Below are 288,358 nucleotides of genomic sequence, written 5' to 3'. Positions count from 1 at the left end.
TGTCGCTGATCAGAGAAAAACAAATCATAAATTAAAGTACATTCCATATTTTTCAAAGTCTTTATATGAAATATCACTTTCCCAATTAATTTTTACTATAAATCAACTTCAAAATAATCATATGAATCTTCAAATTTTATAAGTCATGATAAAAATTGGCGTAACCATGAATATATTATTCTTGAAAACATAGATTAACTTTTATATTATTAGGGTAAATTTTTTTATTCACTGGTATAAAATTTTTTCCGTTATACACGTAATTATTAATTAAACCTCTCGATTGTTGCATTAAAATGCATTACTATCTATGTGTTTAAATTCATGTGTTTCATATTATGTTATAATATAAATAATTGATGAAATTACATTTCTTTCTTACTCTGTAAGCTCGTAGAAATTATACACGAACAATGCACTTTATATTATTAGAAGGAAAACAGAAAAGAAAAAAAAAAAATAATAAAAGGAAATGGTGCATGTCCAGCCTTTAATCCTCGTTTGTTAATATGTGTCTTATAATATATATGTTAAATTTGTTTGAAACATTATTTTACTTACAGAGTGTTTTATTTATTTCACTCTTATCACGCTTAATACTAGACTTTTTCGCTCTTTTTTTCTTTTTTCTTCTATTTATTTTTACGAGTTTATAATTTCGAAAACATTTTTTTTATTGTTCTTTGCAAGATTATGAATGTAAAAGTTAGATTCGTGCATTTTTCGCTTCACAACACGATATCGTATCAAAAATCAGTAACACTTGAATTTACGTCAAAGGCAGCGTAGACAGTAATACATCTAGCAGCTTGACTATGAAATGATTTTATTAACGTGTTATAAAAACCAGACTCTAAATGCGACCAGAGGGACAACATGGTACAAGGACATCCATGTACAAGAAGAATGTATGAGATTCAAATTCGAGACTTAAATAAATATTGTGGCAATATCTAGCAATGACATTGGACAGTCATCGTTCGTTCGCGTGTGTGGTTGTTGCTGTATCGTTGTCGTAGATCAACTTGATCATTCCAGGTAGCTATATGTGTCCTTTTGATATTATAAAAACCAGACTCTAAATGCGACCAGAGGGACAACATGGTACAAGGGCATCCATGTACAAGGAGAATGTATGAGATTCAAATTCGAAACTTAAATAAATATTGTGACAATATCTAGCATTGACATTGGACAGTCATCTTTCGTTCGTGGTTGCTGCTGTATCGTTGTCGTAGATCAACTTGATCATGCCAGGTAGCTATATGTGTCCTTTTGACCCTCTGTGCGCTCCAGATATTCTTTCTCAATTAAAATATCTATACATTTCTGAAAGAGCAGAATCATCTTATATTAAGGTTATATCTTTTTCATTTCAATTTATTTTCTCAGATATTTCTATTCATCGATATCATGTCATGATAAATCAATATAAGAAAAAATACACGTTTACATATGTTAAAAAATTATTCACATATATTTATATATGTGAAAATGTCTTTAAAAACAATGTCGTTTATACGTACCTTAATAACATGTACTCTTGGTTTGAACCTAGAACTTAATTGATTCAATACTTCAGCTACCAATTGTTGATGTTTGAGTACTTTCCTCATTTTCATAATCCTAACAATAGCTGCCTGAATTAAGAGTTTTCTATCTTCTTCTATATTTTTTTGTGTTGTTTCCTGTTCAATCTTTAATTCCGTTTTCATTGGTATATTGATATTAACCCGCAGCTTCTTGCTGTCATAAAAGTAATATATTAATATAATTTCTGATAAGGTAAATATCACAGACTATTAAATAGAGTTACTTTTTATATCCTGTGAAAAGCTCAACTGTTGACAATGGTGTCAATTCAGCATCGTCATCAGTAGCTGCTGTTAATAGTTTAGCTTTCAAGAGTATTTGAATAACCTGTAACAATGAATATATCATCTAGGCTCTATTATATATGTTAATTCTTTCGATTTTGTTGTTACCTGAAGCAAAAAATCCATTTTTATCTGTGTAGCATCATGTAATTGTTGTATCGTCCACACAGTGGAACCATTATATTGTAAGAGAACAGCCATTTGAAATGTGGATGCTTGCAACGTGTATCTGCAATAAAAGAATGAAACCTCATTTGCAATTGACACAAAATATTTATTATAATTTTAACTTAAATTTTATTGTTAAATATTTTATGACCTGTTTTTGAAACAATTCGTATGCAATTCTCCTTTAGACATATTGTACAACCAATTCAACTTTCTTCCACTATGCTGTGAACTATAGAAAGTGGTGAACCTATGTACAGATCTCTCTAGCTGTAATGCAAAGATAATATTTAAATGATACTATTATTATCAAATGAATTATTCAATTCCGTTTACCTCTGTTGGTAATGAAAATGTAAAGGATTGTTGAAATGGCCAAGAACCAGAAGATAACACTTGTATATTGAAATCTATATCCAATGGTTCAGCAGAATTTGTCAAATGTCTTCTAAACTGTTCATTTAGATCTTTAGACACACCAATATCCTGTGAACAGACTGCTATAATTATAATGTTGTATGATTTTGACAAATGTTAGTAAACGATATAAAAATAATTGCCTACAAAAAAATAAAAAGCCCGGAAAAACGAGTGAAATACAATAAATACAAATTAAATAAAAAAAAAAAAAAAAAAAAAAAGGATATCATAGCACAATACAGTACCTGAAACATTCGTTGCAATTTTGAAGTATATTCAAAACCACAAGCTTGTTTCAATTTAGAAATCATAGAAGCTTCTGCATCATCACTGGCAGACATATGTTGTACTAATCGTTTTGCCAGCATTTTACTATAGAATTTTTGAAACACATCTTTGTCTTCTATATATTTAAATACCACCATCTGCGATTGAAAAAAAAAGGGTGTAATATTGTTAGCAAGCAAAAATGTAGTGTTTGTACTTTATTCATCTCATCTTTACTCACAACTTGGTTCAGTGTATCTTCAAGTTCAGCCTCTTCAGGATTTTTGCTGCTCTTTTTTAACAACAGGTCACAATATTTTGCTAATAACTCTGGTGATTTGCTGCTGCTATTTGCTGCCCTAGTTACCGAATTACTGTTAATGAATCTTCCGCAAGCCTTATCAAGAGCTGCCACAAAACCACTGTCATTATTAAATGCAACAAGTACTAAAGCATTGTATTTTTTATGAACCTCCAAAATAGTGTTTACATAAATCTTTGGATCCTACAAAAAAATATTTTTACACAAAATTAAGTTGCAGTTATTTTAGATTATTAATGAACGTACATTAACTGCAGAATCACCACATTTATCGATAGCTCCAAGTCCTTGATTAGCTATATGACCTTCTAAAAGATTTCGCAATTCTCCAAGACCATTTGGAATTCTTGCCACTAGCTGATACATCCGACCTAAGTCTGTGTTTTTGTCAGCATCCAAGAGATTTTGAAATTCAGAATGAAAAATGTCCAAATGTTTTTCAATTAACACTCTTTCACACGTTTTTGCTAATATTTCGTGCGTTGTTTGATGCAAATATACCTGAACTCGCTTTTGCTCTTCCAATAATCTTTGCTCTGCCTATAATAAAATAATATTTGTAAACAGTATTCTTAGAAGATATGATAATATAACAAAAGTTGATTTCAAAACCTTTTTCATATATTCTGTAACTGGATTTTGTCGAAGGAACTCTGAACTTTCTCGAGTATAAAACCTTTCTGTATCTTCAAGGAAGACATTTTCAAAAGAATCTTTGTAAACAGTAAGATTCTGTCCTTTAGCACCAGGATCATCCTCATTCAAACCTAATTCTACGTAACAATTGATTACACCACTGACTAAACGTGTATTTATTGTTTCCCCATTGCGTTCCCGCTCAATTAATTTAAGTACTGCATTAGTGACCTGCGATGTATTATAATATAGAATTTACTTTTTAGTCTATTTTCCATACATTTACTTATTAAAAGACTTACTTGTCTATTTAAATGCTTGAATAAGTTATCTCGCCATGTAACCAAAGCTGATTGATAAACTTCATAAATTCCTTTACGACCCTCCTCACATTCTCTACGTACCCAATGTCGATTTAGGTATGAGCATACACCATTCAGTACTTTACTACTAAACTGATATTCTTCCCATTGTCTTGTATAGAACTGCAATACATCTTCATCCATCAAGTCAATTCCATGCTATGCAAAAAAATATCAAATTAAAATATCGAATATTCTATTCCTGGATTAATTAATAATGATAATCAGTGAATAAAAAAAAGATCACCTTCAATAAACTTATAAGGTAATTTCTAAGAAAGTCACGTAGACGTTTATATAATTCCAAACCAACTAACTGTGCACCTCCTTGAGAAATTTGTCCTTTCTTACTTTTGGTTGATGTTCTAGTTAATTGTTGATGAACACTTGTGCAATAATTATATACATGTCTGACAAGTTATGTAATAAGGAAATTAATAGACCGTGGAGAATTATTTTGTTATTATAGTTGCATTTCTTTCTTTTTTGTTGCTTAATTTTTAAATTACAAAGGATACGTGTACAACTCTATATATCTTGGTTTAGACATACATTGTCTGTTATAAACTTGTTCAATACCCTCACGTAGATCTCCCCAAATTTGATCTAAATCTATTTGTTTGAGGCCTGCTGGGCCTCCTTGATGACTCCCAGCCCCTCCTCCGCCTCTATGCCCTGACATCCTATTTTTATACGCTTGTCGAGTGAGCGTCACTGTTACTACTGTCTACAATAATTTCTGTAGGAAAAATAGAAAAAAATCTGCTATGTAATTCAGATATATTGTACAGGAATTATATAGAAAATAGAAATGTAATACAATAAAGCAAATATCAAAAAATGAACAGCAAAAATTTGAGTTTTGTATACATAGATGTATATAATATTAATTTTATTAGAATAGTTTTTAGGATACAAATGATAATAACAATCATGATGATGATAATGAAGATGATAAGATAACGGTGATGGTAATGATAATAATCATAATAATAATAACTATTATAGCACAAAACAACATATTCAATAACTGAAATAAACTCTGGAACATACTATTACATCTAATGATTTTTATTAGTGATTAATTATTCCAAAATTTCAATGTCACAATCATTTGCTTATATACACATTTAAAAGCTGTTGAAATCGTTTGTGAAATTATAAATATAAAACTATGTGAAACCTTTGTGCGCTTACGAGGAACGATTAAAGAAAAAGTGATAGTAAGTGCAATTGGATGAAGATATTCGTGGGGAGAAAAAAAAATACATTTGAGCAAAAAAGGTTAGTCGGTAATCGGAAGATCCATACCGATGTAGTTACATCAGGATGCACATCGTTAGCAGTAGCTCGAATTTTTCGTCAGGAAACTTCAGAACATCGCAAATCTTCGTGCTACAACACTACCATCCGTCACTATTGAAGATCCATAAAAAGCAATTGACAGAAATAACACCATCGCAGCCCGTTGCCATAAGAGAATTACTTTTTTTCGTTGGTAGAACGGAGGGAAATATTGTGAGACAGAAAGCGCGCACTCACCTGTCGACGTTCACCACCGCATAACAGGCAGGGTTAGACAAGGGAGTTCTCGTGAAAACGTGGTGGCTATCTTTAACGATCACTGGTACTTCGTTCTACATACGCTTTAACGAGAAATTTATAACGCATCCGCTTGTTACTTTTGCGCTCTACACAATGACAAGCACAGTAAAACCGCGAACCTAAAATGTTGTATCTGTGTGCCCAAAACTGACTACAGTTCCAATCTGCTACTTTACTTCTGACAGGTTAGGTATCACTGTTACCAACAAAAAAGTACATATATCTTCGATTTTAAGATCTATTTCCTTCACAGTCCGAATATATTATTACTTCTTGCAATATATTTTATCTATCTTTCTTACTTAGATACTTTATATCTTGGAAACTTGCGTTTCAGAATTTTAAACTGAAAAGTGTTAAAATAAAGGTTCTTTCGATACCTATAACGAGCGATAGTAATTTTTATTTTAGAATGTGGATATATTGTTTATGAAAATCAGTCTATAAAAATCTTAATTAATAATTGTTAATTATATTTTCTATATCGTATAAGATTGTACGCACGTTTATGTAATTATTAACGTTTATTATTTTAATAGTATATTAACTATAATTTTCATTAATATTGCTGCCTGTTTATATTTCTAAGTAGATAAAATATAAATAAATATATGCAGGTATAAAATAATAATGCGTAAGGGCTTGATACATCATTTATTTAATACATAGATTTGACAGAGTTAAATTTAAGTATTATATATAAAGCATCTGCTATTAATTCAGAAAAATACCTTTCAAAACTCACTTTAGATTTTATTTAAATGCTACAATCTTATCTTAAAAAGCTTTTAATCATTATTATGTGAAGAAATAAGTACAAAAGAACATTGAATTTAATACTGAATCATTCAAAGATATAAAAATATTCTACATATATGTACATTGATAAGAATAAACTTTCATAATAGAGAACAATATAACTATGAATATAATGGAAACAAATAGCAAAGGATATTTGATACTTCTCTCAATATATAGATATTTCTGACATTTTTACCTTTTTTATTTTTTATTATAATAAGTAAAACATTGTAATTCAAATTTTTACTAGAAAATTTTTATTTTGCTTAACTCAACATAAAGATGACATTCTCCTGCTAATAATTTTAGTCATAACTATAGAAATAAATTTATATTGAATTTAATGAAAATAAAGAAATATAGTTGGTCAAGCTGTGGAAATATCTTCATGAAACGTAAGATAAAGTAATTTCAAAGTAGCTATTTTTTATTGCCATAATAAGCTGAAATAAAAAATTATCCATGTTCAATTTCAGAATATCAATTTGAAATAAAAAATTACTTTGCACAAAGATAAATTTATGCAGAAACTTACTTTGTAATTGATAATTGAGGCATGCCTGGATCAGCACCTTTTCTAAATCCTAAAAGGTAAATTAATCAATGAGTTACGTGTCGGCCATACGTTAGATTTATTAGGAAGATATACATATTCATTCGTATTATAAAATAACTGCACATATATAGAATTTGAAATTAATAAATGAACAATCAGGTGGAAAGCATAGAGAAAAAGAACTAACCTAAAAATAATATAGCAGGAATAAATCCCCAATGAAATATAGTTTTGCTGACATCTAAAACAATTGCAATTTTTTGCTTTGTACTCGGACTCATCGCCATTTTCGTATAATTATCACGTGTAAAACGTCTAGATTAATCTTGAATATTATGAAATTGGTATACACAACTGTTAGATTATTTCGAATGATCACGAATACCAGATGTACTTGAAAACGAACATATACCTGATATATCTACTTCTTTAAATGTACATGTGCTTTTTTGGTTTCTTTCCGTTGGCTTGTTGGATCTTTCCACTTTTCGCTCATACGTTAAAAATCATTAAGTCATATCGCGCTATTGAGTCATTAATTGGAGACAGCCTTTAATTGTTTTATCGAAATTATTCGAAATAATGCATCTATATAATATCTTATAGTCTATGTCCATGTTTTGACAGATTCGTCCATTCTGTATATCGCAGGCTACTTCGATCATTTTTTAAATTCCTCGATGGTAATTTCAAGTTTTTACATTTATTGTTGTATATTTTATTAGAAACTAGTACCAAGTAAAGACTGTAATTGTGTGATGATCGTTGTGTAGTTTTTTAATGTGTGAACATACAATTAAATAAACATTATAAAATATACTTTATACATATTGTTTCAGAGCTCACCACATTATTGCATTTGGGGTTTATGTGAATCACAGCAATATTGTTGTGGTGATAATGTTTGCTGTTATGAAACTGATATTAATTTTTCATATTCAGCGTATGTTTGATGATCTTATAATATAATACAATATAATACAATACAATATAATATAATATAATATATAATAAAAAATTATATTAACAGGGCTATCATTTTTGGATCAGTTGCCGTTTCCGCAATAATTTATATTTGCTATTATTTTATGTATCGAGAAATTTGTGCGTTTGTCATCAAGAAATATTGCAAAATTACTTTTACTTCGATGTCTAACCAACGAAAAAATGAAACAAATGCTGCAAGGAATCAGGAATCGATAGTGGGAGGCTGTGTTGTACAAATAGAAAAGAAAGAAATTATGCTTTAATAAACATTCTTTATATATATATGTCGGAGATGAAAGGACACCGGGCCCCTCCGTTGGAATTATTTGGAAAAAGCCTCAATACTGTAGCATTTACGAAATAACCCAGACACAGTCATTCGAAACTTGAGACAATGAGTTTAGGCTCGAGGCGACAACCGGTCGCCGAGCGTAGCCACGGTCACAGGATGAACGTTCCACCTAACAGAGATATAAAGTAACATAGCTTTCCTTTAAAGAATTGGCAGTACAGACACTTGACAATAAGACATTCCAACAGCCCCGCAGCTCGCCACACACAGACCCCATTCTTTGGGCAAGATGATCGCCAGATGCCGATGCATCGTTTACAGTATATGTTCAGATAGCCTGAGGAACCGTTACAAATCTTAGGACTTAGTTAACTAAAGTCCTTCAGATTGACAAACAGTCTTTATTCTATCAGCCTGTAAATCTGTCACCTATTGCGGGAAGATATGGGAAACCTGATTTAGTCACGTATGACGCTGCCTGCTAGGAACTCTCTCTCAAGGGCGGCTAGCATCCTTTTCTAACCGCCAACATAGAAATTGACCAATTAACAGCAACGTCTATTTCCCTCACCCTCCGAGTGGAGGCTTTCTTTGACGAATCCGATGATCTCGTGCCCTTAGGCACACCCCATCATAGTTTTCCTCTGTAGCGTCGTCGTGACGGAAAGTCATTCCCTTTCTGGCAATCTCATTAGCTAAGAGTCAATCAAACGATCCTTGTATCACGAGTAGTAAGTCGAGTCCGACTTAGACTTTGAAGCAAAGTATATTCGTTATCCCGTTGACCGTGGATTCGCTATATCGTACCTAGGGCCATCGTCATTAGCGTCCAGTTACCGCGTCCGCTTGTCAATCCCGTATCAGCCATATTTGTGTAATAAACATCTGTGCGACAACCATGAACAACACTGGTGAAGATTCATTAAACGCCCTTAACGCAAACCCGACATATATATATATATGTTTTATATGCTTTTTTAATCCACTGTTAGCAGTTGACTAATTTTAAGAAATGGAATTCTCTATATGTTAAAATTCTCTCATTTGTAACAAAGTAATAAATGTGTAGTTGTATATGAATAAGACCGTTTAGAAATAGACATCTTATATTTTTGAAAAAAGACATTCATAATGATGTGAAGTTTTATTTGTTTCAGCAGATAATAAGATTAAGCTTGTAAAATAATGGCTTTTTTTTAAGTCCAAGAAGCTACTTTTACTGTTCAAAAGTTACAAATCAACTTTTACCTTGCAATCTGAAAATAACACATTTGTGAAAATTAGAAAAGAATATCCTATTACTTGAAATTAAACATCATTTATTAAACTTTTATGCACAATTTACTTGTAAGTTAATGCTAGAATAAATTACGTATGTATTAAATGTTATGTTATGTGTTAATTCATTCTATGATATTTTAATAAAGTTTATTTACTAAAGTTAATTCATTTTGCAATTTTTAAATAAAGTTTATGAATGATATGTCTGATCCATTGCAGCCTCACGGTTATCTTGATTTTCTGTACGAATCTCTAAACGAAACTCATCAATAGAATTACTATATTATATTCTTGCAATTTAGAGAAATTAAAGAATCTCTCATTTAAAGAATTTATATTCATTAATCAATTTTATTTAATCAAATTAAAGTATGAAACGTATATTAAATTACTAATTGCAGATATCCACATTTCAGATCCGTAAATACCGTTCGCGTTTTGGTTTAATATATTATTTCTTTGTTTGCAATTTATTCCTTTATTTGACATGATCGTTACTGAAAACATATTTATTATTTATCCTTCAGCACAAGTTTTCCAAGAATTTGACGATTCCTGTTCGTAAACGAGTATGAGTGACTTGTTACAGAGCCCCCCACTCCTCATCAACCGAAATTCGCTACGGCGCGGGGGAATCAGTTTAGTGTCGAAAATTGGAGCGATTAGACGTGTACGGTGTCACTCTGTGACAGGTGCCCATTTATTTCTCTACATACGTAGTATCTTTATAATGATTCTTTCACAGTTCAAACTTACGTTAATTATAAATTCGTCCAATTATCATATGTTTTTATTTAATATAATCGTTATAATCCAAATTTGATTATCTTCTTTTCTTCGACCATCTTTTTGGTTGTTACATTTGCCGGTAGCTCGTATCATAATTTTCAAGACGCAATTCAATCTTGATCATTGTTTCATTTTTATATTAAATTGTTCTTTTTATACATTTGTTCTAATGTTTTCGTCTTCTTTTGTGCAGATTATTGCTTGATTGCGAGATAAATTTCGAGGTATTAGAAGGACGCTACGAAATTCAAAAAGATGCCGCGAAATTCAAAAGGACACCCCGGTCGTCGATGATAAATTCGAGATCTTTTCATGGAAATTTGGTAATACTTTTGGTTGTCATTTCGCTTTTTTCAATAGTTTTTAATAGTTTCTATTATATTCGAGAAAGAACACCACCATAGACTGGTTTGAACATGTTTCGCACATCGCGCAGAATCTGGTGCGCAGCTTTGTTTAACGGACAAGGAAAGCCAACCATATTTTACGTTGGTATATTTAAAACTCTAATGGCGGACATTTAGTTTGGCGGGCAATTTTCACAAATCATTTTAATTATGAAATATTCATAAATATTTGACAATTTATTCAAAAATTTTGACAAAATATTAACAAGGGAATATATTTTTTGATATCTTTGATATGATATTTCTTTATCTTTTATAAATGTATAATAATTAATTTGCAGTTTTGAAAGAACAGTACATATTTTCTTCGTAACCTTGTATTTACTTCATTTAATTCTATTCCTTATTTTTTACGTTAATTATTATTAATTAAGAAATAGTATTCGAATAAAAACTTAACAAGCGTAAACTTTCTATTCTTGAATTGAATTATTGTTAAAAGTTTTTGCTTAATACGAATCAGTCTTTTATCATCTTAAACTTTGAAAATAATTAATACTGTCATTAAGAAGAAATTACAATATTCCATCGTTTGTTACAGGTTACTTCCAGCCTTCGCTTCTTCCATCGAAATCGATGATTCCAATTTGATGGCAGCTTGGTAATGACTTTCCTTGGGTTACAACGATATTGACGACAACTAATCTTCGCATCTAATCGTGAGTCGCATGCATTTTTGTTCCTCTGGTCACTCAATCATGTCGTAGGATGAAAGGTCCGAATCGACACGGGTTGACTGGTTGTATCACGTAGAATTTTTGACGAGCATAGTGACCGCGGGTATTTATCATACTCGTGAGTAGTAACGTTTTCTTGTCTGTGTTTTATTTATTAGTTCAGGATAGGTTTTCTTGCACATCGCGTTTTTAAATATTGATGATAATGTATGTTGACAATTAGCATACTTATATATACGATTAAAAATTACAGAATATATTCACTAAAATTATTTACAAAATCAAATTATATTCAATGTGACTATTTATGAAGATCGAATGTTCATACAAGAATGTATATGAATATTGAAATAAACAACGAAATCACTTCGTTTGAATATTTTGTAGTGGAGAAGTTTGGTACCCTCAGGCTTCGTTAATATGGAAATTCAATTATGATTAAAGTTATTATAATGCTGATAAAGATCATAAATGATATTTATTTTAATCTTTTTAACTTTATAATGGAGCAGTTTTATTATTTGAGCATACACGGTATAATTTCAGTAAAATTCGGAATATGGAATATGAAAGTATATGTTAAAGCCTAACTTTGTCTGCCCGTTAAGACATATGTTATAAAATTTCACGTGCAAGAAGACACTTCGCGACAGGCAGATTTCAGAATCAAAACAAGTTTTCAACGTTCCTTTGTGTTTTCAAAGATGTGTTTTGATAAAGATATCGCCTGAGGATATTTCCATTAATAGAGTTCATTTAGAGTCCATTGTTATTCATTGATATAAATATTACTTGCATTGAATCTTAATTTATGTTTGACAAATATGTAAATTCTTCGTTAATTTCCTTCATTTTAGTTTATCAATTTAATTGTTCATTGAAATAATAAAGTAAAATAAAGTATAGAATTATTAAAATTTGAAATGAAATTAGACTGGAAAATCAAATTAGCCCGTTAGATACAAAATATAATAGATAGGCTAATCATATTTTTAGCATAGGATTTTCAGGTTTAACCCCTTCCATGTTCATTGTCAGAATCTCACTCACGTGCCCAGGTGCTTCTTGGGTGGGAAGAAGGCAATGGGCATGATGATTAGTCTATAAGCCTAACAATGTTTTCAGCGACTGACGTTGCGTTAGCGTATCGTGCACAACGTATTTTCCACTGTGTGTGTATGTGGTTAGGCTGTGGAATTGCGTCGTTTTTGCTTTTCATTATAATCTTGAAATACTTATGGAATTCAGAAATATGTATATTCCAATTACCATTGGAAATATTCGGTGCTGATAAATATGTATAGTGAATTATAAATGGTAATATCACTAATCTCAGTATTAAACAACAAAAAGATTTAATAATTGATCAAAGTACGACGATCTCTTCTATTAAAATTATTTCTTTAGATGATATACATATACATGATTATATACTATTATGAGCATTTAATTAAAATTGAGATTTAAATATATTTGGATAATTAAAGTTGAGATACACAGAATATTTTTACGCAATGGTCGCTAGCCATCGTCAGTCGATTTCAGGAAAATGGTACGTACTTTAGAGTGTGAAAGTTGTATGTTAAACCCGGGGTGTCGGAGGCGTCCCGGGACGTCTCTCTAGTGTAGGCTCTTGCGCCCCGGTTATGTGTGAGAACCGTGGAGTGAGTGTGTTGGTGTGTTGTCTGTTTTGCTATTTTTTAAATATAGGGTTAGGTAGGATAGGTAGCATACTTTCTGGTGTGAGTGTTAATTATAAGTAGGTAGGGCCGGGCAGGTTGGCACAGTCTCTGGTCGGGTAGGCGCGATTTCGCGTGTCCAACCTGTTTCAGGAAATTTGATTTGAAAAATCGACGGCGAAGCTGGGAAACAAGAGTTGGAGCATGCCACTCAGCTTAAGCTTTGCTTATCGGTTTTTCGAATTTCGCGCTCATGATCGCGAGTAGGAAGTAGATTTCGAAACGAACGTTTTATATATTGCTCGAGCACGCACATAAGAACAGATAGCGATCATTATGATCGATGGTCATCCATGTTTACTTGAATTAACTGGCGCGATTTAAATTTTTAGTTGACATTTTCGGGTTCTTTTTTTGTTTTCCGATTAGAAAGACTCGACGAGGTAGATTTAAGTTTCAGCGGGCATTGCGCCCGAAGAAAGAAAAGGCTATGAGCCGAAGAGGCCCGGCAAATTTGTCATAGAAGAGGGCAACTACTAATGGCTTTCCATCCTCTGAATTTCGGATCATCCAAAGCATGGAAAGTCATTCTCGTTACTATTTTGTCACTATGCTCGCTTGTAGTATTTGTAGTAGTAATAGTAGTATTTCTTTTTTTCTTTTTTTTTTGGCCGGTGTACACGTCGGCTCACCATCATATTGTGCAAATCACGGTTTTTGTATTAGTATTGCAAGAGATTAATTATGGTTTGAATTAGTGTTGCGAGAGATTGATTACGGTTAGAATTAGAGTTGCGAATTATAACATCGCGATTGTTTTTAGCAATTTTGATTTTGCATTGTCAGAATTTTTTAGAGAATGATACATTGATACGTGTTAGCTTTCGCATGGCTGCCCTGTTTCAGCACGGTAATACGTTTGTGAAGATAAAATTCGCTAAATTGACTAATAATCTAATAATCTAATCTGTTTACTCCAATAGAATAATTCAATTAATGAAATAAATTTAATAAAATAAAAAGATAATTTAATCGAATAAAAATGTATTACATTCTTGATGAACTTCCATTCGTAACAAATAATGTAACAATTTTGTTCACGTTTTATTAAACACGTCTAATTAATACAAGATACGATATTCGTTTTTTAATCTCTTATAGTATATTACATTTTTACATAAAATGAATCAATTCTATGTATATATATATATATATATATATCTAATTTCCAACTTATATCTATACATAATAAATTTTAGTACAGTTAAAAAATTTACAAGGATTTTATGAGCTCTTAAAAGCTATTTGTTAAGAAATTCCGCCATCGGATCGTCTTCACGTTGTCGCTTCATTTGAAATGCTTCGATCTCGTCCATTGTTGGTTCTTTAACTTCATACATGCTATTGTAAGGGCGTTTTCTTTCATTCATTTGTAACAGCCTTTCCGCTTCCTTTTGTCTTTCTTCCTCTTTCTGCAATGCTTGTTGTAATTTATCCTGTTCCTGTAACCTAGCAGCTTTCTTCTTGTTCTTTCGTTTTTCTTTCTGTTTTTGTTTCTTCTCCTTCCTTTTAGATGATTTCGATTTTATCGGTCTTAATACCTTTTCTTCTTCATCCGAGGACGTATCGTTACTTGCAGATTTTTCATCGGATGAATTTATCGTTTCCTCGTTAGAATTTTCTTCCTCATTTACCGTTTTTCTAATTTCGATAACGGCTGCTTCGGCTGTCTTTTTACCTGCACTTCCCGTACAGTATGAATTTTTTATAAACGAATGACAGCACTTGTATCCCCATTTACCAGCATGCCAATAAGAACCCCAAACGCAAGTATGATTATTTGGATATACATCTTCTTCGTACTTAGAGCGAATTATTTGTCTGTCTTGTCCTTTGATGATCTGTAAATAAATACAAATTATGAAAAATAATATAATTTAATTAATCTTCGTGATCCAATGATATACGAATATACGTACTTTTCCATATCTGGAATATTCCACATATTGTTCCGTTTGTGCTAGTAAAAGAGAAGGCGGAGGAGCATCGAGATGTTCTTTACCTCCATATTTATTAATTATACTTTCACGAGCTTTATCCTTCAGTTCGTCACGTTTTTTATCATATTCCTGTTTAAGTAATTCCAATTTAGTGGGTTCAGCGAGTAAATGAACGTCGACACCTCTTTCATGCGCTTCCCATGCAAACAATTGAGCATTCGAATGTCGTTGTGTATCTCCCGAGAAACGCGCAAAATTTTCACCTTTATAATCCACCCTGAAACAGAATACGGCTACTTTAGTATTTTCGAAAGTAAGAGCAGTTCAGAAGATAACGGAATGTATAAAATGATTTCTGCATACTCTCTGTCTGTGCCGGTATAAGGATTGTCACGCATGGATCTCGTTTTAGGATCGTAATATGCCGAATTTGGATCCAAGTTTCTTAGATACTTTGCTGTATCTTCTCTAATTCGTAGATTTCTAACGGTAATACGTTGTTTAGAATCTACTTTTGTTCCAGGCATATCAACCTCGTCAACATATTTGTCCTCATCTTTATCCGAATCCTGTTCATCATTCTCTTCCGCGTTTAACTTCTCTGCACGCATTTGTCGTTTTGCTTCTTCGATCTTTTGATATTCTTCGATAATAGCTCTATGCTGCGAAGGATCGTAACCAGCCCACCTACATTGAATTGATATATTTAAAATATTGTTTTATATTAATATTTATATTTAAATTTTACCAAGTATTTCAGTATGTACTGTATCGAGTAAAGTTCAAGATAAACGACCTGTCTCTTTTGCCATCATAGTCCGTAGATAACTCTGGTTGTGTAAACTCATCCGGTGCTATATTTGCATTTGTGAATTTTGCACCTATTTTACGTGGACGTTCCATACATTCCTTTTTCTTATGAGTTATTGCTCCACAATTTTCACAGGCTCCTTTACGATACTTTGTTGCTACTTTAGATGTATCTACACCACGTTTATACCATTCGTCTATACCACTATACTGCTTTTGTTTTTCAGGCTGCGGTCTTTGATGTTTCAAAGTAGGCCCCTTTGAATATTACACGTAAGTAAGTATTATATGTTTTAACGTTATATGTACTGACTATAAAAGGAGATATCAATTTCATAAAAAAGTTAATGCATACCTGTGCGCCAAAATACCATGGCGTAGCACTAATGTACTGTGGAATGTGCGGATTAATATCTTTGCCTTCTTCATCTACTGCAGCTGGTGCTGTACCAGCTTTTCTCGCTTCTTCTAACTCCTTAGCCTTTCGCCAATCTTCTCGACTCTTTTTCTTGGGTTCATCTTCGAAATTGCTTTTGTTCTTTATAATTTTTGACACAGGTACATTAGCTAGAGTATTAGCCATTTTGATAAAGATGATTAAAGTTAGATCAATTTTAACTTTATAACTGTATTATTTAATTTCAGTGTCTCGCTCGTAAACTGACAAATGCTGGAACTAACCTATACATAACGTAAAACCTAACGACAAACGCAAACAGTTATGAAGTTTGCGTTACATGTTCTGAAATACCGGTGGTGTAAAAAATCAGAAGCCATAGACGAGCTAGTCTATAGTTATGCCCTCTATTATCTGTGGCCGAACTACAAACGAGCTGCGTGGTCGAACAATGTTCAATTGTAGGTAGGAAATGGTAACTGTTATACCTTTCGAGTAGCATCTGGTTTCTAGTTTAATTTATGTACTGTAGTTTAGTTTATTCATATTGGCAACCCTGTTTTCCATGACGTCATTGTAAAGTTCCGAAATTGAAATCAATAAGTGGTGTGCAATGTTGTGTGCACATGATAGTCGGACCGAAATGGTGATTATGTCAAAACAATTTGTCAGAGTGTACGGTTTTTATTTATTGAGAACGAAGGTGTAAATATCAGTCGAGAAAATGGTACGAAATACGAAGAGAAAGCTGGCGATATTCGTCGGAACGTCGAAGTGTTTGATATACGTGAGTGGATATTTTTCGTTTCAGCGCGTTCATTTTTCATGCCATTTAACAAGAAATATCAAACGAAAAGTTATTCTTTGTATTCTAAATTGAAGAAAGTTCCTTTGGAAATGAAAGTACAGCGAGAAGTGGATTGTAACGTTCAAGCGTTTGCTTCCTATTCTAATAAGATTTATCAAAAACTCGCTCCTTTATTTCATAATGATCGCGATTATTTTAGTCTTAAGATTAATTTGTATAATTTACATCTGTGGATGTACGTTTAAAGTTGGTACACTATTTAAAATATATGGTACACTATTTATAATATGTAATATTTGTTTCAGGCAGAAGCAAAGTATTGTGCCTCTGAAATACCTGGAGAAACAAAATACTATGAGTGAGTTTCATACACGTAATTATGTTTATCTTTTAGTAAGTCAAAAGGGGGAACCTTTCTTTTCTTTTTTTTTTTTCTCTCAAATAATGAAACGAAAGACGACTAATGAAGGTAATTAAGAAAAAAAAGAGAGAGCTAATGAAAGGGGAAAGAAAGAGGAAGAAGAAGAAGAAGAAGATGGAAGAAAGGAGAGAATGTTCAGAGAGGAAGAGGAAGACAGGAAGGACGAACGTGTAATTACATGTAAATTCATTTTAGGTGTTCTAGAACCGAATATTGTTGCGGTATTGGTTGTTGCGTGTCACCGGGACTACATTTTCATCATTTATGGTATTATTGGTGCGCAAAACAATTTTACAGATCATTCTGATCGACATCTCCTAAGAAGATACAACATTTTTGCAATATTCTCACGATTTTTCGTCGTTCGTTAGGATATTGGTAATAATTATGTTCCTGGTATGCTCCGGTGGTGGCTGGTGGTATCGATATTGGTTACAAGGAAGATACAGAGCGGCTGCATCGGCTATTCCGACTAGAACTACGAACGCGCGAGCCCAAAGTTCTCTTCGAGGTTCAACGTGTCAAGGACAGAGGGCTCGTATTACGTACAATTCCGCGAGAAACACTGTATTATTGCACCGTATGTGGAAAGGCGAGTGTACATTTGTCTGGTAAATAATTGCGGGGTATTCGATGTTGATCAATTTATTCGTGTTCTTAGGTCCTCAAAGAAACGGAGCGATGCCCGCTTACACCGGTAATGCGACAACATCGGGCCATTATCAGAACATGAGCGTTATGTTGAACGACGCGAACTGTCCGTACTACCAGTTATATGGTCCACCTCCAAGCTACGAAACTGTGATAGCTCAAACACGTGGTAAGGTATCAAACGCGACGTCACCGGAATCGACGAGCGCGCGATCGAGTTCGTTCGTTGCGCCAGCGAATTCGAACGTGTCCCAATGCTTCTCTTATACTTGCAATTTCTCTACAAGATTGAACAACGGTCTGGATCAAAACACGCAATACTCGAGTGGCGGTACGAGTTCTCAGCAACTCGAAGGCCGAGAAGGTATTCCATTCGCGCATTTCCCACCGTATTGCGCCGTCGCAGACGGAAGTACGAGACAAAATGTATGCATTCCTTTCGCCTATCAGGAACAACCGTTCGTTTCTAGAGATAGCTTTAATCCTCTGTATCAAGCTGGTTCCATACACTGTGTTGTTCCGTATCCAATGGACAAATCGTCAGACACGTCGGATCCAGAGAATCAAAGTTACCAAGTGTCGAACGTCGAAAGGTATGCGATGATAAATGTCGATTGTACGGCTGGTAGTAGCAGAGAACAGGGTATTTGGCAGTCGGACGATCGTTCAACGTCCAAGGCACGCATTAGCCAAGTGAATAGAGATACGGATGACAGTATGGAGAAAAATGTGGGAGAACAACGAGAAAATACATCGATGGTAAGAGGAGCGGGGAGCTCAGCTTCTTCGCTTAAAATCGAAGAGAATCAGTCGGATGATTCGAAGTCCGTGGATTGGTTGGAAAATTTCGATTCCGAGTTGGCAAAGAGTCATCGAGTGCACGGCGGTTCTTTGAAAGCAAGCGGCAGGTACGCCGATAAAGAAAGATGCGAGGAATATTCCGTTCAAAGGGCTTTCTCGAGAATTTTGCCCCATTCCTGTGACGGACTCATCAACACAGAGCCGGCTACAGCATCTGTCGATGTATCCCATAACGTAAGCTCTTTGGAAGAGAGAGCCGACGTTAGTGCGAGTTCTTTTCAATCAAATCCATCCAATAATGTGATATTAGAGCGTTTCGGTTCCGACGGTGCGTCTTTCTCGATGGAAAATATCGAGAAGCTTGAACAGTCTCATTCTCGTCTCGTAAATATTAGTACAAATTCTGATCTTGAAAGTAAATTTAGATTAGACAGATCGAAATCATTGGACTGAGCAGTTATGATGGAATACTTTGCTATCGTACTACGCGTATATGTAGTGCTTATTCTTCTACACGTTATTGATTCACGCGTATTTGTGTACGATCGTGTTAGCTCGAAATCGATCGTGTTAACGATTTAATCTTATAAAGTTTTCCTGTAATCGATATAACGAAATCAAGAGAGCGTCGCGGTATCATATTTTCTCCTTTTTAAATAAGAAACTCGTCGAGTTTCGGATTTAAGGTTGATCGTTTATCGAACGACAAACAACGCTTAATCAATCGTTTGTCTATATTCCGATATACATTCCATATACTATTATTATTCTCTCTTTTTCGCTCCTTACATGTATATGTGTATAGCTATGCGCCAGATTCTCGTATTCGAACAAGAGGCTCACGGGACCATATTCGACACTGTTCAGTTTGTCTCGATTATTTATCGGTTACGGGATAATTTGTTATCTACTAACAGTCGTTAGTACAACGCAATAACGCGTGACTCGATTGGATCTCGTTTTTTACGATACACGATACTGCCAGAAATCTTCGGTCAATGGCTCCGAGCTGTAAACGTTAATCGGTTAACAAATATACGATTATATTTGTATCCTTTTTCCTTCCTTTTACGAACGAGCTCAACCAATTCCAATTACGCACAAGGGCGTCGCTCGACGCTGTACTTAATCGTCCTACGTAAACGTATCGGTATGCCAATAACACGTTAGCACACCTTTTTCTAATCTTCGCACGAAACGTCGTACTTTACAATGCCACCGAACAGTTTCTAATTCTAATTATTAGGTTAAACGTTATTATAGACTATTTCGTATGTCGTATTTTCAACAGAGATGTTACAAATCAAGATGGTGTTTGACGAGATCGGTTCCATTCCCTTTTTAAAACGGAGGAACCGCGTAACTTGCTTTCCAATTCGATCGAACACCATTAATATAATTCCGTGAACGTTTAAGGATTCTTCGTCGATATCCTTCGAAACGCAGCAACTCGATCTACGAGTAACACGTTGCTAATTTTAAGATACGCATATTTATGCCACGAAAAAGTTTCTCTTATTATTGCATCGTCAGATGGGATCGAAAGAACGAGAGATGTACATTATCGCTCACAGGTATCCGAACATCCTAGTCAATTTGTACGAACGGTATACATTACGCCTCGTAACGATAGAACCACCGAAAGTCGTTTAACTTTTATATTTTATGCCATGTATTTGTAAGCATTAACGTAACAAGAAACGACGTGCATCGTGTTTGAACTTGCTATTTTTTAATTAAATTATATTCTTGCGCAAAAGTGTTTGGATACTTTTGAGCGATAGTACGTACACGTGTGCGTGCGTGCGTGTGATTGCGTCTGTTCGCTGCGTTTGTTTGCAAGCAAATGGCTGGCCGATGACGGCCGATAGGCTAAAAGGAGATGTTTGAGGATATAGACTGAGCTAAGGATGCGAGGACAGGGTAGGCGATGGTACGAAATCCAGTGAAAAGTCAAATCTCATAGAAAAATTACACGTTCGAATCCGTGTTTACGGATTACGACATCTCGCAAATGTCTTTCTTTTTACTTATTATCGGTTATTGTTCTTCTCAATTTATACGTAGATCGTAAGAACGAATCGCGCGAACCAATGTCACCGACGGTATAAAAAGTGGCAAGGTCGGACAAATGATAAACCTGACAAATTACATTTTCATAGAGAATCGATTTTTATATTTAGTATGCTTTTTCAGACTTTGCGTTTTCGTTACCTTGTCGACCACTTAACAAAGTTATTAATTGACGTAAATTAGATGCGTTTAGTATTAATGAAATCAAAGTACAGTACTATTCGTCTCCTATCATCGAACAACGTCACGGATTTATCATTTGTTTTCAAGAAACTTCTATCTTCTCTTCTCTTTCGTATACGTTCGTTTCGTTTCACGAGACACTTTTCTTGTTTGGCCAGCAGACAACGAGAAAATCAACAAGAATGAACTTATTATCGTATCCTTCCCATGATCTTGAAACGAGAAAGCACGTTTGCCGCGGATAGACGGAACAGTTTAGGCAGGTTTGTCCGACGACAGCTGCGCGTCGGAATTGCAGTTATTTTCGCAACACGACGAATGCAGTTGAAAGCAGAAGTCGCCTTGACGTACCATCGCGTTTGTAAGTCTGATTTCAAAAGTTTTCGATTGTAACAGCGGTCCAAAGAAAACAGTGTACGTGCCAATAACGAGTCCGTTAGATAAGGTAATGTCGAGTAGGGCAAGTCGATCGATCTCGTAACAGAGGAGAAATATAATGATATATATATGATATATATATCATATATTATATATATAGTATTATTAATTAAAATTATATATAATTAAATAAAAATTACATACGCAAAACGCATGCGTGTGCATGCACATACATGCATAATTATTTTTTGTAATCGATCCAAATGGACGAGCTATTTTAACAGTCCGATCAAATAAAGCGCTAATTAAATAACGCATAAGGTATAAAGTAACGTGGCCAGTTACTATCGTTCCGGATTACGGGGGTCTTCTATAGATTCAGGAAACACTATATTTTGCGTGCGTGCGTAGCCTGCGTGTTATAGCTTTAACGATCGATAACTAGTCCGAATGATCACTTTCACCGTAACGTGCAATCATGTTCGTATTAATATACTGTAAGATATATTGTACCTCACGAAAAGGGTTGTCTTTGCTGAAATAAAGACAAAATATTTATTCACGTAAGTGCCTTCTAAAGTCGATCGATTGAATCTCTAATTTCATTTGTGTAAACCAACAAGAATCAAGCAAAAATAGAGTATCGACCTATGGAGTTTCGAACGTGCTGTAAAGTCCTAGTCAACTAATTATTCGTAGTAACAAGCTGTTCACTTTTGAGCATCGAATCTCTGCCTTTCTTTCTCCTCCACTGAGTGCAATTTAAATATTACAGTTGTCTCCTCGTTCGTACGAATTACACGGATCTTTATTCAAATTACGTGCTTCCATCGTATCTTTACCCCTCGTACGTCGAATATTAACTTCTGCAAGTGATTCTTCACTAGCATCGCATCAAGTTATGTTTTCCAATTTCCATGGTTTACACGTCTAAATCGTTTCCTTGAATCGTGTTTGTGGACGTGTAAACTTATTGTTACCTGCATGATAATGCGTTACCGATTGCGCAAAAAGGAAATTACTTCAATCTCTAGTGAATATATATATATAGAGAAAGGGAGAGGGAGAGAAAGAGAGGGAGAGAGAGAGAGAGAAGAATAAACGGAAACAAGAGTAGGCTTTCGTAGGAACTGGCATGATCGCGCGATATGTGATTGATTGGAAAAGTACAACGACACGTTTTTTTTATCAAATTCGCATAGATAGGGAGGAATTGGAAAAGGATTGCTATAGTTAGATTAGGATGGTAAACGGCGTAGTTACCGGCACGAGGCGACGCGACGGTAAAAGATGGCAGGTGCACTGAGGCTCGGAGGAAATCAATATTGAGAGAAGATAGGTAGAGGGGTTGTGGTGCGTGGAAGCATCCCCATAAGAGAGAGCCACGGAAAGTTAGGAACGCCGATATAGCGGCTGGGCCGAGGAAAACGCTGGAAAATGTCATAATCTCGACGACTATAGTTTCGAGGGTATAGTTTCGAGTAATATCTCTCCTCTACTTAATTTTCTATCCATTTGTCTTCTCCTACTGAGTTTCTCCACCTCTATTCCGCTCCGTCGCACTGTCTTTCCCTCTTCTCCCTGCCTGTGAGAAACCCTCTCGTCGTCGAAGCTAGGATTCGTCCTCGGCAGAGTGAATCGATAAATTTGTAAGTGATAGTGCGCGAATTGGTGATTACGCGATCGTGCCGGGCAAGATGTCGGTGAAGGTGAGTGATTGTACGCGTTAAAAATACCAGATGGGGAGAAAGTTGGTCCGAGTTGGACGACACGGATGAACTTCGATCGAATCGATTCCATCGATGCTGGAAACACGGTCCACCGGTCTCCTCCTTACGTTTTACCTTTTTTTCGTCCTTCCGAATGTTAACCTTGTACTTATATACCGTAGCTGCGGTCGAAGACGCGAAGATAGAACCTGCGGATCGGTTTGGATCATGAATCGCATATTTTAGCCCTGAATTTCACGCAAGACGATCGTGTGTACAGTAAACATAATCGATCACTGATGTTATCTGTACGTATATGGTACGCGTGCGAGTGTGAATAATGTTTCTCTCCTTATCGTTTGATAATACAATGTCACTGATACGTTCTATTAGTATCGTACGACACGCAGAAATACGCAGTATAAAAGGTAATATCAAAATTATCGCGTTGCACAGCTAGCGAGTAATCGCGCGTGCAACACGCTCGTAACAAATACGATTCTTGTTGAATTTGTCAATCCTTTTAAATAATAATACCCAGAATGTGGTGGAATCGATATCGTAAAAAGCAATCTGTACGTTCACTTTAATACTTTGTTTGAAAAGATTGAAATCGATGAGAAATTAGAGAGAGGTTTTTACTAGTCCTGCAATTGTCAGACTTTTGTATCGATGTTTAAGCTGGAAAGTGATTACGTGGAACGGTGGTTGCAGACCATGCTGTTCGCCATACAATTGTTTTAAAAGGGAAACGACTGGCTAGCGCTCTTTTTCTTCAAACGCGAGTGTCGTGAACATAGCGGAACACAATGCGAGACGAAAAGCATTCTAATCGTATTAACGAGGCTACAAGTGTCTATTTCCTGCTAGGAGGTCAGAGACGAAACAAGCAACTCGATTGTAGACGCGTGCGCGCGCTTCTTCAGATCCTCATGTTTGCACGCGTGCAGTTGCCGCGTGCAACCAGCTTGCAGTTTTAACACGAACGTTCGTCGTGTTTCTCTCACAAAGTGTCTCTCATCGTCGCTTCTCTTTTTCGTCAACCATTGTTTCATCTTGCTTTCGTTTAAGGAAAACCAGATTTTCGGTCAGTCGGAACCTGTTAAGCCAATATTATTAGACTGCGGATATTTATGCAAATTCACACTTTTACGAACACGTTCGAAGAAATGAAACTTAATTCGAAATTTGTTTCGAGTCTTGTAAATAGCGTAACGAATGTTTGCGATGTTTTATGCATGTTTACACGTTTAGTGCAAATTTGCCATGCATTTTTCTATTAATTATACGAAAGACGACCGTTCGCGTTGTAATTTCATTCGATGCTCCGCTTGATCTCGATTTGAATTTCGTTGTCGTAAACAAAGCAAGTAGAAAGCTCATAGTATGTACACAAAAATATTCGAATACTCGTAGAAACCTTTTACGGGTATATTATGCGTGTTATGAGAAACATTGCAAAATTTCAATAACATTTTTTGTTATAAAATAAAATTAGTAAGATTGGAAAATAAATACAGACCCTGTGAACAATTGTACGACGGTTTTTACGCACGATGAAAATTCAATTTAATAAAATTTATATCACGCTCTAGATTTTGTACACCGATGCGCGTATATTGTTTTTACTTTCGTTTTCGAAACGGTGACATTGAAAGCTTTCCTCGTTGTTGGAATATCGGCGTGGGTAATGTAGAGTAATTGCGAATATCATACAAATTGCGGTTAAATTGGAGAATATCGCGGGGGATCGAATACATGTCGTTACTGATTCTATTCAATTCCATTCGTAGATAAAATTAAAGTCTATGGTTTCAGTATGTTTATTCTGTACACGATTTCTAACGAACAATCGTATTTTTCGTCTAATTTCCAACGCGAAAGCCAGGTATTTGTTTCGATTTAAGGCTCGCTCGGCGTTATGTATTTTTAGTTTTAGTCTAAAAATGTATCGCTACGGGCAATTTCACCACTGAATTTTCACATTGCCGCCTTTTCTGTGTCGTTTCAAGTACTTATATGTACTTTCTCGATCAATTCAGGTTTTTAATTTGTAACGCGATGTTTCCCATTCGTTTCGATTCGATTGTATTTACTGCGAGACTTTTTGAAAAAGCTTTGCGAGTAATTAATTACATTATCTGGTATTCGACAGCTATTGTGTAATAACGAGACCGGTTTAACGTTGTTTTATCTTCGGTAAAGTCGTTCCGTGTCAGCGCTTATAGAAAAAAGTATCGTTTGCCCTTGCACACTGACGTCCCTATCTATGACGAATAAGAAGAAAATTTAACAACTATAAAATGTATTTATGTCTCTAGATGATGATGTTTCAACTTATTTATGGGTCTTGTCTTAGATGATGATGTACAAGCAGGCCGAGTTCGAGGACGAGGACAGCAGTAGCATTGGTTCCGTAGCTTTGAATAGTGAAGGCATCAGCACGTCGGCCACGCACATCAGATACAATTCGGTTGGTTTCTACACGAAAGTGAAGCAATTTAATCGAGAAAATAAAGTGCTCGTACACATGTAGCTGGAAGATTTCAAGTCAGGCATCGATAGATATTCACGATTATGACGCGTAACGCGAGTTACGAGCGATAGTGATAAGTTTGCGAATAATAGTGCAGGAGCTTGAGAATAATTTACACGTTGTTACATACGATACACCGTGGGTCTAAAGTGGTACAAGCGAAGTTAGAGAGATTCCGTTGCACGGAACAGGACGAAGATAAAAGACAGCGAAATAGTAATGTTTGTTTTTGAGAAAATCGCGTTTCAGAGCTTCTCGATTTTACTTGCACCATTTTGGAGCCACGCTGTAGCTGTGTCTGTATATCTATTCGTATGTATTTTTCGTATTCAGGGAATCTCGTTGTGGAGAGCTAGGAGCTTGCTCGAAAGATGTCTTTTTATCATTTGCGTGGGCCTTTTGTTCATGGTCGTGATGCTGTCGATAATCATCAGCAGCAAAAACGGCTGGGAAGAAGCGCAAATACTTCGTGTCACTTCGCACGAGGAAGGTAAGCTGTGCAACGACGATTCTCAAACCTTAGGTCGCAGGATAACATACTGTAGCGTAACATCACTACACGAGTCGATATCGGTATTGTATAAAAGTCTTAGGTCACCTATCATAGCGATCTTTCGTAACGATGATATTCTTGTACGGTTTTAACGAAAACTGTTGAGGTTATTTGATGTGTGAACAAAGGAACGCGTGGATAAATTGTAAGGTAGAAAATATATTTTAATACACAAGTAGGAATATAATTTGAGCTGGTCCAGATCCGTACGCTAGCAGTGTTACCCTACGACTGGAAGCCCTGAAGCCATCGTCGCCCTTTTTTTTTTTATACTTTATTTTGGTTTTTACAATTTGTTCTGAAGGACATTTGGTAAAGTGTTACATCTCATTGGTAATAAAAAAATAAAATAAAAATAAATATAGCACGTGGGTGGCTACCCCCAGCGGGGTGCCAACTTCGTATTTTCTAAGTTATATCTTTTATGAGGTCTATTGAGTGTTTCGTTTTAGTCTTTTCGCGATGTTTGTTGTGTTGCTCGATCGTCGCCTGTCTACCGTTTATGATCTGTCTTCGTCCCAGTCTTTTGTCTATACGTTGTCAATGGCTTCGATGCTTGAGAAAACTAAAAAGACCGGATGTAGAGCTTTCTTAGAAGTGGTGACAACTTCGACAAGAACGAATCTCTAGTTATTGCTGCCCTTATCGTGTTACATCTTTGTGTAAATTGTAAATACCGTGAAATCAGCAAAGGAAAGCGCACGATCTGTAACTTGTATATCGTTAATCCGTTAATAGGTATTACCGGTTGACGAATTATTATTTTTCGAAAAGTGGTTGATTTTGTTTTAGATGATACACACTGTTTAACCGAGCACTGTGTCACGGTGGCTGCTTCCATTATAAATAGCATAGACCATTCGGTCGATCCATGTAACGATTTTTACGAATACGCGTGCGGTGGTTGGATCAAGAAGAATCCCATACCAGATGGAAACAGCATGTGGGGAACGTTCGATAAGTTCGAGCAAGACAATCAGCTGGTTGTAAAAAACGTTCTTGGTAAAAAAAAAAGTGAACCCTTCGTAGGTTTCTGGTAATCAAGGAGCTTTTTGGAAAAAGGGTCTCTAGATTGTGTCAAACGTACAAATGTGCAGGATGTTTCGAGACGTCGAGGTCAAATTTCACGTTACTTTTTCACAGAAAGCGCCTTGATCATAAGATAGAAATCGGTTGGAACTAGCACTCTGACTCGCTCTGCCTCTTCTACCCTTCATTTTTTTTTTTCTCTTTTAACGTAGAGAAACCATTCGCCGAAATGAAATCAAAGGCCGAGAAGAAAGCAAAATATTATTTCCTCTCGTGTATGGACGCAAACGACACGATTGAATCGCTTGGTGCGAAACCAATGCTGGACTTGTTGGATTCCATCGGTGGCTGGAACATTTCTGGGAAATTCAATCTAAGCGAGTGGTCGTTGCAAAACAGTATGCATATTCTGCAAAATGTTTACAATATGGATGGTTTATTTACGTGGGCGGTAAACGAAGACGATCGAAATAGTAGCAGGCACATTATACAAGTAAGATACCAGGATGGATCTTTCAAAAATCCAATTGGAAATAATTCTATTGAAATCTCGCCAAAATATATATGCAATATGCAGAATTTATCACGCAAAAACGCTATAAATTTTCCAAACAACTCCATATAATTACATAACGGTATAATATATTAGTATGTAATATATAATATTAGTATAAAGTATATATTAATATACTATAAAGTATATATAATATAATATAAAGTATAAAGTATATATAATATAATAAAAGTATTATTATAAAGCATAATATATTAGCATGTAATATATTATAAAGTATGTTACAATAACACGATAATATAGTGTATAATGACATATACATATGTATATGTACAATGCAATTATTGTACGAAACGATTTACACTTTCAAGATCGATCAAGGAGGTTTAACGCTGCCAACCGCCGACGATTACCTGAACGTCACCGAACACAGTAAAGTGTTGGCTGCGTATTTGGAATACATGACGAAGGTATAATGGCATTGATTTACGTTTCGTTTACCTCGATTCCATTCTTTTTCGGCACCTTGTAATCTTGTAACCGGTGAATCGAGTACAGGTACTCGTACACGTTTGCAGATAGGCGTGCTGCTTGGCGGAGAGAAGAATTCGACCAGAAAACAGATGAACGATGTGATAAAGTTTGAAACGGAATTAGCGCGGATCATGACACCGCCGGAGGATCACCGAGATAAAGAAAAGCTTTACAACTTGATGTCTTTGGATGAATTGCAAAATAACGCGTCTTTCGTAAGTATTTCGGATCGCGTTTCTACCATGTTCCTTTCTGCTTCTGTCGCAGTTTTGTCGTGAAATTATTATGTTCGCAGTTGCGATAAATTCAGTAGATTCTCGATTAACCGAACGTCTCTATATGAGACAGTAAAGAAAAGCAAACGTTATCACGAAGATATAAGTCTCTTGACGAAGAGGTCCTACCGTACCTTTATCATCTTTACAACCATTCAATTAATTTTAGATGTCCTGGGTAGACTATTTTCAAAATGCGACGCAACTCGTTAACAAAAAAGTAACCGGCCAGACAAAGATAGTGAACTTTGCTCCAGAATATTTCGTTAAATTGTCCAAGCTGGTATTAGAGTACAACAAAACGAACGATGGGAAAGTGTAAGTATTTTCTAGAAAGCCTATTTTCCAGAAATCTGGTTATTACGTATCCTGTCATTCTCTTTTTACTTTTTAGTAGGGATGGGACCTTTCGAAACCTCGATAACCCTCGAAACTCGAAACTTTCTACCATTTTGTCGGAACCTTTCGACTCGAAACTTTATCCTATTTATGTCATTTGAAACTCCCGATACCCCGACTGTAATTTATACAAATATTCTTATTTATCTAATAACGAAGTCAGTCGAGTTTCTGTTTACACTTTGCGGCTCGTTTCGATTAGTACGATTTCGCGATAATTTGATTTTCTAAAAGTAAAATTTGTCTTTTAGGGATTTACAGATTTTAGTTGTTAGTAAAACAGACGATCTCGAGAACCGACAAAAGCTTCGTGAATCTACGAGTTAGGTTTCGACCCATCTCTACCTTTTACCCTTCGATCTTCTTCTCTTTTTACTTTTTCTCTTTCTCTTTCTCTTTTCTCCCAAACAGGATACTGAATAATTATCTGGTTTGGCAAACCGTGAGATCTTTAACTGCCTGCCTGTCGAGACCGTTTCGCGACGCTTACAAGGGGCTGAGGAAAGCTTTGATCGGTTCGGAAGGCCGCGAGGAGCAATGGCGTTATTGCGTCAGTGATACGCATAACTCGATGGGTTTTGCGATCGGTGCGATGTTCGTTAGAGAAGTTTTCCATGGAAAGAGCAAACCCATGGTTAATTTACACTCAGTATCTTTCAATGATGATAGATATACGTGCTCCGAGGAGCACGCGTTAGTACAATGTCCACTTTAAATGGCGATCTAATCGATTGCAGGCGGAGAAGATGATCGATCAAGTGCGCAAAGCTTTTATCAAGAATCTGAAAAATCTCGATTGGATGGACGCGGAAACGAGAAGGAAAGCTGAGGAGAAAGCAAACGCGATCACCGATATGGTCGGCTTTCCTGATTTTATATTACATCCAAAAGAACTCGACGAACGTTACAAGGACTTAGTAGTTAAACAAAACGAATACTTTCAAAATAATATACGGGTGAATAAGTATAATTTGCGGAAAAATCTAGAGAAGCTCGATCGGCCTGTGAATAAAACTACTTGGATAATGACACCTCCGACGGTGAATGCTTATTACTGGCCTACGAAAAATCAGATGGTTTTTCCCGCTGGTATCCTACAAAGTCCATTCTATGACATGGAGAATCCTAATAGCTTGAATTTTGGTGGTATAGGAGTAGTTATGGGACACGAACTGACGCACGCATTCGACGATCAAGGTATGACGTATTCTCAAATGTTTCTACGGGAGTAAAGCAGAATCCCATTTATCCGAACAAAAGATAAAGAATACACGTTCGTACGATCGAGGTTGCGCTCAACATTTTCGAATGGCAAAGGCTTAGGCGTAAATTTGTATAGCTTTGAAATTGAGCATGGCAATTTGTTCGTATAAACGAGGTTTCGTTGCACTTTCATTTTGATTTTGTTTGATTCGATGCGATCGACTCTATTGATTATTTCAAACCAGGAAGAGAATACGACTTGCACGGAAACTTGCATCAATGGTGGAACAACGCTACGATAGAGAGATTCAAAAATAGAACAGAGTGTTTCGTGGAACAGTACAGCAATTTTGAGATACATGGTCGACACGTAAACGGACGGCAAACTTTGGGTCAGTTACAATTATTAGACTACGGATATACGTATATATGTGAAAATTCGTATTTTTACAAACGCAATTGAAAAAGTAGAATCTAGTTAAAAAATTGTATTACCCGTTAAATACTACAATGAGTATTTATTGTGTATATTCTATACGTTCTTACGTTTTTAAATTTCCTACAAATGTATAAAAATTCGCGGTTTAACGATATCGCAATCGTTTTCTTCTAGGAGAAAATATCGCGGACAACGGTGGGCTCAAGGCAGCGTATCACGCGTATCTTTCAACGCCGAGAAGCTACAAAGATCAACTACCTTTACCTGGTCTTAATTTGACGCATCGACAATTATTTTTCGTGAATTTTGCCCAGGTAAATTGTCGTTATCTTAACGGTTATCCTATATCCATGGCTTCTACGACGATATTGTCAACTATATTTTTGGATCTGACAGCACATTTTCGTTTTTAACTATTTAAAGTATTCCTTGATAAATCTCCATCTGTGATTTTCAAGTTTAATCATATTGGCCGATAAACGAACGAAAAAGATTGTGTACTAAGGGATTAAGTTAAAGAGAGAAGCGCGGCTGGGATGAATTTAAAAGTAATTTATTGTTACCAGGTTTGGTGTTCCTCCGTGATGTCCGAGGCGATAGCTCTCCAAATCGAGAAAGATTCCCATTGTCCACCAAAATACAGAGTGATAGGGTCACTCTCGAATCTGCCAGAGTTCGCATCTGAATTCAACTGTCCCGAAGAATCGCGAATGAATCCGATTCACAAATGCGAAGTGTGGTAATGCATCGTCTCTCTGGATTGTCTGTGTCAATGTGGAACTTGTGTTGTTCAACTTCATCGCCGGTATATCACGAAAACGAGTCGTTGTAAAAGTTGAAACCTCTCTCGCTTCTGTCTGTACAGCAACTGTCTCTTCCTTCGACGTTTTCATCTTTATTCGCTCGCAAGTTGAGAGTAGCGAATGAAGCGAACGAGAAGAAGCAAATGTTATTCGTGGTTTGCTAGCGATCTGTTGCAAATGCATGAAGCGCGAACCTTTCACGAATAAAAGAAACGTCGAAGAGATAGAAGCGACGAGCACAACGAATTCCGTTGCGACCACGTGATTTTATCCGGTATGAAATGTTAAACGTCCATGTGCTGATTCGCACTGCTGATTTATTCGAAGACGTCGGAATCACAACGAGTCGAGCATACGCCAGTTCAAATGCATTTTTAGTAAGCGTCGAACGAGCGTAATTTCAATAGGATCGTGTCACTTTTGAGATTTCGTAATTCGAATAAATCAAACATCGATCGAAGGTCGGCTTATGCGCGTTCAATATATCGATCCTTTTGTTTGAAAAAAATCGATTAAGCCAGCTCTGAAGCTGGATTAGAAAGGCACTAGGACCACTGTATGAATCGTTAAATTTCCTTACACGACTATTCGAAATGCGTCACGACGCGCCAATGTTTTTCACTAAGAAATTAATTCACTGTGGTTCATCGTGATCACTGGGGACGATTTAATCCATCGAACCAACTGACCGACCAACTTGATCGACGTTTTCTCATAAACAAAAGCGCGCATTTCTACGTGATAAGTGATTTTTCACTTTTATACTTGAAATCAGTATTATCAGTTCGAATCGTACGATTCGAGTAAACATCAATGATGTTGTTACACGCTGCATACATAACACGTTTAATACGCTTGTATATACCTGCAGAATATAAAGACGCATTCATATTACCATCCAATTGACACAGTGTATTGTTCCTACAAGCAACGAGCAGAAATTTTTAAAAAGTGAAAGGAGATATAAACGAGGAAACAGTTTATTCAGTTGGGACTCTTCTTCTCCGTTTCGTTCGTGTCGAAGAAGCGATTCTCACCGATCTCGATGAGCCATGGCGATTATAAACGGCACATTGCTGTAATTTCTGCAGGCAGGAAGTTAAGCTCTAGCGTTAAGCTTAAGAAATTTAATTTTCTAAACAAACTACATGCTATATAGTTATACATAGGATAGAAACAGTACGTCGAGCCAACGAGCGCAATTCAAAATGTTGCTACGAACGTTCGAGCAAATATTTGTTTATGCGTATACCTCTTGCCATATGAAATTCGATAGTTGAGCGAATGTTTTCCGAATCTTTAGCTAGTACAGTCCTTGGTATCGTCCAAACAGGTGTTTAAAAATTGAATATTTTGAAATCAACTGTCTATTGACATTAAAATAAAAAGAAAAAAGGAAACAAAAGAGAAAGAAAAACATGGGAATGGAAGCAAAGTTGGGAACATTTAAAACTATCAGGAAAATAAATATAATTTAAAGATGGTCTAATATATCATGAATCTTCATTTTCTGATGTTCGTTCAACTATCGAACGAATGTTCGTAATTAAGAAAGGCGATTATCGAGAAATGTTGTATATTTCGTGCTCGACAAATTTCCTTTGTCCTCGTTCCATGACGATTAAAAACGTAAAGTGGACGACAGTTGTCTGTTGTGTCTTTTGCGTACATACGTATTATATAAAGGAGTGCGAGAAGAATCGACAAACGATTTCGTGCGTCAAACAAGAAGTCTCTGAAAATCGACGATTATGTCGGCCATTCTAATATTATATAGTATTTGAAATCATATATTTCTTAACGACGCACGTGTAAATCAAATAAAGGACAAATTAAATAATGACACGAAGATTTTATTAATTGCAGGGAAGAAGGATGCGATACGAGAGATTTCTCAAGTTTTCATTTCCTTTGGTTCCTCCTTCCTCTCCTATGAACCATCGAATTTGTACCGAAGATTAGCACGCAAAAATGATATTTTGAGAATTTAACAGAGGAATTCTGAATCTCACGTTGGATTCTCGACTCACTGTCAGTCAAATCATTTCTTCGGTATAGCTTGTTTCTTAAATTGGTAAGTATTCGCATCTCACAACGATTCGCATAAATAGAAAGTACATACGTAGTTTTTCTATCTGTTAGATGAAATGCAACAAGTTCTAACGCTAAAGAAATAATTATTTTCTGAATTCTTTGTTTTATCACAATGTCAAAGAGTTTCACAAACAGTTTCACGATTGTCAAATTTCTTCAAGTTGGACTTATCAGCAACGAAAAAGACGCGCGAACGATATTCTCGGTGTCTATCGCTCGTTACCAACGCGCATACCGCGATACGGCCAGTAATAAGTTTAAGAAAGGTTTACATTTGGCTCGCGTAAGTATTCGAACACTTGCCGTGGAAAATTTTCATGAACATTTTAACATAAAACTAAATGGAGAAAGCCCATTTAACAATAAAGATTTTTTTCCTGTTTTCCTTCAGAAAATTAAGAAATTTTCCAACGATGCGATACGATCGGAAACACAAGAGCGTTAAGAAACATAAATCTTCTACTCTTGACTCCATGGGAACGAATCGGGTCGCAAGAAAATTAGTAGCAACTGTTTCGTTTTAAAACAAACCATGTTTTCTAAGTATGTGCTTATCGCGTTACACGCTGCTGAAATCTACTTTTTTGTAACCCGAGTATCGCTAAACAGCTTCCTATTATAATTTTCACATCAACACGTTTCAAATACATAAGTGATCGATTTCGTAAGCAACGAACAGATTATTTTAGGAGAAGTTTTATAATTCACGTACGAAATGATATCTCGTCGTTCATCGTTATTAAGATTATCGAGATTTCACGTGCGGATCTTTATGAATTTATGAGAAATTTAATTCTGTTTCAGTCTGCGAATGTTTATACGCCAATCTCGCTGCTCTTTCAATCGACAGAAAGGTTTTTTCGATGTTGTAGGGAATACTCTTTACCGTGTTCTTCGATCATAAGGAGGGCAGACAAGTACTTGTGCCTTTTGTCTCATCGGTTCGAGTTAATTTGAATTTCATAGCAGCCATCGCATAAAACGATATAATGTGTACGCGTTGGAAGACCGTACGAGGAATCTGACCAATTTTCCGTGTACCACCTACACGCCGGTGGGTCAAAATACTCGTATGATTCATTCGTCTAGACAGGTATAAGTATAGTACCACAGGGAAAAGGGGTTGGTAGAAGGGAAGAGAAGATAGCGGAGGCGGGGGCTAGTGCGTGCACCGTAATAAAGGCGTTTCTTCGTCGAAAATGCAGAACGATTTACCGGAAAGCAGGACCGTCGGCCAGCCAGACGGTGATGAATGGACAGGCTCACGCATTACTTGGTAGTCACGGTGATTTATTCCAACACCTCCGGCTATTACACTTACAGTACTCGGATTACAACCATCTCGTAAGGTATTCCCCGATTAATATTCCAACAAGCGTTTCCATCTCTACGATACTCGATGATACTTTACGAACTGTATGATACTTGAAAATCAAGAATCTCGTTTATCCGAACTGATCGGAGAACAAGACAACTCGGGTAATCGAGCAACGCCAATTATCTCGCTAGCTATCCATTCTAGTTTTTCTTATTAGTTGGGACAGTAGGAGTTGGCCCGTCCTGCGCTATAATTCATCGATCAATAATATCGGTGAATCGACAGGTTACGAGCTTTCCTTCGCGATATCAATCGCGTGGTTTTCAATCGGTGTGACGCGATCGTTGCTGATAAATCGAATTCGTTGAAATTCGACGGCCGTAAAACCGTTGCCAAAGAAGCGAAGATAAAACGCGTTCCCTACACCCAAACTTTTCGATATACAAGCAAGATCAAGGTTTAGCTGCGACGAGTAAGTGTAAAGTTTTGAAATCGATCGACTCGATAACCTTAGAATGTCCACGATACGATACCTTCGCTGTATCGACTTTTCTCCAAGCCCGAGACTGTGCGAAATATAGCGAAATGTAGCGTAATACAGCGAGAACCTTGTACTTGTTGAGAGCGTTCATTGAGACGGCATGTTTATTCACGAGACAGAGTAGAAAACAAGCAGTGCGTCGCAACGAAACGTATCTGGCGATAAACCAGTTGCAATGTACACAGCGGAACACGATACAACATTATGGTTTCGTCCTCGAAAAAATGTACGACGTCCTAATATATTTTCATTGTAGAAGATTCCATTATAGAATTCTAATTTTTGTCTAAACGCGATGATAGGAGAACGTTGAATGGAAAGGAAACCGCAATGCGTGTCACGATGACGTTGGATTTATACAAATATTATATACGTTCTACACGATGTTCCTCTGATCCTAATTTTTGTTTAATCGCGATGATAGGAGAACGTTGAATGGAAAGGAAACCGCAATGCGTGTCACGATGACGTTGAATTTATACAAATATTATATACGTTTTGCACAATGTTCCTCTTAAATTAAATTTTGTTAAATCCCTCGATTATTTTGTAAACTCCTTTTAAATTAAATTTTCTATTTCTTTGTTTCAATGGAATACGATTCGCATTGGCGTACAATAAAAGAACAATATAACAAACGCGATACACGTGCATACGTATTAGGTAATAAAATGCAATGTATTAGCTTCGTTTTAAATATAGACGTTTCACGTACGAGAACGTCGTTACAACGAACGAGCATTCGTGTTGAAAATGTTGGAACGTATGTAACGTAGATGTGGAGATGATTGGAGCTGTCGGTTGGGTAGCAACCAGGGAGGCTTACGGCACAGAGCAGAAGAAAGGAAAGATTTCCAAAAGTAGCTCGTTAGCGCGATACACCAGGCAGAAAAAAAGTGAAGGAGCAGAAGGATCGTTTTTTCGTCCCATCTGCTGTTATTGGTTTTGTTGGTGCAAGTGTAGCTGCGATAGTACTGTAACAGCTCTCGATCAGTCCTTAGAATGATAGACGACAGGAGCAACGTGTGTGGTATGTCACAGGGAACATGTGCACCACGTTCTACGATGGGTTTACGCGTTTCTCTAATCTCATTGCCACTTGAATCCTATTTTTTCCACGTTTCTCCCGGCGTTCGTCACGATCAACGATTTCAACTAATCTCAACTCGATCTTGTTCGTGCTGAGAATGTGCAATGTTCACGTTTGTTGAAACGTAGAGTGGCAATAAAGGTTGAAGACGTTATTCGTAACGTACGCGATATATATACGTAAATATATATGTACGTAAAAGTACGAGATAGTTTGAGAGAAATAAAGACGACGAAGGAAAGAACCGCGTGCGATGCGGGCAAATTAATTTTTCAAAGTTAGTCCGACGTGCAGAGCGCGGTATGATCGTGATGCGGAGGAACGAGTGGTTGTAGAGATCTTCGTAAACCAAGTTGATTCTGTGGTTCCCTGGGGGGGGGGCCGGATTCGCGATAAACACGATTATTATTAATATATGTATAAACATCTTCTGTGGCACGTGGCCAAATACTTTTACGACCTAGACAGTTGCATCACTTATACGATAACGTAATAAAAATATAACGGCATACGAATCAACGGAAAATTCGAATCGGAAGAGGCTCGTATTGTTGTGCCTTGGAGTGTCAACGCTGTTTTGGTTTGTTAAGTTCAAAGGTAAACGAACTCTGGACAAAATATTATCGCTGTTATTTGTATCGTCAATCGGAGTCACATTCGAACTTTTTATAATATCACCGGTCAATACAAATGGATAAGCTGCTCTCTAGGAAAATCGTTATAGCGGATCCTGATAGCGAGTTATTATAGCGAATCATATAATATATATGTCATATAGTATGAATATCGAGCGTAAAAAGTTGAACAGTAGCATCGGGCGAGCGACGATTACGACCGACATACACTATCTCTGTGCTTGTATTTGAAGTGATTTTAATATACACGAACTGTTACAATTTTATCTCTTTAATAAACCAACACGTATAAAAATCCACTTCGAAAATATACTTGCATCGTTGTACGATTAAGCGGAAAAAAGGCATTTTCAAGTCTAAAAACCAACGACCGAATATGCTGATCGGGACACACATTTTGCTTTCTGGTATCAAATGTGCACGTCATGGTTTAAAAATAGCCGATTTGACTGTTTTGTAATGCATCACGTAATGCATTTTATACCAGCGCACGATGTTTGATACAACGAAGGATTTGAATTGTTTTGAAAGTCGATTTGGATTTTAGATGCGGGAAAAGAAGTCGTTGGTCTATCTCGTTCTTCCTTTTCACTTCTGTCTCGTATCTCTTCTCCTTTGGTATCGTATCCGTTGGTCGATCTAAAAATTCAATCGACTTTTTCGGCATGATCGTGCAAGTTTAGCACGTATCGCAATGCGTAAGGCGTTCGATCGAATTTTAAATTTCTTCTCATGCTAAATACACGAGATTAAGCCTATTTTTACGAATGTTTGTTAGAGGACCTTGAAACTTCATTTTATCTTCATTCTCAATATCCCGAATGCAAGGATCGAATTCGTAAAAAGCATCGATAATTTCAGTGAAATTTTCCGATCGATTTTCGATGATCTCAAACTATGCGAACAAATCTATGGCAAATAGAAAATATTTTTTTGCTATATATATATATATATATGTGTACTTTTACATTTTAAACTTTCACGACGAGTAGACGACGTACTCGTGATTCTTGTCGTTCTTATCGTTGAACAATTTCTTTCCAAATCTGCCTCGAAGAAACGATCTGGATACCGTTGCTGGTACTATTTTGCGAAAGCTGTGTTACTAAGGAATCGCGACGATACGTTTTAGGATGACGCGATGCAGGCAGCGCTGATCCATCGAATTACCATCGATCGTGGATTTTCAAAGCAATACGGGAAAGTAACAAACGGTAAAACTAAAGAACGAGAAAGGAGAAGCGGAATGAGAAAAGCAAAGAGCGAGGAATGAAACGTGGCGTAAGGCGTAAGGAACGAAGGCAAGTTAAAAGAGATTAGGATGAAAGATTGCTGGATTACTGGAGAAAGAGGCAACGGATGGATGAGAGAAGAAAGGTGAACCTCCCTGATTAAAGGGTCTGGCGGGGAAGGGGTGCGTGACGAAAGGGGGAACGAAGGGCTTGGGGTAGAGACGTATTAAGGTGGCTACGAGAATGGGGCAGCGGTGGAGGCGAAACTGGCAGCAAAGAGGACGAGGAGTTACAGGAGGAGAATATGGCTATGGAAAGGGAAAAGGTTGTTAGTGGTGGTAATGGTGGTGGCAGCGATGGCAGTGGTGGTGGCATTGGCGGCGGCGGCGGCGGCGGCGGTAGCGGCGGTGGTAGTAGAGGCAGCAACGATTGTGGTGGTAGTGAGATGGGAATGGTGCTGTCGGTGGTGATGGCGATGGCGACAACAACAGTAGCGGCAGTAATGGTGATGGAGGTGGTGGTGGCGGCGTTGGTGGTAGCGGTGGTGGTGGTGGTGGCGGTGGTCGTGGTGGTGGCGGTGGCGGTGGTGGTGGTGGTGGTGGTGGAGAAAGAGAAAGAGGAGGTGGATGCCAGTCTATGGCAGCGGGTGTACGTTCGGGCTCTACATGCGAATACGTAAGATACCAGAGGAGAGAAAAGGCGCTGTACGTGGACAAGAGAGAAAGAGATGGTAAGTGAGAGTAAAGGGTAGAAAGAGCGAAGAAGAAAGGAGAAGAAGAAGAAGAGGAGGAGGCCTCCGTGTCGACATATATGCGATGAGAACGCGCGTCTCCTGACTCAGTGCTTGACAAGCTAGCAAGCTCTTAGGATTCATCGAGTTTTACCGGCACAACACGATACAACACGCTTCGCCAGCTGCCTGTCGCTGTCACGCGAGTTCGCTACTTCGCTTCTGTACTGTTCTTTTCCTTCACGGAACTCTTCTGTTTGGATTCGTTCGTTCGTTCTCGTCGTCTCTTTAGCAACCGATTCTTTTCGATCACGACCGGAAGATCCTGCGAATCGATCCTCTACTTTCCACGATAGTAATTAGAACTTTTGAAGGAGGAACGAGCAGGGGGAAAAAAGAAATTATTCGTAAAAAGAAAAAGAACGGAAATCGCTCGGATAGGAGATAGAAGTGAAAGAAAAGGAAAATCGGCGGCTTTAATTTATCACTGGTGACATGACGCCCAAGATACGTTTAAAAAGATGCACGGTGCATCGGTAAACGGTGTGTTGCTAGCGCGCACATGTCTAGATTAAAGTTCGCGCGTGAACCAGAGGTCACGAGGGTTCACCGGATCGTTCCGTTCCAAAAAGGATACGGAAGAAATCCGATCGTACACGGCTAGTGAATATCGGCCTCGAGTGCAATGTGGTTTTCAATATATCTTGGTGCTTCTAGTGTTTAACTATGGTAAACGGTATTTTTAGTGATCGCTGTAAACAAGAGTAACGGATTGAAATATGGATCTATTCGGCACGAGGTTTCTGTCGTTTACCGTAACGTCGATAGAGATTTCTTGATATGTTATTCGTTTCGTAACTGTTTGTCGAGTTTACTTTGCAATTACAAAGTTTGGAATTACGAAAGAAAGTGGTATCAGTTTCCGGTGAAACTCGACTCGGTTCGGACTCGCAAGTACAGAGAGAAGGAAGACCAGAGAAGGAATCGGAACCGGATAGCGTATATAACGATCACGATCGCGATCGCGATCGATTCTATCCGCTTCTGCACTGGATGATGCATCGATCGATGAACGCGATAAGGAGTTGCGCGTTGTTTACGGAAGGAAGCTTTTGGTAAGAGTGTATCTGGGATTTTACAAAATCAAAAGGATAGCATCGTCGAATAAACAACGGAAGAAGTTCTTTTCACGGAAGCGAATAGCGGAGAAGGAGGAGGAGCTGGAGCAAGAGAAAGAAGAGAAAGGGGAGGAGGAGGGGGACGAGGAAGAGGAGGAGGAGGAGGAGGAGGAAGAAAAGGAGGGGGAGGGGAAGCGGAGAAAGAAGGCGACAGCGGAGGTGGTGGTTGTGGTAGTGGTGGTGGTGGTGGTATTGGCGGTAGCAGTGGAGGAAGAGGAGGAGGAGGAAGAAGAGGAGGAGGAGGAGGAGGAGGAGAAGCAGGAGGAGGAAGAGGAGGAGGAAGAAGCAGAGAAGAAGGAGAAAGGGGAGGAGGACGACAACAACGACGACGAGAAGAAGGAGGAAGTGGAGGAGGTGGAGGTGGGGGTGGAGGAGGAGGAGGCGGAGGGGGAGGGGGAGGCGGGGGAGGAAGCGGCGACTGCGGCGGTGGAGGAGGAGGAAGAAGAAGAAGAGGAAGAAGAAGAAAAGGAGGTGGAAGCGGAAGAGGAAGAGGAAGAGGAAGAAGGAAAGGCAGACGAACCGTACGAATTCCTGATCCGCGCGAGATAAAAAAGACGGAACACAGGTGCAAAGGGCGCGATACCTTTGCGGAGAGAGAGGGATCGGTGATAAAATCGGTAAAGCGTAGCGATGAAGTCAAATATCTGAGATCGCTCGCTTTGCGAGGCAAACCGATCGTAACCGATCCGACTAAGAACGACCTTGAGCAAGATGGTCAGGGGGGCGCTGTTACTACTCTTGCTAGTCCTCTTTGGTGCCTTCGACGTTCCTGGCATCGACAGAGTTCGTATCAAATATCTAGCGAAGGCTGGTAACACCTGTAACGCTTGTAGGATGCACGAAGAGATCAGAGCCCTCAGTCTCGAAGCTATCAAGGAACAAATTTTGAACAAGCTCGGTTTGAAACAAGCTCCGAACATGACGGGCAGAGCTCTGCCAAGAATTCCGCCGATTTCGAAGTTGATGGATATGTACGGAATGCAGGCGGATCAACCTCAACCTGCCGAGCCCGGTATCTCTCATTACGAGGAGATCGACGAATATGCTGCCAAAACAGAGAGCGTCTTCGCCCTGGCGCAACCTCGTAAGTTCCAAATCTTCTTTCGATCCTTTCCGATTCGATTCGATGTTGAAAAGAGATCGTTCTGTTAAACGAAAAAAAAAGTATCGCTATTCTACTTGACAACGTTATTTTACAGCGTACAATCGCAACGATCGCGCGTCGTACGTTGCAACTGCCGTATTTTTCCTCGGCGACATTAACCGAATTAACCTTTTCGACGCAACGAGCCATTCGTTTCGTTTTTCCGCGATCCTATACGCCGCAATTTGTTACATTGTAGTTTAAATTGAAATGTACTTCGTTGTAAACGATCGCTCGATTAAACTACAGCGTAAATGATGTAACTTGCCCGTGACTTTACCCATTAACGGTAGTTGAAGAGCAAAACTCGCAACAACATTAGCTTTCTTTGTCGGGGATAGAGTGTCACAGTCGCCTAACGAATTACACGATTCGCGTCGCGTATTTTAAATTCAGTCGATAACTTGCTCGGCTAAAGAAATATTTCAGGTTTCTTCGCTCGTTTCGCTTCTGCCGTCAGATGAAACCAGCAGCACCGGCCATCGATTTGAAATTCGATCTTGTCTTTCGGCTTCGAGGGTTGGTCGCTTCTTTTAGCAGTTTCTCAATTAGGTACGATTGCTTTACGCGTCAAACAGTCTCTGGCAGGAAAGTTTAAACACGGCTTAGATAGACGCGCTTAATCACGTTTTACAATTAGTCATTCTGCCGTTTCCTAGAATCGCCTTGCAATTTTTTTACAGCAATAAAAGGATAAGCTATAGCTCGCGGTGACTCGCGAAAGTATTTCAACGCCTGATACGAACATTTTTTGAGATTCGAAAGTTCGAAACTTTGTTAACGCTGTAATAACGAGACACGACTATCGTCATCTTCTTCACTAGGAGAAGAACAACTTCTCCTCGTCCTAATTATTTCAGTCGCCGTGTATATTGAACAACAAAGTTGCAAGAACGTGCATAAATGTGCATAAATGTGCATAAATGTGCATAAATGTGTATAGAAAAGATGGGTTAAATCCTCGAGGCAAAGATATCTTCACCGTGTTCAACCTACACCACATAATAATTACGTTAAACCGGTGACCTGTGTTTAGGATTGTTTTTTCTCTTACAGATACACGCGTCCCCTCTCTTTTTCTTTCTCGTATGTGGAAGAAATCAGGGGCTTTCTCCTTGAAAAAGCAAAAGTCCGATCGAGAGCCGCGCGAAGCCGATCATTTACGAGCGATTTTACATTTAATAGCCGATTTATCTACGATCGTCGGTTGACAGGACTCGCACGAAATACGACACGCTATCTTCCGGCACGTTCTTGGGTGTCCCGTATCTTATGATTACAGGTGCTTGCGAGAACTTTTTACAAGCGAGTAATCGTTACATTATCGCGTAATTATAGGGCCATTGTCAGTAGACGATCGAGAGAAACGACCTGTTAGCGATACTTTGTCGGCGGGATTGGCTGCTATTACACGATCAAACTCTCGTCCGAATGATAGTCAAAATAAGCAAGACACGTTCGTTAACTGCATCCTTGGACGTACCGTGACATGACGTACATATTTTTCGAGTATCGATCGGAATACATAGGTGGTTTCTTTCAAACGCGTCCACGATCCTTACCACCTTACCCCGTAACTGTTAGTTTGCTCCGTTTGAATTTACACTTAAACATGGTAATAACACGGTTGGTGAAAGGCGTATGGCGGACGGTTATGGATAAATAGCGCTATGGGAGATTATAATATCGTGCGTGAAGATTTTCAGAGTGTAAATTTAGTCGCGTTCGTCGATTCCTTTACTTTCGTGTAATCAGATCGCGAATGTTCATACAAAATTGTACATTTTCACGGACGTAAGTAAAAAAGAAAAAGTGGAGCTTAAATAGAGATCCGTTTCGTCTACTAAATAATAGAATGTTACGAAATATAGCAGGAGTTACATCGACTCACAGAGTTGCATCACTATGATTCTCGCTGATCTTGCCGATTCGAATCTATTCTTCGATTCCTCGGCTTCGTTACGACTAAAAACTTGCTCGTTTCGAAAGTCGCTACGTTATCGGAAAGATTAGCCGCTGAAACGATGTCAATAAGAATACATAACGAGTGATTGATAGATCTTTTATAGCGTGGAAGACAAGTATCCGAAACACGTGGTAAATGTGTTTCGAGGCGTGTGTGACTCGGCTCGTAAAGACGGCTCTGTTCTCCAGGAGCGCAAAAACTAGAAAAGAAGCTAGCGTCGAGAAACATGGACAGATGGGACAAGAGAGATGGTATCGTGGCCGGTGCCGATGTCGATGCCGATGTCGATGCCGGACCAGTATCATATTCGTAGAGGGTTATCGCCTTAGGCCACCTATATCGCTGTGTTCGCGAACCGACCGAAATTCGTCGATCGCGCCGGAGGTGGTCGCGCGATCTCCACTATTCGTTTGTGCGAATTTCGTTTCGTTCTCTTCTCGTTCTATCCTTCCTCGCCTCTTCTTACCCATTCCCTCGACTTTTTCCATATTCGTGCGTGCCTCTAACATTGCCCCGGCCACTTTCTCCCCTCTCGATCTTCTCCCTCTTTTCTCTCTTTCTCCTCTCTTTCTCCTCTCTTTCTTTTCCCCTTTCGTAGACGCACACGGGCATGCGCATCCACACCCACATAGAATATCCCTTATCGTTTTTCGCTCTTTCTCCTTCGTTTTTTCTTTCCTTTTTCGATGTCGCTTCTCGTCGATGTCGGCATTCTTCTCCTATTCACCTAATTCTTCCTTTTTTTCCCATCCTTGTACGATCGTTGCGACTCGTGATCTTTCCTACGCGTTCATTCTCCGTTTTCGCTTCGTCCCTTCTCCTTCGTTTTCTTGGCCGTTGTTTTTTCTTGCTCGACGAACGGCCCTCTCTTTTCTCGAATTCTTTTTGCTCTTTTTCCCTATCTTTGCCTTCTTTCTCGACCTACTACTACCTACCTACCTACCTATCCTCCGATCTCCTTTGCTGAAACCAGCGTCGATTTTTTGTTCGCCGACCTCGAGAGATCGATCGATCTTTGTCACTGGATGGTCGGTCGATCGCCTCGCCTGATCGCCTCGCTCGATCGCCTCGCTCGATCGCTTTGCTTTTGATCCCATCCGTAAACGTTTCAAACGATTCGAATGAAATTGCAGTCAAAGCGTTGCGTTATCGCGGCCGATGGTCGATCGGAATTGTATTCACGCGTAAACCACGAAACTAGATCGTGTTTGTTCGCGGTAATAATTACGTTGCGTACGACGAATCGAGGATAACTAGACGAACAGAAATTATTGTACGAAACGTATAAATTCATGCGAATTTATACCATAATTAAGATACAAATTTCCACAGTACTATCTATCTAATTTGTGTTTTTTCCTATATTTCGTAATGACGATAAAATATGAATATAAATTATATAATTAAAATACGAGCTTCGAGCAGATTAGTGTCTATCTAATTTTTTGCTTCTTTTTGTATTTTGCGATAACGATGGAGCATAAATTTACTCCGACTTATATTTTACAATTTGGAAGATAAGTTTTTACACCAACTTATATTCCATAGATGGAATATAAATTTCGACTAGATCAGTATCCGATCCAATAACCCATTCAATTTTTCTTTTTCCCTGTATTTTATATTTACGGCATCTCTTAATAAGAGAGAGAGAGAGAGAGAGAGAGAGAGAGAGAGAGAGAGAGCGTCATATGGTAACGCGTGTATCATTTGCGTCAAATAACAGACACGTAAACGTAACTAAGAGGTCGTGTAAGATAAATCGCAAGCGGAAATTCGTAGTTTAATCTACAACGTTGTTGTGTTCGCATTTGCATTCGAAAGCCTTCTATTCTTGGCAGGAATCCGTTAAGGTTGGCTATCACGTTCGCTGACGAAGCTGCCAAACTTGCGATTATCATCACATTTCCACATTTTTGATGTATTAGTTGCCGATATTCGTGCGTCATTGCTTCTCCACCTCGAAAGCTTACGTTTCGTTTCGTTCTACAAGTTACAAATTACAAATTTTATCGATGTAATCGTGACAGTATCCGATCTCGTTACACAGCTAATGAAATTTCAAAATGTTTCGCCTGACACACTTCACGTGTCCATAAGAAGGTGTCCGCCGGTTATTCGAATATTTTCGAGAGTCGTTGTACGAAGAATCGAAGGAAATCGATCGATATCCCATGGATCGGACCCAATATGTAGAAATTGGAGAACGTTTAGCGTAGAACGGGACAAGATGGTCCAGCGATCGATACGATGCACGAAACGTTCACAGCGCGAATTCCAAGTACACACGAACGACGAACCGGCCTCGATCCGCTACGAAGGTCACGGTCGCTGCACAGCCTAGGTCAGGCCCATCGCTTATTATCGCGTTAAGGCTGTCTCTGGAGGTGACAAGCCGTTGTTAGAACTTTCGTATTTTCGGCTGTGACTTGGAACAATCATCGTCGCAACGCTGCTCCCTCTGCTATTACGTACGTTCGTTAATAACCCGACGATATCGGCTTCGCAGTATACTCGTTAGACCGCGGATGTTTATACGTTCGAAGACAGGAAAAAGAGCACGATAAGAGCGTTTTTTGTTGATTTTTTAACTTCAATGTCACTGTATGACTAAAACGAAATATTTCAGTGTAAAACTCTGCGATGTTTCGTACAAGTCGTAAGACAAATGGTGTTTTCATATCTTCGATGTATCGATGACGCGTACGTTTTTATCGATTATTCCAACTTTTAATAACCATCGGTTCTTAATATAACCATGCGCTTCTGAACTTTGTCTAATGATATTATTTTCGTATGCCGCGAATAACCCGCGATAAAGATTCTATAAATATCGTTCGACTATTAGCAAGGATCTTGATCTTGTCCGCGATACTCGAACATTTTCTAGTCTCAGTTTTGATTTAATTTCGATCGAAGAAAGGATTGTTAATCGTTTAAAATTGTAAGTAAGTCAGTCGCTCTTTCTCTTTCTCTCCCCCTTCGTTTTTCCAGTTTATTTCTGATACACGAATGTAATACAACGATCGATCGATCTCTCCTTCGTCGAGTTTCATCGTATTTTCGATATGCTGTTAGGCGCGTTAGTCCTGGTGAAATTAATAAATCTGAAATGGATATATTAAACCGTTGGATAATGACAGTGTAGATAGTAACACTGCGGTCAGCATACTCGCAGACAGGCGCCATTCCATCAGTGATTCTCAATTCGTTACGGTCTCTTTCGTTACGTTTGATGACTGAAACGTCTCGAAACGCGGCCATCAAGTATACGGGAAAGCGATTGTTCGATTGGTATCGATACGATTCCATCGGTTTTCTTCGTTTATCTCTTTTGCTCTTTGATTTATCGTCGTATCGATAGCAAAACAGACGATGTAAAGTGAAAAATCGAGTTAGATACGATGGTCGAAACGAGAAAGTTTACGAAAGAGGCGACGAATACGCGATCGTCGAACATTTTGCAGATGATTTAATTTGATCGTTCTATCGATAGATCCGTTCGCAGTGGTTGATTGATCGGTCGTCAGCTATAGTATCGATGTAGAAAACCAGTTTGTCGTGTTCCTGACTCTCGCGAAGATATTAACAGCACGAATATCGGTGCTATGTTGCAACGCGAATGCATTTAAGAACTATTACAGTTACATAACAATTCGATGGGTATTATCGTCGACCGTACCTACAATATCGTAATATTAGATCAACTGCGATCGTATCGGGTTACCGCGCTACCTTACGCAAATTCTCATTTCATCTTGCAACGGAGCTATATTTTCAAACGTTCTACACTGTCAGCTTTTTCGCTTTAGCTCTTCTCGATGGCTCGCGGAAATATTCAAACGCTTGGAAAAACCGTTTACGTAGTAGCGCGACGCGGAAGCTTGCCGACAAAATTCGTCGACATATTTTTATTTGCGACTCGCAGGGACAAAGTTAACCGTACGATCCGGATGGATAATTCGGAAGTTTTCCCATCTGCGCCAGTGCGAGAGGAAATTCGTTCGATGGAACGATTCGCTGATATCGCTGATAACTATCCGCGTGTACTCGTTTGCTTTTGCATATACGTTGATCGGAGCACAGTCGGTTGCGAGAAGAAGCGCCTCTTTCTATATGCTTTTATTTCCTTGCCTTCCTATCTTTCTCCCCTTCTTCTTCGCTCTTCTAACGTGTTTTAAAAGGGACACGTTGGGTCTCGAATGCACGCGATACACGGTGAAGCAGGTTCGTAGCCGAAGGCCCTTTCTCGCGAGAAACAGACAGAGAGAGAGCAAAAGAATGGGAATAAGGGTGAAAGAAAGAATAACGAAGGGTGAATTGGGGGGGCGGCGGCGGGAGGAGAAAGGGAGAAAGAGGGTGGAACGCGTGACCCAAATGTGAATTTTATCGAGTTACGCCGTGTTATAGTGTCGAAGTGCAGTTGCAATTGCAGGGCGGTTTCGTCACGCGATGCAAATTACTCGAGGGCGGCAGTTTTTACGTCCGGTTTCGCGGCGAACGAGAACCCCTCCGGATCTCCGTTCCCTTTTGACGACTCGAACTTTCCACGCGGAAAGCACTCCTTCTTTGAACGAGTACCGGAAACACGATAACTGCTTCTAGATACACCGCCTTTCAGAGGTATTTCTCTGTACGCGATAAACGAGACTTATCATTCGATCGTGCGTCCGATTCGCGATTAATTTCAGATTCTGACATGTACGTGTTTTGGTAGATCGCACGACAAGTAATTTTAATTTGAGTCGCGTGAACGAACGTTCCCGGAATCGTGTAATATCCCCTACCACTGTCGCTTTCTACGAATTTTTATGGGTGACGAATCGAGGGGATGAAACAGCTACTAGGGACAAAGACACGGCAACGAAATGGAACGAAATGGAACGAAATGGAACGAAACCAATTGAAATGGATGCATTACCACGTTAATTTTGGGGTTCAACGACCTGTCGCGCGTAGGTGTGTCGATACATCTCTGGACTCGCGTCAAGTTTTACCCTGTTTGCGAAGTTGCAAGCGCTTGAACGAACGAATTCGATCGAGTCTCCTCGTCCATTGTCAAATCGTTTCATATTCACGATGCTGGCCCTCTGCGAAGGCCGCAAAATGCGATGTAATCTTCCGTAATCTTCGATTCTTTGCAATTGCTCGCGCAAGCGACGAAATACGAAAGCACAACGAAATAAGCATCGTACGAGGCAACGGTGCAACCGACGTTGAAAACAAGATTTCGGTGGCACGGTTTTGACAGACACACGCTAGAAACGAAATACTTGTAAACGGTATAGAAACTTGTAAAAGCTACCTGAACGAATTCATTAGCGAAAACGAACAGTCTCTGAAGAAATAAGTCGAAAGTGTGATTCTGGTTAAACGTTTCGTAAGTTTTGCTAGAAATTTGTGAAACGATCCGATACGAGTCGATCAAAGTGTACGGATACTTGTAAACGGTGGCGCACTGTACGAGCATTGGGTCGGGTCAGATCGAATTGGAGCGATTTCGCCTGTAAATTTTGAGCATTTGGTTGACGCACGTTTAATCTTATCGTGTCGTGTGCCGTTGGTAGACGATTTGTCGCGTGATATTTTTAAACGTCGCCGCCCTTAAAGCGACAGCTGCTACGACGAAGAGTGAAAGAACTGGACGATAGCGGCGAAAAGTGCACCGAGGATGAGAATGCGGGACGAGGGGACGTGAAACCGTCTCTCGTATCAATTATTTCTTCATTTATTTATAGGCAGGGCCACGACACCGTGGTATCACCGTTGTTGTTTTCCATCATTTCCACTCGTACAAACTTCGTTCTCCTTTTCATTTTCCCTTTCGTTGATTCGACGATCACGGTCTCGACAACCGTGTCTCTTTATTTCTAACACTTTGCTAGCTATATTTCGACATTTTGAATACGTCCGCTTGTCTTTGACGTAAATTTCGACGAAACCTCCACTTGACGCGTTATCGCTTGACTTTCGTCTCGTACGGCACACGCAATCGCCAAGGTGTACCGTTGAATGGTGCGTTACGCGTGTAAACGTAAGGTAAGAAACGTTAACGTTTTCGTTCGAGGAAACGTCTCCGCTGCTCCATAGCTTTCTCTCGATATCGCGAATATGTAGGAACGCATCGTGCATGAATCGAAAACACGATACCGAACAGCGTAAGAACCTTAACTAGAAAACGATTCTATAGTGCGGTCTTGCAATGCGACTGACCTCTGTTCGCTAAAACTATATTTATCTCAAGCGCCGAAGCACGGTGTGTACTTAATGTTTTAGCTTTATTGTTTCTCTGTTCTACGCTACGACCGGTTTTTTCTCTTTTCTTTTCCGCCGCATCCAGCCTCTTTCTTCCTCTGTCGCGCTCACTCTACGCATTTATTTGTGTCTGCCTGCTCTCGCCACCAAATATAAAATCCACGTACTGCGTTCCGTCGACACGTGTTTCTAATTGGCCAATTCCTTTCCGATCGCGCGACGGAGATTTTCGAAAGGAACCGCGTTCGTATCGGCCGTGAACAGGATCGTCCTATCGATTCGTCGAACGACGCCCATTAAACTTCATTAAACGACGTACTCGGTCGATTTTCGAACGCGACGCGCTACACGATTAACGTGACTTTCGGTTTGCCCTTTTTCGAATTCGAACTCGGTGGTTTCCCACCCTTACCGCGTTAGACGTGCTTTTAGAAGACTTCGTGCCAGACGGGCGGTAGCCGCGTCTGGACGAAAATAAAATTGCCATCTTTCTGTCTCGCCGCTCTTTCCATCCACGCCTTTCGGCGGGAGCATGACTCATTCCTGCGTCTGACCTGCAAACACAAAGAAGGGCAACTCCTAAATTAACGGAAAAGAAAAAAAAGTAGCTGACGAGCAAGTTAAAATCTTTTGAACGAAAACGGCTCGTGCGTTGAAACCTACATCGAGCCATTGTTGCTACGCTTGTCACATACGGTTGCTCGCAAAAGCTTGCGGATACCTTTTACGAATCGTCGCGATATGCGTATCCTATGAAACATTTTCAAATAACCTGGCTGTTATGCGAAACGTTTTACGCTCGGTGTTACGATTTCAAACGTACGAACGTTTCCTAGGATTTTTGGTAATTTTGTTTGGGAACGACGTTTGCCTGTGACAGGTGGGTAGAGTGGCAGAGACCAAAAGGCGGAGGAGGAGATGAACGCGAGGGAAGAACGACGTTCCGTCAGTCAGCCCGCAATTAACTGGCGTATAAATCGATTTAAAGAGGGATTCGGTACGCGGCAATGCTCCGACTGCTAATTGCTCGTTTCCATGACGATGCGTCTGGCGTGGGAAAGAGAAAGCACGAATTCGCAAGCAGCGAAAGGAAGGGGGCATTCTGATAAATAATTATCTCTCAATGCCGCCGAAAATCAAACGCATACAACGCGGAATATGACAGTGACAACGATAACGATATCGAATTCAGGCGAACCATCGCGATCCTCTACTCCCGTCTAGTTGAGAATTAATCAAATTCATCAACATATTTGACAAACCCGAGACTCGATTTTCTCATAGGACGAAGCCTCCGAAGGCGATTCTGTCGTTCTCGATATATTTGCGGTTCTTGGCGTTTCGATCGTGTTTTTGCTAGCACGTTGCGCTTCGTTCCAACGTTTCGTGAACATTCCACTTTGCTTCTTCAGGGCAGACTCTTCGGAACACAGGAGCAGAAATAGTTTCAGGTCTACCCTGAAGAAACGAAGCGCGATGTTCGCGAAACGTCGGAACAAAGTGCAACGTACTATAAAATAAGAAGAAGAAAAAAAAAGAAAAAAGTTGTTAAAAGAGCTAAAATCTGGTATTCTTGTTTGCAACTACAGAACCTTCGTCGATTCGCTTGTGTCGTAAGTGTATCACGTATACGTATGTATAACGGCGATTCTATCTTGGCGTTGGATTCTGTCAGCGCACGTTGAACGCAGGTTGACGTTGTGCACAAGCGAGTCCAATTCTAGAAGCGATCGTCGCGAGAAAACCTCTTAACGAAGAAAAGAAGAAAAGAGCGGTAACACGTGGTGAGATGGTCGGTGTCTGAGAAAGGCGGTATCATTGAACATAGAGAAACGTGCTGGGATTCGCTCGAATACCGGGACGAGTTTGTTTAGATGGCGGGGTAAACTCGCGACGGTATCGATACGGAAAGGAAGAAATTGCCGATTGATCGAGCGAGGAAAAACGTGGTCGCGTAACGGTACGATTTGAGGTAGCTTTACCCTTGATGGAAGCGGTCTCTCACCGAGACACATACAGGTACACACGCATCGAACGATGGCCTGAATAGAATCGAGACTAACGTGCCTCGCTACGCGTCTGTATAAGCTCGCTTCGCCTTTTTTCGTTCTCCCTTGCTTCTGTTCTTCGACGATCGACTTGCGCCGAACGTCGATCGCCGTGATGCAGGTCGCTTGAAACGCTAGCTCGAACGCTAGTCGTTGCCATCGACGTAAATATCGGACACAAGCACGCGAGCAAACCAAAGTCTTCGTACTTGTCGAATAGCAAGAAACTACACGCGCGGCTACATCACCGGTTGTTCTTGATTTATCGCCAATCGCGGAGCCTAGGAACTAGCGACATAGCAGTAACCATCGTGCACGACCATCGTAGCACGCGGTTTATATCGACCATTGATTCTTCGGATCTTGCCAGATTTTCCTTCGTTACTTTCTTCCGTTCTATTTTTTCTTCGCTCTCTTTCTTCTTTGCTTTCAACTTTGTGCTCACGGCACATACTTTGTATTCTTTCGATCGTACGTTTCTTGTTAGTTTAACCGTCCTGCTGCTATTTTTCGGTTTCAGATCAGAGGCTACGGCACTCGAAAGGCAGCTTCGACGTTCTCTATTTCAAATTCTCCGACAAGATAGTCCAGCATCGCGTGACGAGGGCGGAATTATCCCTGTGGATATGGGGAAGCAACCAAGAGTCCTCGGACGAGCCTGGAGATTTGGAAAGCACGGAAAGTCACGAAGACGGTCCAGTGACGATCACGTTGCAAAGGATCCTTCGTGGCACGACGGAGACTGGTGGGCCATCGTTGGGTCCACCTTTGACCACGAAACACCCTCGGCCGGTCGGTTGCAGAGGCAACTGGGTAACGATCGAGTTAAGAAGAATGGTCGCCGAATGGTTCAAACATCCACGGGACAATTTGGGAGTAGCGCTCAAGATCTCCAGTCCCGGAGCTAATCATCGCAGAAACGCGAAGTTGGTCGAGACTAATCCCGGAGCTGAATACGCGCCGTACCTCGAAGTACAGACGCAAGAACTCGACTCGAGAAGAGGGGCGAGGATCAAGAGAAACGTGGGACTTAATTGCGACGAAGCTAGCCAGGAGACCAGATGTTGTCGATACAAGCTCACCGTCGACTTTGAGAAGTTTGGGTGGGATTGGATAATCGCTCCCAAGAAGTAAGTACCTGTGCCGCGACACATTGAAAGCGAAGCGATCGTCTCTTTTTATTCTCGGAACGCTGGCTTTCGAACGGACAGAGTCAAAATTCAGGATCATGTACGTGATATTCGTCGAGTAGCCACCTAAACGTCGGGCAAAAATATACTATCGTATCGTTAGATCTGCGTACATCCACGGAAATTCATACTTTTACGATTATAGTTTGAAATTTCTTTGGTCTCCGATTGCGTACGGTACGCGTGTCGATGTCGATACCTTGTCGTCGAATTATCGCGCGATCACAGCCGATGTGGTTATCGTCAAGCTTCTTTTATCGATGCGATTACGATTTTGATTTTGTGCCTTAGGTACGATGCCAATTACTGCTCGGGCGACTGTCCGATGGCCTTCCTGCCAGCATATCCGAACACCCACATCGTCAGCCTGGCGGAACCGCCTAACAACTCTGGTCCATGTTGCGCCCCGAGGAAACTCTCCGAGATCACGATGCTGTACTTCGATAACGAGTATCAAATCGTGTTCTCGCGATTACCAGGCATGGTCGTCGAGAAATGTGGATGCTCATAGCTCGAGAATTATAGCTCGAGAAGAGCAACGACGGCGAGGAATATGCGAAGGCTCGTTTAATTCTTTTAGAGTCTACCATTAAAGATTATCGATAATTATTCTGTTTCTTCCCACCATTTCCATTTCTCCTCTCTTCTTTTCTTCTTCTCCTTTCCTTTCGTCTTCCTATTTTTAAGATTTACTACGTTACTCCTTTTGTCCATTCCTCTTTCATTTCCCATGAAAATACCTTCGATTTCCATCGATAGTCGGTGACCGTTGTCATCGTAGTCGTCGTCGTCGTTCCGTCTTCGACGAATTCTCATTCGATAGACTGAAAGTGCCTTGTTCGGGGTGGTTTAAGTACCGCAGATTCCTCCTTAAGGAACACGAGAAACGAGATTGCTCGTATAAACTTAACGAATGCAAGCAGGACAACGATCGGAAGAGATCGACTAAAGTCCGTCTTTTTTAAACTAGTAATAACGGGCACCTTGATAGTCGTTTATGATTCATGACAAGGCGTATAGTTCCTAGAGTCACGGTATTATTATTAAGGTGTCGATGCGTTTACACCTGATCTAAGAGAACGACCGCGAAAGAATTATTTTTTATACGGGAGCTTATCGCATTTTTAATCTCTCCTCGGTAACTGATTTTCAATGGTCCGTCTTTATCGAGCTAGGAACTTTTACGAGTCAATGTAAAACGAAAACAATCATCTTATCGCAATGTTTCCTTGCGCATCGTTGCCTTTCTAAAGAAAAAAAAAAAAAAAAAAAAAAAAAAAGAAAGAAAATGAAGAAAAGCAAAGGTGCGAAGACGAAACGATCCGTTTCCGGTAGTCGTCGTTGATCGGTGAAAACGTGTTGGCTGACAGATCTCTGTGTACAGTGAATCTTTTTTTTTTCCTATGTATCTATCTTCTTTCTTATCTATTCCGTTTCTTTCTCTATTTCTCTCTTTTTTTTTTTTTTTTTTTTTTTTTGAGAAATACACACACGCGTACGAGCTGGCGCGCGCACATATACACAGATATCTTGTTTTCAAATATACGTACATAAACGCAAAATTTTCTCGCTCTCTTTTCTCCTTACTTTCTTTATTTTTGTCTGGTTTCTCTGTTCTGGTGAGCCATGTGAATGCGTGCATAGGAAAGTGTGTAGGAGTCGTGGTGTAAATATGTCGTACCTAGGTCGTACTTTGTCGCTTTTCTTCGAATTTCCTTGAATTTCTCACTCCCACCACCGTGTCCCTCTTCCCTTTTCACCCCGGGAATCTACGACAAATCTACGTCGCTTACGTACGTAGGCTTACGAATGCATGTTCTTTTTCTAAAGTGATTATACGGTCCGTTTTTGGTATATGTATAAGTACGAACTGTAACACCTGACTGATCATATTCGGAATCAACAAGTACCGTTTTTATTCGATCGCGAGCCACTGTCGGATTTAACTCTTAGAAGCTATCGTTCTCAAGAATATCGCGTTAATTGTATGGGTGAATTTGTATTATTGTTATATCGAACATGAGATGAAAAATAAATAAACTTATCGTTTGCCACTGTAACCAGGGCGGTCATATCATTGCGATAATATCAAAACAAAAGTCACGATAAATTTCATCCACAATAGCCTTTGAGGGTTAACGCGACAGAGAACGTTTGTTCGCGCTATGCCTAGACTGTCGATAAATCGCGTCAATGACAATTATAATTTACGTAGGTATATTTGTATATGTGTATATCGTGGCTAACTTGCAGCCTTCGACTTCGATGAAAGTGACGCACGTTTTTAGGAAGATGAGATTCAAAGACGTTCGCAGCGGCTACGTTTTTTCATCGTTTGATAAATTATGGTAGTATCGTTGCGATATTCTAGTTGCTTGGCTGCCAAGTACGCCGACCGAGCGAACGTCCCAGTATACATAAGACGTTTTAAGCTCGTTTCTAAGTACGTTATCCTCAGATTCTTAGAACTTTCCGTAATCTTCGTGATCCACGACAAAGATAAAAACGAAGATAGAAACGGCAAGTTCTGTCGTTTTCTTTTTCTTCCTTCTCGAGCGCAATCAAGTAGTTTTAGGAACTTTTTTCTCTTTTTACAAATGTTACGGCCTTCTCGAAATTACTCGTTTTACTTTCTTAACTGTATGATATCGTCACGGTCTATTAACGTTTGAAATTCTGCGCAAGTATGTGTGAAAAAATAGAAAAAGGATCTCTATAGTTCCTCTCTTATTAATTAAAGGACCCATTATCCCAAGCGTGTAAAACACCTTTCGCTGAAAACTTTGACAACTTGCAACTTTCTTTCACTTATTCTCCGAAATAGCTTGTCGCTACCTTCCTTCTTTCTTTTTTTCTTTTCCCCCCTCTTTCTTTTTTTCTTGTCCAGTCTCTTTCCCTTTGTTTCCCCTGCTTCCTCGCTCCACACTCCTATCCCTTTACGCTCGTTGTCTGCGAACCCATTCCTTTTTTCGCCTGATTTTCATTTTTCGTTTGTTTGTCAATGTGTACCTAGAATTAAAAATTAATGGAATTGTGTACTCTCAGTATCCAAACAAGGGCGGCGAATACTGCATACTTATATATATATACATATATATATAATGTGTACTTCCTAGGTAGAGAGTATTCATAGAATATTTATTCGCTGAAATAAATGGTTTTTCGATGAAAGAGGTGTATCGATTTACTCTTCTTTTAAAACATTCTTTCCGTTTTCTTCTCTCTCTTTTTCTTCTTTTTTTCTTTTTTTTTTTTTTGTTCGTAAATCGTTTGGAAAACAATGTTAGAATTCGACAAAGCGTAAGACAGTTTAATTGTTTTTTCGTTGTTTGTAACGACGATTTACGCTTTATTAAACGCTTTCGTTTCTTTTCCTCGAATCAATTGCAAGATTCATGGTTAACGACGATAAACTTTCGGGCCACAAGATGATTATTATTTCGTACTTACTTTTATTTGATTTACGCTTAATACACGAAGCTTTTACGGATTCTTTGACAACGGAAAAATTACTGCTTCGATCGAAACCGTAAATACACGCGTGTCACGCGTGCTTTACGAGAAGCAGACGTATTCGTCTAAGCAAAGCGTATAATTCCAAAATTGTACGGTTCAACGTACGCGTATATGTGCAAGACGAATAATTTGTTTGTGTCCGCTATCTTTTTTCTTTTCTTTTCCTTCTTGTTCCTCCTCTTTTTTTTTTTCGAAGCAAATAAATATTCGTTGATATCAATATTTTTAATTTTTATCTCAGGTCAAAGTTAAACGAGCGAGAAGTATCTTTTGTCCGCGTGATTTTTCTTCGGTCGAACAATTTCATTCAAATAAGCCTTTTTTATTCGCACGTAGCCTATACCACGCTACATGTACATCGATTATGTAAGTGCTAACGATCATAGGTTACACATCTAACGTATCGATTAGCCGAAGAAACGAGCGAAATCGCTCGTTAAGCTAGCAATCGCGTTCGATAGGAATCGTCGTTGTTCCATCTACCGCTCGAATATATCCGGACATCCTCTCGTATTCGACACGATGTGTCTTAATAACGAAATTACGGCCGATTTTATTCTTCGTAATATCGTTACAGCCAACGTACGATAGAATATTACGATGCGATTAAATCGATTTCTGTATTTATGTATGCACGTATTCCGTGCGTTTTGCAGCATCTGTGCGTCTCCAAATTTCTCATAAATATATAAAAATCTGTCTCACACTGATGGTGATCGATCAACGAAGAAAGTTGCTTGAAATTCTTGGAATCGAAGAGGTAATCGGCGTGCAGCGTATGGGCGTGCCGAGTTTGATAAATACATATGTATGTATTTCGATGCGGCCAAGTAACCGCGCGAACGTGGAGGACAAAGTGAGAAACGCATGTGGAGATCTCGTTCGCATCGAATACAATGTTGGATGCATGAGTGGACAAGTGAACTAGTGGACTTTACGACAGTCAACTGTTTCGCCAGACGTGCCAATTCTCGTTTTATTGTTTTTCTTCGACGGCGCCTCAAGCACTCGTCCTTGCCGACGGTCGGGTTAGTGCTCCCCGTTCGCTGAAAACGAAACACGAAAATTCACGCATTCGTTATGCCGGAATATCGAACGCGTTAAAATATCGCTTACACGTTTAGCTCGCACAAAACTTGCTCGTCTTATCTACTTTTACAAAACTTACGTCTTCCATGTCGATTTCAATTACACCGGTTTACGAAAGTATTCGCACGCTTTTTAGGAATGCGTCGTGCGCGATCATCGCGATTATACCGATAAAGGTTCAGACAAACCTTGTAATCTACTTGCAAGATATTTCGTACAAATATATACATTTCGTAGAGACGAGAAAGATATTCAAACAGCCGATCGTTCGTTTGATCGACGAGCCTCGATATTTGGTGGGACCGGGTCACTGTCTTTCGCGTTTCTCGTAGTTTTGAAATGGCTATGGAAAAATGGCACTGTAATTTCTCCTTCGTGTACATTTTCAAATTGGTGTGAAATTTGAGCGATGTAATTAGTGCCTCGTAATGCGATGTTAGCGAAACTTGCAAATGTTGGTGGTTTACGCGCGTCGCGTTACAATTGTCTCGTTTAACGATAAAGAGATATTAAAATCAGAAGATCAACGGAACCGTGCTTTTCCGTGTTTTTCTCGTTTGATTTCACTGGAAGCGCGCGGCCTTTGACGTAAGTATCATTATCACCGAGTGCCAGGGGTGGTTGTCCAGCTAACGTTTTACGATTCGTTTAACGAAGCGAATTAGAACGACCGAGCATAACCATTACTCGGATTTGCATTTTACGAGTGAGTGGTCAGAGGTGAACGATGGCTCGGAGAATCGAAGAATAGGAGTATAATCTAGCGTGTACGTAATTGTTTCTACCACGCTTAATTCTTTATCGTTTTCACTGGCCATTCTCTTCCCTTCGTCTCTTTTCTCTTTTGCTTTGATATTCGACTCGTAAGAGGAAACGAAGAGCAAAGTTTTAGCGTGTTCGTTCCGTCCATCACGCGATCCGAAGGTTCTTTCGCAGAAGAACGCCGAACGAACTTACCTACGCGTGTATCGTTGTTACCAATGACGAAAACCAAGTTCTCAAAATCTGCATTCTGAGGCTGTGGCGACTGGTCGAATAATTTTCGAAGAATTTCTCCATATGTGGAATTATAACAAATACGACCGCCGTTAGCTAAAGGTCGTCTTGGTAGAACAAACATCGTTTGAACGAGATATTACGTGATACGTACGTACAATGTGAGACATACACTGCTGTACGTCTCGTTCGTTTCTTGAGAATGGAACGTGTATCGTTGTTACCAATGACGAAAACCAAATTCCCAAAATCTGCATTCTAAGGCTATGGCAACTGACCGAACGGTAGGATGAAATAATTTTCAAAGAATTTCTCCATATGTGGAATTATAACAAATACAACCGTCGTTAGCTAAAGGTCGTTTTGGTAGAACAAAAGTCGTTTCAACAAGATATTACGTGATACGTACGTACAATGTGAGACATGAACTGCTGCGCGTCTCGTTCGTTTCTTGAAAATGGAACCTGTATCGTTGTTACCATGATGAAAACCAAGTTCCCAAAATCTGCATTCTAAGGCTATGACAACTGACCGAACGGTAGGATGAAATAATTTTCAAAGAATTTCTCCATATATGGAATTATAACAAATACGACCGCCGTTAGCTAAAGATCGTTTTGGTAGAACAAACATCGTTTGAACGAGATATTACGTGATACGTACGTACAATGTGAGACATGAACTGCTGTGCGTCTCGTTCGTTTCTTGAGAATGGAACCTGTATCGTTGTTACCAATGACGAAAACCAAGTTCTCAAAATATACATTCTGAGGCTATGGCGACTGGTCGAATAATTTTCAAAGAATTTCTCCATATGTGGAATTATAACAAATACGACCGTCGTTAGCTAAAGGTCGTTTTGGTAGAACAAACATCGTTTGAAAGATATTACGTGATACGTACGTACAATTTGAAACACAAACTGCAGCGCGTCTCGTTCGATTCTTGAGAGTGGAACGTCAATCGTGTACCTTACCTACGCGTGTATCGTTGTTACCGATGACGAAAATCAAGTTTCCAAAATCTGCATTCTGAGGCTGTGGCGACTGGTCGAATAATTTTCAAACAATTTCTCCATATGTGGAATTATAACAAATACGACCGTCGTTAGCTAAAGGTCGTCTTGGTAGAACAAACATCGTTTGAACAAGATATTACGTGATACGTACGTACAATGTGAGACATAAACTGCTCCGCGTCTCGTTCTTTTCTTGAGAATGGAACGTGTATCGTTGTTACCGAGTTCCCAAAATCTGCATTCTAAGGCTATGGCGACTGGTCGAATAATTTTCGAAGAATTTCTCCATATGTGGAATTATAACAAATACGACCGTCGTTAGCTAAAGATCGTTTTGGTAGAACAAAAATCGCTTAAACGAGATATTACATGATACGTACGTACAATTTGAAACATAAACTGCAGTGCGTCTCGTTGGTTTCTTGAGAATGGAACGTCAATCGTGTACTCGTGCAACGAAATTAAGAAACGAGTAAAAGAGAATTCATTTGACGGGTTCGGTGTCCGAGAGACTCGGCTAATGGTAATTTTTAACGTAAACCGAAATTCTACCCGCAACGTGGCCACTTTCCTGTACCTTTGAATTTACGAGGCCGGTCGATGTGGCTTCTGAACAGCTCGTACGTACGTATCTCCGTGTGAAGGTAGCCTAAGGTAGCAGCAAGCGAGATTAGGTTGCTGTACGTGTTTGAAAGTTTGAACAGTTAGGAGAAACTGTCGAAGAAAATGGTATACGTATGACGTTCACCGTATAGCACTCGAGAGATCCTGGTAGGAGAGGCCTGGGGCTCGTCTGTTATTCGAGGGTTAGGTCTCGGATGAACAGCTCGGTGTACTCTACGGTGTTCTCTGGCAAGGGTATATCAACCTGGAGACATTCTGCGAAGGGTCGAAACGTTAAAGGAACGGGCGCAGCGGAAGGAGGGTTCCGGACCGCCGAGAGGGATGCAACTTCCCTCTCTTTCTCTCAGCTTCGTCCAGATATAGCGTGAATGCCGAGCAGTCGGAGACTCTTTGTCATCTCTTTTGCACATACGTTCAGTTTGAAATAGGAATTATGCGAGGAATTGGAGACACGCGAGACACGCGACCAGAACACGCGGACAGACGAAATATTCCTAGTACAGCGTTTCGCTACGCCCGATTCGCCAACGTAAGTCGAGGCTACCGAGAGGAACTTGGACCAGCTTCTCGAGATACGCTCGCTCGCACTGGTTTGGCAAATATTCCGTACGGATCTTTGCGATTTCATCGAGACAGTTTGATATCGCTTGCGATTTGCTCGCGGCAGACCAACTCGCATCCACGTTAGAGCGAAAACGACGCGATCGCAGTAAGGTGCGGCGTATATTTCTAGCCCTGTGCGCTTCCCTGACGCCAAAGTGGTCGCTCACTTTGGACTCGAAGCCTCTCTGACACTTCGAAATTGTAATTTACTTTGTTTAAAGTGTCCTTTCGGTTACCTGGTAGAATTTACCTATCGTCCCTCGTTTAGACAATCGGAGCACGCGTTCGGACGAACAAACTCGTCGCCCATGGGCGGAGTCAGTCGGCAATCGCAAGGACTCGATCGAGTCGGAACTCGGGCGGACAGACGTCCGTGGAAGAAAGCTGGAACCGAGGATCCTGCCGGTAGAAGAGGAAGCGGATTGACACTTTGCTCGATCGAGATAGAGCGTGAGACTCGGAGCGTGGTTGCGAAAAGACAATAGGAGTATTCTCCAACTTTACCAGCATACTCGACAAATTGTCATATATCGGTGCAAGCTACTGACGTTCCCTTTCGACGCAAGTTCTTCAACAGCCCTTTAATCTCGATATACGTACACGAACCGGGCGGGATGGCAGGGGGCAAAGAGGCAGAGAAAGAGAAAAAAGGAAAGAAAGAGGGAGAAGGTGCGATAGCTGGCTACTTTATACTCAGAGGCTAGCTACCTGCCTGAAAGGGGAGGTATTACGGGGTTACTAAAGTGTTGTATGGCCTCCCCAAGCCCCATAAGGATAGCCCTCAGGCACGCACCCCTGTTATCGTATGCGTATGCAGTTTTTTCGCTGGTGCGTGCGCGGCTCTCGCAGCCCTTATATGTGCAGTGAAGGTGAAGGGGGCATCGGGTAACACGGGCAGGCAGCCACCCAAACGACCGAAACCCGAATGCTCACCCAGGATCATCCTGGCATTTCCTCTTTCGATGCACTCTCTTCGTCTTCCTCGTACTCTTCCTCCTTCTTCTCCGTCTTCTGAATTTTGCCCTGAAACCGCTACCACTGGTATACATCGCGGCACATCCTGCTGTACATATTTACTCGCTGGATATGGCGAGGTCGTAAAGTAAAACGTTAACCCATTAACACGTTGACTGCCACGCGAATTTCATATATTTTCCCCTGGAAACCTGGCAACAGATCGAAGCCTACAGCTACGCGGTAACGTTTAAGTTTCGCAGAATATTACATCCTCTTGGCGCATTTTTTTCTCTCTTAGTATCGTCCAAGTCGATCTACATCGTTGGAAACTTGCTTCAACCGTTCCAAGCAATCGAGTAGATCCGTAACGGCGAACGCGTCAAATCCGCCGATTTCTATCAACGACGCTTTTACGACGATTTTAGAGAAGAAATACGACCTCGTCGATTCTCTGATTTTCGTATTATTCGACGACAGAGAGAAGGTGCTCTCGTACGAAGACACGAGTTTGCGAGTAGAGTACAGCGACAGCCAAAGCGAGTATACGTCTTACGACGACGAAGTTTCTGTAACTTTGGCTTACCTACGTCTTCGTTCCTTTTTTTACTGTCAATTCCTGTTCCTACACGCGCCTTATACGTTCTCGAATAATTTTCAATTTATTCGACGTACGCGTAAGAGTAGGCGAATAAAGTCGTTCGAGGTGCACGCTCAATTTTGACTCTCGCTGTATGCACGGTAGCGTATAGCCGAGCGCGTTCGTAGTACCAGTCGGCCGTCGTATCGTTCTTTGACGAATGCTCCAGATTCGCGAACGAATCGACGTAGCTGGATGGCGAGATTTTTGAAGGAAAGTCAGTCGATTAATGTACGTTGTGTGGATTCGAGATAACGTAGGTTTCGCGATACAATACGCCGGCGATTCGAGGGTCAGTGAACGGATCAAAGATCAAAGAGACGAGAAAAGGAAGTGGCGACGAGGCAAAGACGCCTCGATACCGATCAACCGTGCGCGCAATTGAAACGGCGGCCGGTCGAAAAGTCTTTCGTGCAGCTTGGAATGTCGCTGTTCCTTCGTTCCAGAGGGGTGCATAAATCCCGCCAGTTGCCGAATATTCCTCGTTATTTCACGTTTTCCTTAGCCGGAGCGAATTGTATTTAACTAGCCCCGTTTGACTCACCAGCCCGACCACGAGCTTCCTATTTATACTGCGAAATTCTTGGAAGGAGAAGGCAGATAGCATCGAACTCGTACGAAAGACGAGTACCTATAATTCCCCCTTGATTCGTTTCCACTTCCAGATTGCCATCGACTGCACGCATATCCGTGTTCGATCAAACCGTCTCGAACTTTGTCCTTCCCTTCTCACTGCGTCTGCTCTCCTGCCGCTTCCGTTCAAAGGGTTCGCAGCAACAACCAGGTACCTGGAATATTTAAATCGCGTTTAACGAAAGGAAGAGAAAGCTGTACGATAGCTGGCCAGAGGATTTCAACCGATACCATGAGAAAAGTTACGTATTTGAAACTTCATCGGCGTTGTAACGCCACGCGAATGTTACGTTCAAATTTCAAGACGATCTGGAAACGTATAATCGGTGAAAGATTGGTATACACACGCCTTAAACCTACAATAGGCGTTAAGGATGAGCCCGCTGAATAAATTTTGAGATTTTTAATACGACGAATAACAACGAACGATCGATGGTGTAAATACTTTGGCGAAATCTCTGCGAATCGTATCCTCATAACAAGTATCCCGTAGCTTATATCGTATAGTAAGAAAAACTAGTAGCGTGCCATGATTTTGTAGGAATTTTCCAAAAATTATCGAATTTCGATCGGTTTTTGTTGGTCCGCGCGGATCACCAGACAGCGAAGCTGCTTCCTCGTTGCAGCAGCCCCTTGGTACGTGCGCAACCGTATCCGCGCTGTTACGCTTTCAAAAATCTCTTTAAAGTTTCAACATCTTTCGCTTCTTTTCTTTCCTCGCTGTTCCTCGTTCTTTCTTTTTCGTCGTTCTTTGTCTCTTTAGTAAAGACGCTGGAACGAGATCGATCGCGTTTATCATCCACGTTCGGCCGAACCGCATTCCCATGTAAGGGTGTGTATGGAGAAAGAAAGGGGACCACCGCGCCGTTGGGATTCGAGAGGCCAACGCACATGATCGATGGCAGTGAAAATAAAAGCAGCGATATCGCTGACATCGCGACAGTTCTAGGAAAATGATATTTGCCTCGGTTGCGATCAACGATCGTCGAGACGACGGCCAGACGAGGCAATGATAGATCAATCTAATTTGCACGGTCTGAGACGCGCGTCACGAACAAGTAGCGATGGGATCCGAAACGCTTCGAATCGCTTCGAATCTGCGTATAAAGCAAAAAAGACGAATCATTCGGCACGCGATTCGAAACTGGAATCTCTTGAAAATCTTGAAATTCTCGAGAGTTTAAATAGTTTTCCAAGTATTTTAGATGCGTTTCGATTAATTTTATCCAAGCGGTATCATCGGCTTAAAATATCGAACAAAGTGTGAAAAGATGGAGTTGTCGTAATAATACGAGACTCTCGAAAGTTTGAAGTTTCGAATCGTGTCGAAAATTATTCGAATTTCTCGTCACACGTACGATACAGATACGAAGCGTTTCAGATCCCATCGCTACGAACAAACTCGAGTCTCGATAGCGAGAACACCCGATTTTTCTCTGTCTCTCACTCTGCTCTCGTTACTTCGTTTAGGATTTAGTTTACTATGTGTGTGCGTGCGTGTGTGACACGTACGTCGATCAACCGTTAACATCGTCGTGTCTTACATCGGAGCGATTTTATCGGTGCTGAGAAATATTACAATTATCTCGAATTTCTTTAACAACTACGAGAGACTGCGATTAAGTCGCTCGATGAGCCATCCTTTCCATTGTGGGATTATAATTACGATCACCGTGTCACGATAACGTAAGTTCTACTATTTCCACGTTTGATAAGGCAGAAATTGCTTTCTCGCCGTGGTTAAGGTACATCGTTACCACGGACGAGTGTGTCGTCACCACCGTACACGATCACCACGACTCGACGGTCGATAGGATAGAGACGCGAATCGACTGTTTGTCGTTTCTACGTCACGATAAAGTGTCTATAGTTTAAAACCGCCTTAACCATGCTTACAGCGTTCCTTCTTTTAGGCGAATTCAATTTTACTAACGTTTCTTCCTTTTCATTTACAGGAATGGAATTTATTCGGGCAATGGTAGGTAACGCGTAATTTTGCGTTGCTGTTATCGGCTTCTATCGATTCGCGCAAAGGATAGCGAAGAGGTAAACGTAGATGGAAACGTAAAGAAGAAAAAAGGAGAAGAAAATGTACGGTTGTTGCAAAGAAAATGTTACAAGGTGTTGCAAAGTCGAAGCAGAAAATCTGTAGCCCCCTGTTTTCTACCTATTGTAATATCAACGTCCCTTTTCGATTTTCCTTTTGTTCAAGGTTGTCAGCGTTGATGCCATCCGGAGGAAGGGCGTCGAATCGCAAGGTTATGAGACCTATATAGAGTACAAAAGAGGAGCGAGGGAGTAAGAAAATTCAAGAAAAATGGGAATCCAGAAAAGAAAAAAAGAGAAGAAAGATGGGGCAAGCAGTGGTTCGTAGGTCGGATCGATCGGAATTAATAAAGGAAAATAAAAAGGACATGGAAGGGGAAAGAAGAAGATGAAATAAGTGGTTGTTCGAAACGACAGAGAATTTCAGACGTGGGGCGTCAGAAGATTTTGCTCGTAAGTTTGCATATTCTCGAATATCTTTCTCGATACTTACGGAACGAAAGAGATTGGAAATAATGACGGTAGGACGGGGCGGAGAGTAAGAGATGAATTTCGGAGACGATGACGGAGGAAGAAGGGGAAAGAAGGGAAGGATCGTATAGGAAAATCGTAGAGAAAGTAAGAGAGGAGAATAGAAGCCTTGGGTCATAATACGAGTCCGGCGCCTCTCGCAGCATCACCACGTGGCATGAGGCCAACTACCGTCTTCTGATCAATATGCTTACAGCTACCTTGCTTCTCTCTCTATCCCTTCTTTCTATCTTTTCTGCTGCTTTTCTACACCGACTGTCGAGAACCGCAAAAGTTACAGACGCCATCGACACGACACGGCTATTACAATCGTGTTTTCCTACATCCAACAAATTTGCCGCTGTTCAACCGTTTATACCCGTCCCCTTTGGCTTCTTGTCGGTGAAAAATCAGTAGTTGTCCAAAATCGAACGATCGCTAATCCAACAAATCGAACGCAAAGGCCAGCTTTTCCACGACAGAGACATATTAGTAGAACGAAACTCGTTTGTTCCTGCGAATTTATAGCAAATTATATTTTCGAATAGCCAGGGTGGAGCGAGAGAGGGATAGAGAGACGAAACGGAAGCGTCGTGGTACCACGCGTGAACCACGTGGTGCCTGTTCCAAGCCCACTTTGTCTTCCCTCCCCCTTTCTCTCTTTCTCTCTCTCTCTCTCTCTGTGCTTCCTTTCTACCCTACCTCTCCAGTCACATATCTATCTATACGTTTCTTCATTAGCCATTTTTTAAGGAAACGAAGAACACGCGTAACCTGTAACTCGAACGAGACAGGATACGCACGGTATTTGTCTTTCCTACTCTTCTTCCTTCTAGAAATGCTCGAGTTTTAGGCAATACCGTTGCACGTGCATATAATCAGGCTGGAAGAAAGAAAGGAAAAATAGATAAATGCTTGGACGTCGAGTGAATATACAGTAAATGGTAGGTAGAAGAAAAGTCGAGGAACGGCAGCAAGCATAACGTATACGAGGGATCAGCTACGTAAAGTTATCGGGGAGTTTAGCCGATTGTTGCAGTATCTATATCGTGGTGGGTGGGTGGATAGTGTTTCACTGGTCAGTGGTGGTATTGGTGGCGGCGGTCGCGACGGTCGCGACGGTCGCTACGACGCTGCTGGTGGTGGTGGTGGTGGTGGTGGTGGTGGTGCTACTGCTGCTGCTGCTGCTGCTGCTGCTGCTGCTGGTGCTGGTGCTGCTGGTGCTGGTGGTGTTGGTGGTGCTGCTGCTGGTGCTGCTGCTGCTGCTGCTAGCGGTGATGGTAAGGCGGTGGTGGTATCGGTATTGGTAGTGGTGGTGGATGCCCCTCAGTGTCCGGCGCGCCTCCGACAAGCGTGCCTCGGTCGTTATAGGGATCCTTTGGCGTTTCGTCGTTATCGTGGATGATACCGGCGAGCAAAGCAAAAGAGAGGAAAGAAAGGGAACGAGAAGTAAGAGAATACGAGAAAAGTAAAGGCCGATCGCTGTAGTTTGTCGATTAGTTAAAAAGAATTTTCGTTGATTCTCGCTAAAACGCGACCACCTTGTCTCGAACTTTTGAACCCGATTGCATAGATCGAAAAGGATGTGCGCGAGGAATTTGACAATTCCAGAAGGATACGTCTGGAGCACGCTTCGGTCAGAATCGCAACCGATTTTCCACGGACAATAAAGAGACATTAGGCGAGTGAAAGAGAGGAGAAGACAACGCGTTGATCGCAAAGGACTCGATCCGGAGAACCGTTCGTCGATCATCGAAAGGCTTTCTACTTAAAAAAATCGGCTCAAATGCCGCTCGTTGTACGTGCTGTCGCTTCAAGCCTTTAAATGGTGCATCATTCCGAGGACCTTAGCCGTAGTGAAACATTAGGTACGCATAGAAAGTGTCCGAGAAAGTCTAGAAGACCTTAGTGGGCGATTTTGAAAATTGACCGCCCGTTAGAAGTCGACGATTTCGTGTCCCATGTAAAAATCAGTCGAGTAGTCTAATAGTTAAAGTCGGTCTTTGTAGAATCGGAAGAAAGGGAAGAAGCGAAAAATTAAGATAGGGCTGTTGTAACAGGCTGGTGAAGATAAAAAATAACTACACGTGTAAAAGAGTAGAAAGAAGATCGAGAAGAGGCTAGAGGAAAGATCACGAGGTAGAAGGAGAGGAAGAAGAAAAAGAAGAAGAGGAAGAAGAAGAAGAAGAAGAGGAAGGAGAAAAAAGGAAAAAGAGGAAAAGCAAGGGGACGAAAATAAAAGAGAAAGATATTTAATTAGAGGCGCGTACCCGTGGACGTGCAATCGGTGGAAACGAAAGCGCGAATGGCCGAAAACGCGAGCAGGGTGTACCCGGTTACGGCGGTCCATCTTGCGGGTGAGATCGATCCTGAAACAGCGGCACCGGGTAGTTGGTAATGGGGGGTTTAGGCGAGAATGCCTTTTCCCTGTCGCCGTCGTCGTCGTCGTCGTCGTCATCGCCATCGTCGTCGTCACCGTCCCACTCGAATTTTACCTTCTCAACAGGTTCCTGTCGTGGTCGTCACGCCCTCTTATCTCTGTATCGTTGCTCGGAAACGAGGATTACTCCTCCTTGTACGGACACTGAGCATCCCGTTTATTCGGATCGTAATAGTAACAGTATCGCGATCGGTTCGGCGGTCGGCACCGTTTCTCATCCGAGTCGTAGTACCGATAGGATTAGAAGCGAGCGTGACCGAATCGGTGGTGGTGATCGCCGATCGAGAAAGTCGAAAGATACCTTGCTCGAACCGGAAGCGGATCGAGAAGGAGAGAGAAGGAGGATCAGAGGAAGGAGGAGGTGGTGGTGGGGGTGGAGGAGGTGACTCGCCGCCGAAATGCACCAGGTGTCGTACAGATCAGGACTCAATTCAAATGCAGGTCGAAACGAGAGGTTCTGGAAGAAGATCGAGTGCCGGGATCGGCGTTGCCGTGCTCGTCACGGGCAGCATGCTGCCGCTGGCAAAGCCGCTCCTACCGCCACAACGTACGATCCATCGATCGCTTTGAGTCGATCGTGCCGAGATCAACGATCTCACCTACCCCCCTCTCGCATTTTATTCAGATACAGAGGATCCTTGCCACCTTCGAACGTCTTTCTTATAGGGTTGGTGCTCTGGTGTTTAACATTCTCGCCCGTACAACCGCGGCAGAATCATCATCAAACATGCCCTGGTTGTCCGCATCAGCAGCACCAGCAACACCACCAACAACACAGAGAACATCAACAGGAACAAAATCAACAACAACATATACACGAGACGCACTATAGGGGCGATGGTTCCGAAAGGAAGGACTCCGTTACGCCTACTCCGGACGACCTAAGGTTGGAGGCTATCAAACACCAGATACTCACTAAACTTGGCCTTAGGACACGACCGGATGTGAACAGAACTTTGGCCACCGTACCAAGGCACTTGGCTCTCGAAACTCTGTACAGAGCCGAGGCTCAGTCCTCTCGTTATCCATCTTCCGATAGATCGAGCAACGATCGCGAGAACGTGTACTCCGCAGAGTTCCTTTACGGTGCCGACGAATACTCCTATAGAAATCTCGATCAACGAGTCGACAGCTCTACGAAAGACAACAACGCGAGGATCGCTTCTTCCTATCGAGGCTATGGCGAACACGAGGGCCAAGAACCGGAAGAGGAGATGGACGATTTCTACGCGAGAACCTCCGAGATCATCACGTTTGCCGAACCTGGTAAGTTTCCACCCTTCCATGAGTTCTACCCTTCTTCGCTCGATCCTTCGTCTTCTTATTGCCAGACATTCGTTCGTCGTCCGTCGTTGGTCGTTCGTCGCACAAGCTCTTGAAACGCGCACGCCTTCTCCAAGCTCACGAACCACGCAGTTTTACAAACGATAGTTGTCTTTCCTAATTTTCCGAATTACTTCGATCCAGTTTTACGATCCGGTAGATTTACGATATCACGCTGCGCTATTAGTATCGATTACGCTGTTCTAACGACACACATCGATAAGAGCCAACAAATTGCTACTTACGATTAGTTCACGCGTCCTGAATCTATACGGACAGTTTTATTCTCTTTGCTAGAGCCGGTATCGATTCGACGATCATCGACCGATGACGAAACGGAAATCGTTGAACGGATAGAAAGGCGTGGTTGGTACGTAAAAATCGCTGGAAACTCTTAGGTTTCCCGACCGACAAGCGGTTAAAAATGGTCCCATGGAACATCAAGGTTTGTTGCTAAAACGAATAATCGATCGTCCGGATATTTTTGCGATCTTTGCCAAACGTACAATTGCGCAAAGCGTCTCGTAGCTTGGTACGCATACAGCTACCTACAATTTTATTCCAATTTTCCGCACACAATCGCAACAGTCGTGCTTCGTTACGACGTGGCTACAATTTTAATGTGGTTTACATAACGCGCATAATTAATCGGTACGTAAATGACCTAATAAATACAACGGCGTAGAAATACTTTTTGCAGTCGCTGTAAAAGCGTTCTGCGGTAAGTATTCGAGCGTTTTCGTCAGCCGCTGTATTACCGTCGACGATTCGGTTTCCGTTCGATCGGACTTTTCGCGAACCACCACGTTGCAAATGGAATACGTGGTTCGTTCAGTCTACTTGGTCGATTGGCCTGTTGCCTGAATCGCGAGCAGATGAATCGTCAAAGAACAACAGGATTGCTGGGAATAATAGAAAAGAGAGAAAGAGAGTGTAAGTGGAGGGTGGGTTTAGGCGAAGAGGAAAAGAGGTACATATACGCAGAAAATGTCACGAACGACACCTTGATTCGCATGCATGCGTGGCCACACGGCTGAAGCCACGTGGCTCGTAGATATGGGTGTCGCGCCACGACAGTCTATAGTTCGTTCTGTAGTTCAGTAACTCTAAGTTTAACAATAAGGGTAATAGAGCTAGCCGGAGCTACAAGAAACACGTTGGCCAGCATTTACGACCGTGCCATTCCTATCGTATTCGTCGTAGTTAAATTAACGAATTCTTTCGGCGTATACAGTGGCACACGAATACGTGTCATAGGAAACTTTTACATATATGTGTGTTGTATAAAATATTTCACAATTTCATTGGCCCTGTGTAACGAGACACGGTTGTCGTCGTCGTATTGGTAAAATTTGAAGCTGGTCTGACAACGTACGTAAAAGTTACGAGACATTCGTTGCAAACACGTATTTGGTAGAAAATTGGTAAAACATCGCTGGCTTCTATGTACGTTTACAGATTTCCTTCGAACTTCTCCCATATGATCGCGATAGTCTCGTTATAGTGCTAACGATGTTGCAAAATGTTTCGTACGACACAGACGCTATATTGGTAAAAAGTTTCCACAGGATCTTCAATACTCCACTACACTGTCCTGCCTAGTAGCAGCTTCTTATATTTCGAGATACGTTCAAGCAAAGTTACGTTACACGGATAGTTATGAATTAGAACGAGTAACGATAAAGATGACAAGAGGAAAACGAGGAAAATCTTTAGTTTCCTCCGCTTTCGAAATTCGTACAATTCAGTTAAACAGGGTAGAAATGTAATGGGAAAGCTTTATAAGACAAATCAAAAGAGACGATAGAGATATCGTTCAATTCGTATTTAATATCTGGTGCACTAGTATTTACTAGTATAAACTAGTAGCTGTAGACCTATAAGAATGCCATCTCGTAAAGAAAAAGTTGGTACACGTTTCAGAGTCAATGATAGGCTGATTTAAAGGGAACGAGCGATCGGTTGAATCCTCCGAGACCACGTTACGATAGACGATCGTATTAGTCGACATTCGATCGTTGCAAGCGCGTGTCAACCTTAAGAAATCCTTTCTGTTTGCCGAAACGAGAGCAAGATGGAAGTAAAAATGTTGGAGGATCGTAGCAGGATTAATTCGTCGTGGCGACAAACAGCGATAAGCATAAAACGAACGGCTCTGGTATTCCAAGACGGTCGTTTGGTTTGGTTGTTAGAGTACGGGGTGTTGGTGAATATTTCGCACGCGCGCAAATTCGTGGTCGTCGCCCTGGCGGCGCACATCGGTTGCTCGATAAGCGTGTTACAATACGACATGCGTAATACTTTAACGTTAATATTGCCGTCACTATACATAGCCGGTGAACACGTCATTCTTTTTGAAGAAACTAAAGAAACTATAAAGCACCATCGCCTCTTTCGTATCGATCTCTTCAGCAACGAGGGAGGGGGAGGGGCGCGGAGTAACTTTTCTTCCACATTTTTCCTTTTTGAGCCGCGCAACACGCCGAAATTCCTATAGTCCATGGTATCACCTGACTCGGTGTACGAACATCGTTTACCAGCCAGATTTTCTTCCAATAAATCTCGTTCGCACACGGATAAGTGGAGCGACTTAGATGCCGGACAAATACGACCGGATGCTGGAGATCGAAGAACGGGAAACGACGAAACTCGGTCTCGATGAGGCGAAGCTTCGTGCAACGCGAAACGTGCAACGCTGCAAAAAATCGCGTGCAAATTTCTTCTCAGTTCGTTACGAAAATAATCGAAGTTGTTGGAAATAAATCGATCCGATCGAATCTTAACGCGTTGACTCGCTACATTTTTTGCGACGATCGAAACAAGATACATTTTCGTGGATTAAAAAATTGCCGATAACTAGCGACAGACTAGCGAGCAATTATGGTATAATATTTCGTGGAAATTGAACGTTATGGCGTAACGTGTAGGAAAGTATCGCGATTGCCAGCGCGGAAGATATAAAATACCAGTGGCGAGGAATGCGTTAGAGAAATTCGTCGAGGTGAAGAGGAACAGTTTATGGAGAGAATAGATATGAGAAAGCATTTGAACAATGCGAAGAATTTCAAGGACGCGAACAATTTCAAGAATTTCCAGGTTTACGAGTAAACGGGAGAACTTTGCGCTTAATCTGCTACGTAGCAACCGGTTTACGTTTAAACGTTTACCTAACGAGAGAACCGAGCTTCGAATTTTATTTTACTAGATACGCTAAGCTAAATTAAAAATCGCACGTGTATCGAGTGGTAGCAACCGATGATCAATTTACTGATAACTCAAGGACCATGCTATTTAATTAAAACGGCTTGTTTGTCATTTCGAAGCATCCAAGAGAACCAAAGTATCTTCTTAGTTTTTCTTCCTTCGACTAAAAATATTTAGTCGTTGTTTCATGGCAGCATGGTATAATATTAATATCATTCAGAAGATAAGAAACGCGACAAGTTTCACATATCTGAATATATAAACAACCGGTTGTTTGCCTGTAATTACTAAGTAAAATCTTCAAATGCTTTCCTTTGTTCTTGCTGCATGCGCACCTCCCATTCTGTCTCAATTATTCCAACGTATATAGCCTGGCCATTATTTATCGAACGATATAACTGGCAATAATTTTCGAAAGGAAACCGTCGTTCTTGACAGGGAATCGCACTGTCGTGCTTAAACGCAGTCGTCGGTTGCTCCGCTTAATTAATAATTAGTTACACTCGAATGTACATACGTATACTCGTGTTAACGTAGACGGGAGCCAAATTTCCGAATGTTCCTTCTCCGATGATTCTTCTCTTTTCCTCTCCGTTGAATCTTTTCTTTTCTTGCGATCGTATTCGTTCCGTGGAAAGTTTTCTATGTTGAGCAACTTTCTGATTATTTGAACCTCTCGGCACAAGAACACGGTCTAATTGATTTTCTGTCTAAACCGTCTGCCTTTACGTAGAGATGCGAGACATAGATTTTTTCAATCGCACAAGGCCTATCCAACTATGTAAATAATTTCTATTTATGTACGATCGTTTAACTATCCATTTAGCTACGAAAATAATTCCTATTTATGTACGATCGCTCGGATTCGTTCGATCGATCCGATTATTCTGTTTTCATCGCTCAAAAACTTTTCCATTAACATCGACATCCGTGTTTCTTTCTTCCTGTCCTTGTTTATTTAATGTTCATTCGCGTATCCTTTACACGTACATTGGTCCAAGTGAGTCGGAATATTTCGTTTTGTAACACTTTTATAGTTGTTCACAAGCCGTAAGAATTTATTTCTTTGACATCGATCGACAGTTTTCTATACGGTACACGTATTACGCGAATATTAATACCAATACCGAATAAAGTGAAATTTATTAGAGCTTTTCGATCGATGTAAGTAGATATGCCGAGATAGCGTTACAGCTACAGGCGACGATATATTTGTTTAAAAATCAATTATTAACTTGCATTATAGTAGTTGCGACACTTCGTGCATTTTAACAAGTTACGTATCGCATGCGAATGGTACCGCCTTTGCCAAGCTTCTACAATTTATCATTTGTTACTAGACTGCGGATATTTATGCAAGTTCATACCTTTACGACAAAACTAAACGAGCGAAATCTGCGCAACGATTTGCTTCACCTGCTACATGTTACGACTAGTATATTTTACTTTGAATATCTCGCGTATCTTTCGACGTTATGAGCATTCTCGCATATTTTTGTTTACAAAAGCATAAAAGTCCGCAATCTACTTATTATTCATATAGAAAAATGCTACGGGTGCCTTAAAACAATTACAAAAGGCAAGACACCCTTGCTGTAACCGAGAGATCGATTTACGAGTCGGAAACTTTTCTGTCCCGATATAAAATCCTCCTCAGCGATTCTAGTGCTTTTTCTCGCTTTCCATTTTCAATTTACTAATTTTATTAATTAATAAATTATTGTACAATTGGAGATTGCTAGCAAACCGATTATTATCCGACCCGTGCGATTATCTTAATTGTCTCGTCCTCCGATCTGTTCGGACAAACCAAGTTTCACCGAATTTTTCTAAAAAGATTAGAAAATACGTCAACGCGTGAGTTGATTCAACTTACTAAGATTTTCCACGTCGTAAAATCGACTGTATAAGTATGCCAGCCTCTGAGAGGATAGTCAAATAGTTTTATTCAGGGACTGATCGAGTTTCGGCAAATTCTTTCGCGAATTGCACTTATTCGGCGCCCGTACATTATTTTGAAAATACTCGTTCTGTCTGACTATTAATTCCTTGCAAGGTTCGTCGAGCTGCAATTGCGTTCGGATGCAATTTCGTTTCCGTATTCGTGCAATCGGGTGTTTTCAGATTCTTGGTGAAATGTTTGCGCGACGAGAGCAAGGAAGAAGAAAGAGGAGAAATGAAAAAATGTCAAGGAGCGCTCACAGTAGCTGATACGATAGGTACGCGATGCGTACTGCCATAATATGAAAGAAATGGTCACGACGAGCGCGATATCCTTTCCGCCGTTTCTTCAAATGTTCGTCATCGCCGAAAGAGATCTTATCGTCGTAGACGAGAGATTTCCACTATAGAAGTAGGAGTTGGCATTATACGCTTTCGACGTTTGTTCTCTTTTAAAAGGACTTGGCGACGAGTCTGTTGAACGCGATTCTCTACGAAAGCTCGGCCGGTCGCAGCCAGTAACTCGTGACTCTAGTTCGCAACTTGTAACTCGTAACCCGTCGTAATTCGTTGTACAGACGAATCGCAACAAATGAAACGGAAATCCTTTTGCTTTTCACCTTCCCCTTCTTATTTTTTCGATTTCATACGAACGGAGATGTTAAAATTATTTTTTCTCGTCGCCTCTCGCAAACGGCAATGCTTCGGAATCTGCCCGTAAACCATAACAGGCTTTTGGACAGTAGATTCATGCTTTTTTATAGAAAATAACGAATCGCGTGGGTCAATAATACTTTTCCTAGTTTCGTAAAATATAAGCCGCAATAGCTGGATCGACCATCAAGCCGATATCATCCTTTTAGTTTCATAATCGATAAAGTTACAATTTTATCCCCCAACGTGATACATTTTCAAGATTTGGAAAATATAATGAATTTTTTTAAGCTCAGAACGCTGTCCTATGGAAAATAGCAATGGGCCAACTTGCACCATTACGATCCTCAACCCTCCATATAGGGGTAAAAGCATTTTCGCTCGGCTCTTCCCCTTTTGTCGCTAGAAAATAAAATATTCGCCACTCGTGGCAACGAGATCCAGCCTCTGGACGAGGCTCAAGCAGTATATTAGATCGGCAAATTACAATGCGTGTCACCGATACGCAATTTCACACGGGATGATACCGGCGATAGTTCAAAACGAATTATACACGATGCAAGCTTAAGAGCATTCGAGAATTGGGTAGATCTCGTTCTCTTTATCGAATATACCGCGTTATACAATCGTGTATGGAATATTTTCAAAATATCCAACTGTCTTACCGAAGCGAAGTAAAGTCGTGCGAGCGTTCCCTTCGTCGCGATGATTTCAACTGTCAGTTGGGCATTTGCAAGAGGAAGGCAATTTAAAAATCTACCCAAAACGTAGCTTCTTTGCTAATAGTTTACGTTCGTTGCATACATGGCGCAACGATTACCTTGCTTATCGGATCGTCGATCGTTTCCCAGCAACGTTCGTCTAAGGTTATACCGTTGTATCTCTTTAATCGTCTGGAAGAAAGAGGAGAAAAAGCACGACAGAAAATTGTATCTGAGAAAGTCGTGCAGCGAAGTGGCGAGTTCGTTCAACCTGAGGGCAAATGCATGGACAAATTCTTCGAATAGGACACGCATAGGTTAAAAGACACTGCGTTGCACGGAGTTCGTGCGAAAGGAAGAATAGGGAGATTTCTTCCTGGTTGCCTCCTTTTTCTTGTACGAGAAGAAAATGAGGATGAAAAGAAGAAGGAGGTAGGAAAGAGGTAGGAAGGAGGTGGTGGATGCTAGTGGCGGTCGGGCGACGTTGGTGCGGGATACGGGTAGAAACGTCGGAGCAGGGAGGCTGACGGGATGTTCAAAGTGGGATGGTACGGTTCGACATGCGTTGGAGTGGGACAGGGTCGAACTCATGGACGAACGAGCCGACGGATAGGACGGCTGGCGCCTGTAGTCAGATCGATGCACGTGGCTCCAGCTGGGCGCCGCTCTTCGTACATCTCCTACTACACCCCCTTTATTCCCTCTTGACTCTCCTCATCCTACCGCACTACACTCTCCGCTCTAGGATAGAAATCAAGGGTGTGCTTCTCCGTCTTCTATCCCGTTGCTTGCGTTGCTCGTGCTGTTTCTACCGTTGCTTCCTCCGCTTTCCTTCGACTTTATGTCCCAACCCTATCTTTCCTCCCGTCTTCCCTCCATTCCTTTCATATTTATACTTAACGTTTCTTCCTCTCCTACTTCTTTTTTCTTTTTCGTTTAATCGATTCTCGATTACGATCTCTGCCTCTTTGCACCGTTCTCTCTTCGACGGAATACAAAGATCGATTAAAAGTCATCGAGCTTTCCCCTTCACCCCGTGACGATGCTCATGAGCGAACGATCGACGCGCTTTTCATTCGAATTCGCGTTTCTCGTTCCGCGAGGTGGAAACATCGTTGCTCACCTTCTTGGTGCGCCGTATAATTTCAGTCACATTTGTTGATACAAAGAACGGATTGAACAGGCCAGTCAAAGACTGAAAGATCGAAAGAATCTCGGTTCCGATACCGTGGAACGAGCGCGGAATTCCCTTTTCCGAAACGCCTAGACGTGAAGAGAATCCTTAATCATGCCCCTTAACAAAAGAGTACGAGTCGTCTAATTGTTCGCCGGACTTGGGATACTTTGCCTTGGGAAACGCCCCGTTTTCATCCCTCCACTACCACCCTACCCCCGTGCGCCACCCTCTACCCTTCTCCCGTCTCTCTCCTCCTCCTGCCTCCTTCTCCTTCAACCCCCTACCTCACAACCCCTCTCTTCTCGTCTCGCCAACCCCTTGCCGCAATCGAATGCGTTTCATATTTTCCGCAGAGTCAATCGATCAACTTTACGACTTAAAGCGACTGGCTTTCCATTTTTGGAAATTAAACGTACAGGGTATAGAGGCGCATCCAAAGCGAGAGTCGCGATACGCGAATGCGACGTACGAATTAAAGCTGCGTGCAATTCGATCCGATCGATCGGCATTCCGCGATTTTATCGATCGCGGGGACACGTCCAAGACTTTGAAATTTTTCGAGGAGGAAACGCGTCGCGTACACAGCGCACGTGTCGTACGAAACGTTTAGAAATTTCTCTAATAACTTTCTCTCGCGAGACACGGCCACGTTATACCGATAAAGTTTGAAAGAAAACTGAAAACGCGCATACAGAAGCTGCAAGATACTTTGTCCAAGTCGAAGATATTTAAACGGTCAATTATCCGTTATATTTCAACAAACGTTGCAGACTGACAATCAGGAGCGTCGTGTCTAACGAAACGCTGCTAATAAAATTTCAAAAAATTTCGTACGACACGAATAACGCGTTACGTAAAAGGTTTCCGTGGTGACACGGTCAGACACTTTGAAGATTCGAAATTTGGAGAACGAATGGTATACTGGAAGAACAGAACGCTGTGTAAGAATGCAATTTATCGAATGTAATTTATGACGTGAATTCACGACGGCTATGATAACATCACCGCGACAACGGATTACTTCGCGATGCGGATGGTAGTGAAACACGCGACAAGTATGATATAGACACGTTTTCCAGGAACATAACCTTCTGGACTGTTATCGTACAAACGAGCCAGTCCATTTCCTGTACACCGTGAATCAACCGTTTGTTTGTAACATCGACCGACATGCCTAAAACCTCGTTCAGATTAGTCAAATCACCTAAATTCAAGCAACTTGTGGTCGCTTTACCAGCGTGAATCTCTCATTCGCAGCGTTTTATTTTTGCCATTAGCGTGTACATTTTACCATCGCATTACGTGTTACAGCCTTAGACCGAAATAGGAAACGACGTTCGTTTTCTATAGATTAAAAAATCTAATCGATATCTGAATTATAGGAATGGAAGCTAAGTATTTATGTCGCCCGCTAAATTCTATACACGCAGCTATATCGTGTGCATACTTTGGATAGGTAGATGCAAAAATGCACGGCACGCGCGTAATATGCAAAAGTTTCTAAACTATCCAGAGCGTAGCTGTCGTATTTAACGTGCGGAAGAAACGTCTGCTTACGCTACGTTTCTTTAGCCGTTTTAGAAACTTTCCTACACCGTGCGGATCCTCTGTATTTTCGCCCCTTACGAATTTTTCCCATTTCCAGGATTTTAGACAATTTTTACCTTCCAACGTCGCGTTCGATCGAAAGCGTTCAAACTCGGTTACGCGTCTGGCTTACAGGAAGTCTGACGTTCAGAGTCGTTCTCACCGATGGAACCTGTCGATGAAAGAAAAACGCGGTGGACTCGAAACTCCGATGACGTTAAGCGACATTCGCGCCGGGGACGGTGGAACATCGATCAGAAAAAAGCCGCAACACTCGAAGCAAGATGAATCGGTAGCCGGTAGTCGTCACCTGCGAGCACGTGATTTCAATCGCGAGTCGCGAGGGTAGGTAGCGCGAACGAAGGAGCGAGCGAACGACCACGTGGCGACGATAGATCTGGATCAGGGTTACCAACCAGCTATATCTGACCCTCTTATTTGACCGACCGTATTACGGTCAATCGCCTCGGCCCTATATAAGATACGCGATATACCATGAGGTTGTGGACGCGATATTATTGAGCAACGCATCGGTATCGTGTCGTTCCGTAATTAGATTCGCACCGAGGTCGACGGTGTTGGACTCTCGACCGTGGACGACAGAGAACGTGGTAGCGACAAAGTTACGTTGCATGCGATGTCGTTTCTCATAGTACCGCCGCGATTCCCATCATCCGTGAGTCGCGTCGTGTCTCGTTCTGTCGCCTAATCTCGCTCTATCCCACTCGGTCGTCTAATAAATTTCAACAGTTCGTTTTTACACACGCGACGTAATAGCCTTTTAACGTTACGATCATCGATCGGTCGACTTTTCGGTTTTGTCCTGCCTCTACATCCTCGGTTCTATCTATTGGGTAGGCGATTGCGAATTTTGTCATTAGATGGTATTGACAAAATCCGGAATCACTTAGTTGCCAACCTAACATTTCCTCGCATTTTCTTATTTCATTTTCTTCCGCGATTTCTACAACGCTATAGTTCTATAGTTCTGTATTCCTATGTTTCTCTGTCCTTGCATTGCTTTCCTCTTGGGCTGTTGTTACGAATACGCATTATCTTCGGATAAATGTAACATTACTATATCGCTTTCGTATTTCCACAAACCTGTCCCAAGTTTTACGCGTTCGTATCTTTATCGTTCTTTCGTAAGAAAAATTTTATTTAGATTTCGTCGTGTAAATAGGGAAGGATACGCTTCTCGTTTATTTGAGGTTCGGAGAAGCGATCGAGACTCTCGTTGACGCGGATACACGACTCTGCGTGCAAATAAAACTCGTAACATTACGATTTATTTCTTCGATTCTTCTTCGTCTATTTTCCAATGAAAATTCATGCGGTGAATTGGAACATTACGTCGATTGTCTCAGACTACGCCCCGCTCTCTGACAGACTCATTCAGTTAGCAGTCCCCTAAATTTTCCTTGACTCGTTCAAAGTACCACGATACGGAGTTTTCTTTCGTCCTCTCTATTTCTTCTTTATTTACCCATCCACGTTTCCAGCCACGTTTATTAACATTTTGCCGATAAAAGAAATTCTTTCGATTCCCTCCTGCCCCATACACTTTCATGGTAGTTTTATCAACGCAGCTCGTATTCCTATCCTTTCTTTTTTCCCCTGTTCCCATCTAATCCCAATGTTCGCAAGAAACCGCTCGCATTTTTATTTCTCTTACGTTAGTTTACATCGATTTAGCGATTCGACGCACCCCTACGATCCAACTACCTTTGCTCCTTATCTCTAGAAGAATTCTAGCGAATATTCTTCTCAGAGAAGAACACTGACGTATCGAATCAACGGTTATCGGTTCATCTCGAAGAAATTCCCCTTGTTTCGACGACGAAGAGAAAACTATTTCGATGTTTCATCGGGTTACTTTTAGCGATTGTTCGATGAAATCTCGTTACATTTCTTCTAACATTCTTTATATTCCTCTGCTACTAGAGTACAACTTTTGTAGTTGATTCTCCATGTATTTCGATGAAGCAATCTAAAAAGCCAAACGTGGTAATGGACAGCGCGTCGAAGTGGGTAAATTGGAATCGAATTAACAACTTTGTTACCCTGTTTTTGGATCGATACTGTCAAAATCATACATTTGTCTCATTTTTTCCACTCTCTCTCTCTCTCTCTCTCTCTCTCTTTCTTGCTATAAAGTTAACTCCTACTCTTTGCCTCTATGTCTCCTCCCGTCTTCCCTTTTCTTCGCCTTTACTCAGTGTTCATTCGTAGCGATTTTCCTCTGCGTTACTATGCTGCGCGACGTCTTAAATGGACGACTTGGCGACGAAGAGACCCCTCTTTCCTTTAGTGACATGCTCCCACACCAAATTTACGGGCACATCCTCCCTTGATCGCGCTAACCTCGTTTACGAGCAGTCGCACAGCAGCGAAAGAAAAAGAACGAGACTTGGGGAGGAAACCGCGGAATCAAAAGATATTATTCCGTCATCTTCTTGCATAAGATGCTCCCGATGCTGCGAACGATCTTTCACGATTTATCGTTTCATCACCCACGGACACGCGTAAATTTTTTATCGTCACATCTTAAATCTGAAAAACGATAAGATTCTTGCAATTAGCTTCACCTACGTATCAAAGGTACAGACGAAAGGAGCGATACATATATTTTTCGTGATTTTAAGAGTTTTGCGAATATAGCGAAAGAAATGGGTTAAGATGATCGCATCTTCAATTTTTTTCAGCAAAATGTTTACCTAGTATCACGCACATCGTAGAGAAATTTCGCCCAATTAGACGGCAAAGTTACTTGGCGATTTAAATTTTCTTACAACACACGTTCATCCGATAGTAACTCGAGACATAGACGTCGCTCTTTCTAACACGGCATAGTCCTATAACGTTTTTCTCCCAGTAAATATCATAATCGTAGATACTTTGGACATTTCGTATATTCTCGCATATTACGTACAAACTTTGTATCTTTGCACACTCCGATTTTCTAGGTTCCGATACAAATACTCGAGTCTCGGTATATCGATGGATCAATATATCGTACGTACTTTTGTATCCATCTTGGAATCTTTTTATTTCTGATTTTGTATAGCGAGTCGAAAGTATTCGTCGTTATTACAGTTTAGAACGTGCGTATCGTGTTCGTGCGATACCACCCAAGCGTTCTCGATCCAGCGAATGGCATCCTTAAATCTTGTCTACTCCAACGATCCACAAATCGTCCCGTGTCTACACAAAGTAACGATTTCTTTACTCGCAGCAATGGAAATTTCCAGCGTTTAGAATTTGCTTAAACGTTCCGCTCGATCGATCGAATAAAATCATTATAATCTGATATATTCGCATTTCTCTAATGAAAACGTATATTACGAAATATAAGCAAGCGCGCGGATATTTGCGAGCGGCGATGCATATTCGCGCACACCTAATCGTAATTCCACGATTTCCCAATTTTTCCAACTTTCTTGCAACGCTGCGACAGATACGCGTATTTTGATTCTGCGTTTCCGATAACGAGGCATCGGTTTCCAGGCAAATATCAACTCGGCGTGTTGCACCATCGACCGAGCGATATTCGTACGCAGGATGGCCCATACGAAAAAGATGCGAGTTATCAAAGCGAGAAAATGGGAATGGAGATTCAGTGGTGTGTCGCATTGCGGCGCAGCGGCAAAAGTACCCGATGCACCGACCTCGAAAAGTGCGACACACGATGCACTCGAAACTCGAGCGAGGCCGGACGAAAGTCGTACAACGCCTCTCTCGATTCGTCAGTTCGCGCGCGCTTAACGGCTGTTACGAACGACGACGAATTCGTTGCCCTCCGCGTCGACGAAAAACGAAAGGTGACTCCTCGTCAACTCCCTACGCGAATTAATACGTTCGATTCGATTAATCGGCAAACGATGATTTCGCTATGAATTTGTACGAAGCAATGAAACGCAAACACGCGGAAATAGTACTTGTGGTTGTACATCAGAGAGAATGGAGAAGAAAATAAAATATTCCTGATTCTCTAATTATGAAACAAGAATAAGTACCTTATTTCTCGTCGTGTTAACCACGGCAAATAAGAATAGTATGTTCTTAGATGGCTTTGTATCGTAGTTATGAGACGCGGTTGCATAAGAGGGTTAACTATTTTGCGTAAAGTTGCAGGCTGAATCTTAAGATATTGAAACTTAGCTGTCTCAGACAACCCCTGGTTAATCTAATCGTAGTAACGTTACGCAGTGATTTCACGGTTTACGAACCGATTCCTAGAACACGCTCGTTCGACCGGAGAATAAAGGAAAATTATTTTCACCCTTATCGCGGATCGTGTCATCCACTTAGCAAAGGAGGGGAACTAGAAGGGACGAAAAGGAGGCCAAGATATCCTACGATATATTCATACGAAACATGTAGCATTTATTTCGTCGTCTTGCTTCACGAAATCGCGATCGTAGATACGAGAACGCGTGTACGCGTTCCGTTAAAATACTAAATTACTTCTGGTCGTTTATCACCCATCGTCAGCAACGAATATCCTTTCTTTCCTTCTCTTTTACTAAAGATGCGAGTGTCGGATTGAAAATCGGTTCTAATCCTTAACGAAATAACGACGGGAACGTCAGTTTGCGGTGGAAATCTCGGTGTCGACAAAGAATCGACGCCGCCGTGCCGTCTCATCGAAATAAGAGGACGCTCGGGAGACGACAATTGCTGGGAACCTCGTGGCGAGTCTGGCGATCCACGAGCCAAAATCTCACTGGTCGTGGCACATGACGGACGATATTGATCGCGTAATAAAGATTTCCGTTTCGTTTGCTTCGAACGAACGCGATCTATCCATTAACGATAGCATCGTATGCCGGTAGCGAAAGGGACGCGCGATTTCGAACGATTTTCTAATAAAAAAAACAAATTAACTATTACACCGCGGATAATTATATCACGCAATACACACAACTAAAGACAGCGAACGAACGATCGAACGGTTCGAGTTTTTCTCCCGCGTTCGCTCCTCGGCTACGAAAATTTCTCTCTTCCCTGCGTCTTTAAATTTCCCTCGCGTCCATGAAACTCCAGGATCCTGCAACGATCTAACTTAGAATACGAATATGAATATTCTACCTCTACGTGTGCGTGGCTGTACGCTTGTATATCGGTTGGTCCATACTCGAAGGGTTAAACGAGTAGAGCCAAAAGATCGGTAGGTTGAATATCTTCGTGGTTGGCGTCACGACGCTCTAGACTCTAGACCATAGACGTCGGGGGTAACGTTGAGGGTGTGGACGTCGTTGGCTCTAGTAGGGGAGTCTCCGATTGTGTCTATGTCGGTATCGGTGTCTACGTTGTTGTCGTTGGTGTTGGTCTGAGCGTCGGTGCCGGTGTCGGTGTCGGTGTCGGCGTCGGTGTCGGTGTCGACGGTGTCGGTGCCTACAGGCTGGCTGCACAAGGGTAGGAAAGAAAAGGAAATAACGGGACAGTGAGCGGAGAGAGGAGGGTAAGGAACGAAATGAAAGGGGTGAAGTGGCGAAAGAGAGAAGAAGCGCGGGTTGCGGGGAGTGGAAGGCGGAAGACAGACGGGTGGCAGACACCCCATGCTTATCCTCGTCCCTCCAACGGTACTCGGTCCGTGACTCACTAAACCGTTAAGGGATAAAGCCGCGCTGCTTTCACAGTATGCGCACACACCGACACCGATATTTGCAGATCCGCGTGTGTTAACCTGCGCCCGTGTCTACGCGTGCACTGCTCGATAGCTTCGATGTATCTCTCGTTACGCTTGTACACGAACAACCTTCTCTCGCCTCTTATATTTCATCGCACTCTCCTATGTATATGCGAATCCCTGTGTCTCCCGCCAACACACTGCTCCTGGCACACGAGCTTCGAACCGCCGAGTGCATTACACTTTCTCTCTCCTTATCCCTGCATCTCGTGTTCTTTTTCTCTATATGTATACATATGTATATTATATATGTCCGTTTTGGTTCTTGCTATTAGACAGTTTTGTAGTATAACGAGCGGATATATGCGAGCGAGATTAAACTCCAACGACAAAGCGATTCACCTGCGGAAAAAAAAATTCAGCTTGGTTGTAATCCTCGTTACGTCTGTCGGATTTCATCGCGAGTTCTTCTTAGACGCTACCGATATTCAATTTCACACTATCGCGTAGCGTTGTTGGAATGAAAAATTCAAATAGGCATAAAAATTGGCGCGATCTTTTATTTTGCTCGATGCCTGTTTTTAACGAAACGAACGCTTCTTGTTCGCAGGACGTACGCTGAACGGACAGCCGTTATTGGAATTTCCAATGTCCAGTGGAGAACCCGCGTTGGAGCCACTGAGGATCAAAAGAGCAACCCTTTGGACCAGAGTGGAATTCAGGCACGCCCACCATTATCAACATCATCGTCAGAGTCAAACGAACCAAAGAAATATTACCCTCTGGGTATTTAGAGTACGCTGCGGCAACACGACGCACTTGCGTGGAAAGGTAATCTTAACCGGTCGATTATTTAGATTCGCTTGGATGTTCTTATTGCATATATGTAACGCGTCGAGTAATTAACTTTCATACTTTTCCCTTTATAATCGCGTGTCTTTTGCTACTGAATATTCCGAATGTGCACGCTTATACAGAGCGTTCCAGAAAGCTGTTTTTCTTGTCTCGACGAGTGCCACATGTTTCCAAAGACGCGGCGTAAATTTTCCAAATAACTCGATCAAGTTCACAGACACGCGTCACGAGTTACGCGTCAGTTGCTCTTCGTCGTATCTAGGATTTTCGCGCGATAATTATACGTACGATAGCGACAAGAAAAAGGACGCTCGACCACTTTCGTTCGACTTACATAAATGTAATCGCGTTAAAACGTACTGCGATCTTAAGTCGTCTTAGCAATCGTTCGTCCAATATTACCGACTACGGTTGACGGGTTTCAGCCGATCGGGAAGCTTCGAGTAATACCGAGTAGGGTGAAAAATAAAATAATTCGCGGTCGTTCTCCTTCCCTGGCGAAAAACGGATAAATGGATATACACGTGGTTTCGTAGGAGTTAGGTCAATACTTGGAGATGGTCACGTCGCAGGGAGTAAACGTTGGACAACTGGGTTGGCTCAAGTTCGACGTCACCAAGGTTGTGAACAGTTGGTACACGACGAGTCGGGATACCGCCAGAGATAAATTGACGTTGCTCGTCGACTGTACCGGATGTGGCTCGCACGTCTACGTATCGACCTTCGACGGACATTCCCCGCACGTAATCGAGTCATCTTTAAACGCAAAAGGTATCCTGACTTTTTCTTTTCCCAAAACAGATCTTCTACAGGTGCTCGTGATCGTATTAGAACGCTTATTACGGAAAATTTGAACGCGTAGAAATATCGTTAACGCTGTAATCGATCGATCATCGGTGATCGTTTCGTAAGATTTGAAAACACCGCGAAACTATAGAACACGTTCGAAGGTGTAAAAGTTACAGGTTGCTAGCGATATTTTCAGCAGAAAATGAACAGTGTCTTAAACATACGTGCGATTAAACATATCGATGATATTGGACATAGCTTTCACTCGATATTACGGCTAGCATAACGAATAATTAACTGTTCGAACGCTTTGGTCGTCTCCGCGAAGCATACGCTTGCAAGAAATACCTTGTAATTCCAATTCCAAAGTGTATTTATATTTTTATATTCGTTTCAAATTTGCCTATTGCAAACGTGATAGTCTCGTGATAGTCTCGAGCAAATAATGACAAAGTTACGAAAAACTACGTTTCACAGGTACTCAAGATCCGGATAGGCCTTTCCTAGTCGTCCGCACGGATCCCGCGGCTGTGAAACGGGTTAGAAGGCGAGCGATCGAGTGCAGCGGTGCTATAAAGGGTCAATGCTGCAAGCAAAGGTTCTACGTAAACTTTTCTCAGCTCGGCTGGGACGACTGGATAATCGCTCCTCAAGGGTAAGGACGATAACGAAATCGTATCGTAAAAATCTGAAGCGCGATCCTCTTGCGACGTAAGGTGAGCTAAAGTCATTCGAGTCGTCAACTCGAAGGCATCTTAAAACGCGATCTTAGACTTTGCGACGTCGTAGGCGGATTTTTACGCGTTTATTTAACAGCGCGATAATACGCAAAGTGTACGTAATATGCAAAACTACAGACGATATCGATAGCGATAGTAATTCGGTGATTTCTCAGTGATTCGGTGAAATTCCTAGATTCTGTTTGTCGAATTAGGTTCGGAAAAGTACGAGTTTGCGTAAAAACGCGCCGTCTAGTTGCAGTGCTGTGTATAGTTTCACCCAGTCGAAGGAACAAACGAGGTGTTGCATTATTGACACAACGTTGTCGGGGTGGATGGTTGTTTTGCCGATCGGATTGTTATCGAGTTAGCGTACGCAGACACGAGTGGAGTGGGGTATACGCGTTGTACAATGGCACGAGACGATACTTTCGCGCACAGCCGTCGATCAGTAGCTGCAAGTCATTCGTAGGGTATCCCGTGAAATCAGAGTGTCGCTTACAAGTGCAACGGCCCTAAACCCTTAACTTACCAGCAATTATTGCAAACAGAATTGTCTGAAGCTTAACGAAGTTTGCCGTTCTGCGGGAACACGCACGCAAGGGAAACAGAAATTCGATATCTGCTTCAAATTTTCCCCAATTAAATACAATTTCTATTTTACCGTAAATATAAATATCCTCCAACTCTGTACATCGACGAAAACTCTGCTGGATTAACCCTTCGCGATCGGATATCGTCGCAACGTGTTCAGAATCGAATTCGGCAAATATTCGTCAACTGGAACTTGCTGCAACCAAGCTGGTAACAATGCCGATCGCAGACAGAGAATTTCTCTAGTTACGCGAACCGACGGACGTTCGTCCAAGTTGGTATCGTCGCTTTGAAAAACTTGCTTGTGAAAATTATGGAAACTACCTGGAGTAACGTAAACGCGTTATTCGATTTGCGTAGGTACTACGCGAATTACTGCAGGGGAGACTGCGCGGCCGGACACAGAACACCGGACACCTTCCTCAATTACTACACCCACGTGATCGAGGAGTACCGAAAGATGGATCGACTGGCTGGCATGCAGCCCTGCTGCGCTCCCCTCAAGTTCTCGCCGATGTCGTTGATCTACTACGGTCCTGACTCCAACATCATCAAGAGAGATCTACCGAAGATGGTAGTGGACGAATGCGGCTGCCCTTAAACGTTCGTCTTCTACTCCGTACATAGCTCCTTCTATGCTCTCCCTTCGCGCTCCCTTTACGCTCCCTTTACGCTCCCTTTACAATCCCTCCGTGTATGCTCTTCGTACGCAGCCTGTACGCGGACTAGAAGTCGATTCGAAGAGGCTAGTGCGTCCACTGAAACGGCCTTTTCGAGATTTTCAGCGAGGTACGGTATACATATTTATACGCGTCGGATCTTCGTCCGGCGTTCCTTCGATATTGTCAAATTTCATAACGCTTTGCCCGCAGAATTCGTGGCTGTTGATCGCGACGAGGCCGTTTAGTAGGTCGTGGTCGTCACCAGCGTGTTACTTCAATTTTCCATTCGCTCTGTATATACGTAGTTCGTGACGGAATGTAGTAACGAAGTTGTTCGTTGGAAAGCAAACTAGACGCGTTTCGACTTTGCTCGCGATCCCACAGGCTTCTTACTTCTTGGATAAACTGGCTCCGATTGGATGGTAAATCGACGATCGGACCGCGCGTTCTCGCTCGTTGTTGCTTCGGTCGCGACACCCAACGAATCGCCGGGTTCGCAATCGCGATCCGAAAGCGTTCAGGGAAAAACGGGGCAAAGAAGAAACGCGGATTCAGCCGTTAACGCGAAGGTTTTCTAATAAGACTTGTAGCTAAATTACTTGCTCGTTTATTAATAAGAGCTGGCTGAGAGTAAATAGAAATGAAGCGGACACGAAGCGAGTGTGTGCGTGTGAGAGGAAGACCGAGAGCCAGAGCGCGTGAGGAAACGTGTGAAAGGAAGGAAACGTGAAAGTAACGCGAACAACTGGATGAAAAAAAAAGGATGGAAATAGGAGCACGAGGAGAAACGAATAAAGAAAAGAAAGATCGGTTGATTTTGACTGACAACCACCGTTCAACAAGAGTTACGTTCGTTTCGTTTCCACGCCACGTTATTAATGATTGCTCGTGGCAAAGAGCACGGGATTCAAAGGGAGTTTAGAGAGGAAAGAGGCTACGCGAAACGAACTTCTTGCTAGGAGCTTAGTCTTTTCGTACTAGTTGCGCGATTAAGAGGAAAACGAAGGGAAATGAACTAATGAAAGTAAAAATGAGTGATTCCAATTTTAGGGTTTATGTATTACGTATGTATATTATATATACATACAGACACTCGAGGTGATTTAACCGAGTATAAATATTTAAATACGAGCGTAAAGTTTAAGTGTAAACTATAAAAAAAAAAGAAACTCAATCTGATTGCCTTGTTTTTTATGCGAAACATTTGAAAGTATCGAAGAAAACGACTTAAATTGAAAAAAAAAAGCAAAAAATATTATAAAATGCATGCATATACGATAGATTTATATGTATATGTATCTACATGTGCATATATGTATAAATGAAATATAGATACATACACACGTGGGACGATAATAGGAAAAAGAAAAAAAAAAAAGACGCAAAATATTCGATGTAGCAGGGATGGGAGGGTGGGAATTTTTGGGAAGGGTGAGGGTGGGGCGGGATGGGTGGTCTTAAGTGCAAAACAGATTAACGAAAATCACGATATAATTCTTATTTATTAACTAACTTAATCAACAATATTTCCATAATAACAGCCGATAGGATGAATCGTTGAAAACGTCAGAACGGTGTTGTAAGATAAACATTTTTCTTAACTCAAAGTTATAAAACAACTTTATAAAAGTTCCAGTCTCTTATAAATACAACCTGCCAATTTCAGAAGGGTATTAGAAAAGAAAGACTCGCACGCGAATTTCGCGCGTGCACACTGTGTACGTTCGTAACGCACATGTTCTAGGCGGTAACTATACCTAACAAAGTACACGTAACAATTATTCGGTTCATCAAAAGACAAAGTCTCTCCTAAAGGGTTTTCTCCGGATTTTTTACATGCGTACTATCTGTGTTCTTATCGGCGAGAAGAGTTCCAAAATTGCATTAGATAGATGATCGTCAATCGGATAAACGTTGGATCAAGGGACGTGAAAGGAAGAAGAAAAAAGAAAAAAAGAAGAAAATACGGATAAACAATTACACGTACGAATAATTGTACATACGTATGTAGCAATCGCATTGCCAGTTACACGAGAAGGCGCGAGACTCTTTCGAAGGATAATTAGTCGAAGGAGATTGACTCGATAGGACGATAGATACGCAATGACAAGTTGAAGAGGCGTGTAAATTACAAATAATAACGAACAATACAAAATGACAATAATTAATCGATGGTCTCGAAGAAGATCACGAACAATGGAACAACAGTTTTTCCTTTTCGTTGTTAGACAAACTAGTAAACGTTCGTCTATAATCTTAGTTTCCTTAGATTTTTCATAAAACTCGTGTCGAACGAAACACGGTACTGATATCGTTATAGAAAACGGCGCGTCGTGTGTAAAGAAAAATTGAACGACACGCGCCGCGCGATGTCCAAACGATATAGAAAAAAGGTTAAAAATTAATTAACGAGCATACGGTAACTTTTAACACGAAAGATGTACGTATATTGAATTATTCGTGGGACAGTTGATTGACCCACGCAGCCTTACTGGGCCTTATTAAAATATGTATCTTTGCATCATTACTAAAAGTCTATGTACTAATTTAACGATAAAGCATAAATATTTAAACGAACAAAACGATTACAAGATTGAGAGAGAGAGAGTGTGAGTGTTGAGAGAGTGTGTGTGCGTGTGTGTGCGCGTGTGTATGAGAGAGCAAGTGACGAAGAAGAACGCGACGATACGAGAATGGAAGAAGTATAATCGCGATGGGAGATAGGAGAGAGAAAAGGAACATGTAGCAATTGAGAAGGAATAGAAAAATATACACGCATACGCAAATCCATGTGAAAGTCATAAAATTATTCGTGTTGATTAGTTTGATTGGACTATACTAGCAATAACGAGGAGAGAAGAGAAAGAAAGACGATGTGAAATGTCGTTTGATAGGAAAGGATAGAGGATTACGAAGAAACGAAGATAGTAGTACGTACAAAGCTTTCGAATGGGAAGTAAATAATTAATTAATTTAAACGAATCGATGTAAAAGATTGCCTGTTTATCCGATACGATTTCAGTCGCGTTTGTTTCTTTCGGGAATCAAACCGATGATTCGGTAATAACGAGAAACGATATTTTTGAGGAAAAAGTGTAGACGAAATACAAACTACAATGAAGGTAGTTTATTTAAGAGTTATTGATAGTTTGTTATTTATTTTTTATTAAAGAATGAGAGCGAGAGCGAGAGCGAGTACGAGAGAGAAGAAGAAGAAAATACGTGTGCGTGTATCGGTGAAAGCGAATGAGGGAACGAAAGAAGAACAAAGTATTTCGCCATTTCGTCGTTTGCCTAACTACAAAAGCGAGAAAAAGAAAATAAAAAAAAACTGATTGCGTCCAAAGTAAGATTTAAAGCAACTTTAGACAAACACATTTCCAGTATCGATAACGAATATTTCGTTAACTGCCCCTGTTTTCTCTTCAACTACGATTATTATCACCATTACCATTATTTCCTTGACTCTTCCTTTTTCTCCTTTCCAATTACTTCAGCCTCTTACTGTTATCGTTATCGCTAACTCTGTAATCAACGCCACTGTCACCGCTGTTTGCTGCTGCTACTGCTTTTGCAACTATCGCCACCGCTATTGTTATTGCTAGTAACTATTACTAGTACCAGCGTTATTGCTAATGTCATACTACTATTCCTTTATCATTATCAGTACTGTTACCAGCCCATTGGTCACTTTTGTTCATTATCGTTGCTACCACTGTCGCTACCACCATCGCCGCCATCGTTCTTCTACTATTATCACTAGCATTACTCAACATCATCATCTCAACTACACTACAATTATCGCAACTAATTCCGCTGTCAATAGTATTATGAAATAATACTTGTACCATTATAATCAGTACAATCGTCGATTCTATCATCATTACCCCTGACAAAAAGATTGTTATCATTAGTCCTACCAATGCTACTAGTAAATCCATTATTAGTAGTATCGCTGGCCTTACTGCTGTTGCTGTTGCTGTTGCTGCTGCTGCTGCTGCTGCTGCTATTATCACCGTTGCTGCTGCTACTGCTACTGCTACTGCTGCTACTGCCGCTGCTACTGCCACTGCTACTACTATCGCTACCGCTATTACTATCGCTACTACTACCGCTACTGCTACTGCTACTGCTACTGCTACTGCTACTACTATCGCCATTCCCATTATATTGGAACGCTGACATTTGATACGTCTATTATCACCTTTATTACCATTTGATCTTTTTTTCATTTTTCGAAAAGAATATTTTCTTCGGTGGAAATGTTAGGAGCACGTAAGGGTCTCCGCAAAGCCTTTAACAAGCTCAAGGACTGCGTTTATTAACTACTTTATTATAAAAAAGAGTAACAATAATAATGCCGATGATAATAACAAGAATGATAACGATAGTACTACCGGTATTAATATTAATATCAATATTAACAATAATAACAATACTAATGATAATAAGTACAATAATAAGGATAAGAGAAATCAGAATAAGAATATTATTGATGATCAGATGATGATAATAATAATAACAGCAAGAATGATGATGGTTCATGCTGTTAAAATTAGTATTATTATGATAATTATTTCTATTACTATTACTCCTACTCCTACTCCTAATACTAATACTATTACTATTACTACTACTAAACTATTACTATTACTATTACTATTACTATTACTACTACTATTACTATTACTATTACTATTACCATTACTATAATATTACCATTACTGTTACTCCTACTACTATTACTATTACTACTACTATTACTACTACTATTACTATTATTACTACTACCACTACTACTACTACTACTATTACTACTACTGCTTCTACCACTACTACTACTACTACTTCTGCTACTACTACTACTACTACTACTACTACTACTACTACTACTACTACTATTACATACTACTACTACTACTACTACTATTAGGTACTACTACTACTAAAACTATTACTGTTACTATTGCTACTGCTATTGCTACTACTGATGCTGTTGTTATTACTATTACCACTAGTGTCACTACTAATACTAGTACCATTACTCCTACTATTACTCTATTACCACTACTATTATTATTATTACTATTGCTATTATTACTACTACTGCTGTTGCTGTTACTGTTATCATTACTAAAATTGCTGTTGCCGCTGCTGCTGCTATTACCACTGCTGTTACTATTAGTACTATTAGTACTACGACTAACGATAATTATAACGATATCGATGGTAATAGCCGTTACGATAATAACGAGTATAGTTGTATAACGATAATAATAACGTTGATTATAATAATGATAACGATGATGACGATGATGATATAGTGGTAACAATAATTACGATACGAAAGTAATAATAGCTCGTAAGAGACGACGAAGAAAATGTGTTCGGTTGTAAAACTTTTACCGAAAGCAATTAAGTCTATCCTTTCTAGATTAAGGTTTTCAAGAAAAAAAAGAAAAGAGTATAAGGAAGAATAAGCAACCACGCAGATCCAAACTATTCGCTATCGATTTAAGAAAGAATAACGAAGAAGGAATAAGTCGATACTTTTTACTCGATCTGTCATCTCAATCAGTGTCCTTGTATCTTCGGTAATGATCTAAAACAATGATACCTCTTATCGTTCCTATTTATATAGATCGCTTATATAGATAATACATTAATTCACGAGAAAGGAAACTTGTAAACATACTGTAATCATCCTTTACCTCGCTGAAAGCGAGTTTTTTTATCTTGTCAAAGTAATGCTTGCACGTATAACACACAAAGTCGTCAAAGTTGGTTAATTTAAGTAAAAGATTCTAGTGATTACGGAAAGGAGAACAGAACGGAAGAATGCGAGCCAGGGAAAAAAGAGTGTGCGTTGTGAGTTTCTGTGAACGAAGATAGAAAGAAATTGAGAAAATGAGGTTCCAGTAACCGTAATGACAAATAACGATGAATAAACGAAGACGAATAGAGCGAGAATGATAGGACGAGCGAATGCAGACACACATTTCGTACGAATCGTGGCATATGGTTGATTTCTCAGCTATGTAGAAATATTACGTCCATACATAAGATAGGAATGTGATGGTTGGCGATAGTCGCCGTAGGAACGATAGAGATTCGAGCCTGATGAAAATGACGCGAAGATCGACTGCGAGCCAGAAGAACGGCGAACGTCGCTTACAACGTCGAAAAGTAATTTGCTAATCGCGTAGTTACGGCGCCAGGGAGAAGAGTAGAATTCCTCAACGAGATTGCGTTTTCATAGCGAAACTAGAAATACGAATAGCCTTGCCTTTCAGACAAAGCGAGACGACCGAAAGCGTGGAATGTGAAATGCAAGTTTGACAACTTATCGTCGATTAATTTCTCCAATTACCAAAGTCACGTACAAAGCGAATCTTTTATTTATCCTACTCGCGACTACAACCTTCTCCGATTCTTTTCTTTTCTTTCTTTTCTTTCTTCTTTTTTTTTTTTCGCAAGCTAATCCCTTCGGAATCTAACGATACCCGTTAGATACCAGCCTCGTTCGCTTGCACTCGCAACCCCGCCGTGTACTTAATACTTACCTTCTATGCATGTAGATATTTCGAAGCAAAAAGAGAACGTGGACGGTACACGTTGGCAAATGTGAAGAAAGGCATCCGCCAGCCAGTGGCTGCCGACTCGTCTTCTTATTGTTAGTCGAGCAGGAAAATAATATAAAAATCGACCAATTATCGATCGGTTATCGTTTTCTTTTTCTTCATTCTCCTTTCTACGTCCTTAGCGCTTGCAGCTGTTCACTCGGTAAGAGACTAGTCTGATCGATCGCGATATGGCTGTGTATCGTGTCGCGATATCCGCGTACAACCGATCGATCCACGTATCTACCATGTTGTTTTCCTTCTCGTCTTCCGAAACAACGGAAAGATAGAACTCGCGATCGAACCTGCCGATCGATCCTCTATGTATTGTGCGATGCAGATTCAAAGTGCCTTATGACAATTTGTTCGTACCGTAAGAGCAACGCGTATACCGGCTTACCACGAATAACGAAATGCTTGCGAAACAACTGGTAAGGTGTAAAGGAAGAGAAGAAGGGAAGGAAATGTTAGGAAGAAAAACGTTGCCCTATCGACGATCGAGCAGGAGCGTCGTTCGATCCGTGAAGCGTACTTGTTCGCGCCGTTATCGTACGCGACGTGTCGAAGAGAATAACAGAAACGAGTTCGAAGAAAAGGAAACGGTAGATAGGGTAGAGAGGCTATGGCAGGCTATGAAAGGAGAAGAAAGAGAATGAGAAGCAGCAGCAGCAGTGATAGTTGTGAAAAAGTAGGTAAAAAGCTAACCAACCACGACAATGACGGAAACGACAACGACGGTGAAGACGAATGTTTGCGAATGTAAGAAAAAGACGGGAGAAAGATCGTGTCGACAAGAGTCGAGCTCGAGTTCGCAAAACTCGCCTTAAAAATTATTTACCGTGTTCTTTTCGCGATTGGCGGCAATCTCGTTGCATCGTCTTCAGCTTCGACAATGTAGAGAACACGTACGATACACTGCCGCTCGAAAGTGTATGCACTTTCTTTCTGTCTATAATTGCGTATATCTGAACGCTAGTAAAGAGCACGTAGGACAGGTTAAAAATTAACTTTAAAATTCGAGAAGCTCGGAAAAGCTCGAGAACGCTACGCAACTACGCTGCTTTGTTCGCGTTCTCGGAAAACTGACCGAACGCGTCGTTATCGAGATCGTCGTTCTCTTTTTTCTACCCAGAAATAGAATCCCACGATTGACAAGTTACCAAAGAACAGTTGCCACAATTCTCCAAATACTTTCAACAATCCTTAATTGTCATGAACGGTACTCTTACAGCATTCGTTCATTATAAAATCGTTCGTTATTCCTGCCAGTTTCCCGCACTATACACAATCTATAGATTTTTATATTTTTCCCCTAAATCAATAAAAATCCGCGCTATAATTATAGCATACCTAGCCTTACTCTATTTGACAAAAGATTATGAAACTACTAAAAGAGAAATCTAAAACTTACCACTTGTAACTCGTCTAATATTCGCTAATATTATTCCTTAGTAAATTATTACGTAAAAATATTCTGATCGTCAAGATTTGTACACGTATATTCCATGCCATCAATTGATCGTATTTCGATCGCGTTTACGAGCCTTTCGATCTCGCAACCCTTTCTTTCGAAACTTTCAACGCCCACAAACCGGCGTCCAAGAAATCTATCTTGTCTTTCCCTCCTCCTTTTTCATTTCATCCGACATCCCTAAACATTCTCGCACACGTTCAATCGGCGTCGTGCCTCGTTCAGATTAGTCGAGTTACTGGAAATCAAGTCTTTCGAGTGCAAGTGACCTGACTTGTACTGGAAGATAAGTATCGTACAGGATGTGGTAATTGGTGCAAATTATCGACGTTTCTTTTCTAGTCATTTCTTCTTCGTCGCTAGCTTCCTCGTCTATCCTCTCGATTATCCCTGAAATTTCGCTTTTGCCTGAAACCTCGTTCAGATTCTTCAAATTGTTTCGATACGAACGACTCGAATTCAAGCAACTTGGAACCATCTTACCGGCTTGAACTTGTTATCTACTCTATTCTTCTTCTCACTAGTTAATCGCTTGACACCAAGTGCTCGTCTACGCGCCTTCTCCTCTCACTATCTCTCTGTCTGTCTGTCTGTCTCTCTCTCTTTTCTCCATTGCGTTTCATAACTGCGAAACCACCCTAGAATTTTCATTTTCTACGGGCGAAAGGTACAGAATCAAATGGCTAGCAACGTTATTTACAAGCACAACGCAAATAATAACTTTTCTATTTTTCACCTAATATTAAACGATAATAAAACGTTTCTCTTTTCACGCTTGATCGAGCCTCCGTGTAAAAACTGAAAATTCTTGGGTAGTTTTATAATTATTAAACGCATTGTATCTACACTACCGTCCATGACTATTTTGGACATTTACTAGTTATTGCAAATATATAGGATATACTTCAAATGAAAGTCTTTCGTCTAATTTGTACCTCCCGTCGTATGCTCATTTTCTGATAAAGCGTTTCCTTAACGCAATCTACGTTTCATCTTCGTATTACCATCATTTTGGTAATCGTATGATAGCACTGTTAAATGCAAAACTTAATATACGATACGAGACTGAATATACTTGGACTTGATTAATTAGCGTGTAAACTAAACTGCAGATTTTTATGCGTTTGTGGAAAATTTGATGGTACAAAAGTGCACACGGTGTATACAATATGCAGAGATCTATAAAACATCCAAAATAGAGTGTTCGTTGTAATATTTGAAAGGTGAAACGAATTTCTATTTAAATTCCGTTTCATTGCCTACGTTCATTAAAATATAAATCGCCATAAATACCATTCTTTTTATGACTAGTGTATCTTGAAAACTGAACAATGCTAAGTAGCACACTTTAACTTCAATTAAAGAAAACAGTATGGATGGTAGTGTATCTATTTATCTATTTATTTAATATATAGTTATATCCGTCTGTCCGTCCGTGCGCCTGCTTGCATACTACCCGCCTAACTTGCATGCCTGGTTGGCTATCTGCCTGTCTTTCCAGATTTCTCCCTGGCTGCCTGTTTGCCAGCATTCGGTTCGCGACAAACGTACCAGGTTGGAATTATGTATCGTAAGGTAAACGAGTTAATTCCGTGTACAATGATCTGGTTTTCGTCTGGAATATCTAGATTAGCGATCGAGAATGAGAGGAAAGAAAAAAGAAAGCTCGGAGGATGATCGCGAAGCGAGTGTAATGCGTCGATCGATAAAAATCTCTATAAATCCGAAAGCGAGCTATTGGGAAGAAAAATGCTCGCCGCTCATGCAATCGCGAAAGGCCTACAACTCCTTCGAGTTTGAGATTTCTGCTTCTATATACATAATTATTATTGTACATAAGCCTCGAAATGCGTTCGCGATCGGCTTCCTTTGTAATTAATATTGTATTAATAAGTGTGAACGTAATAGTTGTAACTATACGGTGAACGTGAATGCTTTAGCTGAAGTTTGAAGCGTGTGTTAATCGACTTACGCGTATTATTATTGTTAACGATATACAATTGTATTTACTTTTATAAAATAATGTCGGATATTGTAATTAAAATTCTATACCGAAACCATTCTGTATCCACGAGAGACGAATAAATAAAACGATGAAAACGACCCATATCTCATCCGATCGATTTGATCGATTCGAAGAAAAACCCGCAGATACGTCGCTATCCCTCTGTTTACTTACATTCCCCTTCATTTATCTACGTTTGAGATATAATCGTACGAGATACTTCTGAATTTTTCCAAGTTCGCTTTTCTGAAAATAACAAGGAATAAGATTGTTAAATAGGATTGTAGAGGGGTAGAATTGAGGTTAAATGGTAAAGCAATTGAATTCCCTTTTAAAAAGTGATAATAGCGCGTCACCTGTTGATGAGATATACCGCACTAAGAAATCTAACACTTAAATTACTTGTTATTTCAGTTTGATAACTTAAATTTGTAATGTATTGGAGTATTCTCTCAAATTTTTTATCTATTTTTCTTCGATATCTAATTTATAATGATTATTCATTAAATACTATTATTGGATATTTGTTATATCGATTATTTATTAATACTTTTCTCGCGACAATATTTTTGTCATAATAACATCTACATTTCATAGTAATTTCACTAGTTGATGTTGATGAACGATTCGACAAGAAATTTTCTAAGGAGAAAGAACAGATCTTTTTAAAAATAGAACGCCAAAAGTGAAAGCAATCGAAATATTGATGAATTTCATGAATAAACTTTTTTACATGGATGACGATACACTAACTATGATTTTTATTACAAATCTTGTTAACATTCATACATGTCATATAAAAATAATATTATGCCGAAAAGATATATGTACTAATAGTCTCGTCTGTTTATTAACGTTTTGAATATATAGCTGTTACCACCTGCAAAACATTTCCTAGTGATTGATATATATGTGATATAAAAAACCTATTGTTATTTTGATAAAAATTTTGTTACCACTTATATTTATAGTTGCTACTACAATTATAACAACTATTTATTGAGTTATCAATTGTTATAGTTATTATGTTACAATTACAGTAAATAATCTAGCTAATTAAGCACGTTAATTATAATGAACACATCAATAATTCTCAGCCATTGGCAAATAGATGATGGTCGCATCTCTCTTTCTCTCAAGTAGTTTAAAAATTCTCTTAGAATAAAAATGATAGAAATTTCATTCTTTACATAACAGAGTGGTAACTTATTTACCCAATTAAAATATCCGATATAAATGAACATTCATTTATACTAGATAATTTCACAAAGCGATGAACATATTCTTCGCCAGCGTAGTTAGATTATTTGAGACGGCTGAGGCTTTACGGTACTAGAAACTAATAATAATAGTAATTAACAAAAAAATATTTCTTTTTAATTTAACTACTAAATACACTATACAAGGACACATAATATACTACACAAATATTATCCTATAAATCGTAATATACAATATTAGAATCATATGAAATAAGATTTCATTTCATTTTGCCTCAAGTATCATCTTCCAACTCAAGATAATTATAAATATATTTATAATAAAGTAAATGAGTAGCACAAACTTTATATAATTGTCCTTCATTTTTGCAAAGAAGAAATAAATTTACAGAACAAGCCACGCAGCTTATTTTCTTCGTACTAATAAATATCTGCATAAAATAATACGTATCCATACATGCTACTTAATCAAGAGACAAATGGACACGTGTGTCATTAGCTGCCAGTTTAACAAGTGTTTTTTTTACTCTAAGAACAGGTAGTCGCGCTGCAGGTTTTCCATGCCAACATTCTTTCATTAATTTCCCCAAACCAGCCAATGTCTGTAAAATATATATTATTATTTTGATGTCTTCCTAAGCAAACAACCTTTTCACATTTCATTCTTCTAAAAAAAGAAAGTTCTAAAGCAAAAAATTAATCAATTAAATGCTTACTGCATCAGAATGCCATCTGTTAGGAAGAGGTGGTCTGTGTTGATCCAAACATACTAATTTTCGCATTTCTTCGATAGAAGGCTCTTGACTATTAGAAAGCCACTCAGAATACGGTGCTACATATTCTAATGCAACACCGTTACTTATACACCTCCTGCAAACTTCCCAAAGTATCAATCCTAAACTGTATATATCAGCTCGTCTGAAGTTCTCTAAACATTCAACGTTTATCCTAAAAAAGTATTTTTAGTTTAGCGATTTAACGAGACAACTATTAAAAAGCTATTGTTCGAAAAATATAATTAAAAGTAATACATACGTTTGCTCAAGAATCTCTGGGCTCATATATCGTTTTGTACCTTGTTTTAAATCGATTCTATCTGTAGCCAAACGTTCTTGCGTTACAGCTAATGCAAAATCAGCAATTACACAACTACCATTAGTTTTAACAAGAATATTTTTAGATTTGAGATTACGGTGTGCCATGGCTGGTTTCCCTCTAGTTCCATGAATTTCTGTATGTAGATAGAGCAATCCATTCACAATACTCAAACAAATACTGAGTGTTTGATGATGTGTCAAAGAATGAGGTGTTCGATTTAAATAATCGAAAAGCGAGCCCATCGGGTGATAATGTGTCACTAGCCAAAGTTGAGTGCAACTTGCTCTACTTGTCATATCGCTTCCGACGTAACCGAGAATATTATCGTGTCTCGATGGTAGCAATTGAGAATAAACTTCTGTTTCACGAGCCCAAGCTGCTTCATCTCGTGAAAAATATATTTTTACAGCAACATTTTCACCATGCCATATTCCTCTCCAAACTTCTCCACCAAATCCACCATTACCACCGCTACCAAGGCATTCCACTAATGCCACTTGTTTAGCCAATGTTCTTTGCACCAATAATGGTAAACCAGATCCTGACCCACTAGTTAAGCTTCTTCCATCCAAGTATTCCTATTTCAATATACAATTTATATAATATTTATGTTTAAAATATGCAAATTACGAAATAAAGCAAAAGATGTAATAGGAAGGAAAGAGAATCAATTTTTATATTTCTGAACCTGAAATGAAATGAATTTTTAATAAGCATACAAATTTGTAGTTTAATTGCCTACATAAAAAATAATTCAGAAAATATGTAACCATATTATACCTATATTTATGATTATTTGTTTAATTATTTCCCTGAAAAAGCTTATATTGCTGTGTTTAATTGTATCTACATATAATAAAATTCTCTTAATGCTATAAATAGAGCTGACAATAAATATATAAATATATATATGAAGACAGATTAGTCTACTACCTTTAATGTACTATCACCAGCTGCAGTTGCTTTTAGTTCATGAGAATGATACGTGGTGGATGTTGGAGAAGAAAATGAGAAATGTAGGATAGATGACTCCATTTCAGAATCTATAACAAGTTTATTACGCCTTGCAGCCAATGTCCTTTTTTTACGAGTCCTACATACCAATAAATAAAACAGCACTATTCCAGCAATAATACAGAATCCAACCACAGGACCCAAAATTGCCAATGTTAATGTAACTGCATAATCTTCTTCAACAACATCTAAAAAATGAAACATAATTTGTACAGAAAAGATATATAAATGAAAAGATAAAATTATGTGTATAATATTTACCTCCATTAAAGTCATGTAATATTGGAAATGGCCCGCCATTGCAAAAATCTGTTTGGCAACATTCAACATGATATTGTACACCTCGTGAGGGTCCACTTACATGCCTCTTTTTAGTAACACTTTGAATAATACGTGGTGGCAATTGCTTATTACATATTAATAACATTTGATCTATCGTCGAAGTACATCCTCTACTTACACTTTCTATACCATCTGGTTGTCTTACTCTAGATTTCCAACACTATCGAATATTAAAACATATATTACTTCCCTAATATTCTGTAATTTAATGACTTTCTATACAATATTACAAGAGATATTACAGTAACTGCATTATAGCAGATTTCAGAATATAAGCAATCTGGTCCCTCGCAAATATGACATTTAAAACGTTGTTGCCCAGTCAAACTGCCACTAAAAGCCATAGTATCTATAGACTTTTGTGATTCTTCACTTTCAACAGAAAAATCATTTTCTAATAAAGAAAACTTCTCTTCTTCTCCTAAAAACGAGTCCTGTTAACCATTGAAATATATTTCAAGATATTATGAAGCATTATTTATAATTAGTGCATATGCACACTTATATGCAGTTATTCAGATAAATGTGCATCAAATTGAATAATAATGCCAAATCAACAAAAAAAGATTAGAAAAAATTCAATTGAAAGAATAGCAATAAATGTGTTAGATGCTAGTATGAAACATTAAATAAGAAGAAAATAAACGTTTTGTTTCTGAATTGTTAGCTTGTCATTAGCGTAAAGTATTTGTTTGATTGAAAAATATATTGCCCACCTGGACATAATTTGAGTGTCAACGATAATATAAAATATGTGATAAACATAAAATCCGCCATTGCCATGCACGTCAAAACATTGAGGAGCTAAAATGAAATCGACACTTTTTCAAAATTCTTTTTTATGCGTGTCTCTCTACAATGAAATTAAAAGTAACTTCTATATTTCTACAACATGAATGAAAAATTTAACATACATGCGATCAACATTGAATTGGCGGTATTTTATTTTCATATTAAAAAAAAGAAATATCTACAGATGTCGTTACTATCGTTTTATTCCGTTCATATGATGCGTCCAAATGCGTATATTGTATGTATATATATATACATATATAAAGTGCATACACACACATATATATATATATATATGTAACATGGCTACCCTATAACATGAATTTAGCTCAATTTTGTTTAGTAATATCGATATATAAATTTGGAGCTAAATTTGAAATTATCAGTACATATGTACATATATGACAAGGAAACATCAAGGCCTGTTACATAATCGGACCACTAATTATTAATGATACATAATTGTATCATTGTGACGTGATAGTTGAGGTCAAGACCAAATTTTAACTTTTATTTAATGTTTAATAAATATAATTAAAAAACAGTACATTAAATACCAATGTATGCGCATGTATGCAATGTGTACAATTTATTTAGTACCGATATTTGTTTAAATATTTCGCTAAATAAAATTAATACATATATTTAACATACTTTCAACCGTTCAAGAAATGATCATGTTTGATGATCGATAGCATTTTGATATCTTAGTATCAAATATTCAGCAGCCAATGTCATCTTTTGTATGTTACGATGTAATCCACGTAAATGCTTCTTAAAAGACTGTGCAGTAGCACTAACATCATTCTCATTTTCCGTTCCAAAATTATTTTCAATAAAAGTATCGGATTCTGAATTAGAGGAAGTACAGATACTTTGCATACTATACATCGACGTACTACTCGAACTCCTAGCACGTTTTAATTTTTCTGTTGGCACGACAAAATCATCCTCTGTTTCTTGAAAATTATCCATACAATCCTGTGACCATAAGATCTCGATTTTCATTTGATTAATGGCGTTATAAAGGTGATATAAATTCGTATTAGCCAAAGTAGCGTTGATAATAGAACTACGTTTGTCCCCTAACTGAATCCTATCCTGTGAATCGCCTACTGTTAAATCTAGAAGTCGACTGGGAATTAAAATTGTATCTTCCATCTCACACACTCTTTGAATAAATCGTTCCATGCTATTCAAAATAGAAGTATTGCTAAATCCAATAACATCATGTTTGGATAATTTTTGAAGACATACCCTAAAACAGAAGTATAGATAGCGATAATGATTATAGGGAGCAAGTGAAAACATTATTGATTACTTCATAATTCAATGATCATAATGCATTTATCGATTAATGAACATAAAACGCATGTATTGTAACGTTATTTCAAAACATATATATGTATTGTATTAATTGAATCCGTGTTATTAAATCATGAAAAAAATTGCTGAGTAATTAATAATTTTGTCTACATCGAACTTTCTATTTCAAATTGATTCTGCAATAAATTTATTTTTATTGTAAATGATTAGTCTGCTGTAGATATAATTTATTATATTATAAATACTGTCACTTACCCCTTGCATGACATTTCACAGTACACTCTAAATAAAATAAAAATAGTAGAATAAACACAATGAAAAGATAACTAGTGCATTCGATAAGAGCTCAAACAACAATAATATGAATGTACCAACTTTACCACTGTAGCAGAGTAAAAAAAGTAAATTCCAATGAATACAATGAGTATGATGGATAATGAAGTAAAGGTTCCCAGGTCATAATAAATATTGAAATTTCCTCCCAGCTTCAATTAACATATCTTACTTCCTGCAATATTGTACGATATTATAATTTTATACTCTACAAAAAAAGATAAATGTTTGATCATTATAGAATGCCCTGTAAACTTGAACAGTAATTTAACTGATAGTGATAGGATTTATAAATTTTTCTTGTTTCGTGATCTTGCAATATTGCAGAAAGGCAATATAAAATAAAGTGTTTATCACAAGACAAACTGTAATTCAAAAGCAAACAACTAGTGACTTTAGTTTCAATTGTGACGAATAAAATGTTTGTATACTCATTTGTATTAAAAAATGATTTAAAAGATTTGCAGAATTTAAATAATTCTAATTTTTTGATTTGAACAATTTCAAATTTCGCTCCTAATTCACATCTCGATATCGCTGAATACAAAGCTAAGTTCATGCGATAGAGTAACAACATCGTGTTTATATATATATAGTACTACGTATATATATAGTATATATATAGTACTAGTAGTACTACGCTTTATTCAAGTTTAAAATCAGTTGATTCAGGACGCTTATCCATAGTAGTTATGAAAAAGTAATTTTCAATTCACATATATTATCGAAATAATCGACCAACGGTAAGTAATTATTATCTTTCATAGATTCTTGTTTAAAATTTATGAACAGTATAGAGTAAGTTAGATAATTGTTGTAAATGAATACATGTATTATGAATAAAATGATATAATTACTTGTTGGGACATTTTGTTAGAGTTTATAAAGTTGTGAAGAGTAATGGTTATAAAACGTTAATTTTATTAGGATTATGAATATGCAAGAATTATGAAACGTGAAAACTTGCATTTTTAACCCCAACCTAACCCCAAACTACAAAATTACAAATAAAAAAATTTAATAACCTTTAATCTGTTGGAGTAAAATTTAGCCTTATTTGTTTTTACTAGATTACTCCTAAAGGAAGAATAAACGCTATATGAAATATCATTATATATGCTAATATGGCTCTCACAAATATATCTGGTATTCCTGATAAACACTGGCAACCACCGTTCGTAGCATTTGAAACAACGCAAGTATATACTAATTACCATTTTTATTTCTCCTTTTTTCTTTTTAATTTGGCAAAATATAATAATAATTGTAAAAATAAAAAAGTATATTACAATATTATGATATTTTAATTCAACTATTTCTTTTTTACAGTATGGGTGAAATAGTGGTAGAACTCTATTGGAAACATGTACCAATTACTTGTAGAAATTTTGCTGAACTTACACGACGTGGTTATTATAATGGAACAAAATTTCACAGAATTATTCGAGATTTTATGATACAAGGTATCATATTGAATTAACAACTTCCGCTTATATTAACACAGAAAGTTTGATATTTTATCTTGTTTTAGGTGGCGATCCTACTGGAACTGGGAAAGGTGGTGTGTCTATTTATGGAGAATGTTTCGACGATGAAATACATGATGATTTAAAACATACCGGTATGTTTAACACAAATATCTTTATTTTTATGACTTATAAAAACTTGTGGGAATGACAAAATTATAATCTGATGTTGTCATAGGATATTTCAATAAAACTTATATGAATATATACCATTATCAAGTTTAATATTTTATGGAAAAAAAATTATATTGGATTTAGGTGCTGGAGTTGTTTCCATGGCTAATTCAGGGCCAAATACTAATGGATCACAGTTTTTTATTACATTAGCACCAACACAGTGGCTTGATGGAAAACATACAATTTTTGGTAAGTAAGTTTTAAAAATATGATCAATTTATGATCATTCAAAATATTTTTGCTGTTCCAATGATACAGAACAGAGAATGCAAATTATAGTTAATCATAGAAATTATAGGTATTGGTGTTTCAGTTTGACAGTGTACTTTAATAATTGCAAACATCAAAGAGCTTAAAAATATTTTTATTCTTGTTTATATTTTTTCTTTTTCATTAACAGGAAGAATCCATTCTGGTATGACAATAGTGAAAAGGATTGGATTAGTGGAAACTGATAAGAATGACAGACCCGTTGATGACATAAAAATTGTTAAAGGATCCATAAGGAACGCATAATAAAGTAAACACACTTTTAATGGTCTGTATTTATTACTTTTAGAACTTGTCTGCAACATAATATTTTATATGTAATAAAATATTGGTCACATCTTTGTACTAGATTCTAAAATTCATTTTTTTTACTACTCATACTACTCATATGGTGCATGTAAGTTTATCATAAAAAAGATACGTTTATAAAGAAAAGGTAGAAAATTCAGACTCACCCCATTCAAGCTTAATTTTTTTTCTAAGTCACTTTGATGTTGTCCTTCAAAGAATGCATACTGTCAATTTTCTTGTATATGTGTATCAGCCGTGTATAGAACAGATGTAGCACAATTTAACATTCCACCTATTGTCGTGTAATTTGTATTCTAATAATAGAGTGTAGAATGCTTTGATTATAATTGCCTATGCTTTTACACTTTGTATTGATAGTTTAACCAAATTAGTAGTACCATAACAGAGTATATTGAGACATAACACGTCGTATCATATTTACATATAATTGCTATGGTTTTTATGCAACTTAATGGCATAATATACTATTAAAATATTCTAAATTTTTACCTTGATGTTTTTGCTGATGAAATATGCATGCAAATATACCACAATTACAGGCACAATGTACCAGGCGGAATGTAACTGAAAAAATTGTCATAATTTACATAAATACAACTTTTAATACATATTTAAACTAAATTATTTTTCTGTTCGTTCGATCGTTCGTAAAGCATTTCGATCTTCGATCGTTCGTAAAGCATTTCGATCTTCGATCGCGGTTCGACAACCAATTTAAGTAAGATAGAGAACCTTTTATTGTATGTAGTATTATCTTCCATAGGAGTGACTGGAAGTTGGTAAGGAGGTCTCTCACTCCATGGTTTTTCAACTTTATCCGCACACTCCACAGGCTGATAACTCAGCTGCATGACAGTTTCTGCTTCCATTGGAACATCTGGTAAGCAGCATGTACGCACTGGTGCGTAATTATGAATAGGTGTTAACGATTTAAGATCGTTCTCTAAATAAGAAAGTCTGTAAGTAGTACAACCTGTAATCAATCAATCAAATGATCAAACTTTGTAGATTTATATATTATAATAAACAATAATAATATTAATATCGTTAAATAAACCAATATTGCTACTGTTTATTAAAATAGACAATGCATTTGTAATACGTGCATTCGATAGGTGTACACGCAGGAACAAGGTTATCTGCGCGACGAGCATCTGGTTCTAATGGTATATTCTTCCATGTATAATCATGTTTTTGCGTGGTTACCTCTTGTATGGGCCCTCTACCTAAAAATTGTTTATCGCAAGGTATAATCGGTGGGTCTTGTTTAACACACCAGTTGCCCAAGAAACTCATCTGAAATATTACACATACGTATGTTACGTATTCGTGATTATATATACATATGCATATACATATACTGAAAGATATTGGCGCATATTCTTCTTAAATATCTTTAAATATATAAATATCTTTACATTCCTAGTTGACTAATATAAAATATGACTTTTAGCGTCTTTTAAGACAATTTAAGAAACATTAAAATATTTAAATTTCGTATCTTACATACTCGATGAATGGTATCGTAAGATAGAGAACAAGGCGAAAACTGAATATTGTTAGGTTGTCGAATAGGAGTTCGCTTATCTCCTCCACAGCCAAAGTAACTCAGACGATAAGTTGTGTTATCCTCGGTGCAACAACCAGCATTTAGAATGTTATCAGTTGGCTGAAGTACGATTGGTGAACGTCTTTTTTCTGAATGTGGCCAATAACTTAATTTGTAAGTTGTGCACCCATCCATCGGTTCGACAGGTGGCGAATATTCTTTTTTCTGCCATAAAGGTTCTTCCTAAAGAATACAAGTATAGAAAAAAGTATTGTTAGGAAAATATATATAAATGCGTATACATTATACACTGAACAATAGTTTTTCCGTGAAAGCGCATCGCTGGTTTTACCATGTATTATTCTTCGTTTGCAAAGCCAGGCGAAGACTGGTTTGTTATGATAATACAAAATATCACATCTAAGATAATATGCTTACTACCTTCATAGATTCATTTGGCCAATAACTAAGTTTGTACGTTGTATGGTCTTCCATTGGAATATCTGGTTTAACATATTTTCTTATAGGGGCGTAAGATAGCGCAGGTAGATTACAACCAGGCTGATAGTAGCTTAATTTATATGTTGTATCATCTGAAACATCAAATTTCGTATCAAAATTTTAATTAATTCGCTACGATACACCGTTACGGTACAAGCCGAGTCTTGAATTTTGTTAGAGTTTGTTGTGTAAGGTTGTTAGATCTCTACAGTTGTTAGATCTCGTATCTATATGTAGGTATTAAATATATCCGTCGGCACAAGTAGAAGATAAACGTAAAGAATTGAAAAGGGAAAATATTTTATGTAAGAATAGAAACAATGAACGTGAAACACATACATATATATATCTCTAGTATATAGTATAATGCATTGAACATTTGAATTAGTATTTACATGTAACAACTTCTAATACTGCTTGTATTTACCAAGTAACGGTGCAGGTGCACAGTATAAATTATTCTCTGCTTTATAAGGTTCTATTTGTCGTATAGACTTCCACGTATAGTCATGTTTTTGAGTCGTAACATCCTGTATAGGACCTCTACCAAGCCATTGTTTCTCACAAGGTATACAGGGTGATTCAGGTTTTACACAGTGTTCAAAATAACTGTTCTGAAATAGTCGAAAATGTGTGCAGATATTACGCATGAAAGAAATATCGAACAAGATTGAAAAGACAATGGCTAATCGATCTCAAGCAAGGATCAATAGATCTTTACAATGAAAGAGCGACGAACGCGTATATGATGACCCTATTAGGGCAAAGGGATTCGATGTACATTACTCGGTTACAACAAATCATATAGTTTTGAATCCTGCATCGAATAAAAAATATATTTCCCACCTTAAAGTTATCATTTTTGACGTCTTACTTTATATGTTGTATCGTCTGATATTTCACCATCTCCGGTCACTAACCAATTTCGAGGCAGGATAGGATCCACGGGAGCACTCGGGCACTCCCAATAGGAGAGTCGGTATGTAGTGTTATTATCCATTGGTATACCTGATTTCCAATAATGCTGAAAGAATATTTGTTAGGTGAATCGCATTATAATAAAGCGTTATCAAGGAAGAGAAAGAAATGTCTTCAAGGAGTATAAACAAGTGTGTAAGAAACAACCTGAAACTTAAAAAACTTATGCAGTTTGCGAATAACGACTGAAGAATACGTAATATAAAGATTATTATTTTAATTAAGGCTTTATACTTACACGAATTGGGGCAAAGGACTTTGGTACCTCTGGTTGCACATATTTCTATAATAAACGGAATTGTTAAGGCAACGATCGTACAATATAAAAATAGTTATATATATTTTAATCGTACTTACATAGCATGTACGTTGTGGAGTTGCACAACAGCAACAGCAGTTACAGCAATCATCGTGATTTATCTAAAAGACAGTTACCAAAATTTTTTTCTTAGTTTCGAGTATTTAATATTATTTTGCATCGTTTCTATTTTCGCAATCATGCAAATTAAATTGTTTCGGTATAAACCCTAAAAATCATTTCAAGCATTCTTTAATTGTAAAATTGATAATTGTTAAAAATCTGAAATATGGATGAAAGTTTTATTTAAGGAAATGATATTTCATATGCATTAACCTAATCCGTTCCAAAGTTTCATTTCAATTTACCTTAATTTTACTTCTTTCCTCAATAACCGATTGTCGTTGTTGTTGTTGTTGCTTGCACTCAGGCCTACAATACGTTGTAACGTTAAGAAATATTGTTATTTGCAATAAATTAAATTTCAATGCAATTTATTATTTAAGATATTATGTCAGCTCACGGATTGATAGTACAGATCTGCATGATGATAACGGCTTTTCATAATAGGAAATAACGTTGCTTTCTGAAACTGAAAGAATAAAATATATTTTCATTTAATTAAAAGATTGAAAAAATATTAATATCAAAAAATAAATAGTGGACGATTATATCAGAAGTCAGTGGTTTTATACTATATCTCATTGTAAAAAGTTAATACCATAGTAGGCTATGAAACGGTTTGCCATCATTTTTTAAGTTACATTATAAATGAAACTGTACGATGAAGTTTTGTAATCAAAAATTCCTCTGGCGTCAACAAATTTGTTGAACGTTCAGGTACAATTATTGCTCTCGCTTCTTTTTTGCAATGGAAAGAAGTACAATTTGTCAGGTATAAAATTACAACATGCTACTCGTATCATTTATCGTTTCTCCTATTAACCGTACGATACCCGAGTGTTTAATCGTGAAATAATACGTAAAAGTCAAAGGAAGGCAATTAACATCCGCTGCGTACTTTTCACGGAAGGCCACTTTTGCGATACTCTTGAACAGTACAGAGCAGAGTTCAGGCAATCGAGTCGCTTTTGCAATTTGCTATTTGAGAAACAAAAATAAATAAAGAATTTGTTCAGAAGGAACGATTGCGTAGATTTTACAACGAAAATGATTTATTTGTCAGAATGAACGAGGACGCCTGACGCTCAATAAATACCGATGAGTGTACCGACCGGTTCTTTGGCAAAGGGATACGCGAGATCTGAACTCTGATTCACACTGCATGGAAGCCAGAGCGTTTCGCTTCCTCCTCTAAATTCGGGAAGTACGTTCCAAAAACTAAACGAGACACGAGAAATTTGGCCACTCGCCAAAAGCCCTGTGTAAACAGGGCGGCAAACAACAGTGGCAAAGTAATGATATGCGATTAAACTCAAGGCGAATTTTACTTTCCTTATAGTTACCATATGGAATACGCACGATTTAACGAATTATAGAGTTCGCAGTTTTAATGTTTAAAACGTACATATTGGAAGAGAAAGAAAGATATTGAAGTTTATAATTAGGAATATTAGTTGACTATCAATCTATAGAACATTTTCGTTGTTTTACTCAAATTACTGAAAAGTAGAGCTGCATTTTTATCGCAGCAGTCTTTTCTGTTGATAACTGATACTATAAGTTATATGTAAATGACCATGATTTGTCCAATCGGTAAGTGCGTTGTCCAAGAAACTCACAATTGGAGAAATTGTAACTTTATTTTTCTATCTCATTCTGAGAAATTTCTTCACAGTTCTTTATGATTCAACCTGTAAATAATAAGAACGTACTTTATTTTATTTTGCGAGTACTATTTTTCTTAACAAATTTAATTAGCAACATGATATGGATATACGTACGTACTTATATGATATGTATACGTTTAACATTTTTCTCGCTTATTATAATAAAAACTCAAGTATATAAGAAGGTAAGCAATTTCCACATTACTACGTACATAGCATGTTGTAGTAAATAATTAATGTTTGCGAATTGTGATTTTGTTATGTGAATAAATAAATTACGTTTAAGTATAATCTGTTTAAAATATTTAAGACTTTTGTTTATAGAAATTAGAAAAAGATACGAACAACTATATATACCACATATATATGATATTGAATTTACCACTTTTTGTATGAAGTAGAATAATTAGGAATATATATCATCGCCGTTTTGCGTTTCGAATAAATATGTTTTGGTCTCGTTCGTATTGTGTAACAATTTGGCAATAATTTCTATATTTTCTTATTAATGTTTGCTAAATAGTTGCAATATGTTTGTAACAGTAAACCACCATCGATACGACGATAAAATTTTGTTGTCTTTAAAGATCAGAAAAGGTTAGTATTATAATGGTATTATGTATTTATAATACATCGATTAGATTATTTTTTCAATAATTACTTTTTATATTTCTACCAAATTTTCAGTGAAATTTATATTCCTATATTAAAGTGAATTTATAAAACTATTTTATATTCTTTACACAATGCAAAGGAAAAGTACTTTTGATATTTTCTAGAATCGAATTATTGCGACATATGTATATTCAATATTCTAATATTGTTTATAGGAAGTAGAACGTTGTTGGTTGTGTTAGGAAAAAAACAAAAAGCATCAAAGCTCGATAACCTTACCGTGAAATACAGAAAACAATATGTAACGCATTATTGAACTATACGTACGTACGATTTAAAAATTATTCCGTAAGCAGATTATTTCTGTCACAATATCGGCTGACGATTTTGAATCATAATAACTCCGCGATAGTTATCGTCCGTGATGACATCTGCTGGGAGCACTTGCGCGTGTAGCAACGCGCATGCGTATGCTTCATCGAAACATACACCGTGTATAAATAGAGGTGGTGAAAGTTCACGCGGACAGTTCGCTGTGAGTAACAGTGTCGCGAATTTTGATGGTGTAAAAGTGTATCTTCTTTGCACGCAGAGAAAGGTACATAGGCGAGTCGTTGACTCTGTGTGATCTTCCAATCTATTCGCGTCAACGTATTATTACAAACTTCTCTGATCTTTTGATCAATTCGAAGTACTAGAGAAGAATATAAAAAAGACAAAAATTACAAACAAGAAAAACAAAAAAGGCGACATGCCAGCCGACGTAGCGATGCATACTAACTTCCTGCAATTCAACCAGTCGAGCCTGAAGGACTCGAACGTGGATTCTTGCTGGAACACCGAGAACATGAGCGGTTATATGACCTTGATGAGTCCGAATGGTCATCGCCAAGGCGTGCAAGTGAAGGTCTACCGGACGAGTGTCGAGCATTTCGCCGTAATTTATCCACAGAAAAAGGTGTGCAGACCTTTGGGCGTGTTGAACTTGAGGAATACGATGATCGAACGTTATGGGGAGGAAGGATTTCTGGTAAGGCAGAAAGGTTTCGATTCGCCGATTGCGTTAACCTTTCTCATGGAAAACAAGAAGGAGCTCGATTACTGGGTGATGGCCTTCACCGCAAGAACGAGCCCTCTGATGCATCAGAGCAGTCTGCCGATAGTCGAGGAGGAAGAAGTCTAAAGATGATTTTCCATATAACCAGCACGTCGTGTCACATGTACCAGTGTCATTTGCACGACGAGCGGCCGAAAGCCGCGAAATCGATCGATCCTTCTCCATCCCTTGGTAAGAAAGCTCGACAAAACGAAGAGTATTAATTTATTATATTCGGCTTCTGCATCTTCTCGACCCAACATATTTTCAACTCTCTATGTGTGACATATTCCATATATAATTTGAGAGCTGGTTTTCATCCGTTTGTAACGAGAGAGTTGCTCTTCCGGATTCCAGAAATATCCAGATATTGACGGAATAGAGACAACACCGGTCGTGGACCGACCTAATCCAGATTGGCGTCGAGAAAAAAAAAACAGGTCATAGTTTAAAAATATATAATGGCTTGATTTATTGGGACCCCTTAGGACGCTGATTAGACGTCGAGTTCTATCAACGACAAAATGTCATCGACACGCGCGTATTGCGTTAAAAGGGTCCAGAGAATTATGGCGCGAGGCCATGTTGCCAGTAGGCTCTAACAGCCAAGCAGCATCATCGATCCTAGCCAGCTGTGACCAATCGCAGGCGTTCCTTCTAGCCGGTGCACCAAGCAGGCTTCAAGGGAGACAAGGAGACACGAAGGAGGATCAAATTCTGTAAGGAGAAGAGTAAACGAGAAAGAGGAATACGGAAGGCAAGAGAAGCAGGGAGGAATAAAAAGGAGGAGGAGGAGGGAGGGGAGCGTTTCTCCCATGAGACTACCTACGCGGACTGTGCATACTAGTGTGATTCCTCTTCTCTTTCTCTGTGAAAATAACCGTTAACTTTGACCTGGCAACCGCGAGCTACCGCGGTTATGCTCTACCGATCACCAGTTAGAAAGAACTTCCAGGTGATTCGGTCGAGTGAGAGAGGGTCGAAATCGAGCCTCCGCTATAACAGCCGCTTGCAAGACTCAAACGACTTTTCAGTATCGAATCGAACCTGATCTCGAATCCTTGTAGATATCGAAATCCTGTTGGACGAATCAAGAGAATATCGGACAAACGAAGCAGAACCACCGAATTATTTTTTCTTCCATCTTTTTACCTTTCGTAAAGAATTCGTTTGAAAATACCCGATGATTAGCCAAGCGTATCATATCGATTCAATTAAAATTAAAATACCCTTAATATATATCGAATTGTCTGAAATAGTCACATTTCGAAATGGATCATATGATTGCGATTGATCGAGCTGCCAATTAACAATACATATCGATCGATATGATATTCATTTACCATTTGTAGATAAAATAAGCGGAAAATCTCTTTCCATAAATTCATCAATTGACTATGAATTTCTGTTAAATGTCACATATAATCAAAGTACGATATTTATAAAAAGAAATGGATAATTTCAGAGGCAGACAGCTTTCTAATTTATAACACAACCCAATTGTTTTTTACACGATCTCATATATTGTGTGATGAACGATACTTCATTATGTAGGTTATATCGATAAAACGGTTAATGAATAACCATTAGATTATGTCAAATTATGAAACTGATTTCATTCGTAACTTATTACAATCCAATATCGAATTGTCAGGCAATTAAAAAACTGAATATCACCGAAATAATTAAAAGCCTTCCCTCAATAAAATTGATTAATTTTTAAGATTGTATGTACAACTCACCTGCGTCATTTGTTATGGTTTCATCATTTGTTAAAAAATTAGTTGAAAGTTTTCATTGGACTTAATCACGCCGTCTTTGATGCAAACCAACAAATTCAAATCATTCGTATAATTAAAACATCATTTTCCAGTTCAGATAGGATCAGATTCGATCGAATATACGGCAAACGTATCATTTACCCGTAGAACGAAATTACACGCCGTCGAGGCACACCATCAAGGCGATTTAAAGAAAAAAGGAATCGTACTCGCTGCGAAATGCTGTCCAAAGACATTTATCATTTTCGTTCGAACGCATTATTTAAGACAAGATATCCGAACAGTTGTGTTCGGTACGACCATTCGACGTGACTGGTCGAGATCTCGAAGCATTTGTAAATCGATATTGTCTCGGACCGTTGATATAACTATCATTTCATGGTAAATTTTAAGATTGTCTGTGATATTACGTAGACGATGGCGTCATAGTTACAATAGGCTTCAAAGTAGTGTGTACGGTGTTGTGTTGTAGCGACCAATGCATGTTGAAAATAAAAATCGAATGAAATCATTCACAGGATCCTGGAAGAGTTAGTCATCGTCTAATACGTTCGTATATTTTCGATTCCTTCGTTATCTATTATATGCATACATATTTCATTTCACGAATCGAGAAACGAAACGAATCTATTATCAGTGTAACGATATAGCATTCGTTTCCTTTTTTAATTTTGTTCTTTTTGTAAATACTAGGCGAATTTTTTTATGTATAATACATATATAAGTTGAAGTATATATTGTAATTAAGTTTTCTGTCAATTCCTATTGAGTTTATCATTACGACCCTGTATAGATATGTACGTCCCTTGGAGAGTTTTTTGATAAAATTTGCATGAACTACCAGCAACAATCTATTTCCAAGTTCTTCCGTTTAGAGCGATATACAAACCAATTATCGTAGTTTCATGTTCGCATTAATCAAACATATATATCGAATATATATGTCTGTATATGCATGTGTATATATATGTATACATATACATACATATGTACGTGCAACAATTACATCTTTGTATATAATAAGAACTTTACGTATAATATAACTTATATTATACCTAACATGCATATATATATAGCATAAAAAGAACGTTTGAATTGAAAAAGGGCATATTATATAATAAAGATCGCTTTTTCTCAGTAATACTGTTTTAAATTCTCCTCGATATATATCTGTACCTTCCTTTTTTTTTTGATATTGACAAAGAATTTCATAGTAAAAGATAGTTAATCGTAATTTATTCTTTTGTTTAAGAAATAGTATTATCGAAGTCAAAATCGAATATACTTCATGTTCCAAATGCTTTAAACGTTTCAGTAAAATAATAAAACGAAGCGAATGGATTTATTATATTTTCAAAATACGAATTGATTTACATTTTTATTGCGTTGTTACAACTTTCGCAGATTTAATTACAACTGTTTTAGATTTTTTTTCATTTCACCTTTTGCGAATGCAGAAAAAGATTGGTGCATTGAATTAAATAAAATTAATGATTTCCAACGATAACAGCTATCCTGCTACCATTTACGAGAAAAACTATTCCTTTTTATCATGATTTGCAAAATAATTCCTTGTGATTATATATTAGTATGAATTCAATAGAAAAGATGGATTTTTTATTGGTGTAAGCTAATGACCAAGTGAGAATAATCAGTCTTAGACTAGATAAGTATGACGTGTTTTGTAGAATGCCGAGCATTTGCTTTTTTCGTGACATTGTGAACAAAATATTGTCAATAAAAAAATTATCGAAATGAAATACGCTGCCTTAACTCGCATTCTTTCTTTCCAATTTATTCTCAGTAATTAATAGTTGTGAGTATAATTATATATTTACGTGATAACCATAGTTTTACCGATAACCAGATAACCGTTCGATACAACTGAGAAAATCACTCGTTGCTTCATTTTATACGAAGGATAGAAGTAAGGACGTTATAACGTTTAATCAATTTGATTAACACGATGTTTATCATTAACATACATTTCTATGCCAAACATGGCGATGAGAAACAAGAGCACAATAAATAACAAAAGTAAAAGAGAGAAAGACGTCAATAAAGAGATTATTTTTCACAAGGACGATGTTCTTGAATTTTTAGTTATCAGTGTTGTTTTCGAACGGAATTGTGGATTTCCTTGATATGTAAATCGCTCGGTAATGGAAAACAGATTAAACGATATGTATTACACGTTACGTATGTAAATTACGTATGTAATGTCAAATCTATTATATCCATTTACTCTTGATTATTACGAAATATTCGATAGAAAAGATGTAGCAAAAACATATAGTTACGATAAAGAGATATGTATTTTAATTTTTCAAGTCTTTCGTGTCGAATTGATTTCATAATTAACTTCCATGAACAAGTGAAAATTATACGAATGTAAAATATCGAAATTATCTTATCTTTTTACTTTGGAAGATCAAGGACATACGTACAGTTTCATTTAATAAAATAATATGGAGACCAACATCATGGAACATGGAAATGATAGCCTTAAACAAATAACCTTTATCTGTACAGCTTTTGTTCCTGATAATATGATACTTGTATTTTGTTACAATGCTACTGAAAAATAATATGGAGACCAACATCATGGAACAGGGAAATGGTAGCCTTAAACAAATAACCTTTATCTTTACAGCTTTTGTTCCTGATAATATGATACTTGTATTTTGTTACAATGCTACTGAAAAATAATGTAGAGACCAAGATCATGGAACAGGGAAATGGTAGCCTTGAAACAAATGACCTTTATCTTTACAGCTTTTGTTCCTGATAATATGATACTTGTATTTTGTTGTAGAGACCAACATCATGGAACAGGGAAATGGTAGCCTTGAAACAAATGACCTTTATCTTTACAGCTTTTGTTCCTGATAATATGATACTTGTATTTTGTTGTAGAGACCAACATCATGGAACAGGGAAATGGTAGCCTTGAAACAAATGACCTTTATCTTTACAGCTTTTGTTCCTGATAATAAATATGATATTTGCATTTTGTTACAATTCTATTGAAATTTCAATATGTCCTGTATAATACATATAGTACTATAATAGTATAATAATATATTCGTAAAATGCTTTTATAATAAGTGTTTAAAGAATAATACAGGTGACCATGAGAATGTGGAAATAGTAGCTTTGAGAAAAATTATCTTTAGCTTTATAATTTTTCTTTCTGTTACTTTCTCGAAACTTTGAACGACACAATGACACTCGAGTGTCACGTTTAGAGCCAGTGTCACAGGCGTGAATCCCATTGAACAAGCTTTATTTTAATCGCGTTATCTTATTTTCGATCAATCTCATCGAACGTTTTATTATTCGATTCACTCGAAGTTATCGTGAAACGATCGATCTTCAACGTAAAGGTAATTTATGTAACGCTAGAAAAAGTAGTTAAAACCTGAAATTATACACTTTCACTCTACAGAGCGTGACAAGGTCCAACTGTAGAACATGTTCGTTAAATTACGTAGAACTTGAACGTAGCTTCAATAATATTCGCTCGATCTAATTAATTATCGCTCTTTTCACTTTCTTTTCGTATTCCTATTTCGTACCTATTTCGCAATTTGTTTCTTAATTCACGTCGTTCGTTTCTTGAGTTTAAACTTAAATATTTTATCTCATAGGTTTCAGTATCTTTTTCATTTGAATATTTTTACCTTATTCCATCTTGTTGTTTTGTTCTTCGGTACAAGAACTTTATGAAAATTTGGAAATATTAATTAATATCTGGTACTATTCTTTATATTAATGTCTGTTAATGTCTACGATACTTTCCTTAAGGATCGTTTGAATCTCCTTACAAGTTATACCGTAACATAGATTATTCCCTTCCGAATAATATCTCCTATCATTGCCAAAGCAAGTTTCCAACGAAGCATAACATGCGATTAAAAACTAAATGAAACGTTGCGAAATAGTTCTGTAAACAACAAAACGATATCGATAGGCAAAAAACGCTATCATAGGTGTTGACAAAAATGAACAAACGTCAAAACCTATAAAAAAAGAAAGAAGCGTGGTAAGATAAGGATTCTGGTAAATTAATGCCATCACCATCGTTGTGTATAATAAACTTCAACTATATATTATAAAGATATAAATACGGCAAATAATAATAGTACAAGAGTCTTTAACGCATTAACGCGAAACGTTGATAGAAGTAGAACTTACAGGGCATTAGGCATAAAAATGTTGGGCATTAGGCAAATGGTATGCTGTGGCGAGCTACGCGTGTTATGCACTTGCTGCTCATGAACATTCAGAATGAAATTCAATATACATGTTAATCTAATCTTTTTCTTTGTCTTATGATACTTGAAAATGCTTATTTTTCGATTAATGTTAATTTCAATAGCACAGCTCCGGATAGGTCATTCTGTGTTTCCGTATTGTATATATCGAAGCTTTCGATTACCCAGCAAACACAATCGTTGACCGACGAGTCCACCGGACCGCAATCACGGCTATTGTTCGGTCTCGGGTCGCGTTATCAGAGTGAAATAAACAAGACACATCTGAAACATGATAAGACAGAAGTGTTTTCTCTCGTATCGAACGTTCAAGTAGTTTGATACATATTAAGGACAGACTGGTAAGAATGTAGTAATTTCAGTTGGAAGATGCGGCAGGTCATCGACATAGTTAGAATTGTATAATTGCATTGATAAATGAGATTCGTCAAATTGTAAATGCAATTTCACGAGAGAAATATTCTTTGTTAATGAATAAGGGAACAATGTTTAAACAAGAATGTAAATTATTAATTTAGTAGCGATACATGAGTAGACGTTCAAACGATTGCGTAATACCTATTTTGCAAGAAAAATATACACAAGATTAGATATATTTTTCTATTTCTTATAAATGGTTTATTAATCAGCAAAAACTACTTTTCTTCCCACTAGCTTTATAATTTTCGATTTTACTAATTAAATTGACAAAATATACCCGGTGAATTCCTCGTGCTAACGAAATAGTTCTCAATCGTTCGCAGTTATATAACTATGAATTTTTCATTAATTTTCAAATAATAGTTGCTCTATCACAATTGAAAAAACGTGCAAATTTATGAATTTCTGTTCAAGTTTCCTCTGACATAAAAGATATCTTAGAAAACACGAAGTTGGCACCCCGCTGGGGGTAGCCACCCACATGCTATATTTATTTTTATTTTATTTTTTTATTACCAATGAGATATAACACTTTACCAAATGTCCTTCAGGACAAATTGTAAAAACCAAAATAAACTATAAAAAAAAAATTTCCTCTGATAAGAACGCGTTCGATTCGTTCCAGGATCCATCGTATGTTATATAGCCAAATCCTAAAGCAAATTAAAAAGCTTGTAGCACGAGTATTCGTATCTAATTTTTGTTTTACGAATAACCATATTGCGACCAATGCAATTATTGGTTAACAGTGAATTACTTTGAAGCTTGAAAATTATTTGATTTTGAAGATTAAATTTGAAGAAGCGATTTCATAATTAATTTTGAATTGGGTTTTATCATTGAAATTATCGAAAAATGATCGTTCTCGCCTTGTTTTTCACCATTTTATCGTTTACTATTTCCACATATTTTACAAAACTAGATGATATGGATCCTTGACCCCTTGTCTTTCGGGCCATTTCGTTGTGAGATTAGAATACCATTTTTTTTATAACATTATCCGTCTCCTTATATTTGCGTGCGTTTCCACTCGTCTTCTCCTGTTTACGTGCGTTTCTACGCGTCTCTTGCCGTCTCTTGGCAAAGACGTAAGTTGTACGTACGTAACACATACACGTATATACGTACGTATACATGCACAGACCAACATCTGAAAAGCTCCGAAAGCCTTTCCAAAGAATAAACATCGATGTGGTGAATACTTTAAAATATGTTTGCAAAATATTTGATGTAACATTTTATTCTTTGTTTGTCGCTGCAAGAGTATCCGATCCATTCTTCTATACGCGCATAGTTGGCTAAAATATTAAAAGAAAATTATAACGACGAACTAAGGTCGTTCAATATCCTGTATGAGATAATAACGCGCATATAACACAGTTGGCTAAAAGCTGTTAAAGTTTAAAGGTGAAAGCTTACGTCCAATAATTTCTAGCACGTTTTATTAATAAAAATGCAACGAAGCTCGACTTTTATAAAATCCGAGCGTTATCGATGCGCTTACGAAAATATTTCGAAATTTTATTTATTCGCTGCATTCAGAGAAGATTCCTCTGTTTTGCGAATACTATACCCTGAATAATAATGAATTTGATTATCGATTAATTTACACGGTTTAAGTCAACTATTTCTGATCGTACGTTAAAATTACATTCAAAATGAAATTTTAATCGATTCCTCTTTCCTACGCGTTAAATTCTCGTTTTTTCTTGCACCTCGCCTAACGCAGAACATATTTTCCTATGCAAATTTGTATGTTTCTAGCAAAACAAATTGAACGTCTCGAATATTCATAACAAGGCAAGAATACACTAACATGTTTTGCCAGAGTCATATAAATTTGCATGAACAGACATATCTTATACGTTAAATAATATAAACAAAAAAAGAGAGAAAAAAATGTTTAGAATGCAAAGGTGACTTATCCGAATAATTTAACAAATATCAAAGCGTAATAACTGTTGAATTAATCATTTCAAGGTACGTATATAAATAACTTTATACTTTTTGTGAAGGACGAAAGATTATGTAGACTAGTACAGTCGACGATACAGGATTTCATTTAAGAGATATCACAGATTGTTTGGAAAATTCTCAATGAAAATTGAAATGCATGTCAAAGGAATATGTAAAGTTAATTCTCAGATTTTACACGATTCTTTTTCAACAACCTTCTGCTTGATACGAGGATGAGTCACTTTACTTGATAATACTATCGTTTGCAACGAAGTTTTAGTCGCGGAAATTCTATTCAATTCGGTATTTCAATTTGCTTGACCGCTGCTGTTATAGTTATATTTAGAAGATTTCTTCGTAATCAGATGTCTACGTGGACACTTCTTATTAATACGCTTCCGTTTATCTCTCTAGTGATTTGCTCCATAACGTCATGAATATTATAAATAGTGGAAGTTGTTATAATACGAACTCTTAATTCTAACTTTAGATACGTTAATTTCCCGTTGATTATAGAAAACTCTATATCGATTTGCTATCTCCGAGTACCGAGCCTCTGTTAGTCGCGAGTAAATAATTTTTCTGCGTTCGGGGTTTTCCAAGATTCGAGAGGCACTCGTTATCGATATATTCATTGCCACTTTCTTTGCTACATTTACGTTAAGTGGGATTTTTCTTACAGTCAAAGTCGAGGAGTGAAGAATCGACCGGAAGAAAATTGCGTGGATTACGTAGGACGTATTGTACGTAGATTTCGTATTGCAAGTAATCTTATGACAATGATAAAATACGTACGAAGATGGTATATCATCGTTGAGCATAAAAGAGTCTCTGCTTTATGGTTTCCCAAAAAACATTTTTTCATTCTACGAGGAATGGAATTACGTCAGGCAGTAAAAATCACAAGATTATGTATGATCTAAAAAATTGTATTTTCATAGGAAGATCACGTAGCCGGCGATTAATTCGCGTCATAAATTCGTCAAGTTTATCCAACTGGCCTGGTCCACGCGAATGGACCGGTTCGTTGCATTCTCGAACGGAAGAAATTGCATGGAATTAATTAATTATACTTAATTATAGACACTTTGTATGAGCTGAAAAATGTTATCTATTTGAACCTGACTTCCTCGAGAAAAATCGTACGACGATTCGTCTGGAATTCCAAGACATTTGCCAACTTGAAAGAAAACAAGGAATAACGTTGTGTACAATGGCACAAATTTCTTCCTACTAATTTTCACGTTTCTATCAAAGCCCTTTCTATTTGTGTTCTAAGGAAATGATAGAAAGATCGTGGGAGAAGTTCCACGACTCTGTGCTAACTGGTAGTGTGTCATTTCCTACTTCCTTCGAACGAAAGAGATTTATAGCGAAACTAAGAGATGGAACATGGTATTTGTCGGAATAAAAGAGTTCTCGCTCTGGCGAATATGTGACGAGCGGTAGAAACGAGTGTTGCTGGCACCCCTTGACGACTTGTCCTTGTCGACCTCGAGAGTTACCGGAGAGCATAGACCCTTCAGGTCGTCATGGCGACCAACTAGAGACCCCAAGAAGGCGGTCAAAGAATATCTCGTTCGTCTCCCTTTGTCTTCGTCAATTAATTTTTGCAAACCTTTCTACCATTCTTCCTGAAAGCTCGCAAAATTGCTTCTGCTATCTCGTCCACGACGTTCTTGTCAACTTACGGATTTGTCGTTTTATTCGTGATTCTGTTTCCGAATTCTGTTTGACGATAAAGAGGACGCGAAAAATATCCGATCGTGATAGAACGAGAGTTATTTGCTTGTAAATCGTCTTTCCATTTCATTGAGATTTCTCATCGAGTTTTAAGGTCTGTTCGGCTATCGCGAGTTGAAATATTGATTTTCCTTGTACCATTTTTACATTGAATCATCTGAAGAGAATATTTCGTAGATAATTTTCACGTTACACTCCCGATTCTTTGTTGCCTGCGATAATTTTCATTCTGAAATTTCATTCTTAACTGTCTAACGTTTAGTTTCCATGCAACAAACGTCTGCTTTTTCTCTCGATCGCCGGCATGTGAATTTGGAAACGAACTTATTAAACGCACGAATAGAAGGTTACTTCAAAAACGAAGTAATTTCGCGTAAAAATGATGAGAGCCTCCCACGCTCTAAAATTACTTATTTTTACTATCGTGGGATACGAGCTTCTTGCATAATGACCTTACCCATTGCGAATACGAGATTTCGTATGGGTACACTCAAGTATACGGGAATAATGTAACCGGAAGGAGAGACCGCCTTCCTTTCCAGAATAAATCGTTCATCTTGTATAATATACGTATAAAAACGCACGATGCGTTTATTCGTATAATTTCGATTCAGAAATTATCTGGAATTATTTTAAAACAGGGAATTTTTAACGATGATAACGCGATAACGATAATCCTTTCTATACGGTATAGTAAGAGATTAAAAGATCGGGCTATTCTAAAATTATCGAAGATGTAATGTCTACGTGTGTGAGACTCGAAATGTTAACAAAATCCGAGTATAGGTGTAAAAAAGTGTAAAGGTAAAGAAAAATTAAATCCTGTCCCGAAGGTTTCGAAACCTGTCTTTCAAAATCTTGTTACTTTTCTGCCATTCAGTGCGGCAATACGGTGTGATTCAAGATTATGTAACGCTGTTAAAGCAGTTTCACTGCGATGTATACCGGATTCTGTTATGTCGTATTGTACAACATGATATCGCTTCTTTCACGTAACTATTCGCACATAATTGATTTTGATTTACATACGTACATTTCCATAGAGATACGCTCACAGGGGGTCTGAACGATTCGTATTAGGTCAATTGAGACGACGATTTTAATTCCTTTCGATTCGACTGCATGGCAACAAATAATAAAGCCCAGTTGCTGTAACAATAAGACCACGAGCTTCCTGGTACGTTTCCATTGGAAATTCTCTGTTAACCAGTTGCGTTAAGTTAATAGTAGTACGTTTTTATTCCAACAATTGTCACAGATCGTTACTTTTCATAATTAGAGAGTCAAAGGGGGAGAAAAAAAAGAGAAATATTTGTTTTCAGTAATTTCAAGGTATACACGAAGGATTTAGAAATATCTTTCGCGTGACAATAAAATAATCTGTAATTAAACGAAGTAATGACACAAAAGAGAAAAATGCAACAATCGGCATCGCGTGATGCGCTTCTCGCTTCTTTTTACCAAGCAACTCTGTTTTGCTTTCGTTCTTTACTCTTTCACAACACAGCCGTAAAGACGTTATATGCGCAACACGATTCTCGCCACTTGTGCCAAATTTTCACGTGACATCATGCATCCACGCGCGCATTCTCCGAATTAATCTTCATTCGCTATCGATAGTCTAAACATCCGCTCATTTCGCTATCACTTTACGAAGCTTTTCACGCTTCCATACTTGCATATCACTTCCACTTCCGTATTATTTTCTCAGACGCACATAACAAGCAATATCTCCGTTCCTTTCTCGATTCTTCTAGCTGTCTAGCAAATAAATAAATTTGCACGACGTTCAAAGTAACAGAATTTTGGAAAACGGAAGAAGGAAGTACGTCGATGTTAATAAAACGTCCGAATGTATTGCTTACTTTTATGATAATACAATCGAACTTTCTATTCTGTTATGTTATGTATCCGCGATTAAATTCAGCGTACTTTGCCTCTTCAACGGTGTTAATTTCGACACGGTTTAATGGTAATCGATAGCTCATTAAGGGAAGAAACTTAGTGGAAGATTCTTCATCGCTCACGACCGGATAAGCATGCATTAGGTTCGGTGATTTTATCGATTTTTCATTTTTCTAAAAGCGTTACAGGTCATTCGAGTATACCTGGTACACTTAATCGACGATGACGATACTCGATTGATGCATCGACGTCATTTCCCACCTCCTGTTATCTAATCCATTCATGGTGTAATTTTAAAGTTGGATATATGCCTCGATGATAATGCAAAGTAAATAAAAGGATGTCTTCAGGATGTTCAAGGTGCAACGTGGCTGACATAAGCGCGATGCAAACGTAACCGTTTTAACGAACGTGATTAACATTGGTAACATTTGAAATTAATGAGTTTAGAAGTGCCGGAAGTTATTTCTACTGTTTACGTGCCCATGTTTTGCACATCGCGTCACGAAATGTGATTTTTTATTCATACGCGTGTTGACCGTGCGATATTAGAAATCGCGCGACGCCATAGGATCTTTACAAAAGGTCGCATCATAGGTCTTTTACAAAATCGAAATTACTAAGTTTAGGAAAAATCTGGACGAACGATTAAAACGTAAATCGATTTAAATTGTTATTCAAAAATTCTTGCTTCTGTTTTCTAATCACGTAGTTATCGTATTTCGTTTCTAAGTTATAGTTTCGAGTTACTCGTTAATATCCTGCGAAACGTGATAGCGAGTTATAAGATACACGTGCTGCGTTATTGCACATGCATGTACACGTTTAGAATCACATTCGTTGAGCGCGTGCTTTTTTTCTACACGTGATTCTGATGTCTGCATATATATAAATATATGTACAAATACGTATACACTAGATATATACATATCTAACAATAAATATACGTAACTCGTATTGGAATAACATTCGATAGAAACTACAGCGATTTTTCACTTTCGACGATTAACAAAAGCTAAGGATTTACGTAGTGCCGATATTTTACTCTACGTCTACGAGATGTAAAAAGTTAGAAATTTTTAAATGATCGAATTTATCCTTCGCTTATATAAGTACATTTACGGATAAGAAATATAAATACATTTCTTGTCACTCGTTGGTTGCAAAACAGTTAATTCAACGTATAGAGAATAAAACTTTGCACGCGTGACTTCCCTTTAATTTTTCAGTCAACGTAAACCGGTTACGTTTGGTTCTAGTTGCACTCTTAACCATGTGATTGGTATTATGTGGGCTGTAATGGATAATTTATCGTTGTGCACGTATGAATTCGTGTAATACATATGTACGTACATAACGTGTATATAAATACTATATATAAATTAATATGTAACATGAAATTTAATTCGAAGAACCGTTTAAAAATTCTAAATTTATATACATATATATGCAAATATAAAATTACTTGTGAGATTAATTTGATTAAATTTTCGACGATTAAACGTATCAAATAGTATTAAGCTATACTTAAAGGTATAAAATAGCCTCCTAACGAAATAAGAAATACAATCTCCAACGTTGCCCATTCACATTGTTCTTTCACAATTGCAAACTGACACGTTCTTAATGTCATCTTACCAATGTCGTTACTTTCTCCATGGGTTGCACGCTGTTTCAACACGACGAATACTTGAAAACGCGTAAGAATATTATGAAAACGATTTTTCTTTTTTCTTCCTCGTCCTTCTCGGTCTAATTATGGCTCTTTCGGCATTTTTATTTCAAGGTATCATCGTTCTAAGCCGACTACTTTCATCGTTTCCTAGTCATTCGTTCGCATCATTTTTCTTGGAATTTCTTTGGTACACACAGTTTCGTCTCTTTCATCATCGTTTCAACTGGTCTACTTTACTGGTTCCATTTAGTTTCAAACTTGCACGAATGAACAATACAATTCTTAAATTAATATCCTCGTTACGTTAATTTAGGATTTTCTTCCGTACTTTTAGATACGATTTATTGCTTCCAAACTTGCATATCAATTTAATCGTGCGTTTGCCTTTAAAAACGTAGAATAATCGTAAATTTTACTTGAGACTTAAACATTTTAAAGACGAAAACTTTGAAACAAAGTATTAAAGATCTATATTAAAATTGACGAGGAAAACCTTGTGTTATTTCATTTCAATGTCATTTTACAGAATACATTTTATATTGTTTTTATATAATAACTAAACTTAATAAGAAACGTATTAAAATATATTTTTATTTTTGAAAAATAAAAAGATTACAGATAACTAGAAAATTATAGGTAAATAGGAAAATAATTTATAAAATTTGTGTATGTACAAATTATACTGTATTACAAAATTGCATACGGAGAGGATAGAATGGTGGAACGGGTAGAGGCTGAGCTTTGTAAACTGGACTTCCCAGGTTCGAAACTCGGCGTCTGAGTAAAATGTGGTTTTCCCATATTCCTTTCTCTTTCTATCTATATAATACAATCTTTATATAGTTATAAACAACGCAATACCTTTGCACGTACAGTCCAAAACTGTGTTATCCATGATAAGTTTCTTATAATTCTTACATGGGCGTCAAATGGGACTAAAAGCAAACTGAAACCAAAAATATCTCAGCCAATATTCGTTACTTTAATGATGAGTTATCGAATATAGGAAGATTTGGTTACAAAATTGTTTTTTCTTTTCACCTCGATGTTCTTGGTAATTTTTACCAATTATAATTCTTTACTTTCCTCCAAAAACTGCATCCATAAATAAAGAACTTGTATTTATATAGTTGTAGTTAAAAATAAACGACATAAGGAATATCGAAAACTTGTGCGATATAACATATTCACGTTTAAAATTATAGCACGTATATATCTTTTATAAAGCAATTAATAATTTGCTTACTAACGTTCAATGAGATTCTACTTTCTTGATTTTCAATATGAAATCGTTTTAATTCGGACATTTATCTTTCGTTCCTGAAATTATAAGCGATATTTCTTTTCAATCTTTCGTAAACAAGAGTTACGCCCATTAAATTTGCGGTCATCCGTCTCTCGCTTACTACAAATCAGTATCTGTTTGTCTACTGCAGCAGATATCTATTTATAATTGTATTTGTCACGACACCGATAAAACGATTTGGAATGAACAAATACTAAATACATACGTCAAACTTGTACTGATAACACCGATAAGCAGTAATTTTAGCTCTCCAAGGAAATGAGATGCGTCGTTATATTCTTTGCCTATGATAATGAATTATTTTTTCCCTTGAAGATAATACTATTTTCAGTGAATTGGATTTGCTAAAGGACAGAAGTTTCCAGCATTTGTTATGTCATTACTTTTTAATCGAAATTAACATTCAAACGGGCGATAAGAATTGGAAATAGAACATTAAGTATAACGAGTTTAAATAAAGTAGGTTAAAGTGTAATCTGACATTGAATTAAAAATAAATTTGCTAAAGTTAAATACATTGTTACTCTTTTCGTTAAATATATTTTTATTCAATACTATTTTCTGAACAAATTATCGCATCTCGAGAAATTCCAGAAGTTCGGAATATTATTCTTTACGCGTCTCTTTTCACGTTCATAATGCAAAGATTATACGAACAATTTTTATTGGAATTTCGTTCGCTCTGTTAATTACTGGTTTAATAATTACAGCACATGCGATTGGATAGAAATATCTCGTATACGAAAATCATCAGAGAGAAATTTATTGGAAAGTATAACGAGGCTGAGCAAGCTTATCTCACGAGTGTAACGTGCAAATTCGCTTAGAACTATAGATCAACTAACGATTCGCGTACATTTATTAAAAAATGCATTATTATTCATGTTAGACGCGTAAACTGTGACAAGCAAGTACCTTGGACTACGGTTTTACCGATTACCGAATACATGCTAATCAGGAAATCCATACTTATTATATTAACATACTAATTAAGCTTAAAGTTCGTCGCTTTGAATTTAAAAGAATTATAAAAACATAATTTTTTTTTTTAATTATATAAAAATACCGCATTGCATATTGATTGTATCGCGAATGATTGTACAATAATTTGCACGATCGTCCACAGTCAAATTAATTAAACCACATCGATTTTTCAATTATGTAATTATAATTTCCAAAATCGACGTGATTTTTTCACATACATTTTTTTGCGCGCGCATGATTATATAGAGATCAGCGTATTTAATAAGTTATTAAACGTCTAAATGCATACCATTAAGCGCGTTATAATTTAACAAAGAAAAAATTATCGTTCATTGATTAACGTTCATAAATTCGTTTTAATTAATCCCTTAATTGCATACAAGATCGCACATAAGATAGATCGCAGTATCGCTCCTTTGAATTAGCATGCAGATATAAATTTTTAATATCGCATATATTATTCGTTGATTATTGCTATTATTTTACGATGTGATCAGATCGTCTCAACGTTTCTCACAAGATCTTCGCGTTTTCTATACTTTGTTTACCTTCCTGTGTTGCTGTAATTTTCTATTTATTTTATATTTTTCAATAACGATATTCCATATTCAACTGGTTAATATTTCTCTTCGTTTCTTAGTTTTACGTTTTTCCAAGTATCTAAACAGGTTTGATCGGCGCTTTATGCCTGAAGCTCATGTTTGTTGCTTTTTCTCTTCAGCTTGAACTAAGTACGATACTTACACACGTTACTTGCCACGTGTCATTATTTACTCTTTTTGTTTCGACTTGCTTCATTTTCTCCTGTGTATGATGTTGTCATATTGATTTCCTGTCTAGAGACACATCCACGTATAAGATAAAAACGTCGATACAAAAGCAAAAAGATCTCGATACTATATTTTTAGCGCGTTAACATTACGTCAACAATTATAACGTTAACGTAGAAGTACTTGCTATTCTTCTTATTACTTTTACTATTACTGTAACGTTTTAATATCACAACGTGAACGTGAAGGAAATTTGAGGAAGTATTTTTAGATATCCCTTAAAATACTTCAGATATGCTTATTAAACAATTCACACCAAAATACAACGTTCTATTGATAATTCCTATTATCGTTTCTTTCTACATTTAGCGATGACTTTTAGGTATAATTTTTGTATCATTCTGCCGTTTTCTAACGGTGCTGTAACTTTTCTCAGAACAAGTATAATACTCGATTTATAATTATCCGATAAGAGTGTGCAAGGAAAGAAAATTCAAGCCTGAGACAGATTATTATGAATTATTACGTGAATTATACTACACGAAAATACCTATTTTTCTTCATTCCTTTCCGAAATATAATTATAGCAACACGAATCTTATTTAAAAGATTAATTTCGTTCGATTGCTATATGTCTAATAGAATTGCATAAGCCGAGCTGGTTTTGCGAATAACGTCGTTTAAAAATATAGCTGCGCAAGATTGATTAGCGGTAAATTTGTCACGTGTCGACATCGAGATGGCAGAAGAATTAATTCCGGATATGACTCACGCGAACCCGCTATCATTTGCATTCATGCTCGTCATTACAACCTGCCGAATAAAAATTCAGTTTAATCGTTCGACTTACGTTATAACTGAATTGCGCGCTTTTATACGATATGGAACATTTGTAATAGCAAAAATCCATAGAACGTATGTATAACGTTCTCTTTATATATAAATTGTATTTTATATCTTCTTGGATTTTTCTTTCCTAATAGCTGACGTGTATTTTCTCATAGCTCATTTTCTACACTTCCTGTCACAAAATTAGAATCGCAGAAACGATTAAGCGCTGGATTTCTTTCTTCGTCGTGTCTTTTTGCTAACAGTTGTACACACAAAGCACGTAAATGGGGTAAAACGTGGTCGAATCGCATGACTCAGTCTATATATATACATAATTAAAATTGTAATACGCTGACTCAGTGTTTGAGCGGTAAATTCACTGGCAAGAACAGCGATCCAGTTTTTTCTTTTTATTGGTATAGCGTCTCGTGATCCTGGGAATTCCCAAGCAGGCATTCTATTTTTGATTCCATCTTATTTCCTTCGTCACGATATTAATACGCTATACACCGTAACGAACCTTCGATTTATAATTAATGTAAAATATGCACGTAACTCTGTCCATCCAAAATCAGAACTCAATTAAGTAGCCAGGCATAAATTATTGATCGAAAGGAAACTACGCCTACAGCAGACAGCGGTGTGCTCGTCCAATCGAAAGTGTAAGAGGCGTTCATTAATAATTAATGAAGTATCGATCAATGTTCGAAATAGACAGATTTGTATTCTCCGACGTTCAATCTTCGGAAAGATTGAGCGCCTAAACTTCGTCTCTCTCGATTCGTTCGTTGCAAATCTAAAATATTGATATGGTATAAAAATAATATTTTTTGAAAATATTGTCTAAAAACGAAGTTTTTATGCATGATAGTTCTATCGTGTTAAAAATATAATATCATAAGCGAACATTGGAGTACAGCTTATTTTACATTTATTTATCTCGCTGTTTAAAAAGACACAATGGCAATCAAATGATCATTACGTAACAACGGATATGGCATTAATTAGTCGATCCTATGTTTGCAACTAGTCGTTTGTAATTGATTTCTTTAATCGATCTGAGTCACCTTTACATAACGTTCGACTCAAGATTGATAGAACATAAAGGCTTACAATGTTTAAAAAAGTTGAAATTTCCAAGTATCGACTAATAACGTTAATACTTATTACAAATATCGTATTGTACGAAAATCTGTGTTAAATTATACAACGTGACACCGAGGATATCTTAAATTGTAATAAATGATAACACCTGCTCTGTAGAAGCAGAATCGATGATACGCTTAATCTAACGGTCTATTTAGAAGCCAAGCAATTAATTGATATCGTTTGTATCCCTTTAATCATCGGGGTCTTTGAATCGTTTACTCGTTGAATGTCTCATCTGCTTCTGGTTCTTTCGCTTCGTGGCTTTTAATTGACTAGAATACAGAATACGGAATATATAAAAATAATTTGATTGATATAATAGGTTTCGTGGTATTAAATAATTAAAAATATATGGAATTAAAAAATATTCAAAATATCTGCTGCTTCTAGTAAGAAAAATGAGAATAACAACTTGGATACTATTTCTATCGTGTATTACAATCATAATTATTACGTTCGTTGTTCTTACAATTTCTGAAGTATTCCATTCTTTATGAAAGGCGTGCGATTACCTTAATGTAAGTTTTGTAACAACTCTGTAATCGTAATCAATACTCACGTCGGTTGTTACAACACTGCTTCTTCCTTCTTGAAAAATTGAAAAGGATCATAGTAACTATGTTTGATATATATATCGCTAAAATAAAGAAAAGTTACAACATACCACTTTCTTAAATTAAAAGATGAACATTGCAAACAGATCTTCTATAATAAAATGTTCGAGAATAGGTAACTTCTCTTTTCATAACTCTTGTACTGATTGTGAGACCTATTATAATGTACATACGTTCTGGGAAAAAGATCTTGGAAGAAATTATAGATTCTTGGAAAAGAAGACGTCGCAATCTTCTGTAACGTTTGGCAGCTGTAGTACAGATAAAATGCACGAAGCAAGAATCTAGTATTAGTATATACATAATTTCATAATAACAAAATTTCGTCATTTCTACGATTTTCGAGAATAACACTTCAAGATAAAAATAATATAAATTTTGCACATTTTCTGATAGCGATAAAGACTAGAATTCAATTAATAATTAAGGTAAAAAGGTGAAAAAATAAATACCATAATTGTTGAATGGTAATTATTTGTCTGGTTCCATTGTAATATATCATTACATTAGCTTGGTATAATAATACTTGATCATAAATATACCAGCAATATTCAAACCAAGTCTATTCACCTTCGTATTCACTATTTTTACGTTTGCTGTGCATCGGGATATTTTCGTTCCAAGTCGAAAGTAACTAAAATTAAAACAAACACAAGAGTGAGTGTAGTAAAAGTAACATAGTACTCAGGAAGGCTCAAAGAGGAGATATTCCTATAGATAAATTGATTAATTTTACATCTACTTTTAAGTGTGCAAATAAAAGAAGATTAAAGATTGTAATAAAATTTAAAAGGATAGTATGGCGGATCAATAGCGATAATTAAATTGCTGTTTAATATTAGTATAATAGATTAATATAAAAATAAAATTTAGATTGTTATAATGTGAAATTTGTAGCTAAAAATTATTTAAAAAAAATGAGAACCAAGAATGGTTGATTATTCATCCCTGGTGGGGATCGAACCCACGACCTTTGGATTAGAAGTCCAACGCGCTATCCTCTGCGCCACAGGGACTTGGTGTACACAACGTTTCTTATGATAATTCTAAAACATAGTTAATCATAGATGTCGCTGATATACATAATAGTTTATGTTAACCAGTGACGTATAAAAAAGAAACGAAACGATTAAAATTCTAAGCGCAAGTTTAAACGCAACAAATTGATCGATATAACAGATAAATTTCAAAAAACTAATTATTTTACATAGTGTAATTATACTTTATACTCTCATTTTGAAACTTTGTTTAGTGTAATCCTTTTTTTACATCATATTTAACTTGATAAATAAACTCGTATAAACTAACCAACACAATGAACAACTAATTTTTATTTAAAAAGTGTACGTTTCAAATGTTAAATACTTAAGAGTAAACTATTATTTTATTATCGATACTTTTAAATAGAATATTATTTCAACATAATAATGACTAATTAATCATTCGCAGGTAATAATTGATATAAATAGAAGCATGATGCCGAAATCTACAAATTTTCATTATATCAGTGTACGCGTATGATAATAATCATACAGCCCTGTGTATGCCAGCAACCAATGTAGTCAACACACTTGCTCAGGCTACAGTGATGTAGGTACACAGACGATGTCTACCCCATTTGCAATTGACGCGTTTCATCTCGTTCTTTGCCTTTAAGTGAACGAATATGGATTAATCAGTGATTTATTTGTGTATATCTCATATCAGACTATACTTGCAAATACGATTAAACAGTGAGAAAAGAAGTATTTAGATAAATAAGATGCCCAAAAGGTGAGAGAGAAAAGAAAAGCAGAGAATAGATGCACTGAAGTTGTGTGTGCATTTGAATGTTCACTGTGTGATGCGACGACGGAAAGAAAGGGAGAAAAAAGGAAGAAAGAGATAGAATAAAACATTGGGGGAGAGTGCGAGGAGAAGGGGCTTAAAAGATGGCCGTCCTGAAACATATGACAAAGAACGGCGGGCAACCGCCGCAGCTGAAAAGAATTATCACGGAATGTGTTTCACGGTATCGTTGATCCTCGTCCTCGCGTAGAGGTGTGGTGATATTTCGAGTAAAAGGGATCGTGGCTATAAAAGTCAGTGATCCTGTTAGCAAAGGAGCCATGACTACGTGTAAAGAATGGGCTCGATCGCATCGGTGTTGCAGTGGCATTGCTCGGAGTGCGCTCTGATAAATCCAACGGAGAGCACGCGATGCGCCAGGTGCGGCCTTACTCGGCTTAGGAGTGATGAGAAAGCAAATCTCAGGCTCGGCCTGAGCTTGGATCGCAAAGTTCCCGAAGAAAAAGAGGAGGAGGAAAAGCAAAGAGACGACGAGGAAGGTGACTCTTCCTCGGTCTCTGTTCCGCCAACACCTCCGCCGAAACTTCGTTTGGAGAAGCCAGCAACGGGCGATACGCGTCCGGCAACTTATCAATACGTCAAAACCGATCTCATACATCGGTGAGAAAATTGTTAACTCATCTCTGCTCTGTCCGCAACCCCCTCCCCTTCCCTACCCCATCTTCGATTTCTCGCGTGTTTGTATACAGTTTACCGAACTCTCCGCAAAATCTTGTCGACTTCTCCTCGAATGTAATACTTATCAGTTCGTATCAGTGCCATCATTTTGGTGTAATATCTCGTTTTTTGAGCAAAGGTATTTTCATAGTATGAGCTTTCCTCTACCTCTCACTGAACAAGTTTAATTTGTGCCAAGGATTTCACACAATGCACAGAACAATGGTTTGTAAGGGGAATATAATACAAATGTTTATTTGTTGCATGTTCGCATAAACGTAGATATGACAAGTTACTATTGCATCTACGAATACAGGCTTCCGCATTCACTATTGATATAATATACTTAGAGTAATATCAAAGTTAGCATATATTTTTTCATAGTTGTTATCCTTCTTTTTTACGTTTGGGTAGAGTTTTTTTCATATCTAGGAAATAATTAAATATATAGTTTCATTATAAAAATATTATATATTCTTTGACTCTTTCCTCTTCCTTAATTTTATTATGTTATCATATATGCCGACGGTTATTGTCCGTTTAGTAATTGTTTATTATTTTTCATATCGATTTTTAGCTCAGAGGGGAATTTAATTCTACTCAATAATTATATAAAGAAATCTCACCATGATTCGTGGAATGGAAAGTCTTGCAAAAAAGAACCAGTTAAAAGATCTTCTTCTCTACCTTCCTTAATAACGCAATGGACTTGCGTTCGTTGTTTGTTAGACAACAGCTGCAGTTCTGGCATAATTTGCATAGCTTGTGATGCAAATTCTTCTATAGCTGAAACTGGCAAAAGGCAGATTGGAGCACGTAAACGCAAAAAATTAAATTCACGTAAAACAAATCGTCTCAAAGCTGCATCCGAACTTCTGGCCAATATTTTAGATGATGTCAATGCAACAAGTTCTTCTACAAGCGATGCAAGAATTATCAATAAGGGTATAAATTATTTAATTTATTTTTTAATACTATTTTAATACTATTTTGAACAAGATTGTGGTAAAAATATTATATAGCTTATCTGTATTCTATAGATATGGCACAATTAACAAGTATAAGTCGTAGTGAAAGGAGACAAGATAGAGAAGACTGGACCTTGCCACCAATAGAAACTATGGAGTCTACTACACTTTCCTACACAAATACCACTGATACCTCTCAACGTTCACCAAAAAGACATAGTCCTTCAATTTATGAACGAGTCAAATCTAAAGTTAGTCGCTCTTTATCTAATGGATCTGTTGTACATAAATTATCTGAACATGCAATTCAAAGACCAACAAGTTTAGTAGTCTCAGAATCTCAACAGGATGATGCTCTCTGGAGTTGTGATAATTGTACTCTTGATAATGCTCCCGGCCTAGAACAATGCGAGGCATGTGAAGCCCCTAGAAGTCCTGCTCCTTGCAGTGGAGTAGTTATCAGTGTACCTGCCTGGGAACCGCGGGCTCTATCTTCTGCAGGTCCATTGTCTTATAGACGATCTTTTTCTGATGTCGAGTCCGTTACAAATGTATCTCGAAAGAAAAAGATCGTCAATCGTAGAAGTCTCAATGAGGATGAACCACCTGCAGTACCACCACATTCTGTTGGTTTTAGTACAAGACCAAAATATTCTTACATTGGAATTACCGATCCTGATATACCGCCGCCATTGCCAAAAAAACAAAATAATAAATTGGGTCTTGTACCCACAAAAGCACATAGCGAAGCAACTAGTCCTGTCGGTGATGTACCGAATGTAAGCTCGTTAAAACGTATGTGGACTTGTCGGAAATGTTCTTACGCGTATAATCCTTTATGGTCAACTGGTTGCGATATATGTGGATCTTCTCGATCACCGCCTTCGTTAATGCAACCTAGTCTAATAACCGTCACAAAAGATGAAACGAGTTGTTCGATGCATTCGCAATCTCCAATTGTAGTATCCAGAGATAGTGTAAGATACATTCCGCAGAAAACTGCTACATTGGCTACAGCAGAATCTGATTTAGATGATCAAGTAGATCCACCCTCCCCAGTGTGGACTTGTAAAAAATGTACATTATTAAATGCCGCTTCGAGAACAACGTGTGAAGCGTGCGGTGGTTCGAAGCTTAAAAGTATCATGCATTTAGAAGACGCTACGTTACGAAAAGGAGAAAGCTGGGTGTGTCCATCGTGTACATTAAGGAATCCGCTATCAGCACAAACTTGTAATGCTTGTAAGACATTAGCAGATTTTCTAGATGTACCAAAGGATAGCAGATTTTTTGGATCAAGAAGCCCGAGTCCAAGACTTTGTTCCACCCCTATAAATTCAAAAGTTGTTACTCCAAGACATAGAAATTCTGTAAGAAGGAATGGTTCTTCAATTGGAGATAAAAGACATTCAAGAATTAGAGATTCCACACATGGTCAAGTACGATTCTCTTATAGCTGTTTTATATATATTTATTAGTAAAATATTCAAATATATATATTATCCATATATTTTCCTATTGGCTTTCATCTTCTATATAAATCTATTATATATGAAACATTTCAATGTTTCCAGTGGCAGTGTAAACTGTGCACATATGAAAATAAGAGTACAAACGGAATTTGTGAAATGTGCCAAATCTCAAAAAATTTATCTCAACTACCAGGTGAAAGGCCTAGAATTATTGAATCTGGCATAAGTACACTTACAATGCAACGGCAAGAAAGCGTAGTTATGGAGAATTTAAGACAAATTGAGGAAAGAGAAGCATTGGAGAAATGGGAGCGAATTGTTCGCTACTGCAAAGAGGTATATTGATCATAAATTATATCATGTGGACAAGGACGATTTTTTACGATCAAAGAAAACAGTTTAGAAAAAATATTGAAATTAATCTGCTTTATATATGTAAATTACATTTGAAAAATATAATTATACTTTTTCTTTTTTGCACTATATATCTTTTCACATCAATTGATTTTTATTTTCCCGATTTATATTAATTTCTTATTTTTTGTATTATAACACTAATGAGAAAACAAGAGGAAAATAAATGTTTTAGTGAATATTTTTAGTTTATGAAATATAAAATGCATAAAGTTCAAATCTGAATAGTTCATAATATTCGTTTAAATAAATCGACTAGTATATTTTCGACTAGTATATTTTAAATGTAAGATTCTAAATAGTAACTAATTTACTTATTTTATAGACAAATGAACCTTTTGTCGATGACTCATTTCCACCAGCTCCAAAATCTCTATATTACAATCCAGCTGAAACAAAAGATAACCATGTTGTTCAATGGAGAAGGCCTCATCAAATTAATGTTGATTCTACAGTTGATTCCAAACTGCCTTGGGCTGTTTTTAGGAAACCCTTACCTTCTGATATCTCACAAGGTGTATTAGGAAACTGTTGGTTACTTTCAGCTTTAGCTGTTTTAGCTGAAAGTGATGAGCTTGTAAAAAGAGTCTTAGTAATGAGGGAAACTTGCCCAGAAGGAGCTTATCAAGTAAGATTATGTAAAGATGGAAAATGGACCACAGTACTTGTTGATGACTTGCTACCCTGTGATAAAAGAGGCCATCTTGTATATTCTCAGGTTTATATCTTAACATTATGAGTGAAAAGTTATTACTTCTTTTTCTTCATTCATAATTTTAATAAAATACATTGTAGGCAAAAAGAAAACAACTTTGGGTGCCATTAATTGAAAAAGCAGTGGCTAAAATTCATGGTTGCTATGAAGCTTTAGTATCTGGACGCGCAATAGAAGGTCTAGCAACACTTACAGGTGCCCCTTGTGAGAGTGTGCCTTTACAACCATCTGCTTTGCCAAGTGAAGATGAACTTGATAAGGATTTAATATGGGCACAACTTTTATCTTCAAGGCAAGCTATGTTTTTAATGGGTGCTAGTTGTGGAGGTGGTAATATGAAAGTTGATGAGGAAGAATATCAACGTAAAGGTTTAAGGCCAAGGTAGAAAAAATTCGACAAGAGTTAAAAATTTTAAGTATATTTATTTAGTATCCTATAAAAAACTTATTGTATTTTTTCTAGGCACGCTTATTCTGTTCTCGATGTACGGGATGTACAGGTAAAAAAATACACATATTTATAGATACATGATTAAAAACTTACAAGTACTTTGAATAATATATTTGATAGGGAATACGATTATTGAGATTACGTAATCCATGGGGTCACTATAGTTGGAAGGGTGATTGGTCTGATGATAGTCCTATTTGGACACCACAATTGCGGGAAATGCTCATGCCACATGGTGCTTCTGACGGTGTTTTCTGGATTTCTTTTGACGATGTATTGAAATATTTTGATTGTATTGATATTTGTAAAACTAGAGTTGGGTGGAGTGAAGTTAGATTACGTGGAACACTTCCACCTTTATCGTCTCTCAGACATTTATCATGTGTACTTTTAACGGTACTAGAACCTACTGAAACAGAATTTACTTTATTTCAAGAAGGGCAAAGGTAAATTTTATTATCTCATTTTATGTACATTTGTATAATTATATCAAATATAAGGATATGGTCTATTATACTTACATACATATTTAGGAATTCCGAAAAATCACAACGTTCTCAGTTGGACTTGTGCGTAGTTGTTTTTCGTACACGTTCACCAGCAGCACCAGAAGTGGGGAGATTAGTAGAACATAGTAAGCGACAAGTACGTGGATTCGTTGGATGTCACAAAATGTTAGAGAGGGATTTGTATATTGTTGTATGTTTGGCCTTTAATCATTGGCACACAGGAATGGAAGATACTTCCAGTTACCCTGAGTACGTTCTTGCCATTCATAGTTCAAAGAGATTATTAGTTGAGCAAATTTCCCCACCAGCATTTGTCTTAGCTGATGCTATAATAAGTTTAACTCTAGCAAAAGGACAGAGACATGAAGTAAGAATATTTCTGTAACTTGCAACTTTAATTTCAAAACTGTTCGTGTATCTCTAAAACCCAGTATTTTGTAAAATATTTATACGTAGGGAAGAGAGGGAATGACTGCTTATTACTTAACTAAAGGTTGGGCTGGACTTGTAGTAATGGTAGAAAATCGTCATGTAAATAAATGGATTCATGTAAAATGTGACTGCCATGAAAGCTATAACGTTGTGTCCACAAGAGGACAACTCAGAACTGCCGATAGTGTTCCCCCGCTACACAGGTAAAATAGATCTTTTATATGTGCTCCTGAAATCAACATTCATGACAGATCATTTGATAAATTTTTTTATTGTAGACAAGTCATCATAGTTTTAACACAATTGGAAGGTAGTGGAGGTTTTTCGATAGCACATCGACTTACGCACAGACTAGCTAACAGTGGAAACTTGCATGACTGGGGTCCGCCAGATACTCAACATTGTCCTCAAATTGATACTCAAGTCGAAGGTTTACATAGTCCTCGTTTAATCACGTGAACAAATGAGTGATTAATAACAAATAGGACAATGTTTAAATGTATCTCGTTTGTCAAGTAAGAGATTTATTATGTACTCGTGATATCCAGAAATTTACCAAAGCAAGCTAGAAAGATTTTGGTACAGAAGAAATAGTACTGAAACTATAATACATTCTGTGCTTTCTAGCTATTCATGTTGTACGAAAATTTTTAGCATTACGACAAGCTCACTATTGGATATACTACAATAATTAACAATTAATATAAAATGATTCTCTCTCTCTCTGAGATCAGTGGTTAGAAATATTTTTTTTTAATTAGGTAGAAATCATTCGTTGTATCAATGAAAATGAATATACTTTAAAACTTGCGTGCAAATTAAGCATTTCTACGGGAACCATTGATCCATAAAGAAGACTTAAGGGAAATTAAATATTTATGGAAGAACAAATTAAACACATTGCTTGTTATATAAAAAAAAATTATTTTCTCAACGTAACATATAAGCACCATAAAAAGTAACAAAGCGTAAAAGTTATACAGTAATAATATATGAAGTGAAATAAATAACAGCCATTGATAATGAAAAACATATACACTCTTTTTGGAATTGCTTAGAGTATGGTATAACTATGGGTCGAAATTTTTTCAATTTTTGCATCTCACAAGTCGATCCTATTTTCGGATACACAGGCCGTATTCAGAACTCACATTTAAAAGTACATGTATTGTATATTGTGTATGAGAGCTGATGTTACTGGCCGTTTAAGTGAGGGTTTTCGAATATTGGTCACATCGTAAAACTTTTATCTCATCTGAACTTTTGTTGTTTCCATCTTGTAACTGGATGGAGTGCTTGTGCTAAAAATGGACGTAGCGCATAACTACAGAACCAAAAATCTCTCTGAAAGTTTTACAGTATAGTGACGCGTTCACTGCCATTTTGTGCAATGTACGTTTAACTTTATTGCTGTTAAAAATTTTTGTAGTGAATTATTAACAAAATTATTATCACTGATTGTTGTATGTATATTTTATGTTCATTTAACTTATAATACATATCTTGAACTTTATACATACACAAGCGTGGCAGTTAACGAGTTAGTCAATTTTATAAGTCTTGTACATTTTGTAATCATGACATCAGAATAGCCGCCTACGAGGCGCAATCATTTATAAATTTTTTTTACATAAATAGATTTGTGTTTTATTTTTATACATATACATATGTGTTTTATCTACAAATGAAGCAAATAAGTATTGGATAATGAAATATATAAATCATTTTTTTCCAATTTGAAGGAACGTATTTAGCAAATTATAATCTCACGTAAAAAGGAAGTTACAATTTAATAGAACATTCCCTTTTTTTTTTAAAGAGAAAGATTGCTGAATCGAAAAGTATATGTATGTTACAAGTATATCTCCTTTCGAATAGCATAAAATAATTCAAAAAGTTGTTATTGAAATTATTGCATTAACATATGATTAATTTAATGTTAAAATTGTATACAAAAGAGTGAAACTATAAGTTTTGATTCTTATTAATGTTGTACCAACCAATAATTTTAAATATGTCTATTATATGTATTAAATGCGATGTATGTTGGCACACTTTTTAATTCTTTCTTATGCATATTATGCAGGACGTTAATAAAATTCGAGAACATTTTTTGTTCAAATATTAATTATATGCATGTAAACCATGAAAAAGTTTGTATAATCTTGTATCTAAAGTTGTTGAGTACCCGAAATATTCGAATATTCGAAATTTGAATTGAATTAATTGATTCGAATATTCGATTAATTGAGTACTTCGAATAGTTCGATAAAATTCACGTTCATTGTTTCAATCGAGATCTTTTAAATATTGCAATTGTTTAAATCTATTTTAACGATTTTAATTTGTACACTATTTAAATCTATTAAAGAATATCGAATTTTCTTGAACTACTCGAATAAGCAAATTGATTTCGATATGTATTTTTTAAGTATTATAACAGCTGTATTTGTATTTATGAGTTAAAAACTAGCAAACTCTTTATGCGTTATGTTCTAAGGAAACAAATTTTTTCTTCATGTATGCGTAAATGGCATTCATATTTAAAGGACATCTAATTAAAGATAGCTGTGAATAAAAAAATAACTTGTTTATATATATATATATACATATATACACACACACATATATATATATACACATAAACAAATTATTTTTTAAATTAAATTAAAAATTAATGTATATTATTTTAATCAATGTATTAATTTAAGTAATGTATCTAATATTTATTAATATTCTCTATAAAGCATAATTAAAAAGATAAGCACTTGCAGATACAAGTTTATATGAATTTTCTTTCATACTTATTTGTATGAAAGTTAAAAAATATTTTTGATCTTTACCGATATACTGTGTATTATATAAACTAGCAAACATCCAGTTTTATATGGAAAGCTCAGTGCTTTGGCTTTAATATTAAACTGCCATGTTCCATGTCCTTAAAGAATGACGAAATTGGCACTGAAATGTTCTTTTGATGGCAGTTGGATCTGATTGACAATTTGTCTAATATTTTCTATGCATATTGAATGTGGTAATGTGACAATATCTCATGCTGTGATCAGCTCTAATGACGTTTTTTGTCATTAAAATGTCAGTTAAGAAATGTCCTCATAAATGAAAAGGCAGCATTATAAATATTATTTCAATGATAGTACAAAGTATTTATTATATATGCATTTGCTTAATTCAAATGCAAGAAAAGGAACAAGTTATGCACATAAGCATTATAAGACTTATTGGCAATAACTTTCTTAATTAGATCAGTTATACATATTTTTTTAAATAAAACATTCCTTACATTTATTTACATTCTCCCATTATCCATTTAAAAACTCTAATTACTTGCGTTAATACATTTACTTCTGTCTTCTACATATTTTCTTTCTGATATATTTGATTTCTATTGGTATAAAATTTAACTTTTAATATTGTTAATTGAGTTCCGCTTGAAACATTGCTTTCTCTTTGACGCAATAAAAGGAAATTATTTTTATTCAACGGCTTCAAACAAACGGATCTAACTGTTGAGTGTGGCCTAATAATTTTAATATAGGAACTGTTTCTGATTTATTTAAACTAAATCGTATTTAAAAATATCAAAACCCCTTTCATTCACTTTGTGATAATATTAAGGCAATTATTTATTAAAGGAAACCCTTTAAAGCAAACAAGAAATGTTTTTTTATCAATATAAATCAATTCTCTTAAGTTTAAACAGTGATTAAAATTTATGTAAGTGTCAGACACAATGAAAAGAATTATTCTCATAAATAGACTATACTATTTGCACTAGTTTCTGTTCGAATGGCCTTAATTTACAGACAAAAACATTTAAAATAAAATGGAGACCTATATTTATGCATTTTCTTAAAAAAATATAAAACAGGTAGCAGATAACATATATTGTTATATGTAATTTTAATTTGAATCAACAGATTCGACTGCTATGCTCTAAATGGTAATTTAAAGCATCAATTAAATTGCACCATTGTTCAAAACTTTAGGATAAGTCTCATCGGTGCATGTACACAAATGCAAAAACAATAGTGCTAAAGCAGATGACACAATTAAATATAACGCCTAATTCCTCTCTTTTCCTCTGTTTCTTCTTTTTTATTTTTTAAGCATAACTTGCATCTGCATAACATTAAATTAAAAGAATTTAAGGTAATCCTTAGTGCCATACCAAAGCATAACAAAAAAAAAACCTGTAAACAAATATTTAATCAATAATGATTTATAGAGGCCCGTTCCGTTGTCACAATGATATTATAGTACTTTTTCTCAAAGAAAAAATATTCTATTTTAAATATTGTGTGTGTGTGCGTGTGCATGTGCGTGTGTTTCCGCTCACGAGTGTGTGTGTATAATTACTGAGAAAGAATTATAAATATTTCCATTTTAGAATATGACTACTGTGGCTTCGACGGTACTATCAGAATAATGGATATAACGTATATTTAATGTTTGGATTTTGATTGTTAAAACTTTAAAAAAGTTTCGAAAGCACGAAGTGACATTATTCTGAAAGCAACGTTCGTAGTTGATTATGCACAACGCTACGGCGAATGAACAAGTGTGTTTGGTATTTTAGAAAACTGTCTTTGTGGATTTGAGCGTTTTAAAAAAGAATTCAATTTGTATATAAAATGAATTATTTATTATAATTAAGGGATGGGTGAAGCTGATTAATTTATACACCGCTTGTGGTACACGTAAGTTGTTTTGCATATGCTTACACGATTTTGTTGAGACAGCGCTTAAACCGATTAAAAAGTAAGAAATAGAAAATTATATATAGCAAAATTAGTAATATATCGGAGTCAAAGAAATGCCGGTGATGTGCGAAGCATAAATATTTGTTCTTTTTGTCATTTTGCAATAAGCTTTCAGAAATTTAAAGCCATTTATTAAATCTGCAAAATTTTATGGAAATTATGCTATGATTAAAAAATTAATTGTGTAACATTAAAGTCAATGAATAATTTTGCCGATCTTTCGTAAATTCTTAAATAACATTCATCGTTTGTTTCAGCACGGCGTTAGTACTATTTATATAAATGGAGCAAAAGATGTAGGGTAATCGCACGCCATCGCAAAATATCTAGGAATATATTCTTAATATGCAAAGAAAATTAAAAAAAAAAAAAAAGTACTACGGTATCTCATTGTATTTGTAATTACAGAGTATAATATTGCGGTGTCATTTTACAATTATTAAGTAACTCGTACTCTGTACGATACTGCGTACCGGGTGTATTCTAAACTGTATACAAGCGTTATAAATGTGATTTTCTTTTTTCTTCGTTTTAAATGAGACTGAAATATTTACACGTTCAAGAGAAATATTAATGCAAACAATATCTAAAAATTATTAAATTATTAAAGGAAAAAGGAAATATTAAGTAATTCCTGAAAATATTTAAAAAAAAAAAAAAAACAAAGTTTATTGATAGAAAGAAACTGTTTTTAGACGCGTTCTTTTAGTCTACGCGACTGTGATCATTTTAGAAACGCCCATGTACGAACCCGAACCAGCAATCAACTTTGTGATAGTCTGTGTACCGATTTGGCAAACTTTGTTGAATTGATCCCATTTCCTATAGATGGAATGTATAATTATTAGAACTTTGTCGCGTACATACAAAAAAAAAAAACATTTACTACTTTATGAAATGATAAAGACATTGTATTGTCCCTTGATTTATATAATATAGTAGTATAGGTACATTTAATAATAAATCGGAATATTATCTAGAAATTAATCGTCATTCAGTCTCAAGTCAAATTAATAATGATTAAAGTGATTTTTTCAATCTTCTTTGTATTTTTTTAATTATTTAATATTATACACATGCTTCTTTATTTTTCTGTTTATTTTTCAACCATTTATTTATAATTAATACTTTTATATTTGAATCTTATTTTCAATTACGAATATTTTTAATATTTTATAGAAATACACATCTCTAGAAAGATATACATAAGATAGTACATACATTTCGAAAATGAATTACACATATTCAAATTTAAAACGTGCATCTTTACATTATAGATGGCGCTCTTCAATTATTCTCGCCAGTTAGTCGGTTGAGGATAGTTTAACGCGTGAAATGCATATGATATGCATTGTTAATATTTGAAATATAAGACGTTGTGTATCATTTAATGACGTTTATTTGTCTTATTATTTATTGCATGCCACAACTATGTCAACGTTTACTTTTGGAACACCTACAACTTCGAGCAACGCAAGTTTTGGATTTGGACAAAAGTAAATACACAATTTTACATTTCGTATTCTTAACTTAAATTAAATTAATTAACCTTACATTATGAAATTGAAACATAGGGTTTTATATTTAAAATTTATATACTGAAATATTGATAATTTATTGTGTTCTAGACCTGCAACAGGTTCTAATTTAACTAGTACACCTTTTGGTTCAAGTACTTCAGCACCAACGTTAACCTTTGGAACTCCATCCACACCGGCAACAACAACTGGGCTTAATTTTGGATTTAATAGTACACCTGCAACTGCCGCACAGACACAATCAACTGGTTTACTTTTAGGATCAAATACAACTAGTACAACTACTGCGAGCAGTTTATTTCCAGCCCCAACTACGTCTGCGCCTTTATTTGGTGGACTTTCTTTTGGCACACCAGCAACAACTTCTACATTGACATTTGGTGCTCCGTCTGCTACAGCTACAACTGGAAATGTCACCTTTGGTGCACCTACTACGACAAGTATGTGATAGTTAGAGATATAATTTAATATTATTAATAATCAAAATATTATCTCTAATATTTTGTAATTACAGCATCACTTTTTGGTAGTGGTAATTTATTAGGATCAAAATTAGCTACTAGTGTTACTACAACTACCACAAGCACTATCAATAAAGGACTAGGGGGATTATATATATCATCAAGTAATAAAGGATTTTCACGATCAAATGCTGCTAAAGAAAATATTTGGCCACCAGAATTATTACAGACAATAGAGAAATTCAAGTAATTATTATATAGTAAAACTATTATATTAGAACTGTATAAAATTAATTAATTCGATATATGTTCTTAATTATAGAGAGTTTGTGAAGGAACAAAAGGTATTGTCTTCGGATATAGCAAGGGGCTCTGCGAGACCATTAAATCGATGTGCGGAAGATACAGCATCGTTGATGGAACTTTTAACAACGTTAGCTGGTTCAGTTCAACGAGATCGTTCTGCCGCTGATAAGTTGAAACAAGACACGGCAAAAGCGTTACAAAGTTCTGAAGTAGCTCAAAGAACGCATGATACTCCACCAGGATTACAATATGAAAATAATGCACCATTATTATTTTTTATGGAATTGGCTGATAGCTTTGAACATGATTTACTATTATTTAGATCTCAAATTGAAACAACAGAAAAACATATACAGACAATGATGACTCCAAAGACTTTAACTCCACAAGGTAAATTTATATTAGTATTAATGTTTCTCAAAATTTTTAAATATCTTTCAATTGGTTTTTAGAATTGACGATGGCTATGAGTAAACTTCACGAGTCTCTTGTTGCTGTTGCTGGTAAATTGCAAGGCGTACATTCGAAAGTACAACAACAAAAGGAACAGTATTTAAACTTTAGAAAATACGTTTTAAAAGATAATACAAACGTTTTTGAAGATATTAAACCAGATGGAAAAATATCTCGAAGTAGTATTGGAAAAATTACAAGTGGTCCTACACCATTTGGTCCAGGTAATTGATAATTTTTAGAACTTATTGTAATATACAAGTATTTATTTTATTTCATGTAACTATTAACGTGTTATATACTTTACTTTTATAGGAAATAAAAGTTTCCTTTCATCAACAGCACTAAATTCTAACAGACTAGGAAGTTATGAAACACGAAATCCATTAGGTAAATGAAATTAATATATAAATATATAATGTTAATATATTTTTTGTTGAAAACAAAGCCCCTAAAACAACGTATTCTCGTTGTTTCAACTATCCCATGAATATCTCCTACCTTCAGGTCTTGCGTGGATTTAGTATGAGGTAGATTTACTAACATTTAACGCCCTTTACTAAGTATTGTAGAATTTCACGTATATGAATAGAAAGACTGTTGCAACTAATTATTCTGTAAATATGATCGATTTAACATTTTTTATTTCTGTGATTTGATTTTGATTTTGTCTTTCCAGGAATAGAGTAAGGAATCTATTTTAGTTTATAAGGTACTATATTTTTCTTCAGTTTCTGTTTGTGTTGTGAAATATGGGAAGGGATGCATAGCTTTTATACTTAACATTTACTAATTATATACGAGAATATTCATTTTTAATAATAGTGAAATAAATGATATTCTGTTTTCTTCTTTTTCTTAATTTGCATTTTCAAATATCACATAGTAAAGGGAGGTTGAAATCTATGCTTCTTAAGGAATGGCTGTGTATTTTATATGTACTTTAATTGCTTTTGCTTCTTGGTGGTTTTGTAAGAATGCCCGCGTTAACTAGATTATATATTTAGAAGAATACACAATATATAGGAATACTGTTGAATATTAGTTTTATTAAAAGAAAGTATATAATTATGTCAATGTTGCTACTATGTTACTTTTCAATGACATTTTAATTCATTGAAACACAGCTTTAGCTATTTTACACGTCAATTAATCTGACTCTTAGAAATAGATGCAAAATAATTCAGTATATATGTTGTTACAGTTTGGGGAAATACAATACCAACACCATCTGCTACTAACATTACTCTAAGTTCGTCATTGAAACCACCAACAGCAAGTTTGACCTTTAATACTCCGCCAAATCTTACTACACCTTTACCAACGAGTGAATCAAACTCGAGTTTTCAACTTCAGAAACCTCCTGTTGGTAATAAAAGAGGAAAACATTAAATCGAGTTTATATTTATTCTCGTATTGTTAAGAATATTTTAACATATGATTATAAATATCCTACTTGATTTTAATATTAATATTTCGATTTAACATTATTATTTTTTAAAACAAGAATATTTTATAAGAAAATAAATTGTTATTACATTCTATAATTATAAGCATTTCATATATACAATAGTACAACTATATTTTAAGAAAATATTTGCTTAACGCATTTCTGTAATTCAAAGTATATTTTACTAATTTTATAGTTAAGCATAAATTTATATAAGAAATTAAAACTGTTCGTGAAGCATTATAAAATGACATATATTGTATATGTAAAATGCTTGTGAGCAAAACATTTGGAAAAAAGAAAATGAGTACCTAAATTAAATTTTTTTAAACAAGTTGCTAGAAATTTTTTACAGATATCTTTTATTTTGCTTTCTTTTTTAATATATTATAAATCCATACAATTTATATAGTACAAAAAGTGTTATTTATTTTATATTTTTCTCTTATTTTCTATCCTTCTTTCTTTATAATGTTCAAAACTTTCTATCCCGAAACATATTAGAAAACGTTATTTGAACTAATTATCTGAAATGTATTAGTTTTTTTTTTTTACAATATATGCAGAACGAGTATTAAAAAAATATTTCTACTCATTGTTATATAGCACCAACTTCTATGATGGGAATCAACAATTTGAAGGCATGTTGAATGTAAGAACTTGCATTTGTAGCCTATTTAAAAAAGGAAATGAAAATTTATTTCTTCACACATGTATACTATAATTTAATACATAATAGTATTCTCTTACCTCCATGAGAATCGTTGTTATATTAGCTTTAATAGTATGAGGTTTGTCTGAAGTTTCTGCAAGCTTATTTAAAATACTACAGTAAGTATTAGCTAATATTCCAATTTGATTAGACAGAGTATTTGTTAACTGAACTAGTGAATCAGTTTCATTAACAGTGCTACGATGTTCTTTGATTAGAAGTAATTCTGCAGTTTTATGAAACCTTTCTACAGAAAATGCTGTAAATTGTGCCAAAACTGAAATAGCATGTTCAAAAGTTTCTTGATCATTATGTGGTGAAGTAGTATAATTTTTAGAGTCTTGAAAAGCCTAAAATCAATATTTAACTTTGTATAATGCATTCAAGAGATAATAGTAAAATCTCGTATTATTAGGGCAGAAATTATTTACCTCGTGTAACTTTTCATATGTAATATTAATTCCAAGATCGCTGCAAGCTTCTTGTAATTTATATTTCAGGTCTTTCTCATCTGTTTCATCATTGTATTCATCATCATTATCTAATGCACATAATTCTTCAACTTCTTCCAACATTTTTTCAACAGAATTTAATTCATTTGTATCTAAGCTATTCAAATGCTGTTGTATTTTAATATTACTTTGCTTTGATAACATTTCTAATGCTTCTATATGAACAAGTCCTTGATAATCATCAAAGAGACTTTCAAAATGTACTTTTCTCATTTTCTGTCTTTCTTCCACTGTTCTTTCTGTGCTATCTGCTTTTTCTTTAGCTTCTCGTAGAATCTGAGATAAATTAGGCTTATCTGTTTCATTTATAAAGAAGGTCCTCTTTTTCTTTAAACCTGGATCACCTTCTTGCAAAACTTCCATTGTCTTTTTACCAATGGCTTCTAACGTATCTAATCCACCACTTACAACTTTGCTTCCAGTTGATTCAACCAGTTTTGTTATTGATGATACACTTGATATAAGATTTCCAAACCCGAAAGAAGATTGTTCTTTGGTCTGTTCCTCTTTACCATCTGGAAATTAACTGGAAGTTAACTAAAATAAAAATATAACAGTTTTATAATTTAGCAGTAATTATACCATTAAATAGTAGTAGTGGTATAGTTTATTTTCAATCTCTTGGCTATAGAAGGAACTTGGTTCACAATTATATATTTTTTCTATTGTCTTTCATTCTCAGTTATTCATCTACACACAAATCGATCCACTCGCACACACAATCTTATTTTACTCTTATTTTACATATTACATATCTATTGTCTATCATCTACCTATCTATTAACTATTACATATATCTATTATATCATTAAATATATCCATCCTACATCATTTATAAATATATAATAAAAGTTACCATTGTCTGTCTGGTTTTCTTGTTCTTCATTTGTAATAGATTTAGGTTCATCAGATAAAGCCATTGATTCTTCCAAAAGACTAAGTCCTTGTGATACATGGCTAGTTATTGTAGAAACTCCAACACTAGCTGTATTAATTAAAGTACTTACACCCCAATTACCCCAACCCCAACTTGTGGATGAGCCACTTGTTTCTTCAGCAACTAATGATAATCTTTTTAATACTGGTTGCAATTTTTCCTCAATCAATTCCTCTGGTAATTCAATCGGATCTTCAAGTCCTTCCCACCCTTCAGATTTAAATACTTCTTTGAATGTTTTATCAGATTTCAATTCTTCTGGCATATCAGATTCTGTTATCTCATCTTTCATAGAAAATTTACTAAGCACATCTTCTCCTGTCATCAGTATATCCCTTTCATTAATATGTGTATTATCTATATCAGTCATACGGTTACTACTTGGCATAACCTTTGTTCCTAACTTCTTTACACCTAATTTCTTTCCCTTATGTTGAATCTTTTCTTTTTCATTCAACTTAATTGTCAACTCAGAATGTAAGTCCATATTAACATCTTTTTCAGGGGATACTTCTACTTTATTTCTTCTTAACTCTATGTTTTCATTATTATTTTTCACTTTCAAGTCTGTATCACCAGTGTTGATCTGTGCACATTCTACTTTCTGTGAATCGATAGTTGAAATGTTTTCATCATTCTTTTCACAAGTTTCGTCAACACTGATAATTGGTTGCTCCTGCTTCTTATAATTACGTGTATCTTTAGTACTGATATCTTTATCAGCTCTTGTTTCATTAGTTGACGTATCCATTGTCGGCCAATATTTTTCCTTACTTCTACCGAAATTTATATTTGTATACGGTTGTGGAGGCACATATTCCGTATCGTCATCAGATTCCGAGTCTATTGTGTTTGGTAAATTCCATTGTCGCATTTGAGTACTTCTTTTTGTTGGTATATCATGGTTCATCTCCTCGTCAGCGCTTTCAAAGTCATCGCTTTCAGATGTTGCCATATTAACTTTGTACAAAACACTAAATTACTTCTTATTTATTAAAAACAACTTACGAACTATGTTCGATTCTCGATACGATTGGTTTACGTTACAATTGCACATTCAGTTTCTCGTAACGTGTAGAAAATTGGGGTTAAAAATGTCGCCACGTTCGGGAAACCTCCATACGTTCACATATCTGCACTCTCCACCACGTATATACATACATAATTATACACATGTCACGTGTCTTGTCGAGGAAGTAAGAATTCGCACACTTTATCAAATTTATAGTAAATGTACAGATTAAAAAAGTCGTGCATGCGAGAAATATTCTAAATTCTAAACCACTGGATTTCAATGCGACATGAATATAATTTCTTTTACTAAAGTGACATGAGCTTGATATATAGAAATTTTACAAATCAAATGTATATTTTTAAATAGAATTAAATATCTATTTTCAGATTAAAAGGAATGAAGGAGATTATGCTAAAGACACAGATTTTCACATTGTGGACGAAAATGTATTTATTATCAAAATAAAAAAAAAAAAACAAATGTTAATACTTATACAGAACAGTAAAAATGTGACATGAGAGATATTTGGATTGAGACTAATAAGTTAATTTCAAGCAAAATGATAGGAGTGAATAACGATAAATCACGCAAGTAGAAGACTAAATTACTCGATCGAATATCGATAACATTTGTAAGCCACGCATCAAGCGAAATAACAGCGAGAAGAAAAAAAAAGAAAGAGGAAGCAATACATGCGAATACCACAGTGGCTTATGAGACATTCTCGAAGGGGCAGCAACGGATTACCATCAGTTTATTCATTCGTCCCGGATGTTCAACGGTCTTGAGTGCACCTGCGTTTCCATGAGAGTCGTACGGTGGTGCCGCCGATGCAATATAACGGAAAATATGCGAAACTGTGGAAAGGGCATCGCGTTCGTCTGTTCCCGTCGTCGTTCGTGCACAGCGGTCAGAGACACGAGAGCTTTCGGCCTAGTAGTGGGAGACGATTCGAGAGAAAGAGAGAGAAAGAAGGAGAATACCAAAGGCTGGGAGGGGATTACGTTCGGTTCTCATCGGTGTACGCGTTGAGGCGAAGAGGAAGAGAGAGTGAGTGAGAAGCATTGCCAAGCGCACACGGTATGAACGTTCAGTGGCATGTTTCAAACACTCAACATGCTTGTAGTTGGCGCGAGGTTGTAGTATCGTACGAAACGAAAGAGTAGTTTGCGCGTATTCTTGCCACTTGAAACAACGGACTTGACAGAGTGTAGAATCTTCGCCGAGGCCATGTTCAATTCGATCCATGAACGGAGCAAAAGTGTCTTGCGGTAACCGTAACAGTGTTCCTGGCAGTTTCGTTCCGTGTAAGTAAAAAGACGGAATGAAATAAAACGCGTGGGGGAGAAACGCGAGGCGAATTCTGACATTCCTCGAAGGGAACGTCGCGTTGATTCCGCGCTGTCTTTCGCGGACGACGAGCACGAAGTTTAGTGAGAGAAAGAAAAGGGAGCACACGGTGAAATGTACTCGATAGTACCGGCATTAGCGTGCACTTCTTAAAGCGGGTCGCAGACGCAGATGCTGCCCCGTCTCTGCTCCGAGAAACTCGTCGTCGTTCCTGCTGCTCCAAAATGAGAACGACGTGGTTGTTACGTATTTGAACAATTCACCAATTTTCTTCGAAAATTTCATCAATGAAACGTGCATCTGAACAACGTTAGCCGGAGAAGTGTTCTCTGTTCGATTACCGGCACGATACCCCGAATATTTTTCTAAGTGTTCCTGCTATTCCCGATGGTGTAAAACAAATGATAAAATCGTGTAAGAACAGTAAGTAGGAATTAAAGGATGGTGTAAAAAGAACATCGCACGTGATACGTGGTAAAACCAAGGGCCTGATAAACAAAAGGATAAGAGTGCAAATAAAAGTGAACGACAGAGTGAGACGGCAAAGGAAGGGTGAAAGTGATTTTTCATATTTTTTCTCTACCAAATTCGGTTTACGGTTGGTGATGTGAAGAAAGCAAATCTAAAGGCTGTGTGCTATTTGGTATATTTCATTCGTCGATATATTGCAAAGTGACGAGTGCGGGATTAAAAGAAATATAAGTGTTACGATAATGTAACGGGCATTTATACTGGCGATCTTGTACAAATGTAGGACCACAGTACCGTCTCAAGGCAAGATACCAACAGTGGACTTTTCTTCGACGGCCAGCTATGTTAACGGTGGAATTCCGCTCGAGAGGAATCTGAAGGCGGGGACTCTGACGTCACTCCGCTCATGATAATGAGGTATTCATGATGGCGGAGTAGCGCGCGAGGGAGAAAGAGAGAGCGAGAACGTGTGTGTACATTATATATACTACATGAAATCTACATATATGTATACATATGCACGTGATGTTTCTATCTTTCTCTCTCACACTCTTTTCCTTCCCTATTTCTTTTTCCCTCGCTTCTTTTTTTTTTCTCTTTCCTTTCGACAGAGTATGTATACGTGCGCGTATATAGAGATGTATGTATGTGTGTATGTATGCACGCGCACGTGTGTGCATTCAGTGGCATGCAACACATCCTTTCTATCTCCATTCCACTGTATATCGGTGTGTATTACTATTGCGTGCCTTCTCTTTACCAACTCGAATGTTCTCTCTTTGTCTCTCTTACATCGACTGTCTTTCTTTCTCTTTCATCAATACAGCGTGTATGTGGCACGGGGAGTGTGTGCTCGCGCGCACAGATATGTGCCTGTCGACTGGTCGGTGATAGAGAGTTTTGGATGGATTTAGAGCGCAGTGAAATATGCCAAGGAGACGGAATGGGGAGATACCGCTTCCGGAAGGGTGGGACGTCGCGCAAGACTTTGATGGAAAAGTGTATTTCATCGATCACAACACAAGAAAAACAACGTGGATCGATCCTAGAGACAGGTACGCCATTTTCTATGTATATGTTTGTATGCACGCGTACACGTGCTAAAACAGCGAGTATATATGAAATTGCGTGCGATCTCTATGCGCGAACCTTATTTCATTTAAAGATCGCATTCGATTTTTGCCTCTTTCTTCCCGTGAATTTATGGACACGGATGAACGAGACGTTTTGTGCTTATTTGTGATAATAAACGTGTGTGTGTATAGTGAGCAAATTTGTCATAGACATATACACACGAGCGAGAACGCGAAATATTTCTGACGTTACATTGCCCTCGTGTGAGCGCCCCTTAAGTTCCCGAGCGTGTGTATCTACTACGTGTATGCGTATATTCATACACCGAGGACTCGCCGCGCCCGCATTCCAGTCGCCAGGGCCGCCGCGCTGTCGATGAAAAACTCGAGAAATCTGGTGACCACGGTCGCACGCGAAAATAAAACTACTATTCATTTGAACTTTCTGATAGAAAAGTCACAATTTCACTGCGTTTTAACCAATGGCAATTGTTGCCTGTGGAAACGTCGAATTTTTTATCTCAAATCTGATACATATTAACCATTTTGTTTTCTCTTATTTTGCTATTACTTAAATGTTATACACTACATTTATATATATATATATTTATTCATTTTTTATAGTGAAACTAAAATCAATGAGTTTAGATATTCATCAATTATTACGCTTTTAATATGTTTCAACTACATATGAATATATACCGTTCATAATCTATAAATTAAACACTGAAGAATTTACAAATACGCATAAATTATAGATGCTAATTTTTTAGAGTATAGTAAGTTAATGATCAAATATTAACAATCACTTGATATAACACTGTATGTGAATAGTAATAATAATAATCTACATAGTTAGACTAATTTTCAAGTGAAGTAATTTTTCAAAAGCAGAAATTATGGCCCATTCGACTCAGAAATGTCCAGTATCTGCATTCTTAATGCGTGAAATCGTACAGAATATTTTTTCTGATTCGTCAAAAGATCAAATGAAGCAAGTGCTAGTCTCACGATGGATCCAGTGAATGGCGCTCGTTATCGAGCAAAAGACTAAAATCTCGTTATAAAACTGGCTTACATGGACACTGTGTTCCACGTGTCCACGTTGCCTAGATTAATGTGTATACGCGTACCCGTGGAACGTGGTGTAAGTGAACCATCTTACGGGGCTAACCGGTATATAACGTACATGCAACTGACCGGTACCTAAAAATAGACCTTGGTACAAGGGTATTACTCTTCCGATTTTGATGTCGCCATTAAGACATCGATCTCGTTACATGCAGTCCTTTCGTTCGATTTTCCTTTCTTGTTTCGAGAAAAGAAACACTAATTCACGATATATTACTCATATCATTGTGTCATATATTCTGTATATATATATGTATTAGCTCAAAGTATTTGAACATTTTCTATAAAACATTCTTATCTAAAATGTTTTGAAATTTCACTAGCACTGTAATTAGACACTACTGTCATGATTATATTAATAAAATTTGAAATCAATCTGAAAATACTTACTGAGAAGCTACAAGACATCCACTGTAAGTAGAGATTTCACAGAGAGGATAAAAATATTTAAGCAATCGGTTATCCATTATATTAAGAAGCCTCAATATTCAGCAAGATCATCATAACACGTATGATACGTTTAAAATGGTTACTTATATTATACACTAATTTTTCAGTAAGTATGTGTTTGGATAAATATCCTATAATTTCTAGTTTACATTTTCAGATTTGTTTCAAATTTTAGCAATATAGTTATGACAGTCAGGTTTCACTATAGCGTTAACGTTTTAATTAAAATGTTTCATACAATACGCGTATTATATTTATAAATAGAAGTTCTACAAGTATCCAATTTTTTTCATTTAACAAATCCAAAAGATATCGAACAATCACAACAATTTTCTGCAATATTAATAATTATGCATGTATACAAAATAAAAATTGAAATATTTCAATGATATTTTGTGATATCACCGACGTATAATTGATACTTGTTTTCCACTCGAGTTATCGTTCAGCAATTCGAACGCAGATTACAGTCGACCTGTGTTTGCTGCTGTTTTTGTTTGCACATTTGGCACGCGAACAACAGAGCAGAGCCCGGTGTACGGTTATTCCGTGTGCCGGCGACTTTCGCGTTCCTCGAAATCTCGAAATTTCGTTCCCCGAATCCACTAAGCTCCTCTCGCCGCCTCTCGTCACCTGTTTCTTTTTTGGAAACTCGAATCGAATTCGCACGCGTTTCGTTTCGTCCGGTTTTCCCACTGTGCGTTCCTCACGCACTGCAACGCGTGGCATCTGCTCGACATCTGTGTTTAGGAAAATTCTTTCGCTCTCACGAGCGCGCGCATGCGCGCCAATGTGCTTCCACCATTTTTTTTCTTTCTCGCATTCTTTCGGTTCGAGTTCTTATAACATCGTTTCGTAAATTTACGATCGATACGCAACTGTTTATAGATTCATGGTTGGTTTCTTTTCGAATTCATTTTTCAAATTCGATTTCTGGATGTACGATTTTTGTTATTCGGTTCATTTGAAACACGTTGGACGTGAATTATTTCCTCGTACGTAGGCTGCAAGAATGTCCGTGAAAAGGAAAGAGAGAACGGTTGTTTCTCGGCTGCATTATGCAATTGTGACTTAAGAAAATATCGATATGCTGTCAACTTTCAAAGATAGTCGTTCGTGTTGCTTCTAGGTACGTCTTGGTTTTCCTAAGCAATTGATCAATAAGCATGTAGTAGTTTGTTGATATTTAATCGTTCATATTCAATTATTTTTCGTTGGATATTAATACATATGTAGTTTGTAAACTATCATCAAATATGAGGTTAGGGTATTATGAAGAAAATTGTTTTATTTTCCGTAGACTTGAAATTATTTTTATAATTTAGCTAATGAATCTATTTTAATCTGATTATTTGATTATTTATTTTATTAATGTATATTTTTCATTCATAAACTCGCTTACGTAATCACGACAGTTATCCATTTGCTCGAAGTCAAGATAGAAATCGTACGATTTCCATCTGGTATTTCTTCATTTGTAAATCAATCAGTATTGTAACTAAATATGATGCTATTGATTACGTAATTATTGTTTTAATAAGGAAAATTTATTGTTTTAGTAAGGAAAAATGAACAACTGACTTTCAATTATGAAATTAATATTGAAACAGCGATTAAGGAAGGAAAATATTGTTTTCGGGTGCTAATATTTGTTTCGTAATTATTTAAAAATTTATCACGTGAGAATGAAGTCATCATCTTCAATAATGAATTTTTAATACGAATAGTGAAAAAATCGTATAGTGCTGTTTGAGAAAGTGAAAGTGACCTCGATCTTTTATTCAAAAAAATGTTTTTTAGCAATTTTTTTTATCTTATTATTAGCCTGTTGTCGATTTAATTCCGACCACTTTTAATTCAACGAAATTTTTTGTTAGTTTAATGGTAATAAAAATTGTTTTAGATGTATTTCGCGATTAAATTTACCTTTCTTTTTTTTCGTATAAATAAAGCTTTAAGAAGCTATATCATTATATATTTACACTCGCAAAGAGTAAAATCGATCTAAGTGGAATTAATTTGTGTTTATTATAATACTTTTCACTTCTGTAATTACACATAGAGATTCTTAGTTAAGAAATGCCTCGATTAGCGAATTAATAAGCTTGTAGAGCAGCAAATGAATTATTCGTGGTTTTAATCAGGATAAGATTGAATTCGGCGAAAATATTTGCAATGTAATTTGCGAATTTTTTGGCGCGAAGGAATAACGTTAAAGGGATATACGGGCAGCGTGATATTGCGTATACATGTGCGTGACCAAAGCCATGGCACGAATTACGAGGCAGGAGTGTTCCCAAACTTGGAAATTCGAGACATTCCTAGGCCGTGACACATCCACGTACAGAGAACGAAGGCAAACGGAGATTCCTGTAAGCTGAGTACCATTATTTTCTTCTTGGAATTTTTACGCTCGAACACGTTTCAAAACGACTCTGCAACCCGACCGTCTCTCCATCAACGCAAACAGTCATTATGTCGTTAGAAATATTTTCAGCTATCATTCGCAATCACGATTTATACGCTTAACCGGCCTGTACGTGACCGATCGTGGAATATCCTCGTTGCCCATTGCAATTAAATACCTTGAATTCGAGCCTGCATATTTCCATGACCGTATGATTAACTGTGCTGGTATTCCCTATTGTAGTAAGTTTTCAACGCCGTTGGAATCTGACATATGTGAAAAATTCCTTAGATTATTACGTAGACATTTTGAGGTTAGGTTAGAAAAGTAAAATTTTAGTTAGAAGAAGAAAACTAGTGTAAAATACGCGCGCAAGTTTTAATATTTATGACAAGCGTACAACATTCATCGTCGATTGTAATTGTCGTCACAATTCTTCAAATACTTTCGATAATCTCGTACAATTAAATACCTTGAATTCGTTTCTTCATATTTTTACCAATCATATGATTAATCGTGTCAGTATCGTTTGGCATTCTCCATTGTAGTGGCCTTCCAACGTTGCTTAACTCTAAGAAAGATATGTGAAAGATTTATTGGACTTTTGGAGGTTATGTTACATTAGGGAAGCAAAACCAGAGTGTAAAATACGCACGCAAATTTTAATATTTATGAAAATACGCATTAATCCGTTAACTAGACCATTTCTTAGTCAGAAACTCCTCAAGTCATGGACTTAAGAATTAACTACATTTATTTTTAATTAATTTTAATTATATCCTGTTCAGTTTCTACACGCGTAAATACGGCATACAACAACTCGTAAATATTTACTAAAAATATTAGTTCAGTCCTGCAAGAAAGTCCAAGTCATACAAAATTGAATTTTTAAATACGTACATGAATTTAAAAATATATAAAATATTCCAAGCACATTATATACTTACGTAATACAATATTTAGCAGGTAAAGAGATTGTCTACCTAAATCCTACTTTTATATGATATGCATAAATATCCGTTGTCCACTTATGAATCGATCGAACAAGCTTCACGCCGTGAATAGGTAAAAATGCGAAAACGCGAGCGATATCGACGACGTGCACGCGTTCCATAATGCACAGCTAGTGCCCTTGGGTCAAAGCTTGGTAGTCGAAGAGGAACACCTACACGATTTGTATGCCCACGCATAGATGCTTGTTTGCTCGCGGTTGACGTTACATTCAGGGCCGTGTGTCTCACCTAGTCGCGAAATAAATAGTCACACCTGCTTTCAAGCGTAGCAACCCTTAACGCGTTAACTGCTACGGTGACCATGGGTGACCCACGTTGCCAAATTTCTTAGAACGAATAGAATAAAACGAATTTAATAGACCATCGAATTTTCAAGGTATATTCGAATTTTAAATAACATCGTCGGAAAAAGTTTCTCGAATACGATATAATATTTTGCGAGAATCAATTGTTATCAAACTGAAAGTAAAATATCAAATAAGATTGGCGTGGCAGTCGACGTGTTAAGGATATTAAGTTACATTAAGACATCCAATTCGATGTTTGGACAATTTTATTTATTTTAATATACCGTGGTAAGATAATTGCTCTTATCTGTTATCATCTCACGTTTCACCGTGAGAGACCATTAACGAGATATTTCTCATCTTTCGTTTATCGATAAAGAATAGTTATTATAATCGGAAAGATCGGTGGTAACGTCTCTTCTATTATATTGAATTATCTACTTTTTTATCGGATTTAATAGCGTTCAAAATAAATGAAAATTTATTGGTTAGTTAAATCTAGAGGATAGAGAAAGATACGTGTAATAATTGAAAAATACTCGTTTATTTCATTTTACATTCACAATCATATTTTGTATTTTATTTTATAATCACGAGAAAATAGAATTTCTTTAGAATTCATGAATGTCGATCGTTCTTATATTAAACGTTAACGATCGACATTTCACCTGTCCGTATTTTATTCGATTTATATAATTAACGTAATTGATTTACATAATCTCGAACACTTTTATAGAACGATGGATAAGAAGACGATAAAATTTAGAAAGGTACAATGTAGCTGCATACAACTGGTCGTAGGAACGTTCGAAAAAGCTGCGTTCTTAATTTACGCAATCGATTTAATTGAAATTCATCGCATGAGATAGTTGACTAAAACGCACGAATTATTCGACACTACCGATATCAAACGAAACTTTCTAGTACCATTAGATCTCTAATAATCTGCTGACAGCGAGCGTATCGAGTGTCAGACAGAAGGCATAGGAATGCAGGAATTTGCAAGTTAGGTGTGGCTACGCGCGTTAAAGAGTTAGACGCTGAAGAATCGAATCCAGAAGTAACATTAACTTTAGAATGAATAATTCCATGCAAATCATCCTCCGAGTACTCCTCCTAGATTTTTACTTTTAACACTTCGTAGTTTCCCTTTCGATTCTAACATTGTACGGTAATTGTATACGTTTCTGCGATTACTATTCTATAATAATATTCTAGTATTTAATATTATTAATTAATCGTTACCAATTAACGTTAATCGTTCATAATATTTTAGTATAATATAAATATGTCTAAAATATACTGTTTAGAACACGCAAACTCTTGGCAATTTTAAATAATCGTAATTAAATAAATATGTATTATGATTCTACCATTCAAAAAAAAGAAAAAAAAATAGATGACACAGATTGGTATAAATTAAAGTGAAACCAATGGTATATACGTATTTGTCGTGAATGTATATTCCATCAGGGCGTGTAAAAACGTAATGGAGCGACATAAACTATTCTTGAAATGCATTTCGTAGCTACGATATAACGTAACACCGTAGTCGGATTCCAACAAGAGAAACGATTAGAATTTCGAATCTTCCGTTGGTGTTTAACGCGATACGATTTTACACGGTTGTTAAAATAGAGTTTATGGCGTTCGTGAAAAGCGCGAGCAGGGACGCGTGGGTGTGCTTCCGCGCTCGCCCATCGACGGACCAAACGAGATTACTTTATAGCTATAATCTGTCGTGTTCCGGGCCCATTGTTCCTCGGTGTACGATGCAGGTATGCGCCGGTAGATTATACAATCTCATTCACGTGTACGCCAATGTATTTTTAAACGTTAACATTACGTTTTACGGGTGTTGTTACCGTTGCGATCAACCAGAACCGAGAAAAAAGAAAAACGGCTTTCGTTTCTTCAGAACAGATCACGAAACCAATACCAGGCGTAACGATGAGGGAAGGTTCCGAGAATAATTCTATTTTAGTCAAAGCTCGCAATTTAATTTATAAAATCTTGATAATTAGTTCAAATTATGGATGAAGGGTTTAATCGATCAGGACTTTATATTCGTGCAAGATTAGATTCCATAAGAGTTCGAAAAATGTGTAGAAATGACGCGCGACAGTTGCAGGGGGATAACGAATCAACAATTAACGCCATGAAAAAGTTGCAGTTGTTTATCTGCGTAACAAGAGTAACGAGAAACCCAATCTGTAGTATGAATGCTAAAATTGCATTTAATTTCGCAGAAAAATATTCACAGTGTAGTTTTAACAGCGAACAGATTTGTTAGAGTTTTTTTAAAAAAAGAAAAACGTCTTGCCTCGTATCGACGATGCTTTGAAACAAAGCGATCTTCTTTCTTTAGACCTATTTTCGTTTCGTGCGATTTTAAAGAATCGAAGAATCGAATTACACAATCCGTAGCGATACCACGCGTTCAACACTCTGTCCTATGTGTTTGTTTCTAACACATCTATAGCATAACCGAGACAAACGCGACAGTAATAGGTTGCGTGCTTCCTGTCGTTGTCGTGCCTTCTGTTGTTAGTTTCCTTCGGTAAACATCGCTTCTCAGCTTCCTTCATGGAAGAAGACTAGTAGTAGAAGCGAAGTCGACCGAACGTATCGTAAAAGCAGCCTTTGAAAGTCTTAACAAGCGGTGTGTGCTGATAGCGTGGCGTTAGTAACGCATTGTTCCGATATAACAATACCATATTGTCACAGCTAATGAATTCATTTTTTCTATCCTCTGTACCGGTGAAAGAAAGAAAGACAACTTACTATCACGTTTGGAAAAAATTCCATTGACTTTCAGCAATCTGTTGAACGTGTCTCTTCGTTTTATTGTAATATTATGTACCGTTAGAATTAAGTTATCAATGCTGTTGCTAGATATTTATGCAAATCGATAATCGTAGAAGTTAAGCGGAGCTTTTTTCCATTCGCTGAACATAGTTCTATACAATTTCGAGTATTACACGCAGCCTGTGCATTTTTACGTTTTCTTTCCTATTCCACTATATCATAAAAGATATAACTTAGAAAACACGAAGTTGGCACCCCGCTGGGGGTGGCTACCCACATGCTATATTTATTTTTATTTATTTTTTATTACCAATGAGATATAACACTTTACCAAATTGTAAAAACCAAAATAAAATAATAAAAAAAAAAAATATTCCACTATAGGAGAACCGTAAGCGCGAGTATACGCCGTATAAAAATCGATTTTCAATTTATGCAACGTATTCGCAACGATCTCTGAATAAGCTTCGAGGTGTACGTGTGCTCGCTCTTGACTCTCGGTCGACTATATTTCAAATATCGATCGGAATAGCAGAATAATAAATGGTAAGGAACTCGTTGGACAACCTATTGTACAAACTCGCGAGCAGAAACTCGCGCTATGTCAAATCGATTTAACCATGGTATAGCGCGATTCTATCGATACGGAACGTGCGTTTATGCAATTTTTATTACTCGATTTGTCTGTCCCATAGTCTCGCTTCCTCCACCTCCTCCGGTTGCTGTTCCTGCCTCGTCGCCTCCAATGTCGCCCTCCCCTCTTGCCCCTTGCCTCTTCAGCTGCTCCCTTCTCTCTTGTCCACGTTATTCCTCCGTCATGATGTACGTTCTTGACCCTCCTTCTCCTGCTTCCTCCTTCGTATTATAGGACAGCGCCGCGGTAAGGCCAAGGGCACATTAAAAACGTGAATCACGCGGCGGAAAAGGAATTAAGGAATTGTCGCTGAAATTCCATAACGTCCGCCAACATTTTCCAACATTTACTATGGCCGATCGTGCCTCGCACAGGATGTCGTTACTCGTTCAACGTGCTACAAGTTTTCAAGTGCTGTTTCCTCCGGCCAGTTGTTAAGAAGCTTTTTGCATTACATCTTTTTATTTTTATTAACGCTTTCGTTACGCTGACGCATATGTCGTCGCATCGATCGTTCCAAGAATCCTATCGATGTAATTTTTGCGCTTTTAGCCTTATAGTTTAATATCGCAGATAAGATATCGCGCCGTGCCGATAGTAATTCGCTATTATTATTTATCCACTCGTGGAGCAATTAATTCGCCTAAATAACGAGCAATCACAACAGGTGCAACTTTTGATAACAAAGAATTTCTCGCTGCTGCTTTTTCTTCTTTTTTTCATTCTACTGTTTACTCTTTGGTATTCGCATTCTTCTTCTATGCCGATTACCGATTCCATTTCACTTTCGTCGCGATAAAGTCGAGTTGGTCGCTGGCCTCCGGAGGTCAGGTTATTTTGTATGCAAGATATAATCTCTTTGTTGCGCGCACACGTATATAAGAAATGAAATTATTATCGAATTAGGTCGAATTAGCTCTTTTGCTTGTACAGTCATTACCGTTGTTGTTAGATACGTGTATCGTTATTTTTCTATCGATAAAATTCTTCCATCTCCAGCTGACCGACTATTTATTTCTTTCAGCGTATGTATTTTTCAAGATAATCTCTTCAAACTTTTTTTAATTGTAACATCGCTAATGTAATCGCTAGTCGAGTATTTCTCCAGCGTTTCGCTCGTTTAAACGCTTTTCTCCGTGTCGAACTTTGCTCGCGCAACAAAAATTACAGAAATTAAAAGCTATCTGTCCAGACAGATTTGAAAAACGAAATCGATCATTTTTATTATAGAGAACGTAATGTCCCTGGTATTTAGGATCGAAGAATCGATTATACGATTGCTCCGTGTTAAGTAAACTTCTTGAACCAAGGTTGATTTTCGTTTTTGGCGAATTCCTCTCTGAACCTTCGAAATCTTTTCGGATTACGTCATAGCCTTGTCGTCGGTGTTTCTTGAGCTCATTGCCATTAAAATACGAAAACAATCGCAACCGTTTAATCGAAGGATACAAGGATCGTACAAGGACTATGGTTTGTCCAAGTTGCATAAAAATAAATAGAGATTTTCCAAAGATAATGATACATATATTCTTGCAAATAATTATTACGTTAGATTATTCTTGCTGTTGGTATTTGGATGGCGCTTTAAATAACGATTCTGCTACATTTTGGCAACTGTTTCTAGGTATATCAGGGAGTACAATAAAGTTTAAAGGCAAAATCGCTTTGACAAATTTCTGACGTCAATTAACCGCTACTGACGCAAACTGATTGCAGGAATTATTTTTGGGCCGTAACATCGTGAAATGAACGCAACGACTAGAATATTCCATGTCGAAAATATCTTTGATATTTAACATCTATCATATAATATATCATATAGCTATATCACGTAATTAATATTTTTCTTAGAAGATTAGCAAATTCAGAAAGAAAAGAAACTAGATTTCTCATAATTCCATATGAACGTTTATATTTCCGTGTTGTTTCAATCGATAGAATTTCTATTGTGTATCTCGAATTCGTTGATACGAATTAACGATTCGTTTTCTTTCCGATTACAGATTTACAAAACCACAAACATTCGCAGACTGTATTGGAAACGAGCTTCCACTTGGATGGGAAGAAGCTTACGACAAGCATGTGGGTGCATACTACATTAATCACGTTAATCGTGAGTATCTCGTATTTATCTAAATAGCCAGTATATTTCTTACGCCTAAAAAAATGGAAATTACTATTGATTGCAATAATTGATTTATGAAAAATAATTAGAAAATCAATTTTAGTTAATCTAAATTGATTAATTAGTTGATTAGTTGACTATATTTTTATACACCTAAAGATTATTTTTGTTTAAAAAATAACAATAATTAGAAAGAAATAGAAGAAGTTGATTTTGTAATATAGTAAATATATATTAATATATAACTATTAATTTTAAATATTTATAAGAGTATTGTTTAAATGTCATTTTCGCTAAACATTCTCCGGATGACGATGCGGCTCAAGATTAACAACCTTTTGTCGTATGAAATGCGATGACTAACAACAACCGCGAGATTACGTATCGACTGTGCGTGAAAAGTTGAAAACTGAGAAGAATTACGACGAGAAACGTATTAAGCGGCTCCTTTCAATTTTCTCTCATAGTTATAGTCTTGAAAAACAGAGTTCGATAATGTCAGTTGATTGGAAAAAATTGCAAATGGAATGTCGCCTTAGTGCAACCTGTTGGGCCTTAATGAGATATCTTGTCCGAAGCGTTCCACGAGCGACATTTACAACGCATGCAAACGATTGAAAGACACGTGAAACAAAGATCTATAGTCTTAAGGTGTATCTAATTTATCTCTTTTTTTTTCGATCGTTTCAGAAACGACGCAACTGGAGGATCCAAGGCAAGAATGGCGAGCCATTCAGGAGGCCATGCTTCGAGAATACCTTCAGACCGCACAGGACGTACTCGAGGTAAGTCTCGAGTGTCCTTTTAATTATTTTCGTCGCGTTGAAGCACGCAAATCGTCCATACGAAAGGGGCTTTTAACGAGGAACGTCGATTCGTGTTTTATAGTACAAGTTTATGCGTCAACCGTCCCACTAATTACGCTTTAAAACCTGATACTTTAGCAAGTTGTACCATATATTCGAGGAAAATTGCTACCTATTTGAGAAACGATATGGTGAAACGAAATTATTATTTTATATTCAAATTATTATTCTAGTTTCACCTAGAACTCTTAGGCAAAGAGTTATTCTATTTTTATTAATCTAGAAAAGGATACGACCAATGTTGCACGGAGTTTGATTATTTGTCGCGGTAATTTGTTACAGCCTCGTTTACCTCTACTGTATTTTCCTATTATCAGTTACATATAAACATAGACAGCCTGAAAAGTTAAACTTGTACGGAAAATATGTCACAGCGTGACTTTTATACGCTGTATAAAAGAGAGAAATAGAGATAATTCAACAGTTTACGATAGCTGTACGAGCTTTGTACGAACAAAGGATGCAAAAGTATGGTTCACATTGTTAAGAACAACCAAACGTTGTATACGTAATTCTTCTTTTCTCGAGACCATTATAACACATCGAAAAGCAAGAAACTATTTAAAAAATTTCACGACAATAAACCAGGCGAAGCTACAACACCGCAACATTTGCTTTAAATCTAATTTTACTCGAGTTTGTTTGACTTTCACGAAGATTCTCGTTCATCGTTAAATATTAATTCTCAAGATGAAAACTCTTTCACGATGCTATATACGCGTTGCTATTGAATTTTTCTCCTAGCCAGATGAAAAATTAACATGACAGTGACATTGAACAGTGGATAGCGTAAAGGCAAACAGATATTTCTCGTCCTGTGCACCCTCGGTGCCGATGAACCTCCGTTAGTTGGGATTATAAGCAGCGAGGGACCGATGAACTTTTAAACGAGGGACGGTGGGAGCTGTAGACAGGAAGTTATTTCGTGAGAAATCATGTTACTTCCGGTCACTAGCCGCTCCCCTTCACCCGCTTGTATTCATATTTGTCGCCGGATCGGACGATTAACACCGGATTAACTAGTTTTCCCCTCTCGACGAGTCTACAGTCCGGGGATACGCTTGTCCGCTCTCTTACGCGCTTCGCGGTTACATCATTCGAAAAGCGAGTCTTTTACGATGAGTTTACGTCTCCTGGACTTTCATTGTGTCACTGTAAAGCAAGCGAGTAATTAGTTAACGCATACTCAGCGTTGAAATCGAACGAAAGCTCGTTTCTTATTTTTAGTTGGCGCTTCGTAATGTTTGCTTTCATCTCGCTCGTTGGGTATTTGATGAAACATCGGTCTATGAATTTTATCGATCGATTGCTTACACATATATTAGGCTCGTCATAGATATTAATCGCTTGTTACGATAAAAGAAATTGGATCATTTTCCATGAGAAAATTGTTGCATTCAGGTGTTAATATGGAATTTCAATACGATCTTTTATATTTGTCATAGATAACTTTGAAAGTGAAGGAAACAAGGAAAATATGTTATTCGTCAGTGTTATCTTTTCTCTGTTTCCCTTAATTTTAATCGAGTTGCTTCTTAATACGCGTCTGTCCTTTTTATCTTATTAAAAATTATTTTTCCATGTAAATGCGAGAGGCAACGCGTCGAAATCCGCGAATAGCTGGTATCTTCGCCAAGAAGAAATTATAATAGTTGGCACGTCTGACGGCGCGTATATGCGATTTACCTTCGATTCGTCGTAAGAAATTTTCTCGTGAAACGATTTCGGCAATACGTTACGTCGATGTAGCGTCGCGTATTCGCGGAACGTGAATTTCCGAAAGTATAAATGCCAACTGTGCGAAATTCCCGCTGCCTACGCGAATATTTCGCGTTAGTCTGGCGCTCCGCAATTCCTTTCCAATTTCAATCAGAAATAAATATCCGCTATTGCCAAGGATATTTCACGTTGGTCTGTCTGCGAATCTTCTTTCGATAATATTCCTGGACGAATTTCGTACGTGGCCGGAAGCGAAGGAAGACGACTTTTCACGTGGAACGCGACAGGAAGTGGGAGAATGTCGATGTACGGTATATTTATTTCGGTCGAAATACTGCACGCGTGATGTCATCGTCGATTTTCAAGATTGGCTCGCTGCTCGATTCTAGTTTCGAGATTGTCTGGAGACTTCTCGACGACAGCCTTAGAACGCGTAATCCGCGGGGTGAGAGGAGTTCGTCCCGCAGACTAAACAACCGCTTGTCTCGTCTTCTTATTTTTTGTCCTTTTTTTTTTTTTAAGAAGAGTCTAACGTTTTCTCTTTCTTCCTTCTTGTAGAAGTTTTTAAATACGATTACCATCAGCCATCAAATTACAAACTTTTCGATTCTATTCATCTTCGTCCGTAAAACGTAAGAATCATTGAAATCGTGCAAAGCAAGTTTTCTTTGTTATATTAATTTAATTGTTTCTACGATTTTTGTAAAACGTCTGCGATAGTCTTATGCCTGGCTAACGATTGTTTTCATGTCTCAATGGCAATGAGACCAAGGAACACCGATGACGAGGCGCCATGACGTAATCTTGAGGAATTTCGAAAGTTTCATAGAGAGGAGGAATTCGCGAAGACGAAGATTGACCTTGGTTACGACCAGCTTATTTATTATTGGAAGGTTATACGATCGGCTTTTTAATTTATGAAACGATAGAAGCATTAAATTCTTCGCTGTTTCTCTATGCTCATTTATTTGCTTATTATGAATCACGAACTAGAAAAAATCTTGGTTTATTAAATGATAAAAGTAACGGAGTATCTAGCGAAGTTTAAGTGAAAAACGAATCCGAGCCAAAGAGGACGTTATACATCAAAAAGTCAGAAGCAGAACAGACAGCAGAAATAAGTGGGATAGACCGTGATAATTCTATTCGCTTATTCATTTTAATAATTCATCGATCCAACTGGGTCAGTGTTATACTTCACGGTACTCAATTATTAATTAGCCGAGTAGGTTGCTTGGTCTAAAAGCTATCCTAAACTCGATGAATAGATGGATGTTTCTTTTACCGAGAGACTTTCAAAATTACGAACTTTTTTTCGTATGACTATGCAACAAATTTCGTTGTTTGAATATCTCGGGTCATCTACATAGATATAAACTTTTTCACAAGTAATACGTTCTTACGTATACGTACTTCTTCGTTACTTTCACTCATCGTAGATCCTATAAACGAAATTTTCAAGCTTTTCTTTTCCTCGTTACGTTTCCTTTTAATCCTTTCAGTTTCTTAATTAATTCCACGTACACTGTTGGTCATATCGTCACCTGTTACATTTATTTCAATATTCTGACAAATTTTAATAATAATTGTCTAAATAAAATGTAAATAAATAAATGTAATAAAAAGTATTCGAATATCATCGTAAATACCACGGTATAAAAAAAAGGAAAGTCAGAATAGGCTGCGATGAATCGAAGATCGTTCAGATTTTCGATGGGATCTATAAGATTATGAAACTCGGGTCGTCTCTTTCTCGTTCGCCAGCAATGGGAATTCTATCGTCTTTGTCGGTTCTCCACGTTTCCAGTATTTTCCTTTTTCTCTCAGTTTTTCTCGCTTGCTCCCGCTTGCCAGCGGACTCTGGCTCCTTTACTCCTGTCTCTACGATGCCTCACGACTCTCTACGAGGCAGCGAGATGCGAGTGGAATTTTAATTGCCATTTATTTTTGCTCGCTCGGTTCCCTCGTACCGCTCGTCGCATCGTCTCGCGCGGACAGATACAAAACCGATTATGACACCGCCGGAGGAAGTTGCAGATCTCTCGATGCTTTAAATTATACAGGGTGTTCGGCAACAAATGGCAGAGAATTTAAGAGGCGCTTCTACGATACGGAATAAGGCGAAAACGAAGAACAAGGCAGTGGCGTTTCAGACTTTGTTTATTAGTTATTAGCGTTTAAAAAGCAACCAAAATACCCCCGAAGCCTGGCAAACTTCTCTATACGAACGAATGTAGGGCAACCTAAACGATGGGGGGCACAGTGATCCTCAAACTTGAAAAAGATTACAATGTTCAATACACTCAAATTCCATAGGATGGTTTTATTTATTTTCGTGATCATTCAAAATTGATCGAGACGATATATTGAATTTTAAATTGGTAAATAATTTTAAATCTGTAAAATAGGAAAAATATGATTTCTTATATTTTTCTCCTGTGATTTTTAGAGCATCGTTTTGCATATGATCACGTACGATACTAACACGTTACGCATTAGTTTATTACATAATTACCTCGAAATTTATCGTCAAGCGCGGCTCGATACGATCGAGCTCTCTCGTAACAGTTCTCATCACTGACCAGTCCCAATCATTCTTGCCCGCGATACAAACGAAAAAAGAAATAGGTATATCGTGACTCTTGGCAAATAGGAACAGCCAGCATAGTCTGGCCGTTAATTTAAAACGTTCCGACAGGTGTAACGTCTAGTCCGAAGCGACGTTGGCTCTACCTAGCAGTATGAACGTGTCTGCCGAGGAAAGTGTATCGGATACCGAAATACGTAAAATATACATATGTACGCTGTGTACCTTCACGCTCGAAATAGTGCTTGCCACGTACATATATACGTACACAGGCGCGTTTCACCGAAGACGTCCTTTTATATGTACATATATGCGTCATAACGGTTTCAGAGACTGAAATCGCAGTCATTGACATCGTCATCGATGTAGCCGGTGGAGCCAAATTCTGAAGGCGGTTTCTTTCAGATTAGTTTCGAAATCGTCACAATCGTCGCTTCAAAATATCTTCTTACGCGTGAACGCGCGAAAGAAACACGACCTTTACATGTATCTGGTAGCAGAATATTCGTTAAATAGAACGTAGTGGGCACGATCGTAGAGTTTGCAGCAATAAGGAGACAGGTCTAATATATTGGTCGATTTTGCGTTTCGATTTATGTAAGATTACTCAAATTACTAGATAGTGGAGCTACCTGCTTATCGCAGCAATTCGTTCAGTTAAAGAAACGAACATCGGCAGAGGCTGTTTCACCCACTAATTATTATAACGAGTATTTCATTTTTTATATTCTCTGTACTCTTGCGTGTTACGTGAATTTTGTTTCAATTTCCAGCGAATATATTAAAATTCGCCAACGTTTGCATTAAAATCACGTTACGTAATCGATCTCGCCGATATTCGGCAATGGTATTCGAACGCGTGTCATCGAGTTTCTTCTGCGCTCGAGGCCGAGCTTTTTTCATAATGCGTTGCTAATAACCCTATCTATATGTATATGTATCGAGGCTGTATTCATGGGGACGTTCGTACTCGTTTACTATCCCCGCAAAATCGACTATAACGATCGCGTCGCAAGATTACACGGTTACGATGTCCGTGTGCCATTCGATGTAGCGTGGGCCGGCTTTAGGACGACGATATCTTGGCAAGTGGGCAAGCAGACAAGCGAGCGAAGCAAAGCAGGCAAGCTTGCCATGAGAGATTGGAATGTCTCCCGTCCGTTCGAACCCTGTTCCCCTCCACACCTTTCCACCACTCTCCGCCCCCACCCTGCTTCCCCTTCGTGGCTCCGTGTCTCTATATACTGGCCCCTGCCAGTGACTTCCTCTTCTCTCTTCTACGTTTTACTCTATCTCTCTCCCACCGACGCTGTCTTCTTATTCCATCGTTTCTCCGCTGGGTCCTGGCGTGCAAGGTAGCGGCAAGTAGCGAGAAAGAGAGACTGGATGCGTGGCATCATAGCGGAAAAGAGAGAAACGGTCAAAGAAAGACGAAAGGCTCTGCTAGCGATGGGGTTAACTTATTATAGTTAGTCGTCTTATATAGTTTTCGAGCTTTTCGGCGCCAAGCTTGCGTCGCTCGATAGAGGTTAGGATTCGCGCATGTGGTTGCTTCGCCCGAGAAGCACCGATCGATTGTTTGGTAATGTTGCTTGTGGAATGTGGTATTTTTAACGCGTTAAACGCAGAGCTAATTTTGCTCTACTTTGCATCTAGACGGCGTGTAAATATAGGAAATGCGTCTATGCATAAACAATAAGAAGTTTAGCGTTGTTGCCCAGGGGCCGTTGCCGTAGATCGAATAATTTTTTTGGTTTCTTTAAATCGTTGATTAAACAATAGCGGCTTCGATTTTGGACCAAAGTAAGTTTTAAGTATAGAGATGGTAAAACGTATTGTTTTAATTGAGTTTAAAAAACAGCCTATATCGTACATATATATAATTATAGTTGAATTCCCAGTAACACATCGATAGGAGGATGGAATGAAAAGAGAAATAAACGGTACGATGAATGGTGTAGGATGGTGTGGAAAGAGTACGCGAGGATATTGATCCCATCGCTAAGGCGTACTCTTCTCCCAAGTTTGAATGCATCTTGAAGAAAAGATGCCAGTTCCCCCAAGTCTCGAGCCTGTCCTCTCTCGGGCCTCGGCCCTGGATATTCCGTCCTCGGCTGCTTCTTTCGTTCCGTCCTTCTCCGGCTGTGTCCCTCTGTCTTTCTCTTTTTTTCTCTCTATTCCCGCGCGAATGCGACCCTTTTGGCGTAGTGGCTACCGGTGTTACGCTCGTAGGGCCCCCAGGCGGTCCACGAATGGATTCACGAAGAGCTACGAGGACTCCCGAGGGTGTACGATCGTGCGCACGAGCAGATGTGCTACTGTCCTTCGATACTCTGGATGATGCCCCGCGGTGCTGCGAATCGACTATACCGTTCGCTCTTTCGCACGAGCGCGCGAAAGAAATAGGATGGCCGAGGAACGCAGAATATTATCGTTACATAGCGATCGACGTGGCTCGCCATTCGCATTTTTAGCCTTTCTCCATTATGCTCGTATGCGACTGTCGCGTGCTTTTTGTTTCAAAACGCGTACATATCATATGCCCGTCAAGTTCAAGTTCGTCGAGGACAAACGAACCAAGTATGTACATGCTTGCTAGTTCTTTATTTCTTTTACCGTGACGCTTCGTATTGTAATACATATTTATCTACATACATATGAATCTAAGTAGATGCGTTATGAATATAAATATATGTATATATATATATATATATCTTTTTTAATCTTGTTCTTTTCGTTAGTTATTTTGTTGCTCGGTCACGGTTTCGTTAAAGGAGAACGAACAGAAGATTTTGCGTGAAATTCTCATACGCGGACGTGGACGCGGACACGCTGGGAAGGGTTCAGCTCGGAAATACCGTAGAAGAAAATAGAGAGCGCGGTAAGGAGCGCGACCGGCCTTACGGCGTTGTTGCTCGCCATTTGCCGACGCAGCTTTTCACATTCCTTAGGCTCTCTTCCAGGGGCAAACAATGTTAACGACCACGCGAAGAGATCGAGATTCCATCTCTACCGAGCGATACATAAATAGGCCGACGCTTTTACCCGGCGACCAGATATATACGTACCCGCGTTATTATTCCTTTTTGTAACCGACTATTTTTAGACGCCCGCCGGAATTTCACGCTTCTCTTTTTCTTTCTTTTTGATGTTTCTCCCTTTACCTCATCCTTTTTTCCCCCCTCCTCCATCTACCTTCTCGACCGCCTCTGTCGTTTGCTGTATGTCGATAATCGTATTCGAGGTTGAATAATCACGTTTCACGAGGTAAAAGATAATATAGGAAGGCTATACTTCTATTTCCATTTTTTTAAGTTCACATATTCCACAACCTATAAAGGAATTGTTTGAAAATTCAGTATGTAGCATTTCTAGCATGTGAAATGAAGAGAATCATGGTTACTGTTACACAGCCGATAATTTACGTTTCAAATAGATTCATTAAACAAGTAACTATTAGTGCTGCACAGAATATTAAAAAGAGAGATCTTGTATTCTTGTCGTTCAAAGTATTTAAATCTTAGTTATCTGCCACATCATCAAGTTCTCTGAATATTCACGCTATATAAGTCTTTGTCAAGTAAGAAATCAATCATTTTAACACTTGTGTCGACGAATTTTTCTTGTTACTCAACGATTCTTCTATTTATGACACAAGTAGAACATTTGTCGCATTAAATATTTAAAAAAATAAGAGGAAATATAACAAAGTTGTTCTCTTTCTTTTCATTCTTCGTAATACTTTTATGTCAAGCTATGGCAAAAGTAAATTCGGAAAGTTTTCAATGTAAGAAAAAATCAAATAATTATCTTTGCAACTGTAGAAATTACCCAATAGAAAAGTAAAAAATCCACAACTCTTTCGAAAAAATATTTATAACAACAGCTTTAAATTATCAACAAAATTCATGGCTTTTGATTGTGTTTTAATAAAATCATTTTGATAACGGAAGATATTCAACTGTCTTTTCCGCGATGATCTATCTCTTACCATTCTATGAAAAATGTAAATTATCGATCACATGTAGCAATCGTCACAAATTTTCTGGAATTTTCATTGCACTTAACTCGCTTTTTCTTCCGAGGATGCGTACGTGCCTTGGACCATACGAACCGGCTTGAATCACGAAACGATCGTCTCTTATCAACGCAGGAATGCATGAAGGCTGATTATCAAAGACTTATCATTGCCTGATAACCAACAGCTAAATGACGTACCCCAGATTCAGATCTGACTACTGTTTGTCGTCGAGTTCGCGAAAAAAAATCGTCGCAATTCTACAAGCATATGATTATCTATCATAGCTTTCTTTCATTGAAAAATAATTGAAAATCATTTAATTAGCAACATTTCCCTACCTATATAGATATAAACATATTTTTAATTGGCGTTCTAGTAATACGTGTTACATTTCGATCGGTTATTATTATAATCTTCTTATCTCGAAGTATTATCTAAATGGTTAATCGAGTGCGTCGATGTTATCCCTTTCTGGGATCGAATTTTTTTTAATTCGTTTAAGTGTATGAACGTTGCAAGGACTTTCCGCGATCTTCAAGATCGTTTCTTATCGCGTCGAATGATTCACAAAAGCGACGAGAGTTATAAATATTCAGGTGAGACGTCACCTGGGAATTGTCGCGACGAAAATTACATTTCCTCTTGAACGATGGCAGAAAATCGACGACAGTACGAATCGTTGTAACGATCGCGTAACGGGTTGACCCATGAGCTCGTTCTTTTTTATCTGGTCAAGTTTAATTGGCTGATACGTCGATTTCCCTGAAATCTCAATATAACGCTCGACATTCATCCAAAGGGAATGCACGAGCATCAGATGCCGATTTCTCCGAAAGGGAGAGCTCTCCGTAAAGCGATATGCATACCGAATACGTTCGTCAGGATTTCTAACTTCTTCTCCACGGTGCTCTTCTTGGAAGGGCGACACAAAAATGTGAATGTACCGTAGCCCTTTTCAAATGTGCACAACGCATTCTTTTTCCCTTCTTTCTCCTCTCTCCACTTTCTTTTTTGTTTTAACACTTCTAGAAAATTTCGGATCTTTTGCTCTTATAATTACTGAAAACAATTTACTTCGTAATAGGAGGTAGAAACATTATTTCATATAGCTATTCATGTTATATACGTATAATTTATTAGAATATTTGTTTAACATTTTCGTACATTTCATTGTTTGAAGTTTGAACTACTTAGAGAGAATATTTTATGATCATTTTCCTCTTAATTTGTTTAGTGTTTTCCAATTACATCACACTATTGTTAAGTTGCTAGGAAGATATGCGTATCATTAAACTATATCAGGCTATAATAGGTTAGATAGCAATTATATCAGTATCAAAGATGTTGACGCATAAAAGCGATTAAAAATGATAACAAATTAAATATTACGAGCGTGTAAAAATATTGCGAGTGAACATGATTTCTTTTAATAGAACCGTTAAGGTTATGGAAAATTATTAGTCATAGAGGTTTCTTTGGAATTTTCACACATTGATTCTATTATAAGATAATGTAGAAATAATTAATGGGAATTAAGTGTTTTTTAACTTATGTATTTCGAGAATAGATTAATGTTATTTTATTGATTAACCTGGTTGCGGGAAGAAAGATAACTATGACAAAGAAATAGAACGTTTTCATTGTCTGTAAAAAATGGCATAGAGATAGTAACATGGGTCTAATCGATACACGGCATCGTTTTACCGAACGACTGCTAGCGGTGATCAATAGTTAGTTTCGTGTTGCACAACATAATTGATAACAATTCTCTTCAATGAGTGTCAAAAGATCGCGATAACTTTTCAATGGGTTAAGACTGTCAAGATTCTATTACTTACGTTTTTGCATTTATGCCGAAAATATTTTTGATATACATTATACAATTGAAATTCTTTCTTTTCCTTTACTGGCGAAAAAACATCAAGAAACCGATCAATTATTTGTTCATAGTCTTACGTACGAACTGTACAATATTCAACTGATAGATTCAGCAAAACATTCATCTTATTGATAGTAAAGAAAAATTGTTTGTAGAAACGTACGTTTCTTATTTTTACATCAAAGAATACTCTATTCCGAGACAACTTGGACCGCCAAATTCTCAAACTTGAATTTCGCGGGCTTTCCTTTTGATACGAAAACGCCAGAGAGAAAGAGCATCCTCCGTATGCGTTTCGCGCGAAGAGATAGGATTGCTGGAAAGTTAAGAGCTTTTGCTCGGTCCGCGCAGACACCTTCGTTCGCTGAACGGGGCATCGAGTTATCGGTATGTACACCACGATAATGGCATCGCATTCCATTCATATCAGCATCGCTCGTTCGCCACCGCAGCCTACCCGCTCTCTTGCCTCCCACTCCCTTCCCTTCTTCCCTGGCGGTGGGACGTTCGTATGCGCAGGCTCGTTCCATCGCGCCAGGCGCATCGTCGCGTCGCAAACCAAGACGCGACCCGAACACGCGCACGATGTGAACGCACCTTTACGCGGCCGATCGTCATGCTGGCTTCACCTGGTGCGCATTCCTTCTGCAACTGTTGGAAAACGGCTCCCCGAGGAAACTTATCTCGAGAGAGAGAGAAAGAGAGAGAGAGAGCGTGCAGCTTGTTCGCGATCACGCCGATTCCACCGGCAGTGGGGGCTTTTTTCTATTTTATAATTAGATTTTTAGGCTTCGGTGGCGCGACTGACGTGTATGCACGTTATGATCTTCGGCGGACGGTTTTAGCGGCAATAAGATTTGAAAATACCCTAGTCATACAGGTTTTGTGATAAAGATCAATGATGAAAAAGTTAAAAATATTGTGAAAATTAATGTCGTCTTTCAGGAAGGGCAGAACTTTAGAAATTTGTTCATTATTATTGAGATTTTCATTTAAAGATTCCTTAATGCAGAATCTAGAACGATATTCCGCGTATTTCACACAGTTTAGATGTTTAGAAGAATGCGTTTTAACGGTCGAATCAAAGAGCTGTGATACTCTTCTTAGTTCTGTGATTCTTTCCGAGAAGTATCCTGTTAGGAGATAATTCTTAAGAGTAATTCGTTGTTTATTGTTTTATGTGCTCAAGGAATTTAAAGATGTCAGGTTATCGTTGTTTATCGCATTTCTTGTTTTATTACATACTTTAACAAGTTATCTATTTTCACATTATGCAAATTGCAAGCAAAAAATTTTGCTTCGCTCCATCGTTGTAGACAGTTTCGAGTTTTGCAGTAATTTGAATGACAGTTTAATCTAGAAAAATTGTCTCGACGAGAAAAAAATCTTTATACAGTCAACAATAATTATCTCTGTTGTTTCTTCGCTCGAACACGAGGGCTTTTGAATGTGAAGTATCTGTATGCTTGTAACATCTAAATATACGTTCACCGTTTGGTGTATCGAGACGATAAATAGCAAACACAAAATATATCCAAACTTTCTCCACGGAGAATTCTTATATCTTACTGATAAGGTAACGGTGCCAGGTGCCGTTGTACAAACGTGCCCGCCCCCCTATACGCTTCTCTGTGATTTATGCGTGTGTACTTATTAAATTACTATTTATAAACTTATTGAAACTATTAAATTAATAATTGTCACAAACGATATACATAATGTAATACTTATATAATACAAATTATAAATAACGTATCTTTCTATTTATGGTTATAAAATATACGATGATCTCGAAAATGTTGGGAGAATGACCTTGAGAAAATTCCACGTGTATTAAATTAAATCTTTCCTTCGTGTTTTGAGATTTAAATGATCTATTTATATAACTTCTATCTTTATCGAATCCATCAAGTACATTAGATTAGAGATTATTCCATATAGATTCCTTAAATGTTTTTAACTTTTTTTTATTGCCTTAAATACTTATATGTTGATGTCACTAAAGCCTAGTAGGATTCTTCTGGTGTCTAATTTGGTGAGGCTCTACAACACAAAGCAAACCGGAATTATTGTGACAGTATTAATCATTTCGTTATCGTGACATCGAAACAAACACACAAATATGTTTTACATCGCACGGCAGTGCGCACGATTTGATTCTGTATAGGTTTCCTCGATGAGCCACTTCGTTTAATCGCGGAAAATCTCACGATTAAATCATAATAATTGATTGTCTGTTCGAGTGTTAATCGTTCTATGAATTAAAACTGGAGATAAGGAAAGGACTGGCAATTTATCTGTAATTTTTAATTTTTAATTTTTCCCTATTATTATTTAAAGATGAAATTATGCAAGACGAAATTATGGCGTTTTAAATATAACATTTATAAATTACTTGCACACATACGTGTGCATTCGTTCAAACAACTTATACATATTTATGAACTCGTTGAGTTTCAACCGTTTCTTTTTAATACTCCGAGAATGCATTGTTAACACTTGTCGTTTTAATTCATCGAGAATAATTGTCAAGGAGTAAAAAAAAGAAAGCAATGATTCAAAGATCAAAGTTCTTATATATACATATACGCACACATGCATACTATATATAAATGAAAAATAATTTCGAAGTGAGTTATACGTAAAAATTATAAGGCCTAAAAGGATGAAATAAAAGAGGAAGATTTCTCAAGGAATTTATATGATAAAGATTTATTATTTCTAAAAATATTCAGGTTGTCTTACGGTTGCGTAATTTCACAAGGTTTTGTAGTAATTTTTAAATTTAAGATAACTGATTGAATATTTAATATATATATATATGTATACATATAAAGCGATAGTGATGTACGATTTAGTCATATATCAAAAATATGACTTTGAGCACGTGTGAAGTTGCAGATTGTGGCGACTTCTATTGGTGAGATTGCGTACTGCACGTACAGTTGCTGGTTCTATATGAGCTGGTATACAAGTTAATCCCGCGCATAATTCGCACATTCCAAAAAAGATTCTTCGATGGAATTTGAAAGTATTTCTTTCGTTTGATGTTTCGAACAATCTCGATATCGATAACGATTTCTGCAATAGAATGCACAAACGATGATATAAACGTGGATATATACAAGTAGGTATTTTGTTACGAAATCATTACTTAAACCAACTTCAATAATATCTTCATTTATTATAATAGAATTATGTGTGTGTATCTGTATCATATCCATGATGATTGTATAACGAGCAGCAGTTCAACAATTCTTATACGAAAGTAATTAGAATTGTTTTATTAGCCATTAATGTGAAAGCAACTCTTAGCTTTGGAACTCATAGTCAATCTAAATATATGCGCAATTATAATTTCATTTGCGAGATTGACAAGAGGGAGACGAAATAGTCAGGAAGGAGGAATGAAAGATGACGCATTGAAAGTAAGAAAAGAGGAAATTGACGGAAGGAGAGGAATGCCCGAAAGGGTGTAGCGGGTCACGTGTGTATAGTCGGCCCCTTGCATTAGCCGTGGATCCTCCTTTTTCTTTTCTTCCTTCCCTTCTTCTCTCTTTCTCTCGGGAGCCACGTGCGCCCCAAGAAATTCCTCTTTTGTATCCTTCAGCCTTTGTTCGGCAACAGCTGTCCGGCCGAAGAAATGCTTTTCTCCATCGTCAGTCTGCTTACTGCTGATTCTTTTCCCTCTCTGTTCGCTACCACGTCTAAGTATGAATTAAATTATCGATTCTCTGCCTTCTTTTGTCGATTCGTGCGAGGAAGAGATTAAGAATCACGATTTAACGTGAGAACGTCAACTAACCATTTAAATTGTGTCAATATTTTCTTCGTAATCGTTAATTTGTAAATTGTCTGTTTTGAGAGACAGACTATTACTTTTTATTATAAATATGTAATTGTATTTGTCCAAGAAATATTCGAGGAATCCAGTTAAACTTGAAGAGCCCAATTTCATAAATATTTTAATTTTAGGTATTTCCAACCAGCCCTCAAAGACTATTTCTCTTTTATCAATTTTCAAGTAACATTTCACAAGCATTAACTTGCTATTATTAAGGTAGCAAGGATTAAAAGGAAGACAGAATGAAATTTACTAAATGTTATGAAAATGCGGTTTTTTCAGGAAGAGAGAAAGAAAGAGAGAGAGAGAGAGAGAGAGAAGTTGTCACAAATTCCATTTCCTTCCATGGAATGCGGCTCACCATTCCCCTCTACATCATTCCATTCCGACGGCAATGTTTAAAAGTACATCGAATCATGATTCTCTCTACCCCCATAATTTCCTCATAAATCATCTCGAAAATTCCCGAAGGAAACGGTTCTGCATCCGTGCCCTTAACATTCGCCGGAAGACGTTGCTTTCGAAATTTGCCGCGGTTGCGTATTCAGAAGAAAATGCCACGAATGCGTCCAATTACAAAACACCGCGAGCATTCCTGAACAGATCCGTACGCATAGTGGCCCGACACTGGCTCCGCGCGGCTCTCTGCTATCTATCCCTCTTTCTTCGTTCCTCCTCCGATGGTATGAGCGGCGGAGAGTAGTTGGCGTACTATAAAAGGGGGCCCTTCGCTCGGAGCGGGGCCCCGCGGATCGGCGTGCAGCGTTCAGATAAATATGCGGGAGGGGCCGGAATTCCTCACTCGGCTGCATTCCAATCGCTCTTCCTCCTCCGCCATCTCACCACTACCACACACACAAACACCTCCCCGTCATCGTTATTTGCAGCCTCCGTCGCACACTACCTCTGTCCCGGCCACGCAGCAACAGAACAACCTAGCGATCCCAGTATGTAATACCAACGAATACCAGTACCGCCGGTGACAATAACAATAACCACGCGTGTCCATAATAAGCTTCCGAATACTCTGACAATGAGTGTATATACGAAAGGGTTGAGGTTAGCTTGGATTAGGTTAGATTAGATGCTTCTTCGTCACTTTTGTAATCTGCTTTGTTTCCTTACGGCTGAAGTGGAGCGATATTTTTGGTAATAAGGATGTCCCGCTATTATTAACAACAGGGATTGTATTTATATCTCACGGTGAATTTGCTTAGCATCTTGCAACATCGTAGGGCAAAATTTATTATTTAAATTCGTAAATGAATTTTTATGACAAAGAATAAATTCAAAATTGATATATGTATATATATACCCGATGCAAAGCTACAGTATTGACAACAATTCGTCAATTCGCATGCAAGTATGCGTTACTGCTGTTCGTCGTTTATGGACTGTCTTTATTTTCTTCCTTCTCTCATAATTTTTCCGTCCCTTTCTCGTGTACTAAAAAGGTAGATTCTTTTCTGGCTTTTACAGCACCTATAAACGTGTGTATATGTACTCGAGTACCTACGTAGAACTCACGAGTACGTGCAAACGGTTTCGCAGGAATTATTATTGTAGGTGGTGGATCTTCCATTAAAATGCATATACAGGACCTCTAATACGAAGGCTGACCCTTTTGGCCGAAGATATCGCTCCTTTTGCCGCGCTGGCATTCCTTACCAATATTTCTCGAAGAGGAATTCCTTAATGATACACGAGTGCTGCGTGCTTCGTGCTTGCTGCTTCGTTCTTCGCTCCCTTCTGTTGGTACACGTGCGTGATTTGCGGCCTAGAGTCAGGTCTCGATGGAGAAAGTGTTTATTCGGTTTCCTGTCATACTCGTCTGGGATTTTTTCTCCATCGCTAAAATTGTTCAGACGTATGACAAATCGCGTACAAGGTCACGTTGTACTTTCAAGCTATTTTAAAGATGCATAACACATTGTGTAACATATAGACCACCTGTCTGGTCCTATAAGAGCAATCCAACGTGTTTTAGAGCGGCGTTTTTAAATGACATTATAAATCTGATCTTTTTATTGTATATTTATATTTAGAAACATCAATGTTTATGTTTGCATATCCAGATTGTTCGTGCTATTATTTTCTGCAATAAAACTGGCAATGAAAACTTTTTTCTAAATGGTAGGTCTTTGAAAAGATAAGAGACAGAGTTTTAAGACCCTTTTCCATACTTAATCGTACTACCGTGGCATCAACAAATTAAAAATATTTTTCATGGATTTTCCGTAATAGCAAAACGTATTCAACGTATCAAAGAAAAAAGTATCATAGAAAGCATTGAAAAGAACTCTGTTCGCAAATTCAGAAAGTCCACATAGCATCTTACAACAGTCCTATGTAAATGAAGGAGGTGACCTCCGCTCATAAAAGGACGTTAACGGAGAATAATGTATCCCCCCGACCCATAATATCTGAATAACGTAACACATGTCAGTCGAGAGACATTCCAATTGACTTATGGAACGTCTCTAACCGGAATTCGTTCGGAACGAAAGAAGATTCCCGCGTCGCGTCGCGACGGACATGTCCAGCGGAGCGTGGCGTAAAAAGTCAGCTAAAGCGGAAGAGATTTCGGGATGTGCCATGCCGGGAGGACGAAGAGGAAGCGACTCGAGAGATCTTTCGAGGGAGAAAAAGGAATGATAGATACGTAAGGGAGATGCAAGCATCGAGGTAAGAAGAGCTGCGCCTCGTGGAGGTGGAGAACGAACGATGGAGGAGGAGGAGGTGGAGGTGGAGGAGGGGAAAAATAAGAGGCTCTTTCCGCGAGGCGAGCGAACCGGCTCGTACTCGATAGCATCTGCGGAGCCTCCGACAATAATAGTGTGGACCGAGAAATATGCGCGCGGGGCCCGAGCCCTGTGAATCCTTCGGCGGTTTTGGGGTGGTGAGGTGGTGTACGGAGGCAAAGCTCGCCTGGTGGGGCGAAATTCTCCGATGCGTAGTGATGGGATCGATCCGATGCTTGTAATTCCCGAACAACTCGTCCTTTTGATCTTCCCTTTGCTCACCATTCGCGTGTCGCTACTTTTATGAAAAATTCAGAAATTTTCGTAATGCAGAATGACCACGTTTTAGAGAGACGATATTTTCGTGCGAATTGGTCCCACGAATATAGAATAGAAAAATATGTCCTAAAACACGAACTTTCTAATTACTTTACAGAAAGATAGTCGATTCCGTTTCTTGCGGAGGTTTCTTTTTTTAAAAATGCTTGCTTTTATACAAATACGTAAGTTATCGTTTTAATGGAAACTACACGAGAAAGAAGAAAAATAGTTTGCAAAAAAACTTGGAATAATTACCTGGAATTCGTAAAATGTGCATAATTTGGACGAATATAAAATTGAGTTAATGTTATGAAAGTATAATAGGCATGGATTATCGATCAGCGATGTTAATGAAATAAATCGATAAGATGTGCAAAGGCAGGAGAATTGGTCCCATCACTACTGGTACGGAACGGGCCTTCTGACGGAGAGGGGACATACACCAAGGTCCACCGGGCCTGTTCTTAGATGATCAGAGACACGGCTGATGGGCCAGTAGTGGCCCCAGAAATTCCAACAAGGACGAGGCATAATGCGCGACTCAAGGTCGGTTCTACTACCGACCAGAGAGTCCGAGATGGGACCACGTTCAGCAGGGTCGTACTGTGACCTCGTCAGGCCTTCCTTCCCCTCCTCTCCCGGTTCTCGGGCCCCTACTCCATCCCTGCTGTCGTCCCTTACAGGCTGGGCTCCGCCAGCGACAGGATCGTGCGCTCGCCCCGCGGCGCCCTGCATATCAGGCCCCTGCATACCACCATGACATTCCGCATCGCTGAAAAAAATGTACGTCCTCCGGGGGTCGATGACGAATACTACGGTGAAATTCGAGACGCGACCTCGTCGACGCTTCGTCGTTCGGCTATTCGACAAAACTATTCCCTCGAGTATACTAGTTGTGTACGCGCGTGGAAACGAAATTAACGGTTCTTCTTCTTCGAACGTCGATCGATGTTTTTCTCCTCTGTAATGGATATTTTGATCGATGGAAAATATCTAACGAGGAAATATAGGTCAAGAAAATTTCTATCAACGAAAGAATTTTTAGTTCGATGGAACTTTCGAGTGGAAGAGACGAAGGATCATTGAAGATGAGAAGGCCTAGGGAAGGAGCAAAATTTCGACACGCGATATCGTAAATATTCATGGTGCGTGAGCGAACGCAGCACGTGTGTGTACGTTCTAGTATCAATTAGATTCACCAGGAACGAATACCGCATGAAATGCATGGTATCTGAAAGGAAGAGGCAAAGTGGGGGATGCGGAGAACGAAGAAGGTAGAAATTGTTGGGTAGCGAAAAGAAGAAAGAAATAGAGGGAGGATAGGAAAAGCAGATTGGGAGTGGGGGGCGCAAGGGCTCGATTGCGACGGTCCTGCCGGGCCTCATCCTGAGGCCCGCCTTTTTACACCGGCTAAGAAAGAGCCGCTTGAGGCCACCGTGGTTGAAGCGAGATAAATGAAAAGACTATGGAAGGAGCAGACGGAAAGTGAGGAGAGGAGGAACGCCTATACGGAGATTGAGAGAGGTAGGCTCCGCGCGTGTATGTGTGCTCGAGTGAGAAAGAGGTAGAGATCGAAGGATTAAACGGAAGAAGAGAAAGAGAAGAAGAGAAATAAAAGAGTAAAAAGGAAGGATGTTGGATAGGATGGTAGGGAGAAGGGTGGTAGGTAAAAGCAGGATGGAAACGAGAAGGGAAGGAGAGAATCGACCGGGTGGTGCAAGAAGCGAAGGAAGAGAAGGCAAAAAGGAGGAAAAAAGGTGGGATCCCTTAAAAATTGAGACCCACAGAGGTGGGGATCGGAATTTCGGGCCCCGTAAACCGGCCAGTCTCGAGGAGGCCTTCGCGAAGATGAGGTGAAGAGAAGAGGAGATAGACATCCGACGGGATAGAAGAAGAAGAAGGAGAACGAGAACGAGAAGGAGAAGAAGAAGAAGAGGAAGGCGAGGGCGAAGAGGAAAACGACGAGGAAGAAAAAGGCGGAGAAGAAGGAAAGGAAGAAGAGTATATAGGAGAGGAAAGAAAGAGACGGCAACGATCACGACGATCACGACGACCACGACGACGAAGAAGACGAAGAAGAAGAAGAAGAAGAAGAGGAACCGTGCCTAGTCTACTGTGTACCCGGCATGGACCGTCAGTACACACTCTGCGTACTCGTACCGGCGCACCAGTACCGCACCTACGTAAACAATTACCATCAGCAGGCGCATCAACAGCGACTGCAACAACACCAACGTCAGCAATATTCCGAGCAGCAACGTTCCTGCAAACAGCCTTATCAACAGGAGCAAATTTACGAAAACGTCGTGTCCCAATATCGAATGAGAATGTGCTACCACAACGACTACGAGAACGACGAGCAGATACAGAGATTCTACTGGGAGCAGTGCTACAGACGTGATGACACCGACGCCACCGCATACTATTACTGTGAATACGTAAGGACTCTTCCAGGATTCTCGCGTATCTCGTGCGTTACTCCGATCTCTTGGAATCCGTTGAAGTGAAATTCCACGTCCGGCGTATCATCGTCAACAACTTTGTCATCGATCAGTGTTTTCCTTTTCATACCTCTGCTATCTAATATCTCATATTTCGTTCAAATATCTCTCTGTCTCTCCGATCTCACGTGTCTCTAATATCAAGATACGATCCGCTGATAACATCGAATAGGAATTTCGAATCATTCACTGTTTCTTTCTTTCGCATTTACATGTCGACTAAGAGAAAGAGAGAGAGAGAGAGAGGCCTCGAAAACGAACGGTAATTGGAAGTACCGGAGCTCGCTTCGAGAACTCTTTTCGAGAATAGCAAAAGTGCGAAATTCCATAGAAACGCGACACGAGAGAGAAACGGAACGAGAAACGTTGCCGTGAATTCCGAATGTTTCTCTCGCTACCGATCGACTATGTTCTTTTATTTCCTTCTGTTTTACGACGTTGAACCTGCGGAACAATCCGAATTGCACGATCGTCCGGCACTCTTAGCACTACGTAAATCATGTGTAATGGTATTTCCTTGTTTGAAAATCGAAAGAATGCTGCCGCAGGCAGTTGCGTGGCTTCTATCGGATTTCGATGCGTGATCGAGCTAAAAACGTGAAACGACGTGCTATTCCCAACGTTACTTTTAACCGCAGAATTCTTTCTGTTAAGTGTTGCTTAAGTGCTATACGCGCATTCGCAATTTAATTTACTCGAGAATCTGCATCGATTATTCGATTGTTTGCTTGTATTATTAAAATCGACTGTACGTTTAAAATAGACTCAATGATCGAAAGTCGAAATAATCGAAAGATCAAACGAATACTTTAATGCGAATGCGGTTGGATCTTTGGATCTCGTGACTTTTATAAGTTTATGATATGAATTTTTTTCTTTATTATTTCGAAAGAACGATGGATCTTAATTTTAACAATGTCGTTTGCAACTGTGTTACAGGCGAAAAAGGAGATCTACGATGTGAAGCAACAGAGGTTATGTCTGGCCCAGGATGAGTACAATCACCTCAACAACGCTTTAACGACGCTCGGTGCTTCACGTACAAGTTGTGAGTACATATTAATATTTATATATTTTCTGAAAATTTTTTATATTCAGAGTATTCCTCAAAGTATAGTTTAGCGTGGAAAGTAATGATTTACTTGGAACTTATGACGCGCTAATCGTTCATTTTGTTATCTGTGGTACACGATATCCTCAAATAAATTTATTTTATAATAAAAGTATTTTTATCTACACAGATCGAGCATATTAAGCATATTTTGTGCATATTATTCCTTTACAATTAAATCATTCTTCCAACTAGAATACAGTAGAATTTTGCTACCACAGTGATTTAGAGGATATTTCTTATTTTTCGAAAAATTTGCCAATGTCGTCTTCAATTGTTTGTAGAATACAAAGTCAAATAAACGCAACAATATTTTTTATACTCCTTGATTCAGAGTTCATTGTTATTTTCCACATATAGGGTTAATAAAGAATACATCGAACGAAAAGGTAATGATTGATCATCTATCTCGTCTACAGTGTGCTCCAGTTCAAGTTCATTGAGTACCAAGTACGATCCGGATCTTTTGAAATCCGATGTCGCGCTCGCGAGGAGTCGAGTTTCCCGGCTGAAACGAGAGCTCGAACAGATCCGCGCTGAAATGAACTGTACACAACGAGGAGTGGACACTCTTGCAAGGTATGTTGTTACTGTCTTCCTTCGAGATTTACATCAGACATCTAGTGGAACTCGTAGAAACATGAATTTACATAAATATGATTTATGGTTTTATCGTAACAGAACGAATAATCTATTAAAGACACGAGTTTCAATGTTTCCTGTTATTTTTGATATAGCGTCGAACAGAAATTGAGCGGACATCATGGCGGTTGTTACAACATCACCGAGGCCCAGGCGATCATGACGGAGCTTCGAAACATTCAGAAATCGTTGAGTTCGGGCGAGAAGGAGAAAGCGGAGTTGATGCAGTCTCTGGCTCAATTGAAGGACGAATTGACGAGACTGCAGCTCTGCGAAGGTAGTCCCGAGGCCAGCACTCTTAGCTTACCTCAGGAGAAGCTTAGTACAGCGTCTCAGACCGATCTCTCCGGCGAATTGGTACCGATCGGTACTCGTCTGGCCGAGATGGCACGGATGAGGTTGCAGTACGACGAAGCAAGGAAAAGGATACAGCATATACAACAACAATTGGCGGATCTCGAGGAAAAAGTAACTCCTGGTCAGACAGAAAGCGACAAGGATAAGTTGTTGCTGTTCCAAGAGAAAGAACAGTTGCTTCGAGAGTTAAGGAGTATCACTCCGCGTACCAGAACGCAACAAGATATGAAGAAGATCCAGAGTGAGATCCGTCGCCTCGAGCAGGATCTAAACAACGCGCTTGAATTGTCGAACAAGACGATTACAGATCGCGTGCGACTGCACGAAGAGAAGCAACTGCTGTTGCAACAGTTGAGGGACGCTTTACGCTCGATGGCGATGCTCGAGGGTCAATTGAAGACTCTCAGTGCGAGCACGCTCTCGGTGAGCAGCAGTTCCAGTCTTGGAAGCCTTAGCACGACCAGTAGCAAGGGTTCGCTTAGCTCTGGACTGAGCTTCACTGATATTTACGGTGGTCCTCAGTGTCTGGGTCCTGTCAGCTCTCAACAGGAGCGACCAGTCGACATGGTCGATCTACATAGACGCGTAGAAAGATTGCTCAGAGGATCGGAGCAGAATAATCTCGTCAGTACGCCTTCTCCGGGTCGATCACAGCCGAGTTTGTCGCCAAGATCGAGTCTCTCCAGCGTCAGTCCACCGGTCTCACCGCTTTATGAGAATGCCCCGATGGGCCCACCACCTGCGTATGAACACGTAGAGATGCAGAGAAGACAACATCAGAGACCTACAACCTCATCGAATGCTCACTTAGACGGAAATCAGCTAGAGGACCGTTTGGCGGAGCTTAGGCTTACTCAGCAACAAACGTCGTCCCACGAACAATCCTGTGTTGCTCCTCAGGATCGTCTTAAGTTGGTCGGTGGCCCACATCCTCCTGTCGAATTGCAATCTGGAAATATGTCCCAAGGAAGCGGTCTTGGCAGGCCTGTATGCGTTATGCAGCATCAAATGTCTCCGCAGGAACCACCGCCTCTTTCGCCTATAAGCGAGACACCTCCTCCTACTGGTATTCGTTCGAGAGCTAGCAGTTCTGGTACGAACACCAGGTCCGTCTCGGCTGCTGTTTCCGACGAAAGTGTCGCGGGTGATTCGGGAGTATTCGAGGCTTCTAATCGAAGGAAACTGCCTGGAGCGATTGGCGATGTCAATTCGTTGGCGCTTGGGGAGATGAGCCTGGAGACGGCACAGGTGCAAATTAAGCTTAGGTTGGTTTTATGTTTATATAATTCTGTTTCATAGTTTGGAGATCGAAGAGCCATATGAGATATGTAGGCGAAGAATTGGGAAATGTTTGGTTCGTGTTTCCGTGATCTCATTCGTCATCCGTGAGTGAAGTGATAACTTACAGTGACAGTGATTTATGTAACAGACTGGAAGAGTTTTCTCCTTTAAAGGAGTCTAGTCGAAATTAGTTTATATCTCATATGGTTCCTATCTTGTAAAAACAATAACGTAAGTGCTTAACTAAACAATTTATTTGTTTAGATATTCTGTAAGTGACGGTTTGCTCCATGTTGGAATCGAACGTGCCAGAAATTTGGCTGCACTTTTCATACCTAACAACGCGCAAGTGTGAGTATTTATCTAATCGTATAATTTTCCTATTATTCAATTATTTCAATTCAATTACAATGCACGTGACTGCCAGAAGAAATAATTTTGTTATATATTTAATGTTAAGATAATTTATTCGGTAAATCTTTTAAAAACAGTAAAAAATATTATGATATCTTCTATAGAGTATTGGGAGAATGGAAAGAACTGGCATAAGTTATTTTAACTATCTTTTTTATTTAAGAGTTGGAAGTGTTCTTGGATCCTTCCTTTCTCTTTTTAATCATTATGATATTTTTTTTAATCTGAATAAGAATATAATATAAGAATGTAATTTTTTGATTGTAAAGTATCTTTATGTAAATGTAACGACATTTTACAAACAAAAAACGTTTTCAACCGGACATAAATATATGCGATATTTAGAGTCACGTTGACGAGCCCGTTAGGACGAAAATTAAAAATGTTGAATAGTAACAGTTGTTTTTTCCCTGTTTGCGCTTTAGATATATAAAGGCTGCATTGCTTCCGATGCAACCGCCCGTTAATCACATGTGTTGTACGAAACCTGTTGTGGATCTGCGCAAACCAACCTTCGGCGAAACATTCCCGATTGCAGTACCACTCAACAAACTGTACACGAAGACATTGCAAGTCAACGTTTGGTGTACGGGCAACGAGTCTGAGGAGTGCTTGGTACGTGTGTCTTCCGGCTCTTTCTTGTTTCTTTCCTTTGAATATCAAGATGGCAATAAAGTATTGAAATCGTTGAATGCTTGTCTAACGCACGATAAGATTCTCATCAGTTACAAATTTATTGACAATTCAATGGCTTTTATAATGACGTTGAATGCAGCCATAATAAATAAGATATGATCGCTTATACATTTTTTTGTAACGTGATATGCTTTTTAACGAACTTAAGGTTCATTTATCTTTAATATGCTAATATCTTTATTTTGTTTATTTCTACTAAACAAGATACAATAAAAAGTATTGTAAATTATAATAGTTTACTTAAATAGCAGACTCTTTTGATAGAAAAATATTAATATAATGATGTTTGTGTTTATTGTAATATAGGCATTCTCTTGCCTTTGGAGATCAACAATATTAAATTATTCTAATTAAGAGGTTTAGAATATACCAATTATATTCTTATTTCTAGTCATTGTAGTTTTCCAACTGATTAACTTTTTAACCTTTTCATTTCAGGGATCCGCCCAAGTGTCCCTTGCAGACTTTAGTCCAGAATCGCCAAGCGTGAAATGGTACAACATACTTTCCTTTCGCTTCATGCAACCATCCGACAGCCCGAGCACTAGCACCAGCAATAGCAACAGCATTTCCATCAGCGTAGCGAGGCAAGCCAAACACGACAAACAAGAATCAGACTTATCGGTATATCGCGCTGGACAGAATACGAAAGAAGAAAGCAGTGACGAGAGCACGATTATCAGCTCTCAAACGTCGACTCTGACGAGAAATCAGGGATGCGATGAACTGCAAACGGCAATCTCGTTAAGGCTGGAGGAGCTAGCTAATTGCTTGGGAAGTCCTGAAGAAGAGGATGAGAACGGTGGAAGTGAAAGCGGAAGTGAGGACAGTGACGAGGAAGGAATCATTGTAGAATTTACGATGGAAGATAATGTTCTGGAGGATGTGTTAGAACATGAGGTAAATAATACTTTAAAGTACCTTCTGGTATATAATTTTCTATGGATAGTTGCCGTTAAATATTCTCAAAGTATTTGTTGTAAATTGCTTTCTAAATTTATAAAGTTTCATTATAAATAATTATAGGAGGACGAGGAATTAAACGAAGAAGCAAGACAAACTCAGGACAAGGAAACCAACACTGAGTGCGTTTTCATCCCAGAACAAGGAAAACAGAGGAAACTTTCGGCAGCCGGTGTCGTTTCTAGTGTTATACACGATGATAAAAATTCGATCGTAATCAAAAGAAGTCAAACGTTTTCACCCAGTGCTGCGGTCAGCAAAAATCACTATATTTGTCGGGTGAGCATTGCTTTTTTTTTAGAACATTATCTACAATTTTTAGAAATTTGGTCAAGTAGTCTAAAATTTAATTTGATTATTTATTGCAATCGATGTTTCATATTACAGCTGAATCGAAGCGATAGTGATAGTAGCATGCCACTTTATCGCAGAGGCGGACCATTTCAACGAAATTCGGTAGAAAGACGGTCTCTTCGATGGCGAAGACCTTTGTCCGCTCTCAGTTGTAAAACTGCCTCGAAAAAGTCTACCAATTTACCACCTACCGCTAGAACCTCACTGGATCTTGAATTGGATCTTCAAGCACAGCATGCTAGACTGAACAATCTCCAGGACGAGTTGAGTAGATTGCGAGAATTAAAGCAAAGGTTAGAACAAGCGCGAGAAAAGGGAGACACAGACTTTGCAACGTGGTTGTTAGAGGACCACAAGTTCCAGAATCTGATGGCACAAGCCGAAAGTGGAAAGAACGGCAAAAGTGCCGAGGATAAAAGAGTAGAGAAGATGTTGAAGAAAACTTCGAAAGAAATTTATAAACTACGGAAAACAAAAGCTGGGAAAGGGAAACCTGATATTATTTCGTTCAAGTATGTAAAAATTTCTATTCTAAATTGTTAGAAAAAAAAAATCATGCGGAATTTCTAGCGTCTAAATTAAAATTATTCATCTACTTTTTGACCAATTTTTTAAAACATTAACTTATACCATAAAATGATATTCAATAAAAATATACAGTAAATAGTTACATTCACCGGAAATGTTAACTTATAACATTTTTAACATAACTTCAATTTTGCATTTTAGAGAAAAGATGGCTTTCTTCACACGTGTTAATCTCAATGTTCCTGTACTTCCACCCGAAGATTCATTGTGTGAGAATCCATCGTCACCATCACCATCACTTATTCAGCACAGGAGACACGCCTCGGAACCAATTGCCACTGAATACATGGTTACTAAGCTTGGTGCTCAAGGTGTTTCAAATTTGACCATGCGGTCAAATAGTGTTCCTAGCGGGAATGCGTCCGCGGTGAAGACTGACGGTGCCGCGACCAATAACACGACTACGGTCACGAATGTGATCGAGGACGTTCCGGCGAACAGTACAAATAAATCTGTGAACGCGAAAGGTCGATCTACCGAGGCGAACGTGCATTGTCAAGAAAATGGTCAAGGTAGTGAGAGCCTAAAATCAACCGAAGAAAACGATAGTGAAGAGCCAAGGAGGTACGAATACGTCGTCGACAGAGTTCTCGGTGTTGAGGTGTAACGTTTACACCCATATTTTTGCCAATAGACAAATCGTTCGAATCGTTGGATAATTAATGCGTACCAGTCTGGTGACTTTCAAACGGAAACGGAGGGTTGAAAAAAAGAACAAGAGAATGTTGTTGTTTCTTTAATTTTTTCGAATTCCAGGTGCCATGCACGATGAGTAAAGAAAAACTAGATGAAGAACGTTTATCGAAAAACATTTGAACGGCATACATATAATGATGCTAGTGACTAGTATAACTAGTACAACAAATTGAACGATGTTGCTAATATTTGTTATTGTTTTCTTTTTTTAATTATTGGTTATCGACAACGCGATGCCTTGAGAGAGCCATTCTAGAAAGACTTTTGAAATGATAGAAAAAAATGCGCGAAACAAGCGCTTTGTACATATGAGAATCGTAAATTATTTAAATGAGATTTTATGCGAGAATTATTTAATTTCAATCGATTCCATCGGGTTCCTCTCTTGTATCCCGGTTCATTATTTTACGTTATATCGCTTTGCTCATTTCCCCTTGCATATTCCCTCTTTAGAGCATACACGGCCCCACCGAGCAGCTGGACTGCAATATTGAAAATGTAATAAACGAAGAAAAAGAAAGTAAAGGGAAAGAGGAAAAAGCTGTCGCCCTGGTTGGCTGAACTCTGCCTCGATTCCATTACTGCCATTTCGTAACGTGTTCGCAATTATAATTTCGGATACTCTTCCTTTCGGCTACATCGAACGATATAATAAGTAAGTGTCTTTTTATTGTGTTTTTAGCAATGAGTTGAGTTCAGCTATGTTTCGTTTCAATTAGATCAATCTCAATCGGCTCAAAGCGTGTTGTAAAATGTGTTAACGTCGTAAAATTGTTGATCCCTTTATTGATGAAAGAGATATAGCGAGGTCATAAAATTAGTCATAGTTGAAAATACATGATCTTCAAATGTCGAAGCAAAATCTTGAAGAAGAAAGAAGATCTAAGGGGAGAGATAAGGCGCTTGAGCTTTGCCGAAAATGTAAGATGTCAACTTAGAATTAATTCTTCCTTTACAACTGTAGCTTTATTTTTACCAATACAGTGATTATTATGAAATAAAAAACGACGGAGGTTGATACTGCGTAATTTTAATGTATGTCTACTTGATGCTTTAACTTATGACCTCATTATATGACACGGTACATGATATTGATCCAAGCATCTGCATGTACACGTATGTATTTGCGTTAATTCTTTAATATATCCAAATACAGAGTCATTAACATTTTATCGATTGAAAAAATAATTAGGTGTATCAGTAGGACGAATGCAGCGATTACTTGAATTTAACTTTAATATTTCTGTACCATTTTTGCGAGTATATCGAGGAACCTGGTAGAGATTGAATTTTCTTGTGGAGGTTAGTAAATGTCTTCGAAACAACAATCATGTAAATAACTTTGTATATACGCATCGACAATCATGTTTACGCGTCTATAAAGTATAAATATATATAGATACAAATTATATACATATATCCATGTATTTACGAGTGCATGCGTGTGGGTCTATATGTTGCAACATATGTTATGCGTATACATGTATGTATGTATCTATAGTGCGTATAAGACAGAGAAATTTATGCGATAAATTTGTATGGTCCGAGAATGCATATTTTTATAGTAAAATACGTGCACAACTTGTACAACAGCTTTTATTACTTCTTTGACAACACAGAGGAAGAAATGGAAGTAGTCTGTTTGGTAATAGAATTACGTTTTCAAAGTGCAGGACCTATTACGTATGTATGTATTTAATTAACGTATTGCATTAACGTACTGTAAACCAATCATTCGACAAGCTGATGTTATGCCTTCGGTGTTGAAATCAAGTATGACAATGATGTCGATGATAAATGTTAAACGATGCAGCGATGATAGTAACTAAATGCGTTTACGATGGACGGTAGCAAAATAAAAATCAACGATAATGCTGATAATAACGGTATCAATGATAATGGCAATGTAAAGTGGCGACAATGAGTATAATAGAACATGAAATATGAATCATGGTACTGATATCGATAAGAATAGTAATAACGATAATAATAAGTTCGTAATGAAATATACACATACATAAACACGTACATCCTCCGAGAAACAACCACAATATGACTTGTAAGTAATAATAATGATTTAAATGGTAGTGATTCATATGATAACGATTAAAAGGAAAAAAATACAGTATATATATTCTTGCCATATTATTTTGTATCGTAAATTTTGTTTCTCAGACATTTAGTGATTAATATACTTTTTTTTAACTCCTGAACCGTTTTATGTGACTAACTACAGCAGTGGTGCAATAAAATTATTCTACCATAGTCCGAGTAATACGAAGATTCGACATATTTTCAAATTTGTAATCTGATATGACGCAGCTATTTAAATGAAACCAAATTTCCGTAGAAATATTTTATTCACCATTATATGGAATAGTGAAATAACATACATGAATTTTTTATAATTGATATTAACACACTATGTGGTTTATGATTTCCCGCTATCTTAAGTTTTATCGAATTACTAAAATTTTGCCGATGTTGTTTTAGTATATTCATTTTCAAATCCGAAATAACTAAAAAATGCATTATTATTGAACATAAAATATTTCCAATTCTATTCGTAAATGTCTGTCAACTATGTTTCAATCGAAATATGTCATAACTACAAATGTTAATATCATTTGTGGTGTTTAGAACAAATTATGAACTTAGAAGGTTAACTTAAACAGCTCTAATTTATAAATTTACAATATTTCAAATATTATGTTTGCACCTCTGAATTCTAACTTGGTAGATACGGATATTTGTAGAGTATATATATATATATTTATTGAAGTCTTAAAAAGAAATAAAAGAAGTTGAAATCTTTGCACGGTATTAATGAAAATAACATAGAAGCAAAGAATAAAATATCCTTGCGCATGTTTGAAAATCACGCCGGCGCAGTGAACGGAGTACTCGAGTTCATTCGGATTGGCTGAATGGTTCAGTAGACTTGTGGACAACGTCTCACCCCTTTTAGTATAGCCGAGTGCATCCGGCGCGATGTTGTTGTGTGGTGTTTTGTGTACTGCATTGTCAGTTTCGTTCGGTGCGATCGTACAAATTCTAATATTTCTTCTGCAAAACTCGAACATCTCGAAAGTGCAAGCTTCCCTTCCACCGGGAGCTGGTTAGTTTTTATTCCAGAGATACTATAGATTGAAAATATTCGATATCAAGGTTTTGTTGCGTTATACTGACTGATACAATAGGGTCTATGTATATGATAAGGATAATTATGATTAAAATATACTAGGAAGTTCAAATTAACTAGAAAGTCCAAGTTTGTTTTCTTTTAATTTATTTGACAATACGATTAATTTATTCTATTAAAACATTTTTTAGATTCTGTTTAATTTTGTCGCTCGTTCATATATTTTTCCTTACTTGTCTAGTTTATATGCCAATATTTAAATAGTCGAACAAAAAATTGCAAGATTATTGGAATTTTAAGAACAAGATTTATCTACTTCGAGAGACAAGATACTCTTACTAAACATTTGTTCCACTCGTCTATACGCGTATCGATTCTCATTCAATCGTTTCTTCGCTGGCGCGCTTTTTTTGAAAACGAGTACGTTTATGGTAATGAGTTTATCTCGCGAACAAAGTTTACAATTCGTATATCATAGAATCCAAGCTTTCGTGACCACGTATATTATTGCAATGCATGTGTTTCGTGGAATGCACGAGTGTCGAGTCATTGGAAATCATGTCACTAAATAATTTAGGTAACAGAATCTAGAAGACATATTACGATATGTAATTCGGCGGTCAGCTGTAAATGTTCGTCAACTAATCGATATTATTATCGACACCATGTTTTCCGCACCGGGAATCCCGGTATATATATACATACAATATACATACGCACATGTGGATAGCATCAAGTTCTACGTAAGTACTATACAATTCGCTGACATACGGAGCATTTAACACTGGTTTGAATCACGCTTCCCCCGAACATTCCCACGCAACCAGAACTATCTGTTGGATCCGAATAATGTTGAACTTGAATGCCAAAGACCTTTGGCTAATTACATCAGATCGCTTTATAAGCCGATATTCCAACGTAATGTAAATATGCAAACTGTATTTCATTAATAATATTTTTTAAAATAGAACTTGATACAGGAATGCGTTAAATAACACATAAACGTCTCTAAATTTGGCATTACCTTAATATATATCGCAGAAATGAATTGATGTAAATAATATTTATCTTACGAGCAGAACATTGGTTCATATACTATGTAATTTATATTGTCGTATGTATATACTTTTAGTCGTATATTTTTTTCAGTATTTTTATCTTTATACAAATATTTAATTTATTAAATAGTAATAAATATAGTAAAATAATTGGGGCTCGTTGTTTATGACTCAAGTATATGAAAAATATAGTATTTGAAACTCTAAATTATTTGTTATTTTATTTCAAACCATTAACGAAAGCGACATATTACTAGAAAATAATTTATTTCATTTTGATATACACCTTTTTAACCTTACACTAATGATACCTATATTGGAAGTGTACATAATTACATTTTTAAGTTGTAAGGTTGGAAATAAAATGAAAACTACGTTTTTTTTTTTAGAACATACATTTATTAATAGAAAAACATGTAACACAGGGAAATTTAACTAATAATGGTACATCATTGATACATTACGAAAATAAAAATAAACATTAAAACATAATCTTCAATTTAAATTCGTTTCCTGAATTCTCACTCGTAATAACAATTAATAGTTAAGATAAAAATAATTAATCAAAGTGATTGGTTATTTCGAAACGCATATGATACCAAGTACATAGCGGTAACATGGTATCAGATCATTTCGTTTAAATTAAAAATGGCTGAACAAATATCCACGAGCTATTAATTAAAGCAAAACATTCCGTTCAGGATAATGAGCCGATTAGAGAACGTAATTGAAGCTCTCGCAATGAAGTTCGGTGTATTGCACGATAAATTGGAGTTGGATAACAGGTGAGAGTATAACTGGATACGTGACCAGCAATAATTCGTAACAGTGCGCATCGGAAGGGGTTGTAAACGCATGGTCTCTAGCGGAATCGAACTGGTAAAGCCTGGAGGACTAATCAGAATCAATTTGCATTATTTTCACCATAGGAACTCGGTTCCCTATCGATTTAACACTACCACCACTGGCTAAAAATATTCAAGGTGTACATAGCAAATCTTTACATTACGCGATGCATGAAAAGTTTGTATAAGCGAGAAGTCACTATTTGCTAAAATACATAAAAAGGAAGTTTATGTTGAAAATTCTATATAAATACGTTAGGTTTAGACATAGATGGCTTGATCGAGGAAATATGACGAATGTATTAGAAAAGGAAAGAATTTTTTATATTCACATTGTACGACAGAAAGTAAAATAAAAAGAACCACGTTTAAACAAGCAGTTTGTTATTTCTTGCGCTTTATAATTTTGTCAAAGGTTCTTTCTAACGTGTTATTATATTTTACTTTCTATTTTTATAAACAGTAATGTATCGTCGGTTTTTTAATTAATACATATACTTGAAACAGTTTTACTGATTATAGAACTTTCCAACTTGAAATTTTTTTAACACACCGTGAGGGTAACGATACTTGTCTGCTTATAATTCATTCTGAAGTTTGATTCATCATACGCATAATTCGTGGGTGAAGTATGCTAAAGTAACTATTAGCTAACTTCAAGTGAAATTGGATACATAGGTACTTGCCTATTCAGTGAACGAAGTTCCAATAAAAGAGAATTCAATGACCTCATGCAAATTAACGAACAATTTATAGTCACGCAGTAGCATGACAAACTTTTTGACAGATTTTCTCCTTCTACCGGAAGTTTTTAATCAGTATGTACTTTAATTGATTACTTCATAGTTTCTGAAGTCGTTAAAATAGTTCCCTACACTTTTTAGCGTGTCTCGCACATGAGAAATTAATCCATCACGATCAATATTAAGTCAACAATCGGGATCACTTGTTGTTTCGATAATATCAAGCCAATTTTGTCGTTTCATAAAAATCTCTAATAATTTTTAATTATTTATATAGAATAATTATTAATATTATATATATATATATGTATGTGTAACCAGTTTAATGTTGTATGTTGACAACCAAGTTGGCCTACTCGTTATATTAATGTCACATTGTCTCGTAAACGATTCGCATGACTAAAGGTCATTGCCCTTGTGGACGATAAGTTCCTATGAAAGTAAAGCTTTCACGCACCACCGCTTCACGTTTGTCTGTTCCTCTTTCATAGCAATGCGGAAATAAATATCATGTAATTTGAAATTACATAACGTCAAAAGAATATTTATTACTCTCGAGATATTCTGAACTGTAACATTGAAGTGAAATTTCAAAATAATTATTTTGTATTATTTTACGTATATTAATTTTGCGCTTGTTTTTTAAAATAAAATTGGTACTAACAGCTGTGAGCGTAAGCAAGGCGATTATTTATATAAAATTACATTATAATATTTAACTCTTGATCGATTTCATTTTGGATGCTTTAGCGAAATGTTTTACGAGAATATACTTGTCAACGAATAACAGTTACAATTCCAACAATATTTAAAACAATATCACGCAGCGATTAACCTATATTCTATATATTAAAGAAAAAAGGATATTTGTTCTACTTTTGTAATCAACGCAATTAATTTCATAAGACAAACCTCGTTTATACATTACCATGTTTATACGATAAATAATAAAGACAGTTATCGTCTTTATAATTGCATTAAAACATAAATTTGAATCGATTACTCGTCCTAACCAAACTGAATACTCGAAAATATTTATCCTTCGTACTACTACGTATCGTGAAATATGATATACAATTTCTTGTTCGACTTAACATCACCGTAATCTATCCTCAGTTTGCTAAGTAATAAATCAAATAAATATCATTAAAACGCGCCTTTCACTTCCATACTTATTAATCGAAGCGTATAATTTACGAGTAAAATGTTTGTTACCTCAGAGGATGAAATTATTCTGATCGAGCATCTGCCAGGACGTCGAGTGCATCTGCAAGACTTCTTTTGGTCAGATGCCAAGGATGCACCACCATGGGTAGATGCTAATCAAGGGCTGACGTTTTACGAAACCAAAACAGTTCATCATACCGTAACAGTGTACTCGCCGGCAGAAGACAAAGATAATCATAAACCATTTCCCGATTACGCCGAACCTAACGAACCAAAATGCACTACTTGCATCGAACCAACGCCTAGATTGGACGACGACACGGACCAAAATATCGGTGTCCTTATCGGAGAAGATCCTGGTCCAAGGTACGTATTTATTTGTTATTTCCCAGATTGCGAGTATTTAAGCGTCTCGTGCACGAATGTTTTCACACTTGGTGCCATACGATCAAAATATAAATATTTTTATTACACTTTCAATGGTATGTTAGAAGAATGTTTCTCTACTCTTAATTATCGTGTTTCTTGCCATAACCGGGACTAAGTGTTTCGGTAAATTGAAACTGAGTATATATGCGTTAATCAGATTCCACGTTTATCTCTAAGAAATAGCTGGCACTACAAAAACCTTTATAAACCGCAAGAACGTGACTGGAAACACACGTTCCAATTAACCTAACATCTCAACATTGCACAGGCGATCGTATTCAGCGTTCGTAGCTTCACGTTTTCTTACGGACAAGACATACATAATTACGTAATAAGTAACGCCACAAACAACACTTTACACAGAATAATTGAAACATTCTTTTTTCATTCTCCACGATTTAGATACTGGTTGCTGACAGTTCTTCGGGCGGGTGAAGCTATACCGCCAAAAATCGAATTGAAACTAGCCCGATTGTATAAGACTGCGTTTTCAAGGCAGCAGCATCGTCATCTTGGACTTTCACAGACGAACACACGATTTCGAAGAATTACAAGAGGGCACGCGCTTCTTAGAAACAAGGTACGCTTGCTGAATCAACGTACAATGAAAACGCTTATGAACACCACCATTATGTATTACATATTAAAAATATCCAAAGAAACGAACAAACCTAGCCGTTCAATTTGGCAGATGCAATCATAAACGTTCACAGATATATCCTCTAAATTCATAAAAATATTATCACCATCTAGCGATGATAAGGTGAAATCAATCGCTATTACACTCTTCCTTGTACATTGTCCCGCTCCTTGTCTAACAGGAGCTGAGATACCTCCACGCACATTCTATTCTCCGCTCCTGTTACTTTCTCGCGAGTCGTCTCCGATAGATGGCAACACTGGTATACGTACGTATATCTGTCCTTGCCGCGTGATATCGCATTCCATGTCTATGATCGATGATTAAAGAAGGTCGGAACTGCGGGAAAGTAACAGGAGTATAGAACGTGCGAGGAGGTATCTCAACTCCTGTTAGACAAGGAGAGCTATGTTGTGCAACAAGGACGGACATACGTGACGTCACAGACAAGGAAAGCTATATTGTGCGACAAGGACAGACATACTTCTCACTCTAGTTGCACGATTATTCGTTAATTACGCTTTTCCCTGATAAAATTCATGCATTTTCAGGATCGTACGACAAAGGCAGAACCTCTGGCAAGATCCACTCACCGATTTCGACCGGAATTTCCTTTTAATTAATTAGGTACAGGTCTGTGATTTTCCATAAATATTAACCTTTTGCTGCATTAATTCGCTCCCTAAGAAATTATAAAAGCTTCCTCAGATTCTGTACCAAATTCTTCGCGCATAAAAGTTGATAAATTAATTACGCGTGGCGAAAATTATGCAAAAATTTGCGGCGTGGTCCTGGATGACGAGGGAACGTCGTGGATAATCGTTAAAAACTGAATAATTAGGTACAAATTCTGGTCGAAATCGGTGCAAGAACGTTCTCAGGGCTCCCCTCTATGTTCTTCGATTCTAAAAATGCAGGCGTTGTACCAGAAACGGAGCAATTATCAAAAATTTGATGAATTAGAAAGAAACGTATGTCTATCCTTGTCGCACAGTAGTGTGCTTCTTGTCTACGATCGATGCTGCCATCTATTGAAACCGGCTGGAACTGCAGAAAAGTAACAGGAATATAGAATGAGCCAGGAGGTATCTCAACTCCTGTTAGACAAGAAGAGCTATATTGTGCGACAAGGACGGACATACGTGACGTCACAGACAAGGAAAGCCATATTGTGCGACAAGGACAGACATACGTGACGTCACAGACAAGGAAGGCTATATTGTGCGACAAGGACAGACATATGTGACGTCACAGACAAGGAAAGCTATATTGTGCGACAAGGACAGACATACTTCTCACTCTAGTTGCACGATTATTCGTTAATTACGCTTTTCCCTGATAAAATTCATGCATTTTCAGGATTGCAAGATGAAGGTGGAACCTTTGACAAGATTCACACGCCAATTTCAATCGGAATTTACCTTTAATTAATTAATTATGGACAATTATCGTAGCGAATGTCGCGGCTAGCCCTGTACCAGTCTGCGATTTTTTACAAATACCAACTTTACGCCTTATTAATTCGCTCTCTAAGGAATTGGAGAAGCTTCCTTAGACCCTGTACTAAATTCTTCGTGCATAAAAGTTCATAAATTAATTACGCGTGACAAAAATTACGCGAAAATTTGCGGCGTGATTTCTGTCTGACGGGGGGATGCCGTGGATAATCGTTAAAAACTGAATAATTAGGCACAAATTCTGGTCGAAATCGGTGCGAGAACCTTCTCAGGGATCCCCTCTATATTCTTCGATTCTAAAAGTGCAGGATTTTGTACCAGAAACGGAGCAATTAATGAAAATTCGATTAATTAGAGAGAAAAGTATGTCTGTCCTTGTCGCACAGTAGTGCGCTCCTTGTCTACGGACAAGTCATGTCCTGCCATCTGTGTGTGGATGTTGGAACATGAAGTTGTAATGTGAGAGAATAGATGGCAGTTGATGGTTGTTCGCAGACAAGAAACTCACTAGTTTTTTAAAAGGACAGATTTCGTCGCTGGCAAAGGGGATTGAAAAATTAGTTCCGCTTTCCACCGCTACGCGGTGATAGTAGCGCTGTCTCTAAAAATCTGACAGATCATAAGAGTTATTAAGATAATGTAAATTAAGACGAAGTTCCTAGTAGAAAATAGCATTTTTGTAGAAGTAACATAAAGTATACTTCTCTCAGGCTATGGATTTAAACCAAAGTTACCCATAGTATGTAGATAATTTGTAACTTATGTATGAATGTAACTATGGACCTACTTTTCAAGATTCAGAGCCTTTTGTTTAATGGGAAAAGATCGAACAAATTTTTTTTATTAAGAAAGGCTAATTAAGAGAATTTATCTGTAAACTTTTAGGTTTGAGTCTACCGAATTATATCACCAGCTTTCTTCCTACGTTTTTTTCAGCCTACAAACTGTATCTATAAAGATTTAAAAATTTTGCGGGATAGATTGAAGCTGTCGTATAAATATTACTTTATTGTTCGTAAACTACGTTCGAAATACGAATCGTAATTTCTCGTGGGCGTATTCAAAGGCGTAAACCTCGAAAAAATGTAAACACGTACAATGCAAATTAAACGCGTGGAGGTGAGAAATTTTTATTTTTTAATTTCCAAAGGAAAGAATTGTCTCTCTAATTACGGAATATTCGTTAATTACCCTTGGTTTTAAATCATAATTTTAGAATCTTGGAATAAAAATGGATCCCAGACAACATTCACATACAGTTCTGAAGATGAACCTGATGTTTAATGAATTGGTTATTAACAGTTATTTCATAAAATTGGCAGCACTAGTATTTTTGAATTTTTATTGATACAAAACTTTTAAATGATTTCGATTTACAATCCGTGCAATCATAGAAGCTTCCTTAAACCCTGAGAATTCCATAAAGTACACCTTCATATTTCCACAGTAACAGTAAATAAATTTATGAGAGTTACTTTGAAGGGTTCATATATTTTTGTTTAAATACGAGGTAACATGGCAAACGTACAGTTGCAATAAATATTTCTCTTTGTTTCAGCCAGAGGTCGCCAGTGTGGGAGAAATGCCGCGAAATTCCAGGATCTCATCGCCTAAACTAAGGATTCCAGGGAATTCAGAGTCTCAGACAATGCCAAACCAACTGAAACTACTTCAAGTATCCAGCTTTAAAAATACTCTTGTCCCAACGACGACAAGCGTTAACGATGTTGGGAATCGTAATGAGCAAATTCAAATAGACGATTTTCAATTAAAAATAACAAAATCTAACCTCGTCAAAGAGAAAATATCGTACGATAAAAATCTATCTGCAACTACGTCGTTAGACTTTAATGAAAATACGACAGACTATCCTGGTCAACGATCCTTGCAGTATGATTTATTTTTTAATTCGTCTTCTAATCTTTTTAACGATCTTCACGATCGTACGAATAATCGTACCACGTCAAGGGAAGAAATATTAAAAGATGGCGGTTCAGACAGCACGAATACAAGCAAATATTCCGAGTTACGTTTATTGGATCATTCTGGGGTCGAGGCAGTCCAAGTTAGAATGCAAAATACAAGCGTAACGGACAGTGGGGCTACGAAGTTGATTTATTCGGTTCACCTAGGAGGGAAACCTGTACCCGCAGAAACAGCTGCCAGGGATATGGCTCTTTTGTCACCTCAAGAGGTTGCATTGGAACTTGGCGCGCCAGTTCTTATTCAGAGCGAACGTAAGTACTTATAGTACTTACTTATAGGTAGTATAGTATATTATTATTTTCCATTAAGAAGCAAGATATCTTAGCATCGCTTTTTCATAATTAGGTGTGCGAATGAATGACGCGAATTTTCCAGTGAGATTCCAAGTCTATTTAGAAAGAAGGTACAGCAGGTGGTTCAAAATATTTGCCATCGCTTTCTATGATTTTAAGAGACGATTCACGTGGTTGGATCGCGTCGAGTCAGGTTAAAATAGCTTACAGGTAATTCAACGAGAGTATTGGCAGTAGGTGGTTCGGTCAAGTCGAATAAAAATCTATCGACCGGAAGCTGACTCGACGTCATCTGACCATATCGTTATCGCTAGTCTGAATCAAACTAGAGCCATCTATGAATTCTTTCATTAAATAGCAAATCATGAATTCTCTCATGGAAAAATGCTGCGTCCCTAGACAAGAACCAATCACCGAGTCATTTTTGTATCTCTTCCGCTAATTGAAAGTGAGTATTGGATAAAACGTGTTACGTCGATCGGAACAGGTAATAATCCTAGGGAGTAACGTCTAGCGAATAAGTTGGCTGCTACAAAGTATCCCAAACACGATTCGTTATGACAACATGAACAACTTGCCATAATCTTCTTTAAATAAACTTTGAGTTCCACTGACAAATTTGGGCTATTCCTTTGTACGCCTAGATTGCAGGTGTATTTATTAATATATAATCTGAAATTTATCTTCTTTTTTTTAATTAAAACGGGTACGAATGCTAATATCTAAAGGGACAATGATTAACTTCTAATATATAAAAAGGACATTTAATATATATCTTACAGTATATTCAATATATTAATACATTACGTTCCTCGTTTTAAGTAGTACTGATTTATAAGCATTTTTGAGTTTCAACCATTTTTCTTAAAGTTACTTTGCATTTTTTATGTATATAGCATACTTGAAAGAAACACGACCATTGGCTCTTTCGAGGAAAAGAGATGCATGGCTATTAATCGGTGCAGCAAGCGCTGGTTTTATTTTGTTAGCATTGGTTGTCGCGGGATTAGTTCTCGCAGCAAAAAGGAAACGAGCACACAGCGCTGTAGCTGCACCACCGAGTCATCATGTTTTAAGAAAGAAACAAGAATATATACAAGCAGCTACTGGTCTTGATAATAATGCTTGTTCGACATCCGAAATGGAAATTAAGGTATGTAAGAGATTAGAGTAGCAGCATAGGAAATAATATTATCTAAAGTAACGTGATTGACTGTTAAAAATTAAAAAATATAGCGATTAATAGACTGTGAATTTTCATATGGATTTCTGCTAAATTAAAAGTGCAAAGGTGTAAAGAGATTTAAACTATTCGTGTAACATTTAGCGTATAGAATAAAAAATATTTATTTAGATTCCCACATTAAGCACGCAATCTATGACTACTAATTTTTTTAATAGTTTGCGTGATATTGAACATAAATATAAATGAAAAAATCCGGAATAGTAAGAACATTGTCCAATAATCAAGCCAAATGACTAGCTGGAATTATAGGGACAGACTCTTGCATTTATTCGACTATTGACTTGGGGCAAATATTCAACCTTCGTTTACACTGATTTATTGCGAAGCAACTCTATCGATCTACTGCACATCCTATCCTTCTTCGCAGACTGACGGTACCAGTCAGAGACAGACTCCTGGAAGTTTATCGAGGACTCCGGTGTCTCTCGAAACCCCCGACAGTCTCGAGGCAGGAATTCATCAAGTTTCGAGCGACAACGACGAAGAAGAGAAAAGTAAAGCGCTAGAACCAAGACCGTGGGAGTACTCTTCGAAAAGAACCAGGTACATCCAAGTGTTAATCGCAAGATAATACAAATTTCATTTGTTAAAATTTCTTAGTTTGTTTTCAAGTTTAACCGAAGCCCCATCTTCGTATCTTCAAATTTCTAACAATGTTGGACCATATCTTAAGATCTAATATTTTTCTTCTAAAGCTTTTAATTATATTCAATCTTATCTTCCTATTTTGATACTTCTGTGAATCTGTAAAAAGTATAACGCGGTATTTAATTGTTATCGTTCAATTATAGAATGGCACATGGAAGAATGTCACGAACAAACGCTGTTGACACGCCTCGAACATCTGATTCAATGGATGTCATTGTCGATCATCTAGAAACATTAGATTCTTTGGAAAAAGATTACACGAGGCAAGAAGAAGCCACTGCTTCACCGCATTCTTACCTTTCTATGCCATCTTGTAAACCATTCCCCAGCATGAAAAGTGTTGAACCACTTTCTAGAGTACTCGAACCAGTTATGGTGAGCAAACTTTAATCTAGCAATAAAAGTTGTAACGAAAACGTGACATAAAATTGTTCCAACGAAAACATATTGAATATTTAATACCTTACATGTGTTTCTCACAGATTCTATGTGTTTTATATTTGTTTTATTTAGGTCAAGCATCTAGACATAGACTCCCCAGAACTGGTAAGGCGAGACAACGATCGTTTGGGTCTTTATACAGGTAATGGTGTGAATGATAAATTTTTTGCGCGAACTTCGAGTGCTATCAAAGACCCTGGAGTTATAGGACCAATAGTATGGAATCTTCGGCGACAAAACTTGTCTGTAGAAGGTATTCTTCTTAGACCATTTATTCTGGTATTTTCCGGATTAAATTTTCTTATTACATAATTTGAATTGTGATTTAAGATAATGGTACATCCGGGACAGATGTTGATCCAACTTATGCAATGCCATCCGGTCCCGTGGGGAAAGCAAGGAGAAGACTTCACGAACTCCTGGAAGATTCTTTCAGTCTCTTTGGAAGTAGAGATGCAAAATCAGAAGCACAATTATGCGCCACAAGACCAAGTTCAGCAGCACGTGCGCCGGATATGCTCACAATATTTTCCGAAACTAAAGGAAGAACCACTCATGCTAGGTATTTTTATTTAGAGATTGTAATTGAGAAGCGTTCTGAAAAAAGCTCTGCTAAATTAAGAGTCTATATTATAATTATCAATTAAAACGTAGCTAGTGTTAAAAGTCAAAGATGAAACTTCTCACACAATTTACTCTCATTTTACTCATTTTGAATCTTGTTGGCGCATTTTCTAGAAAGCTTATCGATTACTTTTTTAGTATATTCTGTTTAAAATTCATGTTAATGTCTATATTTAATTTCGTCTTTAGTCCTATATCTCCACCATTAGCGGAAATGCAGGTTCGACCTCGTACGTCGTTACCGGTGAAGTCCAACGACGGTGATATTGCAGAAAATGGACATTTCCAACCACCGCGATCTCGCAGTGGTTGGGGTTCCAGACCACTAAGTGCTGGTCCCTTTCATAGGCCTAACTTGCCAGATGTTGATACGAGGCGTATACTTGTCGACAGCCAACTTCCACCGGAAGATCCAGCAGTACCATTAATAGCTTCGATTAAAAGAGAACTTGAAAAGTTTTCTCCGCAATAAAATAAATAATCGAAGAGGTAACAACATTAAGCAATAACAAGTATTAAAAACTAAAGTACAATTGAGTTAGTTCAAAGATTGATGAACGTGCAAACTCCAATTATACTTCCTACACTGATTCCACAGAGATTGAAATTATTGAGGATATTCTAATGAAGAATTAATAGAAAGAATTTCCTGAGACTGTTATTTATAAGTGCAACCAACTACTGCTAATTGACAATTGCTAGTACAATATTAATTTCCAGCAGTTTCAATCTCTTTTTTTTAAGAAATAAATATTACAATGTAATATTAAATTAATATTACAATGGCTCTGTTGAGCCGACTAACCGAGGTAACAATTACCAAAGAAAAAACAATATTTATAAGATGGATAAAAGACATGAAAATCAGTATTTGAAATTACATTTATAACAATTGTAAATATTTAACAAATTTTTATACGTACGTATTCACCGAACTCATTCACATCAATTCATTCATGCAAGTAATATTTTCTTGAAAGACTGGCGAAAGTAAAAAATTATTATAAAATATCTATTTACACATTGTACACATATTGATGCTATTATAGTTATTATCAATTTATCGTTAACGAAATGAAATGCTGCTGTTTTCATGAAGATAATTAGAAAGGAAATGACTTTTTAAAATAGTTTTTTATATATTTTTGTTATATTTTTGTTTGTACAGATAGCAAAGTTAAAAGAACCAAAAAGACACTGTTACGAGATTCACTATCAAATTATTTATTTTTTAACTAATACGCTTATTGTATCTTTCGTTTCCCATTGTATATATCACGAATTACTGTAAGTTAGCTAATTTTAATGCATAATCATTTGACATAAAGCGATCATTTCTTACTAAAAACTTTAGAATTTTTTAATTTTAAGAAAGTACGACTTTATAATTAATTCCGTCCAGTATAAAAATATTTTTAATCCAAGTATACTCTAATAATGTATCAGAAAGCAAATAAATTGTTAATATTTTTAATTATGTACATATACATACATTAATTAATTCTATAAACATATATGAAGAAACATGTAATGTATTTTATTTTGATTTATTTATTGTAAGAAATATTTGTACATTAAACCTTTTTACGAAAGTTTCACTATCTCAACAAATCGATCATTGTTACAAAAATCTTTGTATGTATGTGCGTACTGAAGTTTAAGAACGGAATATTTTTTTGTAAAAAAGCGTATGTATTCAGGATGACTTGTATCAACTTCTAAAAGCAAACGTCCTCCCGGCTTTAAAGCTGTAGCAGCGTATTTTAGTAAAGGTTTAATGACTTTTAAGCCATCGTCTCCTCCATCAAGTGCCGTTAGATCTTCGTAACTGAAGAGTACAAGTTAAATTATAAATATTATATATATGTGAAAAAAATATTAATTTATAATGTTTAAAATGCTTTTTTTGACTTGATATTTATTTACATTTTAATTTCTGGAGTTAATGTAGGTATCTGTTTGGTCGGCACATAAGGAGGATTACTAACTATTACATCGAAAGTTTTTGAATTAAAATCGAGATCTTTGGTTTCACTTAATGCGTTCGATATTTCTATCGATCCATCGTCTTTCAGGGCTGCGTGCACAACTGTAACTCGATCTTTTAAATTTAACCTATCTCGATTTTCTTTTGTTAATTCGCACGCGTCTGGATTTGAATCGATCGTTATACAATTAACCTAGAAGAATTGGTCTAATTTTACGTATAAATTCTATTTGCAATAGTTATCATAGAAAATGATTCCCAATATAAGTAAGTAAATACATGCAAGATAGATAATAATTGACTAATATAATAGTTACTGTTTTGTTAGCATGAGCGATCGCAAGAGATATGGCTCCAGAACCACATCCAACTTCTAAGATTTCTTGCTTTTTATTTTCAGAAGAATTTATTGCCTTTAAAGCATAATGAACTAACATTTCAGTTTCTGGTCGTGGAATGAAAACCGGCGGAACTAATTTTAAAGTAATATCTTGGAAGTCCCATTCTCCTATTATGTATTGAACCGGCATTCTGTAAAGATTCGATTTTAGCCAAAGAATGATGAACAACAATTCTGTGAAAACTTTTTACCGAGATAATCGGCATTCGCACAACGTATCCAGTGTATCGCGCTGATCCGACGTAAGTCGTTTACTTCGCGCGTTCACAACATCTAATATCTGAAAATAAATTTTCGCTGAAATGCTATTTTTAAATATCGAATTTAATTACGAAGCAAATTTCATCGTTTTCGTAAGATTAAATAAACATTGTATAAGAACAACTTATGTGTATGTATTTGCTTATATATTTCTTAAATATTATTTTACTTTGTACTCATATATACTCCATTTACAGGAGTAAAGATTATAACAAGATTTAACGAAAGAAAATATGTTTGAAACAATGAATATCAGTTGATGGTTGGTGCTGGTCATCATGAAAATGCGAGAAAGAAGAATTTAAATTGTATGAGCATTGAATGCTTAGTAATGGTAATACCTTGCTAGTACCTATGACGTGTGCAACGATGTGTTCGATCGATTCTACGGGTTCCGGAATACCTTCGTTCTTAAACCGGTCGCTCCATTGTTCAATAATTTCACCAACAGTAGGACATTGTACGTTCGTTGTGCACAAACTTCGCGTTGGTCGACTAAACGTGATAATTTTACCTTTACTGCACTGTATACATGTTTCGGCACTTACAACACTGAAGAAAGCACGAGCACTCGAAAGACATCGAAGCAACATTATGTTTTATATAGAATAAATTGTCTTCACCATCAAATTGTGTTCCTAACCAACAATTATCTCACGTGATACACAAAATATCAAAACATTCTCTATTTATTAAACTCACGATTACCAGGCACGAATCACAATTCGTTATTCGCTCGATCCTGCTATGTGCTGCCAGCTGTTGAGAAATATATTTAATTATATTTTCTCGCAATACAACGTCGATCGAGCAGAGAAAGGATTGACATTGAAGAAGCAATGAGAGATTTATGGGGCAGGTAAATCACTATATCAACATATAATTGTAAATGCTTACAATTACACAATACGTACATGAATACGAAAACCCATTAAACACGTGAATGAGATACACGGTTTTCATAAACGACACAAAGCAAAAATATGTGTTGCATGTCTGGAAAACTTATTTTGTTGAAATCGTTGTTATTTCGTAATATTGACCAATTAAATGGTTAATATCACACATGTCAATCTTTTTTAATTCATAAGAAAGATTCGTCTTGCGTTCAGTCGATAACGTATCATCGATTAGAGGCGCATGCGCAGAATTGTATAACGGAAAGAAGGGTGCGGGCCTATAGGCCATGATTCGGTTTAGGACGCCAGCAGTCGCCACTGGTCCAACTCGCAACTTCGACTCAGTCTGCCATGACAGTCGTCGGTGTCACACGAGTGCGCCGTTCAACTTCCGTCTATTATTGACTGTGTCTTTCTGACAAAGGAGACGATCCAATGGGCTAGGCTGTTATACGCTCCGACGGACACGTGTACCATCGTTTTCGAGTGACTATCTTATCGAACGGTTTGGATCTGGAGAATTATACGAATTGCACGCGTCTTTGGCCTAGTGAATGGCGGCGGGTGGTGTGGTGGCGGTGTTGTGACGTGTGTCTCGTGCTGCGTTGACTGTCAGTTTCGTCGCGTATCGAAAATCGCGTCGGTTCTGGATCTCGTGTGACATCATCGATCGTTGTTTACAATTCGCTCGATTGTATCGCCAACTAACAGATACACACGCCGCCCTGTCGCAACGCTTAACATTCCTCTCTATGATTGTATGGCATTTGTTTACGAGCAGAAGCTTTCCGTCGCTTAAAGAGCGTGAGAGTAAGGTGTGGTGAAAAATGACATGTAGATTCTCGTTGCTCTTTCGCTCTTGCTTCTCTTTCTCCTTTCCAACCTTCCCCCCTTCCTCTTTGTTCTAGGCACGCGTATTCCTATCCTTCCCTTCCGCCTTCACCCGACGGTATACCGGCGACTCGAAAGCCTCGCGAAGGTAAAAGTTCGCTGTCACGCGCGATTGTCACGATATTGTTTTCACACGGAACGATGCTTTCCGGTGATGAAATAACGGAGAAAGGAATTAATACAATCAGCCCAAGAATAAACTATCGAAGTGTATAAAAGTTGTGTTTTCGATCAATCGTCTTGCATCATATACGAAAGAACACTTTCAATTAGTTTTAACCAAGAAGAAGAGAGTGAGAGAGAGAGAGAGAGAGAGAGATCCATTCTTCTGTTCATAAAGCAACAACGTAAGAAATAAAGCAAGAGGAAGAATCTTATAAAAAAAATACAGTTTTGGAATATCTTGCTCGGATTAAATGCCGGAAACGACCGGCCATGAAGAAACAGTTTGCTCTGGTAGGTTCACGCCCCTTTACGCGTCACGTCTCACCGTACCGTCAATCATCGACTGAAAATCTATCGATGTATTCGGTGTTTCGTGATCCGTGTCGCGTGAAAACCTAGTACTTAAAAATTTATCGGGTGATGCGCGAGTGTTGCTTCGTGTCTATCGGTACCGTTTCGATGTGGGAATAAATCGAAGCGTGGTGAAGAAAACGTGCCTCGTATTGTATCGTAAAATAACGGGGCATCGAAAGTGACGTATCGTTTACTTGGAATTCGTTCGTGACAGGGAATTTCCTGTTACCGATTTGCGCTCGCTTGGCGCGTACGCAACGTTGCGCGAGCGTGCACGCCCCTCCTCCCCTTCTTCCTCGTCGTCTTCAGAGTGCGATCGTGTATAGGCGTCGTAGGTCGTAGGGGAGCGATTCCGTCGGTTGTTTAGTGTTTGCACATAAGCGGCGGTGTGACCGGGCACACATAGTCGTTTCGATGGACAGTATCGCGTTATGCGCGCGGGCCGAACCGAAATACGCGACACCGCGTGAAACTGTGCACGCGCCAGCTATCAATAGAGAAGAGATATCCTGTGTTATCTCTTTCTCACATTCGACTCAAGATTCGTGCTGTGAATGAGAAGATGTTTAACTTTATGAAGAAGGCTGCGGAGAAGGACGACAAGGAGAAGCGGAAGCGAGAGAAGAAGGAACGAAAAGATGTCAAGAAACGAGATCGCAGTAGTATGTCCGCTGAGGAATTGCTACGTTTGGATGAAGTACGTGTTTTCTTTTTGTTTGTTTATTTTTACAAATTAACCTAGTTTGAATCACAGTAGGTTGAAGGTATTAGACATATGAATGATTAACACATAGTGTTAGTTTATTTTTAGTACAGTATTCTTCTCTTTTGGCACATGAAATATGCGTAATATTATCTTGTTAAGATTTATCTCGTTCGTCCGATAAAAATTTGTCGAGATACGTCCATGCTGAATATGTTGAATGTTGACCTTTACGCGTTCTTTTCGTTGTGCTTATCTACAAAGTGGATATAGTGCACAGATAATTCCTACGATTTGTCGAGTTTGAATCATGGTGGATAATTTTCGTCCTTTATCTATATGTTCTGTTTTTTCTCTTTTTTTTTTTTTTCTTTTTTTTTTTTTTTGGGGAGGTTCGAACACCTTTAAAGAAGTTTGTAGGATAGCGTTTGACGAGTGGTATGTGTTCACCATAGTAACAGCATACCATTGATATTCCGTCATACGCTTTAGAGGAATTTTCCGGCTTTATTTCTTTTCTGTTCAATGTGTATATTTGAACCTTGGTATTTAATACATTTTCCTAAGTTTTTGTTTATCATGATGTCAGTATGAAAGATTATAAATGTAAATGAGTAGCTGCATTAGCCGCATTTTACTGGTTTGTTAATTTATGAAACGTAACTATATGCATTCTTTAAAATTTACACGCGTATTAAAGTAGGCCATATTTTATATACATTTTGTGTGTTTTTGTAATCTTTACAATTGATAACAATTAAAAATTCGCTGATTACATTCTTTTGTTTATTGAGATAAGACGTTTCATAACAATTTGCGTGAAAACGATTGTAATCCTGTATTACATATTAAGTGATAAGAAACTATACGTAGAATGATTTCATAGTAAAGTATATAGGATGTCTTAAAATAAATTTTGCTCGAATTAGTGCATAGTAGCAATTTTATATGAGAAAAGTAGTAAAAATACTTGTTTCATTGTTTTTGTAGAATTTTATGAAATAAAAATTGCTCGTATAATAAAAATTTTAAGATTTAATTAATTTCATATTCTAAATAAAGTTCTCCATTGTTCCTGATATTTATTTTATTTTAAACTAAAGATGATATCATACTGACCTCGTGTAAAGTAACCTCGAGATAATTCAAGGTCATTCAGTAGTATGCGAGGGATATATATGTATTGGTAAGAACAGGAAATTCCTCGAATATTCGTTGTAACGTCGGTTTGTTTTCTTGTACAAACATAAATAAAAAATTAGATTGCTACTTTGAGAATATATTAACGCATGTAAATAATCCAAAATTTTCATCATTACGATATTTTTTTACACAAAATGTATAATTTTGTACAAGGTACAAAATATGTAGTTACGCTTTTAAATTATAATTAAGGTGACTTTCATACAATATAATTAAAGTGTGTTGAATCGTTTTTTAAATTTAACAACACATCAGCTTAAGGATATGGTGATTTGTGTAAGTATTTTTTGTTCCTTTCCTTATAAATCATTTAATAAATGAGGAATTCGTATTATCTGCATCCTGCTCTATTTTTCGTAAAAATTGGGAAATATCAATTTTTATTTGTACTTCGTAAAATAAAACTTTCTCATCTTTCTTGCCTCCATATAAATGTTGAAACTTTTTCATCATTTTATATTAATTTCAAATTGTATCATTATAATCATAATAGTCGTACATATCATTACAGTGTTTATGGAAACAATTTCGTATAACACATATTATAATAAGCTCACAAAAATTGTCTATATAATAAGTGTTCGAATACTTTCCCGAATCACTGTACATAATTCGTTAATTCAATAGTATTTATCCGCATTTCTCTAGTTGGATTGCAGAATATCGTATTTAATATATAGAGGTAATAATAAAAAAAAAAACGAACAGTCTGCCCACTGTTTCGTTCATTTAATTAGAAAATAGTCAACGTATTCGAGACATGCAAAGTGAAGCGAACGATATAGAGCGTTAGAACGTAACGTGGCTATTTAAGATTTATTTCTATAAATTCTTATATCAGTTTCTCTCTCGAACTTTCTGTGACCGTATATTACGTTTTTATAACCTTAATCATTCTTCATCCCCGTCCGTTTTATTTAGAAACATATTTGCCGTTGTGCACGATGATAAATGTCATGAAAAATTCTCTGATGCATTGGAAGTAATTTGTTTGTCGTGGACGTATAGTAGTAGTACTGTATGTACCTTGTAATTAGAGAGGAAATGCGGATGCATTATCAGCAGGTAATGGAACTCAAGTGAAAGTGTTATATCATTAAGTCTTGTTCAATTCTCAGTCGGTGATTATTAAGATATCAAGATCTCAACATTTATGCTAAGGTATACGGAATTGCAGATCTAAATATATAATTATGTATTAGGTTATAATTATTATGTACTTTTGTGTATTATGTACCTTAGAAAATAGTCTTTTATTCAGAGTATGGATAGAACTGTAACTTATTTGCAGTTACCATAATTCAGGTAGGATGTTAAAGCGTACAATGTTCTTGCAGTTTATTTTTACAAATGATATATTATTGGCTTTTTGTTTAATTTTCAGAGACTTAAAAAAACAGCAGTTTCATTCAATCATCGATTTGTTTCAAAGATAATTGAATTACAGCCCCGTACTGTATTTAATTAGAGACCTTTTCGAGTTACGAAATCGAGGGCACTTTCATAGTTACTTAATTACACTTGAATTTGTAATTGTTCCGACATCGGTCATTGCTCCCTCTCTACGTATGTCTATTACACGTAGTTTCATCGTATCGTATATCTTCGCGCTAATTTTTCTCGGGTCGTATACGATTACTTTTGTTGTAAAATAGCAATAGCGAAAAATAGTCGATAGAAAAATATTAAAATATTTTCAGCAGATTATTTATTACTCGAATCATGAATATATATTATTAGTTTTTTAATTAAATACAGTACACGTACAAAAATAATTTTCCACTCATGGAATATTATATTAACATTTAAAATTTATACTTAAACATTGAAACTATAATTAGTTTTTTTACCCTTTTCTCAGACAACTGCAGTTTATCTTTTCCTGTTTTAATATCTAATCTCAGATATCGGGCGATTATTTCCTCTCCCTTAAATTCTTTATCGATGAAACATGATTAGAAAATCTGTATTTCCAGCAATTATTTGTTGACCAATCTCCTTAGTATCTTTTTTTTCTTTTTTTTTTTTTGATTGACAAATATCGTATCATAAAGTTCATTAAAAGATAGAGTCGTGAATGGAAAGTATCGTAGTAAACTTGTTATGCATTATTAACTTGAAGTGCATTTATACGTCGTTTTCGCATACTGTTATGCAAGGATACTTGATACGAAAGATCTAGGAAAAGGAATAGGCTTTAGAATGGATACGTCATTGTTTCATCACGTACGGCTGCCTCTCAGGTATTCGTTTCCGTAGATCTTTCGTATCGAATATCTTTGTAGTATGTACCTCACAAACAGCATGTTTCTTATTTATCGTGATTAAATATGTCCTTAATATCTTTTTGATATTGCATCAAAGTTCAAACAGAATAATATTGGAAGTGGATAAGTATGTGGGCACAACAACGAGAGAAAAGATCCACTGCTGTCTTGTTTTTCATATCAAACCAAATAACTTTCTGGGGAACTAAATAGTTTTAGTTTAGTAATGAAAAGCCGTGGAATATAAAGCAAGATACATATGTTGAAACATCAAGTTCAAAATCTTATTTTGTATATTTCATGTTTTATTACTGTACGTTTGGAATAAAATAAATAAAAGAAAAGAAGATCGTATTAAGAAAATCATTGGAAAAGGAAACTATGTATTAGATAGGTAGAAAAGTTCTGCCGAGTTTTATACAATAAAGATATAACCAGTTTTTAAATATTTTAATTTCTTTTCTATTTATGTATTTTCTACGCTAAATGCTTCCTTATCTATTTCTTAACGTAAATAATATTTGCACACCGTTGTATTTATTATATAGCATCAAAAAATGGCAATTACAAGAATTTGTTATTATGAGAATGAAATTTAAAATCTAGCTTTAAAAAAGGCTACGTTGGAAAATAAGGGTATGTGCAAATACTTTTTGTGGCAACTGTATAATATTTTTTCCTATTTATACTTATAATATGTACATTGTAACAAAGTTTGACTGCAACAATGACCAAGTGTATCTGTTTCATTTCCAGGTTCGGAGATCGTTAAAGATTCCTGGTCGCCGGAAGGAGAAGGAAAAGTTACCGAGTGGTATCACCGCAGATTATAGTGCTTCGTTCTTCGCTTACTTGGACCGTGATATCTTAGAAAATTCGCAAAACTCTTCAAGCTCAGGGCAAAGTGTTCGCACTGGTAATAATTGGAATACGAGAACGCCGGATGGTTTGACGCAGAGTGACTCTTCTGAAACTTCTTTGACTTCATTGACAATTACCACCACTACGTCTTCAGTTACTCCAACGAACGTATCCGGACAATCGGGGAAGAATTTGCCACCACTGCCACCAAAGCCTCCGAAGCGAGGAATTCTTAAGGGGCCACGTCTGAGTGTCAGTAATACTGTAAATTCGTTGTCAGAGGAAAGCCATCTGCCGAACGGAAACGAGACCAATTACCAGGAGGCCAGCAATTTACTGGTCAGAAACACGCTGCAGAACGAGGTGATCGCTTACCAGAACGTGCCCACACACTTGTCAGGATTTGGAAACGCTGTTAGCAAGGAGGAAGCTTGTAGCGAAGAGGAAACGCAGACAGGACAAAGCTCGTGGCAGGTATCACCTCAGCGAACAGTTCAGCAGGCTCAGCAGCAGCATCAGCAGCAACACCAGCAACAACAGCATCATCATCACCACCAAAGCGACACCAAACTGTTGCAGGTTAGTTGGAAGGATCTAATTGGTTTCTGTTAGAGGCTTTTGCTGGTATTCTAGATGCTCGTGGTTTGAAATTCATGTTGTCCAAGCTCAGCTTCGCAGCTGAAAGATCTTCGTGTTTCATTAGCCTACAGAGACAGGTACAGAGAGGCTAGCTAGTGTGGTACCTATACCTATGTGTCCCCTAATGCAAACACTTCTAGTCATCAACTCGTACTTTAAGGGAACTGTTTTCAGTAGTATGGTAATGCGAGTAGTTGATAACTCGTTTCATGCAATTTGCAACGCTAGTGGTTTGTGAATTCTCTACTTGAGGCCATTATTACCATATCGTTGTTACATAAAATATTACCCTACGAATATAATTACCGTACGAATTAGGCTGGTTTGCACGTAATCAACTCTCATATTTCAGCCTCTCTCGATCATTTTTGGTATACATGGCATTTAAATATTTTCTCCCTATAATTGCGTATATATATAGTACGACACATTTTATTTTATCGTATTTATTATAATTTGTATTTAACAATCGAATTGCAATTTATCTTTTACAGGTGGTGACCAGTGCAAGCCCCTCCGCAGACTCCCTAACAGACACCACGAATTCCAGTTTCGCAACACCACCTTTCAGCCTGTCGCCTGTAGGAGAATCCCAGGGTTTGTCGAGGTGGAGATCCTCGGCGTCCTTCGAAGAACAAGGCGTCGAGTTGCAGTTACCAGAGATCGTCCCTCTGGAACTGCCCGAACCTCGCGAGCTTACGATCCAAAGGCAACCACCACCGCGAAACGATTTCGGTTTCTCGTTGCGTCGAGCTGTAATCGTGGAACGAGCCGCAAATGGTGTCACACAGATGAGACCTGTGATCTTCGCTGAACCAGGTTCATTGATACAACATAACAACGACACCGGCTTGCTGCCAGGCGACAGGCTGATCGAAGTCAATGGAATTAACGTCGATGACAAGTCACGGGAAGAAATTATCGATCTCATTAAGGGCTCCGTTAACAGTGTTACCGTAAAGGTGAGTTAAAACAATGATTATAAAATATATAATTTTGCCATCCATCTGGGTAGAGCCGAGATGTTTCATAGCACAAGTTTGATACTAACGTTGCAACATTTAAGAGTTTGTTATTAGATCATTCATAAGTAATGCAAATTTTCTTACCTGCTATATAGGGTGTCCTATCATCTACTTTTGTAGAATCTTAGAAGTAAAAATGAGAAAAGGATATTATACTTATAAACATCTAATGAAATATAATATTCATTTGGAAGGAGAACAGAAGGGTTAAAAACTTCTTCGGATACTTCGTTCCGATGCGAGCAACAAATTCAAGTAAAACATAGTAAAACAAAAATAGTCCAGAAATATAATCTATACTTTAAATTTTTCGAAAATGAGAAGAAATCGATAAGCAGCATCTTTAATCCCCACCTTCTTGTTTCGTTCTCCACGACGAAAATGGTTACACGGAATCGTTGGCGTTGCCGGTAAAAGTGAGAGCGTTCACAGGTACGCTTGGTCGGTTCGAAAGGTGATCGGTGTACGGAACAGAGAAACTGGTGTTCCCCGGCTGATCATGGTTGGTTCATTGCCACTGATGCACCGAATATAGCGGGATCGTGACTCATGACCCATAATAAAACTATACTTGGACCGGGAGCGTCGCGTGAAAATAACTTCTTACCGTGGGATCCAACCGATGATCTTCTATTGGTCCTTGGTTGTGACAGTTGGTCACGAACTCGGAGAATTAAGTACTTAAGTACTTTGTTAGACTTCTTACTGTCAAAGCTGTGCAAGCGTAATTAGATTTGTCGACATGAACTTGCGATACGATATTTTCTATTTCTGCGTGAGATTCTCAGTGCCTACTGCCGATAAACAAGCTTTCATTTTATTAATTCTCCTAACGGGTTTACAACAATAAACCCATCGTGACTTACGCAGAATTTTATCCTGAGTTAACCGGAAAGAATGAGTCAACTCGTCGCTCGGATTTATAATCTCTAGAATATAACAGATTCTTTATTTATGAGTCTCCTCTTTTTTAACGAGTCGTATCATTTTTGTTAAAAATAAAAGGCAATTAACATTGACCCAATTATGGAATTAATTAGTGTTATAATTATATAGAAGCTTTTGATCAAGAAAGATCGAGATACTTGGAACGTACTATACATCCTCTACACTTTCTGGGTCAAAAGAATGACAAAATTTCTCAAAAGACTTCCTCTGAGAAAAGATTACTCACATCGACTCCCAATTGGTATCGTTGTGTCACAGATGACACATCATCAGAGTTTGGTTTTAGTTATGCAATTTCTGCAAAATTCACTATTTCTGTTCGCATCTATGTATTCTATTTCATTCCGTGTATAAAATGGCAAACAAAATATACTACCGAAGTAGCATAAATTCGTTTAGTTTAATCGTTGGAACATTTCCAGTTCGGGTTGTAAAGTTCCTAGAGGAGGATGTATCGATTAGGCTTGGGGGCCTTCGTACAGGTTCATGCCCTGGTTCTCCTTCTCGGTAAACCAAACGGTCTTAACAGAAAGAACGTAACGTGATTTACATACTTATACTATGTACAGCTAGGCCGCTTGCAGGTGTTCTCTCGGTCAACATCCTGTTTCCTGTGCTGTATACGCCAGACGGAAACCACTTTAATCTTCTTGAGCTCGCACACGCGGCTAGAAAGTAGTCTGAGGCATCCGTTACACGCGTGATATCTGTTTAATGCGTGCGATTAGCTATGATCTTATCAACATGTACAGTTGATCCTTTATTATCTGAATTCCTACCATCCGAATACCGGTAACTCTTGTACTACTTGTTAATTGTGGTAATTCCCTTGAAATAGCCAACTATCTAATAATCCATAGGGAATGTTACTCGGAATATACTGGCAAACTGTATTGTGTGTATTATTGGGTTGAAAACTAAGTGATTGCGGATTTTGTCATTAGGTGCTAATGAGAACATTAGTTAGTTTCCAACCCAACAGATTTGTAAATTGTAAGTTGTAAGCTTGCAAGTGCAAGTTCGTTCTCGTTTCTGTAGAGAAATTTATATAGTCACAGAGAACAATATTATAAGTAGATATTTGTATTAAGTTTTTATTTTAATGCCATTTTATCATTGAAAAGCAATATCAGAATATAAGATAGTTCAATGGGAAGAATTTATTAAATCCAATGATATAGTTTGGACAGAATGGAAAAATATACGTTTAATGGACAAAATAAATTAAGAAACAATTTTGAAAACTTGGATTTAATCGATAACTGAATTTTAAGACTGCCCCTCTGTTCTTTTAAAACTCCTCATCTTCAATTTCATTTCAATTCCATGTTAAACATTTTTTTAAAAAGTTTGTTTGTTAAGATAAAAGTGAAATTGAAATATAAAAGTTTGAGGGTCCCGGTAGAATAATCCGAAAAAATTGACTCGTTCGATAGATCGAAGCTTTTTTTATTCTTATGTCACGCGATGAAACTGCGGTTGATTAAAGCGGAGACTAATTAAAACGGGACTAAAGAAGAGAGTGTCTGTTGTATATAATAAACGTGTAATAGAATGTGTAATGGAATACTTTGTTGTTTGCAGGTGCAACCAGTCGCGGAATTGTCGGAATTATCAAGACGCGGTGGTAGCGACGGACGCCAGGTCGAACTTGCGGCTGCGAATATTCGTGGCGGTACACTTCGTCGATCTGGTAGTTTGCGGTTTCATCAAAACATGGTGAGTATTCTGTTTTCTGTCTTAATCCCGCGGTGAGATCGTTTTGCAAAGAGTCTTGGAAGATTTCTCTCCCGTCACGCCACAAAAGAAAGTGCACACCGTTTCAGTCGCCTATTTGATTTAATAAAAAGAAAAAAAATGTAATAGCCATTTATTTAAATAATGGCCAAATTTGTTTGAATTATGGTAAAGTGCTTTATTAATCAAGCTTTCTATAAGATACAGAAGGATTAATAGAAAGACAAACAGAGAGAAGAAGAATGCTTTGGATAATAAAAGTTGTATTATTTAATTGCAAATCGAATTACAAAATGAATATCGATGAAATATTAAATAGGAGTTGGTTTATACTTTCAAATCATGTTAAGAAAATGAATACGATTGACAAAATATCAGATACAAAAGGAAACCGAACGAGAAATTTTGGAGAAGATGAGGTAGGAAATAAGCGAGCGGAAAAAGTGAAAGACGTGATGGGATTGTTTGGTACTCTAACTCTAACAGGAGGAAAGGTGTAGAGGGAAAAAGACAATAGTAGGGACGGATGCCTTCCACCCACATTCCTCGCGGCGGTGCAGTGGCATAGTAATCGCTTAACGGTACATCTGCTGACTTGCCCGTTCCGTAATACCAGCTTTCTGTCGAATCAAAAACCGGAATCCTACGATAATAGCGCAATTACACGGTAATGAAGCTTTGTCACTTTTTATCGCCACAAATTAAGTAGCTAGTCATAGTGGCAGTTTATGCATATTAATTATTCGTTTATATCTAGACTGCGGATTTTTATACGTTCATAGAAAATTTAACGGTATGGACAGAATTTCTGAAATTTAACGGTATGGACAGAATTTCTGAATTCAGAATGCAAATTCAGAATGCAAAGAATATATAATATATATAAAATATACAAGCGAAGTATGAGTAACTGACGATAAATGTAACAACTTGCAAGTTGTATGTGGTTTTAAAGAATTGATTATTGAAATTTTTCCTGATATATGGGAACGAAGTAGGTATTTATACTGAGATATATTGTACGTATGTCTGAGAACAAAGTCGAACAAACTAAGGCATTTTTCTAGATACAATGGTGTTCCTTTGTTGATATCACGACATTGTTATTAATGTTTAAGCATGTCGTGTAATTTTGTTGAAAATGACTTACGCCAAGACTATTTTATTTTATTTTAGCATTATCGGCGTCAAACTGCTTCGATAACCGATGTTAAATTGCTGTTTGTTAACGCTGCAGTAAGATTATTAGGAATAAATATAACAGCATCGAAGATAACGCTTAATCTAATACAATAAAGGAAGGTATTATTTGTTGAATGCTCGATGCTTTCGAACCGTGCTTCTTGCTTACTCATTGTTTTCTAAGAAAATGCTTTAAATCAATTTTCAATATCTCTTCTAAAAAATAAATTAACTCTTGCAAATTAAAAATATGTCTGAATGGAAACCGATTTGTTATCGATCATACAACATATGCGTTTGCAATTAACGCGTTATTTATTAATTAATTTTGAGATTAATTTTTATTTTCTTTTGGCGTTCCCAGCGACTTGTTTCAATTTGAATATTTAAACGAGACTCATGCGATGATCACGATTTTAATATTTTATCAATCAGTTTCAATCGTTAACACTTACGTTCGAGTATGTATATCCAATGAAATTTTAATTAAACTTGGGAAAAAAATTAACAATTGATGATTGATGATGTTATCAGCGGTTCGTGATTCACATTTTAATATTTCGCATGATTAATATTTTCAATTATCAATTGACGATTAAAGAATGGCATCGGCCGATGAGATCAGTACAATGCAATGATTAATTTCTTCCAATCATGCACACCAATTAATAAGATAGATTAAAAATTGTTATCAGTTACTTATGTCTGATAGTAATATCTGGAATAATCTCAAAAGATTTAAGTAAAAAACAATCAAGTATAATTTATTTATACGATATCTTCTCTAGTTAATCGAACTTGACGAAATACCAAACGATATAAATAATAATAATAATGAATAATATAGTCGTGTCGTCTCAACGATTAATTTATGCTTGAAGAAAATTCAACAAGGTGAAGCGCCTCTGATTAAGCAATCACCGGCTGTTTCCATGATTTGCTGCCAGCGATAAATACCAAGTACAACTTCCTATCATTTCCAAGTTAATGCATAACGAGAATTCTGTCCGAGCCACGGCATTTTGCTGTCCGTTAATCGTCGTCGTTCGCGACAATACCGTGCGAAAGTGGTAGTTGCTGTAGAAATGTATGTTATTGAAACGCCTTGCACTCGCCTTGGGACGTGTAATAAGACGAGCGCGATAAAAATATGCAGGGTGCGTCACATGTAGAAATGGAACGAAAGTTCGAATCTGGTTGGATAGTTTCGAGTGATTCGCGAATGCATCGAAAAAGAAAAGTGATGCTTTCAAGTAGAAGCTAGGCGAAGATAGTAGAGATAGGTTTGAACTTAAACTCGTTATACATACGTTGAGAAATGTAAACGGTACTCTTTGATTTATTAAGTTGAATTATATTTACTATACTATATAGATACTTGCAATATATGAATTTTAAAAAATTCGCAGTATAGCTTCTAGTATGAATATAGTATCTGTTGTTTTGTATTTTAAGTTACAGCAATAAAAGTAAGGTTATATGCTCTCTAGCGGTATAAGAGCCTTTTAAATGGCAAGGAGGTAAAAGCAATGCGATAGAATTTTCCGATAGTTGGCCTATTAAAGTTACGCCATATACTGTAAGTCTATCTTCCTTATTTCAAGAACTTTTCATTCTACCTCCTCGGTTTGTGCATTATTCACTTCATTTTATAGATACCTATATTAACAGGAAAATATGAATTCGAGATTAAATACCTGTTAAGTATATATTTCAAATGTATATTAATTTTTTGAAATTTAAAATTTCACATTAATTAATTTATCATTTGTTGATCACTGTTGTTATTGTCTACTACTATTTCCTATTATATATGTATAATTAATTAAGTAAATTTGTTTGAAAAAAATTTATTTGGTATATAATCAGGATTTGTATGCTATAATTGGTTACAATTAGTCTACTCAAAACGTGGTTCGTATCTCTGCTGAAACAACATATGTGTATTTATATGTATTGATGGTTGGTAAAGTAGAGTGCGATCGAGTGGATCCGATGTACTAACGGTCGATTTACTGACTCGGATGTACTTTAGCAACAACCTGTTTGTACCTATCAATGAGTTGATGAGCAAAATAAATTATTTCTGATCTCTTATTTCTGGATGATACTAAGAATAGGATTAGAATTATTATTACCATATTGGTGGTATAAATATAAAAAGGAGGAGGAGAAAGGATGGAAAGAATTTCTAAGTTAAAAATAGTAAAATTAATTCCTAAAGTTAAAAGTAACGATTTCACGGAAACTAGTTTTTATATTTCCTTTTACATTCTTCGCGTCTTTCATCTTCATAACGTTCAAGTGCTTCTGTCTAATTATAGCAACCACTGTATGCATTATACTAATCATTGATCGCGTGTTCTCCTTTCATGTTATTCCAAAAGCAAACTAACCAACTGGCTCCTCCTGATAACTTTGTTCTCTGCGCTAAAATACAGATGGCTTCGTTTAATCTTCTACTTGTCGTACACGTGAACGGTAATTAATGATGTAAACCACGCACTGTTAGTTTGTATTCATGGCATTCGCGTTGATGTAAAATTGTACGATCAAAATTACACGCTACTGCATTACGTGCGAACGCATTATTCTGTCCATTTGAATTACCGTGCAGGATGAATGTGCTTATACAAGCAACAATGTTAATCGAATTGGATCAAGGTTTCTTGGTTATAACGTTTTTACAAATTGAACGAACGAATCCACGATTTAGAAAATAATTACTTCTTTATCCTCGAGATTTTCTTTATTTCTGGCATCAGATACAGGTTACCAACTAAGTGATTGCAGATTTTGTCATTAGGTGGTATTGACAAAATCCGCAAAATCACTTAGTTGCCAACCTAATAGATACTTTGAACTTTTTGTAGGGAATATTGGTAACTATGCTATGTATAGTGAAATTAAAAATATTTTATGGTCAGCCCGAGTCTTTCTCCAGCTACTCTGTGTAAATGTTAATTTCTTCAGTTCGTGAATTTATTTCCTAGATAAGTCAGGCTTTGTCACGAAAATTTTACTTCCTAATGTTTGCCTGTCACGATATTTAAATGGCTGGTAATTAATTTGTACAACATGCAGATACAAGTAAGCAGTAGTTACTTAGCAATGAGTAGTCTATTTCTGCTCCATTGGCTAACAGTTATCGATGTAATTGAAGCGAGATCGAATAACGCGTTCAATAACACGGTGAAATTGATCCGTAACGCAGTCAGGTAATATATTACACGCGTCTAAAATTAAATTAATATTTGTAGTCTAGGAAACTGAACACAGTGTTACATATCGAGTTAGAATTAGGAATAAAATAGGTTAGGCTACGTTTAAAATACGAACGTAATTATTTTGCCATTTTGAAATGAACATTCCTTTTTTTTTTGTAGTGGCAGAGATCTTTTAAATTAGTAGAAAAATCAACGATATGATAAGCACTGCCTAGTGGAATTGTAATAAATATTCGAAATAAATTATTTCTGATCTCTTATTTCTGGATGATACTAAGAGATCATGATACAAGGAAAGATACAAGGAAAAGAGAATAATTCACGTGATACATTAATTTGACGTATGGTGGCGAATTAACGGCAGTAAAATTCTTCAACATCGTCACTGTAGGGCTGTAAAGTAATGTTACGCAGGAACAGGCGGCATCGAAAAGGATGCACTTATAGGTGCAGTCCGAGAATGACGTCAACCTATTGCCTTTCTATAAATATCGAGTTTCCAAAAGAAGTTCGTTGCCCACGCTTGCAACGCGAACAACAAGCTACGAGAGTTTAATGACCGTCTTCACCACCATTTTAGCCTAAACTCTAAACCACTGAAACTCCCTTCAGATATTTTCTACTCTTATATTGATATTATTATTACACACATATACTAGGTACTGTTTTATGCATATTCTGATTATTTCAATCTTTGCGGTCGTTCGTAGCTGGTAGATAAAAAGTATTGTAAGTTGACGAATCAAAACTGCAATTATTATTAATTTTTTTTTAGGTTAGGAATCCAAAGAAAAATGATCACCCCTCGCATATTTTCAGCAGTTTAATATAGAGAAGTTTCCAACACGATTTGAGGATATTTCGAAGCAAAGAAAATTAGTATTACGTGCAATATATATTTATTGATATACACTATATTCATATCAATAACACGAATCATTCTACTTAAGAATATTTACATAAATCTTTTGGTCCAATTCCATCAAGTTGTCAAATATTCGATCACTCGTTCTATTCGGTTGGCAACTAAGTCATTGCGGGTTTTGTCATTATCACCTAATGGTAAAACCCGCAATGACTTAGTTGCCAACCCAATAATGTATGTTCACAAAATTCAATATCTTTCTACTAGAAGTATCGACGGTGTACGTTTAAGGCCTAACATTTTCCTATTAAATTCAATTTATAGTGAACGCTGTGGACACTCGAACAAATGGGTATTTCGTAAAAGAATGGATAGGTTGGAGATGAAATTCGAACTCGACCTGGTCGCGATTATACGATCGGTAGGTAAGAGGAACGATCTGCAGGCAAGGAAGCACAATGCAAATATTGAATGTGGTTTGCAAGAGGATAACGCTGATGACTCATGTCGAGTGACAGGCCGGACTGACGTTGGTGAATAAGTACACCGGTGAATATTGCGGATTGTTGCGAGCACACGCACCGATACACGACAAAGCCGTGGCATACTTACGCCTATCCGAAACGAGGCAGTTTTCAAGCTGTAACATCATTCGTGTCACGTTCGCTGTTTTTTCGGATGTAAAGCAATGCAAGTGTTGCCTACGTTCGTTCTTATACGCAAAAGCAACCCCGTGAAAAGGACTCGAAAGAAGAATGCAAACGTGGTTGCAACTTCTTCAAAGGCAATCGAAATGTTCATTCTGCAACATATTTCGAAGTTGCTGACGTACATTACAAAGGTTTGGAGCATCCTTCGCTATTCAGGCAAAAGGAGGATACGACTAATTTAGAAGATTCGTTTCTTCGCGAAATAGAAAAGTAGAGCGCCACGTCTTAAGCTGCGATTCTCCAATTTTTACACTTCAATTTATTGCTCTAGTTTTAGCATACAAACAGAAGAGACTTTGATGTAGAATTTGAACCAGGAATCGTACCACCCAATTTTCACATCGATAACAATTTTTCCATATTTTCTTCAAACTTGAGATGTTTTTTAACATTAGAAAAATGCGGATGGATTGTAATGGACTGAAATATTGAATCTTCTTGTGAAAGAACATAGCAGGGTTAAGAAAACGGACAGAAAAGGGAACTAATATCACGCTCTTTCACAGAAATAGACGTTCTTTCGCGGAATCAGTTACCTGCGAATTTTCCTTACCAAATCTGTCTCCCTGTTATCAGATCTTCCATATAAGAAAACGTTATTCACATTTCGCGAAACGGTTTCATAGAAGAGGTGCGAAAGCGAGATGAGCGGGAACTCGTTGGTTGATTAATAGAAGTAGTAGTTGCATCAAGCCGTGTTAGAAAGTAAAGGCTAATTAAATCTGCGCGATTGTTCCTCATGATTTGTTGCGCTACTAGGTTGAGTCTGTTACGTTACGGTACCGCTACAAGGATCCAGCCTACGCTTTAATTCTAGTTGTTTCACCTTCCACAGCCTCTTGTCTCGGCGCCGTACCTTGTCATTTTCGCATTCGAGATATTACCATACTTTTCGAATGGCATTCTTTACCATCCGCGAACAAATACATTAGAGTTTTTTTAAAATCGTAATGGATTATTCATAATCATAGGATACCAGTGGATTTTTGTTTCATTCACTATTCATTTTTTTTAAATACCTACAATATGAATAAAATTTCCATATATAATGTTTAATAGGTAATACTTGAAGTTAATTACCCTATTAAGATCGTGTATCGAGTAATTGATCGATAGAACGACATCGGACAGAGGGAATGTCGCGTAATGTTTTAGAAGTGTCTGTACTGATATTAAACTACGGGGCAAGAGTTTTTTAAACAGAGCAACGTCGCTACTTGGAAAATAAGCGAAGTAGAACTAAAGAGAAGTAGGGTGGTAACTCCCAAATATAACTTTTAAAGTAGTGTCGTGAGTCTTTGAAGCGGTTGTTACGCTCCACTCAACGAGATTTCAAGTATTCTTCGGTGTACAGCGAGCAAACAACTCTTTGAAGTAGCGTACTAAAACTTGTACACGATCGTAAATTTGAAAAAGCACCAGTGAACTGTAATTGCCTATTTCATCTCACATACTCAAATTCAAAATCTCGTCAATTTTCTGCCTCAAAAAATAAAAAAAAAAGAAAGAACATTAGGAATGCCTACGTAAGAGAAAAATCCTCCTCTTAAAATGATAAATATTTTGAATATTTATTTTCATTAGAAATTATCCATTCATAGTGTCCACTCATAATTGTTCTCCACGTCACATTCTTAAATTGTCTCCAGAGAATGCAGCATCCATAGAAAAGTCTATAGAATTCTGTTACTGTGTCTAAATCTTTTTAAAGCTTAAGAAATATTGAATTTCTGAATGTATTAACGTAGCTGGCACAAGAATCCTGTAACAAAGCTCAGAGCCGACATATTCTAAATACTTTTGCTCGCAAGCAAACACGTGTCTCAAATTTTCTCCCATACTTTCTTAACTTGCGCAAGCTGGACGGCTTTGTTGGATCTAGAACTCGGTTGTCCACGTATGTACCGTGTCTCTAGGCTTCTATGAATCGGCGTGTCACGTAACGACAGCGTAGAAATTGTGCTGTGGTAATTCGCCCACGCTTGCTCGCACAGCCTCGTCGTTTCTCGCCTTTTGCCCGTATAATACGTCTCCGGTTCGTCGAAGAACGCGTGACGTCGATGTGTCATCGGACCGGGATGATTTTAGGTACCAGCCAGAGCACGGACGACAACATATTTCACTCGTTTAAAAATCCGGCTACAAAGGAATTCTTCGCAGCTATTGAGAACCTGGCTTCCCACGCCTTCCGCAATGTATTCTCGTTCATCTGTTACGTGTCGCCTTTCAATGCATCGCGTAATCATGCGTTTGATCTCCCCCATTTCTTCTGCCATGGGACACGGTTTGCGTCTCATCCTTGTCGACCCGATAGTGTAGGGAATTTTTAAATGACGGGCTTAGAGGATAGATGGATTATGTAGACAGGTTCACGAAATACTAACGATAGTATCCTACAAAGTATCGTATTGTATTTACGAATATATTATATTTGTATATTTTGAATATAAATATTTACGATTTTATTAGCACTGTTACGAGACTGGACTATACGGTGACAATTTGTCCAGCTGGACATTTGCTAAATTTCTATAGCTTAATTGCTAAATAACGTGTGGATGGCTACCCTCAGCGGGATACCATCTTCGAGTTTGACTATTTTATTTCTTTAGTGAGATCAATGGAGCGTTTTCTTTTTAGTCTTCTTTCTACGAGAGTTTTGCTCGCTTTAGCAACCAGCTGATGTACGGTGAGCGTATTGGTAAAATCTGAAACAAATTTGAAAATATGTTCCATAGAAATTACGCAACATATAATCATCGTAACTCGCTAGATATTATATCACCAATAATTAGTAATAGAAATATATTTCACTAATCAACCAAATCTATCAAATTACTGTCTTTTATTCTTACAAGTTTCTAATTGAAATTTTTATTATGTAGATGTACGATTATGCGTATGCAAAAGATGTTTAGTACAACAAACTCGCTATCCATATAGTATAATTATTATACTATATTCTTTTATCCGCTACTGTATTTTAGATCGCAATCTCTCGCACCAACAGAAAACTCTGATCGATTGGTCGTTTTCCTGATAATTTAGATTAATTATGACATTAGTAGTCGTTAACTGTAACATATTTATGATCCTGTAGTGCATGCGTAACCTGGCTGTTTTAGGGATTTTATAGAAATGCGTCTCTTAAGTGGGTAGATAAGTATTAAGCGTAGGTCGAGAGATTTCGTAGGCAGATTTTTTCTCCTTCTTAAGTGTTGTGAAGTATTTCTAATATGATAAATATCATTGAGAATATTTTCTCGTAGCTTACCAGCAATGTTTATAGAACGATGAGTTCTTTCATTTTCAAGCCATAGTTGGCAATAAAATCTATTTTAGGACACTCATGTGTGGCATATAAATATTTAAATAGCGTTGGGTTATACTGAATTACTAGCTTAATCAGGAAATGACAGGCGTGCATTTTATGTTTGACCTTGACGGCAACGACGTAGACTCCATACAGAATATTATTCATCCGGAAAATTCCATTTCACGTAATGTTTAAAACATACACGCGATTGAACTGCAAATGATTTGTAATTCTAAATTCCAGTTGAAAAAGTTTCGCTATTGATCGGTTCGATTACTATGCTCATTTACATTTCTTTGTGTGTTTATTCTAAAGTAAAAAGTAAATCTGCTTGTGTTAAGAGAAGAAAAGAATAAATGTAAGTTACGATTTCCAGTGAAGATTATCTCGTTCCCGATATCTTCCACTGCGACTATTATTCCAGGAACAGGTTGAGCCGTTAAACGTAACTATTGTACATTGTAGCTGGAAGTGTAAAAAGAATTGGAAAACAGTATATACGTTTACCACGTTGTGTGTGGGCAAATGGAAAAACTTTTGCTTCGCTCGTTCTCTTCTGTAATTTTTTCTCTGCTCGAAAGTGTAATCGAGCGTCCCTGGTTAGCTTTATGAATACACGACAATCTGTGGTGGCATACATCACGAGAGGATCGCAGAAAAACAGAAGCCGCTTGAAGTTTCTTGCGACGCGCGTAAAAGAGGCTGGCTGGAAAAAAGGCAAGTCCCCAACTGTGAGATGCGAAGACGAGGCATTTGCAGACTCGTCACGTGCGTCCTGGTGCACGCGATCCGCGTGCTGAGAGAGCAACAGAACGAACAGAGTCACGGGCTTTCGAGAAAAGATGCTACTATTTTAAGAAACTCGTAACACCGAAGATTAGGTACATTAAAACTGTAGCCTCTCGTATCTGCGTTACTTTTTCTCTTTCTTTTTGTCCTGTAAGATTATCTGTGGCTAGTAAGCTGTCATTTTGTATCGATAACGATAACAGAGGGGAGAATATGAATCTCTATTTTTAATCTCGTTTCTTTCATATCGAATCTACATTTCTCTGTTCTCTTTTGCTGCTATAACATTTTCTACTGTTGGCTTGGCAACCGAATATTAGGGAGCTGTAATTTGGTACCGAATCGATTAATGGAAAAAGAATTACGAAGGAAAAATGCAAATTGGTGGCTAATATTGAAATTCTTAGAAGATACTATACTATATATTGACTTTTTGTCATTGGTACACTATGGATCAGAAATTCGTAATTAATTAAAAGGATATAATAAAAATACCAAGCATCGACGAAACGAATTTTTTTTTTATTTAATTTGTACTTTACAATTTGTCCAGGACATTCGGTAAATTTGTCTAACTAACACGTGGATGGCTACCCCCAGCGGGATACCATCTTCGAGTTTGTCTGCATTTTCTTTTTGCCTAGTGAACACATTTTTAATTGTCTATCCGAGTCTTCCTTATTTTTATTAACATCCTGACGATAATAAGTTTCGTCATGGAGAAGTTCCGGTGCGGAATAATGCAACGCGTCTTAAATGAACGCGACTCATTGTTGTAATCTCCTTTGATTACAGCGTAGGGCAAGTAATTTCCATAATCACAAAGCATCAGGTATACCAACCGTGTAATTAAACTGTCCCCGTTGAAATTTCCACGTAAGTTAATTGTTTTATTCGCGTTTCTTTTTTCTCGTGTTTTGTATGTTAAACATTTGTAACAGTGTCCAGAGATTTTAGAAAAATTGGCAAAATTGTTGGGGAGATATGGTGAGTTCAACAACTTTTCATTGAATAATCCCATGCGAAGACTATAGATGAAGAATACGATAAGTCGTATTATCCATGCTTTACGGAACAACGTTTTTAAAATTCTGTTCTTTGTCGTTTTATCTTGTTATCCTATCGATGCTTACTATATCTTTGTCTTTCGATCTTTGGGTATAATTTGACAAAAAAATTGAATCGATTATCGAGGATGCAGTTACAGCGTGTTTCAATTAGTCGAAGTTGAACTCGTCGCATTTGTCGTCGATTTAACAACGACGTCTATAGTGATCTATGCTCGCAGGAAAAGGTGACGAGGCCATCGAAGAGATTAAAGATGAAAATACATCCTCCATGTATACAGATTTTCTTTTCTTCTCGTGTTGTTTCTGCGAAAACCGTGTTTATGCAAATTATTGGCTGAACGGAGCGCTTGAATCGCTCCCTTCGAATGGAAAGGATGGCGTTAAAAGGTGAATTGATAGTTCTTCGCTTTAGAACCACTTTAGCATCTTCTGTGTCTATTGGTATCCATCGATATCTATTTCATTAAGTTAGCTGTTTGATTTAGGAATTTTTTAATCATGTCACTTTCCTTCGTTATGTTCGCGAAAATGTATTTTATCTTATATTAAGATAACTAAGATCACTAGCATTTTTTAAAGTATTTAATAATATGTTTGAAGATATAATTTTATTTTAGAATCGCAGGAAAGTTTTATAGGAGCAACTAGTGTCGAGTGACGAGAATAAGTTTCCATTTTTATTGTCGTACATGGAATATAATCTGAACGTATCATAACAAATATTCGTGCAACATGACAAAACCTGTTTCGCAAATTTTCAAACTGTATCGTTCGGTCGTATCGTTATGCAAAATGTTCAGGCGAATGAAGCAGGCGAATTATGAAAGACGTTGTTTCTCTCGTTTTTTATTATCGGGAACAAATATCCACCTGATTTTTCTAAACTTCTTGTTGATAAACTAGTTTCAAGTTGTAAATATATTTATTGATTGTATCTTTATTCTACTATGTTTCCCTTTGTTATTCATTTTATACTTGTTCTAGCGTTTTTAATATATAGAAGAGATATATTTCTAAGGGAAGATCATAATTGGAGCTTTATACGACCGTCATTATGAAATTAATACGTTTCTATTTATCTATGGGAATTGGAGGGTTAAGAGTTAAGGGAAGCCATTAAAAATACTTGAAAGGCTTTGAAAACAGGCAGAATGGTACAGAACACAATAAGATTATATAATTTTTTATTACGATTTATGACTGCCGTAACTGAGAAGAAAGGAAGACCAACGCGATATTAACCCCCCATAAACAGTATTTCGTTTCGTTATGAGAAGAAATGATTATAAGACAATTATTTCCTCCAGTTTCCACTGTTAACGATTACTACAAACAATCTTACTTAATTAAAAAATAATTTAATCTCAAACGGGTTAAGAACTATATAAACGATTATGTTCTATCTTCTCGGCTCGGTAGAGGTACAGGTTCTCGTTTGAAATTTTACACCGTGTACAATGTTCGCACGTGCGATCAGGTGTGCAGACCATATAGCACCGTAGAAACTAAATATCGAAGGTAATCCAGAGTTAAAAGCGACCCACGAATCTGCAATTTAATCGATCGATCGCTAGAAAACTATTTGTCATGGAAAAATATTTTTCTCCGCGACAACGAAATCAATCGCTTGTAATCAGTGAAAATCTCATTTGCGGAGGATAATCACGAGGACACGAGTAAAGTGAAAGAGTTGGTGTACGGTGACGGAGACAGAGACGGAGAACAGAGCGAAGAAGGGAGCAGCGAGAGAAAGACGTTGCGAAGCAGAGAAGGAACGCCTCAGTCGTGGGAGCACGCCTGCCTCTTTCGTTTCTTTTTGATCTGCTTCGGTCTCGGGATACCACCGCTGTCTCCTGCCTCAGTCGAGACTCGGTGAGCTCGAGGTGCTCCTCGGAATGGAGCCCTGCTCTCCTCGCCCTTTCCTACCCTCCCTCAGCTCTCCCAATCTGGACCAAACAGGAAGGAAGCGAAGATTCCGTTTCGTTGGTCATTTTGGAATTTTCTAAAATTTCGCTGCAAACATGTTATTAATATTTGTCATCTTTTTGAACGTTAAGTAATCGATTTAAAGTGCTTTCGTTAGTTTGATTATCCACTTCACGCGTGTGTATATGTCGACAATGAGTTCGCGCTACTATCGATCGCAATGTTGGATCCCTGCTAAGTTTGTTGTTCGATCTGCTTTAATTTCAATGACGAACGATTCGGGTATTTACTGCTCAATGTCGTCCTCGTGTTTGGTTACTAACAAATAATGTTTTTTATGTCTTGAAGTGTAAGGTGCTATGTATTTCGAGAGGTGTCAGTTGGAAAGAAACACCGAATAATTTAGGTGTTGGTGCAGTGAATAACTGTTGTAAAAATTTTCTACACTTTTTAGAAAGTATTCTATTTCGATTATAGTAATTGTCGGTGATCGTTAGATAACTTGGTGTATAAATTCTACGAGTTTTAAAAACGATAGATACCTCGCAAAATTATTTGAAACTGATATTTCGGAGCGTTTGGAACGTCAGACATAAACAATGAGAAAGTACCGTGACTAACGCATCCTGAAGATAATTTTCGTATTTTTAATTGGACACGAGTCTGGACACTTGAGTTGATATAATATTGCGAGATAATAAACGGCGTGTTTTTCGCAAATTGCTTCACAATAATATGGTACGTGGAACGTGATGCATGTTTAATAGAACGGATAAAAGCAACGTATATCAACTACTGGTGTCAGATTATTATCAAGCGGGTAGCAGATAGTATTGCGAACGCGTCCCTACTTTTACCCGTGTAAAAACTCGATTCAAAGTGGATTTTCACAACTAAACTCACAGGTTACTTTACGAAACTTGGTTTCGGCGGGAAAAAAGAGCGCCTGAATCAGTTCGTGAGACCGGATGATCCCGTAGCTGGAAGAAGGGATAATTAACCCGCGTGAAAGCGAGAGGACAAAAACGAGAAAACAGACCGAGAAGAACTGTCGGCGCCTTTTTCCATCGAGATGCCTCTAAACAAGGTCGACGAAGAGTCCCTGAGAGCGCATCACTTGCTTCACAGGTCGTGTCGCGGTAAGGCTCACGGGAATGGCATAGCGAAACAAAGCAATCGTCGCGCGAGTATCTACTTTCCTGCTACTAGGTTCCCAAAAGACCGGAACTCCATTACTTTGGACGAAACTTCGGTCGTGGAAAACGTGGCAACAAAATTTTCTAACAGAAGAATCAATAGAACTGGCACTAGTTCTTGGGAATGCAGCGACAGCGACAGCTTGCACTCTTCCGAAGCTGGACGCGAGAACGTGTTCACGACCACAAATAACAATGATCGTTCGTCATCGGCAAATACATCTGTTCGTACCACTGTCAAGTCACTTAATGCTTCGAACACGAAGAAGAAGACCAACAGGAACCTACACGTATCCTCCTCGTTATCGAAAACATCAACGAAATGTAATAGAAAGGAGAGCTGGGCAGACACGTTGAGAGTGAGTTCGATCGATGACAGAATCAAACGGATGGAAGAGGGTTGGGACGACAGCAACGTGATCAAGACACCTAGAGAGCGCAAATGGAGGAGGATCACAGCGGAGATCGAGCAGAGGGTGCCTAATGGGAAGTCTGGTGACTTTAGGATCCTCGGTCTGAGAGGATCGTCGTTGAAAGGATGGAACAATGGCTCGCAGAAGAGGAACCGGAAGAACGCGGCGTTTCAAAGAAATTCGAAACCGATCGAGAACATTGTCGAATGGGAGGAGATCATGGAGATGGCTCTGGCTAAGAAGATAGGCCATGCAAAGGGGAAGAAAAGACGGAACGGCGAAGATGTGGTGGACGAGGGCTCAGACCGTCGAAGGGTCGAGGGTGAAACGGTGAACGACGCGGGGGTGTGTATGAAACGCCTCGAGGTGCTTCTGCAGAATAGACTACCGCCGCAAACAGTCGAGGTATGTCATTATCGACACGCCTTCGGAAACGAGAGTTACAGTGGCTCTGTCTCTCTTTCTCAATGCATGCTATGCGAGGGATTGGGTGAGCCGTGTATGAAAATTATGGTTGCGCAGCTATAGGGAATTCGTAGAGCCGATGAATGCGGCTATTCATGATCGGTAAATTGGATGTTTCGTTGGCGGCCGCGTGTTTCCAAGGCGTTTAACTAGGTGTATACATATGTGTGTGTATGCCTATCTTAGAGCATTTTACATGCACGTTTCTCGAGATTGTTGTGGGAGAAGATTGGCTGGAAAAAACTGGGACATCTTGCATAATACTTTAGTTAATTACTTGTATAATTTCAACTAATAATTCTCATACGATATTTGCCACGTAATAGTGTAACACTTGACGTATTTTTCGTATGAAAATGTTGTCCACAATATCGTGATACATATTTAGTTTACGTCCCAGATTAAAGTTTGCACTCTTAGTAAGACACGTTATACGTTTCAACAAACTCTCCGGATTCCTTGTTCAATGCTATTTGCTGCGCGTCTATTATTTTGTTCTCTTATAGTTTATGTTACTGTATGTGTACATGTTATAAATGTAAAGACATAAATATATACAACGTGTACTACACTGGCAGCAGATGAGTGTGTTTAACACCATTTATCTCTGTCGCAACACGTGTCTTCCTCCAAATAACTGTCAGAGCTCATATGTACTAATTTTTAAAATTGATACAGAAGTTTCAAGTTTGTCTCACACACGCGTCCAGTTTAATTTTATCGATTTCTTAATACCAGACCTACCAATCCTTCGTATGCAATTAATTATATTAATTAATCACAGCAATATAAGAAAAATAAATAAACGAGTACATAATATCTATGTAAGCACATTTTTATCGTAATGAAAGTAAACATTAGCATTATCAAAAACACCTGTACCTTTTTAATAATTGCCAGGACGATAGATCTGACATCAGTTATTTTTACTTTTCTATTTCTTAGTCTCAGTGTTAGACGAAGATAAATAAAACTTAAATATAAAGATTAAATACATAAATACATACGCATAGACTGAAAATACGTACCGATTTCCATCCAAATCGTCGTATACAATACGTACATGTACACAGCGAACGAGTTAAACGCTCATTTCCATGCCTAATTATCGACAAGGTATAATTGACAAGGTATAATTCAGCAAATGAGACAGAAATAGAGATTAGTTGGTACAGCATGAAACAGATAAAAGAGCAACACATTGCAAGCGTGTAATTTTCCCATTTAGGATCTTTCGTGTTCGAAGGCACGCTGTGTTCTGTTTGTTTCACGAAACAATGCGATCGTTGTACACGCTGGAGCCTGGGGCTTGATTCATGGTAATTTATTACCAGGAAGTCGTACGAGCCGTCGTTCTTACATGGTAGAATAGAACAAGTCAGTACGCTTTCTAGCAAAACGTCTGACACGACACGCGGAAATCGATATGCGTGCACCCACAGTTGCGACTCACCGCGTGATTCACGAAATTAGGGGAATTGTTATCGAACCGGCGACACTCACGCGCTCCGTGCCATGTGAAAATTAAGTTTGGCTAGGGTTTTGAAAGAAAAGAGTCGTACAATATTTTAATAAAAATGTGGAAATTTTATTTGTCAACGAAGGAGGAAGTGCGAGGAGGAAAATATGGTAAATATACCGATAACATTTATGGAAACACATAAAATTGGAATTGATCTCGCTGTTACTTCTGAATTGGTAGCTGCTACACCAGACTTTTATAAGCCTTGAATTTTAAAGTGTTCTACTTGATTAAGGTCAGGCATGTAAAGATGGTATGTAAATGGCAGTATTAGGCGTACAAAACCGGTGCTAATAACGCAGACGTTTTCAAGGATGTTGATGATTTAAACGACAGTTTCGCATTTTTTTACAAACATTGTCGTTGGGAATGGCACGCGTTAGTGGTCGAAAACTCTTCCAGATATTTTTGTAAATTATCAATAATTCGTTAGCAGGGCGTTCCTGTTAATAAATATTTCTTCAACATTGAAAAACAACTTCCTGAATACGTGACTGAGGAAATTTTCTGAAGAATGAAATTTGAAATTTCCATTCGAGGAAGATCCTTATTGAGGATGAGGATCATTAATAATTTCAACTTTGTATAATCGCATAAACGAATAGTTGTGCACGATTTGAAGCATAAAAGTCATTAAGTATCAATTATGTACGTTGATACTATAAAATTTCGCATAGGTGAAACTGAAACTTTTTGCTGGTTTTTGATGGATAGCTCGTAGGTTGAACTTCAAGGTTGAAATACATTTTTCTAATCAATGATGTAATTCATTTAATATGGATTCTCAAGTACGACTAGTGTTCTAATCTACACAGCTCGTAGGTGAGCAAATACTTTCTTTTTGACACGTGGTAACATCGGAAAGGGAGAGAAACATGTGCAAAATCCTATAATCGAAGTTCTAGATTTACAACTTTTAGATTTCTGTTGAGACAGAAAGAGTCGGCTATAGAAACGCCATAGAAACAATCTATTTTTCTTTAATTTCAATTTGCAAACGTTACATTCGACGATTAGAAAATTCGTATAGAATTCTAAGGAATTTCTTTTCTTCTTTTTGTTGATGACTAGGCACGGTCCGAGGAGCATCTGGCGCAAGAACAAGCATGGTTGAGTTCCGAAAGAATTTGGTTATTACACCGAGGTGGTTTTACCCCTGCGACGAAATGTGGTCCAGCAGATCCGGACACAGGAAAGCTAAGAATTCGTTTAACCACTTCTGGCGAGGAACTTCTCGTCGATGAAGAGGACGTTGAAAAGGTATTCGTTTGATTAAATTTATTTGAAATTGAATATCAATTTTCATAATGTTAAAGTATTTAAATTCTAAATATTTAAAACACTTAAAATATAAAGAATTATATTCTATGTTTTCAATTTAATCTTTTATATAGAATCTTCCCGATTATACTCCTCCCGATTGCACCACCAATTACGGTAATAAAAAAAAAAAAAAAAAAAAAGAGAAAGAAGTGAAAAGTTATTACTAGACTATGAATTTCTATGCAAATTCTTATTTTCATGAGCAAGACTAAAGAAATGGGACTTGAACAGAGGTTTGCCTTTTCCTCTAAATAATATAATAAATACCTTGAATATTTAATACATTTTTACAAGCGTATATTTCCCATAAATGCATAAACATCCGTAGTCTAGTTATTACGATGATTCGTAAGACACAGACGCAATTCTCTAACAAGTAGGTTAAATCAAACTAATCATTTATTCCTTTTCTTCGCAGGCCAACCCTCCTCAGTTTGACAAGGCCGAGGAACTCTCGCAATTACGTTTTCTCAATGAATCTTCTGTTCTCCACACACTGAGACAACGTTATGCCAGTAATTTAATACACACGTATGCGGGAGATAGCATGATCATTATCAATCCGGTGGCGCCATTAGCGATTTACTCTGAAAAGGCAAGAGATGTTTACGCATTCCTTTATTTCTTTTTACCATCTTTTTTTCTTATGAAAGAGGAATAAATTGAAGATTCTTGCTTTTAGTCTTTAATGGAATTTGTAATTAAAATTTATTAGTGCTTTGAAACCATCCTTCTTTTCAAGTAAGATAAAAATCTCAATTTCAATTTATTCACAGAATGAAGACGTTACAAACCACACAAATTTTGCTAAACTACGTTGCTTATTTTTTCCTCTTTTTTTTTTCTTCCTTACTTTTCAGGTAGCACATATGTTTAGAGGATGTAAAAGCGAGGATATGCCTCCTCATATCTATGCGATGGCGCAAGCAGCTTACAGAGGGATGTTAGCGACTCGAAGAGATCATTCCTTAGTATTTCTTGGCCGTAGCGGATCTGGCAAAACAACAAATTTTAAACATGCTCTCCATTATCTTGTATTGGCTGCAGGCACAGTTAACAAGGTGAGTGAAAATTTATAGAATTTGATAATATTGTCAGCTTACCTTTGTGATAAAAATGAAAGAAAATTAAGATAAATAGGAATTCCTATTTTTTTCAATTATTGCAGATTTTACAAATCATTCCACCTTTTAAAATCTGTCTATTCTGATTAATGTTAAAGATTTTGACCATTGAGAAACTCAACGCCCTATTCACAGTTTTGGAAGCTTTTGGAAATAGCAGAACACACATGAATTCCAATGCAACGCGTTTTACACAGCTCTTTAGTTTGGACTTTGATCAATCGGGCCAAATAGCATCGGCTTCTTTACAGGTAATACAATTATGCGTTATCGGATAATCGTTTTGCTCGGCTACATATTATTTCATGAAGTGTAAATCAGTTAATAATTTATATTTACCGTTGATGTATAACATCATTTAATTCATTTTTATTTGTAGTATATTTTCTAAAAGTCAAAATGTAAATTACATGAGAGTTAGAGAATTCTTTTACTGTGGTAGTGCTATGGCTTCGGGGTGTAACGCCCTCGATAAAGGGCACAATCGATCCAATGAACACATCGATCCAATGCTCGAAAGTGGAGCATATCAAAAGAGCTTGAATTATTATTTGAAGATACAGCAAAAAACTATTTTTTTAGCGGGTTTATGTTTTTGATCTTTATTGAAATGTTATAAAATTTTCTTGTTGTACAAAATATGTATATATATATAAATATGTATCTAATATAATTATTTATTTTAACTATACGATAATTTTGTAAAAATATCCAAGGTATATTGACGTGATTTTTATTTTGTTCGCAAGGTCCTACTTTTGGAAAAGTCGAGAATAGGCAGAAGAGCGAACGGAGACCCAACTTTCCATGCGATTTACCGTTTACTGGCAGGCGCAGAGGGTGCTCTCAGAAAGGAATTGCACCTGACCAATCTAGTCGCAGAGAACAATGTGTTCATTACACCTTTGCAGAAGCACGAGGACAAACAGCGTGCCATGGTCGAGTTTAATCGAATCGTGGCCGCTTTTAGGATTCTCGGTGTTTCTGAGTCCGACGAGAAAGTCATTTGGCTAGTCCTTGCTGGCATATATCACCTGAGCTGTGCTGGTGCGGTTAAAGCTGGCACCAGTTCGCAAAGCCGATGGCAGTTTGCAAGAGTTGAATGTGCAGAGAAGGCTGCAACGTTATTGGGTACTACAGTTGAGGAATTGAGTAGAATAGTGTTTTCTTCTAATGGAGGTGGTGCTGGTACACCGAGTACTCCGAGGCCTGCTTTACGTACACCAAGTCCTACCGAACAAAGCAAAGATATTATGGGATTAGATGCTCTGGAAGGTCTTTTGATTGGACTTTATTCCGAAGTGTTTCATTGCGTAGCTGCTCTCATCAATAGGTTTGTTCTTTTTGTGAGTAAATAGGGATAGAATGAGAGTAATGATGATAATGTCGTTCTTTATTCTTTCACAGATCCATATCATCATCTGTGCACACAGTGTCTTCTTTGTTGTTGTGTGACTCGCCAGGTTTTCAGAATCCAGCCTCTTGTGGACGACAAACAGGAGCCTGTTTCGAAGACCTGTGTCACAATTACTTGCAGGAAAGGCTGCAACTGTTGTTTCATCATACGACACTGGTGGCACCAAAGGACAGGTACATTGTAATCTAATTAATTAAGTTTATATATATAGTGATTAATTATTGTTTTGGATCAGATACTATAGAATGAATATGACTTTATTTAAATACAAAATATTCTTTATTTTGAATTCAAAGATCGATACATATATCGATATTCGATAATCGATATTGTCATTCGATGTCGATAATCGATTAAGACAGGTTGTTCATATTTTCTATCTGTTCCTAGGTGTCCTAAATTTAAATAAAAGTAGTGTTCCTCATGAAATATTTCAATTTTATCTTAAAATATCGAAAGAAATGGAAGATGAATCGATCGATGAATGTTTCAAACCCGTTTGTTGTTGCGAAGATAGTGTGTGCTATAACTTATTTTTGGTAATGATTTCCCGAATATAATTCGATAATTTTGGAATAGATGATAATAAAAAATAAAGGAATAATGAATAGATCAAATGAAATAAAAATTCTACCGCAAAGAATTTGAATCGAAGAAAATTCCATAATGAAATAAATGAAATAAAACTTAAAAATCTTTAATATAGATATATGTTGCATATTACTACTGAACTCATCCGTGTAATTCAGGTACGTTCAAGAAGGAATTGACGTAGATTACGAAGATGACTGCGACGAAGATGGAATTGGATCACCTCAGGGTTTAATTTCGCTACTAGATCGTGGAAGTTCGCAAGGTGCAACGATGTTGCGAACTAGCCAAAGTGACCTTAGTGGAAGTAGACAAATAGAACGAAAGGGTCTTCTGTGGCTGTTAGAGGAAGAAACAGTGTGTCCTGGCGGCAGCGACGAGACATTTTTAGATCGATTGTTTTCTCATTATGGAGATAGAGGTACTTAAATACGTTTGGTTTTTTACAAATTATGATGATGAATTATAATTTTTTTTTTATGTTATTGTACCAAAACTTCATATTATTTTTCATTTTCCGAATTAATTTTAATTATACACTTCAGAAAATTATGGAAAATTGATTGCATTGGAAATACTTATGCTAGATTATCGTAGTTAATAAAAATAGAAAAAGATTTTCTTTTTTATAATAATACATCGTTTATTATTCGATACAATGATATAATATACGATCATTCTGTACATTGCAATACATTGTTTTTACTTATCTTCTTAATTCTGTTTTTCTAAAACAGATCATCAATTATTGTTAAGAAAAGCACCTGGGAACAATCAGTTTGTCTTACAACATTTATTGGGTACCAATCCTGTACTTTACACAGCAACAGGATGGCTGAAAGCAACACGGGAAAATCCTGTTACTAAAAGTGCCATTACTATACTTCAAGAAAGTACAAGGTATGTAATTTAAATGTTTTTATTTTTCTAATTGTGTTCTAATCTTACAATTCTATTAAAATCTTGATCTTATTTCTTCTTATCTTGAAACTTTCTTTATGTTTTTAAGATAATATTTTATTAAAACATGTTTTGAACTGAAACGTTTATACATTTTTCAGTATCATTTTGTTTAAAATAGTCAATAAATTTTTATTAACTAAAATTTCTTGATACCAGTAACTAATATTGCATTTTATATTGATATCAGGGAAGATGTGAATATGCTGTTTGTTAGTGCACGTGGAGCAGGAGTATCTGGAGCTTTATGCAGTTCCATGCCTGGTTTGGAAGGTTCACAATCTTTGAGAAGAGCTTCTAGTATACGGCGAACATTCACTACCGTTAAAAGAAAAAATATATCTCTTCAGGTTAAATTCACTGTTGTAAGTATAAAAGTCATAAGAATAATATTCTTATCTACTAATCAGAAATAAGCAGTCTATGAATAATTGAGTTCTGGATAACCACATATTTATCTGGGAATATTATCATTTTCATGAGCGTATGCGGACATGAAAAATAAGGTCATATGTCGTGTTACATATTATGTTATCTTCAAACGATGACTCAGTTGACATAAATTTACTATTAACTTCATAAACGAGATACGTAATGAAGCTGAAAATGTTTACTGAATTAAGATGTACATTGTTATGGTACCACTTTCTGTTTTTGTTTCTTGCTTTTATTATCAGTTTATGTGTAAAAAAGGCAAGATGCAATAACTAGTTCTCTTCTAAATTAATCATAATTTTCTATTTGACATTAAGGAAGATATGATGTAATTTGTTACAGGATGGACTGATTGAAACTTTGCGGAGAACACGAGTTAAATTTGTCCATTGTATATTACCGCAACACAATGCTGGATGTACCGATAATAAAAGTTTATTGTCAGTAAAATCGAATCAAAGCGAGGACAGTGTTATTAACGTACCGCTTCTACGATCACAGGTAAAAATTCTCTTAATTGTTTTTAATACAAACAATTGTATTTAATGCAAAAAATTAAACAGATTAGTAATATAATAATAGCAGGGAAAATTTTGATAGCATTTGTATAAATATGCGTATATTAATTTTATCTACTGCGATAAATTATATCTTCTAGAATATTAGTCTCAATCTTTGATTAAAATACTAAAAAAATATTTCAATTTTTGTTACAGATTCGTGGAAGCCAAATAATCGATGCGGTTAGATTACATAAAGTGGGATTCCCTAAGCATATAGCTTTAGGTGAATTTAGAAGACGATTCAGTTTATTGTCAAGCGATGTAAACACACGACCAGGCAGTCCTGTAGCTGATGAACGCCGTGCTGTGGAAGATATGATGCTTACCATCGACGTCGATCCAGCTTTGTATCGAGTTGGACAAAGCCAGGTAAGTCGTATCTACTATTTTGCATTTTTCTCTATATTAAGTGGTAGTATGGTTCCAAGAAAACTGCAAAATCCCTAAAGGGGATATCTACAAAATACCACTTTATCTGTATTGCTTTTTAAACAAGTATATGTATTTGGTATGTACTAGAAATTTGTAGATATAAAAGATATGTCTAGAGAGAATTATTTAATTTTCTATCATCTTTATAATGTGTTACAAACTGAATGAATATGAAAACATATATTTATCTATGAAGGGCTAATTTTTTAGCCAAAAATTCCAGTATTACGGCATCTTCTATAAAACTTTACATTTATGTATATATCTCATTCATATCTCAAAACTATGCACAACTTTCCGTTTCATATTTTTTAACTTTCAATTTACATGCCACTGTATTCCAGCAAGGATCGAATGTCTAGTATCATATCTTTCACTCTAGTAGAAGCACTTTCACTTTTTTCCGTACAGGTAGTAATGCTTTTACTTGATGTTCTGGTTATCAAAACAAACAAAATGGAAAGGCATATCGATAGCGTTATTCTAACTTGTAATACCGGTCTTAAATATCACCATCAGACGGCATAGATACTTGAATTAATACCACCTTTGCTCATAAGTATTCGAAGTGCTTCCGCAATTCGATTCACCATAGGTGGTTTGTTCGAGTGTGAGAATTTTGGTAACGTCACATACTTGAAACGAACATTCGTTTTCTCAAGGAGAATCGCTTTACGTGATTTCGGTCAACTTTCTCCACGAATTCGATTATAGTTTCGTCAGTGCACCACGGACAGAGAATCGTTATCGATGTGAATTCACCGATTAAAACGATCTTCACCGTCTGGTTAAATGGATTTTTATTCTAATAGCTCGTCTAACTAAGTAAATAATATTAATGATTTAAATATAGCTACGGCAATACTGAAAGTTTCTTAACTCTACGATTTGAGCAACACTTGATATTTTATCTCAACTGCGATACAAAAATTTGCAAAGACATTATAAATACTAGGAGTCATATAATCTTACAGAAAAGAGAAAATAATAATAATAATCTCCAGTAATTATTTCAGATGAATTTCTATTTAAAAAGACTCGAACAGTTTTCCTGTTATATCAGAATGATACAAAAATTTGCAAAGACATTATAAATACTAGGAGTCATATAATCTTACAGAAAAGAGAAAATAATAATAATAATCTCCAGTAATTATTTCAGATGAATTTCTATTTAAAAAGATTCGAACAGTTTTTCTGTTATATCAGAATGATCAGACTGTTGCATGTAACTGCAACTGAAATGAAAATTCTTGCCACATTCTGCATATTTATGTAGAGTAACGTTTCGTAACGTAACTTAGGAAGCAAATTACGTGAACGTGGTCTGTTTTCTTTTTGTAGACAAGCATTTTAATTTGGTGATTCCATGGAATCGTAATCGTGACAAGATCTTATTTATAAATGTCATGCAAAGTTGCACACGCGTTAGCTGCAATCGCGTGTCTTTATTGGCACTTTTTACTATAGAATGGCGAAATGACATTAAAATTACCAGATTCAAACTATACTTACGTTAAGGATGACCATTTAATGTGTTTTCTACTGGAAAATTATTAGTATGTTGTTACTTTTTAACGCGTGAAAGCAACGTTTCGATTATAGATGCGGTTTGTACATCGTAATGTGTGTTTTAATATTTTTTTTTAATTTAGACCTCTGTTTTATGTGAAATTTTTTAGAATGTCAATGAAGTTTTCAGAACATTAAAGACAATTCACACCTTTCCTTCCTTCTAACGAATATGTGTAAATATTTAATAGGGAACTTCACATTAGAAATGTATATTGCAATGGAATTATTATTTAAAATCTTCTTAAAATCTTATTCCTTGCATACGATCAAGTACAATTGCTCTGCAATATTTTCGGTGCTGCGAAATAATTAAATACTCTAATTTTGCGTTCCTGAAATAGATACCTGAATAGATTTCAATGAATTTCTGCAAACTTTTGCACGTTGTATTCAGTGAAAATCGCGTTAAATTCAAAAGACCTTAGCGTCATATTTATAACACGAGTATGTAGTTGAAGAAATTATAGCGGGGTTAATTATAATTTGTAGGTTGCAAGATTAACAAATGCATATTTCCCCTCCATAGCAACTATGATAATTTTTACTTCGGGGTATTTACATTATTTATCAGTTTCAGTTCCTCGATTAAGTTTTCAAATATTTATCAGTAGCCGCAAACTGGCGCTGCGATGTGCAGCAATGTGGCTCATTTGCTGCCAACTCTAATCATCGATTATGGTTGCAAGGTTAATTCCCGAAGCCGAAAAGAAGATCATTTAACCGCGAAAGTGCAAAAGGGTCGAATAACCGTGGAAAAAAAAGCGACACGCGCTAGTGACTTTCTCGTGGCCCATATAGAAATCGTTGCACTCTTCGGAACCTCTCCTTGTTCGCAGAACTCGCGTTGCCCGAGGCCTTTTCGTCGCGAAAGTGTTCCACCTTGCACGTACACCTCTTCTTTTCTTTTTTATCGGGCCCGTCTGTTTTACTTCAAGACTAAGCGCGTGGTCCAATTTGTTCTCCGCAACAGATTCGAGCCAACGAATTAAGGAACACGGAAGTCGAGAGGAGCACGACGTCATCGCGATATTCTAGATAACAACGAGTAATCGAACCCTTTTATTTCTCGTCCAACAGACGAGAACAATGATGTTGGTTTTGCAATTACACTTTAGACTGCGTTAATAGAACAGGTAACGTACACGGTACGGTTTTCTAAAAAGAGTTTGAAAAATCCGAAGTAATTAAGTGTTCGTTCAAGCGTAAATTGTTTGACCAGAAATCATCGCTGTTTCTTTAGTTGCATTGGACAGAAAAAATAAAAAAAAAAGCTTTTGAAACTTGGAAAGTCGATCGAGGTTACTTGCATAATTTAGATATACATGATATGTTAATCATTGTAATCAGTGTATGCCAAAGAAGATAATAGATATTAATTATTGTAACGAAATGTCAATAGAGAAGATTATTGAGAATTTCTTGCATACCATCTTTAATCTTCCATACATTTTATTTATAAGCTTCATTATTACTATGTACATATGTACTTTACCATCATAAATACATTATTTACCAAGAATACTAAAGTACATGCTGATGATTTCTAATAATACAAATTGAATACTTTTAGTTACACTTAATTTCTAGTTATTCTATGCTGCATCGTATCTTTTAATCTGAAACATGCTGAAAAGTTATATTAGTAAGCTTTACTGTATATTATCACGACTGGTGTCGCATTTTTAAGTAACGTAACCATGATAGGGTTTCCTGTTGCTTCATTAATGTAGCTGTATGCGTTGATATTAAATATGTCAGTAAATGGATGTGTGTGGATGAACACCAATTGGAGACAGTTAAACTACTTGAATGTACAAGTAGAAACGGTTCTCGATAGAATAAATTTAGAAAGTATATCATAAATACCGCATAATACAACGGAAGTACAGTTAAACTGGCTTTTCCAATACGGGTACCACATATGAAACTTTCGGTACAAATAAAAAATTATCGAACAGAAAATGAAGAATTTGTAGTATATCGATATTGCAATTTTATGAAAGCAGGCAGAATAAAAAGATATTGGAATTTTTTTAAATAAAAGATTCGCTATTATACTTCTCGATTTTAGTAGGTTTATCACATTCCTTTTGCCACTATGTTGCTGTGTTTCGTGTACCGTATCGCGGATAAATGGACAAAATCATGTAACCTCGTTTTATACAATACATAATTATGTAGTAAGTTATCCAAGGCGGTTATGTTAAGTGCGTTACCCTACAAAATATTAACCGGATGAAAGAAGTGGAACGCATGACCCGCAGTTATGAAAATACAATCGATAACGAGTATACAAAAGCTGTTGGAATAGTATCGCTTCTGTTTAAACGCTCAGCTAGGAATCTCCACTCCCGAAATATCCGGACTAAGGTTTCCACGGCGGAAATGTGACCGTTGATCGTGTGTGCCTGCGATTCGTGCGTGTCTAGCATCGCAAATAATTCGCTGTTCGATTCCACCAGTCGATAGCTTGCACCACGAATAGATGCGTGGACTAATTCGTTAGAAATTAATATCGGTACCAGCGATGACTTCGATATCGCTACTAACTCCCGTTATCACGTCTCGCACTCGAATGTTTCTTATTTTCTTATTTCATGAAGGCAACCTACGATCGAAAGCAAAGTATTGAAGTAACACGTTTTTCTCTTTATTGGCAACTTTTTATTCAAATTTCTATTTTAGAAATTAATGTTCATCGCTAAATAAACGAATCGTTTCGATTTTTTAAGAGAAAGATAGAGAAAATTTATCGAACGTGTTGAATATAGGAATTATTATAGAAAAGTATAATGCTCGTGTAAAAATGGACAAAATTAACATCATCGATTTGGTCAACAAATTTTTACCCAATCTTCGAACTTTATTCCAACGTGTATTTGATTTCTGTGACGCTATTAGTAGAGTACTCATTGTCAGTCGTTGAGTAAGTCGGTTTTCCGCGTGGTGTTAATGCCTATTGCGCGCTCGGAAATCCACCACAGCTTGGTAATAGAGAAACGCGACGAGTTTTAATTTAACTGGCTAACAGGCTAGGTCAGGTTCGCACGACAAACGCGGTAACTTGCCAGATCGTGATTGAGATCACGAAACCATTAGCGTTACTCCGTATTAATTGCTGTCATGTAGGTATACGAGAAACAGCTGTAAAATCTACGTGCGTAATCCGTAACTATGTTTGTCCTAATTTTTCTTTCGTGCAAAGTTGCAGCTTTCTAAGCTTTACAACTTTATGGCATTGTAGCTTTATCTTTAGTACTTTTGTGAACAGAATTTGATTCTGAAACGTTGACGTCCTGGAAGATTATAAACTTCCTTTTTATTTTGTATTTCTTTTGATTTACTAATTCTTATTGTTACTGGATTTGGAATTTGTTACGTTTCTTTTCCATATTTAGCTAAAACAGAAACAGTAATAGCTTATTCAAATTTTAGTTTGTGAAGTAATCTCAAATTCTTGTAAATTAATTTTAAGTAGAGAAAGGATAAAATTTTAAGGAGTAATTAAGTTATCAAAAATATGAAATACTTGTTTCTAATTTTGTGCGAACAACTTCTACGTCTTGTTCTAATAGTAGTTTGAGAAATACTTCCTTATAGATGCACATCCGAACCGGAAACATTGAATATTCATATGAAATCTCTCGAAAGATTCTCAAGAAAATTAAACATGTTTTCTATAGAACCATTTCTCGTTGCGATTATGTTTCTGCATTAGTAATGGCTCTTTCATTCATTTCTGCTTATCTAAAATATCATCGATTTCTGTTATTATTCTACGAAGGTAATGAGAAAAATTATAACAAGCAAACTTACACGAGAAGTATGATTTTCTTATTAATCAATCAAATTTCGTATAATTATACGTCGTATGAAGTTGAAATAGAAATAATACGTTAGAATATGTAGTAACGTTTAACACGAATTTAGTTAGTATACTTTGGGATCTCCGATACTCTGATACTTTTTAGTCGTAGTGTATCTGGCATTTTTCCATCATTTGACTTTCGACCGAAGTCAACTTCGAAGAAAAGCCGCTCGATGGAATGGAGTGGAATGCGTGGGATATAAATTTTCTACACCAGTTCTTTGAAGAATGCGTTGTGGATGATAGAGGATGCGTTCCTTCAAGAGAATGACGCGTGTCGTCCGTATAATTTTATATTTGTCACGAAACAGGTGCGGATATTTTATCTGAATCGTAGAATGGCGGAAAATAGTAGAGCGGTGTGAAAAGAATGCGAAAAAGAAGCGAAAGTGAATGATTTTTACCAGCAAAAGATGTATCATCCAGATAGTTTTTATTTTCCCTTGAAATTTTTAAACAACGCCTTTTATTCTACATGCTCCACATAAAAAAAAAAAAAAAAAGAATAAAGGGGTATTACATTAAGAAAATGATCAATTCCCATCGAAAAAAATAATAAGGATTCAACAAATGGTGGAATATTTCATGATTATAAAATGATCGCAATAAGATCTCGTTGGAAAGTGACATCTGTTACGTACACCTAATGAAGAACACAAAGGTAAATGTTAGACAAGGTTTTTGAGCCTTGCAGCTATCTCTTCGCTATTACACTGACTAGATAAAATAGCTTAGATCGGATGCAGATATATCGAAGAGGTTATCGCAGTTTACAATGAATTTCTCCCACGTGGTCGTTCTTCCTTGTGGCGGAAGCGGATGCGAAGAAGCGGTTTCTTCGGCTTTTCTGTTACGTCGTGCGCTTTCGCGTGTCGAGTTCATCTCGAATTCCTCTTAACCCGTTGGTTAATTGCTACGAAAATAAAGGAGAAGGGAAGATGCGCGACTTCTTTCCTTGTATTTTCCGCTGCTTCTCGCATGGCGAACATAACGAACCCGTGTGCTAATTAATTAAACGACCACGCGGCTTTGGTCATCCGACTCTCTCTAATTCGTTGCCCGTTTAGAGATCAGTTGCCGGGTTTCATTTCGAGGAACGAAAGAAGCAAAACAGTTGAGAGAATATCATTTGCTCGGACATTAACGCAATCTTATTCTATTTTTAATAAACCAAATAAAATTGTAATTAATGTCCGTAGCGCGTGAATATCCCTCCAAAGTAAAACAGGCTGAGACTCGACAGCCATACTCTTCCTGCATGTCTGACATTCTCTTTCTAGGAAGAAATTTCTCGGCTATCCGTACACCTTTTACGTGCGCATACTATCACTAACAATTCAGAAGTGGACAGAACGGCATCTTCGCGTTGTAATGTACGGTACTTTGCACGTCCAAGTTACCGATATTATGTACGTGTTTCACATTACTTTTATTCTGAATTTAAAAAAACGAAAAAATTCTCTTAACCATTTTACATAGTATATTAGTCTTTTTAACGACTGTTTTAGTTTTGTAAGAACGGTTTCTCTGTAATTAATCAGAAAATTATTTCTGCAGTGGCTTACCATAGGGATTACATGTTAGAATCTTAATTTTGAAGATAAATATCCCCATTTCGATAAGGCTGGTTTTATCAAAATTGAATCGTGTATAAACATTATACTAAATAACGCTAGAATTTCAACAAAATTGTAAGAAGGTCAATCTACGCTGCAAATACTTTAATTGAAACTTTAATTGAAATTTTTGTATTTTCCTCAAACGTAAGAAATATTCTAATTATAAAACAGCATAATTAAATTGGAAATCTATCGGAACACATAAAAAACTACGGCTAAAGAAATTCAGAATTTCTAAAATCTTTGTTTTGTCCTCGTTTTTGTTCATTCCTCTGTTTAATTAACTATATAAGTTATTAGAGTTTCTAAAAAATACTTGGGTACTTGAGAAACTGATAATAAACCTGAATAATTAATCTGTAAGCGGCTATCAACATCCTTTTTCCATGTCTTATTGTGCATCAGGCAATTATTAATAATTAATTAGAAAGTTTATATAATGTTTAAAAAATACGCGCAACAAGTCGCTGCTAAAACTGATATCAAAGTGAAACTTCGGAACGAGGTGGTTTAACTTTGACAATAAGTACGTAGCATAGTTTTAACTAGCAACGCTAATAACGTCTGACAAGATGGAAAACCACACATGCTTTGCCATACATTCGCCAGCGATTAAAAAGTGAAAAGGAATCTCGTATCTGTCGCGGCAGAAAATTTGTTAAAATTATCGTGAATATCAATGGCAAGCCACGTGGAACATCTTTCATAAAATAGACGCGAATATTTTGTTCGTGTATTTAATACGCTTTCGCTTTTCACATTGAATCTGATATCTTCTTATTTAGAACTGTTTATCTTTTTAGAGCTAATTCTTCACGCATTCTGTTTCTTTTAATAAGTGCAGCCGATTAACGAGTTTAATTCTTTATTCTTGGAAAATACGTATTCGTAATTAAATTCTGAAGTCATTGAAGAAGTTCCAAGTTTCTGAAATTAGAATAATGACACATAAATAATAGTTAGGTTGATGTAATGTTTTGCTATATATTACTTTCGTCTTTTTACTTGTAGCATGTGTGGTGCATACAAATTTATTTACAAGTATAATATGAATATTTTTCAAACTGTTGCATAATTGTATCCCATTTTTAAAGTTAGTACAATAATTTCATCTTGTTTCGCTGTTTCCATTCTTCTCATAATTCTTCCAACTTTCTTCTTCGAGATGTAACTTACGTAAAACTACGTTTTTTATTCGTCCGACGTACTTATATGCAAATATGTGTTCCGAAGTAAAATTTGCGTGTTAAATAGACGTAGCAATGTAAATATAAAATAGGGAAAGGTGTGAAGCGGAATTTAATCTGTTTAATTAGAGTGTAAACATAATCGGTTAGTCTAATGGTAGGTTCACTACTGTCCTGTTTATAAAATTAGGAAGAAGGAGCAAATTTCTATAATAAGAACCTTTTTTCTAATCCTTTTTCTCAGATAATAACACGCAATTAACTACGTTCTCTAATTAGTGTACACGTTGTCTATCTGTACACTGTGGAATATCTTGCTGTATCAAATTTTGTATAAAATCTTTAATTATGTTTCTATGTATCATCCATCAAATTTTCAAACTCATGATTACTAAATGTTTTTTAATTGTATCCATTTATTTCATAAAATTAGTGTCTTCTTGTTACATGTATATATAATTTCAAATTAATTTTCGCTTCATCTTCAATTTTACTGACTTAAATTATACAGTGGTTTCACCTGTGTTGACTTACCGTGTATGAAATGTGCTCTTATCATAGATCCTCATCGATTACGTGTTTTTAATTAGTTTGTTAAACAGTTCACATTGAAAAATGTCTTCGCTAATTTCCACTGCGTATAATGACATGAAGATTTTCCATTGATTATTCGACGATGAATGAAGTAGTATTTTTTTATAAACTCATGATTTATAGTATGAAACATGCTTTTGTGTAATAATTGATCAACGTAAAAAATAGATTTAATTAAACAGGAAAAGGAATGCGAACGTTACAGGTAGACAAAGATTACACAGAAGGAAAATTACGTTGTATACTTAGTGGAATTAAAGAATCGTTTATCGAAAACCACTTTCACCCAATGAAACTACTACCGCGATCATTTGTATGTACATAGCAAGTTGATCGTTTAAATATGGCGCTAATGATTGTGTGCGTCACGTTGATAAATAGAAAGGACGTTATGCTGTAATGTGACAGTAACAGCCTGTCTTCTAGAAACTATCTCATCCGAATCAAACGAGAGACAGAGAGAGAGAAACCTCAACCTTCGTTGAACCTAATAAAACCACGCGACTTGCAAGTTACAGACCAAGTCGTCCGTATCTTACAAATTTTCTTTTCTTTTCTTATCATCGAACTGTTAATTGCATTACCATACTACTGTATTTGAAGCATATAAATTCTCAAATTGGTTTCAACTATATAATCACAACAGTCGTATCTTCTTACAGTGCTAATTGGAATTTCAATATACTTTACGATTACGAATAATATACGCATAAATGTTTTCCATGGTAAAATATGCTAAAATAATTATATAAATATAAAAATTTTGTACGGTCAAGAACTCCTGGTGAGCCAGTGTGTTTTCGATTCGCGTAAAAAGAATCCCCGCGATTTCATAACGCGGCCAGGGCTCTTTTCTCCTGCGATGCTCTCCCGTATCTCCTCCCATGTCGTCTCCTTTCTCCTGTTCGTCAGTAGGCCAGCGGACATTCCCGGCAACAGCTTTCCAACGCGTTCCCGACATGGCTTCCAATTTCTCGATGCAGCTGCCATCTCCGCGAGATCTATCGATCGGACTTGAACGCCACGGCCTTTTCTATGCGTACACGGGAGGAACGGCCCCGCGACCTCGCTTTCGCGAGACCCGCGAAATTTCCGTCGCGACTTCTGTACGCTGCCTATGTACGCGGTGTTCCGGAAGAAACGCTTCGAATTTTCTACTTTTCAACGATCGGAACGAATATCGAGAAATTTTAGTTTTATTAATCACTGAAGCGAGCCTTTGCAATCTTTGACTCGGTTCTCTTATTATTCCATCGTATAATAAATTTCTAAATGGGTAGATCAAATTAAAAATTATCAGATCGAAAATTAAAAATTATATTGAGTAATTAAACATTGTCAAAGATTGTGTCCGCGATTGACGATAGGTGCGTCAGTAATGTTCATTTCGATGTAAAGAACATGGTTATTACGATTTCAATTATTTATTTACATCGTGTGTGGCATTCGACCAACGATCTTTCACTAAACAATTTAGTTGCGAGTAATTATATTGCCATCAGTGTGGCGATCTTTTTTCTTATTATTCACTGCCAGTGCTATATTTAAATTCATAATTAATTTCCCTCGCAACTTTCCTGCTCGTTTTTCTTCCGCCATTTACATACACGTTACAAATAATCTTTCACGTTATACTCGCCACGACGTGTGGTTATTATGTCATTTGCACCTGATTTTTCTATTAATGCATAGCAATTAACGTGGCGGTAATTTCACCAGGGACTGCCCATTTGTCGACGACTTAATACTTAGCTGGCGAACGTCACGTGTGACTACTTTCGTCCACGCTGGTTATAAACGACTGTGTGCATGAATCAGAACGCTTTTACTCGAATCGTCGCAAATCCGACTGCTGTTCACCGTTTATTTATGCAATTTTAAAGACCTTACCTGTACTTAATTAAAAGCAAAAGTTGCATATTTGTCTTCCTTTTTTTCGTTTCTTCCATAAAGCTTCGTTAACACTGGAACGAGGCACAGATACTTCGACTACATTATATTGGCCAGTGTTTGGACTCCCATAATGTTTGCAGTACCGATGAAAGTTCAAGATGTTTTATACGAAACAAACAACATATTGATAAAAAGATTTTATAAATGTCTAAATGCTCTTACGAGAAACTGTAGCTACAATAAGAATGTAATTATTTCAAAAAAATTACCATCCCTTAGTTGTGTGTAGAATACATTTGAAATATTGGAAAGAAAAAGGCACCTCCAAACTAATAGAAAATAGAAATGTAAAATAAAGAATAGAGAGAACAAAAGAAAAATCGTCAGGTTCTTTTTATTTAGGTAATTATAGGTTTGTAGGTCTTTTTGAAACGACACGCCATGCTAGATAATTAAATAACAGAGAATGAGATATTCTGCTGTCCTCTTCGGATTCATTACCCTGTAACACTTCATGGACGCAAAAGCATTTGAAACTCAACCTACTGTATTATTGCACAATTATCCTGAGTGGACTGTTAAAAACAGTCAATAAATCGTGAAAGAATCATCTCGTATAGATTTTCGACAGATCATTCTTTATATAATATATGACTTTGAAAGTTTTTATTATATCTCATTAGAATCAGGTTTTCACTGCTGTAGTAGTGAACTTTGTAGAGTTAAACGATGACATAATAAATAGCTGAACGTGCATATTATTTTGTTTCCAATTCGTTACGCTGGCCGCGAAATAAAACTTGCAGAATTGATTATGAATGGTTGGGAAAGAGGAAAATTATTTATAGTCGGTGAGAGAAAGTTGCGGGTTCTGACAAACAGATGCTTGTATATGTTTGTAAAATTTTCTTCCGTATTGAGAACCGCTTCGTTATAAACGGAACATGGATATTAATCATGCGAAATACTGTTTAAAAGTAATTACGGAGAATATAAAACCAACGACTGCTAGAAACGATTAGCAAGTAAAAAGTATCATTGTGCATTTTTACGCGTTAAATTAACGAATAGCATTGCTTAGTATTTATTAACAAACTCATACTCGATATGAGAAAAATGATGATTTTACAGAGGGAAATTTTCGTTTATTTTGTACATTTATTCTAGAATAAATTTTTACCTTTTAACATTATTTTAATAACGAAAGAATTATTTAATAGTAAATCTACGTAGCTATGAAAACAAAATTGTTCGACGTGTTAATTTACCATAAATTTGCATAGTTTGAATCCGTAAGAGAAGAGTGAAGCAATTGCAAGCGAATTTTCTCCAGTCGCGTCCTCCGAATTCCTTAAATTGAAATTAACGAAAGAGAAAGATTCGATCGCGGCAGAACATTGTAATTCGTTTTCTTTCGTATCCCTGCTAACGAGAATACTAATCCGATCATTATGCAATGGTCACACGCACCGCTACCCTTAACTTAACTTTACTTCGTTTACAAAACACAACTTCTACATATTTAAGTGGAATTCTTGGCTATGCAGTGCTATTCTTTACTTTAATTTATTCCTGAATTTCTGTGATCGACTTTGCATGTATAATATGCTTGAGAGACCGTTATTGGCGTCCATTTTACATGCTATAAAATGAGAACGAAATATCACGCGAGATTTGATGAAAAGATAGAAGAAATATACTTTGATAGAAATTATGGCGGATCTGAATCGCTGAATAAGTGATATTGACCCACATTCGCACGGAAAGGACCAGAAGCAAGATTCCTTGCGTTTAAAGGGGTTAAGACTTGTGCCTTGCTGTTATCTTGGCCGAATGAACTGATTAAAAAAGACCATTTCACAGTTGAGGAGTTTTTCGAAAAAAGAAAGCCTATAACCGATGGCGTATTCTTTAATCAAATACTTCAATTATTAGAAAATATGCATTAGTTTCGTAAATATAAAAAGAACAAGGTTCTTTAAATGCTATTATAGTCGTCGATCTAAACTTACCTAATACATCTATTAGGTTGTCCAAAAGGTTTCTTCTATTTTATAAGACGATAATAGATGAACAACAAATTCTGTTTTATATTATTTTATTAAATAAATAAATCCATTTCGTTATAATTCTATTATTATGTTCGTGCGTAATTCAAGAAACTAATATAAAACAAAGAAGCATTGTGCGTCTATTATTTCCTTATAAAACGAAAGAAACCTTTCGGACAATCTAATGGAATTAAAACTTCCAATGCAATTTGCTCGATTCATTTCGTCTTACGGATCCTTTTCCCAGAAAAATCTTCCATTTATCCTTCGCTTCGTTTCTTCGTCTCATGATCTTTCACGAGTCTATACAGTGCACGAGCTAGAGACCAAAATTATTAAAACTTACACTACTTACAATTAGAAAAATATCCTTTATAAAGATATAATATAAGTGATAAACGGGAGCTAAGTATCTTTAATACACATCTATAATCTTCAATGAAAGAAGAAAAATTTAGCGATGAGTAAAAACGAGCAGAAAATGCAGTAATACATTCCATGCTTCCATCACCGTACCTAAAGCGATTCAACGGTACATGTACGTAAGTGTACTCGGTTACAAACATCTGGTTGAAAGCCTCGTTTGAAATTCCCACTTTTCGCGAGATTATCATTCGCAGAGATCCAAACGCGTTACTCGCGCTCCCCCATTAGATTGTTCTCTCTTCAGGCTGGAAGACGGTGCGTGTAAAAGGGAATAAACTGTTTGAACCGGCACCGCGAGAGACCCGCGAGGGTATCGTCTGGTAGGGGAGCCGACTGGTCGAACGAGAGGGGGACAGGAACTTGCACCTGACTCGTACAAAGTTTTCTGCACTCAGTCAGTTCGCGGTTGGTCTCGATTCCGATCAGGGGCATCGGTTCCACACATTCACGATTCCATCGTTAGTCTGCCGGCTGGGAATACTTGGTCTCTATTCACTTTCGTTTCGTCCCATTAAGATTTCGTTCGGTCACGCGCGCAACCAGCACGCATCGTTTGACTTTCCAGTGGTTCCGTTTTGGTGCGGGGCAATCGTCGTAAGAATGGGACGATCGGTCGACTTGATCGAACACGTCGACGCGACAGGCTATCGAAGTGTCTTTTGAGCTTCGGTCGCTTTGGAAATTTCTGATCGTTCGATGCCTGTTTCGTATCAGTGTACCAAAGGGAAGCTCAATTGGCGGTGAATCGAGTTGTTTCGCGGAACAAGTGTGTAAAAGTCATTCCCATTGTCAAGTAGGTATGTAAGAAACTTGTCAATAGATAGAACGTTGGGGACAACGAGCACGCTAAGTACCTATTAGCCATCGTCAATTCCTTCGATTGCGCCAACAGCCAAACGAAGGAACGCAGACAGAGAAGTAGAGAAGAGAAACAGGTAGCGGGGAGAGTCGACGATTTCTCAATTAACTTATGGCAGAGAGAAAGAGAGAGAAAGAGAGAGAGAGGAGAAGAAGGAAAGAGAGTCTATGGCCTGTATGGTACCTTTTAAGTTCGATAACGGTAAATACAGATCCGAGCTGGAAGTAGCGGACTCGCATTCGCGCGCGCGATCGCACGCCGCTACTCTCCTCATGATCTTCGCTTGAATTATCCTGCCGAAAGCATTTGCTCGGCCCGATCGTTCGATCATAAAGCCCCGTTCATTTGCTTAACGTCCTCTCACAACACGACAAATCGAATGGCGTTTTAGTTTAACGATAGAAAGTCGCTGTTGTAACGGGATATTTTTCGGGCTGACTGATTACGTTCAGAGACGATGTTGCGTGGAAGATCTCATCGGTCATGCTTGAAATACGCCAGTCTGCGAATCCTGATAATAGGAGATTTCACGAGGAAAATCGTCGGAAGGAGACTGGCGACAAATGTGCCGATCAGAGCCACGCGAACTTTGCGTCGTTCGAGATGTTATGAAACTTTTATACGGCTTTCAATGAGGCAGTATAAAGGCTTGCAATGATATTAGGCGTTCTTATCTAACGAATAAAACGAAGTTTACGAGTTCTACCGCTCTGTATTGCTCGATGATCTTACATTTTTACATTCAATAATTACGACGATTTTTTCTTCTTTCATAATTTCTTTCATACGATAAGTTGACTCGAGGGAATTTACTCTTCTGGTTTAATTATGTCTTGTAATATAAGAATTGAATTATGGTAAAGTTTAACTATGTAACTGGTTGAATATTTTTCATCTCTGTTCATTTGTTCAAAGGAAGGTTTTTCAAAGAAAGGTTGACCAATTTAAGTTGGAAGATTTATTTATTCCGTGTTTTCGTATACATGATAATTATGTTTTTTTTTTATTTCACACAATTTTATCAAATTTTGCAAATATTAGCCGTTGCTATTCCTTCATAAATTACGTAGATACCTATGCCGTGTTTTTAATTTATTCGACATTCACCGATATTGTATCGCTTTCATTTGATTTCCACTTAATTTCTCTTTAACTAACAATGAGTTTGCCAAGTGGAATTAATTTGATGCGAGGGAAATTTTTTGTTATTCTTTAATTACTAGTACATTCAGATCAATTAAGAAAAGTTTTCAAAGATAAGCAGTCGACAATGTCTGTTCAAATTCTCCACGATATTAAACAATAGCTAATTTAAAGCACCGACATTTAATTAATAGCGAAGAACGCTTTATTTAGCATTATATTCCTTTATCTTCTTAAATATTACAGCCCTAATTTGTAAGAAGAAAGTTAGACGTATCCAGTTAAATGAAGCAATAAATTACTCTACTTTTATAGAGCAATAGAAAATCTCCCATAAAAATATCCGATATTTACGAATATTCCTTTTTCTAAATATTTTGCTCGTCGAAGAATTTAGGTGTCTGAAAACATAGTAAATATGCGAATGCAAGGTTATAAGGATAAGGGAGAAGGTGATAAAATTTCATATTCCAATCCATCTTATTCGTTTCTTTGACTTTGACTTCACTAAAAGTCGCTATTTCTATTTGTCTTGGCTTCTTCCTGTCACTTAACTTGCCAAACCCGTTTGTTCATTTTCTTTACTGCTCCCGTACGCGTCGAGTGACGAACAATCGTAGAATGGGTGTAGTTTTATTTGAAATATTATCTCTTTTATCGTTGCACGCGAATTGCTTCCGATAATGTCGTTTAATTGTACTTATTCTCGGGAAGAAGATCATCTTGAATTATATAATCGTCGTGAAATTATTCTAACGTTTGCATAAGTTTCTCGAAATGCCAAGCTTTAGCTTCAATCTCGATGCATCTTCCAGTTCTAAACTAATAAACAGGTTCCGCCACTATACCGATGATTTATGACGCGAAGTAACGAATTTCCAGCGACTTTATTATATAATAGCACTTCGTGGTCTTAAATTAGCCATAGATGACCACAACAGTTTAAATTCTACTATAATTTTAGAATATTCAATCCTGTTTTACATTATATTCCCCGTGAAAGTATAATTTATCGAGGCCAGTACAAATGCAACGTTGGACAAAATTTAGGAACTTTTCAAACTCTGAAGAAGCATTTCGCGTGTATAAATTTAATACAATGATCTTCGTTCTTCCGCGACTTTTGCGCCAAGTAATAATCATGCCAAGTCATGCGTTACATAAATAATTTGTAAAATACATTCCAATATTCAGATGAATTTGAATCTTTTAGAATAATTTTCTCGGTTTTGTTTAATGATAAAAATCAAATATATATATATGAAAAATTGTGATTAGAAATGTGTAGAATTCAGAAAATGTCGAATATTTGACATCGAGAGAGAGAAACGACCGTGTTCGATGAAAATGATGGAACACCGGTCGAGTATAAAACGATCGAATCTTCGCGGAGTTTTGTCGCGAAGATGCAAGAAGAAGCGGCACATAGACAGTCTTCCCCTCTGTGTCCCTTTCTATCCATTTTGTTTCCCTTTCTCCACACTGCCCATACACTCCCCTCTGCCTCTTTCTCTCTCTTCCCCTCTCTCTTTGGCGACCATAAAACGCGCGTCCACTTTTACGCGGCTTTTACGGTACTTAGTCGCGGCTCGTTCTCCACGCAAGAGGAAGCTTCTCCGAGGTCCATTCCTGAACGTGTTCGAGTGCAGGAAACGTACGCCACGGTATCCAGGAGCGGCGGTGCTTGCCAATGACGGCTGCTGATTCGAGGAAAATGCCGGTGTTGATCGGCGCGGAAGAGGAAGACGGGATACGGAGCACCGGTTGCTGAAGCGAGTCCACGGAAAAGTCGCTTGGATTTTTGTATCGAGGTCGCGCGCACCCTGTCAGCGAAAGAATCATCGCCGCGATTATTTGGATTATTCGGATAGCAAGTGTCCGTTCTAACTGGAATACTGCTCGCGAGTGTACGAGAAAATTGCGATCGCAGATTCGGTGACACTTTGAAAGCACTTGGTTCGATGGAAAGTCTCAACCAGTTGCGATTGAAGATTCGATAACATTTTGACGAGTGTCAATGACCTGGAATTGAAGATTCGACGACGCTTTGAAGATACTTGCACCAATTACACACGTGTAAATCGTTGAACAACCAATTTCTTGTGTATATTTTCATACATTCAAAAAGAAAACCGGCGAGTTTCTTTTGTTAAACTATCGTTATTTAGTCTGACGAGAGAACTGCCAATAAGGTGGAATTGAAAAAACTTTGGAAACATTTGAATCGACAAGAAAGCTGAAATAGTTGGCTTGACCAATGACATACGTATAACCGAATCGACGAGACTAGTTTCATATACCTGCGAAGAGAAATTGGCAAATCTTTTTTTTAATTTCAAGACACAGCTACTTCGTCAAAATGTTAGAGAACGCAATCAGATGGCCAGGTAACGCGGGTTCGCGATTGGTGAAGGCTAGAAGCAGTCCAAACGTATCGAAGGCACCCCTATCGGTTCCTAGGAAGCAAGCGGTGCCCGATCAGAACAGATCGACTTGTACGAGCAAGCCTTCCCGAGTTATAAAAACCGCAGCACCTCCTAGAACAACTGCCAAGATCGTCTCTAACGACCATGCCAGTGCTCGAACGACTTTTTCCGCTGAATCGAAGACACGCGCTTCCTGTCCAAGCAAGTCTCGTCGATCGACACCAGACGGTCGGACGGAGGCAACGAAATGTTCATCAACGACCGCGAGAAACGAGAAGAGGCAAGTAACGAGATCCATTAGCTCCTCGTCATCCTGTACGATCCTGGAGGATCGAACGCTTCTGAAAAAGGGGTTGTCCTATGCTCCAACGAAATTGCCGAAGAAACCGGAAGCTCTGAGGAAGAAGGCCGCTCTCGATCGTTCGGTTAGTTTAGGCTGCGTTTCGGTGGATATTCGCGGCGGCTCCGAGGAATCTTTCAGAATGAGCAGTTCCTTTAGTTCCGAATCGAATAGGCAGATGATGGAGAAAGCGAGGAAGCAGGAAATTCCAAGAAGAAAATCAATCAACAGATCTACCAGTTTGTGGAACGTGCAGGCTATTTCGAAGAACGATGTCCCGACCAGAAGAATGTTCGGAGTTTCGTCGAGGCCCAGCAAAATCCCTCTTCTGGCGCATCGGAACACGCGTGTGGGTCGATCTCTGGCCGATCTATCGCAGGTAGATCGAGCCGTGGAGCCGACAATGCAGCCGGTGCATTTCGACGACGTCGACCTCGATCGCTCGATGGACGAACGTATCTACGAAAATTGTCGCGAAGCGTTCAATTGCACGCCGATGCAGAAGCCAGCTCGAACGTACACCAGCAATTTGGAAGAACGCGTGGCGCGACTGATGGCAGAGCTGGACGACGATGTCGATGACGATGAACAGGCTCGAGCGACGATGGTCGCGTCTACCGACTGCGTGGACGCTGCTCCTCCTCGTAGAACCAATTCCGTCTACGAGGTACGGGAGATCGATGTTAAACGAAGCAACGAGTCGAGTGGAAAGCTTATTCAATCTGAGCAATACACTGCAACGGTGATAAGGATCGAAGGGAGTTCAGAGAGGAGGGATGAATCGATGAAAAAGGTAGAAAGTAACGAGAAGAATAATTTGCAGGAGACTAGGAACACGATGAACGCGGTTAAAGGGCTGAGAAGTCGGGAGCACGAGAAGATCGATCGACAGGATGTCATCGAGGAGTCGAAGAAGAAGAAGGAGACGTCGAATATTCAGGAGTTGAGGAAGAACTGGGAGAAGCAAACGGTCAATGGATTGATCATCAAAGATGAGAAGAAGATGGATTTTGCACCTGCTCTAGTTTGCAATACAGAACCACCGAAGGCCGCTTGTCAGAGGAACAACGAGGTGAGACAGGAAGCGAAGAGCAAGCAATCGGTGGGCAAAAGAGCCAAGGAGATCGAGCATCTGGTGAATTTTTTCAATTGCAAGAACGCAGAAGCTACGAAAGAGGTGAAAGATCCGTGGATCAAGACTCGAGCCACTCCAGACACCACGACGATCGAACCGATGACCACTTTGAAGAAGAATGTCGATGTTAAGAGCATACACGACTATAATGGCTACACATCTGATGGCAATTGTTCGGAAGACAGTGGTCACATGAGCAACGAGAACGAGGTTGAGTGGAAGGATGGCGTGGTGCAGGGTGAAACTCGAGATTTTGGGAAAGAGCAGTTTTTCGAGCAAAACGAGGTTCGCGGAATCGGTGTGTACGATGGTACGTCGATCGTGAGCAGGTTGGAGCCGGAAAAGAAGCCGACGATGGTCGTTCGAAGCAGCGTATCGACTTCGAGCGGTGCCAGCAGCATCGACAGCTGTAAGGGGGAGAATACGAAAGTCACGGTGCACACTGGTAAAGACCAGTGGAAAGCTTGCAGATCCTACAACGATGGACGACAGGTCCGTCGCGTAATTATTGGCCTTCTAAACCCATTAGATACCTAGTGAGAACGATCGCTAATTTGATCGAGCATCGATAATAATTCAGCTAGCGAGAAGTCTCCACATACGCACTAATACGAAGTGTATCCAGACGATTATTCGTCAATGAATTTGAAATCTTTCTTTAGTTTCAGCTTCGGATAGTTAGCTGCAAATTTATTGCCCGCTACTAATATCCAGGTTTCATTTATTTCTCATTTCCTGTCGGTTTAGAAAATTTATCTCTTTTTGCAGTATTTTTACATTTCCACGAAACTCTAGTACGATTTATCTTTAAAAAACACACGTTCGTAAAGTTTACGGTTTTATTGGGATTTTTATTTTTAGGATACGATATTGCATATGTTATTTTTTTTTTTGTTTTTTTAATTATTCGGTATATTATATCGCGAGGAATAAAAATTTTGTCAGTAGTTTAAATTATGAAAGTCTATGTTCTATGATTAATAACATTAATAATGTTTTTACGAAATATCGAACATTACTAATGCATTAAATATTAATTAATAACGTTCCGCAATATATATGTGACAGCTAGGAGGTCAATTCATTAATCAAATACCGCGGAAAAACTCGAGCAATCCATCATTTCTTCTAATCTCATGATACAATTAAATCGTATTTTTGTCGCTACCAATCGATCAACTTTCCTGATAGAAAGTGCACTTGCAACTTTCAAGCCGAACTGCTCTCCTACAAGGAGAACGGCTTGAAAATGATTTATGTTAAGCGCTGTGAGAATGTTTACAAACAGTCAGCAAGATAATATTTGAGATAATAAACGTTGATTGTAAGAGTCTAAATGGGTACAATTACGCTTGCTTGAAGCACTGACTACAGCCGCTACAGTAGAATGAGACCAGAGAAGTTTGTCGTATTCTTGACGCTGAAAAATGTTCTAGCAAACTCTTAGGGACAAATTCTTATTTGTTCGAATTTTTACTTCTTACGATTACATTTCGTTACTATAATTCATAACACATTTTGAGATGTAGCAATTGAAAAAGCAATGAAATATCGATGCTTGGAAAATTAAAAAGGAGAAGAAAATTAAAGGAAAGATATAGCAAATTATATTAGCTTTTATTTTGTTCTCTTTCGTAAATTCTGAATATTACAACAATCGAAAAATTGCGGACGAAAGAATGTACGAAGAAATATTCGAATAAATAAAGTAATTGAACAATTACTAAGAAAGTAGAGACTAGGCTTAGAGCAATAGATTTTTCCATATATCAACATGGCATTTTATTGTTTAATTACGTCTGAGAGAGAGTACATTTTACCATAATGTACTTCACGCGGTATGTAATCGTGAAAATCGTGTCAGGGATATCCTCGTTCCTTTTTCTATTCTATTCTTTTTCTCGTGAGTTCTAGTACATAAGTACATACCAACTGCATCAACGCAATTTTAATGAATTCTAATGAAATGTGGTGTTTCACTCGTACATTCTGTAAATTTTTACCTCCGATCAAATTGTTCGTTTATTATCGTGAACCTTAATATTTGCATAAATCAAATATTCATGTTTGTTATTTGCATAGCTTGACTTTTTACTGTTCAAAATTTACTTAGTTTACAAAAATAAAAATAAAAAAAAAGAAGGAAAGGAGAAGATAGAAATGTGGGAAGAAATGATTTTTTAAAAATATATCGGTAGAATTATGTTAATTGCGAAGAGATTCTAATTACAAATTACACCGCAGTGAAAAATATCGAATGCTTGTTAATCTCTCGGTTTCCTTTTGATAGATATTTTTCAGATCAGGTACTCTGGAGCGACTGGAGGCTCAGAGAGACGAGAAGCTAACTGGACACATTATTCTTCTTCAGGCAAGATGCAGGGGTTATCTGGCACGTCGTAAACTCAACACTTTGAAAGTATGTCATGACATCTTGAGTTTGTAAAAGTGCACCTTCACTTGTCAGACCGTACAGTAGTTTTCACTCGTCCCAAGAAATTTCAAAGTGGCTTCTTTATGTATTTCCGTAATGCCTTAACGAATCAACTTTTTCCCCCTTGTTTAACCGATTGGTTTCTTTCAGTACGAAGAGTTTTGTTTACTTCAGTTAGACAGCATCTGTCAGTTTCGATAGGCTTTTATTTATATTAGACATGTTTTACTTGCTTTATAAAACGAAACGAAAAGGAAACTGTAAAAAGATATATGGAACTTTCATGGGATAATGATCGCAAGTTCCACATTCTCAGCAATAATTCAGACGCCTATTTAATAGAACGTCCGCATTATTTAATCTACATACAATATCGCACTTATTGTTCTTTCGTTTATTAATTAGGAATTTCAAATTAACTCGCCTTATCAAAGTTCCCTATCAAATTTCACCATGAAAATTCAATGTCGAACATTCAAATTAGATTGGTTTATTAATGCGTACGATTAAAGAAAATTAAGCCTGAAAGATCGCGATTGATTTAATTAATCGATGAAATTAATCATCGATTCTTCATGATTACGATTATTAATCGTTGATACGATGCTAGATTTAACAAAAATTTACTTTCCATTAATAACGAAGTAATTGCGTTAAATATTACCCAACATTGCGAAAACTAATATACCATTGAACAACTAAAAAAATCATTACGATGTTTACGTATTACATCCTTTCAGCTGCAAGATCTTGCGGTTAGATGCATACAGAGGAACGTTAGGAAGTGGATGTCCGTAAGAGAATGGCCCTGGTGGAGGTTATACGTGAAAGTTGCACCTTTATTGAACGTTCATAGAACAGAGGATCAATTGAAGGCGAAGACGGTGAGGATATGCCTTCTATTTTTACGCGTTGATCATTTTCCATCGTTACATGTGCAAGAGAGACGTTGAACGATCCATAATACTCTATAGTTTTCATAATACGAAATGAAAGTATATTTTTTTTTCTATTTAAAAAAAGATTACAAATCGTTTCAGTTTCTAAGATCACTGTTTATAAAAAACGATCTTGTTGATATTGGATCGATGAAATTAACGATTATGTAATTGTGTCTCTTTGAACAGGAGGAGTTGGAGACTTTGAGAGCAAAGGTCGAAAGATTGGAGCAGGAGCGGAATCATTTGAAACACGATAATGATAGATTGGAGGCTAAGGTATGACAAAAGATAGTATACTTTTTATTTCGTTTTTCCATCTCTTAATTTTCTTTTTTTTTTTTTATATTAGAAACAATTTTTTTACGAACTTCTAATTCACGAAAGAATCTTTTTTTGATTAAAATTCTTAATATGGTATTCAACGTTTAACCTTGAACATCAGAGGAAGATTAAGAATTTGAACACTAACGACAATGGCCTGTGACTCATATCTCTCGTATCTACCCGAGAAAATCTTTTTTTAATGAGACACGAAAATGATATATCACTTACTACAACTGACAAAGCGGTAGAATGGAAGATCTGCTCAAACAATTATGCTTTCTGTAACTTAAGAAGGGTCACTTGGATCATTTACCTACTTGATCGTACTAATGCAACTTCGTCAAGTGTACCGTAGCAAATCGACGCTCGACTAGAATTCGCATATTCAGAAGTACGAGGAAAGTTTATTAAGTAGCGTCGTTTGTCCGAGCACTTGTATCGTGCAATTGGGTTAACTGCGTGAGACGAAGCGTGCCGCTCTCGGCGCTCGTTTATCGCGTTATGAATCTGATCAGCGGAGCATCGCGCGAAGTACCGACCTCCGCCGCGCGTTGCTTTGCGCTCAAATAAAAGTTCCAGTGACCGACATTTCCTGCCTACTGGCCTGGTGTCGTATGAAAATTCCCCTCACGACCTTGGCATTGCTGTGTACTCCACGCCACCAGTCACCTGTGATGGTTGTTGCCGGTATTGTTCCGAGATTTCTAACCGGTTTCGTTTCGCTCGTTCGACCTTTCGATCCGTCGCCACTGGACTATTTCAACCGATCTATCGAACGATTTTCTACTTCCTGTCCGCCTCTCGGCTCGCCTCTTTTTGCTCTGTTTCCCTTGCCTCTCGTAGCGGTCCTCCGTCGACTTTTCTCGCGAAGACCTGCCGACAGATTTGGCTGCGATCCAAAATCATGGCCCGTGCTACCTACCGCGCTGCTCCTCGTCCGCTTTTCCATCTCGCTCGCACCCCGTCTCCCTTAGAATAACTCGGAGGTGACCGTCTCCACCAACAGACCACCGCCACCGGCCCGTGTATCGGCTGACCCAGGAAGAGTAGGCAGTTGCACCGCGACTCCTTCTCGATACGGGCGTCGACGTTGTTCGACTCGTTACGCAATTAAATGCTCGTGCCAGCCGATCCGATCAAATCGAAGCAGAAGACCCCGATCCACTAACGAACCTTACTATAGCAACCATGCAATTCGATCGCTGCTGGGTATCTCGCGTATCTCGCGCGATTGTCTGTTGCTCTGGCTGCTGAAGATCCCGCGCGACCGGTTATTCCGCTGGACAAGGCGGTCGATATCGATCAAACTATCGTAAACAAAATTCTCTGACAGTCTGATTATCGATCTTATGAAACTGCACGAAGAATAGGAAACGTTCTCCGAGATTAAGGACGATGGTCCCATATGGCAAGAAATATCTTCCTTCTTACTATAACGAATTATAGTGTTGCACAAGTGTCTTGGAAAATTATGCTGTCGACACGAGATCAAAATTGAGTCGATTCAGGATAACACCACCAGGATGCCGTCACTACCGACCACATACTCTGGCGCGATATCGCCCGTTTCGAACAGCTCACAGACCTTCGAAGAGCCATTGACCGGTAAAATGATGACCAGCAGAGTCAGCGATTCGGACGATACTATTACCGAGAATTCAACAAGACCTATAGAACCGATGATATTTGCGAAAAGACCACCGTTGCCACCTTTCAGAAGACCAGCCAACAGATTGCACGCATTAGCCATGACAAGAAGTCCATCGCCATGTAGCCTTTCATCTAGTCTGTCTTGTCGCTCGAGGTCAATGTCTGTGATGTCCTCGAGGCCTCGAACAAGCCTCGATTCACCAACCTTCTCTACTCCACCAAGAAGGATGTTTCCTATAGAAAACAGGTCTTGTTTGGATTTGGAAGACGTGTCTGTAAAAGAACAGGCTCCTGTAGTATTCGACGCTAGTTTAAATTTCGTGTTAGGCTGCGACAAGCAAAAGATCAGGCAGTCTTTTAGGCCAACAGCTTCTCACATGGAACCTTCGACAGCCTCTTCGTACTTATCATCCAAGATCTCGCAGTTTTTGAAAAGAACCGATCATATAATGGACGAGTGGCGAAGTCTGGGTCACAGAGACGACGCGGACGACGATTTAAATCTGCCATCAATGAGTCGAGGTTACGAGAGACGCGGCATGGGTAGAAGCCAGAGCGCCACAAACATCATGATACGTGGTTATCAGTATTACAGCAGGTCGAACAGCATCGGGAAAAACTCCAGGCGTTCCCTTTCCCGCGCCTCGGAAGACAGAACGATCTCCGACGGTGCCGGTCAGGAGGTATATTGCCTGTTTTATATGGATTTGGAAAGTTCGTTTCGTTTCGTTGCTTTGCTCTGCAGTTCTAGCTTTATCATTCATTGCGAGTGTAAATTAATTCCCTCTTCGTCTTTCCGACCAAACTTCACAATTTATTTATGGATCACGTTAGGTCCTGTCATTTTCTCTAACTTTGGTCCTCTTTTCCATCTGATGTTAGATCCTATCGCGAAAAAACTCACGATGATATAAACCTGCTGATTTACAATTTATCTTATGGAATATTATACATAGGACCTGACGATTTTCAATTCTATGAAGTGGAACAAAACCTGAACGAACAATTCATTTTGGATGCAATTCTTGCTCCGTGATAGTTGGATCATTGTCTATCACGAGTTATACTCCTGTTATACACATTATACCGTGTACAATTAATTTGATATATATGCTATAGTATTTTTTTCGTTCCTGGTTTTTCTAAACCTCGTATGTATCACGTAAATAACGCAGAAAGTAGAATAAGTAAAAAAAAATAATGGAGACTTCAAAGTTAGATTAGGCAGATGAATTTTCTAAGTTGTTCTCCTTCACAACTCACGCGTAACCGATCAAGAGTGCCAGCTTTTCTAAACACTCTTCCTAGTACGTTCTTTATAAACATCTGGACACACGTTCGAACTCTCGTTTCCTTCGAATTGAACAGACACGAAGTCAGCAGAGCATCTGACATAAAAGAAACGCCATTCAATCGCTTTTAGAGAAATAACACTGTGCTGATCTGTGTTGAAGCAGTCATCGGCACGCTATTACGTTCGCTTGTGTTTTCGGGTAACATTAGCTTTTGATACTATATTTAATAGGCAGCTCGGGAAATACGCCTCTAAATGTCACGTTAGTTTTAGAGCATAGGATGAAGTTGTAAATTCTGATGTGCGCCACTAGGAACCGTGTCATTCGAAAAATGAAAGACTTTGAATCAGTGGTATGTTACCTGTGCTTTGATTTTGACGAACAAATGGACCAGTGAAGATCATTTTATTTAAATAGTACGAAGTAAATGTTTTCGTTAGAGTTGTTAGGACCCGGATGTGTATTTTCCTTTTTTAATAGACGATAATAAATAATAAATGAGTCGTCGACAGTGTATGTAAATTAATCCAATTAATGTTCATGATATTATCGGTACTACGCGATACTACATGTTGGCGGAGAGATTAAGAATATCCGCAAGCTGGAAGCGTTTGTAAATGAAACATAAATAATTTCTTATCTTGATACTTATTGCAGCTGAGCGAAATGACTGCCGACTTTGCGGAAGAGCACTCAACATCGACGTTGGCGGCTGAAAGGATCGACGCTGAGACTTCGGAACGTCTGCGACTGGAAAGAGAGCTACAGGATGTGACCGAGGCGAACAAGAATCTGCAGCAAACGACTGAACGTCTGGAGATGGAACTTCTGTATGCGAGGGCCGCAGACTTAAACGGTGTCGTGTCCGATGCTGAAGATGGTGAAGACGGTGGCGTTTACAAGCAGAGATACGAACATGCTGTAAGGGAACTCGAGTTCACGAAGAGAAAAATGGCCCAACAACACGAGGATGATCTTGAGCAACTGGTTGGACTTAAAAAGCAATTGGAGAAGAAGGTAATTCGATTAAGACTTAATTTACAACTAATAATTAGCAACTAATAAAATAAGATTATTATATTTATTTTATCCTTTCTTTATATCATCTTATTATCTTATTTTATTAGTTTATTATAGTTATTTTATCCTTTCTTTATATCATCTTATTAACTGGGCAGCCTCGAAAACGAATAAATTTTTTCCTCTTTTTCCAGCTTGTATCCACTTGTATGCTAAATTATTGTGTTTGAATACTAAATTATTACGATAAAAATTAAAAGGAGAAAAGCCAACCACGTGGAATGATGTTAAACGTAACATATTTTTGTGTTCCAGTTAGCTGATGCTTACGAAGAGGTCGAGGAACAACGTCAGGTTGTTGGACAATGGAAACGACGCGTGCAAAAACTGAATGGCGAGATGCACGACTTGAGACTACTGTTGGAAGAACAGACAGCTAGGAATAATCTTCTGGAAAAGAAACAGCGCAAGTACGTGCTACTTCAAACTTTCACGTCGTCTTTTTTTATTCGCTATTTCAATAGCGTTTCGCATTTGTTTCATCTTGGCTATGTAGAAAGTATTTTTGGAAACTTTTGCGTAAACGATACTGTACTAGTAGCGTAGATTCGGAGGATGTTCTAATTCTGTTATACTAGACTTAAGAGAAGATTTTTGAAGGTATTGAATTGAAAATGATCTTTCTGTAAATTAAGGTCGATTATTAAGTTCATATGGAATTATTTCTAACACAAATCAATGTATCTTATACCATTAAAATTTCATCAAAATAGTTAAAATCGTTACGGTTTGTAATTTGATATAAAAGTTACTTAAATTCATAATGGCACATTTTACGCAATTTCCTTTGGAAAACACGAATAGAATAAAATAAAATAAATAATATCTTTCATGCTTAAAGAAATTATCGTTCTTGATTATACCGATAGAATAGAATAGATGACATAGATTGTTCGCTTGTACAATTTTGAGTGAAAATTCTTGAAAGAATGATTGGAATATTCATTCACAAGAAAAAGTTTTTACTGGCGGCACAATTCTTGGCTACTCGTTAAATTTGTCGAATTTCTACGCTATCGAGGGATGCTCTATTCTGATTTCGTTCGCGGCAACAAGTGTTTCTGGCAATTGGCCAGCTTGGTAATTTTGCGCGGCCAACATCAGCCACTGGTTGGAGGTTCGTTGGGTGCATAAACCGTGATTGACTGCTCCAAATATAGGTCTTGTGATCGCCCGGAAACTAGAATTTTGTCGCTACTATGGAAAAAGGATGTGCCATTCAGTCATGTTTCATGAATCAATTATTACAATACTATATGTACATTAAAATTTAAATTGCATTTTTTTCTCTTCTATTTTCTCGGTCTTTCTTTCAATGTTCAATACCATTGTACCTTCTATAGAAATTCCGACGATATATTCTATAAATATTTTTTCTGAATTGTTTAGATTCGATTCAGAAACTCAGAATTTAATGAACGATCTACGGCAAGAGAAAGCGCAACGTGAAAGATTAGCTAGAGAAAAAGAAATCGCGATCGCGGAGAAGTTTACCATAGAACAGAACCTTAGTGTAAGTATATTAATCTAAAATATATTTATTTATCGAATTTAATGCTTTTTCAATTTCACTCTTTGTTTCTTATTCGTAAGTATATTCTCATGGCTTATTTTTCAACGTAGGACGCAAGATTGGAAATCGAATTGAAGGAAGAAAGATTGCGGACATTGGGCCAAGAGCTTGAGGAATTAACATTTGGTGGCAAAACGGAGGAGGAAGTAGCACAGCTGAAGAAAGCGAAGCATGAGCTGGAGAAAAGAGTAAAGGATCAGGAAGAAGAGTTGGACGACTTAGCTGGCCAGGTGCAGTTGCTCGAGCAAGCGAAGTTGAGGCTCGAGATGAGCATCGAGCAACAACGCAAGGAAATACGCAAAGAGATGCAACAGAGGGACGAGGAGTTAGAAGACGTACGTGGTAACGCTCTGAAAAAGGTGAAAGCTCTAGAGTCGCAGTTGGAGAACGAGCACGAGGAGAGGACGATATTGCTTCGAGAGAAGCATGAATTGGAACGTCGTTTGGTAGCTATCGAAGAACAGGATCGTGCTGAACGTGCGGCAGAAGCTGAAACCATGCATAGGTATATTATACGTTAAAGCTTGATTTTATAGTCGTATATGAGCAGACAGTAGATTCTTCGAAAAATATTTGACACGTCAATTCGTGAACTCTTTAATTTTATATTATATATTTTATAGGCTAAAGAGAGATTTGAAGAGAACCAAAGCATTGCTAAGAGACGCTCAAACGATGCTGGAGAGATCGAAGGGTGACTCGACGGGTAAAGCAGCTTTACGACAGCTGAAGAACCAGTTGGAAGACGCAGAATGCGCTAGAGCAGTTGCAGTTAAAGCGAAACAGGCACTGGAGCAAGAACTGAACGAGACGCAGGCTTCGTTGGAGGAAGCATTGCGGCAACGTTCCGAAGCAGAAGATCGTGCTAATGTAGCTAGTCGCGAACGAACTGAGTTACTGTCGCAACTGGAAGAAAATGAAGAAGAGTTGGCCGAAGTGTGTTTCGTATTTAATTTACAAATATTATCTATAGCGATATGTAATAAATAATTAACAATTAACAATTAATTCCAAAGGTTTTGAAGAAGTACCGGGCGGCTGTGCAACAAGTGTCGGCGGAACAGGGCCAGTTGCAGGAAGCGCAAGTGCAGATTGCTGCTCTGGAGGCAGAGAAATCCGCGTTGAAGGATCAACTTTCAGAGCTGACGCAGCGGCTTGAATCCGTTGAGCAACTTGGCGATCCCACTGCGAACAGTCTCGCTACTCGACGACTCGAGTTTCGTGCTAAGGAACTGGAAAGTAAGCTCGAATTGGAGCAAACAACAAGAGCGCGCTTGGAAGTAAGTTACTTTCCATTTGTTTAAATCAAGGGTTTGACATTTTGACGTTTTAAGAATTATTCATGACATTGTGAATTGTGTTTCGTTATAGACTCAAATAGCTAGATTGAAAGAAAACGTAGAGAAACTACAAACTGAGACTGCGTTACTTCGAACGAAGGAACAGAGTGCCCAAGATGCCTCGAGAAGATTGCAAAGGTCGTTACGCGAAACAAGAGAAGAGGCCAGTTCGGCACTAGCGCGTGAACAAGAGTCCACGCGTGCTCGTCGCGAATTGGAAAAATCTCTTGAGGCTGCTGAAGCAGAGACCAAGGTCGCTAGAGACGATCTTAGGTTGGCGCTTCAACGAATTGATGACCTACAGAGCGCCATACAGGGTGAACTCGATTTAGATTGCAGCGAGGAAGGGACAACTGAAAACAGCGATAGGTATTTATTAATCGTTTAACTTATAATTAGTAATTAAGCCGTGTAGTATTTTACTGTGACACATGATTAGTGCATTGTAAATACTTATGTGTAAATGCTACATTTATACAATATATGTATAAAAATATACAAAAATCATATTTCATATTTATAAATGCCTTTCTCTTCTAGTGATTGATGCGAACAGTTGTCGGATCTCGAATCCGACGGAAACAAAGATAAAGAACCTATTGACCAACGTATAGCTGAAAGAGTTACTGACGAATCGCCGCTCGTTGAGTCATCGATGGATAATTGTTAATTCACAAGGCTGAAAGGAGAACAACAAAGACAGAAAATCAAGAAGAACGATAACAAAAGAAAAAAGAAAACATACTAGTTCAAAATCGCTAGACTTAGTTTCTTACTATTAACGTCGTCACCACTGTCGGTCACATTCAACATTAGCGACAGCGAATCAAAATTGAAGGATATCAATCAAATCACTAATTATATATATATAAGGACCTTATCTCACGCTAGAGTAAAATTTTTAAACAAAAACTGAAGAGTAACGAGTGAAATCCATCGATTTGTACGATTACAGTTAGCATAATTTCACTCGTGACTCTTTTCTCAATAACATAATCGAAAAAATGACAAGCTCGTAGGTGGTGCTAATTTCAAATCCCAAAAAACGTGTTGATGTCGTGGCTATTTGTATTCTGCTTCTTACTACGTGTCTTTGGTGCTATATTATCCGACAGTAGATTTTGTCGACGGACTACATTGTTGTTCCAGTCTTCCAAGGGGAAAAATCGAGCTTCTCGATGCAGTGATGTCGAGATGTAAAAACACGTCCATGTGCACAATTATCAATGCCTTTCCAACGGCCCAAAGTTCAAATGTGCAACGTACCATGGAAAACGAAATATCAAAGCCTTACTTCTTCAGAAAGCATTTTACGCTTTTTTAACACTTCGCTATACCTAGCCGATAACGTTGGCTATACAGTTTGTATTATAAAACGCGAGCCGCGGGCCGCGACTCAGTTTTTTGGTTTCTTATATAAGGATTCATATGTAACTTATTGCTTTGTAAAATGCAGATATCTTATTTAATTAGTTCGTGCGTTCTTACTTCTCCTTGTCTACCAAATCCTCTTAGCTTATTGAAATATAATGCCGGACAAAAGAAAGGATAGCGAGAAAAGGAGTAAAATTAATGTAATAATAAATAATAATATTATATGTGGAGTCATCTTAGTTAGAAAAGTTTTGAGCATTATACTGAAATTTTTATTAACGAAAGGTACAAAAAAAGAAGAAACGTTTTCATAAGAACTTTGAGAACGAAATCGCGATTACTGTGACTGATGGTGGATATCGCGAGCGTTATCTTCACAAATAAATTTTTATTTTGAAATTTCTTAAATAAAATTTTTTTAAAAATTCGGAAGAATATTTAAAATTTATTATATGATTTATAAAGCGCAATTTGAAAGTTAATGTTAGAACGAATTATATGTTAAATTAATTAAATTAAATGTTACATATAATCTTATGTATTAATTCATTTTGTAATTTTAAAAGTTACACAAGAAGTGGTGTAGTTATTACTGTATTTGTCAAAATAATCAGATATGATGGCTATGAAGTATTATAATTTAGATAAAAAGTATTGCATCAATTTAACCTTTTTTCGCGCCCTCTGTGATGATAATCGAAGTTGAACTACATTTTACCAGATATGAGTTGGGAGATCGCCGATGCAATGTTAAAAAAGTCAGCCAAAAGATGAGTGCTGAGAATAGGGGTTTCTAGTAGCCAACGGCCGAACTATACGCACATTTCTCCTCCGCTATACTCTACTGATACCGACGATCAGTGAAGGGTAAGGGAGAAAAAACGTAAAACTGAAATCAGGAAACGGATAAGAGTACGTGAAATTTAAAAAGAAGTGATATAAAAAAAAAGATCGCAAAATAGTTTCCGAAAATTCCGAGGCACAACGTCATTTACAGGAAACGTCGAAATCGTGCCATCTGATCAATACAAAATCGCTATTTTAGAGGAAACATTTTTTACTCTCGGATTTTCAGAAAGTTTCGAATACCTCTGATGCTATTCTATTCTCTTGATACTTATTATTTTTCTAACAGTTTCAAAACACCGGAGGAAGAAATGTGCATATAGTTCGGTCGTTTGACCGCTAGAGGCGATAATTCGTGGAGTATACCTTTTGGCTGAACTTTTCTCATTCACATCAGCGCCCTTCCTTACTCACCTCTGATTCTATATAAACGTCAATAAATTAATGTATCTTGCATAATGTTCTTACAATAGTAATTTATGGATTTGAAACGACATTCAAAGTTCATTTGCTCATGTTTTTGTTAATCACTTCATAGACAAGTAGTAGCATTAAAAAATAGGTATGTAATTTATAAATACTTTTAATAAAGAAGCACAGGTAGAATTTCGATAGTTATTTTAGTCATTGAACCGTAGTGACAGTTACAGTTGCAGAACTCTGTTTATGAAAATTCATGTAATATAATTATTGTTTATTGTAACATATTAATTGGTTTAGAGAGCTATTTAACTTTTCCATTTACAGTTTTCTAGGTTATAGTTGTTGTTATATTATGTTCGATTTAGATGACTTCTACGCATTCTTACTTTATTTACGAAATATACAAACAAATAAACCCTAATAAATTCACATAAATAAATGAATTTTATTATTGTATAAGTAGATTATCTAGTTATAACACCACTTACTTAATTAAAAATGAAACTGATGATACGAAAAATATATAATATAAATAATTGTTTCAGGAATTACATATATATATATATATATTAAAATTTTAAATATAATTTTACCAAAATGATCTTGACATTTCTTTATATGATAGCAACATCAATCCAGTCAAGGAGGATTGTATTTCTAAAAAATCATTTACGTAATTTATTCCAAAGAGATACAACCATTTGTCCATCGATAATGTTTTATAATAAAAAGCAAAGTTCAAATAAAGGTAATATATTAATATTTACATTTGGAAACATTATATATTGTTAATAATTTATGCAGTTTTAATATAGTTTAAAGATTACTTACATTTTCAAAGTATAAAATAAGATTATATAAATTATTAAATTTTTTATATATAAATTTTTAATATATCACTGGTTATTCATAATAGTTATCCAATTGTTTACCATTTATTTTTATTATATATCTTGATGTTACACATATATCCTGCATACATGTAAATGAAGATATCTTATTAAATAATATCGATATTGTTCATGTAAATCGTATTACAATTACTTTTTTAGAAGACTGATATTTGGATTTATTTTTTTAAAGACTGGTATAAAATAAAAAGATGTTGACTCATATATATACATTCTTAACGTATTTGCATTAAATAGACATGCATCTTATATTATCGATTATTTTTATTAATTTAATATTTCCTTATATTAACTTGTTATAAAAATATTACAATACTTTGAAAAATGAGTACACAGTGACTTTAAATCATTATATGAAAAAGCTGTAACAAATGTAGGAAAACCAAAAAAGTACATGTATAGTGCAGAAAATATTTATAATGTTATAGTATCTAATTTGTACTTATTTCATGCTTTTTATTTTGATTCAAAATAAAATTCTTAAAAACAATATTTTGCAAATATGATATAAATTGTATAACTTTAAATTATATAACTATAGCTATCAAGTACTATCATTTCATCTATGTTCTATAAGCATACAGTATTGAGATTTGTTAATTAATCTGTAGTCATTATACAATAAAAAGAATTAACTAGGAAATTAGTAAGTAATAAAGTTTTTATATCGAACTGTTGGGCTTTATATTATATCTTTTATATAAGTTTTATGTATATGCATATAAATAATGTATTTTTATTATATTAATATGATTTGTAGCATTTTAAAAATGTTTTAGTTGTATTAAATAAGAGATATTATTTATTTTTGTTGCATAATTTCATGGAATATAGTTTATAAATAAATCAGAAAGTTTTATATATACACATTGTCCATTATATTTTGTAGATGATAATAATTATTTCTTGCTTTCACTTTTTCAGACCTAGATGTTAATTGAATATTGTATTTATATATGTATGTAAATTTATATTGTTGCACAAAACAAAATTTATGTACAAATATCATTTGCCTTTCGATTGATTTTGTAAGTTTATTATCTATTTAACATTACATACATATTATGTTATTATTATAATAATCACTAACATACAAAATGTTTAGAACTAATAAAATCCTGCTAGTACTTGCATTTCCTTTTTGTGTTTTATTTGTATTCAGATGTGAATTGTTATGTATACTACATTATGTAGCAAATTTATGTTATGACACAATTAGTGATTCATTTTATGTTACATTTTATTTTTATCATAATATGTTTATCATAATGAATATTATTTTTTAAATGAAATACAAATTTATTTTGTAATATATATTTCATTTTGATCCAAATCCTTAATACATTTATATATGTGCTACATGTACAAGCGTATATAATTTGAGAACCTACTAAAAGATTTTTCAGTATAATGGATAATGAAATATTTTGTATTATTTTAAGAATCAAATTCTCCTATGAATGATTGTGAAAATGATGAATTTATGACTTCTTGTCTATGTGTGAATAAAAGTGATGCTAGACTAGAAGAATTACTATGGTACTATGATGATATGAGATTGTGCACTATATTTCCTCAAGTATGCATCAAGCAATAATACCATAAATAAACTCTTTATTGTAGTTAGTTAGATAGAATTAATCATTGGGTTAATTATTACTTTCACCAGCAAAAAGTTGTCATCTCAAGTTGGTTAACGTATCAGTACGGAAAAACATTTTTTCCTTTGCATACAAATAATCGTAATGGAACTTTGTTACAATCAGAGTACAAACTTTATATTCTTGTTGAAGCTGATCTTAAAAGTTATAATCCTATTGCTGCAACACATGCTACTAAGGTACTATATCTATTTATTCTTCTCATTCTTTCCATTTTGAACGTGATTATTTTGTATGAAGAGAATATGATATTAGTAGTTTTATTGTTTAAAAAATATAGATAATAAACATATTATGTGAAGGTTTATGTCTATTGAAATGGATATAAATTTTATGATCTGACTATCTACCAGAGCTTATGTAAATTTTTTACACATAAAAACATTCCCACACTATATATGTATAAAAATGTTTATTTGGGAAGCTAGCACTCCGTTTAAATATGTTATGTCTTTTAGGTCGAGGATTACGGTTTAATTATTACGTGGACGGCAAATAAAAATATTAATTTAATTATAGAGTCCGATTTAGATATGGTTGCAAAATTTTTTATTGCAGCAATGGAAGGTCAATGTTACATTAATAATGGGTTGTTATTGAAACGAATAGAAAGTATGTATAGATTTCAACCCTGTTTGCTAAAATATCCAGATTATAATAGCTTTATATTTTTCCAGCTGTCCTGATATCAGGAAAGCCTTGTCTTTACAATAGTGATGTGTTGAATTCACCACCAACAAAAAGTAAGAATTTTATATAATTAATACTATTAATAAAAGTTTTAAGAAATCTAAGAAATTTAAAATGTCAAAATCGAAATTTTTTGGTGGATGAATTATCAGGCATTTGATATTGTTACTTCAATCTACTTTCAGTTGAAAGCATAAACCAGGTATTTACCAGGGATTACTACATGTAGTTATTGTATGTACTTAGTTAATTTATCATTGCGGATAATAAGTCACAATCAAGCAATGTGATCTTAATTTATCTAGAATAATATATATATATACATATGAATGTATAAGTGGAGAATAGAATTCATGATCGTCAAGTCTATCAGTAGGATTTCTGGCATACAGTTTTCTGCTTGTAGTAAAACTGAGAACAGCTTACTGCATTCAAGTTCATAATTTAAGGAATGTGTAATCTTTACTAATGCTGCTTCAAAATCTTTTATCTTCTTTTCTTAACTGTGAAGAAATATATTCTCATTATTTTAATATACATGACAACTTTTGCAATCTTATACAACAATTCTTAATTATGTAATAGGTTTTCAAAAATAGGAAACAGCTTGCTCTTAATTGAAAAATGGTAATGATTATCCAATAAGCTATGAATTTCTATATATCACGAATCAGATGAAACAGACCAAGATTGAAGAAGTTTTTTAATAGATAAGATGTACTTTTTTATTTAGAAATGGAATATTTCATGATACTCATGTGACATATGTTTACAATAAATTCTCTATTTTTCCCATACATGAATTTACACTTACATTCAGTTATAAATATCGAGAAACAAACGCGCAAGATCTCTTATCCACGAATATGAAATGATTCACTCATTGTGTTTAATTATTTTAAACCTGGAGTTCACTATGTTAACGAAAGAACTAGATAATGCCAAAAAATTGTCGGTTTTTCATGTTATTGCTAATTCCACAAAAATTTATATTGCCGATTCTTCGGATTTTTGTTCATTCGTTGCGAATGAATAATGAAGGAAGAATACGAGAGCGTTCTGATCGTTACAAAAAGAAATTGTACCTTGTAATAAGAAAATATACCTATAAACGAGAAGGCATAAAATAAATTTCGTATATATTTTTGTAAGAATTTATAGACAAAGAGGAATGGACAACGCATGCAGAAAAATTAAAATCATTAAGCGACACTGCCAAACTCGTATCCGAGAAATGCAAACCATTTGAAGTTAAGGATCTTCCAGGTTTAATAGTATATCCAGAAAATGCTGTAACAGACGCAGAACTTGAACTGATGAAGCGTGTAGAGTCCAATGAAACGTTAGGTATAATAAAAGAGTTATTAAACACATGAACACAAATTTTACAAGTATTTTTCTAATATAATAATATAAAATTGAATTTATTTGTTACAGAGAGTGAAACTAGAAGTCAAGTTTCTACACCAGTTTCAGTAAACATTCCTCAACATGAGAATCAATTATCACAAGATGAAATAGAAAAGATAACAAAAGATACCACTGAATTTCAAGGTGTTCCGCATTCTACTAGTAAATCACTTGATATGCTTGATAATTTAGATTTATCCAGTGCTATAAGCACCAGACAAGTATCTTGCAGTGATATAAAAAGTACAAGTAAACCTTTTGAACCAAAGTCTTTTTATGATGCTAAGGATAGCAAATCCATAGCATCTACAAGCCCGTTTAAGTAAGTATTCTATGTTAAAAAATGATTATTTAAAAGATTTAATCTTTCCTGAGTAAAAAAGGAAAGTTTCATAAATATTTGATAAATTCACTGAAATTTCCATGTTATAGGAATTCCATAGCAGAGATAACAAAAAAGTTATCAAAAAATAATGTAAAACCACCAAATGTCCTGATATATGCTGATAGTTTTATTGCACGTAACAATGTAAAAGGTGTTTTGGAAGAATCTCTTGACACAAATAAGTATGATTGTTTGTTTTAATATATTTATGGAAAAATGTACAAAATCATCTTTATTTCAGTAATTTCGAATGGCATTAAACTTTTGAAGACATTAAAAACACGTCAAAAATATGAAATTTCTCAAGATGTTCGATATTTTATAAAATTTCTTGCATTTGATATTAAAAAAAATTTTCTTTTAATATTAGGTACACCATTTATGCATTGTCGCCAGAAGAAGCACGTAATGACGCTTGGGTAGAAAATGCAGCTTTAGTCGTCGTTTGTGGAAATGTCGGCAATGAGATTGGAAACCGAATCGTGGAGTATATTCTTCACGGTGGCAAGTTGCTCGCTTTGTGCTCCGACGTAATTCATATTTTACTTCCATCGTTTAAAACGGCAGAAGTACGAGAAAATGAGCTGGTTCACTTTTCTTATGGGAAATGGAAGCATGTACGCATGATGCATCATATCTTTTGTTATCAAGCATCTCCTGTAAGAACGAGATTTTCACAGGATCATGAAGACGTAAAGTAAGATTTTTAGCTATAACTGTTTTTCGTACTTACAAGTTAAGGTATAAAGTTAAAATGTAAATGAAAAAAAAGATACTGCAGTCTATCTTTAACATTAATATTTATGTTTCATCTGAAAGTATTATTATTATATGATTATAATTATATTTTTTGTTACTAATGAAAAATAATACTCCTGATTAATTGTTTCCAAATTCAGTTGAAGACATTTCAGTATTTTTTACAGAGTATCTAGTGTGTCTCCGCCAGCGACAGTGAGCGTGAAAGATAAAAAGGGAAACTCGCATTCGTTTGACCTAAAGGTACTTGGAACAGAAGAAACTTGGCACACACCAAGTATTCTACTTGCCACCCTACTAGGAAGTGGTGGAAAGCTTGTTTTTTCTCAAATACATCTAGAAGTGGATCCAATGCAATATGAACTCGAGGAAAGTAAATTTAATGCTTTGAAAGAAAGTAACACAACTAGACTGGAAATATTCAATGATTTATTAAAGACGCATCTTGAGATAGAAGTTCGTAGTACTGCAAAAGTAACTGCACGTATGACTTATACATCTGCTTTCTTTTTGGGACGACACGAGGTATGAAAAATAATTATTATTTCGAAAGAAAATATTTATATATATTAGGTAAATTATTAAGAATTATAATTATGACATCCTTTATTTAGGTGATTTTTGTTCTATACAAACTACGTTTGCACTTTACGAAGTAATAAGGATTATTATTCTCAATATCTTTGACATTACCAAAATTAGGAAAAAATTTATTGAATAAAGCATGGTAGAAGGGGGCCTGTCAACATTACCACATAATGTTGTTAGATGCTGTTACTGTCATTTTGTATGCAACGTCTTTCAACTTTGTTGAAAGAAATAGAAAATTGATACATTCTGTGAATAATTTGCTGACTGACAACTGACTTCAATGACAGTGTGTAATAAGTAATTGTTCTCTTTCTGGTAACCACTAACAAAGATAATTCTGCAAATATAGTACATTCTTGTAAATATAATACTACTTGCTAAAAGCGCTTGTAAAAACAAGTATCGCTATATAATAACTAGGGGTGGAATCAATTTCGATATGTGTTTACAAGTTTAAATCAATTTCAATATAGTCAAATCAAATTATTACTCATGAAAGTACGTACTACTTATAAGAGATTGAAACCTATCCTGTCTAGATTCGAATTTGCATGATCAATAATCTGTGTTTTGCTTTTCTTGCAAGAACTTATGAAACTGTCCAATTTTATTTGCATTATATTTGATTCCATCTCTGATGGTGGCTCCCTTTATACTATGCAACATTCTTCAATAAATTGTTCTATAACTACTATCACTTCAAAAACACTAAAGCTAGCGATTTCTGTCGATTCATGCTATACTTCTTGCTTTTGAATTAATTATGCTTCTGTCATGTTGAAGTTACTAATTTTCTGCGAATATTTTTGTATAATTCGTATATTTAGAAGATTCGTAACTATAAACAAAGAGACTAGTATTTACGTTTATTTTCTTTCATGTTGATAGTTGAAACTAGAAATGCTAGAAAGATTGAAGGATATAATGGCAGCAAACGATACTCTAAAAATGCCAAAGCTGGAAATTCAGTTTTGTAAAAGCAGCACAGTTCCACGACCTGCTTCAGCTTTGTTCCTACCAATTATGATTCATCAGTGTCCTGACAATTTCTCAACTGTAGAATATTTTGAGGTAATTTTTCTTTTAAATTATATCAGCTATGATAAATTTGATTTCATTTTTAATTCAGTTTAATTGTATCTATTGTTTTATCTACTTATCATACATACATTTCTTGCTATAGAATTTATCTACCAAAGAATTAGGACGTTTGGTTATATACGTTGATATAATGACATCATCAATGGATGTATTTAATGGTCATCAATTAGGACATGGTTTAGCTGTTATTGTCCGTCAGCAAACTCAAGGACGAGGTATGACAAGGATCTCTATTCAATAGATCGAAGACTTAGCTGCTATAATATTTAATTTAATATTTATATTTATAATAGAATTGTACATGAACATAGTTTAAAGCATGTGCATCAACTTTCACTAACAGTTTTGGCTCTTTGTTCAATCGATCAAACCGATCATTATTATTAACAAATGTTACACAAGAGTGGTGCAATGAACTTGGGCACAATTTACGTTCCATTGAATTAATTTATAAACCTTTATGCATGTAGAATAAAGTAAAAGTAAAGAGAAGCATCCACGATTCCTTAGGATGTAAATTCGTACAGTTTTAGAATCATAGAATAAAGAGAGAAGCTAAAACATTCTTTAATCAATTAGTTATTACCAATTATTGATTTTTTTATCATATAATGAGTATGTTTCGTATGAATTTTAAGGAAGGAGTAAAAATATTTGGCTCAGTCCAAAAGGTGCAGCACTGTTCACGTTGCAACTTCATGTGCCTACTAATACCATACTTGGAAGACGAATCTCAATTTTGCAACATTTGGTTTCTGTTGCAATTATATCCGCATTTAAGTCTCTATCCGGATACGAAGTACTATATCATTAATAATCATTATTTATATTTATCATTAGATATATATAATTAATTAATTATTAATTTTTATAGGATATCGATCTAAAATTAAAATGGCCTAATGATATTTATGCTGGTAACAATGTTAAAATTGGTGGACTGATTGTAGAGACTCATATTATATCAGATCTTAATATATGTAACGTTGGTAAGTATTGCTATTGTTACGCGTAATTTAACATTTAATAAAATCATTTCTCTCTTTTTTTTTAATAATTATCATTATTAGGAGTTGGAATAAATTTGTTCAATAAAGAACCTACATGTTGCATTAATGATATAATTACTACATTTAACGAAATATATCAGAAAAAATTAGAAATGATATCGTACGAACAATACTTTGCTATTGTATTCAATGAAATTGAAAGATGGTTAAATATCGTACAAAGTGGTAATATAGATGATTTTCTGGATGCATATTATACTTATTGGATGCATACGTAAGTTTTACTTAAAATTTTTTATAATTATTAACGTCTACTATCGGTGAATTTCATTATTGTGAAATATTGTTAATAATCGATAGTATCAGAAGATTAAAATATACTTTACGTTTCAACAGCGACACAAATGTGACGGTATTATCAGCATCTGGGGTGTCACAAAATGTTAAAATACTAGGTATAGACGATTACGGATATTTACGTGTACGAGGAGAAGATGGAAAGATGTTTACCGTACATCCAGATGGTAATACGTTCGATTGTCTGAAAGGTCTTATAGCTCCGAAATAATCAGATTCAGAAGTAGAATTAACATGTCTGTTGAACGTGTTTAATAGTCGATTGTACACTGTTGTTCTTTTTTATTTTTATACATCTTGTATATATTTTAAATTATCATAAAAATGAATATCAATCAAAAAATGCTGATAAATTTAATTTATAATGTTTAGTTTTGTTATTTATCATTTGCCCATACAGCAAATGGAATATATATAATGTAAGCTACTTTATCCAAGTCCATAATTCTTGTTACGCGATTTGATGTCATATTTCCTGCTATGGAGAGAAAATAATAAACAAACATTGTTAATTAAAAATCAAATCGTTTTCTTTTTTCTTATCATTTATTGGCTGACTATGAAGTGTTTTTTTTTATTTTACAAATGTATAATTGATATCGCGGACTACCTACCGCGGGCAGGCTGGCAACCAGATATCCGCATATTATCGCGGCGCGCCTTCAATAATCTCAAGGACCCATCCTTATTGTTTATTCTGGAAATATTCGTTCTGTTACGGATAGTGCTGTTGCGCCGCGAGGTTTAGTATGGATCGTGTTTCTAATCGTCGCCAGCGGTCCTCCGGTGTCGTATATCAATACAATGTATCGATGGTTGCCGCCTGG

The 288,358-nt window shown here is 36.9% G+C and overlaps 19 protein-coding genes, 4 long non-coding RNA genes and 1 other non-coding gene across 63 annotated transcripts in view; 13 read left to right on the top strand and 11 right to left on the bottom strand.

The window, feature by feature from the left end:
* Positions 1-5,824, bottom strand: part of LOC132913279 (cullin-1) — a 6,579-nt gene extending 755 nt beyond the window's left edge. Inside the window, exons 1-15 of one of the 4 annotated variants that reach the window (XM_060971494.1) lie at positions 5,595-5,824; positions 5,364-5,468; positions 4,571-4,791; positions 4,300-4,462; positions 3,993-4,211; positions 3,667-3,921; positions 3,301-3,594; positions 2,974-3,237; positions 2,711-2,890; positions 2,382-2,531; positions 2,197-2,315; positions 1,986-2,106; positions 1,817-1,920; positions 1,527-1,746; positions 1-1,329 (exon numbers count right to left, since the gene is read on the bottom strand). The exon at positions 1-1,329 is cut by the window's left edge and continues 755 nt beyond it. In XM_060971494.1, the coding sequence (XP_060827477.1) occupies positions 1,249-1,329; positions 1,527-1,746; positions 1,817-1,920; positions 1,986-2,106; positions 2,197-2,315; positions 2,382-2,531; positions 2,711-2,890; positions 2,974-3,237; positions 3,301-3,594; positions 3,667-3,921; positions 3,993-4,211; positions 4,300-4,462; positions 4,571-4,734 (2,334 nt within the window). In that variant the 5' untranslated portion in view covers positions 4,735-4,791; positions 5,364-5,468; positions 5,595-5,824 and the 3' untranslated portion in view covers positions 1-1,248. The remainder of the gene's footprint in view (positions 1,330-1,526; positions 1,747-1,816; positions 1,921-1,985; positions 2,107-2,196; positions 2,316-2,381; positions 2,532-2,710; positions 2,891-2,973; positions 3,238-3,300; positions 3,595-3,666; positions 3,922-3,992; positions 4,212-4,299; positions 4,463-4,570; positions 4,792-5,363; positions 5,469-5,594) is intronic. The other 3 variants (XM_060971495.1, XM_060971496.1, XM_060971497.1) reach the window with 3 other exon arrangements.
* A 1,040-nt stretch (positions 5,825-6,864) lies between these two features.
* LOC132913293 (uncharacterized) lies at positions 6,865-7,664 on the bottom strand. The gene is made up of 4 exons (XR_009659356.1): positions 7,440-7,664; positions 7,202-7,255; positions 6,994-7,042; positions 6,865-6,901 (listed from the first exon to the last, which is right to left on the bottom strand). It is a non-coding gene; the product is annotated as an uncharacterized LOC132913293 (long non-coding RNA).
* Positions 7,665-10,145: 2,481 nt separating this feature from the next.
* On the top strand, positions 10,146-12,757 carry LOC132913294 (uncharacterized). Its single transcript, XR_009659357.1, has 3 exons — positions 10,146-10,266; positions 10,557-10,686; positions 11,312-12,757. It is a non-coding gene; the product is annotated as an uncharacterized LOC132913294 (long non-coding RNA).
* A 1,454-nt stretch (positions 12,758-14,211) lies between these two features.
* On the bottom strand, positions 14,212-16,678 carry LOC132913282 (pre-mRNA-splicing factor SLU7). The gene is made up of 5 exons (XM_060971503.1): positions 16,292-16,678; positions 15,923-16,194; positions 15,490-15,813; positions 15,106-15,403; positions 14,212-15,027 (listed from the first exon to the last, which is right to left on the bottom strand). The coding sequence occupies exons 1-5, from the start codon at positions 16,517-16,519 to the stop codon at positions 14,428-14,430; spliced, it is 1,722 nt and encodes a 573-aa protein (XP_060827486.1). The 5' UTR covers positions 16,520-16,678; the 3' UTR covers positions 14,212-14,427.
* A 217-nt stretch (positions 16,679-16,895) lies between these two features.
* LOC132913283 (uncharacterized) lies at positions 16,896-22,215 on the top strand. The gene is made up of 5 exons (XM_060971504.1): positions 16,896-17,120; positions 17,447-17,499; positions 17,758-17,838; positions 17,934-18,154; positions 18,224-22,215. The coding sequence occupies exons 1-5, from the start codon at positions 17,058-17,060 to the stop codon at positions 19,465-19,467; spliced, it is 1,662 nt and encodes a 553-aa protein (XP_060827487.1). The 5' UTR covers positions 16,896-17,057; the 3' UTR covers positions 19,468-22,215.
* Positions 22,216-22,976: 761 nt separating this feature from the next.
* On the top strand, positions 22,977-33,485 carry LOC132913278 (endothelin-converting enzyme homolog). 7 transcript variants are annotated; one of them, XM_060971490.1, is made up of 13 exons: positions 22,977-23,117; positions 25,717-25,830; positions 26,227-26,383; positions 27,221-27,448; positions 27,688-27,968; positions 28,361-28,459; positions 28,568-28,738; positions 28,968-29,116; positions 29,609-29,831; positions 29,935-30,394; positions 30,646-30,792; positions 31,014-31,153; positions 31,406-33,485. In XM_060971490.1, exons 2-13 carry the CDS (start codon positions 25,717-25,719, stop codon positions 31,580-31,582), a joined length of 2,346 nt encoding a protein of 781 aa, XP_060827473.1. In that variant the 5' UTR covers positions 22,977-23,117; the 3' UTR covers positions 31,583-33,485. The 7 variants fall into 7 exon arrangements, with proteins under 7 accessions (XP_060827473.1, XP_060827471.1, XP_060827476.1 ...); XM_060971488.1 differs by having other exon boundaries at positions 22,989-23,357; XM_060971493.1 differs by having other exon boundaries at positions 22,990-23,357; positions 27,239-27,448.
* A 5,371-nt stretch (positions 33,486-38,856) lies between these two features.
* Positions 38,857-40,050, top strand: LOC132913595 (homeobox protein SIX3-like). The gene is made up of 2 exons (XM_060972027.1): positions 38,857-39,111; positions 40,000-40,050. The coding sequence occupies exons 1-2, from the start codon at positions 38,857-38,859 to the stop codon at positions 40,048-40,050; spliced, it is 306 nt and encodes a 101-aa protein (XP_060828010.1).
* Positions 40,051-40,857: 807 nt separating this feature from the next.
* LOC132913760 (growth/differentiation factor 8) lies at positions 40,858-55,123 on the top strand. Its single transcript, XM_060972292.1, has 3 exons — positions 40,858-41,544; positions 52,394-53,003; positions 53,355-55,123. The coding sequence occupies exons 1-3, from the start codon at positions 41,172-41,174 to the stop codon at positions 53,572-53,574; spliced, it is 1,203 nt and encodes a 400-aa protein (XP_060828275.1). The 5' UTR covers positions 40,858-41,171; the 3' UTR covers positions 53,575-55,123.
* Positions 55,124-66,838: 11,715 nt separating this feature from the next.
* On the top strand, positions 66,839-89,233 carry LOC132913281 (inhibin beta chain). The gene is made up of 5 exons (XM_060971502.1): positions 66,839-69,398; positions 84,962-85,182; positions 85,743-85,977; positions 86,473-86,650; positions 87,669-89,233. Exons 1-5 carry the CDS (start codon positions 68,531-68,533, stop codon positions 87,907-87,909), a joined length of 1,743 nt encoding a protein of 580 aa, XP_060827485.1. The 5' UTR covers positions 66,839-68,530; the 3' UTR covers positions 87,910-89,233.
* Positions 89,234-98,804: 9,571 nt separating this feature from the next.
* Positions 98,805-102,752, bottom strand: LOC132913280 (activin receptor type-1). 3 transcript variants are annotated; one of them, XM_060971498.1, is made up of 8 exons: positions 102,655-102,752; positions 102,457-102,544; positions 101,983-102,161; positions 101,660-101,900; positions 101,318-101,586; positions 100,322-100,962; positions 100,003-100,234; positions 98,805-99,888 (listed from the first exon to the last, which is right to left on the bottom strand). In XM_060971498.1, exons 2-8 carry the CDS (start codon positions 102,521-102,523, stop codon positions 99,751-99,753), a joined length of 1,767 nt encoding a protein of 588 aa, XP_060827481.1. In that variant the 5' UTR covers positions 102,524-102,544; positions 102,655-102,752; the 3' UTR covers positions 98,805-99,750. The 3 variants fall into 3 exon arrangements, with proteins under 3 accessions (XP_060827481.1, XP_060827484.1, XP_060827483.1); XM_060971501.1 differs by lacking the exon at positions 102,457-102,544 and having other exon boundaries at positions 102,655-102,673; XM_060971500.1 differs by lacking the exon at positions 102,655-102,752 and having other exon boundaries at positions 101,983-102,174; positions 102,457-102,571.
* A 264-nt stretch (positions 102,753-103,016) lies between these two features.
* LOC132913290 (uncharacterized) lies at positions 103,017-104,592 on the bottom strand. Of its 2 annotated transcripts, none has more exons than XM_060971519.1 (2): positions 104,239-104,592; positions 103,017-103,790 (listed from the first exon to the last, which is right to left on the bottom strand). In XM_060971519.1, the coding sequence occupies exons 1-2, from the start codon at positions 104,316-104,318 to the stop codon at positions 103,208-103,210; spliced, it is 663 nt and encodes a 220-aa protein (XP_060827502.1). In that variant the 5' UTR covers positions 104,319-104,592; the 3' UTR covers positions 103,017-103,207. The 2 variants fall into 2 exon arrangements, with proteins under 2 accessions (XP_060827502.1, XP_060827503.1); XM_060971520.1 differs by lacking the exon at positions 104,239-104,592 and adding an exon at positions 104,114-104,232.
* A 250-nt stretch (positions 104,593-104,842) lies between these two features.
* LOC132913291 (peptidyl-prolyl cis-trans isomerase-like 1) lies at positions 104,843-107,518 on the top strand. Of its 4 annotated transcripts, none has more exons than XM_060971524.1 (7): positions 104,843-104,934; positions 105,262-105,386; positions 105,521-105,654; positions 105,723-105,812; positions 105,976-106,083; positions 106,295-106,414; positions 107,240-107,518. In XM_060971524.1, exons 2-6 carry the CDS (start codon positions 105,316-105,318, stop codon positions 106,408-106,410), a joined length of 519 nt encoding a protein of 172 aa, XP_060827507.1. In that variant the 5' UTR covers positions 104,843-104,934; positions 105,262-105,315; the 3' UTR covers positions 106,411-106,414; positions 107,240-107,518. The 4 variants fall into 4 exon arrangements, with proteins under 4 accessions (XP_060827507.1, XP_060827506.1, XP_060827505.1 ...); XM_060971523.1 differs by having other exon boundaries at positions 106,295-106,432; XM_060971522.1 differs by lacking the exon at positions 107,240-107,518 and having other exon boundaries at positions 104,844-104,934; positions 106,295-106,509.
* LOC132913286 (stabilizer of axonemal microtubules 1-like) lies at positions 106,425-112,632 on the bottom strand. Of its 6 annotated transcripts, none has more exons than XM_060971515.1 (13): positions 111,711-112,355; positions 110,326-111,616; positions 110,171-110,234; positions 109,862-109,924; positions 109,743-109,787; positions 109,401-109,550; positions 108,954-109,140; positions 108,467-108,618; positions 107,987-108,268; positions 107,583-107,772; positions 107,209-107,449; positions 106,966-107,040; positions 106,425-106,769 (listed from the first exon to the last, which is right to left on the bottom strand). In XM_060971515.1, exons 2-12 carry the CDS (start codon positions 110,346-110,348, stop codon positions 107,010-107,012), a joined length of 1,428 nt encoding a protein of 475 aa, XP_060827498.1. In that variant the 5' UTR covers positions 110,349-111,616; positions 111,711-112,355; the 3' UTR covers positions 106,425-106,769; positions 106,966-107,009. The 6 variants fall into 6 exon arrangements, with proteins under 6 accessions (XP_060827498.1, XP_060827495.1, XP_060827497.1 ...); XM_060971512.1 differs by having other exon boundaries at positions 106,425-107,040; positions 110,326-110,394; positions 110,524-111,616; XM_060971514.1 differs by having other exon boundaries at positions 106,425-107,040; positions 110,326-110,394; positions 111,331-111,616.
* Positions 112,633-131,813: 19,181 nt separating this feature from the next.
* LOC132913260 (uncharacterized) lies at positions 131,814-133,739 on the bottom strand. The gene is made up of 3 exons (XR_009659349.1): positions 133,686-133,739; positions 132,660-133,348; positions 131,814-132,372 (listed from the first exon to the last, which is right to left on the bottom strand). It is a non-coding gene; the product is annotated as an uncharacterized LOC132913260 (long non-coding RNA).
* Positions 133,658-133,730, bottom strand: Trnar-ucu (transfer RNA arginine (anticodon UCU)). Its single transcript has one exon. It is a non-coding gene; the product is annotated as a tRNA-Arg (tRNA).
* A 488-nt stretch (positions 133,740-134,227) lies between the features above and the next one.
* LOC132913250 (calpain-D-like) lies at positions 134,228-146,003 on the top strand. Its single transcript, XM_060971430.1, has 11 exons — positions 134,228-135,162; positions 135,797-136,164; positions 136,260-137,626; positions 137,762-137,995; positions 138,399-138,791; positions 138,869-139,170; positions 139,252-139,288; positions 139,360-139,685; positions 139,773-140,115; positions 140,205-140,383; positions 140,459-146,003. Exons 1-11 carry the CDS (start codon positions 134,840-134,842, stop codon positions 140,637-140,639), a joined length of 4,053 nt encoding a protein of 1,350 aa, XP_060827413.1. The 5' UTR covers positions 134,228-134,839; the 3' UTR covers positions 140,640-146,003.
* A 284-nt stretch (positions 146,004-146,287) lies between these two features.
* Positions 146,288-152,825, top strand: LOC132913257 (nucleoporin p58/p45). 8 transcript variants are annotated; one of them, XM_060971451.1, is made up of 9 exons: positions 146,289-146,457; positions 146,590-146,939; positions 147,014-147,206; positions 147,283-147,656; positions 147,719-147,943; positions 148,035-148,109; positions 148,227-148,249; positions 148,399-148,431; positions 152,732-152,825. In XM_060971451.1, the coding sequence occupies exons 1-7, from the start codon at positions 146,393-146,395 to the stop codon at positions 148,241-148,243; spliced, it is 1,299 nt and encodes a 432-aa protein (XP_060827434.1). In that variant the 5' UTR covers positions 146,289-146,392; the 3' UTR covers positions 148,244-148,249; positions 148,399-148,431; positions 152,732-152,825. The 8 variants fall into 8 exon arrangements, with proteins under 8 accessions (XP_060827430.1, XP_060827429.1, XP_060827434.1 ...); XM_060971448.1 differs by lacking the exon at positions 152,732-152,825 and adding an exon at positions 148,924-149,112; XM_060971453.1 differs by lacking the exon at positions 148,227-148,249.
* LOC132913255 (protein FAM114A2) lies at positions 149,486-152,694 on the bottom strand. Its single transcript, XM_060971445.1, has 4 exons — positions 151,250-152,694; positions 150,313-150,908; positions 149,920-150,231; positions 149,486-149,842 (listed from the first exon to the last, which is right to left on the bottom strand). The coding sequence occupies exons 1-4, from the start codon at positions 152,283-152,285 to the stop codon at positions 149,768-149,770; spliced, it is 2,019 nt and encodes a 672-aa protein (XP_060827428.1). The 5' UTR covers positions 152,286-152,694; the 3' UTR covers positions 149,486-149,767.
* A 517-nt stretch (positions 152,826-153,342) lies between the features above and the next one.
* LOC132913251 (protein kibra) lies at positions 153,343-195,823 on the top strand. Of its 4 annotated transcripts, none has more exons than XM_060971432.1 (13): positions 153,347-154,583; positions 155,081-155,221; positions 165,973-166,082; positions 166,785-166,879; positions 187,513-187,621; positions 188,104-188,263; positions 188,422-189,948; positions 190,229-190,315; positions 190,804-190,993; positions 191,513-191,974; positions 192,101-192,316; positions 192,425-192,903; positions 193,121-195,823. In XM_060971432.1, exons 2-13 carry the CDS (start codon positions 155,094-155,096, stop codon positions 193,584-193,586), a joined length of 4,029 nt encoding a protein of 1,342 aa, XP_060827415.1. In that variant the 5' UTR covers positions 153,347-154,583; positions 155,081-155,093; the 3' UTR covers positions 193,587-195,823. The 4 variants fall into 4 exon arrangements, with proteins under 4 accessions (XP_060827417.1, XP_060827415.1, XP_060827414.1 ...); XM_060971431.1 differs by having other exon boundaries at positions 153,350-154,583; positions 154,993-155,221; XM_060971434.1 differs by lacking the exon at positions 155,081-155,221 and having other exon boundaries at positions 153,343-154,583.
* A 660-nt stretch (positions 195,824-196,483) lies between these two features.
* Positions 196,484-209,128, top strand: LOC132913254 (uncharacterized). The gene is made up of 10 exons (XM_060971444.1): positions 196,484-196,793; positions 200,684-200,996; positions 201,462-201,639; positions 204,715-205,393; positions 206,332-206,588; positions 207,049-207,224; positions 207,473-207,704; positions 207,843-208,023; positions 208,101-208,332; positions 208,584-209,128. The coding sequence occupies exons 1-10, from the start codon at positions 196,667-196,669 to the stop codon at positions 208,864-208,866; spliced, it is 2,658 nt and encodes an 885-aa protein (XP_060827427.1). The 5' UTR covers positions 196,484-196,666; the 3' UTR covers positions 208,867-209,128.
* Positions 209,129-209,925: 797 nt separating this feature from the next.
* LOC132913258 (MTRF1L release factor glutamine methyltransferase) lies at positions 209,926-211,730 on the bottom strand. Its single transcript, XM_060971455.1, has 5 exons — positions 211,384-211,730; positions 210,973-211,061; positions 210,699-210,912; positions 210,321-210,574; positions 209,926-210,222 (listed from the first exon to the last, which is right to left on the bottom strand). The coding sequence occupies exons 1-5, from the start codon at positions 211,633-211,635 to the stop codon at positions 209,979-209,981; spliced, it is 1,053 nt and encodes a 350-aa protein (XP_060827438.1). The 5' UTR covers positions 211,636-211,730; the 3' UTR covers positions 209,926-209,978.
* Positions 211,731-211,877: 147 nt separating this feature from the next.
* LOC132913249 (unconventional myosin-XVIIIa-like) lies at positions 211,878-277,485 on the top strand. 8 transcript variants are annotated; one of them, XM_060971421.1, is made up of 27 exons: positions 211,931-214,048; positions 215,513-215,533; positions 218,281-218,964; positions 219,519-219,986; positions 222,582-222,716; positions 240,487-240,675; positions 241,157-241,333; positions 241,599-241,799; positions 241,961-242,113; positions 242,612-243,195; positions 243,270-243,452; positions 244,029-244,291; positions 244,608-244,770; positions 245,021-245,195; positions 245,608-245,766; positions 245,982-246,197; positions 267,667-267,795; positions 268,551-268,694; positions 268,938-269,027; positions 272,678-273,037; positions 273,356-273,510; positions 274,490-274,613; positions 274,724-275,178; positions 275,297-275,609; positions 275,690-275,953; positions 276,045-276,382; positions 276,554-277,485. In XM_060971421.1, exons 1-27 carry the CDS (start codon positions 213,914-213,916, stop codon positions 276,558-276,560), a joined length of 6,285 nt encoding a protein of 2,094 aa, XP_060827404.1. In that variant the 5' UTR covers positions 211,931-213,913; the 3' UTR covers positions 276,561-277,485. The 8 variants fall into 8 exon arrangements, with proteins under 8 accessions (XP_060827406.1, XP_060827404.1, XP_060827405.1 ...); XM_060971423.1 differs by lacking the exons at positions 211,931-214,048; positions 215,513-215,533 and adding an exon at positions 211,878-211,901; XM_060971422.1 differs by lacking the exon at positions 215,513-215,533.
* LOC132913259 (uncharacterized) lies at positions 225,751-226,701 on the bottom strand. Its single transcript, XR_009659348.1, has 2 exons — positions 226,423-226,701; positions 225,751-226,346 (listed from the first exon to the last, which is right to left on the bottom strand). It is a non-coding gene; the product is annotated as an uncharacterized LOC132913259 (long non-coding RNA).
* Positions 277,486-279,189: 1,704 nt separating the features above from the next.
* LOC132913253 (biotin--protein ligase) lies at positions 279,190-288,055 on the top strand. Of its 3 annotated transcripts, XM_060971442.1 has the most exons (17): positions 279,288-279,404; positions 280,492-280,595; positions 281,010-281,146; positions 281,237-281,407; positions 281,687-281,840; positions 281,906-281,971; positions 283,071-283,265; positions 283,356-283,650; positions 283,761-283,895; positions 284,084-284,410; positions 284,640-284,997; positions 285,952-286,134; positions 286,247-286,379; positions 286,803-286,963; positions 287,039-287,153; positions 287,235-287,448; positions 287,571-288,055. In XM_060971442.1, the coding sequence occupies exons 3-17, from the start codon at positions 281,024-281,026 to the stop codon at positions 287,740-287,742; spliced, it is 2,802 nt and encodes a 933-aa protein (XP_060827425.1). In that variant the 5' UTR covers positions 279,288-279,404; positions 280,492-280,595; positions 281,010-281,023; the 3' UTR covers positions 287,743-288,055. The 3 variants fall into 3 exon arrangements, with proteins under 3 accessions (XP_060827424.1, XP_060827426.1, XP_060827425.1); XM_060971441.1 differs by lacking the exon at positions 280,492-280,595 and having other exon boundaries at positions 279,190-279,404; XM_060971443.1 differs by lacking the exons at positions 280,492-280,595; positions 281,010-281,146; positions 281,237-281,407; positions 281,687-281,840; positions 281,906-281,971 and having other exon boundaries at positions 279,191-279,404.
* The last annotated feature ends 303 nt before the right edge of the window (positions 288,056-288,358 follow it).

Source organism: Bombus pascuorum, chromosome 13 (assembly GCF_905332965.1).
Source record: "Bombus pascuorum chromosome 13, iyBomPasc1.1, whole genome shotgun sequence".
NCBI lineage: Eukaryota > Metazoa > Arthropoda > Insecta > Hymenoptera > Apidae > Bombus > Bombus pascuorum.
Note: the sequence above shows the minus strand (reverse complement) of the source record. Positions and strands in the feature narration are given on the sequence as shown.

Coding starts and splice junctions, on each gene's coding strand:
- LOC132913255 (XM_060971445.1), bottom strand. CDS start 152,285: ATGGCAACATCTGAAAGCGATGACTTTGAAAGCGCTGACGAGGAGATG. Junction 150,232..150,312: donor CATATGAAAAGTTACACGAG/GTAAATAATTTC, acceptor TATTGATTTTAG/GCTTTTCAAGACTCTAAAAA. Junction 149,843..149,919: donor TAACAACGATTCTCATGGAG/GTAAGAGAATAC, acceptor TTTTTTAAATAG/GCTACAAATGCAAGTTCTTA.
- LOC132913257 (XM_060971446.1), top strand. CDS start 146,393: ATGTCAACGTTTACTTTTGGAACACCTACAACTTCGAGCAACGCAAGT. Junction 146,940..147,013: donor TGGTGCACCTACTACGACAA/GTATGTGATAGT, acceptor TTGTAATTACAG/CATCACTTTTTGGTAGTGGT. Junction 147,207..147,282: donor CAGACAATAGAGAAATTCAA/GTAATTATTATA, acceptor TCTTAATTATAG/AGAGTTTGTGAAGGAACAAA.
- LOC132913281 (XM_060971502.1), top strand. CDS start 68,531: ATGCACCAGGTGTCGTACAGATCAGGACTCAATTCAAATGCAGGTCGA. Junction 69,399..84,961: donor CATCACGTTTGCCGAACCTG/GTAAGTTTCCAC, acceptor TCTTGTTCGCAG/GACGTACGCTGAACGGACAG. Junction 86,651..87,668: donor TGGATAATCGCTCCTCAAGG/GTAAGGACGATA, acceptor CGATTTGCGTAG/GTACTACGCGAATTACTGCA.
- LOC132913258 (XM_060971455.1), bottom strand. CDS start 211,635: ATGTTGCTTCGATGTCTTTCGAGTGCTCGTGCTTTCTTCAGTGTTGTA. Junction 210,913..210,972: donor TGCGAATGCCGATTATCTCG/GTAAAAAGTTTT, acceptor GAATCTTTACAG/AATGCCGGTTCAATACATAA. Junction 210,223..210,320: donor TTAACTCCAGAAATTAAAAT/GTAAATAAATAT, acceptor TGTACTCTTCAG/TTACGAAGATCTAACGGCAC.
- LOC132913278 (XM_060971486.1), top strand. CDS start 23,900: ATGTGGTGGAATCGATATCGTAAAAAGCAATCT. Junction 28,739..28,967: donor TGCAAAATAACGCGTCTTTC/GTAAGTATTTCG, acceptor AATTAATTTTAG/ATGTCCTGGGTAGACTATTT. Junction 31,154..31,405: donor TTTTCGTGAATTTTGCCCAG/GTAAATTGTCGT, acceptor TATTGTTACCAG/GTTTGGTGTTCCTCCGTGAT.
- LOC132913253 (XM_060971441.1), top strand. CDS start 279,254: ATGATCTTGACATTTCTTTATATGATAGCAACATCAATCCAGTCAAGG. Junction 281,408..281,686: donor CTGCAACACATGCTACTAAG/GTACTATATCTA, acceptor TATGTCTTTTAG/GTCGAGGATTACGGTTTAAT. Junction 281,841..281,905: donor GTTATTGAAACGAATAGAAA/GTATGTATAGAT, acceptor ATATTTTTCCAG/CTGTCCTGATATCAGGAAAG.
- LOC132913291 (XM_060971524.1), top strand. CDS start 105,316: ATGGCTCTCACAAATATATCTGGTATTCCTGATAAACACTGGCAACCA. Junction 105,387..105,520: donor TTCGTAGCATTTGAAACAAC/GCAAGTATATAC, acceptor TCTTTTTTACAG/TATGGGTGAAATAGTGGTAG. Junction 106,084..106,294: donor TGGAAAACATACAATTTTTG/GTAAGTAAGTTT, acceptor TTTCATTAACAG/GAAGAATCCATTCTGGTATG.
- LOC132913283 (XM_060971504.1), top strand. CDS start 17,058: ATGGTACGAAATACGAAGAGAAAGCTGGCGATATTCGTCGGAACGTCG. Junction 17,500..17,757: donor GGAGAAACAAAATACTATGA/GTGAGTTTCATA, acceptor AATTCATTTTAG/GTGTTCTAGAACCGAATATT. Junction 17,839..17,933: donor CATCATTTATGGTATTATTG/GTGCGCAAAACA, acceptor GTCGTTCGTTAG/GATATTGGTAATAATTATGT.
- LOC132913280 (XM_060971498.1), bottom strand. CDS start 102,523: ATGGCAATGGCGGATTTTATGTTTATCACATATTTTATATTATCGTTG. Junction 101,587..101,659: donor ATTACATGACTTTAATGGAG/GTAAATATTATA, acceptor TTCATTTTTTAG/ATGTTGTTGAAGAAGATTAT. Junction 99,889..100,002: donor ACAGATGGCATTCTGATGCA/GTAAGCATTTAA, acceptor TATATTTTACAG/ACATTGGCTGGTTTGGGGAA.
- LOC132913290 (XM_060971519.1), bottom strand. CDS start 104,318: ATGACCTGGGAACCTTTACTTCATTATCCATCATACTCATTGTATTCA. Junction 103,791..104,238: donor TTTTTTACTCTGCTACAGTG/GTAAAGTTGGTA, acceptor CTTCTGTTTTAG/GGTATGTCTTCAAAAATTAT.
- LOC132913760 (XM_060972292.1), top strand. CDS start 41,172: ATGGTCAGGGGGGCGCTGTTACTACTCTTGCTAGTCCTCTTTGGTGCC. Junction 41,545..52,393: donor CTTCGCCCTGGCGCAACCTC/GTAAGTTCCAAA, acceptor TTTCGGTTTCAG/ATCAGAGGCTACGGCACTCG. Junction 53,004..53,354: donor TGGATAATCGCTCCCAAGAA/GTAAGTACCTGT, acceptor TTTGTGCCTTAG/GTACGATGCCAATTACTGCT.
- LOC132913251 (XM_060971432.1), top strand. CDS start 155,094: ATGCCAAGGAGACGGAATGGGGAGATACCGCTTCCGGAAGGGTGGGAC. Junction 166,880..187,512: donor CCGCACAGGACGTACTCGAG/GTAAGTCTCGAG, acceptor ACTGTGTTACAG/GCGAAAAAGGAGATCTACGA. Junction 191,975..192,100: donor AGGATGTGTTAGAACATGAG/GTAAATAATACT, acceptor AAATAATTATAG/GAGGACGAGGAATTAAACGA.
- LOC132913595 (XM_060972027.1), top strand. CDS start 38,857: ATGGCTATGGAAAGGGAAAAGGTTGTTAGTGGTGGTAATGGTGGTGGC. Junction 39,112..39,999: donor CGGTGGTGGTGGTGGTGGCG/GTGGTCGTGGTG, acceptor TGGTGCTTCTAG/TGTTTAACTATGGTAAACGG.
- LOC132913249 (XM_060971421.1), top strand. CDS start 213,914: ATGTTTAACTTTATGAAGAAGGCTGCGGAGAAGGACGACAAGGAGAAG. Junction 215,534..218,280: donor TTAAGGATATGGTGATTTGT/GTAAGTATTTTT, acceptor TTTCATTTCCAG/GTTCGGAGATCGTTAAAGAT. Junction 244,292..244,607: donor TTCTCATTATGGAGATAGAG/GTACTTAAATAC, acceptor TTTCTAAAACAG/ATCATCAATTATTGTTAAGA.
- LOC132913250 (XM_060971430.1), top strand. CDS start 134,840: ATGGGCTCGATCGCATCGGTGTTGCAGTGGCATTGCTCGGAGTGCGCT. Junction 137,996..138,398: donor TTGTTCGCTACTGCAAAGAG/GTATATTGATCA, acceptor CTTATTTTATAG/ACAAATGAACCTTTTGTCGA. Junction 139,171..139,251: donor CGTAAAGGTTTAAGGCCAAG/GTAGAAAAAATT, acceptor TATTTTTTCTAG/GCACGCTTATTCTGTTCTCG.
- LOC132913282 (XM_060971503.1), bottom strand. CDS start 16,519: ATGGCTAATACTCTAGCTAATGTACCTGTGTCAAAAATTATAAAGAAC. Junction 15,814..15,922: donor TATGATGGCAAAAGAGACAG/GTCGTTTATCTT, acceptor AATTCAATGTAG/GTGGGCTGGTTACGATCCTT. Junction 15,028..15,105: donor AATATTCCAGATATGGAAAA/GTACGTATATTC, acceptor ATTTATTTACAG/ATCATCAAAGGACAAGACAG.
- LOC132913254 (XM_060971444.1), top strand. CDS start 196,667: ATGTTGTTGTGTGGTGTTTTGTGTACTGCATTGTCAGTTTCGTTCGGT. Junction 200,997..201,461: donor GGAGAAGATCCTGGTCCAAG/GTACGTATTTAT, acceptor TCCACGATTTAG/ATACTGGTTGCTGACAGTTC. Junction 205,394..206,331: donor AGTTCTTATTCAGAGCGAAC/GTAAGTACTTAT, acceptor TTATGTATATAG/CATACTTGAAAGAAACACGA.
- LOC132913286 (XM_060971513.1), bottom strand. CDS start 110,348: ATGCAGATCTGTACTATCAATCC. Junction 109,925..110,170: donor AGGAAAGAAGTAAAATTAAG/GTAAATTGAAAT, acceptor ACTGTCTTTTAG/ATAAATCACGATGATTGCTG. Junction 107,450..107,582: donor TGCGTGTACACCTATCGAAT/GCACGTATTACA, acceptor GATTGATTACAG/GTTGTACTACTTACAGACTT.